Source organism: Staurois parvus, unplaced genomic scaffold, assembly GCF_062004578.1.
Source record: "Staurois parvus isolate SC_StPar_1 unplaced genomic scaffold, SC_StPar_1.0 ptg000205l, whole genome shotgun sequence".
Lineage (NCBI taxonomy): Eukaryota > Metazoa > Chordata > Amphibia > Anura > Ranidae > Staurois > Staurois parvus.
In genome coordinates, this window is record NW_028318001.1 from 8,741,487 (window position 1) to 9,029,844 (window position 288,358).

At 42.4% G+C, this 288,358-nt stretch overlaps 4 protein-coding genes and 1 non-coding gene across 8 annotated transcripts; 1 reads left to right on the plus strand and 4 right to left on the minus strand.

The window, feature by feature from the left end:
- Positions 1 to 33,427: 33,427 nt before the first annotated feature.
- Positions 33,428 to 144,417, plus strand: LYN (LYN proto-oncogene, Src family tyrosine kinase). Of its 2 annotated transcripts, none has more exons than XM_089678456.1 (13): positions 33,428 to 33,633; positions 79,954 to 80,093; positions 89,557 to 89,605; positions 89,706 to 89,811; positions 92,868 to 92,966; positions 93,048 to 93,151; positions 94,482 to 94,631; positions 95,780 to 95,932; positions 101,296 to 101,478; positions 103,103 to 103,179; positions 133,794 to 133,947; positions 134,437 to 134,568; positions 138,452 to 144,417. In XM_089678456.1, the coding sequence occupies exons 2-13, from the start codon at positions 79,959 to 79,961 to the stop codon at positions 138,652 to 138,654; spliced, it is 1,545 nt and encodes a 514-aa protein (XP_089534582.1). In that variant the 5' UTR covers positions 33,428 to 33,633; positions 79,954 to 79,958; the 3' UTR covers positions 138,655 to 144,417. The 2 variants fall into 2 exon arrangements, with proteins under 2 accessions (XP_089534582.1, XP_089534583.1); XM_089678457.1 differs by having other exon boundaries at positions 79,954 to 80,030.
- A 3,052-nt stretch (positions 144,418 to 147,469) lies between these two features.
- Positions 147,470 to 197,265, minus strand: LOC149461360 (kinesin-like protein KIF20A). 3 transcript variants are annotated; one of them, XM_089678480.1, is made up of 19 exons: positions 197,256 to 197,265; positions 196,727 to 196,845; positions 195,731 to 195,814; positions 193,430 to 193,549; positions 193,216 to 193,354; positions 185,235 to 185,419; positions 184,634 to 184,709; positions 180,645 to 180,806; positions 179,310 to 179,421; positions 173,714 to 173,785; positions 173,339 to 173,485; positions 169,363 to 169,525; positions 168,541 to 168,702; positions 158,354 to 158,493; positions 157,995 to 158,160; positions 156,758 to 156,833; positions 155,858 to 155,919; positions 151,447 to 151,557; positions 147,470 to 147,868 (listed from the first exon to the last, which is right to left on the minus strand). In XM_089678480.1, the coding sequence occupies exons 1-19, from the start codon at positions 197,263 to 197,265 to the stop codon at positions 147,611 to 147,613; spliced, it is 2,364 nt and encodes a 787-aa protein (XP_089534606.1). In that variant the 3' UTR covers positions 147,470 to 147,610. The 3 variants fall into 3 exon arrangements, with proteins under 3 accessions (XP_089534606.1, XP_089534607.1, XP_089534608.1); XM_089678481.1 differs by lacking the exon at positions 197,256 to 197,265 and adding an exon at positions 181,023 to 181,043 and having other exon boundaries at positions 184,655 to 184,709; positions 196,727 to 197,055; XM_089678482.1 differs by lacking the exon at positions 197,256 to 197,265 and having other exon boundaries at positions 155,858 to 155,914; positions 156,756 to 156,833; positions 196,727 to 197,055.
- A 14,756-nt stretch (positions 197,266 to 212,021) lies between these two features.
- Positions 212,022 to 217,995, minus strand: RPS20 (ribosomal protein S20). Its single transcript, XM_089678458.1, has 4 exons — positions 217,837 to 217,995; positions 215,844 to 215,943; positions 215,396 to 215,469; positions 212,022 to 212,236 (listed from the first exon to the last, which is right to left on the minus strand). Exons 1-4 carry the CDS (start codon positions 217,837 to 217,839, stop codon positions 212,054 to 212,056), a joined length of 360 nt encoding a protein of 119 aa, XP_089534584.1. The 5' UTR covers positions 217,840 to 217,995; the 3' UTR covers positions 212,022 to 212,053.
- Positions 215,597 to 215,662, minus strand: LOC149461362 (small nucleolar RNA U54). Its single transcript, XR_016312886.1, has one exon. It is a non-coding gene; the product is annotated as a small nucleolar RNA U54 (small nucleolar RNA).
- Positions 217,996 to 276,796: 58,801 nt separating the features above from the next.
- On the minus strand, positions 276,797 to 280,482 carry MOS (MOS proto-oncogene, serine/threonine kinase). Its single transcript, XM_089678459.1, has one exon. The coding sequence runs from the start codon at positions 280,328 to 280,330 to the stop codon at positions 279,164 to 279,166; it is 1,167 nt and encodes a 388-aa protein (XP_089534585.1). The 5' UTR covers positions 280,331 to 280,482; the 3' UTR covers positions 276,797 to 279,163.
- Between the last annotated feature and the right edge of the window lie 7,876 nt (positions 280,483 to 288,358).

The window sequence follows — 288,358 nt, forward strand, 5'->3', positions numbered from 1 at the left end:
AAAAATTTTGAAAAAAAGTTTTTCTTTGCTTCTATTATACAGTTTTGCAAACAGGTAATTTTTCTCCTTCACTGATGTGCATTGATGAGGCTACACTGATAGGCGGCACTGATTATGCTGCACTGATATGCAACAATGATGGGCACTGATAGGTGGCACTGATGGGCAGCACTAATGGGTGGCACTGACTGACGGCACTGCTGGCCACTGACTGGTGGCACTGCTGGGCAGCACTAATGAGGGGCACTGATGAAGGGCACTGCTGGGTACAGGTGGGTGGCACTACTAGGCACTGCTAGGCACAGGTGGGTGGCACTGATGGGCACAGGTGGGTGGCACTGCTGGGCACTGATCATCAGTGACCTGATGATCGGTGCCGATCCGTCCTCTGACAATTGCCGGTTATCGACAGTACTTTCCTCCCACTGTGACAGTGTGAGGAAAGTGTAGCCGATAACCGGCAGCTGCATTTACCGGTGATCTGCTGTGTCACTGGACACAGCTGATCACATGCCTGGATGGTCACTGGTATTACCTGAGGGGTATACGAGGAAATGTAGACTGTCCAGTCGTAATATAAGTTGTATAATGTATGCCATCCTTGAGACCGGGAGAGTATACGGGGACACCTTCGAGGTACAAAAAGCTACTCAGGTTGTTGGAATGTCAGAGGCAGTGCAAGGTTCGACTAACCATTTGGACCATACTCTGTCATATTATTTGGGGCAGCCTCTGTGGATATAAGTGTCCTTATAAAGTGGAAAATTATCATTAATTATCCGCTTCCAGAATGTAAGAGATGGAGGAGCAGATTTTTTACAATGCAATGCAATGGCTTTTCTAGCATAGAACAAAAGTAGGCTAATCTTGGTACGCTCAGCCACAGTAGGTAGGAGATTACTAACCAATCCTAGTAAACATACTGCTATGGTAGGTTGTAGGGGAACTGAGGTCAGTTTATTACATAGTGATATCACCTTTCCCCAGAAATCAGATAACGCTGAGCAATGACAAAACACAAGGGTAAAATCCCCCGGAGTGCACCCACAACACCAGCACTCGGGAGAGTGCGTTGGGTTAATTTTATGGAGTCTATAAGGCGCATAATAGGCCCTATGGGCTATTTTAAACTGAACTAGACGGTCTCTTAGAGAAACCAGGGAAAGGAAGAGAAGGTCCCAAATATCTTCGCAGTCATCTCTATCTAATTCCAGTACATCTCGCGATCATCACTCTCGTAAGCCCTCCAGAGCGGGTAGAGAAACCTTCAATAAGTGAGAATATAGATGGGAGGTAGGCTTCATAGTGCAATCAGACCTCAATACTTCCTCAAGGGCTGGTTGCATGAGCCGTAGTGTAGACTGAGGGAATTGAGCACGGAAGGCATGGGAGAGCTGTTTGTATTGAAATAGATGGGATGCAGGAACATTATAAGTAGAAGAAATGGCAGCCAAAGGGGATAATGTAGAACCGGTGACAATTTGGGTGATGGTTTTTATATTAGATTTTGTCCAGGCCTGAGTTTCGGCTAACATGAAAATATGGGGCACGGTGGGATTAAGCCATAATGGGGCATTGGGAGAGACGGCTAGCTTGGGATAGTGTTTGCATATTAAACTTGCATGCCAGGCCAGCAGGCTGGTAAGCATGGAGGGCGTCAATGGGTAGGGGGCCCAGGGTTTTCTATATAAAAGGAACTTCAGAGCCTCCATGGAGCGCAACACTGCAGCTTCCAGAACAGTTGAGGAGTTGTTGGGATCAGGGCTTAGCCACCAGGCTGCCATAGCCAATTAGGTGGCCAAGAAGTATTTGGAACAATCAGGAAAGGCTAAGCCACCTTGAGCCTGGGGTCGCGTGAGGGTAGAAAGTTTGTATCTAGGTATGTTGGGGCCCCAAATGAAGGAGGAGAATTGTTTGTCAAGTTGGGTGAAAAAGGATTTGGGGATCCATTGTGGAGAGTGTCGGAAACAGGTAGGTGAGTTTCGGGAGAACTTTCATTTTAATAATAATAGAAATGTGAAAAAAATAGATAACATTGGACACCTTTTATTAGGTTGAAAAACCACCTATAGGTGCAAAAAGTTGATAAGGCATAAACATGGAAAAACATAAAAATACAATCGACAAAAAAACGGTCGCAGTAAGCTGTGGCTGATGTCCTAGATGCTTTCTTTCTTAGAAGTGGAGATTTTCATCAAGGAGGATCGTACACTGGGGTCCACTTTGTTTTGTAAAACCACAGCTGGTAACATGATACTTTGAGCTATCCTTATAGTCTGATTAGGTCTATACCGTACAGCCAATACCTGTGTCTTAAACGTTAGAATCAGGAAGACTTCAAACGGGAAGCTGAAGCCTTGAGATCAAGACTTTTAGCTCGTGGGTACTCTAATAAAATGTTTAAGAAAGCTTATTCCCAAGCAAATGAACATCTTCGCACAGATCTGTTCTTTCAGGTATCAACCAGTGATTCTAAAAGGACTTTTACTACAACTAGATTAGTCATGACATATAACAAACAACAACAAATTCGGCATACTGTCAGTAAATATTGCTATCTGCTGCAAGCTGATCCTAGTGTAGCTACGTTTGTTAAGACGCAACCTGAAATTACTTACCATAGGAACAGATCCATTAAGGATGAACTGGTGCAAAGTCACTTTATGGGACCAGCTAGATCTGTCACATGCAGATACAAAGGTACTTTTGCATGTGGCAACTGTGCCAATTGCCAATTCATCTCTCAAGGTCGCAATCACACTTTACCAAATGGGGACATCCACAGGGCACGACATTACACCAACTGCCAGATGGTAGAGGTGGTATATATGATGACATGCGTATGTGCAAGACTAAACGACGATTCTGTAAAAGGATTTATGATCATGTCTCCGCTATTCAGTGGGGAGACATTTCCTCCCCCATAGGTAGACATGGTACTTGGTATCATGCCAAAAATACACAATTTTTTGCCCTGGAGAGAGTACATTTGGATTCAAGAGGTGGTGATTGGGACTGCCGTATACTCCAAAAAGAGGCCCGCTGGATACATAATTTGGCAGCTACCCAGTCTCCAGGTTTGAATGATTCCCTCAGTTTCAAACCTTTCCTGCCATAATTTTTGTTGTTTCAGCCATCATAGAGCCTTTCCCCTCAGCCATCGTACAGCCTCTCCCCTCTTTTTTACACCTTCTTCTTTTTTTTTTTTTTTGACAATTTCCATATATTATTCAATATTTATAAATTTCAGTTCAGATTTATGATGAATTTGGAATTGTTATTTATAAAAAATGTTTGTTTTTTTTATTGTAAACAGCATTTGTAATACCAGCTGATGATACAACTTTCTTGGATGCTATCTGATCTTCTGATATATACTCCTCATCTTAAGTTCACTTTGCTAGCATTTTTTTGTTCAATTGTACTATTGGCCATTTATGTGGCCATTTCTGGCCAGGCTCTATAAAGGGTGATTCCCTTTATTGACAATCAGTTGCTTTACTTGTGGGGTCATGTCCTAGCCTTTGTCTATTGTGATTGCCTCCTTTCGTTAATCTTTGTTTTTGTTTATGGTCATATACTATGTTTCATTATTTCTTTACGATGGCCATGACATTTTCAGATGTCTTATGTCACTTAGCGTGAATTTGTGTTTTGTTTTGTTTCTTGAAGAAGTGGGCTGAGTCCCACTAAACGCATTGGAATTCACAAGCAAAGCACCTTTCATGGTTTCAATGGATACTATTTAATCGTTTGTTTATCAACACCTATGACACTGTCTGGTTAGGTGTTCTTTTTCAACACAATTATATGTCTCCACTGTTAGCCATGTACCTTCATATACTACTTTACCAGTTTAGCCTTTTCTGCTCCTATGTAATGGCTGCTGTTTGTTGCGGCTGATACCCGTGATGCCACCTGCGTCTAGGACATCAGCCACAGCTTACTGCAACTGTTTTTTGTTGATTGTATTTTTATGTTTTTCCATGTTTATGCCTTATCAACTTTTTCCACCTATAGGTGGCTTTTTAACCTAATAAAAGGTGTCCAATTTTATCTATTGTTTTAACATTTCTATTATACTTCTATTGGTATGGTGTGGTACCTTCAAAGCCCCATTAGCTTTTTTGGTTATGGTTTTTTTCAACTATTTTCCTTAGGGGTGTGGTACCAGTAAAAACTGATATACAAGGTTAGGTAAAATTATTTTCTCTCCATCTCCCACCCTCCCCATATTCAGTGTTTCATTTTAATAAGGTTGATGCGCCCAAGAAGAGATAAAGGTAGGGACTCCCATGCCTTCAGTTTAAGCCTAATATCCTGCAGCACAGGAGTAAGATTTAAGGGCAGAAAATCAGAGGCTCGGCGAGAGATCACGACTCCCAGATACCTAAAACTCTCCACCCACTGTAGCTGAACAGAAGGGAGGGCCATGCTATGAGTCTGGGGGTCAATGGGGAACAGTATGGATTTCATCCAGTTGACCCTGAGATCTGTAACAGGAGCAAATGAGTGCAGGATTTGGAGGGCCCCGGCAAGTGATGGTCCAGCATCATTTAGGAACAAAAGGAGGTCATCAGCGTATAGGGCCACCATCTCCTCCAGCCAGCCAATGCATAGGCCCATGATATTAGGGGAGGTACAAAGAGCCTCTGCTATAGGCTCCAGAGCTATGGCGAACAGAGCCAGAGAGAGGACAACCCTGCCTAGTGCCTCTGGACAGAGTTAATGGGGCCGACAGGCCACCATCCAATCAGACCGCAGCGGTAAGATTGGCATAAAGAGTCTTGAGCCATGCAATGAAAACCAGAGGGAAGCGCATTCTATGAAGTACCTCCCAGAGAATTGGCCATTCAATGGTATCAAAGGCCTTCTCAAGATCTAGGGAGGCCATCACCCTAAAACCCACATTGGCATGCGTAGCATGGATGTTTGTGTACAGTCTGCATATATTTATGTCTGTGGCTCTATGAGCCATGAACCGTGTTTGGTCCAGGTCAATAATGGTCGGTAGTATCAGTAGCAGCCTCAGAGTAAGATGTTTGGTTAGGATTTTATAATCGGTGTTGAGCAAAGCAATATTGCGGTTTATAGGAGGCACAGGAGGTGGGATCCTTAGGGGTTTTATAGATTAGCACCACATGGGCATGATTCATAGAGGAAGACAGGTTACCCGAAGATAAACTTAGTGTTTACAGGAAGTCTAAAAATGGAGCGAGTATATCACTATGAGTCTTGTAGAAGTCGATGGGGAGACCGACAGGGCCAGGGGCTTTACCAGGCGGGAAGGAGTGAATAGCGGTAGAGACCTCCTCTGGAGTAATGGGCCTCACCAAGGCTTTGTGCTCTGCATCTGAGAGCCATCCCAGTGCTAACTGATCCAATAAAGCTGACAGATCATAAGCCCAGAAATCTGGGGGTAATTTGGAGGTGTACAGGGTATTGTAAAATTGTGGGACATTTTCTAGAAAGTCCGACAGGGAGGAAACCATTCCCCCCAAGGAGGTCTGAAGCTGGGAAATTAAGGTGAGTTGCTGATCGTGTTGAGCCTGCATCGCTAGTAGCCACCCATTGCGGTCACTATACTACAAATACTCCCACAAATGCAAGCCATTGATTGCAAACAAGATTTGATAATTTGCACACACAAAAAAGTATTTTTCCTAACAAATTAATTCAAGACTATGTTACAAAAATGCACCCCAATGAAAGTCTTAGGAGCAAAGCTAAATTTTAGACCACAAAATCCTAATTAGCAAGAATTCAACTACAGGTGAGTCTGATTATTCTTTAAACAGGTGTCCAGCAGACAGTTGATTATAAGAGGGCATTACTTAACTAAGAAAACCCCTTCCCATTTCATGCAGCCAGCAATGGCACCAAATGGAAGAGCAATGTCACAAGGCCTGAGAAAGAAAATAATTTCTTTACACAAGAAAGGCGAAGGCTACAAGCAGATCAGCAAAGCTTTACTTATCAGTCAGAATACTGTAGCAAAAGTGATACAAAACTTTCACAAAGATGGAACAGCAACCATCTCACAGAGATATCCAGGCCGTCCATGGAAGTTAACACCTAGACAAGAGCGTCTTCTGATGAGAAGGGTTGAAGAAAATCACTATGCAAGTTCACTGCAGTTAACTAAAGAAGCAGAAAGCCAAACTGGGGTGATTGTTTTCCGTGACACAATACGGCGTACACCCCAGAAGAAAGGCATGCATGGGTGTTATCCACGAAGGAAGCCTTTCCTAAAGCTCATGCACAAAAAAGCCCACCTAGAATTTGCTAAGGCCCATGCTGAAAAAGAAGACGACTACTGGGATGATGTCTTGATGAGACCAAGATAAATGTTTTTGGAACTGATGGCTTCAAAACTGTATGGTGTCACAAAGGTGATGAGTACAAAGAAAAATGCATGGTGCCTACATTGTGACATGGTGGTGGCAGTGTCCTTCTGTGGGGTTGCATGAGCGCTGCTGTCAGGGAACTGCATTTCATTGATGGTATCATGAATTCACAGATGTAGTGCTCTATATTGAAATATTGATGCTACCATCACTCCATGCCCTTAGCTGTCATGCACTTTTCCAACATGGCAATGACACAAAACACAGATCTAAGGTCACTGTTGCATTTCTGAAGAAGAACTGGATGAAAGTGATTCAGTGGCCAAGTATGTCTCCTGATCTGGACCCAATCGAATGCCTATGGGGAATTCTGAAGAGACAAGTTGAGCATCACTCTCCATCCAGCATCCAGGCTCTAAAAGAGGTCGTTCTTGAAGAATGGAAAAAGATAGATGTTGCAATATGTCACCAACTTGTTCATTCCATGCGTAGAAGACTTGGTGCTGTCCTTGCAAATCATACAGGTCATACAAAATACTAGATATAGCAGTTTTTGTTGTGGGGTGTATTCATTTTTGCATGACTAATTTGAGTAAAACTGAAGATTTTGTAATCTATGTAATTTTAATAACCTTACTTTCATGTAATGAGCTAAACAAATATTCTATAAAACTCAGTTTTGTCAAAATTTTGGAAATTTATCTTGTTTTTATTGAGATATTGATTAAAATCTTACTTTTCAAAAGGGGTGTACTTATTTATGCTGAGCACTGTAGAAAACAAAAATCTTTGGAACTTTGAACTGGCCAATGTATCATTGTGGTTAGGTTATGTCTTCGGCTCAGAAATGGTAACATTGAACCAAAGGGAAATCATTCTGTGAATGAAGGCAAACTACCGTATTTTTTGCTCCATAAGATGCAGCTAGGTTTTAGAGGAGGAAAACAAGAAAAAAAAATATTCTGAACCAAGACTACAGACATAGTACAGGAGATGACCAGAGACTGCGGACATGGTACAGGAGATGACCAGAGACTGCAGATATGGTACAGGAAATGACCAGAGACTGCGGACATGGTACAGGAGATGACCAGAGACTGCGGACATGGTACAGGAGATGACCAGAGACTGCGGACATGGTACAGGAGATGATCAGAGACTGCGGACATAGTACAGGAGATGACCAGAGACTGCGGACATGGTACAGAAGATGACCAGAGAGTCCTCATGCACACTGGATATTTTTACAGCTGCTGTTTTTGGCTTTTGGCATTTCTTTCTACAGCCAGGAAACTCCCCAGCATGTTATCCTATGTGTTCATGCACACACAGACTATGGTTGGAGAAAAAACCCCAGAACGCTCTAACGTTGAAAAATACGCAACAAAACCAGCGTTTTTGGACTTTTTCTGAGCAAAAAAAAGTTTTTTTTGTATAGAAACCCGCTAAAAAAATGCAAACGCAAAAAAACACAGCAAAAAGTTAATGCAAAAACACAACAAAAGCTGACTTTACACAGGTAACGTTACCAGCGTTGTTAAAATGCCTAGTGTGCATGGAGCCTTAGAGCTCATTTACACTTGTTTCAGCTTTAACACACATTAACCACTTGAGCTCCAGAGGATTTACCCCCCTTAATGACCAGGCCTCTTTTTGCTACTCGGCGCTGCACTAATTCAACTGATAATTGCACGGTCATGCAATGCTGCACCCAAACAAAATTTACGTCCTTTTTTTCACACAAATAGAGCTTTCTTTTGGTGTAATTTGATCACCTGTGCGCTTTTTATTTTTCACGCTATAAACAAAAAAAGGCCAAAAATTGTGAAGAAAAACAATATTTTTTACTTTCAGCTATAAAAAATATATAGTAAACTCAAAGTTGGTTATAAATTTAGGCCAAAATGTATTCTGCTACATGTTTTTGGTAAAAAAATCCCAATAAGTGTATATTGATTGCTTTGTGTGGAAGTTATAGCGTCTACAAACTATGGTATAAATACTGCAATTTACGCCATTTTTCTGCTATACAGCGCTGCGCTAGTTTAACGGACAATTGCGCGGTCAAGCAATATGGTACATAAATTAAATTTACATCCTTTTTTCCCCACAAATTGAGCTTTCTTTCGGTGGTATTTGATCGCCTGTGCGGTTTTTATTTCTTGCGCTATAAAAAAAAAAAGGCTGACAATTTTGAGGAAAAAAAAACAATATTTTGGACTTTTTGCTATAAAACATGTCCAGTAAAAAAAAAAAGCAAAAATAAAATTTAGTCATAAATTTCTGCCAAAAATGCATTCTGCGACATGTCTTTGCTAAAAAAAAAACCCCAATACATGTAAATTAATTGGTTTACGTGAAAGTTATAGTGTTTACAAATGGCGGGAAAGATACTGGGATTTTTAGTTTTTTTTTTATACTAATAATGGCGGCGATCAGGGACTTATGGCAGCGACCAGCGACTTATTGCGGAACTGCGGCGGACATTCTGACATTGGGGGGTACTGACTTGGGGTCACTGACATCCCCAAAAACACTAATACAGTGATCAGTGCAAAAAAAAAACACACTGACACTGTACTAATGGCAATGGGGAGGAAGGGGTTAACTTTATTTTGCAGGGAAGGGTTATAGGAGTAAAGGGAGTGTTTTACTAGGGGGTGGGGGTGTGTACTGGACGGGACAAGGCTGATCGAGAAAGAGAAACTTCTCGATCAGCTCATCCTCGAGCTGACAGGGAAGTGACAGACAGCACAGCTACTGCAGCTGTGCTGTCTGTCACTGTTTGCCGCCGATCGCCGGGAGATAGTCGCTAAGGAGCGGCTGTGACCCGGCGACTGACATTTGCGGCGGGACAGATAGGGCGGTGGCGCGCCTCGCGCGCGTGCCCCCTATTTGTTTACAAAACACACGTTTTAAAACGTGGTTTTGCCTGCGAGTGCCGCCCTGCCACCCGTATATGTACAGTGGCTGGGCGGCATGTAGTTAAAGCACCTACCCCTTCAATATGCTTTTTTGATATATTTTGTCTCGGCCTAGAGGCTGAGCGGCCGCACTTTTGTGTTTTATTAAAAAAGGACATATGTGCGGAGAGCACACGCCCTGCGCGCTCCCAGCATACCTGTCCGGTACTCACAGAAAGGTCCCGATCTCCTCTTTCGATCGGGACTTTTCCCGATCATGTGACCGCCGTGACGACACGTTGCGGTGGTGACATGACCGTAAACCCCGCCCGTCCCGCCTCCCGGCTTCTGAAACTCTTAAAGGGCTGGTAGGTGCCAGCATGAAGGGGTTAATTAAGTTTGGCAAATGCCCTGTGTGTGTTGATTTCCTGTTTGTTTTAAAGAACCCCAGATGAATAGTACCTCCATTCAACAGATCCCCAGCTCATTAGTACCCCTGTTTAGCAGATCCCCAGCTCATTAGTACCCCTGTTTAGCAGATCCCCAGCTCATTGGTAGCCTCATTCAGTAGATCCCCTGCTCAGTAGTACTCCTAGCTCTGCTGATGCCCCATCCAGTATTACCCCCAGCTTTACTGATTCCCCACTTAGTAGTAACCCCTAGTTCTGCTGATTACCCACTTGGTAGTAACCCCGAGCTCCGCTGATCCTCTGGTTTGTTGCTGCACACCACATGTGACATCTTCTAGTTTCTCGTGCTTCGGCCCCCCGCCTCTGATGATCCTCTGCCACTCAGTCTTCTTTCTCTGGTCTCCACTCATCTTCCTCTATAGTGTTCCCATGTTGTACGCCGCCTACTAGTTGCTCCACTATGGACCCCGCTCACCTTCCTGCTGCTTTTTGCTGCACACCAGATGGGAAAATCTGCACTAGACACTTCCTGAATATATACACAGGAACCAGAAGTGACTGCTGAAGACAACTTTCTCGTTCGCTTGTTGATTTCCCAGTGCATCCTGAAATATCTCATGTAATACCTCCAAAACAAAGCAAAGTTAATGCTGAATAAAAGCCTCTCAAAAACTGCAAGTGCTACTAACGAGCTGTGCTGTAGACTTGAAGTTGATGTTTTGAAGCACCAAGAAAGCAACATGAGATATACTTTTTTAACCTCTTGCCGACCAGCCACAGTACTTATACTGCAGCAGGGAGGCACCGCTGCGCAAAATCACGTGTATATATACATGATTTTTCCTTTCTGGGTAGGGGGCACATGCAAGGCGTGCGACCGCCCTACCTGCGCCGCCAAACGCGGTCGTGGTTATCAATCACTGGGTCTCGGCCAGTGATTACCCACCGGAGCCCGGCAGACGCTGACAGGTAGGAGGACTGCATGTTTACAATGCAGCTCTCTTCCCTGTCAGTTTGGGCACACTGCTCAGGATGGCTGAGTACAGCCGTCCTGATCAGTGTGCTTATAGTGAAGCACACACCCCACGTCCCCTAGAAAAACACTCCCATCACACAGTTAACCCTTTGATTGCCTCCAAATGTTAACCCCTTCCTCCCCAGTGCCCTTAGTACAGTGTCAGTGCTTTTTTTTTTTGCACTGATCACTGTATTGGTGTCACTGGGGATGTCAGTGACCCCAAGTCAGTTCCCCCCCCCCGTGTCAGAATGTCCGCCACAGTCCTGCAGTCCCGCCATATGTCGCTGATAGCCACCATAAGTCGCTGATCGCCGTCATTAGTAGTATATAAAAACAAAATCCCAGAATCTATACCGCCATTTGTAAACGCTACAACTTTCACGTAACCCAATTAATTTACACGTATTGGGATTTTTTTTTAGCAAAGACATGTCGCAGAATACATTTTGGCCAAAATTTATGATGAAATTTGATTTTTAAATTTTTTTACTGGACATGTTTTGGAGCAAAAAATCCAAAATATAGTTTTTCTCAAATTTGTCGGTCCTTTTTTTTATAGCGCAAACAATAAAAAACGCACAGGTGATCAAATGCCACAAAAAAAAGTTCCATGCATGGGAAAAAAGGACGTAAATTGAATTTGGGTGCAGCGTTGCATGAACGCGCAATTGTGAGTTAAAGTAACGTAGTGCCGTAACACAAACCACTTCTGTAACCGCTTCCTGACCTCCCTATAGCAAAACTACTGCTACAGGGCGGCATGGGTGCACAAAATAATGTGTATATATACGTGATTCACGCTCATATAGTGTCTGAATGGATCAATATCTTTGATCAGATCAGCACTATACAAGCGTTCACATTAGTATAGTGTCCCCAAAAACGCAGCATTATTGGAATCAGCCCCGGCACCTGCCATCACCTGCATTTAGCCCCTACGCTTACCCCCCCTTCTCCCCCAGCAAGTGCGGTGTCAGTAGGTCACTGTCACTTGATACATTACACACAAGACAGCAGTGTTCGCAGAATCAGCACCCGTACTTCCCCCATTCACTGCCCAACCCGGAATTCAGGTGGAAACAGAAAATTTAACTACTCCCCTTGATTTTTTTGGAGCTGTTTTTCATGGAAGATCTGTATGCATTGGTTGTGGATCAAAGCTATTTATATGCACAACAATTTATCGCCGCCAACTTAAATTCAAACCTTGCCAGACCATTTGCATGTAAACCCATTGCGGCTTCCAAATTTAAAATTTTTTGGGGCCTAACCCTCAACATGGGCATTATTAAAAAAAAATGAATTGAGGTTGTATTGGTCCACAGACCTGATTCATCATATGCCCATGTTCTCTGCTGCCATGGCCAGGTATAGATATGAGAGTATAATGTGTTTTATGCATTTCAACAACAATACACTCTTTTGTCCTCGGAGTGACCCTGAATTTGACAGGCGCCACAAAATTTGGCCCCTCGTAAATCACCTTAACCAAAAATTTGCAGATGTCTATACTCCCCAGCAAAAAATCTGTATTGAGTCCCTCATTCATTTTTCTGGTCATTGCATTCAAACAATTTCTCCCCAGCAAGCGTGCCAGATATGGGGTCAAGATGTAGAAGACCTGTGAGAGGGCAACAAGCTATATATAAAAGTTTTGGATTTGCGAGGGAAAACACGTGGACGAGCCCCCCCATATGCCCAGACTGAATGGGGAGTAGTAGCAAGATAGTTTGGGACTTGGTGTCATCCTTTTTCCATATGAGGTACCACTTTTACGTGGACAATTTTTATTCAAGCATGCCACTATTTAGACTATTTCTACAATCTTGGAATTGGCGCATGTGGCACGTGTGACCTAATGTGTGCCCACCATTTGAAGTGGGTGGATGCAGGGCGGTATATTCGAATGGTGGGCATACCACACACTTTTTCTGGCAGAGATTTATTCTCTTTTTTTCATTCAGCCCACAGGCTGCATACAAAAAAAAAGAATATAGCATATATACCCAACAAGGACCAACAACATACTGGTATATCACTGGACTTTGAATAGTTATACCAGGATGATGCCTACAGCTGCAGGCATCATCCTGGTATCATTTTTTTCAGCCAGCAATCGGCTTTCATGTAAAAGCAATCCTAGTGGTTAATTAGCTGCAGGATTGCTTTTACAAGCAGCGGGAGATGATGACTCCTCTCCCCTGTTGCCTTCCACTGCCTTCTTGAGCAGTCCCGTGCCATTGGGGGAACCTGAGAATACAGCCGGTGTTTCTGCCAGATGACCATAGAGCTGACTGGAGACAAAAATGGTGCCAATCATCTCTATAGTCTAGGAAATTGGAAGCTATGAGCATTTCATCACTTCAGTTTCGCAGGATATAAACAGCGCCATTTGTAAATTAGGAAAGCATGTGATCACACCGATCTTGGTGAGATTAGATAATGTAAGAACAGAGGAGATATCTAGAGCCTGATAGACCCCAGATTTCTCAAAAAAGATAATATGACAATGCCCAATAAAGTTATAGGGGATATTTGCATTTCCTGTAATAGCATTAAAAGTGATAAAAAAACATGAAAGGGACAGTAATTTAAAAAAAGTAAAAATAATTGAAAAAAAATCACCCCGCGTGCGTGAGCTTGGACCCTGTGCCGGTATGTAAACAGCGGTTGCACCATGCATGTGAGGTATCGCCGCGAACATCAGATCAAGGGCCGTAATTTTAGCACTAGACCTCCTCTGTAAATCTAAAATGGTAGCTTGTAAATGCTTTTAAAGCGTTGCCTATGGCTATTAAAAATGTATGCAGTTTGTTGCCATTGCACGGGGCATGCGCAGTTTTAAAGCATGACATGTTTGGTATCCATTTACTCTGCATCATATTTTATACTTTACCAAATAATTGGCAAATATATTGGGCTTTAAAAGTAAAAAAAAGTGTATTTTTTGCAAAATTTGCGTTTGAAAAATCGCTGCGCAAGTACTATGTGACATAAAAAATTGCAGCTCCCACCATTTTATTCAATAGGGTGTCTGCTTTACAAATTATATATTTTTGGGGGGTTCAAAGTAATTTCCTAGAAAAAAATACAGATTTTTTTTCATGTGAACAAAAAGTGTCAGAAAAGGCTTGGTCTTCAGGTGGTTAGAAGAGTGAATGATCTGTGGCATAAACGTCTAATGCTTGGCATAAATTTCCCCCATCCCCCGAAATGACCCCTTTTTGGAAAGTAGACACCCCAAACTATTTGCTGAGAGACATGTTGAGTCAATAAAAGAATTTATTTTTTTACCACAAGTTTTGGGAAAATGCCGAAAAAATATATATATTGATTTATGCTCACACATGCCATGGGTATATGTGGATTTACTCCCCAAAAAACATTCTGCTACTTCTTCCGAGTATGGGGATACCACATGTGAGACTTTTTGGCAGTGTAGCCAAGTACAGGACCCCAAAATCCAATAAGCACCTTCAGGCTTTTAAAGGGCTTTATTTCCTCATTACACTTCCTGACTACCTATCACAGTTTCGGAGGCCCTGAAATGCCAGGATAGCACCAACCCCCCCAAATGGCCCCTTTTTAGAAAGTAGACACCCCAAAGAATTTCATAAGAAGTATGGTGAGTATTTTGCAGATCTTGTTTGTTGCCACAAGTTTTTTCAAAATGAAAACATAAAACAAAAACATATTTTTTTTTTTTTTATATTTCAAAACCTTGTGAGAAAAAAATAAGATCTGCAAAACACTCACCATGCCTCTTTTTAAATTCCTTGTGATGTCTACTTTTAAAAAGGGGTAATTTGTGGGGGGGTATAGTGTCACATACCACCAAAAGAAAGCTCTGTTTGTGTGGAAAAAAAAAAAGGACGGAAATTTCATTTATGTACCAAATTGCATGACCGCGCAATTCTCAGCTAAACTAGTGCAGCGCTGTATAGCAAAAAAATGGAGTAAATTGCAGTATCTATACCATAGTTTGTAGAAGCTATAACTTTCACACAAAGCAATCAATATATACTTATTGGGATTTTATTTTACCAAAAACATGTAGCAGAATATATTTTGGCCTAAATTTATGACTAACTTTAAGTTCACTATTCATTTTTTATAGCCAAAAGTAAAAAATATAATTTTCTGCAAAATTTTCGGTCTTTTTTGTTTATAGTGTGAAAAATAAATAGCGCACAGATGATCAAATAACACCGAAAGAAAGCTCTGTTTGTGTGAAAAAAGACGAACATTTCATTTGGGTACAGCATTGCATGACCGTGCAATTATCAGTTGAAATAGTGCAGAGCCGAATAGGAAAAAAGAGGCCAGGTCAGTAAGGGGGGTAAATCCTCTGGATGGCAAGTGGTTAATTGAAGCAAAGCAAAGTAAATGCAACATGTAAACAGGACTGTAAGCTTAAGACAAACAAACGAAACCAGCGCTCAAATCCTCTTGCAGACCTAAGAAATTTCTGAATGCCAAACGAAGAAGTGCTGCCCTTCAAAGATCGGGGAATCTGGACACTGGTGAACAAAAAGCAGGCAAGGGTGCACTCTCATCGTGCATTACCGTGGTACACCACGTATGTATTGTGTAGACACATAGATGTATACTCAAAGAATGTCAGAGAGAAAGGTTAAAATACACATATTATACACTTATTAAATAGATACTCCATCCATCTGTTTGGTCACTGCTATTGCAGTTATGCATCTACATTGCACATTGTTCATTGCATTATATTATAGTATCCTTGATGTCTTCCTATGGGGACAGTTTCTATTGAGATGAGGACCGTTCATCAAGAGTCATGTTTACTGACTTAGGGGTCACATGTAAGTACATTTTACGAACCACTTGTTTGTTAGTGCTTTGGTTGGTGACTCATGTGGTCTCTGTATATATATATATATATTGTATGCAATTTATTGGCCTTCTTGTGCAATATTTTTTGTTTTGTTTTTTGTTTTGTTTGTTCATGTACACGTTTTTATACATACTATTGTTTTGTTTTGTTTTTTTTTCTGCAGGTCAGCCCTCTCTGTGATTGGGCCATTGGGAGTGGGTGGGAGGGCCTTTTTACCTTTCTCTCTGACATTCTTTGGTATATAAGCTTGGGACCAGCAGGCATACATTTTAGCTCTGAAGAAGGGGGTTCGTCTCCTGAAACGCTTCAGCTTATCCCTATTAAGGGCACAGCATTATTGACTGTCTTTACGGACTACCAAATTGCTTTTAATTTCTGTTGGTTTGTGAGTATACATCTATTTGTCTACGCAATAAATACGTGGTGTACCACGGTAATGCACGATGAGAGTGCGCCCTTGTCAGGACTGTAAGGACTGAGAGTGCGCCCTTGTCAGGACATTTTATTTAGTGACAGGTGGTTTCATTGGCATTCAGAGTGCTTTAACCACATCCCGACTGCCCTATAGCAGGCATACTGTTACAGGGCGGCAGGGGTGCGCTCAACCCACCCGTGCCGCCACTCGCGGCCACTGCTGTCAATCACCGGGTCCCGACCAGTGATTCCCTGTTGGGTTTCAGCACACAGTTTACCCTTTGATTGCCCCTCATGTTAACCCCCTTCCTGCCCAGTGTCATTAGTACAGTGTAAGTGCTTTTTTTAGCACTGATCACTGTATTGGTGACACTGGTGCTGTCAGTGACACAAAATCAGTTCCCGCCAGGGTCAGAATGCCCGCCGCAGTCCCGCTATAAGTCGCTGATTGCCATAAATTCCAGTATCTATACCGCCATTTGTAAACGCTATAACTTTCACATAAACCAATTAAGTTACATGTATTAGGATTTTGTTTTAGCAAAGACATGTCGCAGAATACATTTTGGCGGAAATTTATGATGAAATTTGATTTTTTCAAATTTTTTTACTGGACATGTTTAATAGCAAAAAGTCAAAAATATTGTTTTTTTCTCAAAATGGTCGGTCTTCTCTTTTTATAGCGCAAAAAATAAAAAACACACAGGCGATCAAATACCACCGAAAGAAAGCTCAATTCGTGGGAAAAATGGAAGTAAATTTCATTTGGGTGCAGCATTGCATGATTGCACAATTGTCAGTTAAAATAACGCAGCGCCGTAATGCAAAAAAATGGCCTGGTCAGGAAGGGGGGTAAATCCTCAGGAGGGCAAGTGGTTAAAAAAGCGTGTCCCATGCCAGATTGTGAAGCAAGTGTAAACAGGCCCTTAGTGAACTGACCACAGAATCACACATGGAGAACATCAATATCAAGCAATTCAATTTGGCAGAATTTTAGCATTTCCTCTAATATCACAGCTTGAGGTCTAGGTCCAGACAAGGATTTGTCTCTTAAATTTTTAATTCCAGAAAAATGACCCAGATTTTTTTAGAAATTGCTCAACATTCCTCTTTTTCTGCATGCTACATTTATTTAATGCCTTCTTTTTCTTTGTTCATTTTTCCTTTTTATATTCTGATGAGCAGCTTTTAAAAATCAGATGTATAACCTGATCATAATCAGATCTCCAGTGCTTTGTGGTCCTGCGATACAGTATTCCAGGAGTCATCTCTGTTCGGCTGGCTATGAAGTAGCAAAGGCTCCCTGGAAGTTTTTTGAAACATTGACAGCTTTGATCCATCTGTACATTTCTTTGCTGATGTATTGTGAATTCTCACCAGTTTTCCTAAGTGACACTTATTTTTCTATACATTTCCTGCAATTCTCATTGTTTTGTGTCTGTATTGTGACTTGTACGTCAGCAGCAATAATCCCAGAGGATATGACATCTATTTCATGAAAACATCAAGTCTCAGATTCCTGTCATGCCAATGAAGTATAGTATTTATTCCCATTTTTTTTTTTGCACTGTAGTAATTGGTGAATCCTGTACAGTAGTCAATGTTTGACTACTTTTTCTTTCATTTACTTTAAAAAACATCCTATGCTTAGTTATGTCTTGTACAGGAAAATGTATACAATACACCGCCTTATGTTATACCTCTGCACAGTCATGTACAGACCCTCAGGTTGTGGCTGTTGCTTCTTGGGCAGCTCTTCTATACATTTTAATATTTACAGACACTCATTCTTCAGGCAACAATCCATTTTGCTTTAGTTGTGATATACAGTGAGCATAAAACTATATAAAATAGTTATTTTGTGTTTTGTATAGACAAGGAAAGTGTCAAAACCTATGTTTGATTTTGTCTGCTGTCTACCCCCACTGGGTAGCAGAGTGGGGTTCTAAGGTTGAATTTCTCCATAATGCCTGCAGCCACGGAGATTGATGAGGGTTTGTTGCTCTGTTTCATAAATACTTGTTTTTTTATGGATTTATAGAACAGTAATAAAAGACCTCATAAACATAAGGGATGGATTGATCAAGTGCAGCGATACATTTGATGCAGAATTTCATCAGTTTGCTGATGAATATAGAAATCAGTAGTCCAAACATAGAGGAAACAGGCATCAAAGTTTAGCATTAAGGTTATCTCTAAATCCTCTATTTGAACATATTCATATAGGTGTTTTAGCACAAAACCACAGCTCGCCTTAGTCGATCCCAGTATGGATGTGTACGTGTGAAAACCTCAGTCAATGCCACGCCTCAGGCCATGCCCTCTTACACGGTTCACCCCATCCACTAGGGCTTAATTATATTTATATTGGTGGGTAGAAAAGAGGGGAATCATTACATGAAGGGAAACTGGGAATAGGGGATAGATGGGATAAAAGAGATAGTAAGTGAACCTTTGATTTGAATATGTAAATAGTTGAATGTCCATAGTCTGGCCACAGTTCCCCTTGAAAGCAGAACTGGGAGATGTATGGCAAAACAAACAATAAATGGTGTTCAATCCTTAATTTCTTGACTATGGCTGATTCACACCCATGTTTCTTTTTGATGTGTTTACATATATTTTCACCATGCTCAGCATGTAGGAAGGTGTGAGAAAAGCCTGACATTTTGAAATGTAGCTAGGCCAATGGCATGTGGCAGGTCTCAATAACCATGTATTTTCAACACATAAAAATGCATGTATGATGCTTTTCTATACACTTACATTGGCTTTTATATGCATCCCGATGGTCATCAACAGATAAAGATATGTACATAAAACGCAACCCAATAAATATGGACCAGACCCATTGAAAACAATGGGATGACAAGTAATATGTGAATAGGGCTTTAGTGGATTCCATGGATGATGCTATTAGTCATGAGCTCCTTAGAAAGTATGCACGCTCGCCATATGTACACCATGCAATGACGCTGTGGGCAATGTGCATGGTGTTCACATCACATCATTGTTTTATCTACAAGAGGCAGATGAAACAAGAAAAATACAAAAATACACAGAAGATACATTTTCCAAGGTAAGTAGATCTTACATTTTAATGCTAAAACTGTTCTTGGGTCAAAGTTATGCTTTAAGTATGCACTGCTGTATCATATTTTACTGCTTCTGCAACGTTTTTGGCATATTTTAGGTTATCATCTTCAGTAAGAATGCGTGCTCATCCTAGAAAATTAAAAGATTTAAGGCTCCATCTAAGCTTAAAGAAGACCTTCGACCTCAAAATGAAAAATCTTAATTATCCTCAAAAATGAATGTAATTTAGGTTATAACTGAAAACACATATTGTACATATAGTACATAGTAGGCCATAGAATGCAGTATTGTCTTCCTCACTGCTAAAGTTTTGCTTGTTTTTGCCTCCTTCAGCACCATCATCTTGGATTCAGAATCATTGGGAGCCATTTGCCATTTCCTGACTTTGACACCCAGCCCTCTGATGTGCAGATATGCAACACTATGCAAACGTGAAATCTTATCATGCTTTGGCAGTCTTGAGAGAAATAAGCATTTCTGACCAGTAGCCTTGTGGAATGTGGGACTTTTATACCTCAGGAGGTTGTGGACAGCTGAGGTAATGTCACTATTTCCATAGCAAAAAAATAAGGAAGTGGAAGAGGAATGCAGTAAAAGAATAGGTAGTAAAAGAATAGATATTTACTAAACTAAGAAAACAAAATAGCATGTGATGGTATAAGTAACTGATAAAAAAATCTGTGTCAAGGTGAAATGTCTGCTTTAAAGATGAACATTATTCAAATACACTCTTGGAGATAGTTTGAAAGTTGGAATATATTCTACAAAGAAACTGTAAATCTGGAATGCAAAGTCAAACATGCCATTAAAGAGGAACTTGCAGCTCCAGTTACTAGTGTTTGTGTCTAGGCGCGTTTGCTCTGTCCGTGAGAATGAATGACAAGCTGACATCGACTAGGTATGTCCATGTTTGTCCATAGGTCAATACACATGCTGTAGTTACCTATGGCTAGGGATGGATAATTGCCCCTGGATGCAAACGTCACCATCCTGGGGTGATCACCGTCCCTCACACACTGCATGTGACCACAGCTAAATATTGGTGATTCCAGTTGGAGGAATTCACTGATTTTTGCAGCTGGAATTTGCAGACCAGCTCTAATCAACCATGTAAATGAGGTCTAAGAGGAGCAAGTGTGCTTACCCATCAATCAGAGATTCACTGAATGCATGACGGGTTTGCTTATTGTCTACAAAGAAGAAAAGAAAAGAAGCGCCTCTAAGTGCAGTATAAAGCTCTATTTAATAGGTATCAAATGTAGAACAACTCACATTTATTTGTGATAAAACAGGCTCGTAGGGTGCAGTCTTTGTCCTTTGATGTCATCGCGCCCACACCGAAGTTGCGCCTCAATGTGCATTCCAGACTCCTTCTTTAGGAGACTCCACATGCCGGCTGGCTTTTCTTCTCCTGTTACCATGATTCCTGAGCGCAGACGCAGCTGTCATAGCCAGGACACAACCGTTCCTCTACCCCTATGAGACTGCATCCTACGAGCCTGTTTTATCACAAATAAATGTGAGTTGTTCTACATTTGATACCTATTAAATAGTGCTTTATACTGCACTTAGAGGCGCTTCTTTTCTTTTCTTCTTAATTCATACAGAGTTCTGCTACTACTACTATAGGAAGCTTGGCCTAGTGCCCTGGTGCCCCATGGACCTTTTTGCAGCCCTATTTACTGGACTTTATGGACAATTCTTTAACTAATTTGAATGGTGGCAGTTTTTGTGCTGATTGTTCTTTTTTCTTGCTTCCTTATTGTCTACACCTATTCTAAATATTTTAAACAAATTGTAAAAATATGGTTTACCACAAAGCCTTTATACAGTAACTTCATTACAAAACCTACAGGAGGCTTATAAGTGTCCCTGAGGCCTGTTGCATACTGCTGCCTACAAACACAGCATTTTTAGGCATATAGGCATTCTTTTTTTACTGATGTAAATGTTTTCTATGTGGCTCTACACACAGGCGTGTAAACATCATTAATAAAAATAGAGAAATTGCATTGCCGGTCAGTATTTTTATGCACATATATGCCACACTCTCTTTATTAAAATAAAGCTGGAAGAAATCTTACGTGTGTATGCATACACACAAATAAGTGCAATTGCTAAACAGACCAACCCCTTGGTTTTTTTTTGCCAGGAATCTCTGATGTTCAGATGTGTGCAAGTACCATAAAAGTTGAACTCCAGGCAGGTATAATAACTCACCAAAGAATGCATCTATGTACTCACTAAAAAATAACGAAATGTATATTTTAATACATACTCAGGTTGGGAGAAGGAGCCACAGCTTATCAGAATAAAGAGTCTTAAATGTAATAAAATAAAAAATAAATATTTTTTAATTAATGTACATTAATGTGCATTTTGATATTTAAAATGTTAAAATGAAAACACTTGGAATATGTTGGAATAAGTGGAAGGCAATCAGATGTGCATCAAGCATATACGCTGACAAGGAACATCCTGAGCAGAAGAGAAAGAAGTGTGAGTGGAGGGGTTACCATCTGCTGCTCTTTCAATGTCAAATCACAGGCTGGAAAAAGGAAGCTGACCTAGGATTATTGTTTAAAGTAGAATTCCAGGTATATTTTTCCATGGTTACATTGGTCCAGTTTGGACCAATGAACAAAACATGACATAGGAGAAGGAAATTTGTCTCTTAGTCTTTCAATCACTGCTGAGTTGTCACCCATAATGGAATTGCTACACGGCCCTTACACAGCCTATTTATTTAAGTGCTGCTAAAATCTGTTAGACTGTAGTTTATGCAAGGCAACACATCTTAGTACTGAAGTTTTAGCACTATATTATTACTGGATCTCTGAGAATCCAAACAATCTAAGAAATGCAAACAACTTAAGTGTTTACCAAAATCTTTACCAGTAAAAGTTGTAAGAACTTTTTCAGTGTTACCTTAGGAACACTTTAAAATGTAATGTGGTAGATTTTGTCAGTCAAGCAAAAAAAAAAAAAATGGTTATTTCCGTGTCTGTTGTGATTACTGGAATGACACGTCTTTCACCTTTCTGTCATATTGTGACTTTTTTTTTCAGATACATAGATATAGCTATAATGTTTAGAGCAGGAGTAGGCAAACTTAAAAAGGTAGAGATTTACCTGAACAGTCAAATATCACCGGGCACAGTGTCACCTCCTCACACCTGATTTAAACCTCTAATTGCCGTACTACCACGTCGAAATCATGTTTAGGTGGGTATAAATCAGGTGTTGAGGAGGCAACATATCGCCTGTTCACCACTTGTCAAACACACTTAGATGACTTTTTAGAGGAGCAGCAGTGCCTGCTGCACTTGTAAATTACCCTTTGCATATCTGGTGGTCATGCCCCAGAATTCAACGATATTGGTCTGAAGTTCACCAATATAATCCAACAAGTAACTACCTACACCCTAGACTTTATGCCCAGTCAGTTTTTACTACACCATTCCTCTCTCCCCCAGTCGGTTTATTTCAAGTACAACAGTATCGTACAACTGTGAGACATCTCACTTTTACCCCTTTCTTTTACGGCTAATGGTTCCAGATGGGTTCGGGCATGAGGAGCCGGTCCGGTTGGGCTCCTCCTCCTTCATCTCACAACCTTTTACAGAGCAGAGATGGCGGGATTGGCGTGCCCCTGTCTTGCCCAACGGAGGGGGTGAGAGACAAATGCCTGATGGAGGGGGTGAGAGACATTTGTTACCCCCTCCCTACATCTTCCCTTTATATAATAAGTCATATATAACAATATCCATCCCCCTCCCCTCCCTTTTTTTTTCTTACTTTTATTTCTCCCCTACCCCTTCTCTCTCTCTCTCGCTTTTACGCTCTACTTTACCGTCCCCTCACCATTTCTTGATCCTTCACTAATAGACTCCTTTTTTTCAGGGATGGTACCTCCAACAGCTCGGAATCAATATGATTATTATTGACCCAGAGCCACAACAAAAACTAACATACCTCAATACACTCAACCCGCACTCATTTTCCAAAATCACCCATCTATCAATGATTCCATGCCTCGGTTCACCACAAATTTACTTTTGACACTGCCGATTCCTTCTCATAACTCTACTCACACATACCCTCTCTACCCCTATCTCTTATGGACTCAAATCTTCCTCTTAGTTTCCTATGTTTTCCTATTGGGTTCGCCCCTCCAGTTTACACGTTTGTTCTACCTGTTATGTCTTATGTTTGATACACCCTTACTTTATATGCTAGAGGTTCCTAGCCATATTTGTTGATCATATATGTATCCCAGGTTTATGATTATGATCCTGTTTTTCAATACTCAATAAATCTTTTTTGGAAAAAAAAAGTAAATGAGCCCTTAGTTGCATTCGACAACAGCACGCTCGAGGGTGGTAAAACCCTGCTGTTGAGTCGCTCCCATTTTCTACCCCCTTTAATTGCTGAGGCATCAGCCATAGATGTACACATGCCACAGCAGGAATTAAACCCCCTGTTGCTTTTGGTGGGGGGCTCATTCAGGTAATTGGGGCCACTCAGCAAGCACCCTGCAACTGAATGCTTCTGCGGGGTCCAAGGGGTTAAAGCAGGTGGTGAGAAAGCGACATAACGCTGCCTGCTTTAACCCTATGTTTGCTGTACAGCACAAGGTTGCAGCACACTTATAGAGTGGCCTCATTCACTTGAATGGGTCTTTCTTGGCAGGGGCTACACCCACCAACCATGACAGGGCGAATAACTCCTGCTGTGGCTGCGACATGTGTACACCCCTGGCCACTGCAGCTAAAGGTTGAACAGTTGGTAAAAATACATCTTAATGCAGAGATCCATTCAAAAGCAGAAGCTTCGCTTATTTGCCTCCTACCCCCCTCCACTGCCATATTTGGCACCTTTTTGAGGGGGAGCAGATACCTGTTTTTGACAGGTACCCTCTCCCACTTCCAGCTCAGTTTGGCACAGCAAAGTGAGCCGGAAGTTCGGCCCCCTCCTTCCTCCTGCAGAAGACTGATGGACCAATGAGAATGTGCAATGCGACTCGCGTATGTGAGATGAAGCCACAAGCTGTCACAGCCTGGTGCCCACAGTTGTCATGCAGAGAGGCAGAGAAGGGACTGCGTGGGTGAGCACATCGCTGGACCTTGGAACAGGTGAGTATGTGTTTATTAAAAGTCAGCAGCTACAGTTTTTGTAGCTACTGACTTTTAATAAACACAAAACTGACTGGAACTCCACTTTAACTATGGGGTTTTACCACCCCCCAAACTGAAAATGTAATTGAAAATGTAATCGAACCCTTACTGTTCTGAGACCCCTATAAGGCTGCTAAGTACAGCGTAATGAATCTGCAACTTTTCTGGATTAGCTGCACTTTGCCATAGACTTGTAACTCCTGCATTCAGACGTTTTGGTACAATTTCAGAAAGTGCTCCAAACCGCAGGATATAATAGAAGTCTATGGCTAAGCGCAGCAAACCTGCAGGAAAGCTGGAGGTACACTTCACTGCACCCGCAGTGTGGGTAAACTGCAGCGCATCAGTGTGAAAACAGCCCTATACTATTATGCCCAGTGTATTGCTTCACAAGTACCTGAAGGTCTCTTCTTTCCTGCTGCTGCTGAGACCACTCTGGAGCTGGGATAAGAGGTGGAGTTTAGTTGGTATTACTCCGCATGGGACAGGAGCCAGCCCTACAGAGGAGGCATCAGCTTATGCGGTTCTTGCTCCCTACTGCAGCTCCAACTTTACAAGTAGCTCCTCTGCATTGCAGTCTGTTAAATGGTCTGGGATGATGGGTCAGCAAGCCCAGACCACCATCTATCAGTCACCTGGCTGTAAACTACTGGTTGCTGACCCTCGATTTAGAATATATTTTTGCTGCTTTAAAAGCTAAACTCATTTTATACCCTTAAAGTGGTACTATCTATGCCCAGATATCTGCCCCCCCCTTGCATAGGTAGGATACAGCAACAGCCACAAAGGTATATACACAGGGCTTTAAAACATATTGTTGTACTGTTATTGTCATTTTTCCCCTTAGGTCATGTGATCGCTGTTCTTACCAGCACCACAGCTTTTTGATTTATTAAAGGAGTAAGAGTAAAGTATCAAAGTAAATATTCACTTAGTTTACTGAGTAAATCCGGCCATAGATGGATCAAATCTCAGCCGGTTCAGCAGGGACTGGCCAATATTCTATCCATCTACGGGCAGGTTGGTTGTACTGAAGTCTATCCATCCAAAAGCATGCTAGAAACTTTTTGATACCATTGCTCCAGGACATTTATGGGAGATTGTCAAAACATCAGTCTTATGAGACAAAAATGGGAAAAAACATTCAACAACCTCAAAAATCAATGATTATTCAGCAATTAATTTTCTGCTTCCAGGTAAGTATATGGAGGAAAGACGAATAATCACTATTAGGATGAGAGTAAATTGTTGCATTGTATCACAGGAGCAGATGAGCAATGAGTCTAAAACTGATACTATAGATTAGCATCTTGAACTAAAGTGTATCTAAACCCTTTAATAAAAATGTAATCTTTCAGATTACTTGTTCTTACATGTGGTGGCTGCATTTATTTTTAAGCTTTTTAACTGAATTTTTACCTGGTGATTCTGCCAATTACATACTTCCTGTCGTAGGGTGGCAACTCCTACTCTGTGCTCTGTATCTATGGAGTAGTAGCCTTGTCATCCTAGGCTGCTCTCCTGATTTGGGCTACAAACACCTCTCCCTCTACCCATCTTCATTACCTAGTGGGGCAATACTTTGCAGTTCATAGAGGATACATGAGAAAGCTGATAGCATTGTTTGAGATTTGTGTTTATTTCATTGAAATTTATAAGGATACTCAAATTCTTAAAGGATCTACGAGTAATTTTATATATTTGCAGAAAATGTACTTAGCCTTGAAAAATTCCCTAACACTGCTGTAGATTCTATGCCATCCCTTGCATACAGAAAATGATGTATCAAATGGGCAGAACTAAGTTCAGTGAAGTCATTTCATCCAAGCCACTAATAAGATTCAAACCCGGCTTGTAAGGTTGAATCTTACTGATTTTATTTCAAAGACAGAAAGAGGAAGTTGAACTGTTTTATGATTAGAACCTGAAATGTACTAAGCATAAGTATTTAAAGCATCTTTTAGTAATATTATAGTCTCAGCAAGGTAATTTCCTCTCTTACTGGATGGTGACTTGTCTAGGCGATAGTGTCTGTGAAGGGAGTGGCCCATGTGGCTTATGCAGGCCATAGACGGTTCGTTTATTGGCCGAATTTTCGTCCGAAAGAATAATCTGCCAATTTTTGCACCGTTAGTGGGGCAATGTCATCTGCCGATTTTCACAGTTTCTCCTCATTTCTTTTATCGGTCATGCTGGAAAATTTGCGAAAAACGGCCGATTTTCGCAATCATTGGTGGCAACAGAACAACTGATTTTTCAACCGTCTATGGCCTGCATTACTCTACTTTATACCTTGGCCACAACTCTTTACTTTGCTCAGTGACCCAGTCTGTAGAAGTTGTCCATTTCTCACCATTTTCTGTTGCCCCTTCTCTATGGGCTCTTCTCTGTTCCACTGCTACATTCCTCCAGTCAATGTCCAGTTATACAAATTCCAGAAAATGCACTTTTAGCCTGGTCAAACCACATGCCTCTACTCTGTTATTTTGTACAACTTGCTGTCTTAAAAAAATACTTTGCACTCATTTGAGTATATCAGTGATTCTAAAATAAAATTACCACCCTGTTCAACCAATATACACAGCTTCAAGGGGTTCTAATCTGAACAAACAAAACACAATTATTTATGACAACATATAAATCCAATTTTCTCTTTGTATTTTGTGCATAATCCGTTGGGCAGCCCTGGTCCACAGTAATGACTTTTGGCTGCATGGACGTGGCTGTCAGTTTTCAGAACATTACAGGGTACTTTGGATGTATACTTTTTATAGTTCTCTGGCTTTGGATGGTACAATAGTACTAGTATTTCATTGAGAAACACAGGAGGACATTTTTACAGATACTTCCAATTAGCAGCCTCATAACCTTCCAAGAAATGGAAGTTTTATTCCTAATGTAACCCTAAGTTCATTGGATTCGACCCTGAGGTGGTATTATAGGCCGCATTACAAATGCTCAGATTATTTTCTTTTGGAAGTTCCCTGGCATGTCCACATCTGGGCTGGTTCTTCTTATGGTGTTTCTTGTAATAACTATGGCACCAAAAACTTGAACAAGAATCTAATTTGTAGACTTGCATATTATTTGCCACCTTTTTCAAAAGTGTCTTTGTGCGTTTACAGTCTCTGCTGGATCTTAGCTTTGTCACCTCTTCAGTAGTCAAGGTTCTAGTGGTATCCTGACTGTATCTTATTTATTCTGGTTATATTAGAAGGTTAATGTTTGTACATCTCCCTCACGCAACCACTCACCAAAGAAGGGGGCGAGGGGAGGTGCAAAATGTGCTTTTTCAAGGCTCAAGTAACTTTCAGACACTTAATATTTTAGCAGCTTAGTAGAAATCTAGTAAAGGCCTCTCAGTACTTAAGTCCACTGGACTGAAGCTCAGGGAAGAGAACCCTTTAGAAAGGCTATTCCATACTGTATGTGTATTACCTGCAGAGTTCACACCACAGGGCTATGCTCCTTTGCAATTGGCAAAGCTAATAAATATTCATAACTCATGCTAATGTTCTGAAACGGACTATCAGAGCATGTATAACCGTAGTTGTCTGTAACTCTTCTGGCAGATTATTCTTCATGTTCTGTCCCAGAGACAGAGTAAGAGAAAATCCCCAGGACAAATAGAGAGGGTGAATCTCCGCAGCGGAGTTTGCTATGCATACACTTTAAAGCAACTCTTTCCATGTGTGAAAGTGAGAACCTTTAATAGCAATAAACTGTAAATCAGGTCCCATCTGAAGCTTACAAGTACCTCTCACTGCATTCTCTAATGTCCTAGGATTCCCCCAAGACCTGGAGGGCTCCTAAATATAACCACCTATGGCTGGTCTGTTGCCTCAACAGAATATTAGAAAATTATGTAAATATCAAACACTCATCGAGCTTGAGAAGGCTTTGAAAGCTGCATGTTAGCACTGGAAGGTGCTTCCTTAAAGTGGTTCTAAAAGCTGAAGGTTTTTTTCCCTTCATGCATGAAGGTAAAACACCTGCAGTGTGAAGCTCTCCCCTCAGCCCCCTCAAAACTTACCTGAGCCCCTTCTCAATCCAGCGATATGCATGAGAGTAATGGCTCTTCAAGGTCTCCCTCTCTCTTCATTGGCTGAAACACAGCAGTGGGAGCCATTGGCTCCCTCTGCTGTAAATCACAACCAGTGAGTTGGGAGTGGGGGGGCAAGGCCAAGATACGCTCTGTGTGTCTTATAAACACACAGGGGCGGCTCAGGGATGAGCATGCACGAGTGCCCTCAGAGCAAGCAGCTTGCTCTGGGTGCACTCAGCCAGGGGAGGAGCCAGGAGTGCTGGCAGCGGACCCAAGAAGAGGAGGATCGGGGCTGCTCTGTGCTAAACTATTGCACAGAGCTGGTAAGTATGACATGTTTGTTATTTAAAAAAAAATATGAACCTTTACAACCCCTTTAACATTGGTGTTGCTAGTTTACAAATGTTTTATTGTATGCAGGTCTGGCTGTGTGTTCCCGAATACAGGTAGTGTGCCTATGTGAATAAGGCCTTAAAATGATTTTAAATTGTTTGCTGCAATTATTTGTGTTTGTCTTATTAAGCCAGCCAATAAATACACTTAGAGAAAATTCAATAAGCGTGTCATAGATACTCTGTATATATCTGTATATATCTGTGTCTTGGCAGTGCGATAAATGTTGGAACATGCAATAGATTCATGTGTGTGTCAGAATGATGAATTGGAATCTGTTACAACTCTGACACAACTATTGCATACAACACATCCATGAAGCAGTGGACTTTTCAAGTGGGATAGATATTTGAAAACCTCAGGGAGCTATGGAATGTTACCAAATTCCATAAATTATTAAAATACATAACACCCTCACATACATATACCAAAACTGGTGTAGAGGCACTCAGTGTTTTTATTGTCAAAGTTTCGATGAAGCTCAGTCCATCTTTTTCATGTTTTGAGAAAGATGGACTGAGCTTCATCTAAATGTTGACAATAAAATCCCTCCCTCTAAAGAGTGGGGCCCTCTGATTTCTATTTTGTTAAATTGTATTGTAATTGTACTGTTTACCCTCATGTTATAAACTGCTGCATAAACTGATGTCGCTATATAAATCCTGTATTATATTATTAATAATAATAAAAATACTGCTGTTTTTGGTCTTCCTCCTCTGCAAGACCTGAGTGCTCTAAACCAATTTTGCATATATATATATATATATATATATATATATATATATATATATATATATATATATTATCAATAAATAATATATATATGTGTATACACTATATTGCCAAAAAGTATTGGGACATCACTCCAAATCATTGGATTCAGGTATTCCAATCACCTCCATGGCCACAGGTGTATAAAATCAAACGATTCAGAAAAAATGAGGAAGGGTTGTAACAGCGCAAACACTGCAAAGTCCTGGGAAATGGTAGTATGGGGTGATCGTGGTATTAGTGGCTACTGTATGAAGAGCGTAGGATTCCGTGTGCACTGAGGGCAAGGCTTCCAAATAAGCTGTAGCAACTTCTGTAGATGAGAAAAAGAAGAGAAGCGCCTCCAAGTGCAATAAGTCTTTTTATTCAAGTCTAAATGTAGAAACACTCACATGTGTGAAGTAATCATAAGCTTAAAAACCATGGTTAACAATCGTTAACGGTGGGGTGGAAACCTGAGTGAAGAGCCGTCATCTCTCTGCGATGTGGGGAGGTCAGCTCTCGGCTGGAACAGCGTGGTGGCTGGAGGGAAACAGCGGTGAGGCCGGCCGGCCGGCATGCACATCCTCCCTCAGAGCCGGATAGAACGCACTCTGGAACATAGCGGCGGTGTGGCCGTGATGACGTCAGATCCCAGGGTGCACTGCGACACGTTTTTGAGCATGCACTGGCCGTGGAAGGCAGAAGTGCACTCCTTTTTCAAGCAGGGGGAGGTGGATGAACAGGGGTGAATATATAGGGAACGTGAGTCTAATTGATCAATTAACCAATTAACCAGTGATTGACCATTGCTGTCAGGTGAATAGTGTAAAGTCATGGATGTTAAATGGGGGGGTAAAGGAAACCAAATGGAAAAAAGAGAGGATGTAATAAATAAGAAAACAGAAGACGAAAGAAAAATGATGAAATGAAAAAAAAAAAAAAAAGAATGAAATGAAATGAAAAATGACATTAATAAAAGATTTTTGAACAGCTGAAAATCGAAAAAACTATGTGAAAAAAATTGATGGGGGTAATAAAAATACAAAAGGAAACAAAGAAAAAAAAATAAAAATTATATTCTGGGAGATTAGTGGGGTAAAATGTTCACCTTGCAGCACTGGCACATCAATTATGTAACAGTAGTGAGCAGATATTTAGTGGTAATACAGCATGATTGCAAGGTGGGATATGGTTATGGCTCTACAGGAGCTTCATAATAATTCTAACATATATACATGTTGTTAGCAGGTATATTGACAATGGGTGTTAACATGGTAAGATGATTATCATCTTACCATGTTAACACCCATTGTCAATATACCTGCTAGCAACATGTATATATGTTAGAATTATTATGAAGCTCCTGTAGAGCCATAACCATATCCCACCTTGCAATCATGCTGTATTACCACTAAATATCTGCTCACTACTGTTACATAATTGATGTGCCAGTGCTGCAAGGTGAACATTTTACCCCACTAATCTCCCAGAATATAATTTTTTTTTTTTTTCTTTGTTTCCTTTTGTATTTTTATTACCCCCATCAATTTTTTTCACATAGTTTTTTCGATTTTCAGCTGTTCAAAAATCTTTTATTAATGTCATTTTTCATTTCATTTCATTCTTTTTTTTTTTTTTTTCATTTCATCATTTTTCTTTCGTCTTCTGTTTTCTTATTTATTACATCCTCTCTTTTTTCCATTTGGTTTCCTTTACCCCCCCATTTAACATCCATGACTTTACACTATTCACCTGACAGCAATGGTCAATCACTGGTTAATTGGTTAATTGATCAATTAGACTCACGTTCCCTATATATTCACCCCTGTTCATCCACCTCCCCCTGCTTGAAAAAGGAGTGCACTTCTGCCTTCCACGGCCAGTGCATGCGTCGAAACGCGTCGCAGTGCACCCTGGGATCTGACGTCATCACGGCCACACCGCCGCTACGTTCCAGCGTGCGTTCTATCCGGCTCTGAGGGAGGACGTGCATGCCGGCCGGCCTCACCGCTGTTTCCCTCCAGCCACCACGCTGTTCCAGCCGACAGCTGACCTCCCCACATCGCAGAGAGATGACGGCTCTTCACCCGGGTTTCCACCCCACCGTTAACGATTGTTAACCACGGTTTTTAAGCTTATGATTACTTCACACATGTGAGTGTTTCTACATTTAGACTTGAATAAAAAGACTTATTGCACTTAGAGGCGCTTCTCTCCTTTTTCTCTCGTATAAAATCAAACACCTAGGCATGCAGACTGCTTCTACAAACATTTGTGAAAGAATGGGTCACTCTCAGGAGCTCAGGGAATTCAAGCGTGGTACCGTAATAGGTTGCCACCTGTGCAATAAGTCCATTCATGAAATTTCCTGGCTAATAAATATTCCACAGTCAACTATTAATGGTATTATAACAAAGTGGAAGCAACTGGGAACAACAGCAACATAAAATGATAGAGCAGGGTCAGTGCATGCTGAAGTGCACAGTGCGCAGAAGTCGCCAACTGTCTGCAGAGTCAATAGCTAAAGACCTCCAAACTTCATGTAGCCTTCAGATTAGCACAACAGTGCGTAGAGAGCTTCATGGAATGGGTTTCCATGGCTGAGCAGCTGCATCCAAGCTATACCTCACCAAGTGCAATGCAAAGTGTCGGATGCAGCAATGTAAAGCACGCCGCCACTGGACTCTAGAGCAGTGGAGATGTGTTCTCTAGAGTGACGAATCATGCTTCTCTCTCTGGCAATCCAATGGACGTGTTATTACCTGCCTAACTGCATTGTGCCAAGTTAAAGTTTGGTGGAGGGGGATTATGGTGTGGGGTTGTTTTTCAGGGGTTGGGTTTGGCCCCTTAGTTCCAGTGAAGAGAACTCTTAAGGCGTCAGCATACCAGGACATTTTGGACAATTTCATGCTCCCAACTTTGTGGGAACAGTTTGGGGATGGCTCCTTCCCGTTCCAACATGACTGCGCATCAGTGCACAAAGCAAGGTCCATAAAGACATGGATGAGTGAGTTTGGGGTGTAGGAACTTGACTAGCCTGCACAGAGTCCTGACCTCAGCCCAATAGAACACCTTTGGGATGGATTACAGCGGAGACTGCGAGCCAGGCCTTCTCGTCTGACATCAGTGCCTGACCTCACAAATGCCTTTCTGGAAGAATGGTCAAACATTCCCATAGACACACTCCTAAACCTTGTGGACACCCTTCCTAGAAGAGTTGAAGCTGTTATAGCTGCAAAGGGTGGGCCAACTCAATATTGAACCCTACGGACTAAGACTGGGATGCCATTAAAGTTTATGTGTGTGTAAAGGCAGGCGTCCCAATACTTTTGACAACATAGTGCATATGTTAATATAATATATACTAATCTGATCATGCATTCCTGTATTATTATTGGTTATTACCTTAAACATGTCTATGTAATATTCCATAATATATTTATACCCATATATTTTAGTAAGTTATTATTACATTAATATTAATTAAACTAAGGTTTTCACTTTACAACCTCTGAAGAACAAGTCAAAACAATTAACACTAACATGGAAGAGGTCTTCCTGTACTCCATTTTTCTTAGACCTGATAAAGCAGTATACCTTAATAAATCTGTTGTAGCAATTCTGACAGACAATAAAATTGTTTCTACTATAAACTACTAAAATCTGACGTAAGTGTCAATATTTCTAATGAAAGCATAGCTCTCTCTTTATGAATTTGTCGCACATCTTCCAACAGCATCCACATGACTAGTAATTTGTTGAAAATACCATCTTGAATTGAATAAATTACTGATCGGAGCATAGAGATAGGCTTTATGCATTTAAAAGCATATAAGCTGTCCTATGTGCTGTAAGGTTACCCAGAACAGTGCAACTTTCCCATTGCACCATCACATTATTTTCCACTTGCTTAAGAACTTTCTGCCCTCTAGCCTGTAAAACTCTATGCAAATCCAATGAATAGATACACACCAGGAAGTAAAGGCTAAAATAATCTACCCAGCCCCAGTCAGATAGCTGAAGTTCCTTCTAGTGACCGGCTCAGGGGAAGCAGCCTGTGTTCTTGCTGCATTCCTATCTCCTATTGTTGTTTAAATCCAGCAAGAATTCTATTTTCCGGACTGCTGTGGGACGTGTACTCATCCACACCTTGGTTTGCTTTATCCTGGCGACTCCCGGCAGCTGAGAGGACTCTGTAAGCAGCAGAAATAGAGTGAGTACCAGTGATCAGCTTTCTTTTCTGCTTTTATATATGTACAGTATCTAGGAGCACCTGTTGCAGTAGCTCATAAAAGTCTCCAGGCTTTGCCTTGTTGACACAAAACAAGGTTTAATAAGAGTTGACGTTAAGCCTCCAACATCTCGTGAAGTTCCGTTCTACTGTTTTGGATTGTAAGGCTACATTCAAATGGGAGTAAAAATTTTAAAATGTTACTGATCTTATTGCACATGTTTTATCTAGAACAAAATTTCCTGTGTAATGATCAGTAAATACTTGTGTAAAATTGTACAGTTTTTTTTTTTTTTTACCGGCATCTGGCACACGTGTATTTGTATGTCCTCAGTCTCCGATTTTTCAATTTTGTGTTACGGACCTGAACGCAGTGCATGCTTACACAGCTGTGTGTATGTCTCCATTGAAAATAATGCGGCTGTGTTCAGCTCTGTAAATAAAAAAAGGCTTATAATTATGGTTTATTTATGGCCGTGGGAATGAGGCCTTACAATATTCATATGGAAATTATTTTGTGTCTACAGATCTTGTTGTAATAATGATATTAGGGTTGAGCCTAAAGTCAGCATTTAGCTGGGATACATAGTACACAGTTAATCTGATTGAAAAAAGACACGTCTGTCCAGTTCAACCAACGGAGAAAAAAGAAAAAAACAACATTAAGCCTTAGGGTTAGGTTTCATCTAGTCAGTCTGTAAGCTGGATAAGTCTATGTCAGCCTTTCTCAAACTTTTTACCATGGAGGAACCTTTGAAATAACATTCCTGGCCCCAAGGAACCCCTTTTAATAACTACTATATCTATAGCTCATGGTACGTTAGCATGGTGGTCACAGGGAAGAAAGTTCCCATCCATTGGTGGTCATTGGGCAGAATCCCCCCATGCAAGATGACTGTTGTCACAGGTTTCTTATCTTAGAGGCAAAAATTGCTAATTTCTAGCAACCTCTGGAGAAACCCCTGAAAAAACTTTCCAGTCTTGGGAAACGCTTGCTAATGGTACATTAGCATGATGACCACTGGGAAAAATGATCATTCCATTGGTGGTCATTTCGACCCATCTATGACCATTCACGATCTAATCAACTTCTCTTGAACTGGATTGTTGGAAATTATTTTTTCAATCAGCACTTCAGCCATTCAGTGCATTCTGATAGCAGAGGAGTCCCAGCTGTCAGGATACTATAACACAGCAGGGAGGAATCCTTGTTTGTGTGAATGGGGAATCCAATGTATGCCTAGCTTTGGAGGCAATTATTGCTCAAGAAACCCCTAGCAAACGCTAAGGTGCCATGGAACCCTAGGGTACTACAGGACCCTGGTCTGTGGGGTTTTTAGTTGTCCTACTTGAAGCTGTTCATTATTGTGATGATTATATGGGACAAAACAAAGTATATTTAGAGAAAAAAAAGTGTAAAAACATCCAGCGTAGATTGTGCTCCTGAAAGTGTTTTTTGAGATCTAACTTCCTGGTGTGTGCGTGTGTGTCTGTGTCTGTGTGTAAAATGCAGAAGTAAAATTGTTTTGCTGGCACAGTGTTTTTTCCACTTTTTTTTTTTTTTTTTACTTTTACCAGTCACTGATTTATTGAAAATTAGTTTAGTTAAATAAACCCTACGTGATTACAACAGCTTACCTCAGTACTTACCTGGTATGCTGCTGCTTCTTCAAAATCTTGCCTTTTTTCTTAGTTAAGCTGGTCCATTGATTGCTGCCCCACGTCCCTGGTTTGTGGGTGGCTCCACTGTCTTCCAAGGACCCATGGAGCCACCCTTACATGCACTCTCTGGGAATAAAGGGAGAATCCTATAATGCTGCCCGGGTCGATATGCATAGGCAGCAGGGAAGTCTGCCAGTGTGCACAATGGCCCCTGGAGTTATGGGATGTGTAATCCCGAGGAGGGGTATCAAGGGAATTACTATGCGGTGATCAGTGCATGGGAAGCTAGAGGAAGCAGTACACAGGAACCCAGAGGCTGTGATGATGATAATATATTAATTGTTGATCTTACTAAACATTTTTGAAGTAGTTATTGGCTTCTGTTGTAGGCTCAGTTCACATTACTACGATGCAATATTGCTGAAATATTCAGTACAATTATGTAGTGCGACCTTGATGTGACTGCTTTTTTGCATATTTTATGGCGCCAAGTCGCATTGTAATTCACACCAAAGTAGCACAGGAACCTTTTCAAAAATCACACTGTGCTGAGTCACATTAATTTGAATGAGCACCACTGAATATTATTGATATATATTTTTACTACTGAACAAATTCCGATTTTCCTTGTCATGTGATTTTATGCGTCTGAAATTGCATCAGAAGTCACACTAGTGTGAACCAGCACTTAATGCTCTACACTGCTCCTCCAAAAATACTCCAAAATATTGGGCTTTAGGACTACTTTAAGAACTGTGTTATATGGGACTGTTTGGTGCGATACATGTGACCAGAAATAATATACCAACAACATGCCTAACCGGCATTTTATGGATGAATGCAGTCTTACTAGTTACTCTGGGGAATGTTCTGTTTCATGATTGAAAAGCATGCTTGACAATGAAAAGCACTTTGCACAAGGTGGTGTTTGACAACGCTGTAAGATTTTGGTTTAAAACCTTAAACTAGTACTAATAATAAGGGAATATGTTACATTGCTGTTATGGAAAAGATAAGTGCAAAAATAGTTTTTATTGTTAAAAATCCAAATAAAGTTGTTTGGAAAAAGTTTAAAATGTATGGCATGACTTTATTTCTGTCTGTGTCTCTTAAGGGGGAGGGAGGCTTCCCTTTACTTGCTGTCTTGGTGACCATATAGAAAGTGAATTGAATCTCCTCAAAGGCAACATATTTAGCATCAAATACCTGACATGTTTCCTACCTTATCGCAAACTCCCCCAAAAAAGATGTGTACGGAATTCCATGTTCAAAATGGCTGGATTTTGCAGAGAATAATTAATCACAGAAGCTTCATGAATTAATTGTGGGTTAACAGTAACATAGAGAAAGGCATGCCTTTGCAAAAAACATGTTAGTTTGTCTGAATACTGAATTGGTCATGTCCATGCATTTGTTTTATAAGAGGTTCTCTTTAAATGCTGATTTCTCATTATGGAAGTAGCCAGTTTGTGTTTTGGCAGACCAGTCCACTTGACATCAAGGGGCGGTGGGGTACAAATGTTTGGTAAAGAAAAAACTGGGGGCTGATATATATATATATATATATATATATATATATATATAGTGACAGGGCGGTGATCTGTCATGTTAAAAGGATATTATCATAGCTCCCAACTGTCCCTGATTTCGAGGGACTGTCCCTCATTTGGAACAAAGCCCCTCCGTCCCTCCTTCCTCCTCATTTGTCCCTCAGTTTGGTCTGATCAATATAGTTGTATATAAATTTCACAATTTTCTTTCAAAGTATTTTACAGTTCTAAAACTTTCATCCAATTTCTAAATTGCTGCATTTGGATATTTTCAAAGCCAATATAAAGGAATAGTAGCGGTAAAAACAACGACTGGGTTTAACCAACAATTTTTTTTATGTAATTCTCCTTTAGGGGGGCGTGTCCAATGCTTACATATTTTTGCTAATATGCGCCCTTCATTTCCATCTCAGAAAGTTGGGAGGCATGATATTATGTTGCCCAGGATTCTCAACAAGACAGGTTGAGGAGCTCCAGGGTGCTTGTTCAATTTGGAGGAAGCTGTGTTTTCAGTTTCCTTGGTGCTTGTTAAAACTCTATTTGGTGATCTGGGTGGGAGGAAATCTCCAATCCTGAGACTAGGTTTTGGGAATAGCCAGGAGACTGACTGTGCAGGTATGTGTGGATCTCTTCTAAAGACAGGACCAGGGTTCTGGGCTCCACCCTCCCGAGGAGTCCATGTGGGTGCAAGGGAGCAGCCACAAATGTGCTTGTCGGCACAGTATAGTCTGACAGAGCAGACAGAGGGCCCAAGCTTGGAGCAGCAGGGAAGCAGTGAAAGAGTGCTAACGGAGGTACAGTGTTTGCCTTTTCCACAAAGATTTGGGCATATAAACTGCTGTTTTTTGCGTCCCCCTATGCAAGCCCAGGACCCTTTGATAACGTGCGCTGCACGAAATGCGTCAGCGGGCTGCATTATCTGGACGTCTGACCACCGCTGGTGGTCATCCTTTACAGTATCTGGTCAGTGTTCTATTTTACTCCATTTGTATTTATTTTCATGCTGCATCTTTAATAAACCTAGCTCATATGGTATTACACTATGTGGTGTCCCTTATTGGGCTCTCTTCTATGAGAGTCCCCACTTGCAGAATCTGCCTTAAAAGGGGACCCCGGATGGTGATATGCCTGAGATGCGCTTATGAAACTTGAAGCACATACCCAAGGGGCGATCTGGAAGGTGTAGGATTCTATCCCTATCTTGGCAACGGAGGATCGCTTTCTGATATTACAGGATAAAACCTACATGCGTTTTTTTGACGCACTTCTGGTGAGTGCGTAATTCTTACCTCAGATTCACCGTGTGCTACACAGAATCTTATCCCACGCACCTACTAGGATCGTTTGGATCCCCACTTCTGATTCATTTTGGGACTATCATTCATCTCACTTAACTTCACCGCAGTGTGATTTGATATTGGCACTTTTGTGTTTTTATATATATTTATATGTTATTATAGCGCTGCATCTTATATATGGTCTCTATATATATACTGTACGTCTATGTACTTTATTAGAAGGTTTTCTCTTGGTTACCTTTTGGTGTTCTAGCCGCTTTCAGATCTCCGGATAGCGCTCGCTTTTTATTAATTTTGCAATACAGGGAAACTGTTATATAGTCAAAAGGACTAAGTCACAAAGCCTGGGCAGAGGTGCTGCTAAAGAGAGCCAGGAGGCTGAATCTTTGTTTTGTATGGATGGTGGATACCCTTGCCTGGGCAAACTGTACTTTTGTTGAACTTTTCCTTTTCTCTTTAAGCGCTTGCCAACCGTGCTATAGGTGAAAGACGGCTAAAGTGCGGTTGTCCAGTTCTGGGAGGGCGTCCAGCATGAGGAATTTACTGCCAAAAACTGGCAAATGTGACAGAGGAGATCTGCACTGATAATCAGGGCACTGATTATCAGTGCTGACCAGCAGTGCCACCCATCAGTGCACCCTCTTTCCATGACCGCGCAATTGTCATTCAAAGTGCAACAGCACTGAAAGGTGAAAATTGGCCTGGGCAGGAAGAGGGTAAAAGTGCCCCGGTAGGCAAGTGGTTAATAAAAGTGGGCTAACAAGCCCTTAAACGATAATATCTGGTGTGGACTGTACTCACAGATATGCGCTACCCTGAGCTAAACAACCCCCAAATATTACTATATATCAATTTTTTTAAATAATAAATGACTGTCAAAATAACAACTGGATTAAATCAACTGAGAACTGCACTCCTGACTGTTCAGGAGCTGGTATTTCACCTGTCCTACTACATTTTTACATGGTGCTGTAATGATATAAAAATAACATATCTGTGTTGTATATTTGGTGGTGTGAATGTACAGTGTGGGAAAACTACCAAAGGAATTGTTGATGTTCCTAGCTCCACCCACTCCATTGATTCAAGTAACCAACAGATGAGGAGAAAAAAAAACATAGAGTAGATTAACAAGTTAGTGATTTAATCAGATGTCTTTATAGATGTCAGATATTTATTTAGTCTAATAGCCAAATTTCATTTTGATAAAAGCAACATCATCTTTACACAATCTTTTATATTTTAGAACAAGCCCAATTCGTGACTTTTCAGGTGGGTATATTTTTCTGTATACACTCTCCAGCAGAGTGAGTATTGTTCATTTTTAAGGATTAGATAGGGACAGCTCTGTATAGCTGGGTTATACCTACAATGTATTCAGCTTTTGTATATGGACATTCAAAAGAAGAACAAAGCACTGCGCCCTAGTCACTTGCATTGACCTGTACTCAGCAGTGCCTGTGTACTTTACAGGAGAATATAATATGATATATACAGTTTAAAACATTATAACCTGATTTAGCCTGTGTAAAACATAATATAACCTGATTTAGCCTGTATAATACAGGCTAAATCAGGTTATAATGTTATATACAGGATCAGGGGCGGATTGACAACTGATGGGGCCCACAGGCAATAGGGGATCATGGGGCCCCTGTGTCCTTGCCCAAACTCAAAAAAGCCTATGAAAAAGGTACCAGGGGCATCTCATGGGGCACCCTACTGACCCCAGTGCCAGAGTTTCCAAATGGTCAGTCCACCCCTGTACAGGATAAATTAGGCTGTAACATGTTTTATATGGGCTAAATCAGGATATAAATATGTTATATACAGGCTGAATTACGCTGTAACATGTTATATGCAGGCCAAATCAGGTAATAATATGCTTTATACAGGCTAATTCAGACGCTAATATATTTTATATAGTCAGACTATAATACCATTTATATAGGCTAAATCAGGTTATAACATGTTTTATATATATATATAGGGTAAATATACGCTACAAGATGTTATTTACAGGATAGATCAAGCTATAATATGTTACATACAGGATAAATCAGGCTGTAATATGTTTTATATGGGCTAAATCAGGATATAAATATGTGATAAAGTATACAAATATGCCAAATACTCCTGCGCAGGTGAGGTGGAACCCAAAAGTATGCAAAATATTAGGTAAATAGGCCAAGCCTTGCTGCTCCCGTATACGACAAGGTAAGTCAGATATAACTGCAGAAAAAAAATGTAAACGAGTGCACTGGCCTTGCGCATTATCCCAAATAACAATTTATTGAATAATAATTAAAATGTACTCACAAACAAAAGGTGACAAATCGCATAACATATGAAAACATTGAAAAGGGTCCTGACGTGAAAAAAGTACCATCCAAGGGCCAAATAAAGGCTGACGCGTTTCGATAGAAACCATCTTTTTCAGGCTAAATCAGGCCGTAACATGTTATATACAGGCCAAATCAGGCAATAATATGCTTTTCACAGGTTAAATCAGACTCTAATATATTTTATATAGGCTACCTTAGGCTATACCATTTATATAGGCTAAATCAGGCTATAATATGTTATATACAGACTAAATCAGGCTATGTTATGTTATATACAGACTAAATACGCCTATTACTGCTATATACATACTAAATCAGGCTATATTATGTTATATACAGACTAAATCAGGTTATATTATGTTATATACAGGCTAAATTAGGCTATGATGTGTTATATACAGGTTATACTACAGTCCAGGCACACAGCATACACACATGTTCTCTAACCTATGAAGATCCCATGTGTGAGCATTTTTTTTAATGTGGCTCCTTATTTTCCAAAAATCATCCATAGACATTCACTAATTAATGGTAGTGCAATCTAGTTGTTTCTCACTATGTTTTTCTGCCTCCTTGTAAGATCTCCATGAGATCTCCATACCTTTCCTTTCCCCCCCTCTCTTCTTTTTGTTCTGAAGAACCAGTGTACATTAATTGCAGTCATGTACACTGCTCTATGCACACTACACATCCTATAGTCCCTAGACCATCTCAGGAGTGAGCAAGAAAGGGTGGCTATGTTCCTACATATGGTGGGACCATGGAGAACAAACATAGTCACTATTTAACAGGAAGTTGGATCACAGCAAAAAAAGGAATTTGGAAGAGGCTGAGAGCTAAAGAAGCGACTTTTTGAGTTAACCTACTTGAATAGCATTTAGAGTTTAGTGTCCCTTTTAATTACAGTAGGGTAATGATGAGACATTGGTTGATAACCGCTAGTTGCTGCTTTCTGAAACTTGCAGGTCAATTACAGACCATATTATTATTATTTTATTATTATACAGGATTTATATAGCGCCAACAGTTTGCTCAGCGCTTTACAATATATAGGGACACTCTTGGGTAGATTTACTAAAACTGGAGCACTCAGAATCTTAAGCTTTGACAATAAAACCTGGAAGCTGATTGGTTTCTATGCAGAACTGCACCAGATTATGCACTCTTCAGATGTAGTAAATAACCCCCTATGTTATCTCCTTCAGCCATTATAATGAATAGGTAGTTAAGAATCAGCCATGACATACTATCTGTGTTCTAGTCAGAGGCTATTATTCCACTGCCGAGTGCAGAGCTGGTGGCAATCTCTGAACCCAGTATATGTGTGTGGTCAGTAAACGTGCTGCCATAGCTTGACTCATTTCCTGCTACGCACGTCGACTGATATAAGCTCTGGCTACTCTTGCTGAAAAGTTCGACCTGCTAACCTTCTGACAGGAAAAAAAGAAAAAGTGTGTGCATGTGTTCAGCACTTATATAACAATTTCCTGTGCTCCTAGGAATACTGGGCTCAGCACAATGGCTTGGGCCTAGAACTGAATCTCTGAAATGGGAGGATGCCTACTTGAGGTACAACAGGCAGGGTATTCTGACCAGTAGTCAGTGGCTTGCAGCTCATATGACAGGAAATCTCAACACAATTGCCATTTTCTGGAGCGGCTTCTTAGAAATATGTATTAATACCAGAGTAGGAACCATGAAAATGAGGACCCCACTGGAACAGCAGTGAGAGGGAGGCTGGGTGAAGGTGAAGTACTACACTGCATTGTGTTAGGCTACAAGCATATGGGTACACTTGCCCGTGCAACATAAACAGGTTGTGTATTGTTGATGCCTTGAATATCCTGGTGTTGCATACAGACATAAATGGCTGAAGACGGTTGTATGTAGCTTTGTGCTGCTATTAGCGTCAAGCAGCGAACGCACACAGAAGCAATGTTTTGAACACACCTTTCCTCTGCTTGGGACGTCTGTGCACGTGCACTACTTTACACTAATAGCAACACATAGTTGTGTACTCCCGTCTTCACCCATTCATGTTTATTGTAGGTTTTACATAGCACCCAGGAATCCAGGCCATCAAAAATATGCACCATATGACCAGCTTCTCACATTGTGTTTCCACACTAAGGCCCCATGTACACGGTACACTTCTGAATGATGGAAACTGACTGCTGGAAAACGTAGGTTAAAAAAGTCTGTTTAGCCGCGTTTGCACAATGCGTTTATGCGCGTTTGCGTTTAGAAGCATTTTTTAAAGATAAGCACAGGAGAACCTCCCAAATGCCCATAATGCACTGAAAAGTGTCAAATTATTAACTATTTCAGAGAAATACACAGAGTAGAAGCAGAGACAGCAGTATGTGTTGAGATAATTAGGTGTGAGTTGCTCATTTAACATTTCTTTTGTTTCCAAAGGTGGGAAAGGTGTCTGGTGAGTGAGGTCACCTGGCAGGGGGTCTTCATGAGGAATTTTAGGTGTGAATGGTCATTAACATATCTTTTGTTTCCAAGGGTGGGAGAGGTCTGAGGTGTGAATTGGTCATTACAATGTGTGACAAGTTTGCTAGGAACATCCTGTGTTCATTGTTTTGTCCATCTGAGTACCTTGAAAACACTTTCCCTGCATTTTTCATGATGAAAAAAAGGTTCTGGACAGCATTGGAAGCTGTAAGAGTTAAAAAAAAATACATACAGTTAGATCAGTTAACGTGTTTCCTATACAGCAATCTGAAATGCAACATGCACAGATTTACTTGTGTGAACAAGGTCTACAGGGGTTTAGATGTGTAGACTATGCAAGGTGTGGCACGACTTTTCTTTCTAAATTATTGAGCAGAATTACCTATTAAATCCTTTACATTTTTATTTATGAGTGTTTTAAAAGGTTAACCTAGCCCAGAGTGATATTTCTGTTTTTGGTAGAGGCTGGAGAGTTACAGTCAGGTCCATAAATATTGGGACATCGACACAATTCTAACATTTTTGGCTCTATACACCACCACAATGGATCTGAAATGAAACAAACAAGATGTGCTTTAACTGCAGACTGTCGACTTTAATTTGAGGGTATTTACATCCAAATCAGGTGAACGGTGTAGAAATTACAACAGTTTGCATATGTGCGTCCCACTTGGTAAGGGACCAAAAGTAATGGGACAATTGTCTTCTCAGCTGTTCCATGGCCAGGTATGTGTCATTCCCTCATTATCCCAATTACAATGAGCAGATAAAAGGTCCAGAGTTCATTTCACGTGTGCTATTTGCATTTGGAATCTGTTGCTGTCAACTCTCAAGATGAGATCCAAAGAGCTGTCACTATCAGTGAAGCAAGCCATCATTAGGCTGAAAAAACAAAACAAACCCATCAGAGAGATAGCAAAAACATTTGGCGTGGCCAAAACAACAGTTTGGAACATTCTTAAAAAGAAGGAACGCACTGGTGAGCTCAGCAACACCAAAAGACCCGGAAGACCAGAAAACAACTGTGGTGGATGACCAAAGAATTCTTTCCCTGGTGAAGAAAACACCCTTCACAACAGTTGGCCAGATCAAGAACACTCTCCAGGAGGTAGGTGTATGTGTGTAAAAGTCAACAATCAAGAGAAGACTTCACCAGAGTAAATACAGAGGGTTCACCACAAGATGTAAACCAGTGGTGAGCCTCAAAAACAGGAAGGCCAGATTAGAGTTTGCCAAACGACATCTAAAAAAGCCTTCACAGTTCTGGAACAACATCCTATGGACAGATGAGACCAAGATCAACTTGTACCAGAGTGATGGGAAGAGAAGAGTATGGAGAAGGAAAGGAACTGCTCATGATCCTAAGCATACCACCTCATCAGTGAAGCATGGTGGTGGTAGTGTCATGGCGTGGGCATGTATGGCTGCCAATGGAACTGGTTCTCTTGTATTTATTGATGATGTGACTGCTGACAAAAGCAGCAGGATGAATTCTGAAGTGTTTCGGGCAATATTATCTGCTCATATTCAGCCAAATGCTTCAGAACTCATTGGACGCCGCTTCACAGTGCAGATGGACAATGACCCAAAGCATACTGCAAAAGCAACCAAAGAGTTTTTTAAGGGAAAGAAGTGGAATGTTATGCAATGGCCAAATCAATCACCTGTCCTGAATCCGATTGAGCATGCATTTCACTTGCTGAAGACAAAACTGAAGGGAAAATGCCCCAAGAACAAGCAGGAACTGAAGACAGTTGCAGTAGAGGCCTGGCAGAGCATCACCAGGGATGAAACCCAGCGTCTGGTGATGTCTATGCGTTCCAGACTTCAGGCTGTAATTGACTGCAAAGGATTTGCAACCAAGTATTAAAAAGTGAAAGTTTGATTTATGATTATTATTCTGTCCCATTACTTTTGGTCTCTTAACAAGTGGGAGGCACATATGCAAACTGTTGTAACTCCTACACCGTTCACCTGATTTGGATGTAAATACCCTCAAATTAAAGCTGACAGTCTGCAGTTAAAGCACATCTTGTTCGTTTCATTTCAAATCCATTGTGGTGGTGTATAGAGCCAAAAATGTTAGAATTGTGTCGATGTCCCAATATTTATGGACCTGACTGTATATAAACAGCCAGTTTTTTATATAGTTTTGGAACTCTATTAGAAAGATATTTGCTTTTGCGTTTGATTTTTTATATGATTTTATGTATGATTTTAGAGGGAACGCAGTAGGAGGAGCTGGAATGTGCAAAGGTGAGCAGGAATACCCAATACATCTAGGTGGACAGGCATAGAGGTGGATTTTATGGCAAGAGAATAACCTTGTGGAACATCCAGGTTAGAAGCCAGGGGTTGGTTGAGCCCACCAGGCTTTACCTATAGCTAAAATATCACTTTTAGGTGAACTGACCTTATAATTCAGCTTTCATATAAACCAATTTGAGGGATTGTGTAGATGGTTAATTATAGTTTGCTTTCATATATTCAGCTTACATTTTGGATCAATTTGAGACACTTCTAAGTTTTATGACAGGTGCTTCTGACTTCTTTCTGAGCTGCATTTGACATTTTAGGGTTAGTGTTCCATTGTTGGTGTCAGTGAGAAGAATAGAGCCCCATCAATGGTGTCATTGGAAGGTATAGTACCCCTTTGTTGGTGTCAGTGGGAGGAATAGTACTCCATTAATGGTGTCAGCCCCAATCACCTGTGTTTCTGGGAGAAATAGGGTTTATATCAGTGGGAGGAATTATGCCCCACTGTTATCAGTGGAAGGAATAGTGCCTCATTGTTGGAGCCAGTAGGGGGAATAGTGCTTTGTATCAGTGGGAGGAATCTGAAAGTAAGGAGTGAAAAGCTGGCAACTTATCCTTCTGAAGAATTACTTTATTACATCAAGCAGAGAGTACTGTACAGTTAAAACAGGCTTACATGTTTCGGCAACAAGCCTTAATCATAGGAATTAAGGAGGAATAGTGCCCCATAAGCCAGATAAAAGCACGCCAAGGACTGCATTCAGCCCAAGGGCCACAGTTTGGAAACCACTGGTCTAGGTGAACTGTATTTGTGATGACTCTAATATGTAATCTTTGCACACGTGAGGATCTGATCACTGGGAACCAAATGACCCTCATCCAATGACCTTCCATTCACCTTTCATACAGATCCATCATTCTGTGCATGTTGTATGATCTAGCCCTACTTGCTTTAAATTTGGTACCAGAAGTGATTAGACATTTGGATAATCATATGGGAAATAATCCCCAATTACTTGTTAAACTGTACAGAGTAAAATTCTTCTTTGTTTTGCCACATTTGCCTATGGTCTTGCGCCTATGGTCTGGTGCTATATAAATCTCGTATAATGATGATAATAATAATATCAGCTATGAAGTGTCAGTGTGTTATGCTGCTTTCTGTTCCTGCACATTGTTTTCAGTCTAAAAAAGGGAAGTTCTTTTCAGAGTGTATTTGCTCTGCAGACTTAATATTAACCTTTACTCTGTATTAAATGGAAAACGTAAAAGTCCTGCTTAACAGTGGATACCACAAGATGCCTGCTGTCACCTTTAATTGCCAGAAGAGCCTTTTCTGTGCACCTCTCTGGTTTGGTTTCACTTTGTTACTGGGATTTGAGTGTCATTAAAACAAGGAAATGTTATTTAAGATGTTCCATGTCCAGCTTTTCACCAAGTCTAATTATTTTGTGCAAAACCCATTGCCCTCTGCTTGCATTGCTAGGTTAGTTATGTATTCATTCTCACCATTAATTCATTTTACAAGTTGTTGTGCTTTGAAATACTGTTGTAGTAGGTTGATAGAACTGGTAGAATTGGTAGAGTTAGAACTATTCAGGTTCATCTTGAAGTTCTGTTTTTACTGGTCTCTCATATGTTTTATGCTCCATTCCTAAAGAAGAACTACAGCCAAAGCTCTTTTGGCTGTACTTCTCCTGTGGATCACAGGAGTGCAGTTCATTCTGCACTCCTGAGACCCATTTTCATCTGACAGCGGGTTAAAGCCTGCCGTCGGCTGATGTCATTCTGCCGGTCCAGGCTGGGGAAAGATCCCGCTCTCTGCTCAGAGCTGCTGTGAGAACTCGGCAATCAGCAGTCATGTTATTGCTGAGTTATCACACCTAGAGCTGGCGGGGTACAGAGGCATCATCAGACCGATGCTGCATCCACCTAGGTAAGTATAACTGGGGGAAAAAAAAGAAACCCCTACTTCTCTTTTAATGTAATTTTTGTGTTTATATCCTAATGTTTGACCAACCCATGGTATAAACTGATTCTACTTCTTCCCAATTCTTGCTGCTTTCCTATGTATCACATGCATCATTCTCATGGTTCTGGAGTGCCTAAAACCTGTTGTTCACCTGAATAATAAATGCAAACTTCCCAAAGTCTAAAGACTGTTTCAATTCTATACTAAGCCCACTTCAGTTTCTGTTTTTACAATCTGATAGAACTGTTTGCCACAGACAACCCCTCACTTTAGCATCCAGCATTGAGCATTTTCAGGTACTGCCAAGTAGAGGATGTAGTTTTTGTGGTTCTCTTTGTGTGAATAGTGTCAGCTCGAGTATAGGGAGTTTAAGGATCAGAATTCATCCTATGGCATATACTGTATGCTCCTCTAACTTATACTGTTAATAACTTTAGGTAGTAAGTCATTAAAAGGCATTTGGATGCTAGATGCAGTTGGAGAGTAGCATTTGCAATACTTGAAATTTCTCATGGTCACTAATATGCAACTGTGGTCACACTACAAACAGGGCCTTCACTTCCTGCCCAGATAGTGTCCACAGGTAATGGGAGAAGCTGGCTGCGTGTCTTAGTGTCGGTCAGTCATAGAGTGAAGGAGGTGCTCTCTGCCCATTTGGATATTATAAGTAATGGGGTGCTGAGAGACTTTGGGGAGAGGACCTGCCTTTTGGTTTCCAGGTAATGGATGTGTCCTTTTAGGTCAAGGATCTCCGAGCCTTCTAAAAAAAGGGCCAGACTTTAGGGACTTTGCCGAATTGCGGCAAGTGGGAGTAGAAAATGCCACATTGTCAGCGGGAATAAACAATGTCTCAGATTTGGTGGTCAGAGGGAATTAAAAAATTACATGCCCGTGGTGAGTAGGAGGAGAAATATTGCCTCATCATTGGTGTCATTAGGACGAATAGTACCTCATTGTTGGTGTCATTGGGAGGAATAGTCCTCTATCCTTGGTGTCAGTTGGAGGACTAGTGCCCTATCCTTGGTGCCAGTGGGAGGAATAATGCCAAATCCTTGGTGTCAGTGGAAGGAATAATGCCCCATTTTTAGCACCAGTAGGAGGAATAGGGCTCCACTGATAGTATTAGTGGGAGAAAAAGTGCCACATCTTTGGTGTTAGCGAGAAATAATGGGTAATAGTTCCATCTTTTATATTAGTGAGAGGAATGTTGGTGTCAGTGGAAGGAATAGTTCCTCACACCAGCAGGAGGAAAAGTGCTCCAAGGGCCAGATAAACGCAAGCAAAGGGCCGCATCCAGCCCATGGGCCACAATTTTGGAGACCACTGTTTTAGGCCCTTGAGTTTAGCCTACATCTAGTTAGGTGCAGACAAAGCTTGGGTTACCTGGGAAGATAGGCTAGGAGCAATCAGCATAAAAGGGACAAAGTGAACAATGGAATACCCTGAAATACCAAAACAGGGAAGAATGTTTTGTTTGTTAAACCACTCTGATGGGGAACTTATGTTTAAAACCAAAACAATAAAAGTAGTCTGGTGTAAAGTTTCTTCAAATCATACCAAACTGAAACCGGCGGAAACCAGCCTATGGACTGTGTAACTTGTCTTGGAAAAAGGAAGCTCCCCTCCAGACACTGTACCTGTGCAATTTTGGTGACACATGCTCAGGTCTCCGACCACTTGTACCTCAGAAGTGCACTGAAGTCATTGGGCATGTGACTACCAGCCCTGACCCTTTAGAAAAAGTGGAACCCTGTCCTATCATTTGTATTGATACAAATCAGGACAGTAATTCCTCCTGCTTCTCACATGTTCTACAAGTGAGCAGTGTCCAAGTCAAGGTGACACTTGGAGGGGTCAAGGCACCCACCCTACATACCACATTGATTATAAATGGGGCCAAAATCCCAGAGGACCCTTTTATCTACAGTCTTCTCAAACAGAATGTCCACTCTTTGGTGCAATCCTATGCATTGCACTAAGTCACAGGCAGCCATGCCTTCCAGGGAGCCCAGAGGTGTTTTACTGGCAGAGGAACCCTAGGCCCGAAGACTGAGAGAGTGGCATAGCAGTCACTTTACCTGCTACAAAAAGGCATTCAGATAGAGTTTATTGTGCCTTTTTATTGCGAAAAGTTCACATCATATGCTTACTGAGTGTGTCTGTTTTTTTAATATCCATGTAATAAGAAGAGAATATTTTTCTTGTGCCCTAAAAACTGTGTTTTGCTATTTGTAAATTTCATTGTTAACACTCTGCTTCTTTTGTGGCATAGGTCACCTGTGTTTGCACAGTACCTTCGTATTTGATTTCTTTTCACTTTAACATATTTTGTTAGCAACAGGTGTTCTATCCATCTGTGCGTCAACTGATTATTATTCCAATAGTTATTTATTTTCAATAAATATATACAGTATCTATACATTATATCCTCCTTGTGTGATGAGTCCAGGCCTTTTAGGCTCACCCATGCCGAACTTAATATGTGGAAAAATACAATAATACAGTCTCTGGGGTCAGTAAAGTTATATAATATAAAAATTTAAGTGGGACACACAATCCCAAATTTATAACTCCTTTCCTAAACTGATGAAAGCTAGCATTACACAGGATTCTTTAGTTCACTGCCCACCTTTGCTGCTTATTGCTATTAAATGAACTCAAGAATGTAATCAAGAAACACATTCTCTGTTACTAGAGATGCCCATTGGAATTAAGGGACAGTCACCTTTTAAGAAATCAAACTGCTGCTATAGTGGTCGAGGACTTGTAATGTTTGTAACAGTTAAAAACAGGAATTTCCCTGAGCTACCTTTGGCCATATAAGCATATCTGTGAACTTGCTGTATATTATTGACTGACACAGGAATCTCTGTCAGATAAAAGATTACATATAGCATTGAATCAGCAACTAATTAATTCCTATAAACTGCTGAAAAAACACATGAAATGATGTATGCCAATGATTTTCTACTATTTGGAAAAGGGAAAATATATCCTGTACCCTGACAGCTATAGGGTATGACCTACTATTGATGTATAACAAAAGGCATTTTTTTTTTCATTTTGGACAGAGCGGAGAGGCAGTAGAAACTCTGTCAGTTTGTATTTCTGTTTGTGTCCCCATTAGGGAGATTCAGCGTCTATTTATCCTGTTTACTGTTCTCATTGAAAGTGAAAGTAAAAAAAAATCCCAAATGTTGGCTTTTCACCACATCAGTAATAGAGGGGAAATCTTCCAAAGGGGACATTAATTCTGGTGACCCTAGTTACAGCCAAGGATTCTCTCACTTTGGAGTATTTTTCTCTCACTTCCTGCTTGGTTATGGACAGGATGTGAAAAGAGATCTCCCCAATGGATCACAGAGAGAAACAAAAACCTGTCAGGAGCTATAACCCTCCCTTTAGTCCTACATTAGAGCAGAAATTTAATAATGCAACTCTGTATTTATTAATAAATGACTATATATTTTTTTAAATGCAGCTAGTGTAAATAGCAGAATTTGGGTTGTCATCAGTATAGCACTACCTTCGCTGGATTTTGTTGGGTTCCCCTAAGCTCCGCATAGCCAAGCAACACGCATTTTCCACACTTTCTTCCAGAGTCAGTAAAACAGTCCTTGAGCTTGGTTTTGTTGTTTTTATTAAGAGTTAACAGCTTGGATTGGGTCTAGGGGTATATGGGATGCCCAAGGAACTGTAGGACTTTGAGGACAACTTCTTAGCAAAAAATGAACAAATTGTGAAGAAAAATAAGCAACAGTCTTAGTAAGGAGCACTAAGTCCCCTTTGGTGAACCTCTTCAGACCCCAGATGAAAATCTCCTCATCCACCCAGCTGTCCTGAGGGTATCCCTGAGCAAGGGATTCCAAGATCTACAGTGACATAGTCCCATTGAGAACTATTGCACCTGACCGCCCTCTCCCTTATGTGGCCCAGGGGGTGTAGAAGTACTCGCACTGTCTTGTCCTGCAACTTAATGAGTTGCAGCTGCTTTCAGGCCTTTCACTGGGCTGGCTCCTTCCCTGTAGACAGGCTGTCTTTCGTGAGTAGATCGGGGGACAGTGGAGATTCTTCTGTCCAGCTCCAGTCTGTAGGTATGCCCCCCTCCAATGGGGCCATCTGCCAAGCTCCACACACCAGCACCTTACCCCACTCCATCTTCCACCCAATTCCCCTGCTGTTCAGACTCTCTCACATTTAAGCACTGTCTAAGCCACCATGCCAGGTCTCCTGCCTGGGGATTGGCCAGGTTCCCTCGAACATGCAAATCCAGGCCTCCCCCTCTCCTCCGCCCCTCTTCTAAAAAGTGCCAGAGCTTTCTAGAAGGGTGGGAGGGCTCCAGAAGCCCTGACCTGTAGAGCCTCTTAGCTTGCCAGGAGGTAACCTCACTGCCTCACTCCCAGGCTGACTCATCCCAGGCTTCTAGCAAGCCTCTGACTCACAGACGAAAAAAATCTTGCCTAAACTAGAGGGCGCTACATCAGCAACTGCCTGTACAGCAATAATCAGACTGGAGGGGAACTGCTGGAAGCAAACAACGTGAGTTGTATGTAAATGTGCTGGCAAGGAGAAAGCTAACAGGAGGAAAGAAAAGCATGAGCAGAGAGATAACCTCAACCCTCCACTGCTGCCTCCTTGCTATACAGTCTGCAGGCTGGGGGTGGACAGAGAACACTGCTGTGTCTGTTGTACAGTTTATAACTGTTACAGACACAGTGGTGCCACCCTTCAAACAATTCTGTGCGTTGGGCTGTATACATCTCTGAACTAAATAAATAGAAATGTAAATCATTTTTCAGAAGATGCAGCAACTGTGTGCAATATGTAAATTTGTGCATTCTTTTGGAATGAGAACAGCAGGTACAGCATTCTTACCTATGTAAGCTGCTTGTAAAGTAGTTTTCTCTGCAGTTTTCTTGCAAGTGTATAAGAAAACATTCACCAGCATTTAGCCATCATAGATAGCAGGGCCAGCCTAAGGCAGCTTCCTTGTATGTGGATAGTAATAATTGCAGCTGTGCTTTTTTTCTGTTTAAAGTGGAAACAAACTGCCAACAAGTAGCCGAATGTCTTGGTGCTTAGCACTCATGCCTTGCAGCAATAGGGTCCTTGGTTTAAACCTTGGCCGGGACACTATCTGCATGGAGTTTGCATGTTCTGACTGTGCCTGTGTGGTTTTCCTATGGGTACTCTGATTTCCTTCCACTCTTCAAAGACATGAAATATGCTAATTGGCTCCTGTCTAAATTGACCATAGTATGTGCGTACCAATTAGTTATGCACATATGCTATCGCATTCTACATTTTAGTCTCAAGCTTGTGCAACTGAGAACATTAAGGAAAGACCTGGTGACCTACCTTGCAAAAAGTTCACCAAGAAAATTCAGTGGAAAAGGGCCATTAACCATATTAGACTTGGTGCCCAGAGAGCTGTCCCATAGAATCACAGAGAGTTAGATACAAGTGAATGGAGATATTCCTATATACAAACTGCTGGCAAAATAGTTTGGCCCCCCCGGAGATTCTAGCTACAGATACTATACTGTGCTAATAAGAATTTTTACCATATTCTTCTTCCATTGTTTACAGGAGCAGGAGACAGCTAAAGGGCTGTGTTGCAAAGTACAATACTTCTTTCTTGCTGTCCCAACATTTTGCAGTCTGAGCTAAAATTCTCACCCATCTTCATAAATGGCATTTGGATTACTTTATAACAATGTTGATACATTTATTTAAATGTACCTGATAAAACCAATGAAATGTGCATGCCGGTGCCTTTGCTGAGCATACAAGCAGTAGAAGTGTGCTGTGGTGCAGCCATGTCTCTTTTAAGCTTTGCTTTGTGCTGTGATTTTCTGTGCTTTTGCCTGCAGTTTTTCAAGTTGGTCCATTTAACCTTGTGAGGAAGTGGTCATTGGATTTCAGGCTCCTGTATGTGGCTAGGCTCCCAAAAAGTCTCACACATGCGGTATCCCCATACTCGGTAGAAGTAGCAGGATGTATTTTGGGGTGTAATTAAAATAAATAAATAAATACATAAATAAATATTTGTCATTTTTCCAAAAACTTGTGGGAAAAAAATAAATCTTTCATGGACTCAATATGCCTCTCAGCAGATAGCTTAGGATGTCTACTTTTCCGAAAAGGGGTCACTCGAGGGTGTTTTTATTGTCCTGGTATTTTAGCACCTCAAGAAATGTGATGGGCAGTCAGAAAGTAAAAGCTGTGTAAATTCCATTATCTATACCGTAGTTTGTAGATGCTAGAACTTTCACACAAAGCAATCAATATACACTTATTGGGATTTTTTTTAACCAAAAACATGCAGCAGAATACATTTTGGCCTAAGTGTATATTGATTGCTTTGTGTGAAAGTTATAGCATCTACAAACTATGGTATAGATAATGCAATTTACGCCATTTTTTTTGCTATACAGCGAGAATTGCCGGTCATGCAATAAGGTATAGAAATAAAATTTACGTCCTTTTTTCACACAAATAGAGCTTTCTTTTGGTGATATTTGATCACCTGTGTGCTTTTTATTTTTGGTGCTTTAAACAAAAAAAGTTTTGAAAAAAATTTTTTGCCAAAAAACCCCAATATTTTCTTATTTCTGTCATACAAAATATCCAAAAAACTCAAATTTCGTCATACATGTAGGCCAAAATGTATTCTGCTACATGTTTTTGGTTAAAAAAAATCCCAATAAGTATATATTGATTGCTTTGCGTGAAAGTTATAGCATCTACAAACTATGGTATAAATAATGGAATTTACACAGCTTTTACTTTCTAACTGCCCATCACATTTCTTGAGGTGCTAAAATACCAGGACAATAAAAACACCCCCAAATTACCCCTTTTCAGAAAGTAGACACCCTAAGCTATCTGCTGAGAGGCATATTGAGTCCATGGAAGATTTCCTACCCCTTTTTGGAACGTAGACACACCAAGGTATTTAAAAAGAGGCATGGTGAGTGTTTTGCAGATCTAATTTTTTCTCACAAGGTTTTGAACAATAAAAAAAGAAAATAAAAAATATATTTTTGGTTTCTTTCTTCATTTTCCAAAAACTTGTGGCAACAAACGAGATCTGCAAAATACTCACCATGCTTCTTATCAAATTTTTTGGGGTGTCTACTTTCCGAAAAGTGGTCATTTGGGGGGGGTTGGTGCTATTCTGGCATTTCAGGGCCTCCAAAACTTTGATAGGTAGTCAGGAAGTGTAATGAGGAAATAAAGCCCTTTAAAAGCCTGAAGGTGCTTATTGGATTTTGGGGTCCTGTACTTGGCTAGACTGCCAAAAAGTCTCTCACATGTGGTGCCCCTATACTCAGTAGAAGTAGCAGAATGTATTTTGGGGAGAGATTCCACATATACCCATGGCATGTGTGAGCAGTAAATCATTTACATTTTTTTTCTTATGTCATTTTCCAAAAACTTGTGGTAAAATAAATTCTATTGACTCAACATGTCTCTCAGCAAATAGGTTGGGGTGTCTATTTTCCAAAAAGGGGTCGTTTTGGGGGGTGGGGGCATTTTATGCCCAGCTTTAGAAGTTTATGGCACACATCACTCACTCTTCTAACCACCTGAAGACCAAGCCTTTTCTGACACTTTTTATTCACATGAAAAAAAATCAGTATTTTTTGCTAGGAAATTACTTTGAACCCCCAAACATTATATATATATTTTTAAAGCAGACACCCTATTGAATAAAATGGTGGGTGCTGCAATTCTTTATGTCACATAGTACTCACGCAGCAATTTTTCAATCGCAGGTTTTTTTACTTTTAATGCACAAAAACACAATATGTTGGCCAATTATTTGGTAAAATATAAAAGATGATGGTATAATAAGTAAATGAATACCAAACATGACATGCTTTAGAACTGCGCATGCCCCGTGCAATGGTGACAAACTGCATACATTTTTAATATCCATAGGCAACGCTTTAAAAGCCTTTACAAGCTATCATTTTAGAAGCTACCATTTTAGATTTACAGAGGAGGTTTAATGCTAGAATTACTGCCCTTTATCTGACGTTTGCGATGATACCACACATGCATGCTGCAACTGCTGTTTACATACCGGCACAGGGTCAACACTCTCACACGCAGGTGCGTGTGCGTGGGAGGACGAGGGTGATTTTTTGATTTTTTAAGTTATTTTGATTTTTTAAATTATTTTTACACTGTTCCTTTGATGTTTTTTTTTTATCACTTTTAATGCTATCACAGGGAATGCAAATATCCCCTATAACTTCAATGGGCATTGTCATATATTTTTTTTGAGAAATCTGGGGTCTATCAGACTCTAGATCTCTCCTCTGCCCTTACATTATCTAATCTCACCAAGATCAGTGTGATCAGATGCTTTCCCAATTTACAAATGGCGCTGTTTATATCCTGCAAAACTGAAGTGATGAAATGCTCGTAGCTTCCGATTTCTTAAACTATAGAGATCATTGGCAGCATTCCAGTCTCCAATCAGCTCTATGGTCATCTGGCAGAAACACCGGCTGCATTCTCAAGTTCCCCCGATGACACGGGACTGCCTGAAAAGGCAGTGGAAGGCAGCGGGAGAGGGGGGCATCGTTTCCCACTGCTTGTAAAAGCAATCCTGCAGCCAATTAACCACTAGGATTTCTTTTACATGAAATCTGATTGCTGGCTGAAAAAAATGATACCAGGATGATGCCTGAAGCTGTAGGCATCATCCTGATATAACCATTCAAAGTCTAGTGATGTACCAGTATGTCACTTGTCCTTTTTCGGTATATATGCTATGTTCTGTTTTTTTTGTTTTTTTTTGTATGCAGCATGTGGGTTGAATGGAAAAAAGAGAAGAAATCTCTTCCAGAAAAAGTGTGTAGTATGCCCACCTGTCATGCACCGGCTAGTGGTGTCTCTAGCAGCCCACAGCATGGGGTTCCTCAGGGCGCGGGGTCTAAGTCCCAATCTGCTTGTTCACCAGGGACCCTGATGGTGGCGATGGACTTGGAGCAGACTGAGACCAGGTCGCGACCCCTGAGTACGTCCAGCAATGGTAGAGAGCACCGTCAGGGGTGTGTGTGAAATGGAGGCTGACGTGAAGAGGCTGGCAAGCCTGGTAACAGGGACAGATCCGTGCGGGATGGATGGATGGATCGTCAGGGTAATGTAAGGCGTAGTCAGGCAGGCCAGGTCAGCAACGTGCGGGCAGCGAGGTACCGGAGGAGCAGGCAGAGAATGGTCAGGGTCACAAGCCGGGTTCAGCAACTAACGGGCAGCGCGGTACAGAGGATCAGGCAGAAGGATGGTCAGGTAAGCCAGGGGTCAAGCAGGAGACAATCAGCAGGGTCAGGAACAATGTAGAGGTCGGCAACAGAAGCTTCACAGGATCAGATAACAGGAACAGAACAATAAAGACCAAACGGCAATTGACATACCTCCTGTCCCGTTTAAATAGCGTGCCCTGCGCTGTCATTGGTGCCAGGCGTGTGTCCGCGAGTGCGCATGCGCGGCCGTCGCGAGTGCGCATGCGTGGACGTCGCAATCGCCCAGGTCTCGCTGCTCGCTGGCTAGAGTGTATCGGTGTTCTGCGCATTCGCCGCCCAGCGCATCGTGGCAGAGCCACTGATCCCTGACACCACCATTAGAATATACCTCCCTGCATCCACCCACTTCTAATGGTGGGTACACATTAGGTCACACAGTGCCGCATGAGCCAATTTCAAGATTGTATAAATATCTAAATAGTAGCACGCTTGAATATAAATTGTCCACGTATAAGTGGTACCCCATATGGAAAAAGGATGACACCAAGTCCCAAACTATCTTGCCACTGCTCATCATGTAGTCTGGGCATCCGGGGGGCTCCACGTGACTATCTTTTCCCTCGTAAATCTGAAACTTATATGTATAGCCTGTTGCCCTCTCACAGGTCATATACATCTTGACCCCATATCTGGCACACTTGCTGGGGAGAAATTGTTTGAATGCAAGGTGGCCAGAAAAACTAATGAGGGACTCATCAACACAGTTTTTTTGTTGGGGAGTATAGACATCTGCAAATTTGCGGTTAAGGTGATTTACGAGGATCTGAATTTTGTGGAGCCGGTCAAATTCAGGGTCACCCCGAGGACAACAGAGTGTGTTGTCATTGAAATGCATAAAACATATTATACTCTCATATCTATGCCTGACCATGGCAGCGGAGAACATGGGCATATGATGAATCGGGTCTGTGGACCAATACAATCACAATTAATTTTTTTTTAGTAATGCCCATGTTGACGGTTAGGCCCCCAAATAAATTAAAATTTGGAAACCTTAATGGGTTTCCATGCAAATGGTCTGGAAAGGTTTATAAATTGCTTTGATCCACAATTAATGCATACAAATCTTCCATGAAAAAAAGCTCTAAAAAATCAAGGGAAGTAGTTAAATTTGCTGTTTCCACCTGAGTTCCGGGTTGGGCAGTGAATGGGGAAAGTATGAGTGCTGATTCTGTGAATACTGCGGTTTTGTGTGCAATGTATCAAGTGACAGTGACCTACTGACACTGCACTTGCTGGGGGAGAGGGGGGGAGTAAGCATAGGGGCTAAACATAGGTGCTGGGGCTGATTTGTTTTTTATACTAATAATGACAGCGACTTATGGCAGGACTTCAGTGGACATTCTGACACTGGGGGGGAACTGACTTGGGGTCACTGACATCCCCAGTGACACCAATACAGTGATGAGGGCAAAAAAAAAGCACTGACAATGTACTAATGGAACTGGGGAAGAAGGGGTTAACATTTGGAGGCACTCAAAGGGTTAAATGTGCGATGGGAGTGTTTTACTAGGGGGCGGGGGTGTGTGCTTCACTGTAAGCACACTCATCGGGATGGCTCTGCTCAGCCATCCTGATCAGTGTGCACAAACTGACAGGGAGGAGGGCTGCATTATAAACAATGCAGCCCTCCACCCTGTCGGTGTTTGCCGGTAATCGCCGGGACTCGGTGATTGACATCCGCGGCTGCAATCGGCGGCGCGGGTAGGGCGATCACGCGCCTTGCGTGCGCCCCCTACCCAGAACTGCAAAATCACGTATATATACGTAATTTTGCACAGTGGTGCCACCCTACCGCAGTATAAGTACTGTGGCTGGTTGGCAAGCGGTTAAAGTGAAATTATAGTCAGAAAAGTAAGTCCTGCTAAATCACTTTTGGCTGCCCCCTTTTGCAGGTATAGCTATGTAAAACAATATAAACAAGTGCCTATACTGTGTAAAATTCAGTAATGCAATGGGGTTGATTTACTAAAACCAATTTTAGTAAATCTACTCCACTATCTCACCCTGCTATGCACATGTTCAGTTGCTCTCTACATTTTGGCACAATGTTAAAAATGTGGAGGCCAATCTGATGACAGCCTAAAGTTTTACTGCTGATTAGGGGCTCTGGGCATCAGCAAAATGGCAGGCTCCAGCAAGAAGAAACAGGAACAATGTTGGAGGCAATTTACAGCACATGCTAATTTTGATAGCATAATTATTAATGTGGAATGTATGTTCCTCGCTAAAGAACATTATGTTTTATCAAGCTGTTATGGGTAAAGTTCCACTTTAAGTAAAAAAAAAAAAGAATCCTTTAGAACTACTTTAAAAATCATGGCGGAAAGTCTACTTCATGTTTACCAGTGCCCGGGCTCTGCCATGGAAGGTTGTTTTCCTTTCTTAACTTGGCAGTGCATCTACTACCTGCTTTACTGTTATCTTGGACTCAACTTCCACCTAGTTTAAAGTGTATTTATAGATGATTTGTTTGGGTTTTTGGAGGGTTTGGGACAGATTAATGAATGGTGATTTTCCTGCATCTGTAGAAATTGGGTAGATTTTCCCTCAAGTTCTGTCTGGAGACACAACAGGGAGTGAGTGAAAATCTCTCCAAAGTTTGGGTAAATCCTTTCTTAGATAGTCTTCACTGGAACAGGTGTCCCCATGAGAAAATGTTCTCTCACCTTCTTTTCTGTAACATTTTTTTTTCCTGTCATGTACCTTCCCAGTGACAGTAATCACTAAGAGAAATAGAGAGGGTGAATCTCCCCAACAAGGACACACAGCAATTTATGGAAATCTCATGGCTGGTGACACGAGGAAGGGTAAAGTCTAAAGTGATGCAACTTGGACATAAATTCTCCTTTTCATACTTCCTGAAAAGGTTTCATTTTCTTTAAAATAATGTCACATTCTGTGGGAAAAGGATGCAAAAAATAATAGGATCATTTAGATGTTTTAAATACTTTATATACTGTATATTCTATATAAAAAATTCTAATTCCTGATGAACATATACAGAATATAGGTAATCATTTATTTTATAAAATGTACCTATGCCATTTATAACACTGATTCCCCCAAGCAGAAAAGAGTTGAACTAACAAAATAGAAATTAAAATGGAGTAGTAAATGCTCTTCAAATATGTTCCCTTACATTTGCCTACCAGATTTCAGAAAACTGACAATATCTAGCAATGTGCTAGAATGACAGTGCGCAGTTACAAATAGTTCTTTGTAGTTGTACTTTGTACTACGTTGTTAAATAATCATATTTGTTTTTTAAAGGAAACCTTACATAAGATATACAGTATGTGACCAGTCATTGGGGACTTTCTGAAAGTGCTAGTTGCCAAAATACCAAATTAGCATGCAGATCGATTGGCTTTAGGATTTTCCAGATCACTGACCCAGAATAGGTATCTCACCAGTCAGGTCAGAACTATTTATTTACATGCTTGTTTATGATTCAGAAAGCATTCCTATCATATGCAAATGTGAAAACCTACTCTATAGGAGTGTCTAAGACAATCTTCTCTCCTTGCCTCTAGACCCCTGGTGACCAACCTGCAGTCTTTTGGCTTTTGAGCAGCCCTCGGTGCACCTGCAGATACTAATCTGTGTTTCCCTATTGCCCTGGTATAGTATAGATTTCTAGCATTCTCATGTAATATATCTCCAGTCTATGGCTGTCTCCTGAAACATTCTCCAATAACTCCTATAGCATGATTAGTCTCTGACCATCTCTTGCAACATGTCTACAGTCTTTGACCATCTCCTGTTTATATCTGTAGGCTCTGACCATCTCTTTTATTATGTCGACACTCTTGGACCATCTCCTATGTCATGTCCACAGTCTTGGACCATGTCTAAAGCCTCTGACTATGTCTTGTACCATGTCTGCAGTCTCTGATCATCACATCTAAAAGTGGGCTTTCAGAGCTTTCTCCGGCCCTCACGAATGTGGCTTATTTAAGCCCCAGAATGCAATAGCTGGACATACGTTTCTATGATGTTAAAAAATGAGACAAAGATAAATCACTTCAGAACTTTTTTCCACCTTTAATGTGGCCTATAAACTGTACAACTCAATTGAAAAACAAACTGAAATATTTATAAAATAATGTGGTTGCATAAGTGTGCACACCCTCTTATAACTGGGGATGTAGCTGGGTTTCCAAATTAAGCAATCACATTCAAAATAATTTTATGTGTTATGGTGTGATGAAACCAAGGTTGAACATTTTGGCCATAATTCCAAAAGATATGTTTGGTGCAAAAACAACACTGTGCATCACCAAAAGACCACCATACCCACAGTGAAGCATGGTGGTGGCAGCATCATGCTTTTGGGCTGTTTTTCTTCAGCTGAAACTGGGGCCTTAGTCAAGGTAGAGGTAATTATGAACAGTTCCAAATACCAGTCAATATTGGCACAAAACCTTCAGGCTTCTGCTAGAAAGCTGAACATGAAGAGGGACTTCATCTTTCAGCATAACAACAACCCAAAGCATATATCCAAATCAACAAAGGAATGGCTTCACCAGAAGAAGATTAAAGGTTTCCAGGGATTTTAGCCAGAGAAAGTTGTGAGTTTTTTTGGAAAATGGGGGTCAGATGATAATTTCAGATGTAAATTTACTGTCATGGGTAAACTGAAACAGCTTGCCTTTCTCAGGGAAAAGTGTGGGTCATTCCTTATGGTCTCCTAGATATACTCAGCTACGACACTTTTCTTATACTGTTAGAGGTCTGTGTAGAGACCCAGAATGGGTGACAGAGTTTTAAAACCTTTGTTTAGTGCAGGACTATATACTCCAGCGAATATCACATGCACAAAACATTGTTAGCCCTAGAATCTAAAGCTTGCCATACATGTATCGAAATTTAGTTAGTTCAGCAGTGACCTGAGGCATTTCGGTCCATGTATGGGCACTGTGGAAGAACAGAAGTCAATTGGTAGGTCAACTTCTGTTCAACTATAGTGCCCATACGTGGATCAAAATTCGTCCAGTCACTGCTGATCCAGCAGAATTCCATCTATGGCTATCTTTAAATTTCAGGACTAACAGTGTTTTGTGCCAATGATAGGGGCTGATATATTAGGTCCTGCACTAAACTGAGGTCACACCGTCATTACCTTAAAAAACATTTGTTGATAAAAGGTGATAGGTAATATACTCACAAATGACAATAATGTCAAAGGCACATCAAGAACAGCACTGTCCAGTCCACACTAAATGACTGTCCGCAATGGGAACCCTGGATCTCCAACAGGCTAACGTGTTTCAAGGACTTGCCTCTTCCTCAGAGCCTCTGCTATTGTCTCATACCTTGACACACTTTGAAAATTTGTTGCCTTTGGAGAGGCACATACTTCTAGGAAATTGGGAATGTTTTTGTTGCCCATGACCTTATTCAATACCCAGTGCAAGGAATCTTACTCTAAGTACACATAATAACCAATAAGAATCTAATTTGACAAAATAAGACCAGTACAAGATGGATTCTGATTGGTAGCTGTAGGTACTATGCCTCATGATGTGCTGTTTGCATTTTTTTATTAAACATACCATACCAGTCTCTGCGTCACTGAGCTAAAAAGCTCTAAGGCTTCTCAACCAATGGCATTTAAAATGACGTGTTTTGTGACTGATAAAGGATATATTTGGTCTCTGAATATTTAGCTATTGTGCTTATAAGTGGCTGTGCCAGGAGATATCTCCCCCGGCAGCTTGGATGTATTTCCTTACTTTTACAAAATGCGAACATTGTTTTACTGAGACATCATATAGACTTGTTGATTTTTGTTCTTTTGCTGTAAAGGTTGTATCTGCTTTTTTAACGATATCATGTGTGAATTAGAAAGATATTTATACATACTGGCATGATATACATCTGGTAATATGAATTTCACCCTTTAAAGAGAGTTAAATAGAATCTATCTTACAATGCTAAAAACCTTTCCAATAAAGAGACCCTGTCACGTCCTTAAAGAAAGTAAATGTCCAAAAAGAAATCAAACTGACACCTCCTTGTAGTATACTAATCTGTCTAGCAATTCAAGTCTCCTACTTTCTCTCCGGTCTAGAGCCACAGTCCATCCCCATTCCATGTAACTGGACAGTGAAAGTGGCACAGTGATGAGTTTATCTCTCTGTCACTCTGCTGTTTACTCCTATCTGCATTTTCATGCACTGTAATACATACTAACTTTCACTGGCAATATCAGACAGTCAAAATTACTCCACTCTATGGGGGTTTTTACTAAAACCGGAGAGTGCAAAATCTGGTGAAATTCTGCATAGAAACCAATCATCTTCCAGGTTTTCTTATCAAAGCTTAATTGAAAAAGGTGAATTTAGAAGCTGATTGGCCGCCATGCACAGCTGCACCAGATTCTGAGTGCTCCAGTTTTAGTACATCTACCCCACTGTATAATCAAGGAACTACAAAAGAGATGCCATACTATCACAGTTAAAGGGGGATTAGCCCTCCAACATTTATTACTTGACACAATTACAATAGAAAAGCCAGAATGTTTTGCATATGTAGATATCTGATGAAGTGCCATTGCACTTGTAGTGCTTCTTCCATAAGAGACGCAGGAATATGGTCTAGGTCTTCCCCAAAAGTTTTTCCCCGCAACCAGGCACATAGGCTCATGCACATGTTTCTTCAATGACCAGTCTAGGGATGTTGTTTTTGTTGTCTTTAAATTTGGAGAACTTGGATAAGGATGAGAGAATGGTGTGGGATACTCCAAAAAAACAAGAACTATGTGCAACTTGAGGACTTTAGGTATTCTTTCACGTATGCTATGGCAAAGTCAGTGCTTACAGAAAACAGTAGACTTCAGCTTTAAGACAGTAGTAGAAGTAGTAGTAGTAGTACCCTAGAGCAGAGTCCCTTCAAGTAGGAGATTATGATGTTCGTTTATGAACCAGCAGTATTAGATCGCTGCTCAGTTCTCCGGCATTCTCGGAGAACACAGTTCTCCTGTGAATGCAGTTTATGAAGCAGTTCTCCGAACGAAGGGAGAACGGTCTCCAAACGCTGGAGAACGGTCTACAAACTCTGGAAAACGGCTGATTTTACTATAATCTCGCGAGATTACAGTGAAAGATCAGTTTACTAAACAGAGGTAAATTATCTCTGCTTAGTTTGCAGTCCCTCTGATTCTCCAGCTCTGGGCTGGAAAATCTGGAGGGAGAACACAGATCTCCAGTGAAGGGCTGACATGATCTCCTGAGTGTCATAAACTGTGAATGACCAGAGAATAGCTGAGATCCGTTGAATCGCAGCTATTCTCTGTGTCATAAAAGGACACCTAAATGGACAAAGCTCTTCAAGACACCAGCTGGTATCCCTTTTACCTAGACCCACAGCTGACTTCCTAGCACCAGAGGGTGTTAAGTAGCACACAGTCTCTAAGCTCTTTTAGCGGTGTCTGTACTCATAAGGCCCAAGAACAGCTGGTTGACTTCCTCCATCATACCAGACCAGAAACAACTCTGCATCCAATGCTTTGCATTGCACTTGGTGATGTAAGGCTTGGATGCAGCTGCTCGGCCATGGAAACCCATTCCATGAAGCTCTCTACATACTGATATTGTGCTAATCTGAAGGCCAGACAAAGTTTGGAGGTCTTTAGCTATTGACTCTGCAGACAGTTGACAACTTCTGTGCACTGTGCGCTTCAGCATGTGCTGACCCGCTCTGTCATTTTACGTGGCCTACCACTTTGTGGCTGAGTTGCTGTTGTTCCCAGTTGCTTCCACTTTGTTATAATACCACTAACAGTTGACTGTGGAATATTTAGTGGCAAGGAAACTTCACAGATGGACTTATTGCACCAGGTGGCAACCTATCACTGTACCATGCTTGAGTCCTGAGAGCAACCCATTCTTTTACAAATGTTTTTAGAAGCAGTCTGCATGCCTAGCTGTTTGATTTTATACACCTGTGATCATGAAGGTGATTGAAACACGTGATTCCAATGATTTGGAGGGGTGTCCCAATACTTTTGGCAATATAGTGTATATGCTCAGTACAAAGGTGAGAAATTCCTAAGAAAATCTTTGCACATAAAGAATGTTTGCAGTTATAGGCAGGGACAGATTTCTGCATAGCCAGCACAGGCCATGGCCTAGGCACACAGCCACCCACACATAACTGGGTCTCTAGAACCAAACTGCAAGCAGAATAGGGAAACTAGTAAAAGAGAAGTATGACCAATGTTTTGCTTGCCAAACTTGGGTCACAGGAGTTCACTCTCTTGTGCTAAAACCTGCTGTCGACTGATAACACAGAGCCACTCCAGTCTCTGGAAGGATTCTGATCCACCCAGAGCACTGATTGACAGCAGGCCCAACCCCTATCCAGCCTGGTGCTCTTTTAAGCGCTGGAGGAGCAGAGCAAAGAGTGATGACTGACAGTTACTGTTTCTGGTTAGAGCTGACCAAGAACTGACTGCTGATTGGCAGCTGAGGACAGCTGCAGCATTACACCAATTCTGCAGCATGGAGGTAAGTATGAAATTTAGTTTTTTTTAACAACCCAAAACTTCTACTTTAAGTCTCTTCTTTTAGTTTCAAAGTCTTAATTCACAAGGCTAACACACTAAGAATAAAAAAAAGTTGACAGTAATTTTCAGCCAGTCCAGTAAGATTTGAAGGTTACAGCCATGTGGCTGCAAGGAAAGAACCTTATCCTTGAGTTAGCATTTTGTGAAATGAGTCTTAAATGTACTGATACCAAGAGGGTAAATGGTCTGTTTCAGCCTCTATTTCCCTAATCCTGGTGCGCCGTGTGTGGCTATGATGTCTGATTCTGTCAATGTGATACAAAGTCTAGCCAGCTGATGGGTGTAGCAATGTGAAGGCAGTAGACAGTTGGCCTTGAGGAGAACAGTAGTATAAATCAAGAACTAGCTCTAAGGCAAGGTTCTCACTTCTGTGGGTGCAGGACTGAGTGTAAATCGTACATTTTCCTGCACCCACAGCAAAAACATGCTGCTGTTAGCAGACACGTGGGGGTTCCATTGTTTCCTAATGGCACCCCAACATGCTGGAAACTGCAGCATGGTTTCCCATGTTGGTAACTGTATAGCATTATGCAGTTTCCCTGCTGCTAAAATTTTGGAAAAGGTACATGGACCTTTTTTACATTGCTAACTGTTTGTAATTGAGCACAATGATTAAATTCTACATTGGTTTGCTTAGCATTTTTTCTTTCTTGACTAGATTGATAATTTTTTTTATCCAAAAATATTCAGTTAGTACAGCTTCAGGTTTCACATGAGAAGTACACATCACATTATGGAAAATTGTGGATGATTCACAATCACTTAGATTAAGCTTAGGTAGTACATATGCAGGGGGCACAAGTGTATCTTTACCCAGAGTGACATTTTAATAACCTATCCATTATTAGATCTGTGGGTGCTAGACCTGGGACCTCCAACTATGGAGCCCATCATTTTTAATATTTGTTTGGACAACATCTATGCTGGTAAATAAATTTCTCTAATCTTAAATTGTTGCAGACATACTTGATCCATTCCCCCAGAGTGGGCGGATCCTCTGACTTCCAATTGACCAATATAAATGTGTGAGGTTGGAACAAGGCGCTTACTATGGCCTCCTTCCTTTATTTCTCTAAGTCTAGATCGTCAAGCATACTAAGTATACATCATTTTGGATGCTAGGGGAAGAATACCTGAAACACTGAATTCAGAGTATCAACCACCCCTGTCCAGTAAGTTATGACATCTCCAAAGGAGATGGATCAGGTCTCCATGGTTCCGCTTGCATTGAGTGCATAGAGGGGCAGTCAAGAGACCCATAGAGTACAGCCTGTATGAAGTGTAATATACCTGTAGAAGGATGTATTAAGTTACTACGTTAATCTTTGCGTTACATTTAGAGAGCAAGTTACCAGAGATTGGAAGACCTCTTCTCAATGATTACCTGTAAGTGGACCTACATCACCCTCCCATTTCTCTATCACCTTCAATGGGAGAAACCAGAGGAAAGACCGTAGGAGCTTAGCGTAGCAACCCAGTATGAACCACTTAGAATTCTCACCATCTTTATGGAGGTTGAAAATGGGGTAGGAGACAGGATCCAAGCAGGGGTGGACTGACCATTCGAGCACTCGGGCACTTGCCGAGGGCCCTGGGTCAGTAGGGGGCACCATGAAATGCCGCTGGTACCTTTTGTATAGGCTTTTTTGAGTGTGGGCAAGGACACAGGGGCCCCATGATCCCCTATTGCCCGGGGGCCCCATGAGTTGTCCCTGGATCCAAAATTGATTCATTTTTAATTAATTACATTATATTTCTATAGTGCTTTTCTCCCTGGGCATTACAATTGCTTATCATACTGATGTTGGGGCAGATAGGAGGTTAGGCAGCACTCTTGGGCAAACTCAGTGGGATATCATACTAGGTCTAATTTTAGACAGACACAAATTAATCTACCTGTCTTTGAGATGTGGGAGGAAACTCACACAAGCAAACTGTGCACAGGGTGTCCAGGTTAGGATTCCAAGCAATCCAGTGCTGCAAGACAGAAGTGCTAAACACTATCAGATCTCATTGTCAGCTTTCACTGCACCTTATGTGACAATAATTCATTAGCTTTCCCTTGCCTGAGCATTCTCAGAACAGGTTTCGCCAGTTTCAGAAGTTTCAAATGACACTTATTATCCGGAGAGTCCCATCTACTGTGTAAACAATATGCAGTTACAGCTAATATCGCTTTGTGTCTGAACATAAATTGGTGGGTCATTTTACACTTGCGAAAGTTCAGTAAGAAGAACACACACTGAAAAAGTTAAAATTTATGGTAAAAACGAATCATAACTCATAGCAGTTATCATTGCATGGGCCAGACAAGCTGTGTTAAAGCAAGCATATGGCCCAATGTCAAAAATTAAGATGTTACAATCTGATTGTACAATCCCTTTAAAAGTGTCAACAACTACATAATACAAGAACTCACTTGAAGCTGAATTCTAGGGCACAGCTAAATACACAAATGAAATGCATATAAGGGAGCTGTTTTACCTGTCAAAGAGTTATATCTCTGTTCATGCAATCCTGTACTTTGTACAGCCCGGTCACACAGCACCAGCCCTATTTGTCAGGGCAGGTGACCAGATTTTTCTAGGTTGCTAAATAATACATACAGGACTTGTACTTTCCCCAGCCTTTGACAAGAGAGGAAAAGAGGAAAGGTGGAAATCCAGCTTTAATGAAGTATAGTATTCCCCCGAAATTCGTGGGGGTTATGTTCCAACAACACCCGCAAATTTTGGATGTGGTAAAAAAAAAAAGAAGTAAAATGTATGGGTACTCACCAATAATGAAGAGTGTATGATGAGACCAGGGGATTTACAGCTCCATAGGTGTTGCCTCTTCTTCAGGTTGTCAGGAGGAGTCATATATTCTCCCAGGTCTTCTTCTGGTGGGGTTTTGGGCTGGCTTTTCTTGATAGGTTTGAGGAACATTGTAATGGGAAGTAGCTGTCGTTGTTTCTTCATGGTGGTGAGGATGGTTTTATATGTCTGAATGGCAGCATCAATGCCATTAAAATTGAATAGAATCCTCCTGCACTCAACAGATATAACTGAATATATACACAAGCAGCTACCACCTTTACCTATACCAGAGGTGTAAAGTAATAATAAATATTGATGGTGTAGCGCTATAAATAAATAACAATAAATAAATAAATATATATTAAACCATAAATGTATATGTGAATAAGTGATAAATCCCTCAAGGATCTATATATGTGATTCATCAAGTGATAATGTGCAAAACCTGGTCCCAAATATGGACCAATATTATTGTGTAAGAAAACACACACAATCCCAAATAGGGAAAAATAAAGTGATACAGTGAATACCAAACAATAAAATCGCTGAAAGTGACTGGTGCTAATACTTCCCAATAAATATATAAAAAAACTGATAAATACATAATAAAATAAATAACTAGCAGTAAATAGTACCAGAAGTGCATCACCATGCTCTACGCATTACGTCACGATCGTCACGTGACTTCCTCAGGATCCCGAGGAAGTCATCTTACTACACCCAGTGCCCTACAGTACACCCATAGCATGTGGGAAAACTGCTTATTGGAATCTACAATACTGTGAGTGTCCATTTGGTGATTTTTATATATTGGCAGTTAATAAAAATAGTTACACTATGGAGGTCTCTTCTGCTTACTTTTCTATGGCCTTGGTATTATGATATGTACCTATGAGCTGTACTGCGGTGACCAGAGCTTGAAGGGAGAGCCAGTGCTGTAAGGAAATCATCAGTAGAGGTTAAGTGGAGCCATTGGAGCCTGGTTTATGTGATGCTGCATGGTTTGAAGCTGTCTGCTGTATAAAGCGCTGTGGCCCTTTGGGGTCGCGGTAAGGAGGTGAGGAGGCATTTTAGCCATTTAAGGATCCACCTGAGTGTCGCTCAAGCACTACAAGCATTTGGAGTGGAACATTGAAGCACAATTATTTGCATTGTTGCACTGATTTTTTTGCACATTTTTTGCAAATTTTTTGGACTTTTATAATTTATTGCTAGTTATTTATTTTATTATGTATTTATAATTTTTTGATATATTTATTGGGAAGTATTAGCACCAGTCACTTTCAGCGATTTTATCATTTGGTACTCACTGTATCACTTTCTTTATCCCTATTTGGGATTGTGTGTGTTTTCTTACACTACTGTATAATATAGGTCCATATTTGGGACCACGTTTTGCACATTATCACTTGATGAATCACATATATAGATCCTTGAGGGATTTATCACTTATTCACATATAAATATATGGTTTAATATTCATTTATTTATTGTTATTTATTTATAGCGCTACACCATCAATATTTATTAGCATCAATGCCATTATTAACTTTAGGAGTCCAAACCATATGGGGATCCCATGCTTCAATCATCCCTTGCAACTCCTTCGCTTTTTTCATAATCTGGGACAGACGTTCCAATGTTAGGCCCTGCTCCTCCTCCTCTTGCTCTAGATCTGTCGTTTCCCACTCCTCTTTATTGGCAGACTTCATTAACTCCAACAAATCCTCATCCATCAGGGGTTCAGAATGGGCATCGATGAGGTTGTTGACCTCATCTTGAGTGATGTCTTCAAAACCTTTGCCACCAAGTATCTTTGCCAGTCTCAGTCTTGTCGACAGCTTTGTGCTGAATTTCTTCAGGTGAGAAGCCCTTGTAGTCATGGGCACACTCTGGCCACAGCTTCTTCTAGCATGCATTGAGGGATTCCTTTATCATCTCCTTAAGAGCAGTTTGGATGACTGAAAGGCACGTTGCGATAGGAAAGTTACACCATGAATGGCCACCCTTTAGATCTGTATTACGAGGGAGTCCAGATTGAATTCAATCTGGACTCCCTCGTAATACAGATCTAAAGGGTGGCCATCAGCATGATCCATAATGAGCACAGAAACTTACTGCTACAGTGCTCCTGATTGCTACCTCATTCTTCTTTATGTAGCGTATGGTGCTTTCGTTGAAGCCATAATGTTGCACTACTGCAGGATAACTTTTTTGTTCACGAAGCAAATCCAGTAATTCAACCTTCTCCTGAAATGTTTTAAACTTCTTCTGTCGCCTAGGTTCATTGCCAGAAGCCTTAGATGGTGCAAAGCATTTCAGCGGCATCTTAGGGCTATTGTTTTCACTCAGCAAAACACTCACGATAGCTACCGCTTGGTAAGCGGGAAAAATCTGCGAATGACTGAGGCTGCGTATACTGAAACGCTAATACGTGAGGGTATACTGTATTGAAAAATACAGGGTGTCCCTAAAGTCTGGACACATAGAACATATTTTTATATGTGTGTGTATGTATATGGAGTTACTGCATTGGGTTCATGTGAATATTGCAAAGTGCATTGAACTTTGCATCGCAAATGGTGGAAATCACCTTGAAGATGTTATTGATTAATATTTCAATGAAAAAAAATGTTGTTGAAAAATGTATTGAAATGTTATTGAAAATATGCATTTTGCCTATGTGTCCAGACTTTAGGGACACCCTGTACAGAACTGCATAAATACAGTATGTGCGACCATATGGGTCTATTTTATCTGCCTGGAGTTCATTGGGTATGGGTGGCAAGTCAAGCTGATAGAAGAGCAGAGGTATTGTTACCTCCCTCCTTAACCACTTCCGCACCACCCTATAGCAGAAATACTGCTACAGGGAGGCACAGGTGTGCAAACCTATATATATATATATATATATATATATATATATATATATATACACGTGATTTTGCAGTAGGGGGTGTGCGCTCCATACCCGTGCCGCCATTCACGGCCTCGGCTGTCAATCACCGGGTCCCGGCCGGTGATTCCCTGCTGATTTCCGAAGATTTCTGACAGGGAGACCTGTATGTAAACAATACAGATCTCTCCCCTGTCAGCTCCTGCACACTGCTTTGTATGGCTCTGCATAGCAGAGCCATACAAAGCAGTGTGCTTACAGTGAAACACACAGCCCACATTGTAAAACAGTACACAGCACACAGTTAACCCTTTGGTCACCCCACATGTTAACCCCTTCCTGCCCAGTGCCATTAGTACAGTGTCAGTGCTTTTTATTAGCACTGATCACTGTATTGGTGTCACTGGGGATGTCAGTGACACCAAGTCATTTCCCCCCAGTGTCAGAATGCCCGCCTCAGTTCCGCTCAGGGGCGGACTGACCATTTGGAAACTGGGGCACTGCCCGAGGGCCCGGGGTCAGTAGGGGGCCCCATGAGATGCCCCTGGTAACTTTTTCATAGGCTTTTTTGAGTTTGGGCAAGGACACAGGGGCCCCATGATCCCTTATTGCCTGGGGGTCCCATGAGTTGTCAGTCTGCACCTGGTCCCGCAATAAGTCGCTGATCACCACCTTTACTATTAAAAAAATTGTAAAAAACATTCCATATATATACCGTCATTTGTAAACACTATAACTTTCACGTAAACCAATTAATTTACATTATTGGGATTTTTTTTTTAGCAAAGACATGTAGCAGAATACATTTTGGCCTAAATTTATGATGAAGTTTAATTATTTTTAATTTTTTTACTGGACATGTTTAATATCAAAAAGTCAAAACTATTGTTTTTTTTCCAAAATTGTCATTTTTTTGTTTTTAGCGCAAAAAATAAAAACTGCGCAGGCGATCAAATACCACTGAACAGAGGTATACTGCTCAAGCAAACAATCAAGATCAATCCACAACAGGTGCAGGCTCTGGCTCACCACCACACACGATGCAACAGGAAGAAGGGTCAGCTGCACACCGGAGGATAGATGAATATAGTGTGTATTGATTGATCCATAGGACACACAAAACACCAGGACATGACTACAGGACTTGTAAACACGTTTCACACGATCTCGTGTTTAATCCGGTGTGCGGCTGACCCTTCTTCCTGATCAAAGACCACTGAAAGAAAGCTCTATTTGTGGGGAAAAAAGGACATAAATTTAATTTGGGTGCAGTGTTGCATGACTGCGCAATTGTCAGTTAAAGTAACGCAGTGCCGTATCGCACAAAATGGCCTAGTCAGGAAGGGGGGTAAATCCTCTGGAGGACGAGTGGTTAAAAATGTATTAAACCCAAATCAAAAACATAACATATTGGTGGCTATTTTTTAAGGCTTTTTTTCTACTGTTTTCATATGGTGATCTGGCCATTAACTCACCTGTTGTATTAAAGTGCCTCCACTCTGGATGAAGGCGCACAGGGGGCACCTCGGGGCAGCAGCATTGTCAGTCTGGGGGGGGGGGGGTAGTGTTAGATGTACTAGCAGATTTAGGTGTGTTGCACACAGACTTCCGCATATATAAGAACAATTTGAACAGCAAGCTTTGAAAAAGCATTTGTAGAACTTCCATAAAGCTTTGCTGAACCTTTTAAAGTACCATTCATCTCCAGTTTGTAAATGTTGAACACAGATCCTAATTTGAGTGTGATTGCCACTTTAAGGAAGCTGCTAACAGGCGTCAGAACATCTTGAAGCTTCTTGAAAGCCTGCTGAAGCTTGCTAGCAGCTTGCTTATAGTGGCTATCAGCACTCCCATGCGGATCTGTGGTCAACATTTACAAACTGAAGCTAAATGTTGCTTTATACGCTTCAAGAAAGCTTTGTGCAAATGCATTGTCAAGCCTGCTGTTCACATTGCTCTTATAAAACTGAAGCTCGTGTGAAAATGGCCTTAGATATAACAACTAATTGAAGCAAAACTCCACCTGGCACTTTATAAGCAGTTACAGCAACAGTTTTTTTCCTTTTGGGATAAGGGTTTTACATAAACAGTTAAAAGCTGACCATTGTAAGCACCCCTGTCAGTGGTAAATGGTTTGTCTCAATCTTCCAATTGCTACATCTGCAGGACAGGTTGTTCTTTTGTAAACTAACAGATTTACTGGCTAGATCACCAGGTGAAAATAAAGAAAAAAAAGACTATAAAAGACAATGAATGCAGTCATCACATCTAAGCACTGGTAAGCTATGGTATAATAAATGTTTGCTTTTTGGTTTAATAATGCTTTAACCGCCTCCCCCCACCATATAAGGTAATGACCACCAAATAAGGTAATGACGGGTGCAAGGTAGTTCTCTCGTTCTGGGAGGATGTCATATGACGTCCTCCCACTCTAACCATGCATGTGCACCCCTGGGTGCGTGCAGCGCGGCGATCGGTGGTGAGCTAAGTTCCTGGGACTCAGCGGATCACCGATCAGCGGAAAGAGCCAATGACGTGGGATTGGTCATGTGATCACCTGTGTCCAATCACAGCTGATTGCATATAAATAAGGAAATGGCGATTATCGGCATTCCTCTCCTCACGAGCTCTCACAGTAATCGGCATTACTCAGAGGGGCATCTACACTGATCCTCCCGGAACTGATGGTCAGTGTGCCCTGATGATCTGTATAGCCCCATCAGTGCCACCTGTCAATGTCCATCAATGCCACCTGCCAGTGCCCATCAGTGCCACATCAATGCCACATATCAGTGCCTACTATTTCACATCAATGCCACCTATCAGTGCCAGTCAGTGCCGCCTATCAGTGCCACATAAGAGTGCCAGTCAGTGCTGCCTATCAGTGCCATATATGAGTGCTGTCTTTCAGTGCCCATCAGTGCCACCTACCAGTGCCTCCTCATCAATGCTGCCTATCAGTGCCCATCACTGCAGCCTCATTAGTGCACATCAGTGAAGGAGAAAAAAAAATTTTATAATAGAAACTAAGAAAAAACGTTTTTTTTTTTTCAAACATTTCAGTTGTTTTTGGTTTGTTTAGCAAAAAAAAAAAATCCAGAGATGATTAAATACCACCAAAAGAAAGCTCTATCTGTCTAAAAAAAAATGATAAGAATTTCATATGGGTACAGTGTTGCATGACCGCGCAATGGTCATTCAAAGTGTGACAGCACTGAAAGCTGTAAATTGGCCTGGGCAGGAAGGGGGTATAAGTGCCCTGTAGGCAAGTGGTTAAAGCAAGTCTATTACCTGGTGTGTGCAAAGTATAGTTTCACTGGAAGTGGGTTTTCAAATTAAACAGGAAAATTAAGAAACAGCTTTTTTGGGAGGATTTTTTTTTGAGGGGGTGACTATTACCAAACAGGATGGTACTACTCCCCATATCTTCCCCAATCAGCTGATATGGAGCCACTTGCAAGCAAAGCAGATGTCGCTAGATGAATTGAACTTATTTGGCTTTTTCCTGTGCTGTGCTGTGCATTGCGAACTTCAGAAACCTCTTGAAATCAAAATAGACTTGAAGTCAAAACTGTAGTCAAAACTGTAGTTTACAGTAAAAGGAAAAACAAAACATACAGAGCAGAGTTCTAGGTTCCCAGGATGCCCAAAACAGCTAACTAAAGATAGAACGAAAGAAACCACTGTTGATCAACATAAGTACCTACTAACAGGTTCCTCTTCTTTGGAAATTCCCCTTTAACATCATGATGCAAGCACTAAGGAATTTGTTTCTCTTATTCTTTTCAAACTGATAAAAGCTGACTTTTCTCAGTGCTTTCTATGGGACCCTGAATTCTAGTCCATTTGATATTAAAGTGTTCAGAATCTATTTGTAGTGAGAAATAGAGACTTAAGCTTCCCATGCGCCATTAGAATTTCATTTGAACGTTCATATGGAAATTCAGAAAAATGATTAGTCAGAACATTCTATAATATCATTATGGACTTGACAAATTTTGTATGAAAATTTTTTTTTATTTTCAATTGCCATGCTGTTGTTTCAAATTCGACATTTAATTTCAAGATGCACATGTACACTACAATAAGTAAGATTTTTCCTGAACAAAAACCACATTCACAGTTAGATTTATGTTCATTCAAGAATAAACTACCTTCCTTCTTCAATTTTCCTCATCAATACAGTGGAAAACAATGGTCAATTTGGCCCATTAACTACAGGAAAATTGAATGAACATTCTGAACATTTCTGTTTTCACATGAAATCCTACTGTTGTATAGTCAGCTTTAGGAATGATCTTTCAGAAACAGGTGTATGATGCATGATGGGAAAATCTTTCAGTGGCAAAGTTCTCACTTGCACAGCATTCATGCTTTGTGTCAGCAGATCTTCTGTGCACACAATCATGCTAAAAGTTATCACAGAACGTCCATACTACAATAATGCACTGTCAACCTAACATGTGTGGTGGTAAGCTGTATTTAAAGCATAATATGCCTTTGTCTGTAGGAGACAGTTCTTTGAAGTACATGAAAGTATTCCATCTTAATGACTTTACTTTAGGCTAAAAATATGTAAATAAACATCATGCAAACTGTATCTTCACAGGACTGAGATTGAGCTGTGCAGTCAGATTTTGCAGCAGTTGTTTTCTTATTCTGAGTCACAATCCTGTCCTGTTTATGTCCTTTTTTTTCTTTCTGTCAGTTGACCATGTCAGCCGCGCCTATGCTTATCAGACAACATTTTCCTGGAAACTGTATATGCCGTCACAACCTTTGATACTGTACCTTGCAACATGACAACGTCAGTCACAGAGGCACCAGCTAAGCAGGCACCAACAATTTGCCCTCTTGGAAGCTCAGTAAGCTTTGACATGACTCCGTATTACTAACAGCGCATGCAGTGAATGACTAAAGTGAAGCTTTCCACCTGTTAGCTAGGTGTCTCATCACACAGCGGAAGCAAAAGAATGTTATGTTGCTTTCAACACAAAAGATATCATCACTTTCACTCCTGCAAATCATGTAGTGTTTCCAATTTTGTCCAACCCCTGTACCTTCTGCATTAAAAATCCTGCCTGTTCGCCCATTTCTATTTATTACCTAAAGTTCCACTTTAAAGGACCATTCTAGCCAATAATGATGTTTTAGCTATAGGTGTGCACCCACTATTCTTTTCGATCTCTTGGAAACTTCAGCAGGAAAGGCAAGCCTGCCATGGTCCTTGCTCTTGTTCCATCCACGTTGAAACACACCCACCACAGGGAGTTTCCACTCTATGCATTGCATACCTCATAGTAAAAATTACATTAACAAAAAAAATTAAAGTAAGGGCGGTGGAACATCCTCATAATGGTCCTGAGAACCCAAACAAAGACATCTTACCACTAAAGTCCCTGGAGACATAAGAAACCATGGTGTCACTCTCCAGTATCTACAAAAAATGAAATGTCTGCCTTGGGTAGAATGACTCTTAAGGGGGTCATAACAACAAAATGTGAGATCTAAGGCAAATGTGTTATTTGGTAATTAGATGAAGCATTTTTTACAATGCAGGATGCTAATGCCTAGTTCAGTTTGTAAATCATTTGTAGAAACTATCAGTTGGCAACTCAGGATTGCAGGTGTAGGGGTTGTGTTCATGTAAAAAAAAACTGTTGGAAATCCTTGCTTACAGACTGCCTTACAGGCTTCATTATGGCTGCCTTATCTGTGCTAATCATGTGCTTGATTCTGTAAAGAGGTTGATAGCTAAATCTCCCTCAGTGTGAATGTATGTTTGATTTTAAAATGCTGGACTGTGATTTTTGGGGCAGAGACTGGTGCGTATGTTTTTGTATACTAATATAACAAGCTGGCCTTTATATAAGGATAAACTCCAATGCAGTCACCAGTCAACTGGAACCCTTAGAGAGCTAAATGTTGGTGTTTAACAGTTACACTCCTATGTAAAAACCGGCTCACGTCGAGAGCAAAACTTCCTGTTTCAGTGCTGTCAACCTTATCTACACAGAAAAGCAGAAAAGGGAATTGAAAATATTTTCTTCATGAAAGATTTGCATGTACAAAATATGGTTAAAAACAAGGGGCTTGACGAGATTGTTCAAAGATTGTTCAAAGATTTCCTACAGGCATGTAAAGTTCTTGAAACATGTATCAAGTAGCTGTTTAAGACATCACCACAAGTCTTAGGACCCCCCAGGCTGTAAGCAATTTCAGCATATAGAACTTGGATTTTATTAAGTTTTAAAAGTATAGTGTAGTAAGTCTTTATTTATGTAGCACCCTACAATTCACAAAAGTAGTATTTGTAAAATAGGCAACACTTTCTACTAGTTTGGTTTGCAGGGGCAGATAATGGACAGCACAAACTTTGAGTAGCCCCCAGCACTTTTGCTGCTTTGAAATTGTAAAGCAGTAGCTAAATTCTAGTACTGTTCTGACTGATCTGATTTAACTGACTTTATTTTTAGCTTAGGAAAATGCAATTCATGTCAAAATTTATTATTTTTTTTGAGCTGTGACAAGATGGGGGTTTTGTAGCTCCATGGTAGTGCAAAACAGTACCGGAAGTACATTTCAGGGCTTTCCTGCCTACGTTTATTTAAAAGAAAGCAAATGTTCTCATCAAGCAGATTCCCACGCAGTGGTTTCCACCATCAAATGAACATAAACTGTAAACTGCTGCTCAGCCCTCATGCCATGGTCCTCCAGACCATCTAACACACAGTCCCAGTGCCCGTGTAACAAAACACTGTACCTTTGTCAGCTCGACTTTGTCTTTCCTACAGCTCTCCGCTGTTCCTACCTCTCTGCTCCCTTACAATTACAGACCCCCTTGGGAGAGTGGGGCCCTGTACTCTAATCATGCCTCTAATATGAAGCCAGCCCACACCTGCATCATTAGTGTGCCTGTTTTCTCCAAAACCTGGCCTAAACTGCCTTATAACATAGTGGCATGGCCTCGCTCTGCCACAGAGCTTTAGTACACAAGAAGTGATGCTATAATGCCCATTAGATCCCAACTCCAGTTTTTTCTTTTTTGAATTTTGGTTGAGTATGATAGGAATAAAACTTCTTTTTAATGACACTGCAGACATTCGCCCTTACTTCATGTCCCTCCCTGAAGCACAGAATGTCACTGGGACAGGAAGTGAATTCACTATGGCACCATGACATGGATTCTAACTCTTCCCCACTAATCTAGTAATATATACTTTTTATTGATATTTATTTGTGTATTCAATAAAGAGACTTCCTTGTAATTGCTATCTTGACACTATTTATAAAAAAAGGATGAAGAATATACATTTTTATAGACATTACTCTCCCTAGCCACTTTCCACTATCTCATTCCTAGCTCCTCCTCTCTTAAAATCTCAAATCACATTTTTAATTTTTTTTTGATCAATTTTTGGGGGGGGAATTATCCCTACAATCCCTAGGTTCTTACATAGGTAAGAATGATGTGTCACTTGGGATACCCATGTGAAGCACCCCAGGAGGATGCAGGGAATGCTACTGCGCATGCACCTTGGCGTACCATCGTGGGGGCTGGTTGTCTCTTCCTGGTACTTGCAGCTGACCCTGTTTAATTTCTGTACTGTTCAATACTGTATTTCCAATAAAAAATAATTATGTAATATTTTATTGGTTGGATAATGTATATATTAGGGGGCAAATCCTGTGTATATACAGCATACTGATGGTAGATAAGATGATCATTGCCCTTTACTGCTGATTTCAAACAGACTGGATAACATAGAATATGTCCAAACTAGGCATCCCTGGTTGTCCAGGTTAGGGGACATACAGACAATTGCTGTTGGATATTTATAGCCCATATTGCTAATATTTTTCTTCATGTTAACACTTTGAATCTTTAACGAGAACTGACAGAATTTTAATTTTATTGACCATTCATATGCACACCTACAATAAAAAAGGAACTGCAGAATGAAAGTTGGAATTACTGTGAATCAGTGCTGAGGAATATTATTTAGGAAAACCATAACACCCCGTAGTGATGCCCAGTTGACCTGCATTATCTGCCTCTATTCCAGTTCAGTGGGGGTCCTCAGTATGGAAAATTTAATGGAAAAGTTACATGCATTAATGTACATTATATGCAAAAAATCTGGTGTGAATATAGTCTTGTTATTTTAGCATACTGCTAACATTTTATACATGCCTAATCAATTTTAATGATGTCCAGAAATGTTTAGAACTATACCTATATATCAATATTTGGGTGTTGTAAATGTAATGTGAATTTCATATCTTATTCATCATAAAATAATAACATTACATTTTTATAAGTTGTCCCAGTCTCTGTCACTTTTTAGATAGCTTGGTCTGCATGTAAAGAAACTCTAAATATAGAAGAACAGAATGTTTTTCTAAGTACTACATACTGTACAGTTAACAAAATGGAATATTTTTCTTGATACTGTTCATTTAAAGTGTTACTAAACCCAGAATGCTGCATTCACTATATCTGGTCCCCCACAGTACACAGAACATGGAAGTGCATTTATTTTAGTAAATATAAACTGCTAAATACTTTTTCTCATCAACAGTATATAGCAGTCTTGTGACTTCTGTCAGTGTCCAGCAGAGCTCTGGTTACAGCTTGTAGGAGGAGTTTTCATTCGTCTCAGACTGTCCTATGAGGCTGCATGACCCTTGACCCTTTGTCTGGACAGTGCTGATCGTCGCAGTGCTGATCACATGCACCCTCCTAAAGAAAAAAAAAAACTCTTTAACAATATACACTAAACAGAGCATGTGCACAGTGACTCCTATAGCTCTGTACTATCAGCAGATGGATTGGGCATAGTAGAAGAAGGGGAGGATCAGAGAAGACAGGATCAAACCGCCCTTTTTACACAATGAGGAGGATTAACCCCTTAGGTTCCACCATGAGTATAACAAGCATGCTCTACTGCATAAACAAAAATGATACAAAGCTGTTTTTGTATCTTCAATAAAAGTTCTTGAGCCTTGCATAAACCAAGGTGTTTAGAATGAGTTAGAATACTGAACTTCATTCCATTCTACCTAAATATGGGCATTAATAGAGATAAAAATGTACTGTTTGCTATAGTATTTATAACCGGTCTAGAAAAAAAACAATTAATTTTGTATCTGTTTTTGTGCTCATACAGAAAATATGGGACGCATCCATTCAAAAACGAAAAAACGAAGTTCTGCATTTAAGAACGACGGTTTGAAGCAAAATCCCGTACGTAACCCTGAACGAACTATTTATGTACCAGATCCAACGGCCAATAAGCAGCAAAGGCCAGTAAGTAGATAGCCAAGGGAAGAAAACATACCTCAGCATGGCTTGCTCCTCACCTTCTCTTTTTTTCCCTTATATCAATCCAATCTCTTCCTGAGGTAATACAAATCCATCAGCCTCTAGCTCTGCAGCTGTTTTTGTACTTGCATTCAAAAGCTGTAAGTTCAACAACACCTGAAGAGTCATTCTCTGGCCTACAGTAGCTACCTCCAGTGAGCTTATGACTGAGTCACAATATGTCAAACATTTTCAAATTGTAATTTTTTGTCTTGGTCCAGGGAGAAACAAATGCAAAACTAATAAAAGCGTATACATCTGATATCGTTCGAGTTTAACACGACCCCTGATCCAGTGGTTTAGGGTGCCAGTGGATGGGGCAATTGAAGTCTAAGCAGCTTGATCTATGTGTTAGTGCCAGTATTTTTGTCCAAATCTCAAAGATAATTTAAAATGTCACTTGGGTTTGATGCTGCCACATTCATGGAAATGTGTGATTGAAATTTAGCCAACAAAAAATGTTTTTTCCATAAAATCCATCATTGTCAGCTTTTTATGAATCTACCAGTATACAATACTGATCAGATTATGAAGCAAAGGGCAAAAATGTGTTTGAAGCAGCACTCTTAGGTTCTCAACATACCTTGTGGTGATCCACCAGACTCCTACTTGCAGGGATACAGGGGAAAAGTACTAAGATGCAGAATCTACAGCAAGGCACCAATTGCTCAATATCTACACTGCTCTAAAAAATTAAAGGCACACTTTTTAACTGCCTCCCGCCCGCCATATAGTAATATGATGGCTCTCTCGTTCTGGGAGGACATCATATGATGTCCTCCCATTCTAACTGCGCATGCGCGGCTCCTGGAGCATGCAGCACGGCGATCGGCGGTGCACAGTGTCCCTCGGACACAGTGCACCACCAATCGCCGCGCTGCGTGCTCCAGGCACCCTGACTGCCATTAGATATTGGGATGAAATCCTTGGACCCATTGTCAGACCCTATGCTGGTGCAGTGGGTCTTGGGTTCCTCCTGGTACACAACGATGCCCGGCTTCATGTGGCGAGAGTATGCAGGCAGTTCACAGAGGATGAAGGAATTGATACCATTGAATGGCTCCCATGCACCCAGGGGGGGCCTTTAAATTAAGTCCTCTGTAGGTTGATAATTTTAATTTCTATCAAGTGATGGGGAATCCTTACGTTCCTAACACGTTACCCAATCCATATCAGTATAGATATCCAGCATGAGATTTTTCCCCATTGAGATCTGATGTGTTTTCATAGTGTTCCTTTAATTTTTTTTGAGCAGTGTATACTAACAAAAGTGTCTGCAGTGATGATTGGTTAGGGATTAGTTTTAGAGCCACACATATTGCTGGAAATGGGGAAAAGGGTTTCTGTATTAGCTGACACCGAGTAGAGCCTGTTTATACTGTATTTCTAAGCCAATCTTGTAAGTCTAAACAGCATAATTAGATGTCAGAGTCAGTACTTGTTTGATGACTTTTATTCCATAATCCCATACTGGAAAGCCTAAAAATATCTTTAATCATTTGTCCATTCATTGACTGTATTAAAGAGCAAAGTAATCAATAGGTCATTTCGCTCAGACATTTTTTTTTTATATTAAGGGTTCTGCTCCTTGCTGATAATACGGATAATTCAGTTTCACTAAATAAAAAAGCTTATGTAAAGTGGTTTAGTTATAGTTGAAGGGTTTCATCTAAGATAAAGATAATGACTTATGTCATGAAATCCTCCTATATGTCACAAATATGTGATGACATCAGCAGTCATTTATATAAGTAACTCCTTTTGTGCAGTTTAAAATCCCCTATTACCTTTTATACTACTATCCCAAGAAAATGAAATATTAGTTTGTGGTTGAAGTTTGAAGTTTAATGCTGTTTTTATTGTGGAAGTGTTGGTGCCAGAGATGTTGGCATTCAATTTTTTTTCAATGAGCATGCAGTCATTCGCGAGGTTCAAAAACCGTACAATACGTTATAGAACATGATAAACAGCATCTCTGTGCATAAATGTCAGGTAACAGGCTGAAGTGGTAATTATTACAAGATACAAAAGATAGAAAACAAGTCTTGAAACACCAATTGGTTCGGAAGACAACATACATAATTAAAGTTGGTCAACCTCTCTGGCTGTACTCCTCTGTTGGTTTCAACCACGTAGGAAAAGTTAAGGCAGGGAGCGGAGGTTTGAAGGGGAATAGGAGGAATGCAGCACCTATCACACCTCAAAAAGTAATAGTCAAAAGCTAAAGCTTTGGTGCCTATTTACAATCCATCAAATTATTAGTGCCAAAAAAGCTTGTGCCAAAAGTTTTATGTTAAAGTATAGTGAAAGCCCACTATCTCATGTGTATGTGTTACAGCCCGTTAGGTTTTTGTAGCTGTCTTTGGCTCCACTTAGGAGATGCACCCTCGCTGTTGTCACCAGGACAGAAGGTGACAGGAGATCCAAAATTTACAGTTGTCACTGGAAAGGGAATAGAAAGGCAAACTTGGAATGGGGACAACTACTCCCATGACGGCTATCTATCTCTTCACATTGGAGAAATTCCCGTTCACTTTCTGTTGTGTCTCTGAAACAGGAAATGAAGGGAAATCTACCCAATGAAACAGAGATAGCAAACAGGAGGGATTCCCCCATCAACACAGTTAGTTGAAAATTGCATCATCTATGGCTTGTCTTAGACACCTTGTCTAATCACAAAAAGGCATATAGTTTTAGGAGTTGTATAGTATTATTGGCAATGTCAGCTGTGTCTTTTCTTGTACTATCCTTGTGATTACCATCCTTTTGAGTGCTAAAGAAGGAAAGAGATGGCCATACTTTGTAACAGAGACTTGCTAAGCTCTAAGCATATAAGGTTACATTTTGCTAGTAAGAATGTACATTTTCTTTTGAGAATAATTCCAAAACAGACATTAACAGTAAAAAACAGAATTTGCAGCTTAGCTCAGTGTTTAGTGTTCCTCTTTAGTAAACTTCAATTAAACGCTTCATAAGACAAGAAAAACAGACCATGTATATAAGAAAGTGGGTGTGGTTCCTGGGCTATATTGTGCTGTTATAGTCTATGCAGAGAGTGTGGTTTAACTGTAGAGTTTTGACACATGCTTCTAATATTAAAGGCTGGAAGTGTGATCACTAGGGTTTGACTTGTTTTTTATACATTCTTTTTTCAGTTTTTGGGTTTTTGAATCAGACATACAAGCAAAACCACATGACCACTGTGTCATAGATGACATGATGATCACATGGCTAGAAACTAATCTGATTGCTTACCAATGGCTATACTGTTTGGGCAGTCATCAGTGATGCTGAACATTTGCCTGTACAAGGCATCCAAAGGAATGTTAATCTACATATTACAGATGCCACAGGGTTAACCATGAAGACTATACACAAATTAAACATTTTGATGAACCAACATCAGAGCTTGGGCAGTCCCATGTTGTCTATATGATAAAGGCCGTCCCATAGGTTCTTTGCGTATATTTTTATGTGCTTGAAGACCAGTTGCCGTAATGTTTTATTAGAAGTATTAAGGGTAAGGAAAAAGTGAGAAGCAAGAGCTCAAAGCTGTAATAAAGTATCTAAATAAAAGACAAAAAAAATCATGAAAATATTGAAGCAACACTAAGGAAAGACACTCTTTAATATAGTAAATAATAAACAGTCAGTGGAACTCAAGCATGGGAGATAGGGTGTAGAAGAAGAATCCCCCTTTACAACATTCAATTAATTCTCTGCAACACATGCACATTTTCCTGTGATTAATTTATTTCTATGCTGCACTGAAATCCCACCAAGGTTGTCAGCCCTGCCAAATTGCAGAACACCTCACTCTCTCCACAACATAAGGGGGAGGAGTTCTGTAGTCCAGCAGGATAGACCTAGGTCGGGCTGATGCACTGCTTTAAATTCAGTGCAGCAGGGACAGAGTTGTCAGATGCAATAAAGAAAAGTACTGCATGTGTTTGTCTGGTGTTCTTCTGCAGACATGCACTTTTAATAAATGTGTTCCCCTCGAGAAAATGTGGACTTGTATGGCCATTGCCATCAGTTAAATCCTTAAAATCCATATTTTCTATTTTAAAAAAAACACTGCCTTTGCAAAAAATATTTTTAGCGTATGTGAAGCATTTCCCAGCACAAAAGAGGAACATTTTTTTTGTCTCACAGAGGAAGTATGTACAGTATATTTTCCATTTGCTTTGCAATTATGTATTACAAAAGTATGATGTCTTCTTGAAAACCTAATGCTTCTTACCAGAGGCAAAATACCCTTAAAACTTTTTCACCTAAAGCTATGTGTACACAAACTTAGATATTTTATTAGAAAGGAGGGATTTTATGTGAAATGGTTTCATCTCCTCCCAACCAGCATTCACATAAAGTTGGCAGCATCAGACCATTAGCTGTCAATACATATCCCAAACCTGTGCAGGGACTACCACGTCTAAAAGGTTTGATACTGCAGTGCGCATTCATTATAGCAGAGTGCAAATCAGAGGACATGCAAATGTTGATGTGTAGAGGTGCATTAGGAACCCATGTGTTATGAAGGGACACATGCAGAAACACAGGAACATCAACGTTTGTCAATGCATCAAGAAACTCATTACAATGTGTACTGTAACACAAGTGTGAATGGGCACTTAGAGTTACTGGTAGGTGAGCTGAAAAATCAAGACCTCCATGAGGAAACTAATCGTAGATGTATACAAGAGACAAATTGGGGCACCTAGTCTTAGGCACCATTTTTCATTTTCGCTTCGAGGATGTTTTGGGTTAACAAAAAAAACAAACAAACATGCTCATCTGTCCAACATCGGCTCTAAACCCGAGAACTGAGTGATTACATGACTACTGATCACTCAGTTCTTGGTCTCCTGGAGCAGAGAATGGTAACTGTCAGCTGCTTTTTTCCACCTGCTCTCACTGGAGCACTGGGCTGATGAGTTGGTGAGCACAGCTGACTGTGGCTCTCTGAGGTGGAGCCAGCTTTCAGTCAGGCTGCTGGGTAGATCCTGACAATAAGGGTGGGATTCTTCCAGAACCTGGAGCAGCTCTGCCACATCAGCTGATAGCGGGAAATAGCCTGCTATCAGCTGATTCAGGGTCATAGAAGAGCAAATGTAAGCACAGTACTGTGACCCACAGGAGAAGTATGGCCAAAAAGCTTTGGTCATACTTCTCTTTTAAAGAACAACTCTACTTTTGTCTAAGTTGTTTTTTAAGATAATGATCTCACCCCTCAAGTGCAGTCCACCTGGTCCTATACTTCCCTCTGGCTATGATCCAATGGATTTCAGTGTGTGGCCCTGTCCGGAGACTTACAACCTTGTGGGCTACATTGGGTACTGCTCCTCAGAGTAATGAAGGGGGGCTGAGGTGCACATGCACAGTATAAGGCCCCTTTCACATGGTGCGGACTGCGGTTGCAATCCACTTGCTCAGCAGGGGGTAGGTCAGCTGAACTCCGCTGAGCAGGCAGATGACAGGTCTGTGCATAGCACACATGGACGCAGACCACTCTCCTCTATGGGCAGTCGGATGTAAATGGACCCGCCTATCTGTGTTCATCTGATCCCTCAAAAAGAGAAGGATAGGGATCCCCTTCTGTCCAGTATTTTGGATTGGATGGCAGTTGGGTGTAAACAGACAGGCCGTTGTTTACATCTGACCCCCATAGAGGTCTGTGCACATGTCGGAGCGGAGCAGACACGGACCTGTCATCCACCTGCTCAGCAGGGATCAGTGGAGACAGATCCGGACCTGTCATCCACCTGCTCAGGAGGGATCAGTGGACAGATCCCCTGCTAAGCAAGCTGATCGCAAATGCAGTCCACCCCGTGTGAAAGGGGCCTAAAGAGGGCCAGGTACGGGCACTTACTAAACAAAAGTCTGTTTGATTCAGAGCAGTGCCATACAGTGACATTCACTGAAATGAGGACAGAGGTATTGGACTGGGTAGGCTGCACTTAGCAAGAAGGGACCAAAGGTACAGTTGATCCTTAAGTCCCTGGTTACACCAAAGCTGATTTTTAAATCATGAGACTTACAGTGAAGTTGCATAATTTCAAAATTGGGTGACCTGCTGATTTCAGTTGCGATTTGCAAGACATCTGAAACAGATGTCTATGAAAATCACAACAAAAGTAGTGCATGCACTACTTTAGAAATCAGTGCAACTCTGACCAAGTCAGAACCACACCAATAGGACCGCTCTAATAAAGGACAATAGGGTGTGACTTGGCATACGATTTGCAAGTCACAGGGCATGCAAATCGCATGCCAAGTTGCACCCGATGTGACCGGAGAGTAAACCCAATTCCAACTTTTTGGCAAATGTAATATTGTAAGTTGAGTCTGCAGTATATTTAACTTTATCTATGGTAAGCATTACCAGTATTTAAATTTTGTTTGTAGGGAGATAACTGCTTTTTTACAATGCATCTGTCTCTATTGGTCTCACAGAGATACTGCGTGGATTTTCTTTAAATCCTAGGGTATTTTTTTGTTGTTATACTGTATATATATGCCTTTTGTGTGAGAAGCTGCATAAAGATAAATTAGCAACTACATTTTCTCAGGTAATTCTACACTGGTGACCAAGGCAAAAAAAAAAAACTGTCAAAGTACTATATGTCTTTGAAAACACATTGATGAAGCAATGAGATGATTATAGGAAATAGGTTAAGTCATTAAAATTATATACATTGGTCTGAATAAACAATTGATTTGGATATCTGGAACTAAATTTTATTAAAATAATTTTTATCATGAAGTTCTGATATCCTTGTCATAAATTTATAGTTACTATTAGAAAAGAGAGTGAAACTGTTATTTGATCATGTCATGGCTCACTTAGGTACCATTACTATCAGTAATTTACTTCTCCCAAATCACGTCTTTTAATTTGTTCAATCCCAATAACCTTAATGCATGTTATTATTTCCGTTTGTATTTGCATGCATGTCATTATGGTAGTTACTTCATAATTACTGTATTGTATATTATGTGTTTTTAAAATGTATGCAATTTAGCCTTTATTAAAGAGCAGAAGGCAAAATGCAGTGACAAATAATAAAATTTTTACTGATCCACTAAATTGAATAAAATTGATTTTCTTAGTGTATGCCCATCATTTCCCTTTGCTTTCTTTTGGTAAAGTAAACCTGGCTATACTTAGACTGAGCATAGGTTTAGAAAAAATTAAATGATTAACACATTTACTGTCAGAAAAAAACACATTTCACACTATTATTAGATCCCTTAGCTATTTATTTAGAGTAGCTGTATCTCTAGAAAGTGCTTTTTACTTATGAAATCATCTTTGTATATTTATTTTCAGTTTGAACTGACCAGGCGTGCAACAGATTTTTTTTTTTTTATTAACAAATCACCTGCACTGTTATATTTTGTAATGCCAAGAAGACTTAAGAGGTTCCGCCTAAAATGTGTCTAGAAGTGAATGGACAGTATGACTCCCTTGATTGGCTTAAAGCAGTATTAAACTCAAAATCAAACATTTATTATATTGCAGCTTACTGATTCTTAGATGTGATGGCTGCATTATGTTTCTTTTTTAGGCTTTCTTTCCTTTTTACCTTGCAATCTGGCCAGTAAATCTGTAGTTTTTCAATAGAAAAAGCTATCCTGCATATGTAGCAGTTACAGGAAAAAGACAAACCATTCAACAATGGCAAAGGTGCTTACAATGATCAGGGTTTTTTTAATGTAACACCTGTATTCCAAAAGAAAAAAAACAGTTTGCTGTAACTGCTTATAAATTGTTAGCTGGAGTTTGGCTTTAATTTGTTATATTTAAATCTGTTAGTACATCTAACACCCCTCCCCCCAGACTGACAATGCTGCTGTCCAAATGTGCCCCCTGTGCTCCTTCATCCAGAGAGTTGTAATATTTGTTTATCAGAGCAGGGGCAGACTGACCATTTGGAAACTCTGGCACTGCCCGAGGGCCCGGGGTCAGTAGGGGGCCCCCATGAGATGCCCCTGGTACCTTTATCATAGGCTTTTTTGAGTTTGGGCAAGGACACAAGGGCCCCATGATCCCCTATTGCCCGGGGGACCTATGAGTTGTCAGTATGCCCCTGGGTCAGAGACATTCACACCAGTGGCCTGTTGGAGGTCATTTTGTAAGGTTTTGAAACTCATCCTGTTCCACATTACACAAAGGAGCAGATACCGGTCCTGCTGATGGGTTATGAACCTTCTACGGTCCTGTCCAGCTGTCCTAGAGTAACTGCCTGTCTCCTGGAATCTCCTCCATGCTCTTGAGACTGTGCTGGGAGAAACAGCAGATGTTCTGGCAATGGCATGTATTAATGTGCCATGCTGGAGGAGTTGGACTGCCTGTGCAACCTCTGTTGGGTCCAGGTATGTCCTCACGCTTCCAGTAGTTACACTGACTCTAACCAAATACAAAACTAGTGAAAAACAGTTGGAAAAGATGAATAGGGAAAAAAATGTCAGAGGCCTCCACCTGTAAAACCATTCCTGTTTTGTGGATCGTCTCGATGTTGCCCGTCTAGTGCACCTGTTGTTAATTTAATCAACACCAAAGCAGCTGAAACTGATTAACAACCCTCTCTGCTGCTTAACTGACCAGATCAATATCCCAGGAGTTTAATTGACTTGATGCTATACTCTGATTAAAAAGTGTTCCTTTCATTTTTTTGAGCAGTGTAGTATCTTCCAAAGGCGAGGTTAACAATGACCATGTATAATTTTGTCTGAGTTCAGGGGTGTATTAAAAGATATTTTAGCCTGCTAAAAGCCAAATAACTCCCCCATCATCAGTCTTACACTATGTTCAAGGAATAATATGAGCCAGGGAAACCTAGCCTGGAACATGGACTATTTCAATGAGACCAATGGGCTGAGTTCAGAGACAAAGAAATTGCCCCGGTCAAAGACCCAAACTTGCATGTCAGGTCCTCCACAGGTCTGGGTGCCGGTTAACAAAGAGCTAATCCTGCTCAGCCAGAATTAAGTACTACACCACACTCCATAAAAGTCATCTCATTAGACTTACTAATGTAGCCAACTTCTGACACAGTCTCCACCATAAGCTACACCGTCCTGATGTGTTCTACCCCAAATGGACTGAGTGGGCTGGGTGTCATCTTAAATCTAAGGGTGCTTTATGCTCTTGTTTAAACAGACATAGTTTGGAGTATTTTGTTTCAGTCAATACTCTCCATCTGTATGACAGTCAAGCTTTAGATTTATTTAAAAGTATTTCAAATATGGAATAATGTGTATGAATTTTGACCACCTGCAGAATTTGTTAGAGTAAATTGCTGTCTGTCTTTGCTCGTGGTTAAGAAATTAGCTGCTAACTTTGTGGTGTGTAAGATGTTTACTTTTGTGTTTTGTTTCTTATTAATCATAAAAAATGTTTTTGTAGTTGCAAAACACTGGAAGCCTTCTGCCTGGACAAAGATTTCCACAAGCAGGTATACCTTTTTTAGTTGGCCTGAAAGTAAGATAAATGTATTGCTACATTTACAGATTTTGCATGTTACATAATTTTCTCATTTTGGATTGTTGTGGTAGAACCAGAGGAGACTGGGAATATTGTTGTAGCTTTATACCCATATCAAGGCATCCACCAAGATGACTTGACCTTCAAGAAGGGTGAAAAATTGAAAGTAATTGAAGAGTAAGTGATTTTCATTATTTGATAAATCTATACTATTAAGCTTTTAAACTTCTTAATTCTCCTTAATAATTACTTTCTCCAGAACTGGTGTTTACCTTTTGAGAGGGCATTGATAGAATGGCCCCCATTCACTGTTTTAATAACATTTGTGGACAATAGATAGTCCAGAATTTATGACTCTGTCCCTGCACATTGGAGTTGCCTGCTAATGAAAACCACTCATAATGTCTATGGCAAATAAATACATTTGGTAACTTATGAGCTCTTGCCCTGCAAGTCCCTGACCTAAATAAAAAGATGGTTCGTAATTCAACCCCTCAGCATGTACTAAAGTGATGCAGGGAGAACAGAGAATCATTCAAATTGCTCTGTATATTGTTTTGATACTAACATCAGAAAACACACTTGAGCCAGTCTGGGTGGAATCCGATAAAGCTGCTGGCAATTTTTGAATTGTAAGAGGAAACAAAACACAGGTAAGCTATATAATGTTAAAGTTGTGTTATATACACTATACTGCCAAAAGTATTGGGATGCCTGCCTTTACACACCCATGAACTTTAATTCTTAATCCATAGGGTTCAATATTGAGTTGGCCCACCCTTTGCAGTTATAACAGCTTCAACTCTTCTGGGAAGGCTGTCCACAAGGTTTAGGAGAGTGTCTATGGGAATGTTTGATCATTTTTCCAGATATGTATTTGTGAATTCAGGCACGGATGTCGAACAAGAAGGTCTGGCTCACAGTCTCTGCTCTAATTCATCCCAAAGGTGTTCTATTGGTTTGAGGTCAGGACTCTGTGCAGGTCAGTCAAGTTCCTCCACCCAAAACTCACTCATCCATGTCTTTATGGACCTTGCTTAGTGCATTGGTGTGCAGTCATGTTGGAACAGGAAGGGGCAATCCCCAAACTGTTCCCACAAAGTTGGGAGCATGAAATTGTCCAAAATGTCTTGGTATGCTGACGCCTTAAGAGTTCCCTTCACTGGAACTAAGGGGCCAAGCCCAACCCCTGAAAAACAACCCCACACCATAATCCCCCCACCAAACTTTACACATGGCCCAATGCAAACAAATACTGTTCTCATGGCAACTGCCAAACCCAGGCACAGCCATTGGATTGCCAGAAAGAGAAGCGTCACTTCAAAGAACATATCTCCACTGCTCTAGAGTCCAGTGCCGGTGTGCTTTACACCACTGCATCCGACGCATTGCACTTGGTGAGGTAAGGCTTGGATGCAGCTGCTTGGCCATGGAGACCCATTCCATGAAGCTCTCTACGCACTGTTGTTGTGCTAATCTGAAGGCCACACAAATTTTGGAGGTTTTTAGCTATTGACTCTGCAGACAGTTGGCGACTTCTGAACACTGTGCACTTCAGCATACGCGGATCCCGCTCTGTAATTTTACATGGCCTACCACTTTGTGGCCTAGTTGCTGTTGTTCCCAGTTGCTTCCGCTTTGTTATAATACCACTAACAGTTCACCGTGGAATAATTAGTAGTAAGGAAATTTCATGGATGGACGTATTGCACACGTGACAACCTATCACGGTACCACGCTTGAATTCATGGAGCTTCTGAGTGACCCAGTCTGCATGCCTAGGTGCTTGATTTTATACACCTGAGCCATGGAGGTGATTGTAACACCTGGAACCAATGATTTCAGGGGTCTCCCAATGCTTTTGGCAATTTAAGTGTATATAAGCTTTTGTTTTTTTATGGCAGTAATATACAGAAAATTAGAACTATTGGCAAAACCTTTTTTTTCTTCATGTTAGACCAGTCCTGAGAGCGACCCAATCTTTCACAAATGTGTGTAGAAGCAGTTTGCATGTCTACGTGCTTGAATTTATATATCTGTGGCCATAGAGGTGATTGGAACACCTGAATCCAATGATTTGGAGGTGTGTCCCAATACTTTTGGCAATATAGTGTATCTTAGTAATGTTTTATTGTACTGTAAGCCTTGAATTAACCATATTAACAAAGGTAGCATTGAGATGTACCTAGATGAAAAAGCAAACCCTTGGATATGCAGGCTGTCTTCCCTGTTTGCATTTCAAGGCTTCATTTGCAAGTTTTATTGGAGCATTCCTTTAATTTTAGGTTGACATGCATTAAATTGTTGAAGTGTCTAACTAGCATATTTCAACATCAGGATGTGTTGTAATTAGAAAAGTATCTTAGGCACATAATAGGATTGAAAGTATGTTAATAAAAGTCAGAATTAGATCACAAGATTGAAACTCAGAACTCATTTATCATATCTTTAAAAAATACTCAAGGGGCACTATATTGTGGAATACACACTATAGTGGCACATCTCCACCACATTTCTTCTCCTCCCTTTCATCCATGATCACCCCTTCTATGAATTGTTACAGATTCCTTTGTTTGATGCTTCATTCTTCCTTCCGTGACAAGAGTATTGATCTCCAGGCTCCTGATTGACAATTTGTATTGCCTATCCAGGAACTGGGAGAAATAGTCTTTATCAACATAGCTGCTGAGTCACCCAGCTCTCACTGGTTTGTTAAAGTCATAGAGGCAGTGTAAATGGATAAGGCAGTAGGGGTTTTTTAATTTAATATTGCTCTATTAGTTTTTCTTTTTGTTTTATAGTGACCGATGTATCATGTAAAACTATATGTATACAACATTTTTAAATTGGGTATATTGCTGAATTGCTCTGTGATAGTGCCTTGATTTCACTGGGCAGCACAGTGGCTAAGTGGTTAGCACTTCTGCCTGGCAGTACTAGGGTCGTTGGTTTGAATCCCAACCATGGCACCACCTGCCTGGTGTTTGCATGTTCTCCATGTGCCTGCGCGGGTTTCCTCCAGGTACTCTGGTTATCTTCCACACTCCAAAGACATGCTGGTAGGTTATTTGGATCCTGCCTAAATTGGCCCTAGTATATGTATGAATGTAAGTTAGGGACCTTAGATTTTACACCCCTTGAGGGTTAGGGACTTATGTGACTGTACAATACATATGTAAAGTGCTGCATAAATTGAAATAAATAAATAAAAGTAATCTGAGTCTTTCCTACAGGCATGGAGAGTGGTGGAAAGCAAAGTCCTTGACCACAAAGAAAGAAGGATTTATCCCAAGCAACTATGTAGCCAAAATTAATACACTAGAGACAGAAGAGTAAGTTCCAATGTATACTTAGGTGATCTATTACGCAGGTAGCTAAAGTCATTGGTACTAAATCTACTATTCATTTTTCAGATGGTTTTTCAAGGACATTACAAGAAAGGATGCAGAAAGGCAGCTGCTGGCTCCTGGAAATAATGCTGGTGCTTTCCTGATCAGAGAGAGTGAAACTCAGAAAGGTTTAACCTTTTCATTTCTCCATCACTCATCTTTTAGTTTTTATTAGTCCTAGTTAATTAATTACCAGCCAGGGTAAAAACAGGCAGACTGAAGATATTTTACAGCCTATTACATAGGATATGTAATATACCAGGAAAAATGCCAGTTTTTAATAATATAGTAATAAACACACTCAGTTTGGTATTGGTTTTAATTGTAGCAGACACCCCACCTGTCTTTATCTCAGGGGAGCTTATCTTCCTAATGGGTTTCAGGTCTTTTGGATTTGGCTTAATTTTGCCTTTGTTGCCTGTCATTTATAGCTTACGTATAAAGCAGTAACTGTCAGTGGCTAGAGATAGTAGTTAGAAATAGAGGCTCATGGCTTTACTATTGACTAGAAGGGCCTATTTATCCCTTTGCATTTTATCATATGCCAATGAATGTACACAGGGTAGTCAGGATTTTAATTGGTGCTAATCCACATCTATAAGTAATATTTTGACCTGCACTGTCTATTTGTTGATGCATTAACATACACTATGCATCAGAAATTCATAATTGCTGTTAACACACATAAAAGCTCATGAAATGCACATTATTATTATTATTATTATTATACAGTATTTATATAGCGCCAAAGGATTTGCTCAGCGCTGTACAATAGCGGGGGGGACAGAACATGAGACAAAACAGTAACAATACAATACACAAGGGGTTCGAGGGCCCTGCTCTTCCGAGCTTACATGGAGCAGCATGAATCCAGCCTTCACAAAAAGTTAATATTCACATATCAGTAACAGTCCTGCTTGCAGTCCTGTGCTGATGGCACATTTTAGGGAAAGAAGGAATGTGTCTGAAATAGCTCATTGAATGGATTATGAAGATACAGGCATATTTACTTGCTTTTGGAATGGATACTTGATAAATTTATGTTGCACACTTGATTTTTTTTAACAATATGTACTTGTTAGAGAATTCTGACAAAATGCTATATGAAGCTTAGCCAAAGTATATCAGCCACAAATTTAAGTCAGATAAATTTTCCAAACCACTTGGCCAATGACTTACCACTAATTTTTGTTGCAACCATTTATTTTCACTGCACACGTGTTCATTGTCAAAATTGATGACTTTATCTCATAATTTCTAGCTTATACTACTAGTTTGGCCTGATATACTGTAAGTCGTAGGTTAATGGAGCCAAACTATAGGGAATTTACCTAAAGGAAACCTGTAAACAATTGGTCTCAGCCAGTAAGATTCTGCACTTTACATGTTGTTAGTGCCATTTATTCATGTATTTTTGTAGCTCATTACATTTATTTTTCTTTTTTTCTCCATTTGCAGGCAGCTACTCATTATCAATAAGAGATTTTGATCCGAAAACTGGCGATGTCATTAAACACTACAAAATCAGAACTCTTGACAATGGTGGCTTTTATATATCTCCTAGAATTACTTTCCCATGTGTTAGTGACATGATCCAACATTATCAGAGTAAGTAGCCTCTACTAGGATTGAATTTGTGTTGATACATGATGTGTGAATCACTACAATAAAAATACAGTTTTATAATAGTAGAAAGTGTAGCTGGAAGACCGTAGACCAGTGTTTCTTCACCTTTTTCATTCACGGCACACTTTGAGAATATACTAAATCTTAAGGTACTCCAGTCTAAAATGGGGTCCCTTATTAAATCAGAAACTTCCTACCCTTCACATCAGAGTCCTCATAACACCACAACCTATTCACATCAGGGTCCTCAGTCCACCCCTTCTTTCTTTCACATCAGAGTCCTCAGTCTACCCCCCTTCCACTTTCTGCATCAGAGTCCTAAGATACTCCCTGCTTTTCACAAGAGAGTCCAACCTCCCAATCTTCACCACAGCATGGCAGTGGACAGGAGTCAGAGCAAGATAAATTGTGGCAGATTTATATCCCGTTCTGAACGCTGGGGCTGCTTTGAATGCCACCCATGCTTTCCATGCTGCTGACGGCCAGCCATCCTGCACCGTAGAAATGAGAAAATGCCAGATGCAGCACAACATCCCTGATGAGCCAAGATGGCACAAGAGAGTGGCTTGGCACCTTGGTTGAGAAATTCTGCACTAGACTTTCAAACCTGACATATTATGCAGCACAAGTGTTTATGTGTATATAAAGGTATTTGTTGCATATATTAGTGTATGTGTGTCTACATGTGTTTCTGTTAACATGCAAAGGTTTCACGGTTTAAGTCAACAAAGCATTATGTTAATGAATTACTTTCATCTTAGTTGGCAACTGTAATTTTTTTTATCATTTACTAGCTTCTTATAAAGTAACAAAGACTTCTATTAAATTCTTATCTGGCTCAAATCCTTGTTTCTATTTATTTAAGCCATTCATCCATGAACATGGCTTGTTTGTTTTTATTGTAAATTATAATGAATCTCTTTAAACTCCAGCTACAAAGTCTTCATTAGTCATTTACAATTATGAAACAAAACCAAATATCTACGCTAAGTAATCTAGCTAATCTTTTGCCCCTTGCTCTGTGGTGACCCCAACAGGTCAAATGACATAATTTCATTAAAAGGGTACTTTTTTACATATTGTTTTCAATGTTACACTTATTCTTGGTTTATATTTTTCATTTTTAATAGAACAAGCAGATGGGCTATGTAGGAAACTTGAAAAACCATGCTATACTCCCAAGCCACAGAAACCTTGGGACAAAGATGCCTGGGAAATTCCAAGAGAGTCAATCAAGCTGGTGAAGAAACTTGGAGCTGGCCAATTTGGTGAAGTCTGGATGGGTGAGCACGTAGACAAATTATTTTTCTTGCATCCAAGAGTGATGACTATTGTGGGTCTTTGGCAGCTTCTCTCAAATAAGGGGTTTCCACAGTTGGCTATGCAGATCAACACAGCTGCACCAAAGTGCTATGAATGAGCCATTAATGGCAGCAGAAGGACAAGGTGAAGTCCAACAGATGATGGGGGCTTTGTAGGTGTGACTACAACAGCCTACGTGTTTATATCATGTATTTAATACACATTCTGCTATAGTGTATAATATAGTATTCCCCTGCTGAAATCACCTGCCAATGAAGTAATAAATACAATATTCATTATCTTGTCTAGTTAAACGTGCATGGACAAAGCACAGGTTTACTTTAAAATAGAAATAAAGTTCCACATTTGTAAACTGTTTGCATTCTTTCTTGAATTTCCTGGTGAGCTCTTTATTTAGCATCCTACTATGAACTGCTGTTACAATGTGGACACAATGACCTCTGCAATTGTGAATACAAGTATTCATTACTATAAAAAGGCTTCTTCCCTTTGTATAAGATTGTTAATGATAATGTACAACTTGTAAAAACAATTGAACATAATATAACAGAAAAAGGGTGGATTTATGAATGGATATTTAAATGTTTAAGCTGGCATGTATTCCCACAGCTAACATGAGATAGTTTTAGAATGTAAAAGGCCAGTGTCTGCCTCTCCTACATTCGCAGCTCAGGAAATGACATGGACAGTTTTTGCAACAGCTAGAAGCATGAGTTTCAAGATGTTTCCTCTTGTTGATGTTATAAAGCTTGATGTTCAATTTGAGAGATTAGTCTGTCCAAATGAATGTAGAATTTGGGGATAATGATGCCATATGTGGATTTTATTGTGTTTCCTCTCGTATGTCAACAGCCAATTATTGTATTTTTTTAGGAAGCATTTTGTAGTTATGGTAACATATTAGCAGTGTGTTATGGAAACAAGTCATTGTACAAATACATATATATTGCATTTTTTTGTCTGTTTGGATTTTCCAATGCTTTATTGTCAAAGACAAGATCATATAAATGCTAGATCTACCTTTTGGTGCTCAGCACGGACATGACAATAAATGGTATTAGGTAGACAATGACTCAAGAATTTTACTTGTGCAAAGAGGTTATAAATGCTAAACTGTGCCTGTATTATCAAATATTTCACATCCTGCATCGGATAAGATCAGGTTCCTACGGTCATGCGTAACAGCAACAGAAATAGCACACAAAATTCAAAATAATATGTTTACCTTATTAAAAAGTATATTAATTTGCTTAGTGTTACTAAAGTCTAATTTTTAAAAAAATAAAATAACAAACTTGTTAAACTCACCTGCTCTGTGCAATGGTGTTGCACAGAGAGGCCCTGATCCTCTTCTTCTCGGGTCCCTCGTCGGCGATCTTGGTTTCTCTTCTTCATGTGTCCCCATAGCAAGCTGTTTTCTATGGGGACACACGGTGTCTGCCACACTCCATAGACACACACAGTAGGACTTTGCTCCGCCCCCACTTCCTTTTTCACAGCATTGATTGACAGCAGCTGTTCGAGTGCCTGTGTGAAGAGGAAGAGAGAGAGGAAGAGATCCAGAGCACAGCACTGGATCTCTTCTCCCCCCTTTTCCCCTTCACACAGAGAATCTGAAAATGCTTTTTTACCTTATTGCAAGGAATGTATTAAAGTGGAGTTCAAGCCAATTTAAAAAAAAAAAAGTCAGCAGCTACAAAAACTGAAGCTGCTGACTTTTAAACTACAGACACTTACATGTCCCTCGGTCCAGCGGTGTCCTCACCATGGCTAGTTTCACCAGCCATATTCTCTCCCCAGCGCTGGCATCTTCAGTGTGGGCACACGGCTATGACACCTTGCGGTTTTACAGCCGGGTGCCTACTGTGCATGCGCGAGAAGCACTGCGCTTTGTGAATGGTCCCGTAGTCTTCTGGGATCTGTAATGTGTCCCAGAAGACTACGGGGAGGGAGGGGGGAGAACAACTTCCACTTCCGATCGCCTTAAATGATCGCAGCAGAAGTGGGAGCGGGTACCTGTCAAATTCAGGTACCTGCTCCCCAAAGGTGTAAATCCTTAACGTGGAGTGGGGGACATTGCATTAAAGCGCAACTTCCCCTTTTGAGTGAAGCTCCGCTTTAAGGTTAAAAAACATTTTTAGGTTTAGTATCACTTTAAGCCAAAAAATTGTTTAAACCAATATACTGCATATCCAGTTGTGCTCAAAAGCTTACATACCCTAGCAAAAATCATAAAACTTTGGCATTGATATTGAAAATATGACTGATCATGACAAAAAACTGTCTTTTATTTAAGGATAGTGATCATATGAAGCCATGTATTATTGCATAGTTGTTTGGCTCCTTTTTAAATTATAATGACAACAGAAATCACCCAAAAGGCCCTGATCAAAAGTGTACATACCCTGGAATGTTTGATCTTGGTACAGACACACAATTTACAGGTTGTTTCCCTCTTCTGTGGCTTTTTAAAATTGCAATTTGTGTCTGTGTATAAATAGTCAATGAGTTTGTTAGCTCCCACATAGATACACTGAACAGGCTAGATACTGAGCCATGGGGAGCAGAAAAGAACTGTCAAAAAATTGCATAGCAAGGTAATGGAACTTTATAAAGACAGAAAAGTATATAAAAAGATATCCAAAGCCTCTAATATGCCAGTCAGTACTGTTCAATCACTTGCAAAGTAGTGTCCTCTACTATTTCAGGTCCCCCTGGGTTACATGACATGTAGACAGGTAACAGAAGATACTTGAGGTCAAAACATAGGTTGCAGTACAATAGATTTTATCCCTGGAAAAATGTAAAATAAAAAAGAGTTTGAGATATGTTTTTTTTACATTGAGAAATAATATATCTATGACATGGTATTCAAACTACAGTATACAACACAAAGACCTTAATGAACGATTTCTGAGACTTTATGTAAAGTCTTAAATTATTGGAAATTCTTTCAGCTGAAGACAACCAAATCCTGGAATACAAGTATCACTATACTTCCCAATGCAGTTCCCAAATGAGAAATATGCATTTCTGCTACTAGGGGACACTGTAATTATTATTATTATTATACAGGATTTATATAGCGCCAACTGTTTGCGCAGCACTTTACAATATAAGGGAGACAATACAATTACAATACATTTCAGTACAGAAGGAATAGCAGGGCCCTGCTCGTGAAGCTTACAATCTAAAGGAAGTGGGAGGTGATACAAAAGGTGATAGCTGTGGGGGATGATCTGGTGGAGGTGATTCAAGTACAGTTCTTAGGTGGAGGTGGGGTAGGCTTCCCTGAAGAAGTGAGTTTTCAAAGATCGCCTAAAGGCAGACAGGGTGGGGGCTGATAATAAAGATATATATCTTCTATAGACCTTGTCGGGTGATTCATTTAGATATTTAAGCCTAATTATACACTCAACGGCCACTTTTTTAGGTAATGGAAAAGCTCCAGTTTAGTTCCCCTGAGGGTTCTATTTTGTACCTCCTATAGTTGGGTGATTGTTACGATACAGCAGATGTTAGTTTTTGTCCTCCTCCCATGCCTTAATTGACAGTTAAATGGGTAAATTTGACAAATTAGTTTATCTTTATAACCTTTAATTGATTATTTAATGTCCTCCGCCATCACTGCATAATGGTAACCTGTAGTCTGGATAGTAAACTGTTTTTCTTTTCCTCCTCTCAGTAAAATAGTGAGACCAGCATCTAGAGTTTGGAAATATTTCAATAGTGCAATTTCTGTTGAGAGCAATTTGCAAATATTGAGAAGAAATATTTTTTTCCAAATGCTACAAGGAAGGCAAAACACACAACATTTAAAATACTTTATAGAATGAAATGATGAGGACCACTATGAAAGTCCAAGGAGCTTTTCCTTCCTGAGTTCTCATTCCAGAAACACTCTTTCTGCTGCTTCTGAATCATCACAAATTTTAAAAAGCAAGTTTATTTACTGAATACTTTGTAGTTTTATTTCAAGCATAATAGTGTTATATACCTTGCATTTAACATTCCAAGTTTATAAAAATTAATTTTAGTTTGTAAAACTGCTAGGCACTGAATTTTTTTTCACTTTTTTCAAAAATGTCCATTTTTCCAGAACAAAAATCAAAGAAAAAACATTTTCCCCATGGCTTCAAAATTTTGTAAAATTTTATATCTCTGGGGAAGGCATATACTTTCCTTTTCACTTCCTTCATTGCAAAGCTGAAGGTGGTGCTGAATTTGATCACTTAATGTGCACTGTATAGGCTGCTGTAATGAACAAAAGATAATGGCATGCACTCATGGCCTAACTCATTGAATGAATTCTGAATTAAAGTGTGTTGCTTTAACCACTTCCCGACCGGCCTTTGTATATAAACGGCCGGACGGTGGCACTGCAGGGTCGGGTGGCCATTTATAAACGGCCTCCCCGCACCCTGCTTGTGCACGCTCCCCGGGAGCGCGTAGCACCGCGATCCAGTGCCCACTGTTTCCACCGGACACAGTGAAACACCGATCGTCGGACGGGACCTCTGTACGAGATCCCGATCATGTGATCACTGATTGGCCAATCAGTGATCACATGCAAAGTAGTAAGCAAGATGTCACTTCTGACATCATTGCTTACTATGTGTGAAATCTGTGAATGATCACAGAGATCACATGGTACAAGGCTATTCACAACAGCCTTGCACCATGTGACAAACTGTGACCAATCACAGCTCACTCAGTAGTTCTCAATGGCTGCAAGAATGCAGACAGAGAGAAATAGAAATGATTGCTTTTACATCCTATATGGGTGTAAAATTAATCACTGTACTGCTAGGGTGACAGTATGTAAAAAAAAAAAAAAAATAATAATAATATAAAAAAAAAATAAAAATTAAAAAAAAAATGTTTAAAAATTATAATTTTTGGTTATAAACTAATTTGGCTTACTTTTTTTTGTACTAAAAAGATAACGGAATAAATTTTGCCCAAGATTTATGATGAAATATTATTTATTTGCAAAATCTTGTAAGAAAAACTCTTTTTTTCAACATTTTTGGACATTTTCATTTACATAGCAAAAAAAATTAAAATTCCAGCGGTGAATAAATACCACCAAAATAAAGTTTTATCTGTCTCAAAAAAATGGTAAAAAATTCATATGGGTACAGTGTTGCATGACCGCGCAATTGTCATTCAAAGTGTGATAGCGCTGAAAGCTTAAAATTGCCCTGGTCAGGAAGGGGGTAAAAGTGCACGGACTGGAAGTGGTTAAATCTTAAGTAATTACTTTTTGTTAATTCATTCACATAAAACCTTTATGTGACATTTTACTAATCATTCATTTCAGGTTTCTATAACAATAATACAAAGATAGCAGTGAAAACGTTGAAAGCTGGAACCATGTCAGTGGAAGCTTTTATGCAGGAGGCAAATCTAATGAAGACTCTGCAGCATGATAAACTGGTCAGACTTTATGCGGTGGTCACAAAGCAGGAACCCATTTATATCATCACAGAATTCATGGCCAAAGGTGAGTCTAACATCCACATGTGCATAATGTAAATGATAAGTTCACTTTTTAAAAAAATAATAAATTCCCATTTTTTTGCATTTTTAAAGCCTGTTGGAGCATGGAAAGCATTAATCTGCTGATCACTGGTGCCATGCAGGATTACTGAAACTGTCAGTGTATCTCCTTGCCTGTACATCCCGTACGGGCAAAGCAGATACAGTCTGACAAGAAGACTCAATTAACTATCACAGCGCTCAACATGTAGCATGTTCCCAAAGATGAACTTATTCTTTAAAGTATGTATATATAAATTGATGTCCTCAAAAGTCAGCACTAATGTCTTAATAATTACTTAGAAGCATACAAAAAGATGATACATAGTCCTCATACAACAAATTATGAAGGATGTGGCACTAAAAAAATAACATAACACCACTTTGCAGATAGAAACAAATTATGATTTTCACCTATAATGGAAAAGGATAAATTATTAGAATTTTAGACCACCAATTTAACAGAGATCAGTAAGCACTTACTCAATGTTCTTTGATGCCACTGGAGCTGGTGAAGTTCTCCATCCACGCTGATTGCTCAGATTTCCAGGTAAGTATTTTCAACCATGGAACCATGCAAGGATGCGGGGAAAGTACATAAGTTGCCATCTGTCTGCAGAGTCAATAGCTAAAGACCTCCAAACTTCATGTGGCCTTCAGATTAGCACAACAACAGTGCGTAGAGAGCTTCATGGAATGGGTCTCCATGGTCAAGCAGCTGCATCCAAGCCTTTTATCACCAAATGCAATGTAAAGCGTCGGATGCAGTGGTGTAAAGCAGAGCACAACTGGACTCTAGAGCAGTGAAGACGTGTTCTCTGGGGTGATGAATCACGCATCTCTGTCTGGCAATCTGATGGACGTGTCTGGGTTTGGTGGATGCCAGGAGAATGGTACTTGCCTGACTGAATTGTGCCAAGTGTAAAGTTTCTGAAGGAGGGATTATAATGTGGGGTTGTTTTTCAGGGGTTGGGCTTGGCCCCATAGTTCCAGTGAAGGGAACTCTTAAGGCGTCAGCATACCAAGACATTTTGGACACTTTCATGCTCCCAACTTTGTGGGAACAGTTTGGGGATGGACCCTTCTTGTTCCAACATGACCATAAACACATGGTTCAGTGAGTTTGTGCAGACCAGTCAACTTCCTCCACCCCAGAGTCCTGACCTCAACCCGAAAGAACACCTTTGGGATGAGTTAGAGTAGAGACTGTGAGCCAGGCCTTCTTGTCCGACATCAGTGCCTGACCTCACAAATGCACTTCTGGAAGAATGGTCAAACATTCCCATAGACACACTCCTAAACCTTGTGGACAGCCTTCCCAGAAGAGGTGAAGCTGTTAGAGCTGCTCAATATTGAATCCTACGGACTAAGACTGGGATGTCATTAAAGTTTTTGTGCATGTAAAGGCAGGCCTCCCAATACTTTTGGCAATATAGTGTACTTTCTGCTTTACAGATACATCCTTTATGAGGATATTTAGCTTAGCAACAGGGTTGTTTAAATTATACATTGTTACAAAACCCATGCATACTTATGTTTCTAATAATTGTTTCCATATTTAGGTATATTTACACTCTCTTGTTTAATAGGGAGCCTACTAGATTTTATGAAGAGCGAAGAAGGTACCAGAGTTATCCTTCCCAAGCTGATTGACTTTTCTGCTCAGGTAAAAGACGCAGCTTAATTTAATGCAAGTACTCAGTGGGGTCTATGTGTTTTAACTTCATGGGTGCGATTCGTACCCATAAGACTGATTTATAGAGGGCAGAAGAAAGGATAGAAATGTTGGTTTAGGTTTATGTCAACCGTCATTTTTTTTTATTTACTAACAACACAAAGAAAATAACTAACAACAGAGACACTTCTCATGTTTTCAGTTATTAAAAACTAACCACATTCTTATACAATTAATTTTTGTTATTATTCATACTAAAGTAAATCGCAAGGCATGCTCTATTTAGAATTGGTGGAAGTATATTGGTGCTTTGCTGTGATTTGATATGTAGAAATATTTAATGCAACTCTGTTACAATAGAATGTCAGAGTGTTGCACAGCAGAAACTGCTTTTACTTTATACATATGGGCTGCCATTGCCAAGTACTCCATAGTAGAAAGTTATTGTTTTTGGCAAATTTTGTTAAAATCTCAGACACCTTTACAAAAAGCTACTTGGAATCTGCGTGTAGTCATAATTCTTGACACTGCATAGATTTTGTAAACTGGAAACTGTAGTGGTTTAATTTACTTTTGTAGCACTACCCCCGTCGGAGTTGCTGACCTTTGGGTCCCCCTATAGTCCTGCACAGCCAAGCAACACGCATTTTCCATTCAGACTTGTATCCAGCAGACAGTAACCAGTCATTGAGCTTGTTTTTTGGGTTTTATTAGGGGAATTAGAACTTGAATAGGGTAAAGGGTGTATGGGATGCCCAAGGGTAATGGCAACAGAGGACAATCTTCCTGAACTATGTACAATTCTCTATTAGCAGCAAAAGAACATATCCTACTTCTTGGAGAGCCAGCCAGCATCTCCTGTAGTACCACTTCAGACCCTAGATACTCCTTATCCAGCTGTTCCGGGTGAATCCCTGGGCAGAGGATCCAGTGCCTGTCACTTTAAGAGAAGACAGTCCAGGGTAGTAGCTAATCCAGTTTCCCACTATAGTGCTCCTTCAACTTATTGGCCCAGGGGGTGCAGGCCTACTCACTCAGTCCTACTCCTATGTTGCTGGGTCAGTGGCTACTCTCAGGCCTTCTGCTGGGCCACTCCTTCCTTGCTGCCAAGGTGGTCCTCGCTCTGGGGGCCAGTGAATTCCAGAGCTTTCCTCCTTTCAAGCTTCCCTGCTGTAGGTGAATCCCTTCCCATCTGGGATCCCTCCCAGGCTCCTGCTCGCCAGCCTCACTTCTCCAGCTTCCACCCAAATTCTCCTGCTGCTGAGAAGACTCAAACACTCTTAAGGGCTGTCCTGGTCCCATACCATGCCTCCTCTTGGGGTTGGCCAAGATCCCTTCATACTGCAGACCAGCCACTCCTCACCTCCACCCCTTGCTTCTAAAACTTTCTCCAAAGTTCTAGTGCAGAGGGAAGTCTCAGAAAGCTGGTCTGCAGAGCCTCTCAGCCCCTGACCAAAAACTGACCCCCTGACTATTACACACACACTACTGCTCAGCCCTTCTAACTGAGAATTAGAATCTAGCTCCCCTAGCTACCTAGGAGGGTGCTACACTTGTTAGTAAGTTAAGTTTTTCACTGATAATTTTGGCAGAGGGGATGAGTCATTCAACTGTGTGTAAACTTGAGGTTTATCTACTGAACTCTGTACACAACAGACTTTTTATCATTACTTTTTATTTTTATTTGACTATCTTGCTTCTTATACAGATCGTAATTGATCCATCTAGTGGACATCTCTTTATTGGAGATGTACTGTATATGTTAAAGTGCATGTAAACCCTAACAATGACTTTCTATTGGATAAGCACAAAAAATACTTGCTAACTGCCAGAAACCTTGTGAAGCAATACCTTCTTCTAGTGCAGGGGTCTCCAAACTTTCTAAAGAAAGGGCCAGTTTATTGTCCTTCAGGGGGCCAGACTGTGCCCAGTGGAAGTTAACAATGCCCAATCCTTGGTATTAGGGCGAGAAATGTCAGTGGAAGAAATAGTGCCCCATTGTTGATGTCAGTGGCAGGAATTTTGTCCATTATTGGTGTCAGTGACTGGCCATAGGGCTGCAATTTGGAGACCACTGTTCTAGTACACTGAAATCTCAAACATTATCATGAGACCTGTATGAGTTCTCTCTGTAGACTATAGAACACCATTCCCCTATGTTATAGAGATAAGGAGATGGTGGGGGTATTCTGTAGTACTAACACACTTCCCATCCTAGGATGACAATGCTGCTTCTCCATACCCACATGGAAAAAATATATTTAAAAACTATTCTTCCCAAATATATTGACATATATTTGAAATACTACAATTGTGTCCGTATTCAATATATTTCAATATATACATATATATATATCGTATGTTGAGATGCGTTTTTATTATAAAATATATAAAAAATATTTTTAAAAATACATTTTCAAATATACTGTATGTCTTTAAAAATACATTGAATCTACATTTTTGGAATGCATTTACTAATATATGGTAAAATGACTTTTTTTATATCTTAAAAAAAATCTGAAGAATATATTTAAAAATATATATTTTTAAAAATATTTTTCATATATTTTGTAATATATAAAATACACATTTCAACATGCAGTGTATATATGTAAATATATTGAATACGGCCAAAATTGTGTTTCAAATATATGTCAATATATTTGGGAAGAATATTTTTAAGATGTTTCAAATATATTTTTTTTCCATGTGGGTACATACGGTACAGTAAGTAACAGTTCTCACTGTAGGACATGAAATGTGTTGTTGGCACAATCACCAAGTGAAAATAAAGGGAAAAAAGCCTGAAGGAAAGAGAAATGAATGCAGCCACCACATCTAAGGACTGGTAAGCTGCAATATATAAAATTATTGTTTGTGGGTTTAAATACACTTTCAGCATCCGATAGCTGGTGAGATAAGCTCAGTTATATAAATATTTTGTTTTAATCTGTCAAGTGTCTATCAAGTCATACACTTACACAGAGAGAGAAGATCAGTAAGGCACTGTCACTAAGGAGTACTTCTAAGCAAGAAGGAGATCTTATGTATATAGTGAGCAAATATTGAAACCTCCAAGTGGGCAGAGATAGATAGATAAAAAACGCTCCTTTTAAAAGAGAATAATCCAACCTTGTGCATTCAACACAGCCTACATGCTCAAGGTTTCAGCTTTTATTCCAGACGCAGCTGGTACTGTGCTTAAATTGCCTTTTGTTGAGAATATGGGAACTCATTTGCTTATCTTTTTGTAATGCAGAAGTAGTCATTCCAAAAATACCGGCTACTGCTTCTCATATACAGAAAGCCTGATGATTTAAAGTGCCAGTACTAAGAAGTTTGACACAGCCACCAATCACATTAAAACCAGCCTTGGAATCGGATTTGTCATGCTGCATTATAATTAACAGCAAGCTACTCCATGCACACTTATCTGTGCTCTCACTTATGTGTACAGACAGGAGCTATCTATATCACATGGGGTCTTTTTCATGTAACATTTAAAGCTGAATTCCAGGAATTCAGCCAATTTCTATTATCTGCTGGCTTACTATGGGTTAAGTCCAACGAGGTACATATCGCTCCTCTTTAATTTATATCTGACAGTTTTCCTGCATGCCAGGAGTGCAGCTATAGCTGCACTCCCAGAGCTCTGACAAGAGAGACAATGCCTTCTTATACACAGGATCTCTGCCTGCACCTTCCCCCTGCTGCCTATTCAAAGAAGGCTTTGTGTTTTGTGAATAGGTTTGCATAATACAAAAGGTGATTGTTAGAAAGAGGGGAGGGAAAGGCAGAGTGGCTGCATATGAAGCTGCAGGAGCTGAAACCAGAAGGTCTAGCACTGGAGTGCCAGACATATAGCAATAGATATGCTCCCCGCACTCAGCAAAAATAAAAATTGTAAATCAAAGAGGTTAGTCCAATGAGGTGGTATGTACCTTCATGGACTTAACTCCAAGTAATCCAGAGCATTTTAAAAAGTGGCTGGAGTTCAGCTTTAAATTCCTAATTGTATTGTTGATTGAAGACAAATGATTCTTAAATAATTGTTAGGTACTTCCATAAACATATGTCTCTGTCGGGGGACACATTAAGTGCTGCACAGCCATCTCCATTCCCCACACAATGGACTTCCATCACTTTCCCAGCCCTAGGAAACTCCTAGGCATGGGGAATTTTAGTGCGTGGAAGTTGCTGATTGATACTGAGCAACATCTTTAGTAGGTTCCCTGCCTGACACCAGAGCTGTGGAGCACAGACTCAAGAGACCTTAAGCTGCTGGCTGTACTTAGAGAAGTGTTGCCACTTATTTTACTGCTGCAGTGCTTGAGTCAGTGACATCAGATTCACACAACAAGCTGTAGCAATGATAGAAGTTCCATGGGTGGACAAACACACAAAGAGCAAAGGATGACAGGCTGGAGCTTTAGAAAATTGAGGAGCTGTGGGGGAGCACTGCCAGTACCCCCTCATAAAGCCTGCCTGCCACTCACCTTACCAGTTGCCACCTCCATAGAGAACCCCCAACACCCACCTTACACAGCCACCCAGCTAACACCCTCCTCACTCCTTAAAAAGCCTTCCTACCTCACCCTTCCAACACCCACCTTACCCCTTCTTACTGAGGCTCCCTGCCATCAACTGAGGCTCCCTGCCACCCCACAACACCTACCTTTATGGGAGAACCTGTTGTGCCTGATAAAATTGTTGGAATCTCTGAGAAAAAAAAGCCAAAGGCAAATTCAGACCATCTGCAGCTGCTCGTATTTAAAATGCTAGCTTTGGGTGGTATGAATCTTTAAATATGAACTACAGGAAAACTGTGAAATAAACCAATGGAATAACTATATGGGATTTGTTTTACCTGCCCAAGCATTTGTATTTCTTCTATATAGTCCTGTGACTTACACAGCTCTGCAGCACAGACCTGTCAGGCTGGGCCTAATTTTTCTCTGCTGCAGTTCACTAACACTTACAGGTCCTGTGTCCCTCCCTAACCTGTGACTGGACAGTGAAAGGAGAAGCAGAAGACTGATGAGCTTATCTCTATGAAACTCTGCTCTCTCCTTCTGTCAGCATGTCTTTTGCTAGCACATGAGCACTTTATCACAAATGATCAACTATTGCTGCTGCTCCCGCTTTCAGTCTGAGCTATGTTGTACAGGGTTTGCAAGAAGTCAATACATTTACTAATGTAAATGTACAATATATATGTAAAAGTACTGAGTAAATTGATGGCGCTATATAAGTACCTATAATAATAAATAATACCAATTCAAATTTAGCTACTTAGACCGCTTGCATTAAAAATAATTTTCAATGCTTTAGTTGCTACAGAACTGAATTAATTTGTATGTCTTATATCTCCCTGAAGTTCACTTTTTTATAGTAGTTTAATCATCTGCTGGTTTGTTATATCTTTCTAAAATAAGACTAAGATTTACCAGGGCAGTCTTTATGTTTGGCCACTCTCATGGGGCCATATTGATGTTGTCATCGTCTCACAGCTGCATTCCCTGGTTCTTTGTTCTACGTTATGGAGACTCTCACGGCAAAGGAAGGCATCACATACTTGATTGTCAGCAGCTGCATTGCGTTGTTTGTGGCACAGGAAGCTGTTTGCAGTAAAGACAACACATATGTCTATTTAGAGAAGTGCCCAGAGTCTAGAAATGTCTCTGAGGATGAAAATCTGTTGGCAAACATCCAACATTTTACTCAGAACTATGATACAAAGTAATAGCCATTGCCTGACTTCCCATTCAATAGATCATTGTGCATGCTTGTGAGCATACTGTTTAGTGTGCTCATGAAGATATATTTGTGTTTTTATGTAAAATACTGTTAGACAATAGACTAGCTATTATGTCTTGTAAAAGTAGGAAGTGGAAAAGTATGCAAACTGAAATGAAACCGAGCGCTGTAAAATGGAGAAAAGTAACCTAGCTAGAGTTACAAAAGCAGAAACCTCACTAAAAGACTTTTGTTACCCTAATCTGGGTTAATAATTATGTGATTGTTGATCATTTATAAGCATTTTAAAAACATTGCATGGCCTAAAGACCGCAGACTTACAATTTTGGCCTGGGTGTTTATAAGACACTTGCTGAGGAACTGTTCAGCTTGTGGCGTTTGGCAATTGCCTTTGCGGCATTACCCATGGGCAGACAGTTGTCATCATTATGGAAAGAATGATGATAGTAATAAGGTTTGAGCCATGTTTTTTCAGTATGTATGACCTGACTCCTAGGACACTTTATAAGGGTGATTTTTGTGCTCCATAAAATGGAGGAATCTGGTCAGTCTTCCTGCAGGGTGAGTTATCATAACAGAAGAAGACCATTCAAGGCTTGCAAAGATTACAACGTAACAATTCATTGACATTTTGAAATACATAAACGTTTATTGTTTTACTTGCCTCAGTATTTGTAATTCCGGTCAGTCATTCTTTTAATTCACAGTATGTATCTTTTGATTAGTGATTTTACCACTCCTCTAGCCTTGATTATTTGACAGCGAACCATCATCTGTATCTATTGCAGCTTTTCTTTATTCTTTTACAAAGGAGGTAATAGCTTTAGGTTTCAGAGAACCCCCACAAAAGTATTATACCTAAATGTCATGCTACAGTGATCAGTAGGTTGTAGAGAGTTTTTAATAAAAGAATAAAGAATGGGATGTACTTAACATTTCCCACCCTATATGACAGAATTATCTTCAATAATCATGTGAACTTGGTGGTCAGCATAGAAGTAACCCCTTATGTTGGTGGCCAGTATAGGCAAAAGATTAAACTGTCACTGCTTTCTTCTTAAGGAACCCCTAGCAACCTCTGGAGGAACAACAGGGTTCCACAGAACCTGGTTGAGAAAGGCTGATCCAATGAGTAGTGAGCAAACCCAGAAAAAAATTGTGGTAAACCAGGAAAAAGCGAGTGATCATTCTAAGGGCTCATGTACACAGGGGGTTTGGAAAACTCTTCTGAACGATGGAAACTGACTGCTGGAAAACATAGGTTAAAAAATGCCAGTTTAGCCGTGTTTGCATACCGCGTTTATGCATGTTTAGCCGCGTTTGCGTTCAGAAGCGTTTTTAAAAGATAACCCCAGGAGACCCTCCCAAATGCCCAGAATGCACTGAAAAATAGTACATAATTAACTATTTCAGACATTTTGAGAGAAAGAGATCAGAAGCAGAGAGAGCAGTATGTGTTGAGATGACCTGTCTTTTCTGGTTGTATTCACTATGGATCCCATCATGAGCATAATTCAGCACGTTCTACCATTTTTCCTTCACGCGAAACCTGAAATTGCCTGCCCTGGTGTGCTAGGTCCATTCGAATACATGGAAACCGCTTCTGATGATGAAAAAAGGCACTGGACAGCATTTGGATATAGAACAGGTGAAAATCGCTTCTAAACACAAACGCTTATAAATGCAGTTAACTGAGTTTTCAAGAGTTTACAAGTGTTTGGCGTTTGAAATGCCAGTAAAATCTACTCCTGAAATAAAGTTTGGTGCGTTAAAAAAAATGACTGTAAACTCAACTGCCTGTAAACAACTGTAAACGACTATGTGTACATGGACACTTAGGAAAACATTAGGGAGAGTTCAGGGGCTGCTGAAAAAAACGCTCAACAGCTCCTGAACGTCAGTTTAGAAACTGCAGTGTACATGAGCCCTAACAGAAGTGTGTGTATTACATATGTAAACATATACTGTATGCATGGAATTATGTAGCTATCTGTTTATGTGAAGTTCCACTTTAACTACAATCAACAAAAGTTTCAGCTCTGCCCTTCTCACATACCAGAGAGCCATTATTGGTCAGTTTGGGGTTTGTGTTGGTTTTTAGGCAATGAGACTAGATTTTGGAGAACACCAAAGGTACTTGCTGTAAGTTTTCAGTGTCTGAGTTCAAGTAGTATTATTACAAACCTTGCAAATTCTAATTAGGCTTTATTCACACTTGAACAGATTGAAGCATAACATAATCTTCACCAAAAGCACTTCAACGGTCAACACCAGGATTTCCATTATATTCAGTGTTACCCTTTCAAACCTGGGCATAGTGTTCCTTGAAGCTTGTCACTCAAAACAGTACACAAATGTTTGCGTAGAAGCATAGGTAACTGCACACGCAACCCCAAGCAGTGAAATTGAAGGCATAAACCATAACATAGACATTTACAGAAAAAATACAGCTGTTGTTAGTCAGATAGGTTGTTTTCAAAAGTGCATTTAGAAGTAAGAAAGTTAAGAAGAATGAAATTTGCACATAAGTGACAGGCTACAGGTACCCCAGACAGATACTCTCTATGGCAATGTCACCCACTTTAAAAACAAAGAAAGACATTTATACAGTAACCGCTTCCCGACCGTCCTATAGCAGATATACTGCTACAGCGCGGCACGGGTGCGCAAAACCACGTATATATATATATACGTGATTTTGCATTTCCGGGTAGGGGGCGCACACGAGGTGCACATGCGGCCTATTCGCACCGCCATTCACGGCTGACAATCACCGGGACCAGGCCAGTGATTGTTGATCATCTCCGACGTGGAGGAGAACTGTTTGTAAACAAAACAGTTCTCCTCCCTGTCAGCTTGTGCACACAGCTTTGGATGGCTGTACACAGCACAGCCATGCAAAGCAGTGTGCTTACAGTGAAGCACACAGACACAGCACATAGTTAACCCTTTGATCCCCCCTCATGTTAACCCCTTCCTGCAACATGCCATTAGTACAGTGTCAGTGTTTTTTTTAGCACTGATTACTGTAACTGTATTGGCGTCACTGGGGATGTCAGTGACACCAAGGCAGTTCCATCCAGTGTCAGAATGCCTGCCATTCACGCACCACCATTCGCGGCTGTCAATCACTGGGTTCAGGCCAGTGATTGCCGAGCATCTCCGACGTGGAGGAGAACTGCTTGTAAACAAAACAGTTCTCCTCCCTGTCAGCTTGTGCATACAGCTTTGGATGACTGTGCAGAGCACAGTCATGCAAAGCAGTGTGCTTACAATGAAGAACACAGACACAGCACATAGTTAACTCTTTGATCGCCCCAGATGTTAACCCCTTCCTGCCCAGTGCCATTAGTACAGTGTCAGTGTTTCTTTTTAGCACTGATCACTGTATTGGTGTCACTGGGGATGTCAGTGACATCAAGTCAGTTCCATCCAGTGTCAGAATGCCTGCTGCAGTTCTGCAGTCCCTCTATAAGTCACTGATTGCCGCCATTACTAGTAAAAATAAAAAAATCCCAGTATATATACCATTTGTAAATGCTATAACTTTCACATAAACCAATTAATTTACACGTATTTGGATTTTTTTTTAGCAAAGACATAGCAGAATACATTTTGGCCTAAATTTATGACAAAATTAGATTTTTTTAAAAATTTTTACTGGACATGTTTAATAGCAAAAAGTCGAAAATATTTTTTTTTCCTCAAAATTGTCATTTTTTTTATAGCGCAAAAAACAAAAACCACACAGATTATCTAATACCACAGAGAAAAAAGCTCAATTCATGGGAAAAAACAGGACGTAAATTTCATTTTGGTGCAGCTTTGTATGACCGTGCAATTGTCAATTAAAGTAACAGAGCAAAAAATGGCCTGGTCAGGAAGGGGGGTAAATCCTCAGGAGGGCAAGTGGTTAATTATGGTTTAGGAAACTACTGTTATTTTTCGCACATTGAGCTGGAGGTCTGCTGTATTTTACATATCACGCCTCAATTTTACACCAGTATTGAGAAAGGGAACTACGAGATGGAATATTCGCAATATATTTCAACAGAACAAACCAAGAGGAAGTAACAAAGACATTGTGCAAAACCAGCTGAAGAGAATGTGTATATATACACATTCAGCTTAAAAAAACTTTTGAAGTTGTCAAAAATGGCCACTGAGGTCAACTACTGAACTGTGAATAAGTGGTTAGCACTTCTGCCTAGCAGCACTAGGGTTGTTGCTTCGAATCCCAACCATGGCACTACCTGCACAGAGTTTGCATGTTCTCCCTGTGCCTGTGTGGGCTTCCTCTAGTTACTCAGGTTTCCTCCCACACTCCAAAGACAAGCTGGTAGGTTAATTGACTCCTGTCTAAATTGGCCCTAGCATGTGTATGTATGAATGTGAGCCAGGGACCTTCAATTGCATGCCCCTTAAGGGTTAGGGGTAGATATGAATGTACAATACATATATGCAAAGCACTGCATAAATTGAGAGCGCTATATAAGTACCATAAATAAACTGTCCCCTTTTTTATCTTTCCCATAAAGTATATGCCCAGCCAAAACCTTTGTTCTAGCTTAGAGAGGGAAAGGGATTTGATACAAAGGGTGCCATCCCTAAAGAATACAAAGGGGGAAATCCTCTTGTTGGTGGGACTTTAAAGGCACAATTCTCTTATATGATAAACTTGAACAGTTAAAAACATTTGTTAAAAGATATGATTGAGGTGAATGTAGCCGTAATAGTGCATTTGCGACAGAAACAATTGAGTACTGTCCGTGATACTTTTTTTATTTGCACTAACATACAATTTTGAGGACAAGCTTTCGGGGAATGTACCCTTCTTCAAGGTCCAAGCAGTACTAATCATAAAACTGTTGGATAATGATTGAGGAATCCCATGTCCAAATTAAGGCTGTTATCTCTTGTGTCAAATAGAATTATCATTTGCTTTTGCGGTGTCTTATCTCTAGTCTCTTTTTTTTTTTTATCCCCCACATCTCTTCTAACATTCTGCTAAAACTTTGTGATTAGTACTGCTTGGACCTTAAAAGATATGCAGTTTTATATTTACAATCTTAAAAAACAAACATAAAGCTACAATACAAATTACAGCGGTGTCATCAAAGATGGTATTTCCAATATAGAAGTGGGTCATGCATAGATCGCACTTGATGCGTTTTGAGACCAACGGCAATCTCTTCCTCAGAAGTGCTCAAGAAGGCATGACGCCTACAACAAACACACACATCAATATACATTTTATAACTAAAAGGTTTTGTTAGTGTTAACAAAGTGGTAATCTTCAGTGTAATTATACACTTATATGATCCCATGTGGGGTAAGAACCACTAAGGAATTAAAAACATATTTTCCATGAGCACAGCCAATGACTCCTCATATATCTCTGGCAGGAATAATAGAACAAGAGATGAAAGAAAAAGAAAAACCAGCAGAGAACAGATGCCACCCAAACGTCTTCTGAAGGGGTCCCGCCAAATGCACCAGCTACAAGACCGCTTGCTCGCTGGTGCTGGTAGGGTGGTACTGCAAAATAGACAATAAAACAGTCAGTATTAATATTGGTTCAATATCGCCAACCCTGGAGGATAATTGAATTAAGAACTGAACGCACTTACTAGGAGTGTGAGGTGATGACTAAAATAATCGCATAAGGAAGTGTTGATAGCCTGGTAACAATCAAGACCAGAATATAGAAGACAAATCGCTGCAAAGTTATGTGTCTAAAGAAAAAGTATATGTTTGAAAACATTATGAGACAATAACACATATACTTTTTCTTTAGACACATAACTTCACAGCGATTTGTCTTCTATTTTCTGGTCTTGATTGTTACCAGGCTATCAACACTTCCTTATGCGGTTTTTTTTTTTTTTTATTCATCGTCTCGTACTCCTAGTGCGTTCAGTTCTTAATTCAATTATCCTCCAGGGTTGGCGATATTGAACCAATATAAATACTGACTGTTTTATTGTCTATTTTGCAGTACCACCCTACCAGCATCAGCGAGCAAGCGGTCTTGTTGCTGGTGCATTTGGTGGGGCCCGTTCAGGAGGTGTTTGGGCAGCATCTCTTCTCTGCTGGTTTTTCTTTCATCTCTTGTTCTATTATTCCTGCCAGAGATATATGAGGAGTCCTTGGCTGTGCTCATGGAAAATAAGTTTTTAATTCCTTGGTGGTTCTTACCCCACATGGGATCATATAAGTGTATAATTACACTGAAGATTACCACTTTGTTAACACTAACAAAACCTTTTAGTTATAAAATGTATATTGATGTGTGTGTTTGTTGTAGTCGTCATGCCTTCTTGAGCACTTCTGAGGAAGAGATTGCCGTTGGTCTCAAAACGCGTCAAGTGTGATCTATGCACAACCCACTTCTATATTGGAAATACCATCTTTGATGACACCGCTGTAATTTGTATTGTAGCTTTATGTTTGTTTTTTAAGATTGTAAAAATAAAACTGCATATCTTTAAAAACATTTTTGAACTGTTCAAGTTTATAATATAAGAGAATTCTGTCTTTAAAGTCCCACCAACAAGAGGACTTCCCCTTTTTTGTTCTAGCTTAGTGAGGGGAGGTTTATGTAAAGAAGTCCCAGATAGCATTAAATTCCAGAGAGATATTCTTATCCTTCCCCACTCAATTAAAAAGGAGTTTTGACTGGACATATAATGTAACCATACCTACGCTCAAAAAAAAACCCCACTGAATATATTTTCAGCTTACCGGTTCTTGGGGGTTTTCTTTTTTCATGCTTTTTTTGGAAAAGTTTTTTTAAACATTCAAACTACATATGGCCTGCTGAGGGGAAGGATAAAACTGAACATTTTTCCAGCTATACCTTGGATTACTCCAAGGTATACTCCATCCCCATATTTCTATATCAATCCTTTCCCTCCCAGAGACATTACTTCAAATCTCTAGCCATGCACATGGTCAACGCAGTCAAGATGCGCCTACCTATGCATTGGAAATCTACCCAAATTCCAACTGTGACAGAATGGTATCTCCATTTAGATAGGACTTTGGCAATGGAAGAACTGATCCATATCTATCAAGACAGGCTGACTAAGTACCTATCCACATGGACTTGCTGACTGCACTTGAATTCAACAAATACTTACTCAGAACTTACTATGAGCACCTCTAAACCCAATACTTGCATTTAAGATTGCCTCTTGATCCACTACGTGCTTAACCCACTTGCAGTGGGGCTTGGCGTGAGGGGGGATTTACCAACAAAGACCCCCCCATCTAAACCTTAGCCATCTGCATTTATAGATTACCTTTCTTTCTTTTCCTTTGTAAGCCGTGTACCGGGGTGAGCTCCCCAGGATACAGTGAAGTCACGAACGAGGAAAGCAACCCCAACACCAGCTTTTGCCACAACAAAATTTTACTTAGATGTGGCAAATATACACAACCACAAATGCTGGAAACATACAATAAATTTACATACACCCAGCCCAAAGACTGAGACCCTTGTGCTGCACAGCATGGCGCCTTCTGATGGATGAAGGTAGAAAGTGTAGTAATTTACCTACTGGCCGGCACAACTAAGCTGCCACACCTTACCTGTTATTACCCTAAAAGAGCAGGAATCAGTGTATGGATGCATGGTATGTGCTAGCCTGCGGTGCAGCACAACAGCTTACAATCTTACAAAATCTACAGTATTCCCCCTCCCATAACTGGTCCTGTAGCACGTGCCTGAGTATTCCTTCTGAGCAAAACGCCAGTATGGCTTGAGTTTGTAGGATTTTATCAGCTCTCCAATGTGAAATGTCACTTTAAGTTGTGAAGTTCTTCCAATAATCAGTAACAACACTTGTGGCCTGACACAAACAGAGACCCTAACTAACTATAGGCCTGGACTCAGTCTCAAGTCGTCAACACTGAAATGAGGTGCGTGCACGATCTTACCGACCCGGGTCTGCTTTTCATCCGCTGGTGACTCTGAACAGAACAAATGTCTCTCCAACAAGCATGCGGTCTTGCCGTATATGTTGCTTAGTTCCTCTGCTCTCATCAGCCTTCCTGGCAGCAATCTCATCAGCATTCCTAGCAGCAATCTCATCAGCTTCCTGGCAGCAATCTCATCAACATTCCTGGCAGCAATCTCATCAGCTTCTTGGCAGCAATCTCATCAGCTCACACAGCCCCTTCATTCAGCATCATCCACAACATGGCTGCAGTCTCCTCTTCCTGTTCACTAAACTCCAACTCTGAGTGAAAAACCCCACCTCTTCATGAATATACAAATATCTATGCAGTCTGAGCCTGTGTTAGAAAAACAGTGACATCTTGTGGCTAAACCGCAGAATGTCAGTCAAAACATTAATTTACTTCCACACAAACAGTGTTCAAACAATGAGAGCTGTTTCCCCATCTCACACCTTCTCCCCCTCCCCTCCCTTTTTTCATCTTTTTTTTCCCCTCTCTCCCCATCTTCTGCTCTATGAAGAGGGTACCACAGCTCCTATAGCACAATTTGGATTGTAACAGTGCTCTTCTATCCCACTGGGGCTTTAGAAACTGAAGCAGCCGCACGCCAGGGAGGAAGGCTCATACAGGAGATACTCTCGCTTACCTTCATTTTTATATTTATACTCATGAACACAAACTTCCTACAAAGGTGTACACTACCTTTAGGCCCCATTCACACCAGAATGCAGTGTCGGAAACTTTAATTTCATGTACCCTGTTCAAAACACACTGCAGTTGCCATCTGCACTGGTTGTTAATGTTAAACTAATGACATCCCAAACGCATTGCATTTGCCTGCACCGGGTCACATGGTACAGAAGTACCATGCGATCAGGTTGCAGGGAGTTTCCAAAAGTAGTGCATGCACTACTTTTGGTGGGGAGCAGTGCAATTTGAGCTCATTCAAAATGAATGGGTTCAAAACGCACCACACTGAACTGCATGTGAATTCCTGGCCCTTCTGTTGGTGCATGTTATATACTTATTTGCCTCATTCCCCTTTTCCACATTCCCCACTTTCCCCCTTTCCCCACACTTTGTTTGACTTTTATTTTGTATCCCTTGTTTTTTTTTCTTATATTTACAAATGTTGTATCTTTAATGTACAATGATAAGCGGTTTGTATACATGGCTTTTATTTGTATTACCATTGTAAAGATCAGGGTATAGGATTATAACTTTTTTTTTAATGGTTGAACTGGATTGACTTTTTTCTTTTTTCAGCCAGACTAACTATGTAACTATGATAAACATATTTTCAGGAAAAAAAAACAGAAAATTCAAAAGAGCCCGAGGGCTTTACTGTAATATACTCATTCTGATGCACAGATTATTGTACTTTGTTTTGTGAACTCTGAATTTTTGGCAAAGTTTCTTTGATTTTAGTCATAAACTTGTTTTACCGGCTCATCAAACAGAACAGACAACAAACATACGAAGTTCGTTTTTAGCTCAGGTTTCTGTTTTCTCTCATATTGACAGGGAAATACCGCACTGTAATGTTAAAGCTGCACTCCGGGTTTATTATGACTTTAAATAGCTTGTATGGACCAAGCTGGTCTAAATAAATAATTTTAATTTACTAAAGGAGAAGTAGAGCCAAAGCTTGTTTTGGCTGTACTTTTTCTGTGGATCACAGGAGTGCAGTTCGTTCTGCATCTTGTGACCCGTTTTCAGCTAACAGTGGGATAAAGTCTGCTGTCGGCTGACGTCACTCAGCCGGTCTAGGCTGGGAAAAGATCCAGATGTCTGGATTGGTACCTGATTCAGCCTCTTGGTGATCTGCTGAGAGCCTGAGCTAGCCTCTCCCTCCCCTTCTACAGCCCAGCACTCCAGTGAGCTCTTGGGGGGGAGGGGGGAGTAGCAAGACTGACAGTCACCAGCTCTCTGCTGAGAACTGATTGATCAGTGGTCTTTGATTGCTCAGTTCTCAGTCTTAGATCCAGCAGACGACAGATGCAGCATTGGATGGATGCTGCATCCGCCTAGGTAAGTATGATTTGTAAAAAAAAACCCCATCAACTTCTCTTTAACAGATGTGCCTGCTGTGTGTGCTGTATAAACTGTATGTACATCAGGGTTCTGGCAATGGTACAAGGACTTCCTGTTAGCTGGCAGAACAAAATTGAGTCAGGTTAAATACTACTCAGTCATTCACAGGAAGCTTTGTATTGTTATGAATAATAAACATCATCCTCTGATTGGTTGAGGTAGAGATTGTGACATCATCTGCCCACCTATCCACCAAAGCCAATCCACCAAAGAGGAATGTTAATTCATAAAATACAAAGCTTCCTGTGAATGGTTGAGAAGCTCTCAGCCCAACTTGATTTTGTTCCGGGAACAGGATGAGAAGTCCTCATACCACTGTTAGAACACAGCTGATGCTCAATACAGTTCATACAGTGCTCCCAGCGGGCACATCTGTTCGTAAAGGGAATAATTTGTTTGGACCAGCTTGATCTAAACTATTTAGGCCTCATGCACACCGAACATTTTTGACACCGCTGTTAGGAGTGCCTCTAAAGACTCCTTTAAATTAGTCTATTTGTCCATGTGCACATAGGTGTTTAATGGCAGAAAAAAAAACTTAATGCAAGTTAGTCCAGGACCAGCAACGTTTTGGCAGAAAAAAAAATTATTCCTGTGTAAAAGTGTCTAAACACACCTTAGGTGCATTTAGTGCTTCAGCATTAACTCATTTCAATAGTCAGAATAAGTTATTATTCTGGCCAATGAAATAAATTAATGTCCAAGTGCTTGACATGCCATAGCCTGTGCAAAAAGCAGAAGGTCCTGCCAGTACAGGATGTCTGCAGAAAACACCATGGGGAGGAGGATACAAGACCATTCACCGTGTAAAAGGCGAGAAGGCAGCAATGATTGGTCTGCATTGCAGGAAGAACCTGCATAGATACAAAGTGTAGGAGTTGTTTCATGCTAAATTACTATACAGCACAGATCTGAAAGAAGTACACAGAGAGACCAAGATTTAAAAAAAATAATACACACGCTTCTAGCATTTGTTGAAGTTCAGCTTTGAGTAGTTTATTTAATTATGCTCATTGCTAAATGTAAAAAATATCAAACAAATATAAAATATTCCATTGGAATTGTTACACAGTTATCACCTGCAGCCAGAGGATAGTGAATAGAGATGAGCGAAGTATTCAAAAATTCGATTCGACTGATTCGGCGAATTCGTAGAAAAATTTCGATTCGAGTCGAATATATTCGCTGTGAATTTAACTTAAAAAAGGGTGTTTCTAGGCTTCAGAGAGACTTAATATTAGTGCTGAACACTGTACCTTTAATTTAAATGCCCTTGGAGTCTGCTGGGGAAGAGAAATAATACTGTCAGGCAGTATGACATGCAGATGAGTGCCGTCGATCTTAGAATCACCGCACACTTCACTCATTTGGGCAGTCACGGGGCCAAAACCAGAGTGTGGAGCCACAGTGTGGCGGTGGAGGCAGCAGCAATGGGAGGCCATACAGCACCCTATGACAAAAATGGAAACCAGCAGCAGTGTGAGGAGACCTGAAAGTGGCACATGGCAGAGTGTGGCGATAGAGACAGCAGCAATGGGAGGCCGTACAGGGACCCATGACACACTCTGGACCTGGCAGCAGCATGAGGAGGCGGTACAGGGGCCCATGGCAGATTACGGGCCTGGCAGCAGCATGAGGAGTCGGTACGGGGGCCCATGGCAGATTACAGGCCTGGCAGCAGCAATGGGAGGCCGTACAGGGACCCATGACACAATCTGGACGTGGCAGCAGCATGGGGAGGCGGTACAGGGGCCCATGACAGATTACGGGCCTGGCAGCAGCATTTGGAGTCGGTACGGGGGCCCATGACACACTCTGGACCTGGCAGCAGCATGAGGAGGCGGTACAGGGGCGCATGACAGATTACGAGCCTGGCAGCAGCAACTTGGACAGGAGGACGTTCAGTTTCTGCACCGTCTGGTGCGTGCTCGCAAACTGTTGTCTCTTGGAAACGGATTCCAAGAAAGACTGCTGACGGAATCCGTGAAGAGGAGTAGCAGGAGAAGGAGCATCTGAACGAGCGGAATATGCCAACAAGCGACAACAGGGGCCCATGGCAGATTAGGGGCCTGGCAGCAGCTATGGGAGGCCCGTAATCTGCCAGCACCCTATGACAAAAAATGGAACCCACCAGCAGTGTGAGGAGACCTGAAAGTGGCACATGGCAGAGTGTGGCGATGGAGACAGCAGCAATGGGAGGCCGTACAGGGACCCATGACACACTCTGGACCTGGCAGCAGCATGAGGAGGCGGTATATAGGGGCCTATGGCAGATTAGGGGCCTGGCAGCAGCTATGGGAGGCCCGTAATCTGCCAGCACCCTATGTCAAAAAATTCTACACACCAGCAGTGTGTGAGACCTGAAAGTGGCACATGGCAGAGTGTGGCGATGGAGACAGCAGCAATGGGAGGCCGTACAGGGACCCATGAGAGACTCTGGACTTGGCAGCAGCATGAGGAGGCGGTATAGGGGCCCATGGCAGATTAGGGGCCTGGCAGCAGCTATGGGAGGCCCGTAATCTGCCAGCACCCTATGACAAAAAATGGAACACACCAGCAGTGTGAGGAGACCTGAAAGTGGCACATGTTTGGGGCATGATTCATGGCGGATTTAGTCAGTTGTGTCAGGAACTGGTGGTTTGAAATCCAGACTAATCCACGCCTGATTCATTTTCACAAACGTCAGTCTCTCCACACTTTGGGTGGACAGTCGTGTCCTCCGCGGAGTTGCAATACCTCCTGCCGCACTAAACACGCGCTCCGATGCCACGCTACTGGCCGGGCATGACAGCCTTTCAAGGGCAAATTCAGCTAGTTGGGGCCAAAGGTCAAGGGGATTGTCTACCTCGGTTGGCAGGGTGCTGTCCAAGTAGGCCTAAGCCTGTTGTTTGAGGTCCTGCTCCAGGTCCACCTGATGCTGCTGCTGCTGCTGCGGCTGGTTAGTAGTTTCCTCACTGCGCTGGTGAAGAAAGCTACTCATCATCGACTGCAGACTGAGGCAGCCGCTGCTGGTGGAGCTGCCACTGCTCCTACCACCCCACCCCTCCCCTGCTGCCATGGCAGCGGAACGCGAGCGCACAGGGCCCACAGTGTCTGAGGATGGACGTTGGCGCAGACAGGCAGAGACCAGCTGACTACATAGGTGGTTTTTATAGTACGTTATTTTGGCCTCCCTCTCAGCAGGTGTGAAAAAGGCCACCATTTTTGAACGGTAGCGAGGGTCCAACAAGGTGGACAGCCAAAAGTCATCCCTCTGTCTGATGGTTATTATTCGGCTGTCGCTACGCAAGCAACCGAGCATGCTATGGGCCATTTGTGCCAAGGAATGCGAGGGACTCCCTGCCTCCATCTCCACAGCATACTGCCACGGTGCGTCTGGGTCCTCTGTCTCCTCCTCCTCCTCCTCCTCTACCAGATGCTCCTGCTCCTCCACTCCTGTCCGCTGAGTGGAAAAACCACCCATTTCACTCAATAATTCCTGAGCACCAATGTCCTCCTCTACCTCCTCCTCTTCTTCCTGTCCTGCCCCCACAGGGGTCATGTGGCGTTGAGATCTGTGCGCCACGTCTACCGCACCCTGACCAGCCATTGTTAACAGCATTTGTTCCAGGACGTGCAACAGAGGAATGACGTCGTTCATCCCATAGTCCTGCCAACTCACGAATAGCGTGGCCTCCTCAAAGGGCCTGAGCAAGCGCAGGTGTCACGCATGAGCTGCCAATGGCTGACATCTAAGTTACACAGGGAGTACCTTTATCCGCTTTTAACATCAGGAAATCGGTGATGGCCTTTCGCTGTTCGTAAAGGCGGTCTAACATATGTAGGGTTGAATTCCACCTTGTTGCAACGTCACAGCATGAGGAGTCGGTACGGGGGCCCATGGCAGATTACGTGCCTGGCAGCAGCAATGGGAGGCCCGTAATCTGCCAGCACCCTATGTCAAAAAATTCAACACACCAGCAGTGTGAGGAGACCTGAAAGTGGCACATGGCAGAGTGTGGCTATGGAGACAGCAGCAATGGGAGGCCGTACAGGGACCCATGACACACTCTGGACTTGGCAGCAGCATGAGGAGGCGGTATAGGGGCCCATGGCAGATTAGGGGCCTGGCAGCAGCAATGGGAGGCCCGTAATCTGCCAGCACCCTATGTCAAAAAATTCTACACACCAGCAGTGTGAGGAGACCTGAAAGTGGCACATGTTTGGGGCATGATTCATGGCGGATTTAGTCAGTTGTGTCAGGAACTGGTGGTTTGAAATCCAGACTAATCCACGCCTGATTCATTTTCACAAACGTCAGTCTCTCCACACTTTGGGTGGACAGTCGTGTCCTCCGCGGAGTTGCAATACCTCCTGCCGCACTAAACACGCGCTCCGATGCCAGAGTGTGGCGATGGAGACAGCAGCAATGGGAGGCCGTACAGGGACCCATGACAGACTCTGGACCTGGCAGCAGCATGAGGAGGCGGTATATAGGGGCCTATGGCAGATTAGGGGCCTGGCAGCAGCTATGGGAGGCCCATAATCTGCCAGCACCCTATGTCAAAAAATTCTACACACCAGCAGTGTGTGAGGAGACCTGAAAGTGGCACATGGCAGAGTGTGGCGATGGAGACAGCAGCAATGGGAGGCCGTACAGGGACCCATGACAGACTCTGGACCTGGCAGCAGCATGAGGAGGCGGTATATAGGGGCCTATGGCAGATTAGGGGCCTGGCAGCAGCTATGGGAGGCCCATAATCTGCCAGCACCCTATGTCAAAAAATTCTACACACCAGCAGTGTGTGAGGAGACCTGAAAGTGGCACATGGCAGAGTGTGGCGATGGAGACAGCAGCAATGGGAGGCCGTACAGGGACCCATGACAGACTCTGGACCTGGCAGCAGCATGAGGAGGCGGTATATAGGGGCCCATGGCAGATTAGGGGCCTGGCAGCAGCAATGGGAGGCCCGTAATCTGCCAACACCCTATGTCAAAAAATTCTACACACCAGCAGTGTGTGAGGAGACCTGAAAGTGGCACATGGCAGAGTGTGGCGATGGAGACAGCAGCAATGGGAGGCCGTACAGGGACCCATGACAGACTCTGGACCTGGCAGCAGCATGAGGAGGCGGTATATAGGGGCCCATGGCAGATTAGGGGCCTGGCAGCAGCAATGGGAGGCCCGTAATCTGCCAACACCCTATGTCAAAAAATTCTACACACCAGCAGTGTGTGAGGAGACCTGAAAGTGGCACATGGCAGAGTGTGGCGATGGAGACAGCAGCAATGGGAGGCCGTACAGGGACCCATGACAGACTCTGGACCTGGCAGCAGCATGAGGAGGCGGTATATAGGGGCCCATGGCAGATTAGGGGCCTGGCAGCAGCAATGGGAGGCCCGTAATCTGCCAACACCCTATGTCAAAAAATTCTACACACCAGCAGTGTGTGAGGAGACCTGAAAGTGGCACATGGCAGAGTGTGGCGATGGAGACAGCAGCAATGGGAGGCCGTACAGGGACCCATGACAGACTCTGGACCTGGCAGCAGCATGAGGAGGCGGTATATAGGGGCCTATGGCAGATTAGGGGCCTGGCAGCAGCTATGGGAGGCCCGTAATCTGCCAGCACCCTATGTCAAAAAATTCTACACACCAGCAGTGTGTGAGACCTGAAAGTGGCACATGGCAGAGTGTGGCGATGGAGACAGCAGCAATGGGAGGCCGTACAGGGACCCATGAGAGACTCTGGACCTGGCAGCAGCATGAGGAAGCGGTATATAGGGGCCTATGGCAGATTAGGGGCCTGGCAGCAGCTATAGGAGGCCCATAATCTGCCAGCACCCTATGTCAAAAAATTCAACACACCAGCAGTGTGAGGAGACCTGAAAGTGGCACATGGCATGAGACACTGTGGACCTGGCAGCAGCATGAGGAGGCGGTATATAGGGGCCCATGGCAGATTAGGGGCCTGGCAGCAGCTATGGGAGGCCCATAATCTGCCAGCACCCTATGTCAAAAAATTCTACACACCAGCAGTGTGTGAGGAGACCTGAAAGTGGCACATGGCAGAGTGTGGCTATGGAGACAGCAGCAATGGGAGGCCGTACAGGGACCCATGACACACTCTGGACTTGGCAGCAGCATGAGGAGGCGGTATAGGGGCCCATGGCAGATTAGGGGCCTGGCAGCAGCAATGGGAGGCCCGTAATCTGCCAGCACCCTATGTCAAAAAATTCTACACACCAGCAGTGTGAGGAGACCTGAAAGTGGCACATGGCAGAGTGTGGCGATGGAGACAGCAGCAATGGGAGGCCGTACAGGGACCCATGACAGACTCTGGACCTGGCAGCAGCATGAGGAGGCGGTATATAGGGGCCTATGGCAGATTAGGGGCCTGGCAGCAGCTATGGGAGGCCCATAATCTGCCAGCACCCTATGTCAAAAAATTCTACACACCAGCAGTGTGTGAGGAGACCTGAAAGTGGCACATGGCAGAGTGTGGCGATGGAGACAGCAGCAATGGGAGGCCGTACAGGGACCCATGACAGACTCTGGACCTGGCAGCAGCATGAGGAGGCGGTATATAGGGGCCCATGGCAGATTAGGGGCCTGGCAGCAGCAATGGGAGGCCCGTAATCTGCCAACACCCTATGTCAAAAAATTCTACACACCAGCAGTGTGTGAGGAGACCTGAAAGTGGCACATGGCAGAGTGTGGCGATGGAGACAGCAGCAATGGGAGGCCGTACAGGGACCCATGACAGACTCTGGACCTGGCAGCAGCATGAGGAGGCGGTATATAGGGGCCCATGGCAGATTAGGGGCCTGGCAGCAGCAATGGGAGGCCCGTAATCTGCCAACACCCTATGTCAAAAAATTCTACACACCAGCAGTGTGTGAGGAGACCTGAAAGTGGCACATGGCAGAGTGTGGCGATGGAGACAGCAGCAATGGGAGGCCGTACAGGGACCCATGAGAGACTCTGGACCTGGCAGCAGCATGAGGAAGCGGTATATAGGGGCCTATGGCAGATTAGGGGCCTGGCAGCAGCTATAGGAGGCCCATAATCTGCCAGCACCCTATGTCAAAAAATTCAACACACCAGCAGTGTGAGGAGACCTGAAAGTGGCACATGGCATGAGACACTGTGGACCTGGCAGCAGCATGAGGAGGCGGTATATAGGGGCCCATGGCAGATTAGGGGCCTGGCAGCAGCTATGGGAGGCCCATAATCTGCCAGCACCCTATGTCAAAAAATTCTACACACCAGCAGTGTGTGAGGAGACCTGAAAGTGGCACATGGCAGAGTGTGGCGATGGAGACAGCAGCAATGGGAGGCCGTACAGGGACCCATGACAGACTCTGGACCTGGCAGCAGCATGAGGAGGCGGTATATAGGGGCCTATGGCAGATTAGGGGCCTGGCAGCAGCTATGGGAGGCCCGTAATCTGCCAGCACCCTATGTCAAAAAATTCTACACACCAGCAGTGTGTGAGGAGACCTGAAAGTGGCACATGGCAGAGTGTGGCGATGGAGACAGCAGCAATGGGAGGCCGTACAGGGACCCATGACAGACTCTGGACCTGGCAGCAGCATGAGGAGGCGGTATATAGGGGCCCATGGCAGATTAGGGGCCTGGCAGCAGCTATGGGAGGCCCATAATCTGCCAGCACCCTATGTCAAAAAATTCTACACACCAGCAGTGTGTGAGGAGACCTGAAAGTGGCACATGGCAGAGTGTGGCGATGGAGACAGCAGCAATGGGAGGCCGTACAGGGACCCATGACAGACTCTGGACCTGGCAGCAGCATGAGGAGGCGGTATATAGGGGCCTATGGCAGATTAGGGGCCTGGCAGCAGCTATGGGAGGCCCGTAATCTGCCAGCACCCTATGTCAAAAAATTCTACACACCAGCAGTGTGTGAGACCTGAAAGTGGCACATGGCAGAGTGTGGCGATGGAGACAGCAGCAATGGGAGGCCGTACAGGGACCCATGAGAGACTCTGGACCTGGCAGCAGCATGAGGAAGCGGTATATAGGGGCCTATGGCAGATTAGGGGCCTGGCAGCAGCTATGGGAGGCCCGTAATCTGCCAGCACCCTATGTCAAAAAATTCTACACACCAGCAGTGTGTGAGACCTGAAAGTGGCACATGGCAGAGTGTGGCGATGGAGACAGCAGCAATGGGAGGCCGTACAGGGACCCATGAGAGACTCTGGACCTGGCAGCAGCATGAGGAAGCGGTATATAGGGGCCTATGGCAGATTAGGGGCCTGGCAGCAGCTATAGGAGGCCCATAATCTGCCAGCACCCTATGTCAAAAAATTAAACACACCAGCAGTGTGTGAGGAGACCTCAAAGTGGCACATGTTTGAGGCATGATTCATGGCGGATTTAGTCAGTTGTGTCAGGAACTGGTGGTTTGAAATCCAGACTAATCCACGCCTGATTCATTTTCACAAACGTGAGTCTCTCCACACTTTGGGTGGACAGTCGTGTCCTCCGCGGAGTTACAATACCTCCTGCCGCACTAAACACGCGCTCCGATGCCACGCTACTGGCCGGGCATGACAGCCTTTCAAGGGCAAATTCAGCTAGTTGGGGCCAAAGGTCAAGTTTCGTTGCCCAGTAGTCAAGGGGATTGTCTACCTCGGTTGGCAGGGTGCTGTCCAAGTAGGCCCAAGCCTGTTGTTTGAGGTCCTGCTCCAGGTCCACCTGATGCTGCTGCTGCTGCTGCGGCTGGTTAGTAGTTTCCTCACTGCGCTGGTGAAGAAAGCTACTCATCATCGACTGCAGACTGAGGCAGCCGCTGCTGGTGGAGCTGCCACTGCTCCTACCACCCCACCCCTCCCCTGCTGCCATGGCAGCGGAACGCGAGCGCACAGGGCCCACAGTGTCTGAGGATGGACGTTGGCGCACAAAGGCAGAGACCAACTGACTACATAGGTGGTTTTTATAGTACGTTATTTTGGCCTCCTTCTCAGCAGGTGTGAAAAAGGCCACCATTTTTGAACGGTAGCGAGGGTCCAACAAGGTGGACAGCCAAAAGTCATCCCTCTGTCTGATGGTTATTATTCGGCTGTCGCTACGCAAGCAACCGAGCATGCTATGGGCCATTTGTGCCAAGGAATGCGAGGGACTCCCTGCCTCCATCTCCACAGCATACTGCCACGGTGCGTCTGGGTCCTCTGTCTCCTCCTCCTCCTCCTCTACCAGATGCTCCTGCTCCTCCACTCCTGTCCGCTGAGTGGAAAAACCACCCATTTCACTCAATAATTCCTGAGCACAAATGTCCTCCTCTACCTCCTCCTCTTCTTCCTGTCCTGCCCCCACAGGGGTCATGTGGCGTTGAGATCTGTGCGCCACGTCTACCGCACCCTGACCAGCCATTGTTAACAGCATTTGTTCAAGGACGTGCAACAGAGGAATGACGTCGTTCATCCCATAGTCCTGCCGACTCACGAATAGCGTGGCCTCCTCAAAGGGCCTGAGCAAGCGGCAGGTGTCACGCATGAGCTGCCAATGGCTGACATCGAAGTTACACAGGGGAGTACCTTTATCCGCTTGTAACATCAGGAAATCGGTGATGGCCTTTCGCTGTTCGTAAAGGCGGTCTAACATGTGTAGGGTTGAATTCCACCTTGTTGCAACGTCGCAGATCAGGCGATGCTGTGGAATTCCGTTCTGCCGCTGCAGCTCAAGGAGGGTGTGCTTTGCGGTGTAGGAATGGCTGAAATGCATGCAAAGTTTACGTGACATTTTAAGGATGTCTTGCAGTGGGATGGTGGATTTTAAGAACCGCTTGACAACCAGATTGAACACGTGAGCCATGCATGGCGCATGGCACAACCTTCCTTGACGCAGAGCAGACACCATGTTCTTTCCGTTGTCGGTCAACATGGTTCCGATTTTCAGTTTGCGCGGAGACAGCCATCTGTCGATTTCTCTGTTCATTACACTCAGAAGTTCCTCCCCTGTGTGACTACGTTCGCCAAGGCATACCAGGTGCAGAACAGCGTGACACCGTTGCGCCCTGCACATGTGATATGCCGGTCGGGTAATGGGACTTGGCACGGGGGTGGCGGCTGAGGACACGGCGGAAGAAGAGGTGGTAGAGGCGGACATCTTTGCCGGACCAAGGACGTGCAAACGTGGAGGCAAAAGCGGCGTGACCTGTCCAAGTTGCTGGTGCGGCTGTGACGGCACCACGTTCACCCAGTGGGCCGTAAATGACATGTACTGTCCCTGACCATAGTTACAGCTCCACACGTCGGCGCTGCCGTGCACTTTGGCAGAGACCGACATGCTCAAAGACTGGCCCACCATGTCTTCTACATGTGAATGCAGGGCTGGCACTGCCTTTTTGGCGAAGAAATGACGGCTTGGCACTCTCCACCGCGGCGCGGCACAAGCCATCATTTCTCTGAAAGGTGCTGAGTCCACCACTTGGAAAGGGAGGGACTGCAGCACCAGCAACTTGGACAGGAGGACGTTCAGCTTTTGCACCGTCGGGTGCGTGCTCGCAAACTGTTGTCTCTTGGAAACGGATTCCAAGAAAGACTGCTGACGGAATCCGTGAAGAGGAGTAGCAGGAGAAGGAGCATCTGAACGAGCGGAAGATGCCAACGAGCGACAACTCCCCTCAGCAGAGGTGTTGGAGCCTTGACTGGCTGATGGAGGGCGATTGACGTCGGGTGACGGAGCAAGTAACGGAGCGGGTGATGGAGCGGGGGCTGGGGCGGGCAGAACCGCCGTATCTTTATCACGGTTTTCCCAGGCCACCAAATGGCGACGCTGCATATGCTGCCGCAACGCTGTAGTCCCAACATGGGCCCCCTGGCCACGCTTGACTTTCTGGCCACATAGTCGACATACGGCTACGTTTACTTCCTCGGGCGGCTTGACGAAAAATTGCCACACCGCCGAGTAGGAAACTTTGCCCCCGATACTCCTCACTGGCTGACTGCTGCTTCCTCCGTGCACACCGGCACCACTACTGGCCGTGGTGGTAGGCTGCAGTGGAGCTGGTGCTCTACTCCGTGGACGTTTGGCTCCACTGACACTGCTGCGACCCTGCTGCTGTCTCCTGGGCAACCCACCGACTGTTTTGCTCGCTGCCAAGCTGCCACCCTCTTCTCCTGATGATGCGGAAGAAATTGCCTGATGACGACGAGGCTGCCAAGTGCGATCAACCTCCTCATCATCAAGTAGGGTCTCCGCCTCACTACTAGCCCCCTCGGCTGCGTCTGGGTCAGGAGACAGACCTGTCTCTAGACCGGCTACCGAGCCACTCTCCTCGCCACTACTTCTTCGCCTGGCTGCTGAAAAGGCGGATGTCTCCCCCCGCTCCTGACCGCCCTCTGTTAGCTCTTCCTCACTGTACAGTGGGGCTGAGCCCACAGCATGCGATACTTCGCTTGGTGAGGGAACACCAAAGGACAGGGGCAGGTAGAGGACACGTGATTTCAGTGGGCTTGGTCCCGGGCCATGCCAACTAACGGTTGTGTCTGACGTACCCACCGACCGTTGGCTGTAGGTGTCAGAGGTGACCTGGGAAGAGGAAGACGACCGAGCCAACCAATCGACGACGGCAGGGTTGTCGGTGGAGACACGACCGCTGGATGACACCGGGAGCACTGGCCTCTGGCTGCGAATAGTGCTGCCTCGACCCCTTCCTCTGCTGCCACGTCTGCTTGCTCCTAAAACATTGCCTCCTCTGCCACTCCTCTGCATGTTGTCTGACATACTCTTTAATTAAACGATTATGTGTCCCTGAGTAACAATTCTGTGTCCCTGAGTAACAATTCTGTGTCTGTGCGAGTAACAATTCTGTGGCCCTAAGTAACAGTTCTGTGGCCCTCAGTAACAATTCTGTGTCCCTGATTAACGTTTCTGTGGCCCCAAGTAACAGTTCTGTGGCCCTCAGTAACAATTCTGTGTCTGTGCGAGTAACAATTCTGTGTCTGTGCGAGTAACAATTCTGTGGCCCTAAGTAAAGTTTCTGTGGCCCTAAGTAACAATTCTCTGGCACTCAGTAACAATTCTGTCTGTCCCTGAGTAACAATTCTCTGGCACTCAGTAACAATTCTGTCTGTCCCTGAGTAAAAATTCTGTGGCCCTAAGTAAAGTTTCTGGGGCCCTGAGTAACAATTATCTGGCACTCAGTAACAATTCTGTCTGTCCCTGAGTAACAATTCTCTGGCACTCAGTAACAATTCTGTCTGTCCCTGAGTAAAAATTCTCTGGCCCTAAGTAAAGTTTCTGTGGCCCTGAGTAACAATTCTCTGGCACTCCGTAACAATTCTGTCTGTCCCTGAGTAACAATTCTCTGGCACTCAGTAACAATTCTGTCTGTCCCTGAGTAAAAATTCTGTGGCCCTAATTAAAGTTTCTGTGGCCCTAAGTAACAATTCTCTGGCACTCAGTAACAATTCTGTCTGTCCCTGAGTAACAATTCTCTGGCACTCCGTAACAATTCTGTCTGTCCCTGAGTAACAATTCTCTGGCACTCAGTAACAATTCTGTCTGTCCCTGAGTAAAAATTCTGTGGCCCTAAGTAAAGTTTCTGTGGCCCTGAGTAACAATTCTCTGGCACTCCGTAACAATTCTGTCTGTCCCTGAGTAACAATTCTCTGGCACTCAGTAACAATTCTGTCTGTCCCTGAGTAAAAATTCTGTGGCCCTAAGTAAAGTTTCTGTGGCCCAGAGTAACAATTCTCTGGCACTCCGTAACAATTCTGTCTGTCCCTGAGTATGAATTCTGTGGCCCTAACTAGCGTTTCTTTGTCCCTAAGTAACAGTTCTGTGGCCCTGAGTAACAATTCTGTGTCTGTGCGAGTAACAATTCTGTGGCCCTAAGTAACAGTTCTGTGGCCCTCAGTAACAGTTCTGTGTCTGTGCGAGTAACAATTCTGTGTCTGTGCGAGTAACAATTCTGTGGCCCTAAGTAACAGTTCTGTGGCCTTCAGTAACAATTCTGTGTCTGTGCGAGTAACAATTCTGTGTCTGTGCGAGTAACAATTCTGTGGCCCTAAGTAAAGTTTCTGTGGCCCTAAGTAACAATTCTCTGGCACTCAGTAACAATTCTGTCTGTCCCTGAGTAACAATTCTCTGGCACTCAGTAACAATTCTGTCTGTCCCTGAGTAAAAATTCTGTGGCCCTAAGTAAAGTTTCTGTGGCCCTAAGTAACAATTCTCTGGCACTCAGTAACAATTCTGTCTGTCCCTGAGTAACAATTCTCTGGCACTGAGTAACAATTCTGTCTGTCCCTGAGTAAAAATTCTGTGGCCCTAATTAAAGTTTCTGTGGCCCTAAGTAACAATTCTCTGGCACTCAGTAACAATTCTGTCTGTCCCTGAGTAACAATTCTCTGGCACTCAGTAACAATTCTGTCTGTCCCTGAGTAAAAATTCTCTGGCACTCAGTAACAATTCTGTCTGTCCCTGAGTAACAATTCTGTGGCCCTAATAACGTTTCTGTGGCCCTAAGTAACAATTCTCTGGCACTGAGTAACAATTCTGTCTGTCCCTGATTATGAATTCTGTGGCCCTAACTAGCGTTTCTTTGTCCCTAAATAACGATTCTGTGGCCCTCATTAACAAGTCTGTGTCCCTGAGTAATGGTTCTCTGTCCCTAAGTAACTTTTCTCTGTCCCCAATTATCGTTTCTGTGGCCCTAACTCTGTCCCTGTCCCTAGTACAGAGCAGTCTGCCTCTGTTCAATAACTGCAGGCAAATGAAGAATTCCAAAATGGCCGCTATTTATAGCTCGACCATTACACAGTGCTGGCTGGCTGGCTGCTGATAGGCTGATGCGATCACATGTAGTTGAGGAATGCATTATGGGTCAGCGCGCCTTGTCTGCGCGCCTTCCCAGACATCCCCGCTCCGTCGCCGCACATGTCAGCCGCCATTTTCTGAAAAATTTCGATTCGCGCGTCCGAATTAGGCTATTTTTCGGATTCGGCACGAATCGAAATTTTTCCGATATTCGACTCGAATTCCACTTCGGATACTTCGATTCGCTCATCTCTAATAGTGAACTCTGTGCTTTCTGCAGACACTTTCAGTATCTGTTTTGCTAAACATACAGAAGACTTCAATGACACATAGGGAAGTGATACCCCTCTCTCTCCTAGACAGTTTCATTTTTTAGAGGTTGCCAAAAAATCTTTAAGACAGTGCTGGGTTTAGAATTATAAAGCTATCTGTGCTTTTCAAACCCTGATGCACCCTGAAATAAATGTTTATAAAAAAAACCTTTAAAGCACAACTGGGGACAGCTTAAAGGACAACTATACTTTGGTACAATTGTCCTTTAATCAATTCCCCCCACCCCCCTGAGTTCAGTCCACCTGGACAAGTACCTTTCTCCGTGCTCCAGCATTCTTTGTAGTGCAGCCTATGCGGTGCTGAACAGACTTTTCTGCAGAAGCATCCCCTCAGAGCGCATGCCTACCATAGCCCTATTTATCCCTATGGGTAAACTGGGCCGTTGGAGGCATCACTATGGCTTACCCATACAAAATATTTTTCTAATCAAAATTGGAGGCAAAATTGGTGGTCCTGCACACCCTATAAACACTGATATTTTTGTCTTTTTCTTGTACTGCATCATATGATTCTTTACATAATAATATTTTCAACTATAGTGTTGGCTATGTCTCTACATTGATGGATGCAGTGCCATTGTTGCCGCTGAATGCTCTGCTGCATCTGTTAACGATAAGAGTGCAGGATGGATTGACCTGCTACATTGGAGTTTAAGCTCAGTCTCAGTATTCAGTTCAAACTTGATTAATCTTTTACAGATTGCAGAAGGAATGGCTTACATAGAAAAAAAGAACTACATCCACCGGGACCTCAGGGCGGCCAATGTACTAGTCTCTGAGTCTCTAATGTGTAAAATTGCTGACTTTGGTCTGGCTCGAGTCATTGAAGATGATGAATACACAGCACAAGAAGGTATAGTTTCTGTCTTTTGATATGTATGTAAAAGTAATCTTTGTCTAAATTTATTCTGCCCCATAGACATTCAGTTCTCTTGGCTTGGAGGAAAGATCTACAGGTGTCAACATGTTGCAGTACATTACCATGCATTGTAGGTGCCTTTCTCTGAAGAATGTGCACTGAACAAATCCCTCAGTCCCTCCTAAAGGCAAGCAGAACAATCGTGGGATCAGCTTAGATATTTCCCAGCATGCTGGAACATTTCTGCAGCTAATGAGAACGTTTGATGCTTGTGCACACTCATTGTCATTCATAAAGGCATCTATATTCTACTTAATTATCAATAGTGATGTTCTAACCCACTGCATCCCATGCAAAATGCCCTTGGTAACCAAAACTATATATTTTCTGCATTACTTGCAGGCTTCAGGATAACTTTTCATGTTCAATATAGATCAGTGAAATAAGAAAAGAATTGTAACTTTACATCTTTCATTTTTTTAGGTGCAAAATTCCCCATTAAATGGACAGCTCCAGAGGCCATCAACTTTGGATCCTTTACAATTAAATCAGATGTCTGGTCCTTTGGCATTCTCCTGGCTGAAATAATCACATATGGGAAGATCCCCTATCCAGGTATTCTGAAGAGCACTCCCACAACCACATCTGTTACTTAGAAAAATCTTTGCATCAAGAAGACGTAACCAGGGCACAGTGGCATGCCTTTCCTTTAGTGGTAAAGATTTTAAATGCCGCTCCAACCACAAGCCCAGACTCCTTCCTTGCCCTTGCTGTAGGTTCCAGATAATGGTAACACTGGCAGTCCTAGCAACAAGTGCTGTTTATTCTGGCAACACCTCTTTGTAAATTGCTTTATGTAGAGGCCAGTACAGAAAATCATGCTGTTTCCCAGTACGTAATTAAACAGAGATTGCGTTACATCATACTGTAAAGAATGCTAGTCTAATAACAATATTCCCATAGTCACGTACAATTTAACATCATTACCTGTCAATAAAAGTGAAGCTGTCCATTAAGTGCAAAAAGAGGCAGAGGAGGAATAAAGTATACACTTCGTGCTTTCTCATTCCACCATACCACAAATAGCCAAGAGATCTACAGGAAAGTGAATTTGTTTTTTTGTACTTAAAGCAGAGCTCCAGTCTCCTTGGCAGTTTTCTCTAAAAGGCACCCCTGTGATTCTCTTTAGTTGCACAATATAAATAGGATACTGTTATAAGTGTATTTCTTCTTACTTGTAAAAGTTTGGAAAATAAATTTAATCTCCAAACACGGAAAGGTTTCTTCACAGTGAGAGCTGGGAAAATGTGGAATAGAGTCCCTCAAGAGTTGGTTCTGGCCAGCTCAGTGGATTGCTTTAAAAAAGGCCTGGATTCTTTCTTAGATACACAGAATATTACTGGATACTAACATTTATAGGTAAAGTTGATCCAGGGAATATCAGATTGCCCCTCGGGCGACCAGGAAGGAATTTTTTTCCCTGCAGGAGCAAATTGGGTCATGCTTTGCTGGGTTTTTTTTGCCTTCCTCTGGATCAACTGTGGGTATAGGATTATAACCTTCTTTTTTTCTTTTTTTTTTTTCTTTTTTTTTTTTTAAAGTAGATGGACTTATGTTTTTTTTCAGCCACACTAAGTATGTAAATATGATATTCATCCCAGGATCCCAGCAGACAGGCAGCGGCCGTTACTAGTGTGGGCACCCAAAACCCACTCCTACTTGCTTCTGGGATTCCATGCAGCCAGCTACCCAGCATGTACCTTCCGATTTTGAAACTGCACAGTAAGGACACAGTGCTGCACACTGTTACTTACAGATTCCCATAACAATAGCAGTGTTGGCGGAAGTTTCCTCCCCGTTGTTATGGAAACCTGTCAATCAACATAGAACCCGGAAAGAAGGCAAGTGCAGTCTGAAGGTTCCTGAGATAGATGACGGTGATATCCCAGGAGCCCTAGGGAATCACCTAATGACGATATCGTTTAGGCAGCCGATACCAGAAGTGTAGACTAAATGTAGAAAAATAAAGTATTTAAAAAAAAAATAATAATTTCCATTACAGACTGTTCTGCGGGTGAGCATTGTGTTGCAAGAAACATGAAAAAATGGGTGGAACTCTGCTTTAAGATGACTATCTATGTACTTACATAGTAATAAAGACTATTTAAAATATCTAGAAATGTAATATTCAGACTAAACAATGGGTTTTATCTGTCACATATCTCAGAGCAATCAGATTCAAACTGTCATTTTTAAGTGAATGTTAGAGAATGAAAGTTTGAACCTGATTGCTATGAGTTGGCTAGACATGGATTGCCATCTTTCCACAATATTTGGAATTGTTATAGCCAGCAGAGGCAGGTGGATACAAATCTGAACTGGAAATTGACAGTTGAGGAACAAAATGTTGACTAAAGCATTGTAGGACAATACAGACAATTGTGGACGAAAGTGTAAAGAAAATATCTCAAACCTGGCATTTAAACTGATGAAAAAATATAATTTACATAGTTAAAAAAAAGCATACCAGAACAATAAATAGATCCAGCAATTAAAGCAGGTTGACTTCTAAGTACATTTTATTTTCATTAAAATTCAGGTTTACCCCTCACAAGCTTCCATGACTAGGTGACTAAACATGGCTTGCTCTGGACTGCTCTGACCATCACCATCTTAGCAACTATAAATGACCCCACCATTCTGGAGTTAAATGGCCATAGCAGCCTTTTATTAACAAAATTATAAATAACAGATCAATAACATAACATCACAGTGCAAGAAAAATTGAGCCACAAGGTCCTGTTAGGCATCCAGATAAGACAAAGTACCTGAGTACTACTTAATCAGACCTCCAGTAGTAACACCACCTACTCAGAGACAACAAATCTCAGATACCCATCGCACCAATTGGGTCCAACAGGAGTACCTTCGATGCATCCCTACAAAACTAATAGTAAACTAAAAAGGACCTTCTACACCGTCATCAACCTGAGAAGATAAACAACAAAACCAACAAACCCGTTACACACCATTGTGGTCAATGGAAAGGAGGGAGGTTGGGAAGTCTTCCCCCACACAGACCTCCTCTGATTGCTGTGTGCAAAAGTATTGCACAGAGCGGCCCCCAAACTTCCACTTCTGGGGTCCCCGCTGGCACTTTTGGCTCCTCCTCTTTTCCACGTGACACCATAGGAAGAACTTCTTATGGAAGCGCTCGTGCAGGTTTGCTCCCAAACCGTGCTGTGAGTGTCCATTGACATACACAGCACAATCCTGCCCCCTGCTCTCTGGTCACTGGATTTGATTGAGAGCAGCAGGAGCCAATGGCTCCCGCTGCTTCCTCTATGTTCTGTGAACGCATGGCGAAAGGAGAAAACTGCTACAGATGGAAACAGCTCTAGATGGAGATAGAACTCTGGTAAGTATTTAGAAGGTTAGGGGGTGATACTGCTACTGGGACATTTTTTACCTTTAATGCAGGGAAAGCATTAAGGTAAAAAAACATCTAGCCTTTACACCAACGTTACGATTTTAAATGTATTTTCTCAGCATATACTCAGCCAGGGGCGGACTGACAACTCATGGGGCCCCCGGGCAATAGGGGATCATGGGGCCCCTGTGTCCTTGCCCAAACTCAAAAAAGCCTATGAAAAAGGTACCAGGGGCATCTCATGGGGCCCCCTACTGACCCCGGGCCCTTGGGCAGTGCCTGAGTTTCCAAATGGTCAGTCCGCCCCTGTACTCAGCATGAATTACCAAGGTTTGTGAAACATTGTGCAAATACTGTATTTAATAAATGATTAAGGTTTATGCTTTTCACAGGTTTGGAGGATGAGTAAAAAGAAAATGGTGACAGTATCCCATTATTTGTAGCATGGATTAGAATAAAAAGATGCCCATACCCCATTAGTTGTAGGATGAGTGAAAATAAAAAGGACAATCATGTCTCATTATAGGATGAATGAAATGAAAAAAGCTGACAGTATCCCATTATTTGGGCAGCCCAGTGGCTAAATGGTTAGCACTTCCACCTGGCAGTACTAGGGTCATCGGTTCAAATCCCAGCCACGGCACCACCTGCCTGGAGTTTGCATGTTCTCCCTGTGCCTGTGTGGGTTTCCTCTGGGTTCCTCCCACATTCCAAAGACATGCTGATAGGTTAATTGGCTCCTGTCTAAATTGTCCCTAGTATGTGCATGTATGAATGTGAGTTAGGGACCTTAGATTGTAGGCCCCTTGAGGGTTAGGGACTGATATGAATGTACATATATATGTGTAAAAGCGCTGTGTAAATGGACGTGCTATATAAGTACCTGAAATAAATACATTTGTAGGATGGATAAAAAGAAAAAGGTAACAGCATCCCATTATTCCTAAAATGGATGAAAAGAAAAAGACAACAATATCCCATTATTCATAGGATGCAATAAATTCCTAGTGTGCAATAAAGCTGTGATCCAGTTCTTAGGAGAGTTTGATGTTTTCCATCTCTTCTTAGGCATGAGCAATGCAGAAGTGATGGCAGCACTGCAGCGTGGTTACCGGATGCCACGGATGGACAACTGCCCTGAGGAGTTATATGATATTATGAAACAGTGCTGGAAAGAAAAAGCTGAAGAAAGACCCACATTTGATTACTTACAAAGTGTTCTAGATGACTTCTACACAGCCACAGAGAGCCAGTATCAACAGCAACCCTAGATCATGGACAAGATTGCTACAATGTTCCAGAACTGACTGAGCAGCTTATTCCATTTCTCTTTTGTCTATACTGCTGGGAAACCTGAACATACTGAACAACAATGGCCAGCAGTGTACATTATTCATGGATATTGGATTTGTGTGGCTTTGAAGCACACAGCATGGCAGTAACATTCCTTCTGCTATATGGCTCCAGACTCTTGCAAGCTCTGAAAACGTACACAAAAGACTTGTATATCTATTCTGCATCTTCTGGTATTTAATTGATGAATGTGGTGCACTTATTAAAGGCACTGTTTACCTGCACAACATGGAAAAAGCTGTGAGCTTATTCATGAGAATACAGATATCAGATCACACAAAAGAGACAGATCCACCTGGTGTAGGCCAATATAGGCATTCATGTGACTTGCAGCTCTTTCTGACCCAAAATACACACCAGTATGTTTGAATGTACATAATTATTCCTGTAGAGCAGTACATGTGACCCTTAGATTATGCAAGGATACATAGTGTAGATTTCATTAAAAATTATTTTTTTTTACATACACAATCCCACTTTTTAGGCAACAGAAACTGTTCTGAATGCTAACAAAGGCTTATGCAAAGGAAGAAAATTCACCCATATATCGATAGGTTTCAGTGTGCTGGTGCTCCTTTAAATTCAAGTTCCTAATATTCTCCAAACTCAGTTCCTTGGGGGTTGTCAGTGGATAAGCACAAGGAGGCTGCCAGTGGGGTCAGGGTTAAAGCAGGCAGGGCAGAAGAATTAGTGTAAAGGCAGTTGTTGAGAAGATCAGTCAAAGTAGTAGGCTGGGGATGTGGTAAATACACAGGGAAGGCTGTTGATGGGACATGTTCAATACAAGCTGTGGCAACCAGATCCCTGCGGAAGAGTACACATGGGGGAAATAGTTGTCAAGCAGAAGGTAGGAGTTACTTTTGTGCAATGCTGGGAGTAGATGGGGCATGCCAATAGTACTTTTATAAAACTCAGCTACTTAAGTGCACAAGAGTCATAGCCACAATAAGGTATGAGTAGTCACGAAGGGTTAGATCTAATTAACATTTGTAACATAAGAGGAAGAACATAGTATAGCATCAAACCCAGAGAGAAATTGTATTATATTTTGGCTTACTAGTCCTTAGATGTGGTAGCAGAATATGTTTTCTTCATTTATTTTTCCTGGTGATATGCACAGGAAGAGACAAGGACACTGGATTTCTGGAAGGATCAACTTGTATTTTTCTGTACAAGTAAGCTATAACATATTACATTTTTTTCATTAGTTTATATACTGTATCTTTTAGGCAACAGAATGAGTAATTCTATCCCATACATCAACACAATGGGATTGATTTACTAGAGGGAAATAGACTGTGCAATTTGCATGTGCAGTTGCACTCTGCAAGGGCGTTTTCTCCAGAGCTTAGTAAATGAGATGAAGCTTCACTTTGCAAAGAATACCCAAACACATGCAAGGAAAATAAATAAAAAAAAACAGCATTTTTCATTGCACATGATTGGATGATGGCAGTCAGCAGAGTTCCTCCTCATTTACTAAGCTATGGGGCCAGTTCCCTTGCAGAATGCAACGGCACTTTCAAAGTACACAGTCTGTTTTTAGTAAATCAAACCCAATGTGTCATATCACGGTTATTTAAAATACATGTGAAAGTTTGAATGGTTTGAAATGGTCAATTATGACCTAAAATTCATGCAGTATCATTTTAATGCTGCATGTACATTAAAGAGATAGTAATATGTACATGTATTTTAAATAGTGTAACAAAAAAAAACACTCGGCTATATGCAGTGTTTTTACATTGAAGAAGTAATGAATTGTTTGCCGAATGCCTAGGGCAGTTTTTCAGCTGGAATTGCTTGGAAGTGCTGTGAAATAAATCCCCATATTATTCAACTCTGTAGTAAGAGACTCATCCACCACTCATTTTTGATCACTGCTTACACTGAGGTGCATGTCAACTCAACCTTTTTGAGTCCACAGTGATGTATAAATGAAAGATACCAGCATTTGGCTGTAGAACCAGGCCGCATAAGCTGTGATTGCGTCGAGAAGGTATGTGGTGAACAACCAAAAAAGACCTGAAAAGGCTAAAAAAATTGTACCATTTCTTGAGTTGGCATTTTATTTTCTATATTGAACATTTAAACTGTGTAATTAAAGCTTAGCTACTGCATGTCTATTTAAAGTTGAACTCCAGGCAGATATAAAAGTCACACATTAATGTAGCTCAGTAGTATTAATTAACTCATTAAATATATTTTAAAATGCAAGCTGTGTAAGTACCTGAATTTGACCTGATAGGGTGGGGTGAAATACATTGAAGGCATGGCCTAGATGGAGCTAGGCAAAGGCTGCTTTTACCTGTAGGACTGTCAGGCTTGCTTGGAGTATAGAGATTGGGCCTCTGCTTTCCACATTGAACATATTGAGCCGGGATGAACACCCAAGCCAGTGCCCTTATTGTGAGTCTATCGAATTTGGATAAAGGAATCTGAGCAGCAGCCCAGGTTTATAATTCAGGTGTACAATGTAAGTATCTGAATTTGACCTGGTAACAGACTCCAGCAATCCATGGTATAGCTGAGCTCAAAACCGGGAGATGAAGAATAAGCCAATCAATTAATTTGCTGGCAAGACGCACTTTGATAGAAGGGGATAGCGAGTCAGATGAACTCATCAGGCTGCTGCTTTTCTTTTCACATGTTTTGCAGGTATAAAAAAAAATGTACATTTATTATTTTTTGTTTATGGAACCGCTAAAGCACTGGTGTCAAACTGGCGGCCCCCCCAGCTGTTGCCAAACTACAAGTCCCATGAGGAATTGCAAGATTTACAGTTACAAGCATGACTCCCAAAGGCAGAGGCATGATGGGACTCATAGTTTCGCAACAGCTGGAGGGTCGCCAGTTTGACACCCCTGCTCTAAAGCATTGCACCAGTGATCAGTAGATCGCTGGTGCCATGCAGGTCTCCCCCTGACCTGCCCATATATCTAGCTGCTTGCTTGTACATCCTGTACAAACAAGCAGATACTACCGATAGGAAGGCTCAATGAACTACCACGGCACTGTGGAGTACTGTGGTAGTTCATTGCAAACTACAAGCTGTCAGTTGCAAAGGATGCTGGGCCTTGTAGCTTTCATAGAATAGCAGCTTTTTTAAAATTGTGACAGCTAGCGAGGGTGGAGAAGATCCCCCGCTAGCTGTCACAGTGGGCATCGGGGGATGGGGGGGTCCGTCAGATCCATGCTATGAAAGGTGAACTTATCCTTTTATAAAACTGGTGCAGACTTGATCTGGTGCAACTGTGCATAGTAACTAATCAGCTTCTATCTTCAGCTTGTTCAACTAAGTTTTGACAATAAAACCTAGAAGCGGATTGCTTACTACGCACAGCTGCAGATTCTATGTGCACCAGTTTTGGTAAATCTCCCCCAGTATGTAGAGCAAAGGGACAAGACTTGTGTTACTTACCTGCAGCAGAGACATATTAGGTTCCCTGCCCTACCAGACAGTGCTGTGTAGCAGAACTGTATAAATAGCAGCACTAGGAGAGGTAAACAAATTTTTGGAGTTCAGCTTTAGTCTTTCACTAGCCCTGTAATTTTAACTATAAAGAATGAAGGAGTCCCTTTTTCCTACAGGCCTCTGTGTGACTACAAGGGCTGCTGTGGTGGTCTTTCTATATAAAAAACATTTGTTGTATGAATGTGTTGGTCATTGGCAGAGCCATCACAAATCTGATACGTTTATTTTCCAGGACTGTTGGCTCCATCTAGTGGACATAATGCAGTTATTTCCTGAAAAACCTCAGTCCGGAAGATACCGCACTATTGGCACTAGATGGTGCTGAAGATCCTAAAAAAATTAACCCATAGGCAAAATATTTATTTTATTTATTCATTATAGGTACTTATATAACCGTCAATTTACACAGCGCTTTACATATATATTGTACATTCACATCAGTTCCTAACCCTTAAAGGGTGTACACTCTAAAGTCCCTAACTTACATTCATACATACACATACTAGGGACAATTTACAAAGATTTATGATGGTTGTGCAAATGAATGACACATTGACACAGCAATTTTGTTTTAAAAATAGACTCCCTTCTGCATTCATCAATTTGGATTATTCAGTTGATTCTTTGGATTGTTGTCCAATATGGATGTGCTGTCCTTATTAGGATGTACTAGGGGAGATTTACTGAAACTGGTGGACTCAATCTGGTGCAGCTGTGCATGGTAGCCAATCAGCTTCTACTGTCTACAACAAAACCTGGTAGCCGATTGGTTTCTATGCAGAGCTGCACCAGATTTTGCACTCCAGTGTTAGTAAATCTTCCCCTGTGTGCCAGACCCATTACTGTATTAGTGATGAGAGGTGTATGCTTGGGTTTCAAAATAAATCATGTGACATAAGTGGCTGGAAGGGCTTGTATTCAAAGTGTGAAGCATATATTAAAAGGTCTTGCATCTTCCAGGTTAGAATATGTCACAGCATAGGAATAAAGCATAGCAGATGGACTATTAATCAAATTATAGCCCCAGACAGCATGTCCATAGGTCTGGCACTATACTGGGTTGGTGTGAACTCAGTGGTGGACACAGACAAGAGCTACTGACGCCACAAGTTACAGAAAGGTAGTTGAAAATTTTCCAACACAGCATTAAAAAATGCACACTCCAAAAAAAACAAAACAAAAAAAAAAACCACAACTTTGGGTAGGCCTTTACTTCTAAATGTATCCTATACAAATTCTGTGTGAGCCTTGCTGCAGTACTCTATTAGTATGGTATGTATTTGCAATACTGCTACCAATGTTTATCTAAGCTTTCCATAATGTTACCATTTACACAGCTGTAGTCTATTGAGTACTTATAAACAGACTTGTTGTTTCAGTGTGGTAACCTATAGTACCTAATATTTTAGGACACTTAAAGTGTGAAAAGTAAAAAATCTAGTTGGTTGCTATGGGTTAAGCTTGCCATAGACAGCAGAAGGTAATCAAATATACAGACACAATCAACACTCAAGCATCTGACCACTGGATCCCTAAACACGAAAGTGTTAACTTCAGGCAATGGTTCGTGTATACTCTATGCAGACAGAGAATGGGAGATTAGCTGCAAACGGAACACCAGAGTGATCAGACAAGGTTTTTCATCGTCTCCAATCACTATTTCCCATTTCATGACCTAGTCAATGTTTGTGTGCATTAAAGATTTTCTCCAGTAAAAACATCTGGATAGCCCATGGACACCATTACTGCAATTTGATATGAAATGTCAGTTAACCCATTAGATATGCATAATGGTGGTTGCTATAGGAACCATGGATAGATATGTTAGAATATACATAAATAATGGCATTAGTCCATAATGATTGGCCAAGATTCAGTTCAACACACAAAAAGGTCTACTCCTACTTTACAGAATGATAGATCCATTCTAATAGCAGTCCAGTGTTAACATTTCTGTTCTTCAATCAAGCCATATATGTAATTTATATTTTTTTATACTAACCCAGGAGTTACTTTGATCTTAGGGAAATGTCTTATTTTCCCCTCGCTTTATTGTATATAATGTGTGGTTTCCATTGTCATTTTTACCTTGAAAATAATATTTTAAAATGAGAAGCTAATGGTATGAAATATATACCTTTGCATACTGATTATATACAATGCTGTAAAAACAAACTTGTTTAATTAAAACAAAAACATGCCCAAATCCATGGTTCTCGTCCAGACTTCCTTTCCTCTCACACAGACAACCTGGGAGCTGGCTACAACAGCTCGTCTCCACTTTCAGTCAAAAGTCTAAAAATGTAAGCCACGTTCCAAAACTCAGCTCTTCTGTGTTTGATAATTGTAAAAAAAAAAAAAAGCACACATTGATGCCCCCACCCAAAACCAACCTTTCTTTATGTGTTTCACCACTGCTGGCTTGCTTACAAGGATAGGGGTAGTCTAGTTTCCTTTATCATGGAGTTGGCAAGATGGTCAGTTTTCCCATACAGTTATATTAGAAATCTGGAATATATACAGCAGTGTTTCTCAACCTTTTTTTGGTCAAGGCACCCTTTAGAATTGCGCACAATCCCAGGGCACACCAATCCAAGGATCTGCTCTATATCTGAAACATGCAAACAGTGCAAGCATGATCTTTAAAATTGTGCAACATCAAAACATATGGTACCCTGCAATTTAGCTGACGTAAACGTGCACACATTTGCTAGAGGCATGGGGTGTCATTAAAAATTAATGGAACCCAGCCACGTCTGCCAAAGGCAGCACATTTTTGTGCAGCACAGGAAAACAGTTTTACACTTGTTACCACATTGCACCTGTGAACAAGGTCTAAAATGTACTCGGAGTTCAGTGGTCTGTAGGTTGTAAACTCCTCTCCCCCAAATTCCCCCCTCTTGGCACAAATCCCCTTCCAATCCCCCCTCCTAGCACAGACGCTCCCAAATCCTCTCTACTAGCCCAAATCCCCCCTACTAGCACAACCCCCCCAAATCTTCCCTCCTAGCACATTCCCTCCCCACCCCCTAAAATCACCTTCCCAGCACAACCCCACCAAAATCCCTAGCACAATTTCTGAAATTGTCTGTGGAGTAGTGACAGCACCAAAGAGCAGAAAAGAGCCAGGAGGGGGTGTGGATTGTGCTCCCTGTAGAAGATTGCTCTGAAAAAGGGGGCCAGAGTCCCCCAACACGCATCAGCTGGTTGCATCATCCATCTGTCAGTCAGATTGGACAGGAGACTAATGCAACTTCGTGCCTGTGTACTTTATTGCCTTTAGCCTACTGGGTTTGTGAGTATGTTTTTTGGTTTTGTTTTTTAATCTATTTCACCAATAAAAAAGTACCCAAAGATTGTGCACTAGGCATTTGTGCCCTTTCTGTTCTCGTTATGTTTTGTGGTTGATCAAACATGCTTCCACATTACATCCGGTCATGTGGTACACTCACCTATGTTCTACTTCTGTTATCCTCTAGATTTTCCTTAGAAGGATAAGTGCACCTTTTGCACAAAAATAATAAATGCACTTTTTTTGCTAGTAAAGTTATATTAAGTCACACTTTGTCACAAAACTGATGTGGTTCACACCGCCTCCAGGGTCATGCTTCTATCAGTCAGAAGGACTTTGTGGCTTCATCCCTGATTGGCAGATTCCTTCTCCAAGATGTAACCCTTTTCTAATCCATATGGAAGACCAGAGGCTTTTCAGTAGTACCCGAGATGTGGCAATCAAGAGATTGACTTATTATTCAGGACAGAACTTTCTCAACAAGAAACTACATTTCCAAGACCAAGCCTTACAAACCTGAGAAAGAAGTAGAAGCCCTAGAGAGTTAATTCCTCAAATCCAATAAAAAGACAAGTCTTCTACTTCTCCTGGATTTTGCCAGGGAGAGGGAAGTCGTTTTGATGCAAGGTCTGGTCAGTCCTTTTCATTGGCAGCAAAGCTACATCACTTAAAAGGAGGTTTGGGCAAACAACTTGATCAATGTATAGGGAGTGGGAGATGGAGAAAAAAAAAAAAAAAAATTACTCTCCATATCCTTGTGAACACAGTTTTACTGGTACCACAACCTTATTGAGAATTGTATTAAATTGGACTCTAACCAAGAATAAACTAGTGGGACTTTGAAGGTACCAAACCATATAAATAAATAAAATTATACAAAAATGTAATGACCATTCGTAAAATCGAACACCTTTTATTGGGTTAAAAAGAACCAACAGGTGCAGCATGATCATCAAACATATACATGGAAAGTCAAAATACAATGGGCGAGACCTGGTCACAATAAAGGCTACTGAGGTCTTAGATGCAAAAAAGGTGTCATGGGCATCAGCTACATAGAGCTGACAGCTACAGCCTCAACAAATATCAATGTACTTTTCCAGAAAACAATCCTTGTGATCTGGGGTCCGATGCATTAACCTACATCTTTCCTCCAATAACCATAATTTTCAGTGTACTCCAGAAGAATCATCAGGAGGAGATGGCAGTGACCTTCTAAATCAAGGACAATATGTTCACCTCTGCCCAGAAAGGTAAAAGCTAGTAGCTTGGAAATAGAGAGGCAGAAGTTGAAGAAATTAGTCAGGTGGAGGTTGCTCACAGAATAGGAGAGCGTGCTGTAATCACTATTTGCTCCTATGTGCGAACATATGGGTTAAGGACTACCTCGCTAACAAGATTCAATTCTATCTGAACAGACAAGTGAGCAGACAACAGGTCCAGTCTGGTGAATGGAATGTAGATGTTCTGAATGTGAGAAATGGGTCTTAAATGGCAATTATCCCACTTTAACCCTGACCACATTTTTAGGTTTCTGAAATTAGGATTAATTTTTTTTTTTACATTTTTATTATTTTCATGATGCTGTGGTTGGAAAAGAAGCCAGATCACATGCAACTCCCAGGAAAAACATTTTAACTTCATGTCAAGGCCCATTGGGTCATAAGTCCATTGGGTTCCAAAATGGGTTGTGTTGTGGACATTGCATCCGTGGAAACCCACAAAAAGTTTGCCTGGTAACAGTGTTTGCCGCCTCAAAGTTGCCTGTCCAAACTGGAGTTGACTTGGCTGTTTACCTAGCAGCATGATTCTTGGCTTCACATAAAAGGATGACGTTTTAAAAACTACTGACACACACACCATCTGGCAGCTCAGCTTGGTTTAAGGCATAGAAAACCAGAGAAGGTGTTGTAGGCAGCACCTAAAGCTATCTACTTGCCATCTGAATAGAAAATTTCAGACACTATATGGTTACTTAAGACAATTTATTAAAAATTGTGATATACAAAATAGCATTGTAAAAACAGTTTTATTTACATAAATAGGAGTAAAAACAATACACAAATATATACTAAATATATACACCAAAATTAAGCGTCTGGTTTTGTCATTTACGAGACAAAGGTTTTTTCCTGGTTAGGATTGTGGTTTCCTCTGTTTTTTCCAAAAGTTTAGTCTTTTTTGGAGTACCAGTCATGGTATTTCTAATATTAGAAAATAGGCCTTTTTTAGGCTTTGGTTCACACAGATCTACTGACGACACAAGCTTCCTGCTTTCATCCAGCTGAGCCTGAAGTTCGTTCACAGAAGTCTCTAGCTGAATGGCTCGTTCTGCCAGACTCTGGAGACCTCGCACCTCCTGTTCCTGCAAAATACAAGGAAGAGTTCACTTCCGTATGGTAGTCTTGAACTAGACTACAGACTGCCACAAACATTTATACAATAGTAATACAGTTATCTTGTGTCAATCATACCCCATTACTCACATAATATTCAAATCAAGCACTGAAAATGGTTTACACTGCAGTAATTCAGAGCAACCAGATTTTAGTAAACTAGTCAGTGAGATTTATGACCAATTATACTAGTTACTAGGAGAGAAGGTTGAGGTTCACCACGGAAAATAAGGAACTGCAACTTATCAGGTTCAAAACCAGTAATAAGGAACAACCTATATGGCAAGAGAAGAAAAAAAAAAAGTGGAGAACCCGCTTAGAAAGGAGTGTATAGGAATGTCAAGCATTTGGGTGTTCATTCATTTTAAATGGCCAAAATAAGTGAAAATTCTGGCTAATGGAATGAACGAACGCTCAAGCGATAAACACTAGCGTTTACACACAAGACTTCAAGACATTGGATAAAGTGCATTTTGTTTAGTTATTCTGGACAAACTCTATAAATTGCTTTCATCTACGTATGGCACATAAGAAAGGACCTGAAACTTTGGAGAGATTCTGTGAGATAACTGACGAAAGGTCAGAAGCATAGGTGGAGTTATATCTCACACCTGTATGGACTAAATAAGGCAATGCAAAGTGCTGTAACCCAGTAACCCATTAGAATCCCTCCAATCTAATAGCAAATAGCAATCTATGGGAGTAGGCAAACCCAAAGAACGTCCTATTTAATCACTTTTGGTCTGCTAAAATAGATAATTGAAAGTTTGTTATACCGTATTGGTCTGATGAGGGGAAAAACAAAACAAAAACGAAAAACATGCAACTAGTAGCCATGAAATAGACAATAGCTAATGTGTGGCTAACACCTTTAATGTTATATTGGACATTACTTAATGAGAACCAATTTCAAATTTACAGGGTACCATGCCCAAGTTCCATAGGGTCTGAGAACCATGGGTCTATTTTCTACCAGATGGCTTAGACTGCTGCCACCACCTTGGAATGCTGAGGTATATAACCTACTCTTGGCATCACATGCGGAAGCCAAGATAACATTTAAGAACAAGAGTCCTTAAATTTTCTAATAGTGGTGTAAAAATGCGAGTCTGGCATTTATATTTGATAATTGATGGTTTTATATTGTGTCTTTATTTTGGTTGAGCAATTTATGCTTTGTGTGTTTTTACAGCTTGCGGGGGTCTGTCATGGCTTTTGCAAACTGCTGGAGTATTGGTTATGCTGGGTCTTGTGGTCCTCCCTTTTTCACCTTTTTTATGCAATTGAGTTTATTTTGGATTGATTTGGGATGGACAGCAGGACATGACACTTACCTGGATACTTCAAAATTATTTTGCACATAGTAGTATAGCCAAGATCATATGTATTTATAGTGAAGCTGTTAATTGTGGTGACTGGGAAGCTGATCCTGATTGCTTCCACTTGTATTGTAAGTATATATGGGGTGTTGGAACTATGAGACAGGTGGTTACAAATAAGTGCAGTTTATAGCTCAAAAAAAACAAACATCTCACTATCTCCACAGTGTTTTATGATGTTTGTATTGATGATTCTTTAAGAGATCGGAGTGGTGTAGCAAACTCCAGACTCTCTTCACAGGTGTCAAAATGACATTTGTTTTTGACCACAGTGATAAAATTTGAAGGAGCAGGATGGAAATTTTTTTCTTAAATTTAGGTGTTAACAGTAAAAGTGAATTTCATTCCATTCCAAAGTAATGAAATTGTGAAGACTTTCGAATGACATTTGTCCAGTTGATTCTGCAAAGAATTTTCATATGAAAGAATAATATAGGTGATCTACTAGTGTGTAATCTGCTTTAGGGACATTTTCTGCTGCCTGTCACCGTGGAGTAATCAACCTACCGATATTAAGTAGGACCAGTAGTCAGGGGAAAAAAAAAAAAAAAAGTTAAAAACTCAGGCTGGTTACAGTCTAACTAAATATAGTGTGTGTGTTTTGTGTGTGTTTTTGCTAGTGACACAACAGCATCAGGCAGTGTCCCTAAATATTAAACTTACCTGATTAACCACTTCCTGACTGCACTATAGCCAAATGATGACATCCTCCCAGAACCGCATTGCCTGGCACTCTGATTGTTGTGTCCTTTAAATACAGCTGGTCGCATAACATGGTAAAGGGCCAATCACAGCAGCCCTTTACCACGTAATCAAGGACATCTGATCACCATGTAAACACCTGCCGGTTATCAGCAGTACTACACTGTCTCAGCATGAGGAAAGTACTGACAATAACTAGCAAGTGTGAAAGGAGATCTACACTGATCAGGGCACAGATTATCAGTGCTACCTTAACAGTGCTGCCAATCTGTGGTCAGCCAGTGCAGCCTCATCAATGCCCACCAGTGCCGCCTCATCAGTGCTGCCCACCAGTGCAGCCTCATCAACATACATCAGTGAAGGAGAAAAATTACCGGTTTGCAAACTTTTATAATAGAAACTACCGATCGCTGCACGGGACCTCTGTGTGAGGTCCCGATCATGTGATCACTGATTGGCCAATCAGTGATCACATGAACAGTAGTTAAGATGTCACTTGTGACATCATTGCTTACTACTAGTGAAATCTCTGAATGATCACAGATCACATGGTACAAGGCTATTCACAACAGCCTTGTACCATGTGACAAGCTGTGACCAATCACAGCTCACACAGTATTTCTCAATGGCTGCAAGAATACAGCCAGAGAGAAATAGAAATGATTGCTTTTACAGCCTTTATGGGTGTAAAGATTAATCAGTGTAAATAAAAAAACAAAAAACCATCAACCCCCACAAGTAGTACTGTACTGCTAGGGTGACAGTAAAAAAAAAAAAAAAAATTTAAATGAAAACATTTTTGATTATAAACTAATTTGGGTTATTTTCTTTTTTTTTTTTTTTTACTAAAAAGATAATTGAACACATTTTGGCCAAGATTATAGAAGAAAGATACTTTTTCATTTATATAGCAAAAGAAAATAAAAATCCCAGCGGTGAATACCACCAAAATAAGTTTTATCTGTCTCAAAAAAATTCTGAAAAATTAATATGGGTATAGTGTTGCATGACCGCACAATTGTCAAAGTGACAGCCCTGCAAGCTGAAAATTGGCTTGGACAGGAAGGGGGTAAAAGTGTCCGGACTTGAAGTGGTTAAATATCACCTAAAGAAAGCTCTATTTGTTTGTACCCATATGAAATTTTTAGAATTCTTTTCAAACAAATAGAGCTCTCTTTAGGTGATATTTAACCACTTCCTGTCCAGACACTTTTACCCCCTTCCTGTCTAACCCAATTTTCAGCTTTCAGGGCTGTCACTTTGACAATTGTGCGGTCATGAAACACTATACCCATATGAAATTTTTAGAATTCTTTTCAGTGTTGCATGACTGCGCAATTGACAAAGTGCGACAGCACTGAAAGCTGAAAATTGGCTGTCAAGGTAAAAGTGCCCCATAGGCAAGTGGATAAACAAGTTTGTTGGTTTAATTCCAATACTTTCTCAATGTTGACTAAATAGTTTACCTTTATTTTCATGTGCTGCTTTAATATTTCATTTTCTTCAGTCAGTCGTCTTATCTGTAAATACTTTTCTTCTTTAATATTCTTTAACTGCAACTGCAGACCGACAATGATCTATCAAACAAGAATTTTTTCTATATTAGACAGGCTACTGTATATACCTACCCCAGTGTAGAAAAATACACAGAACCCTGGAAACACTTTTTCAGAAGGCAGAAGTTTTGAAAAAAAATGTGATGTTCAGCAAAGAGCTCCATCATAAATCATAAGTATAATTTCAGAATGACTATCCCATAGGAATCTTGATAAATAACAAGGGAGGAGGGAGGAAAGGAGGAGAAAGAAGAAAAGTGACCTAGAAGAATTGGGGCTATCAGGCCTCCTAGTTTATAAATATGCATGAATAAAGCCTTATGCCAAAACTTAGGATCAGTAGTATCAGCGTATACAACTATACCTTACACTCTCATTATCAGAATTTTTGTTAGGACAATTGTGTCACATAAGTTTATGAAGTGGCAGGGCCACATTAACCATTGACTGCCATATGTTAGGGTTGGAGGGGGAAGTCTGACAATTCCATTTGGAAAGTTTTTGTAGTGTTGTAGGCAGCATGGAACACAAATCACTTTTTATATGTTGTGTCACAAATACCTATAGTATAAAAGAGAGTCTACAGGGATTATCAGGCTGCTCACCGCATGGATATGTGCCACCACAGCTCATACCAGGTGAAAAAAAACAAAAAAAAAAACCAAACATACAAAACGCAGTGTGGCATATAGGGCACGCAGCATCTCTCATATTATAAAACAGTCTGTGGGGGTGAGCAATAGACTCTGTAGAAACTTCAACTGTACAGGTCTATCTCTAGTCAATATCAAAAGGGAGGCCTTACATATACCTTCCTCTTAGTCATCAGTCAGCATCAGGGTATATCCTGTCACCATGTCTGAAAGTGCTGAGTAACTCTCGAGCAGGGGCGGACTGACCATTTGGAAACTCGGGCACTGCCTGAGAGCCCGGGGTCAGTAGGGGGCCCCATGAGATGCCCCTGGTAACTTTTTCATAGGTTTTTTCAAGTTTGGGCAAGGACACAGGGGCCCCATGATCCCCTATTGCCCTGGGGCCCCATGAGTTGTCAGTCCGCCCCTGCTCTCGAGGTATCCAGATTTAAAAAAATACAAATTTAAAAAAGGAAAGTTTTAACTTTATGCTCAGAGATTAAAAAATGCTCAAGATTATGGGAAGAGTACTAGGACCTGGGAACTGGGCAGCATGTGGAAGTTGGAAGAAAAACATCCAATGGGACATGTGGTGCAAGGATTTCAAACTGTCATGGTATTTAGATACCTCTTCCCCTCCCTTCTTCCCAGGCATGATAATACGCTTTTATGCCAGACTCAGAGGGGTCCAGTAAAAAATAAAGTGTGAGGGTGGGAATATACAGTAACCAGGTGTTCACTGATCAAACTTTAGCACTCGCTTGCCTCCACACCTGGAATGTAATTTTCTTAGGAAAAGTAATATTGGGGTTAGAACAAAGACTGCAAAATACTAGATTACTCATTTCTGAGTAGGAGCCAAGCAGCACAGCCTCCAGGGTAACAGCAGGATTGGTGATGGTTTGGGAGAACCACCAGTGGTCGCCAAGACAGGGGGGCCCAGTGTTATTTAAGAAAACAGGGAAGGGCTAGACCACATCGGGATAGTGTTAATCAGAGTAGTTTTAGTAATACTGGGAGTACCACCTGCCCACATAAATGAGTTAATATGATCAATTTTATTAAAAAACTATTGAAACTGGAACCAGGATGTGGCAAAATATACACAGAAATTTAGAGAGAAATGTCATCTTTATAGGGTTAACATGACCCACAGGAGTTAATGGTAGAGATTTCCACACCACACATTTGAACTAATCAAGAAATTATGGGTTGAAGATTGAGGAGATGGGAAACCCATACAAGGGGGGCACCAATAATGGGATGGGGAGCTGAGGGGTGCAGTGGGAATTATACGGATTTATCCCAGTTGATCCCAATACCTGAATAGTCCCAAAAAGGGGCCAACAGTCTCTAGAGCTGCCACTAAAAAAAAAAAAAAAATGCCTTCTTTAACCTAGGCAGAAACAATTGAGTACTGTTCGTGATACTTTTTTTATTTGCACTAACATACAATTTTGAGGACAAGCTTTCGGGGAATGTCCCCTTCAAGGTCTAAGCAGTACTACTCACAAAGTTTTAGCAGAATGTTAGAAGAGATGTGGGGGATAAAAAAAAACCCCAGACTAGATATAAGACACAGCAAAAGCAAAGACTGGGGGGGGGGGGGGGGGTTGGGAAGGCAACACTAACAGAGGGAGTCATGCTTGAGGCAATAGTCATAAAACTTGGATAATGATTGAGGAATCCCATGTCCAAATTAAGGCCGTCATCTCGTGTCAAATAGAATTATTCTTAGTTCAAAAGTTTCTTTCCTGAATGGATTTGAAATTTCCCTTAAGAACTAAAATATTGGAGGTCTCCCAAAGTGTGGTCTGGTTGTGAGAAATGGTGTCCCACAGGTGTGCAAAAGTCATCTTTTTGTTCCTTGATGGTATGTCTGTGCAAATTCATCCTTGTTTGCCACTTCTGTCCTGTTTCGCCAACATAAGATCCTTTGCTACATTTTCTGCACTGGATAAGGTACACAACATTACTGGAAGTGCAGCTGTATGATCCAGAGATACTGAAGATCCCTTTTGAGTGTCTGACACTTTTTGATGGATTGATTTGGTTGCACAGTTTTCAGCGTTTTCTATTGCAGGGTTTGCTTCCATTATTTGTGACATCTTGATCAGAAGGACGTTTCCTACTGATTAGTTTATTTCTGAGATTAGGGGGTTGTCTGAAGGCCAGTATTGGTGGTTGCTGGAATATTTCTATCAGAGTTCCATCCTCTGTTATGATGGGTTGTAAAGCTTTGATTATATTTCTTATTCCCTCTAGTGCTGGGTTGTATGTGGTTACTAGAGGTACACGGTTGTTTTTTTCTCTTTGTACTGAAGTAGATTTTCTCTCCAGTTTCTCAAGGCTGTGTTTATGCTGATAGTTTTGTCCTTGTAACCTTTCTTATGGAAGGAGTCTGCTAGTGTCCCGAGATGTTTATCTCTGTCTCTTGGGTCAGAACATATCCGGTGGTATCTAATGGCCTGACTGTGTATGATGGCACGTTTCATGTGTTGGGGGTGGAAGCTAGAAATGTAGAGGTAGTTGCATCTGTCAGTGGGTTTCCTGTATATTGAGGTGTGAAGCGTATCATCCCTGATGTATACTGTGGTGTCTAGGAAGTTGACGTGTGTGTGAGTATTCCATTTTTAGTTTGATTGATGGATGAAAAGTGTTGATCAATGAGTAAAATTGTTGTAGGCATTCTTCACCATCTGTCCATATGATGAAAATATCATCAATATAGCGATAGTATCTGCATGGTTTTTGTTCCATGCTGTTCAGGAATTTTTCCTCCAGGTTATTCATTATTCAACAGTTTTATGACCATCACCTCAAACATGACACACTTTGTTAGTGTTGTCTCTCCCCCCCCAGTCTTTGCTTTTGCTGTGTCTTATCGCTAGTCTTTTTTTTTTTCTTCATCCCCCACATCTCTAACAGTCTGCTAAAACTTTGTGAGTAGTACTGCTTAGACCTTGAAGAAGGGGACATTCCCCAAAAGCTTGTCCTCAAAATTGTACGTTAGTGCAAATAAAAAAAGTATCATGGACAGTACTCAATTGTTTGTCGCAAATGCACGAATACGGCTACAATCACCTTAACCTAGGCATTAATTATTCTTGGAATCATCTTCAAAACTTACACCTTATTTTTTGATTGCAGTCTTGAAATTTTTCATCAGTCTGAGTTTTAGGAGATGTGGGGGCAAAAATATCTTGGTCAGATGAACAAATTGTTCATGTGCCACATTTTTCTGCCCTGGAACCAATTGCTTTTGGAGTATCTATTTCTTTTTACTGCAATGCAACTTTTGCGAGACTGTTCCATTCATACATGCAACAGTACTTTGTATATCCGAGCTGCATTCCAAGCAGCAGAGCTACTGTTTGATCTCCACAGATATTCCAGTTGTGCTTGGTGTACTGGATGTGCATGCAGCTGTGCACAAAGCAGTTCCATGTTTTCATATGTTCTTTCATGCGTGCAGTATAGCTAGCCGGTATTACAAATTGCAAACACAGGATTTCTATAAAACGGTATGCGATAGGTCAAAAATTACAGCTTATTCTTGTGATCAGCCAAAAATCTTTAAGATACACCAAAAAAAGTGTTCAGGAAGCAAAACCTTTGTTGTCCAGTATAACCATCTTAAAGTTACTTGGATCACCACTTATTGAGTTAATTACAGATCGATATTTTACCTTTTCTTTTTCTTGGCTGCGTTTGGTTAATGCTTCAATGGCTCCAGACACGGAATCCTTTTCTGAAGGACAACAATATAGCGCAATAAGGATATTAAACTAGTTTCCTGAAGTGTAATCCATTCCTCACAGCACATCTGAGATGTGAAAAATAACGCTAACAAAATAGGATTTCATGCAAAATTATACTCTGGGTTGACACACGTGCAAGGAATCTTTTCCCATTAAATATCTTGAAGCATCTTTATGAAAATTCCTCCACCCCCAACCAAATGGTTGAAAGTGGCATTGTAGCAATCCCCTCCTTTAATATTTAACACACAAACATGCGCAACACTTTAAAAAGGAAGCCCATCATAAGAATAGGCTGCCATTACAAGACTCCTCCTGAAGCTGTTAATTGCCTGTTGGGACACAAACATTCCAGTTTCAACCCAGAGTCTGATTTGAAACAGTGGTGGATGGGGCAGACTGACCATTTGGAAAAACTTGGGCACTGCCCGAGGGCCCAGGGTCAGTAGGGGGCCCCATGAGATGCCCTTGGTACCTTTTTCATAGACTTTTTTGCATTTGGGCAAGGACACAAGGGCCCCATGATCCCATATTGCCCAGGGGCCCCATGAGTTGTCAGTCCGCCCCTGGTCTTGCTATACAATGAATGTGGATTCTGCTGTACATGCATGGCTCAGGCATGAGACCTCAAAAGGAGTTTGCACAACTCCTAGCAGGCCACAAGGTGAAGGTTCTATGAGGTGCTGGGACAGACAAGTCAAGAATTCAAGGTTGGGGGGATTTATGTAAAAACGTGTAACTGTACTAAAACTAGAAAAGAAGTACAATTGGCTTTACGGAAACATTCTAAACATTCTGGATTTCCTCTTAAAAAAAGAAAGTATGCACCTGTAATGGCTTCATCGTCAGACTGTCTCTTCAGTCCCAGTGCAATCTCAAGTTCTTCTATCTTTTGATCCCTCTCCTGTAGATACAATGTAAAAGTTAAGAGGTCTACTTTAGAAAGTGGTATTGTCTTTGCTCAAGAATGTTGCTTGAGACTGTCACACTATGCCCCATGGGGATTGTAGAAGTAGATGTGTAAGGGTCTCTCCAGAGGCTTTGGGTTTGTGTCGATGGTACCAGTTTAAGTTTCTCATATGGAAACGCAAAACCCACTTCGAGTGGAACTTTAATCAGAAAACTAGGTCCTGCTAGATCACTTCAGGAAGTCCTTTTTGTAGGTATAGATACGCAAAACATTAAAAGTACATATACTGTTTAAAATCCAATAATTCTTCTGGAACTCCCTACCCCAATCTGACTGACCATCACCTACCTTGTCCAGTTTTAGACCATTCCTGAGAACTCTTCTCTTCAGGTGAAGCCCATCATGCCTATTCCTATATACACCTATGCCCCCCCCCCCCCCATCAGCTCATCCTACAGTTATTACCTTTTGTATCTCCCTCTTAGATCATAAGTGGTAAAGAGCAGGGCCATCTGATTCCTACTGTATCAAGTTGTATTGTATTAGTACTGTCTGCCCTTATGCTATAAAGAGCTGCATAAACTGCTGGTGCTAAATAAATCCCAAATAATAATTCACTGTCTAACCCCGCACCATACATGATTAGTTGCTATTTTTTGCACTCTGCCAAAAACAGAGGCCAATCTGCTGACAGCCTAAAGATTTACTGCTGCTCAGGGGATCTGAGCTTGAGAAAAATGGCAGCCTCCAGCAAGAAGAAACAGCAGCAATGCTGGAGGCAATTTACAGCACATACTACATTATAGTAGCATAATTATTAATGTGTAATGTATTTTCCTTACTAAAGAACTTTTTTTAATCACATTATGTGTAAAGTTCCGCTTTAAAGCTCATTGACATGCTCAAGACTCTACCTATGTGAACATTTGTGGTTATCTGTAATAGGTTTTATACTCCTATGTCATTATGACATCTCCAGTGGGATACCAAGTTGACTTACTGAAAAAAATTGAGAGTCTACCATATTCATGAGCATTTCCACACACTTTCCAAGGTAAAGTGTTAACTTGAATTCACAATTGTAAGCTGAATTAACCCAAACTCCATTGACTGTACAGACCGATATCAGCAAAGCAGGAAAAATTATGCACTGACCTCTACTTTTTCCTGTTCAGCCTGGAACTCTTCATATGGCACATAATTCTCATCCAATTCTTCCACTGCTTGACGGTAAGCATGATTCTTTATGGCTTTCTTGTACATTTCCAGTCTGCTTTCCAGTTGTTCCTCTGTGGTTTCTTTAAAGTCTTCAAACCTTTTACTAGTGTTAAAAAGCAGTGCCAAAATACAATACTTCAGGTCACAATAAGAAAAAAAAATTTTTTTATAATACATACTGTATATTTTAGTTCTCAAATAAATGAACAGGACAATTATCAAGTGTGATGAAAAACAAAAATAAATTTAGCAACTGTTCAGTTTTATCTTTCCAAGTTCACTTTTGGACCAAATACCTCCAAGTCTCATCAAGATGAACCATCTGCTGATACATTGCTTCCCCCATCTCCTTTCTGATCTGCAGTTCCAAAAGCAGTTTGTTTTGTCTTTCAGTCATCAGCTTTTCCTTCAGTTCTTCAATCTTTCTCAAAAGATCCTATTGGATTAAACAGTCATGACACCACCAGATACAATATAAAAAAAATGTTTTATACCAATTACAATCATATTTGCTTTATAAAATCTCTGCTGCTCAGATAAACCACTATATCTAAAATTGCATGCCAAGAATCAACATAGTCAAGCCTTGAACTATGGATAGGCAGAGGATGATTGGACTGGGAAGGGGCCTGACCACCCCTCCCCCAGTATATGGAGATACTTCCACATTTAGATCTTGATCAGAGTGGTACCCGTAGTGACCGACAGTAGCTGGGCATAATACAGCCAAAAACCATTCTTCCAGAACAGACTTTCTTGGCTGTCAAGATGTTATGTAATAAAATCCAAAGAGCTGAAAAGGAAGTCAGTGCTAGAAGAAAAGCGGCTATTTTGATGAATAAACCTGAGATTTTGAACATACTACACTATTTTGGGCATTTGTTTTCTGGGGCTCCTATCTGGAGCTTTCACTCCCATAGAGAAAGCACTTTTGCCATTCTGAGAGGAGGTTTTTTCCTGGAGAAGGGAACACCTGGCTTACCTTAAGGGGATCCCCCGGACCTGTTACAGGAGTCTGTGATGACCCACCGTGAGGGAGACGCCTGGCTGCCTGGATTCTGATGTTCCCATTGCCCGTGATGCATAATCACACATGCGCATAACCCATGCGTTTCCGGTGAGTGCGCATTTCTGTTACTCTGATAAAGTGGAAGCCGTGGGATCCCGTACCTCTACAGTTTATCATTGTGATACCAGATTATCACTCTATTGACTTTTTATTCTTCTTAGCGCTGCACTTCATTATTTTAGTTTGACTGTTTATATTTAAGGCATTATGGTTGCCTAATGTGTTCTAGCTGCTGACATCTTTTAGAGCGCTCACTACTTATTTTATATGTACTTCTATTTACCATTATCAGTTTGTAGCTGCTCTTCATTTGTTTTTACTTAGTATCCTACTGTAATATGGGGGACATTTTTGATCTCAGATCCTCAAGGGGCGCAATCCCTGAGGATTTCTACACATTAGATAATGATGACAGTGATGACTTAAAGGGACTCTTTGTACATCTAAAAAATCTAACTACTGCCGAAATTAAAACCTTATGGGATGTATCTTTCTTGGAAAAGTATATTAAAGAACAGATGGTTCCCAGATCACTCCGGTGGGACGTACGCCCAGATTCGGAGGATCCTAGTAGCCATTTTGAGTGGTACCAATTTTTTAATAACACTGGCATTGACCTTCTAAAGTTTCTCATTATACGCAAAAAGAAAAAGTTAGCTTATTTGGATAAAGAAATTAATTTAGTGCGAGAGAAATTAACCCCTTTTAAAGATAATGAGAAATATAAATTTGAATCCGACAAATTAAAGGTTCATATGGAAGGGGTGGAAAAAGAACAGAAAATTAAAAAGAGGAAAAAATATAATAGAGACTATAAAGATTATTCTGACAAAATGGTTTTTGATTGGCAGAAACAATTAGACCCTGTTAACCAACCAGTCCCTAACCACATACCTCCTATGATGGGACCAAATAAAAATCAAAGCAGGCCAATTATGAGAGATCATGAGTATCAACATTATGTTCCACCTACCTACAATAGATATGAACCTTTGCAGAACGTTCATGATGATAATATAGGATCACGAGATTTCCGTTGGTATTCAAATACCACTAATGCTCCATCTGAAAATCACCATCCCTATCCTCATAATGAATATGATAGGTCGTATGGGAATCAATACCCCTCGGGGTCGTATAATTATGACCAATACCAACCTCAACAGTTTAAAGGGCAACATAATACACAATACTCATCTCCCAGGACTAATAAAGGGGGTAAAAACTACAACAGAGGTAATTACCATAAACCCAAACATGACAACTCCCGATCAGGACCAGCTAATTATAATAACAATAAGAACAATAATAAACCATTTAACAATAACTTCAGACCACCACCCAATTCGGATTACTATTACAACCAGCAACAAAATCCTGATTACTATCAACAAACTACCAATTATCCCCATCAGCCTTTTTTAGGGGTGAGCAATACAAGAAAAAGAAGGGACACAGGAGGGGAAAGAGAGGAGGGAAGAGAACAAATGGACACTCCAAAGAAAAGGAGGGTGTAAACACACAAGGTATCTTTAACCTTAGTGGAACTAACCTTACAGAAAAAGAGCTTCACTTGCTTGATAAAGGATTGAAATATGCCCCATCAAAAAACCTTAATAAGTTTGAAACCTATATGGACATACATAAGTTCGCATGACAATTGTCCCTGAAAAGGTATTTTGCGAATAATCCTATCAATAGGGATGTATCGATTGGAATATACACTCATTCTAATCTACGCAATGCATCCACCTATAACCCTCCCCCACAAACTCACTCGTATGTGAATCTATTTAGAGACAAGGTCTTGAAAGAATTGAGGGAAATACCATTTAAGAGATCTTTTGACAGAACAGGCGACACTAAAGCCATTAAATCATTATTAGAAAGGAAGAATTTGGTAATAAGACCAGCAGACAAAGGTGGGGGTGTAGTGGTTCTCAACAAGGAAGACTATATCAATGAGGTTAACAACATTTTGAGTGATAATACCACTTATGTTCGTTTACCTAAGGATCCTAAAATAGAGTACAAACGTTCTCTTAAAAACATCATTAACAAGGGGTATGTAGAGGGTATTCTGAATAAGAAAGAAAAGTCCTATTTATGTCCAACAGCACCCAAGTTACCAGTCTTGTATATATTACCGAAGGTTCATAAGGACCCCATAAAACCACCGGGGAGGCCAATAATAAGCGGTATTGGTTCTTTATCCTCTAGGATTGGTGAATATGTGGACTTTTTCCTCCAGCCACTCGTTTTACAAACTGCAGCGTATTTAAAGGACACCAAACAGGTCCTAAATGAGGTCAGCTCCCTAGTTACTTCTCCCGACACCTTTTTGGTTACAGCGGATGTCGCTTCTCTATACTCAAACATTAACCATAATGATGGCATGGAAGCGGCTGATTTCTTTTTAACACAATACAGTCCCTTACCTGTCACCCAGAAGAATTTCATTCTAGAGCTTTTAGAATTTGCTATGTTAAAGAACTATTTTTGGTTTAATAAAGACTACTATCTGCAAACAAGAGGCGTGGCAATGGGGGCAAAGTTTGCCCCCTCCCTGGCAAACCTATTTATGGCTAGGTGGGAGGAGGACCTTATTTTTGCCAGAGATTGGCCTGAACTGTTGTTTTACAAAAGATATATCGATGATATCTTGCTTCTTTGGAATGGGGAGGAGGAGTCTCTCATAAACTTCTTTAACTCATTAAATAATAATACCCTTAACATCAAACTCACATATGTTTATAGCCGTGAGGAGATCAATTTCCTAGACTTAACTCTTGTCAACTACATGGGCAGGATTACCACTAGATCTTTCTTTAAGGCAACAGATCGCAATAGCTTTATCCCTCTTGGGAGTTGTCATCATCCCAATTGGCTGTCTAATATCCCTAAAGGACAGATAATGAGGATCAGGCGCAATTGCTCGGATTATGAGACTTTTCACGTTCAGGCCAATATCTTAAAACACAGGTTTCTAGAGAAGGGATATAGTGAGACAACCCTTGATCATACTATTCGGGTAGTGGCGCAGATGAATAGAAACACCATGCTGACTGATAAAACAAGGAATAATCAAAAGAAAAAAATCTGCCCATTTGTCACATCCTTTTCAACCCAATATAAGGCAATCAATAAAATAATGAATAACAATTGGGGTATTTTAAAAATGGACCCGGTTCTAACAGCAATACTACCGGAGAAACCGGAAATTGTATTTCGGAGAGCAACTGCTGTTAGGCACATGATTGCACCAAATGTTGTGGATCCTCCTAATAACATTTCTCTGTTTAAGGATCTAAAAGGGTTTCACCCCTGCAATAAATGCATCATCTGTAAGTGTGACAATACCAGAAAGAGGAAAATCAGTACATTCCAATCATCAGTTACTGGAAAAATTTATAACATTAAACATTTCATCTCTTGTCATAGCAAATTTGTAGTGTATTTACTACAATGTCCCTGCCACAAACAATATATTGGCAGGACAACAAGACGTCTACGTGACCGTTTACGCGAGCACGTCTCCAATATCAAGAAGGGTTTCAGGGAGCACTCATTATCTAACCACTACCGCCTCCACCATAATAAAGACCCTTCTTCACTCAAATTCATTGGGATTGATGTAATCAGTAACCATTGGAGGGGTATTAATAAAACTAGGGCAGTTTCCCAAGCCGAAACCAAATGGGTGTTTGAGCTCCAAACTTTACATCCTCTGGGCCACAACATTGAGGTAGACGTCAATTGCTTCATTGCTAACAACTGACGGTCTCATTTCATATTTTTTATTTTTCATCTAATCATATATTGTGACTTGAGCTTTCTTTGTACATTATGTTTTATTTATGTTGGACTATCACCTTGGGTTTATTTCCAGCATGAGAGTTATTTTCCCAAGCTTATATCATTTTTCTATGTGTATAACATTTTAGTGTTTGAAATGTATCATGGGAGATTTTTTTCCATATGCTTAAACTTCTAGTATTTGACATTTTATCATATACCTACTCTGACTGTTATACCAGTCTTTTTTATCATTAATTGCCCCCTCCCGCCCTGTTTCTTGCGTTTATTTGGGCGACGGGCGTAGGAAGGAGTATACGGTTTCTATTCACTTTCTTCTGGTTTTAAAGTGTTTTGGGTTTTTTACCCTTTTTTATCCTGATTTTCTGTTGTTTCCATATATCATTATTATGGGGCTTCTATTCGATATCCTGACTGGGTCTGGTATTGTGATATTAGATATACTATTCTGCCAGATCCAATACATGATATATTTAACATCTGTGTTTTAAAATTTTATATCCTCATCTTATTTCCTTATTGTAACATGTATGCGTTTGTATCTTGCATCTTGCCGTGGTCCGTTATATAGCTTATGCCATTCACTGAGGGGATCTCTATACCCCATAGTTCATTTTTGTGCACTGTTAATATTACAGATACTGGCACTTTCACTCCCTATAAAGGTATAGCATCTACTATTTATTCCCTGGGGTCTGTGACATATTGTTTACAGTTCACTCCCTGGGGTCTGTGACACAGTTAACAATCGTGTCTGGGTTTTTACATTGAGACTTCTCTGTCTCCTCCTCATTACATGGTAGATCGCGGATCCACGGCAAAATGGCGCTGCCGTGCTCGCGCATGCGCAGTGCGCGTTTGTCTTCGGGAAAATGGCCGCGGCTCATTGCGCATGTGCCAGTTCCCCTATTTCTTACACTGGCGTCGGTCACGCTGCTGTGCAGTCTCCCCTCTGATGATGTGCCTTTAGCACGAAAGGCCTAAGGAGGAACTGTACAGAGCGTGACGTCATATACCCGCCGGAGCCACGAGGAGGCCCGGCGTTCTACACCACTGGGGGTCAGTACTGCATCTGTTTACTCTATGTACTTCACATACCATGATGTACCATATGCTTACTGTCCTGCTGCTATTTTGATGAATAAACCTGAGATTTTGAACATACTACACTATTTTGGGCATTTGTTTTCTGGGGCTCCTATCTGGAGCTTTCACTCCCATAGAGAAAGCACTTTTGCCATTCTGAGAGGAGGTTTTTTCCTGGAGAAGGGAACACCTGGCTTACCTTAAGGGGATCCCCCGGACCTGTTACAGGAGTCTGTGATGACCCACCGTGAGGGAGACGCCTGGCTGCCTGGATTCTGATGTTCCCATTGCCCGTGATGCATAATCACACATGCGCATAACCCATGCGTTTCCGGTGAGTGCGCATTTCTGTTACTCTGATAAAGTGGAAGCCGTGGGATTCCGTACCTCTACAGTTTATCATTGTGATACCAGATTATCACTCTATTGACTTTTTATTCTTCTTAGCGCTGCACTTCATTATTTTAGTTTGACTGTTTATATTTAAGGCATTATGGTTGCCTAATGTGTTCTAGCTGCTGACATCTTTTAGAGCGCTCACTACTTATTTTATATGTACTGAAGTGCATTGGTATGACTTAGCAAATGAAACTGAAGATTTTTTTTGGATGATGGCATTTTATATTGCAGAATCCATATAGTTAACACAAAGTCAGTCATTTTGTTCAGCACAAAATATTTCCTTGTTTAGTCCTCATGAACACTGCTGAGCTTTTGCTGTTTTTTTGCCAAAGCCACTGAACACAACTCAAAAGACTGTCAATGTACACTTAACAGAGTTAAGGAGCAACAGAGTTTAGGGGCAGTTAAACGTTCCTCTTCTGAATGCAGAAAAAACACGTTCAGGAGAGGAACTTTTGGCCAAAATACGCTAAATGCGGCAAAGCCACATGTAAATGCAGTTAACTGCTAGCCACGTTTAGCAGTTTATCTATGTCAATGGAAAATACTCTGGCCAATCAAGTGAATAAAAGTCAAAGAGCTAAATGCAGTACTGCGTTTATACACATTTTTGCCACCTTTAGCCTTTTTCTGCTGAGAGGAGAGTTTAACGACTAGGTGAGTTCATGTGTACGCAAGGCCTTACATCTGGTTGGTTGGTTGTGCTTGCCCCCATTCCAAAAGTTCTAATTTCTTTCCTGTGTATAGGTCCACTCAATAGCGAACGTTTACTGCATTTTTCTATACCAATTCTACAGTACATGGAGAGAATAGGTCTGACCCAAGATAAAAAGGATACAACCAGACTGCAAGAAAAAAAAAAAAAAAAAAAAGGGCACGTTTAGATAACCTAGGTACTAGGTATAATCCTGGACTATTCTTTTAACCCCACATCCAATCAATGCCCAAAGCTTGCTGCCTCAACCCATGCAGTATCTTTGAAATATGCCCCTTCCTAACCAATGAACCCACAAAGCTCCTAATTAGTTCCCTGGGCATCTCTCATCTCGACTGCTGCAACGTCCTGCTCATAGGCCTTACCTTACACAGGCTACCCCTCTTAAGTCCATGAATGCTGCTGCCAGACTCATCCACCTTACCAACTAACCAGTGTCTGCTACCCATCTCTGCTGATCTCTCCACTGCCTTCCGCTCACCCAACTAATTAAATTTAAAAAACTAATTTACAAAGCCATCCACAACTCAGCCCCCAACTACATCATTAATCTAGTCTCAAAATACCAACCAAATCATTAAGTGTTCTTGCATGGCAAGACCACTTACTGTTATTTCACATATATATTATAGCCAAATTTACCACCCTAACCCCTCCCACAGTTTTTACACTACATAAACAGTAATATACCGAAACGTGCGGATTGTTCCCGATTGGTGTGCTATTACTTTGTGGAATGTTTCACGAAATATCGGCGTTTTTGTGGTGAAATTGGTCCCATAGGAATTAATGGCGGAATGTTCAAAACTAGAGTGGGAGCTGACCAAAGCTAGAGTGTGAGCTGAAATATCAGGACATGATTTCTAAATTGCCATCACTCATTTTCAAGGCCACCTACACAAATCTTATCAAAACGTTCAGCTATCCCTGCTGCCACTAAGAATGTCCACGGCTAAGCCATAGTCCTGACAGTTTTCACAATATGATCATTTGTTTGCAACTCACCCTGCCCATTGACATTCATTGGAACTGCACTCTAGCCACCTCAAATTTGAAGGGCAATTTCTAAACTGCGACCATGCCTTCATTTTTAATATTTCAGAGACATACTATGCATCAAAATGTAGGTCTGGGTCTTGTGATTCTCACAATATACAGCTCTTCCCTGTAGGATTTATAGTTTTTAAAACTACGACCATTTGATCAATTGGTTAGTGTAATGTTTACTATCTTTACTCACTCCAAACACTCCACACAGTTACTCTGCCCACTCCATAAAAGTTACTCTGCCCAGTCCAACTTTTTCAGTTACTCCAACCACACAACAGTTACTCAAGCCACTCCACCCAGTTACTCCGCCTACTCCAGTTGTAGACTACTGGTGGAGGCAAGAACACTTCACACAATTTCCCCAGAAATTGTAGCTTTTCTAGTTCTTTGTTCCTCCCAAGACCTTCTACGCTTTAGCTCCCTTGTCTCCTCATCCCATGCTCACCTCTAGGACTTCTCTCGAGCCTCTCCTATCCTATGGAACTCCCTACCCCAAATTTGTCTGACTGGCCATTTCCTACTCTGAAGAAAAGGGCTTTCAGGGATCGTCTGAAAGTGAACAGAGGCCTATCCTGCCCCCACCTTACCACTGTATTTCTATTTTCTCCATTGGCTCATCCCCCTACAGTTATTATCTTTTGTATCCTTTGACCCTCCCTCTTAGACTGTAAGCTCTAATGAACAGGGCCATCTGATTCATACTGCATTGAATTGTATTGCAATTGTATGGTCTGCCCTTAGGTTGTAAAGTGCTGTGTAAATTGTTGGAGCTAGATCCTATTTAATAAATCACCAAAAATTACAGTAGATAATTTGATCTGACTGAACTATTGGGGAATTGTAAGGCCCCTTTCACACAGTCTTTCTGAGGTCAGGTCCTCCTGTCAGTTCCTAGGTGGACCCGATTGGAAACTTCATGCAGACAGATGTAAATAGACTTGTATCAGTTTACCTCTGCCAACCATCCAGTCCTTCCAGACAGGAAAAAAAGAAAAAAAAAAAAAAAAGAAGGACACAAATCTTACCTCCAACTACCCATAGAACCATCATGCTGTCAAAATTCCAACAAAACCTAAATTGGCTTGGATATATGTTCTTCTGATTCAGAATGGGATCTGCTCACGGATCCCCTGCTGAAATGAGTGGAGCACCAGCGTGTGAAATTTAACATGTAATAAGCACAATAGAAACTGGTGTGACTGAAAGGACCTGCAGACCCTTCAGTGGTTCTTAATACAAGAATTAGGTTTGCAAGCTAAAATGTATGACAGATTCTCTGGTTTCCAAGTGTTTAGAGAGAGAAATTAACGGCTTTATAAGCGACTATTGAAGTTTATTTGTAACTTTTTTGGAGAAGTTAATTGGGGTTATTAAATTGATATATCAGTATTTTTTATATATGTAAGAATGAATTTTTTTAAGTTGTTAAAGCTCTGGTATTGTAATGTGAACCGCTGTAGTGGTATTCACCCACTAGATAGCAGATGTAAAGCCTGTCCTATTTAACCCTTCAATTGTCCATTTAAATATACATGTCCACCTGTCTTCAGGTATGGTCACACCCTCAGAGGAAGTTGCAATGATGAAACGAGTCAGAGCGTGACCACTCGTGATCATTCGTGATGTCAGCACGTTCAAAGGAAGTGACAAAACCTCCCTCACACGGAAGTGCAACAGCGGGCTGTACACAGAAGCGTGGTGAGAAGTCAGCGTTACTATTCACGTGGTGAACATTGCTTGAATTTATGTGATGCGTTCATTTTTATGATTTATGTGAGTGATTTTTTTTTTTTTTTAAAGGGGGGGGGATATTGGCAATAAAGTTTTTAAAACGGAGTCATGCTATGTGGTGCATTTGTATTTTCCATTTATGCATTGGACCCATTGGGATTTGTCTGAATGGTGGTGACCGGCGAGCTTAAAAAGGAGGCTATAGCATTATGCTTGGTATTCGCCATAATCTGGTGAGAGTTCATTTTGATGGGGTGTTAGTCACTTAAAAGATAGAGGTGTTTGAGTGAATCTTTGGAATACAAAGACTGTCCTCATAAGAATTATCAAGGTGGACTTTACTTTCTTAAATACACTTTGTTACACCTTGGTGGAAGAATTGACAACTCCTATTCCATCCCTATTCCTTATTATACATGTATAAATTGTATTACTAATTTTGTGTGATATGAAGTGAAGCGCTGTTTCATGAGAATTTCATTATACTCATTTTATTACAAGCTAAAATGTGTCTTAACCACTTTGTATCCAGGTGCCACCTTTAAACTCCCTCAGGGTGTAGTTAATGCCAAGTTGTTTGATGTATGAAATTGCTTATTAGACCACCCATTTACCTCTGGACTCATAACAGTCGTGTCCATCTCTTCAGCCTCATCTTCAGAAAGAAGGTCTTCAATAGTTACATCAGCATCAATCTCTGTGATGACTTTGCCATCTTTTCCAACTATTCTCGGAGCAATGAAATCAAAGTTTCTGGGCTGAATTACCTGAACAACCTTTAAATTAAAGAAAAATGTTATTTAAAATGGCTAACAATTTCCTTGAGTGGCAAAATCCTGAGCAGATAAATAAATAAAATGCACACAGTATCTGCCGTCCAGATATGGCCTCACTACTTTGTTTTGCATGACCTAACAGATGACCACCTAACTATTCTTTCTAAACTAACGCTTTGTTTACCCAGCAGAACCATATTGCCCAAGTCAGTTAAATACTTCACTAGCCTTGGCCATTAAACAGGTTACAGGTTGCAAGCTCATGGCATGCGTGTAATGAGAAGTAGTTCTGGTTGCTCTGTGAAGGTACATCTACAGTCCAAATGAGGCAGGAAAAACACAGCTGATACACCCTACTGGGGTTGCTAAACTATTAAGCAACGTCTCTCTCTCTATCCATTCAGTCGTATCCGACCCTTGGCGATTGCATGGGCCGTCACTCGTAAGCGACTTTTTCCATTAATTCTCTTAGCAATTATTTTACAGGGTAGGTTGCCAGGTCTTTCCCCAACCCCTAGTTAAGCAATGTATATACCACCAAATAAAATGCTTTTCCTTAGTCTGATTTACACTGTCAAGATAAATAAGACTACAATGATAATCCAATGAAGTCATTAAAAATAACAGTTATATTTCCTATTCAAAATGCCCAATACTTACTTGTTTAGCAACAGCAGAAAACTTCATGACATGCAGGGTTTCATCATATGTAGAGGCGCACTGATTGATGTTGACAATCATACAAGCCTTCCCCTTACCAGAAAAGAAGGGCTGGAAAAGCCGGGTTAGCTTGCTTTCCCTGAAGGGAACATAGCTTGCTTTTCTAAACGTGTGAAAAAAAAAAAAATACATTTCAGCAAATGCCATATTTGGGCACGGGATCAAAAATGTGTAGAATTTAAGAAGAGTCATTATGTTCTAAATATTTTAGCTTGACCTAGTTATTCCATGACAGGTATTTTACTTTTCACAGTTAAAAAAAAAAAAAAAAAAAAAAAGAACCACCAAAAGCCAAGGAAACCTAGCATAGGCCAACACAGCCTCAATATGTCCATCCACAGGCTTCTGAGGTAATTCTAGTCTAGGAATACAAGAAAGCATCTTTTTTGCCTTGATCCTTTTACTTTCCCCAATATTGTTTGATAAATGCACATTTTTAGCAGTATGTGCATGACTTAACTTTATCAACATTAAACATTTGCCATGGAATTGCCCAAACAGTGCATCCAGGTGTGATTGAAAATTAGAGACCTACAGTACATTGAGTGACCGTTGTCACACAAGACCAGGGAGTGTGTCATGGGCACGATCACCAGGTAAAAACAAATGAAAAAGGCCTGTAATAAAGAAAAATAATGCAGACACCACATCAAACGACTGGCAAGTTGCACCATTACATTTTTGTTCTTGGCTGTACATGATGCTACATCATATTTAGTGAGAGGACTAGACCCACATCAATTTCTTTGCCCATGGTTTTTAGTTATTACCCATAGCTTGTGTTTGTGTTGCATAACGTTTAAATGACAGGATAACTGTCTGGCTCAAAGCAGTGTATACAGTTTACCACTATAGGCAAAACTCTATATCCATGCACATCGCCCATTTTAAAAAGCTATCAAAGACCATTAATAACAGCCCCTGAAGGGGCTTCTGGAAATAACCCAGGTCTCCCTTACCAGTTCAGAGCCTGCCAGGCCCAGATAGTTTAAAAAAAAAAACCCACTGACAAAATTCAGGCTCAGGCTAGGGATGTCTTTTGAAGTTTTAGTGCATATCTTAAACATAGGCAGGAAGGAAGGTTGAGGGTGCAAAATACTCAAACACATGCAGGTCTTGAGGACAGATTTCTTGAAAAATCTTGATTCAGCAGTATTGGGCCCTATAGTAGCAGCCTCTCAATGATACTGAAGAGAGGACAACATCCAGTTATCCTGAGACTATATAAGCAGGAACCTCTGGCATGTCACTCTCAAAGCACTTACACACCTGGAGCTATAGGTGAAAGGTCCTAGTCTTACTCACAATGTCCAGACGCAGCCCCTAACCAGTTCACCTGAAAACACTCTTCGGTGAAAGGTTTCCTCTCCAACCCAGCTTCTACAGGCAGTGTCCTTCGGGCCCTCATTTATAGTATTTGCTGAGGCCTAACAGCAGTAGTTCTTCTGCATCACCCTCCCAGACATTTATCTGCTCTAAAGCGACACCTTCTGAGCTTACCTCCCAAGGATTGGCTGAGGTGAAAAAAATATTTATATCACAGTAGCTGACCCTCCTACTCTATTTCTGGAAGCTTCTTCCAGAGGCAGTGAGGAGCAATCAACTTGACCAGACCTAGAAAATAAATTGCTGCTCAGCTGGGTACAGCGGAGCCAAAAGCTAAAATTTAATCAACCTGCTTTTTTTTTTTTTTTTTTTTTTTTTAAAGCTAGTGAGAAAAGAGATAGAAGGCGTATTGTTTAGCTGTAGTTGATCCTAAGCTTGGTCAACAAGCATAATAGCTTGAACACAGGCAGTGAGCAGTAAGAGTTTGGTTCATTCTGGGTTGCCAGGCAGAAGTAACTTGGTACCACCTGAGGCCAGGGTAGTTGCTAAATCAGGGGCTAACTGGTAACTTTTGGGCCAGGGGAAAGCACAACTCAGAGGCCAAATGGTGCAGCGACTCTGCCCCCCCCCTCCTGTTCCCACCCCAGGCACTCTCTGCTCAATTGGACTCCTTTAGCGCTGAAGCATAGCTTAAAGCTTACAGCTTCTCACTGAACCTGAAATCTTTAAAGTGGTTGTAAACCTCAGACATGTAATATGAACAAAGTCCAACCCTCTAGTGTGTACTGGTCTCAGTCCAGAGCACCAAGTGTCATTTGTGTCTGCTGCCTCCGTCCACTATCAGCATAGTTACTTACCAGGCCCGACCCTGCTTAGCCTCTGAAATAAGACAAGATCAGGCGCACTCAGGGTGATGTGGCCGTAGGCATGAATCACTTCTGACAAGTTTTCCTGACACCAAGAGGAAAAGACAAAAAGGTGACCGGGGTGAAAGCTCCAGAATGCAGACTGACCATAGTTAGCTCTGTTCCTGTGTGCAGGAATGTGAGTCTCTTCCCCCCGATCAGCTCTCAGATCTCATTGAGCTCTGCAGAGTGTAACCATCTATCTGAACTCTCAGACAAGGTTTTTACATTCTGGACTTTGTTTTATTTGCAGCATTCTCTTCTCCTCATCCATTCAGGTACAACTTATGTAGGAGCATTGGTTTCATATCTGTATATCCTGGGGATAGTCCCTTTACTGGGTATACGAAGGAGTTTACAACCACTTAAAGCTATAAAATATGCTTCAGTGTGATAAAAGCACTCTCAGTAAGGTGTAAGGGGGGGGGCAAGGCGAGAGAAAGGGGGCAAGACAAGAGAAGAAACTGTGGCACTACAAATACCAGCATAGCAGGCTCCCATTCCTCAGCTTGCTGAGCCTGAGGAGACATCCATCAAAGCGATCACTACAGCCTGTCAGCTTTCCCCCTGTACTCATTTGTCACCGAGGGTAGAGAAGGTGACACTGCTGTTGGTGCAGGGTAGCAGAGGAGGCAGGGTTATCAATGTAGGGTGGCATGGAGGACAGGACAGGTCTGTCCATGCAGGATGATTGAGGGGACAAATTTGTCAGTGTAGAGAAGCAGAGGAGGAAAGCATGTTAGTGCAGGGTGGATGAATGGACACAGCCGTGTAGTGTGGGGACTGATCAGTGGTTGATCAGTCAGTGCAGCTGTGAGATGTCTGGTGTCTCCTCCTCTCAGTCACTTCCTCCTCCTCCCCTCTACCTCCGGTTCTCTGTCCTCCAGCACTGTGCCATCCTCTTCCTGGCTCCCCTTCTCACAGCTCTATGGGTCCTCAGGGGCGGACTGACAACTCATGGGGCACCCGGGCAATAGGGGACCATGGGGCCCCTGTGTCCTTGCCCACACTCAAAAACACACCCAAAAAAGCCTGATGGAAAAGAAAAAAAAAAAAAAAAAGGAGTACCAGGGGCATTTTATGGGGCCCGCTACTAACCCCGGGCCCTCGGGCAGTGCCCGAGTGCTTGAATGGTCAGTTCGCCCCTGGTCCCCCCTCACCTCAGACTCAGTTCTTCCACTGTCACCATCAGCAGGGCAGAAGCTGGAGGGGGTGGAGCACTAGGAGGCGGAGGAGGTCTGGAGAATAGTTACAGCCTCCTCCGCTCTGAATTTGGAAGTCTCTGCATATAAGTCACTGGTTGCTAGATGCCAGGCTGTCCTAGCAACCAGTAATTTGACATGGAGTGGGCAGCCGGAACCGGGTCTCCAGATGGGTACTAGTATTTGTGTGAGTGACCAAAGATTCTGAACTGGCCCTGATGGGGCCCCAATTTGCTGGCAGCACAAGCTCAATGGGTGTTAAAGACAGTCTTGGCTGTGGCCTTTTTATGGGGCATCAGAGTGGCCTACAGGGCAATTATCACCATGCCCCCCAGCCGCCCCTGTAACAAATGCATCCTTAGTCGGATGGGGTGCGTGGTGGGCAATTGCTTGGCATTTACTTTATGCAAGCTTTCAATGCCAAAATGAGAAAAATCCCTCTTCGAAATTTCTTGATGCTGCTACAAGGCATAGTGAACTTACTTGGGGTTCTGACTGTGTTTCAGAGCTGCGATACATTTTCCAAGGATGAGCAGAGAATTATTTATGTTTCCTGCTTCTTTCAATCTGTCACCAACAGTTTGTGTTTTATTGCAGCGCTCAGATCCAGCCAAGTCGCACAAAGACATTCTGCACAATGGCAAAAGAGAACAGTTACAACGTGATACAATGAACCTGCCTGCACTCTGGGCCATTCTGATACTTTATGGTGCAGCATTGGTTTAAAAGCCCTGAAAATTATTAGTCAACGTTTACCCTGCACAAGTCTAAAGCAAAATGTGAAAAGAGAGCAATAAAAACAAAGAACCAAGCAGTGATGTACAGTTCTCATGCAATACAAGCAGTATTTGCACTTACTCTGACACTCCAAGAACACTGGGATCATCACCATTGCTTAATTTTAGGAGCCGAATTGTAAATATACTGTGGCTGGAAAACAAAGTATAAATGCTTAGATAAGAGGAGCAATTTAAACCTAAAAAATACAATTTCTCCATTTTACCTCTGATGCTCTATGGAGATATTTAAATAGCAATTCCTTTTTCTTCAAGGTGAAGTCTTTTAATAAAAACACATTAAAAAAAAAAAAAAAAAAAAAAAGGAGAGAATCTTTCAAATATAGAGCATTTGAGAACAGAATAAAAACCAGGATGGCTATGCTGTAATTTGCCAAGTAGTTGCTAGTAGAAGCAGGTTTGTTTTGGCACTTTGGAACTTCACTCTCCCAAATCAGCATTGACTAATTTTTAATCCTTATGCTGCTAGCATTAGTAAGTGGATAGGAAATTATATCATTTACTGGTTTTGCATTTTTACATTTCTTAAGTTATTTCCTGGTTTCCAGACCTAGGCAAGTGATGTCATACATCCTAGGAGTCTTCAGGAGCGGTTTTCTCAGCTAAGCACACCCTCCTATTTGCATGCCTGAGCTAAGAGCAGACTGATTTCAGGAAGGAAATGATACACGATTCATCTCCCCTTACTCAAGATGGCCATGGCCAGCCACCTTTATATGTGCACTCCTAGACAGGACTACAGCTGCACGTGCCAGCTAATTTGATATCTACTCTGTCACCAGTCCTCGACAGCAGCACTAGAACAGGAAATGTACATACTATATACAGTATTAGATATGATCAATAGCATGACAGTCGAGCTCCTGCTAGCCAAAGACACAACAGAAAAGATTTAAACTGTCTAGATTTCAGAACCTACATTACGAAAGAAGCCAACACAACCTTAACCGCTTCCGCGCCACCCTATAGAAGACATACTGCTACAGGCAGGGGCGGACTGACAACTCATGGGGCCCCCGGGCAATAGGGGATCATGGGGCCCCAGTGTCCTTGCCCAAACTCAAAAAACTACAGGGCAGCATGGGTGTGCAATATCACACACACACACACACACACACGATTTTGCAGTTCCAGGTAGGGTGCCCTACCTGCATCGCCATTCACAGCCTTGGCTGTCAATCACCAGGTCCCGGCCAGTGATTCCCCACCAGCACCCTGCAATCTCTGAGTATTACCGACAGGGGAGAGATCTGTATTTACATACAGGTCTTTCCCTGGTCAGCTCCTGCACACTGCTTTGTATGGCTCTGTATAGCAGAGCCATACAAAGCAGTGTGCTTACAGTGTAAAGTGCACACAGCACATGTTAACCCCTTCCTGCCCAGTGCCATTAGTACAGTGTCAGTGCTTTTTATTAGCACTGATCACTGTACTGGTGTCATTGGGGATGTCCGTGACACCAAGTCAGTGTCAGAATGCCTGCCGCAGTCCCGCTATAAGTCACCGTTTGCTGCCATTACTAGCAAAAAAAAATTAAAAAAATTCTATATATGCCATTTGTAGATGCTATAACTGACAAACCAATTAAAATTTACACGTATTGGGATTTTTTTTCTTTAGCAGAGAGATGTAGCAGAATACATTTCAGCCTAAATTTATGATGAAATTTGGATTTCAATTTTTTTACTGGACATGTTTAAGAGCAAAAAGTCAAATAGGTCTATTTTAAAAAAAATAGCGCATAAAAAAAAAATAAAAAAAATGCACAGGTGATAAAATACCACCGAAAGAAAGGGGTGTGTGTGTGTCTGTGTGTGGGGGGGGGGGGGGGGGGGGGGGAAGGACGTAAATTTAATTTTGGGTGCGCCATTGCATGACCACACAACTATCAGTTAATGCAACGCATCACCGTATCGTAAAAAGTGGCCTGGTCAGGAAGGGGGAGTAAATCTTCTGGAGGGCAAGTGGTTAAAGGGAAACTGCACTCTTGTGGGAAAATTAAAAAATAAAAAAAATTGTGTAGGCAATTGCAACACAAGTCGTATTGTAATTTAAGGTTAATATAAATCATTTTCAATCTGCAGCTCTGCAATCTTCTGTAAAATGCAATTCATAATGGCAACTTGCTTGGAGGCCTTCTGTACGCATTTTGTGTACAGAACACACCCTAGAAATGTAATTTCCTCTGTGTGATCGGCTGATTTTTCCAGAACTCTGCACTACGATACAAGTCTGATTTTGTGCATCCCCAGCAACAATAATGCCATTTTTAGCAAGATTTTTCTAAGATATTCCCATCTAATGGGATGCAGACCCTGCCACTCCGAGCCCTGCAGGTGCAGCAGCTGAGAGATAACTTCTATACAGATTCACCCTGCATATGAATACAGACAAAACCATTTATTCGCAGCAACAAAAAGGTAGGAATCTGCAACAAAGTTTTTTAAAATTCCTTCAATGTACGCAAGTCACCCAGAAGGAAAGGTTCTCTCAATAAAAAAGTGGACTTCCTCTAAAGTATATCTATTAATATTTTATTATTATTCTACAGTATTTATAAAGCACCAATAGTTCGCTCAGCGCTGTACATTACAAAGGGGGACAGAACATGTGACAGTACAATAACAATACAATGCAAAACATGAGGGAATTGAGGGCCCTGCTCTTTCGAGCTTACAATCTAGGAGGGAGGGGATGGTGGCACAGGAGGAGATAGCTGTGGGGGATGGAGTGGTAGGAAGAGTGGAGGAGGTCGGCAAGTTAGCAGGGGGTGGGGTAGGCTTCCCTGAAGAGATAGGTTTGCAGGGTGCACCTAAAGAAGAGGAGAGTAGGTGATAATCTGATGGGTTGGGGCAGGGAGTTCCAGAGGATGGGTGACACCCTGGAGAAGTCCTGGAGATGGGCATGGGAGGAGGAGACCAGGGAACTAGAGAGAAGGAGGTCTTGTGAGGAGTGGAGTGTGCGTGCTGGGCGGTACTTTGATATTAGGTCAGTGATGTAGTTCGGGGCAGTGTGGTGGACGGCTTTGTACGTCAGTGTTAGGATTTTGAATTTGATCCGTTGCGCAGTCGGAAGCCAGTGGAGGGATTGGCAGAGGGGGGTGGCGGAGATGGAGCGGTTGGAAAGGTGAATGAGTCTGGCAGCCGTATTCAGGATCGACTGAAGCAGGGATAGTCAGCGGCAAGGCAGGCCAGTGAGGAGGGAGTTGCAGTAGTCGAGTCGTGATAGGATGAGGGAGTGGATGAGCTGTTTAGTGGTTTCAGGGGTTAGGAACATGCGTATTTTGGCGATGTTGCGGAGGTGGAGTCTGCATGAGTTTGTTAAAGATTGGACTTGTGGCTGTAAGGATAGGTTGGAGTCCAGAATGACACCAAGTACTCTGGCCTGGGGGGCAGGTTTGATGGTGGCGTTGTTGGATGTGACGGAAAAGTCAATGGGGGGTGTTGTCCGGGCTGGGGGGGAAGACAAGAAACTCGGTTTTGGAGAGGTTCAGTTTAAGGAAGTGGAGCGACATCCAGTCTGATATGTCGCTCAGTGGGTGTGTGATTCGGGCGGAGACTGAGGTGGGAGGTTGAGAGATAGATTTGTGTGTCGTCGGCATATAGGTGGTAGTTGAAGCCGTGAGAGTGTATGAGTTGGCCAAGGTAGGAGGTGTAGATGGAGAAGAGAAGGGGCCCGAGGACGGAGCCTTGAGGGACTCCAACAGAGAGGGGGAATGAGGGGGAGGTGGTAGCATTATAGGCAACGCTGAAAGAGCGTTGTGACAGATAGGATGAGAGCCAGGAGAGAGCAGGGAGTGTAGGTTTTTTTTTTGAGGATGGGGTGGTCGACTGTGTTGAAGGCCGCAGAGAGGTCAAGGAGTCGGAGCACTGAATAGTGGCCATTAGCTTTGGCGGTTAGCAGGTTGTTGGAGAGTTTGAGTAAGGCAGTTTCGGTGGAGTGTAGGGGACGGAGGCCGGACTGTAGGGGATCGAGGAGGTTGTTGTCGTTGAGGTGAGAGCTTAGGCGGGTGTAGACTAGGCACTCGAGGAGTTTGGATGTAAATGGAAGCAGGCAGATGGGTCTGAGGTTGTTCGGGTCATTGGGGTCCAGGGAGGGCTTTTAAAGTATGGGGGTGATGTGTGCATGTTTCATAGGGGAGGGGAAAGTGCCAGAGGAGAGGGAGAGATTAAAGATGTGGGTGAGGGAGAGTAGGATGGAGGGAGGTCATAGGAGTTGAGGGGATAGGGTCGAGGGGGCAGGTGGTGAGGTGGGCATCAGAGAGGATCTTGGAGACTTCCTCGATGGTAGTAAGGTCAAAAGGTGTGAAGCAAAACCATTCATTTCATAAAGATTAAGGGGAGTTAAAACTGCTGTCCATTTTTTGCAGACTGCCTGCATCCAGGGCCAATCACTTGCATATGATAACTACATGAGCCATTACACGCGAGTGGCTGCGATTAGCTGCAGGAACTGGCAGCCTCCTATTGCTTTCAATGGGGTTGCCTCCCACAGCTAATCAAGGGAACCCCTACTGGAAATCTAAATCTGAGGCACGGTGCATTTCCAGGTGTGAATGCACCTATAGGGAGATCTTTTCACTTCCTGTTGGCACAGCAGAAGAGAAAATCTCTCACAGGAACAAGTGCTTCCATTGAAGATTTCCCTTCTATCCCGGTTCTGATGGCAACTCAAATTTTTGAATTTAGGCTCACTTTCATTCCTGGTGACACTGGTGATCAGGACAATTAGAAGGTGTGAATCTCCATAATTGGCTCTGCCTTCCATAGGACTGGTTCCTTGAAGCCTCTTTGGTGCTCTATCCATTAGTCGCAGCTCTCACATCACAATGCAGAACCAGCAGTTATGCATTCTAAGTGAGGAAGCCGAGTGCCCCTTAACATGCATTGGACACCGAGCATTGGAGAAGAAGAGTGTCAACTACCAGGGGCACAATGAATAAAAAGTAAAATTCGCTTTCTCTGGTATTGTAGGAAAACACAAGCATTTAACCCTTGTTGTGCGGTAGGGGGGGTGCCCACTGCAAGGGTAGTTCTTTCAAATTCTCTGGGGTTCAGCTTTAAAGTATGTTTCAGACCCCCTGCATCTTGCAAGTGGACAACTGCTTTAAAGGTGAAGCATTCCCAAAAATGGATACTGCTGTTTTTTTTGTTTTTTAATGATCAATTTGGGAACAAGTACACAGATTAGAAAAGTCACAACACCTTTGAGTTGATAACCTAGTAGGAGCTTGCGCAGAAGTATTAAACCCAGAGGATCTGCATGATTGATACATATGAGAAGGCAAACAGTGGCTTTAGTGTTTGAGTTACAGTAAACCATAATGAAAAGTGGCAAAAAGGCGGTCATTGCTGACCTCTTCCAAAAAAAAAAAAAAAAAAAAAAAAAAATCCTTGTTGCATGACGGTTATCCTGACCATCTGCTTATAATAAAACTCCCAAAAATACAGCGTTTTCTGACTTCAGATATTATATATGTAGTTCAGGTCAGCTACTCAAGTACTGAAGTTACTGAAATTCAGGCAACCAGTGTTTCCAGAAGGTGACCAACAATGTCAGCCATCACATTTCAAAGGTTTTATGTTTAAGCCACTTAAATATGGAGAAGTTATATATGCTATATTTCAATGCCAATTTGGAGAATATGGCAATATTACCTTCTACTGGACTGCTGGTTCATTTTAGTAGATGCCAGGCTTCGATTTTTGTTCCCAATTTGTAGAATCTTACATGCCTCCTCTGTACTGGTGATATTGAACCACTTTAAATCTTAAATATAAAAGAAAAAAGGCTCAGATTTTACTTATTATGGACCTTGCTTTTGTGCACTGGTGTGCAGTCATGTTGGAACAGGAAGGGGCCATCCCCAAACTGTTTCCACAAAATTGGGAGCATGAAATTGTCCAAAATGTCTTGGTATGCTGATGCCTTAAGAGTTACCTTCACTGAAACTAAGGGGCCCAAGCCCAACCCCTGAAAACCAACCCCACACCATAATCTTTCCTCCACCAAACTTTAAACTTGGCACAATGCTCTCAGGCAAGTACTGTTCTTCTGGCAACCGCCAAACCCAGACATGTCCATTGGATTGCCATCTGAGAAGCGATCGGTCACACCAGAGAACCCCTCTCCACTGCATGTGCTGACCCCACTGTCATTTTACATGGCCTACCACTTTGTGGCTGAGTTACCGTTCCCAGTTGCTTCCATTTTGTTATAATACCAACAGTTGACCATGGACTATTTAGTAGCAAGGAAATTTCACAGATTGACTTATTGCACAGGTGGCAACCTATCACAGTACCACGCTTGAATTCATGGAGCTTCTGAGTGACCCAGTCTGCATGCCTAGGTGCTTTATTTTATACACCTGAGCCATGGAGGTGATTGGAACACCTGGAACCAAATGATTTGAGGGGTCTCCCAATGCTTTTGGCAATTTAAGTGTATATAAGCTTTTGTTTTTTATGGCAGTAATATACAGAAAATTAGAACTATTGGCAAAACCTTTTTTTTCTTTATGTTAGACCAAGGGAGGGTTAAAACACCTGTCAGATTTTGTTTCACCATCTGTGTCTCATTGCGGAGATTTCCCTTCACTTCCTGTCCCATAGCCAAACAGGGAGTGAAAGGAAATCCCCATAGAATTCCTTGGGGACCCCCAGGTCACCAGAGCTAATGCGCCCATTGGAGGATCTCCCTTCTATTACTCTTGTGGGGACAACCAAAAATTTGGGATTTTGTTTTACTTTCAACCGGACTTAGAGAGGTTGAATCTCCATGGAGGTTGAATCTCCATGATGGGGGCAAAGACAGCAATAGAAACTGACAAGCATTCTAATCCCTCTGCACTCTATCCAAAATTGGAAAAAAAGTTTTGTCTTTAGTTATACTTCAAGGTTACTATTAAAAAAAAAAAAAAAACCTTGAACACTTTAAATCTGACAAACTTAACAGGCCAATGATAACTTCTGGAATAAATTTAGGATTACCTTTTACATAAGAGATGCCAGCTTGGTCATCACATATTTTCAAGGCTGGCCTCTTTTGGTTTTTTGATGTGGGGAACTGATCTAGCAAGTCATAGACGTATTCATTGTATATCTCAAAGAACGATACCCATGCAGAGAACTGATGAAGACTGTCCCCTTCATCTAACAAAAATACAAAAATACAAAAATACAAAAAACAAAAAGAACAAAAAAAAAAAACCAGTAACATTTTGGTTTTCTGCATTGAAGGTCACATTCTTTACTTAAGTAGATAATCTAAAAACCAGCCTGATATGAAACCAAAATCTGAAATTTAAAAAAACTGTCAGTGGTACTTTGCCTTGCTTTCCGAGTCAAAGACCTGAAACAGAAGGATACGAAGGGTGAAGGGGGCTAGATCTTATTGGAAGGCCACTAGTAGCAGCAAAAGTCTGGAGCATATTATGGGTCAAGCAACGTGGAATCAATCAGCAGGGAGAAATTTAGCTATCCACAGCCAGGGGCATATTTACCACAAGGCACTTGCCTTGGGTGGCATTTTTCAGAGGTGGCAGCACCTCCCCTCAGAAAAAGGGATGAAAGAATGGACACGCATGCCATGAGAACCAGGTGGGATCCAAGAGAGGCTGTGGGCTGCTCTATGCTGTATGTAGAGCCTGACTCTCGTTCCCAGGGATGTCTGGAGCTTTGAAGAGGAGTGCCTCTCTCTATCGCTCGTGGGGGGGGGGGGGTTAGTGGAACGCTCTCCCGAGTGGTGGGCAGGAGTGTTTGTCAACAGCAGGCTCTCTCCGCGGAAGGGGGTGGTGGTGTTGATCGGTGTCCAAGGGGGCAGATGATTTTTGTGTTGCCTAGGGCAGCACAAAACCTAAATGCACCACTGTCCACAGCTACCAGATTTTGGTATATTTAAGACACAATTGTGTCGGGGGGGTTGTTCATCTTGCCATGGATCATAGCCATGTAACCATTTTTTACTTCAAGCAGAATAAGAGTGGAGTTTTCCAGGCAGATGCCATTGACTGCTTAGCAGCAACTGTAATTTGTCAAAGTAACTTAAATTGAGCAATGATAACATCTGGAGGGCACCAATTTAGAATAGCTATTGCGGGGTCCAGAGCAACATATTTGCCCGACATTGTAGAGAGAAATTAAAAACCTTGGTCCAAAATCTGTGGGCTACAGGGCATGTCCAGACATTAGATGCATTCTCAAAGCCTTGCAGCTATAAAAGCACTCTGAAGACTAGTTCAGTACAAACTTAGAGATGCGTGCTGTAACCAAGTACCAGCAGGAGAAGACCTTGTATGTAGGCCCCCAGCACAGCAACATTCACGGAGCCGGACTTGCTGGCCAGCCAATATTTTGCTTCAACAGTAACACTGAGGTTGGACTCCCACTTGCCAACATAAGATTGAGGTTGTGGAAAGAGCTCAGAAAGCATTGTAGGGTATAAAGGGGGAAATCTGTCTCAACACATGAGGATCAAGCATGAAACGGATACAAGGAAGAGCTAGTCAGGAAGAAAAGGTTACAATCTGAAAGTAGCAAAGTTCTGATAACAGTAATTGAAACGTAGACATGGAAGCCTTGGGAAAGGGAGAACCCCATCAGGGCCTGCTAATCTGTGAAATCAGTTAGTTTAAGATCTACCCAGATGCAGGAGGCGGCTAGAGAGGTAGCAATCAAGTAGAATAGGGGGTTCAGCATTAAAGATGACATAGGACAGTGAGATGAGAGGAGACCCACCCGCTGTTTAATGCAGTCACAAATCATGAGAGAATGTGAGGTGATGGGGTTTGTAATGAAACTACACCATTTCAGGCCAACCAAAGGAAGTTTGTAATTGCCAACGAGCCACACAACGCCACTTTCAGACTCGGCCCTAGAGGGATTTCCATTGTTGCATACAATTTAGCATTTAGTCAGTTGAGCCATCTGAACAACACGTTAACACTTCATCAGATAGGGGAGACCCAGACTGCCTCTTGCGTTAGACAAATAAATGTCAGGCTTTGGAAATTTTCAGGCAAAAAAAAAAAAAAACCATGTTGCTGGAGTACACACAGATAATGTAGGTACATATTAGCAGATAGGACAAGGAGGGTAATAAATAAGCGCTGTCTTTAGCATTAAACGCATTTACCTGCCAGTCCTCCACTGTATTTCCCCTGTCTGTATTGGTTTAACTTGGTTCAATAAAGTGGATTTTTTGAGTGCAGCCGGACATCCTTTGTTGTCACCTATGCTGCACACGAGCTGGCTAGCACCTATAGGAGAGTTGTGCTTGGAGATTGGGAGTCTCTCTACCTTGCGCAGCAGTAAACATATAGGACAATGAGAAGGTACAGAATTTTGGGGAGCAGGGTCATTTTAAACAGCGATTTTACCGAACCATGAAATACGTAGGGGTGATCATCAATCCATTTTTTGTTTGAGAAGGTTTTTTTTTTTTTTCCTTTTAAAGATAAAAAAATTTCATCTTTTAACAAAAAATAAAAATTAAATTTTTTTGCAAGTGGATTCTGGGGGCTCTAAAGCATTGCACCAGCGATCAGTGGATCGCTGGTGCCTTGCAGGTCTCCTCCTGACCTCTCACTGCATCTGCTTGCAGATACATCCCGTACAAGCAAGCAGATGCTTACTGACAGGAAAGCACAATGAACTAACATGGAGTTCCACAGTGCCATGGTAATTCATAGGCAACTACAAGCCAACAGCCGCAAAGGCTGTCGGAACTTGTGTTCTCATTCACAGAGCTGCCACTAGCGGTCACAACAGGGATTGGGGGGTTGCGGGGGCCGGTCTGATCGCAACATGTTACACACTGAATATGGGTGTAATTGTAACATGTTACGAAAGGTGAATTTATCCTTTGAACACTATTTTACCACTTTCCTAGTTCAAAGCTTTATAATAGAACAGGCCCTCTTCATTAGCTAGCCCAAAATAGCAAGATTTTTTTGTGCACGGTACACTGAAGTCAATGGGGGGAAAAAAAAAAAAAAATGACGGGGGGGGGGGGGGCATGCTGTCGTCTAGCTTTGACTTAATAGTTTCCTTTGTTGCTTTTTTTCTCCATCTTACAACAGAGTAAAATATTTCTTCCAAGAAGCCAGAGCTCTCCATGTACAAGCGAAATCTGAGAATTATGCCTTATATTTGTAGACATTGATTGGACTGTGTGTAGGTAGAAGACAGAAAGGACGGAAAAAGAAAGGACGGAAAAAGAAAGGACGGAAAAAGAAAGGACGGAAAAAGAAAGGACGGAAAAAGAAAGGACGGAAAAAGAAAGGACGGAAAAAGAAAGGACGGAAAAAGAAAGGACGGAAAAAGAAAGGACGGAAAAAGAAAGGACGGAAAAAGAAAGGACGGAAAAAAAGGTTAAGGATGGAAAAAGAAAGACGGAAAAAAGGTTAAGGATTGGTACCTATGGGGAGTGGGTACCCAAAATAGACAGGTACCTGCTCCCACTTCTGCGATCGCCTAGGCGACTGTAAGCGAAAGTTGTCCTCTCCCACCGTAGTCTTCTGGGACACGTGACAGACTACGGGACCATTCACAAAGCACAGCACTACTTGCACATGCGCAGTGAGCACCCGGCTGTGAAGCCACAAGCTGTCACAACCGGATGCCCACACTGAAGATGCTGGTGCCAGGAACACAGGGCAGCTGGTGAAATTGGCTGCAGGGGAAGACACCGTGGGACAGGTAAGTATCCATTTTTAAAAAAGTCAACAGCTACAGTTTTTGTAGCTGATGACTTTATGTTCACTGGAACTCCACTTTAATGCATAGAATGCATTCATGTAGAAAAAAAAAAACAAAAAAAACTGCCTTTAGAAGCACTTTAATTTCTAGGATATAGGGAATGCGTGATGATCTCAGGTTAAGGTTGCCAGAAAAGATGAAGTAGAAAAATCAGAACTAAAACCTAAACAGATCACTTTACTATAAAATATGTAGCTACAGCAGTCATTGTTCAAATTTACCTTTTACAGGTGAAGCTTCACCATTAGAGGCCAGATTACGAAGATTTCCTGAACTGGAAACAGTCCTCATACCATCCTGTAATCAGAGTTTGAAAAAAAAAATAAAAAATAAAAAAAACACACACAACACCAATGCAAAAAACACATTTAGTATGCGTGTCTTCAGCCTACACTGCAGTCCAGTTTTACTTCTGTACAGCACAAAGCAAATGCCACAGCAAGCACTCCTGGTGTCAGGAAGAACCAGAGGCATGCAGAATGCTCGTCGAACCAGGTGTGAAAAAAAGCCTTATGTGGGCCACACACTTAAAATTTTTGACAGTTGAAATGAAGGATTCACAAATATGATCAAAATGGAGCAGTGAAATCCATCACCACTATATTGATCGCAAAACAAAACAAACACGCAAAAAGGGGGCAGAAACCCAACTGTATGGCAAGGACCACATTTGTAATATTTCTGTATGTATACATATGACAACAGCAGTTCAAAAAGAACAGAATGTAGCATACAATTTCTAGGCTTACATTTACCAAAACAATAATGCCATCTTGTGGACAACTTTGTTTACAAATTCCATCGTTTTAGATGGCCACTAACCTCCTTCAGGCTGGAAAGTAGGGCTGCTTTTGTGGCTTCCTCCTGCTTGACTTGTGCAGGCTCTAGTTTCATGACATCATTGCCAAGATAGGGCTTTAGAGTCATCTTTGGGTACTGTTGACCTCTGATATGACCAAAAATCACATCAAGTGAACGAGGAAGAATACCACCATCTTTTGGAGTTCCTGCAGAGGCAAAATAGTTTGTCACTGTAAGGGTTCACGTACACAGGGCTTAAAATGCCTCTTAGAGGCATTTAAGTTTTGTTAGCTTCTAAAAAAATCTTTGTTACCCTATGTGCCGATACACAGGAGTGGATTAAGGAGAGGAGCTTTTCGGCAGAATAAATGTTTAACACGCATAAAATCTTCTAATTGTGCTTAAACCCTAGATGCACTTGCTTGAGGGTTCATTAATTCCAATGGCCAGAATAATTATTCTTGCCAATTTCATCCATAACATTTCAAAACGCTTAACACAGCTAAACACGTGTGCAATATGCATCTTTAGGCGTGTTTTTATAGGCTGCTTTTTCCTGCCAGGAAAAGGAGTTCAAGTGAAAAGAACAAAGGCCTAATCAAAAGAAAATTCATTTAGACTAACCAGTAACTTGCTTTCCAGTAGTCTTTCAGGACAGCACCCAAGAGATTGTAGCTCCTCCCACCAGACACCGGAAACACCTGTAGGACTACCCACTAGAGGGTCATTGTATTTTTGGGTCCCCCTATTCCTGCACAGCCAGGCATTTCCAGCTTGCATCCGCATTGTGAGCTGTCCATGGGCTTGTTTTTGTGGTTGTATTGAGGGGAAAACAACTTGCATGGGGATAAGGGAATATGGGATGAAGGATGGTGGAGAAGGATCTGGGCGTTCAGGTAGATCACAAGATGAATAATGGCATGCAATGCCAAGCTGCGGTTTCTAAAGCAAAATCTTGTTCTATTAAAAGCGGTATAGACTCAAGAGAGAGACCATTTTACCCCTGTACAAATCATTAGTAATACCGCATCTGGAATATGCAGTTCAGTTTTGGGCACCAATTCACAAAAAGAACATTGGGGAACTGGAGAAAGTACAGGTGTCCTGGGCTGGGCGACGCCCCCCCTAGATTTCAGTGGCACCCTACCTCCCCCCCAGGATATCTGGAGGCTGTGAGGGACCAAGTGCTTCTGACCATCTTGCTGCTTGACCATCCATCTGCAGAGCTCCCAGAGACTCTGCCTTGCATCTATATCAGTTTAAGCCTCAGTGCCGACACCACTTGCCGCCCATGGTTCTTTGCAGAGTAGAGCTCCTGTAAGAAGCACAAGCGAGGGTCCCGAGAGGGGTTTTGGAATGTGCAGCACTTATGGGGAGAGCTGGGCACAGGAGGTAAGGCAATGAATCTGAAGGAAGGAGGCCACTAGGTGCAGATGGGTGAGAGCCATGGATTTTTTGTTGGGGGGGGGGTAATTCTAGGTGCAGAGGGGGACAGGAGGAGGGGGTGGAATGCTATGTGCAGAGCTGTGGTTGGAGCCGGAGTGCAAAGGTGAAAGCTGTAGATGGGGGGTGAATAGTGGACAGGGAATGCAGAAGAGAAATGTAGAAGTGGGCATAGAAAAGATGTGGATGGGGGGAGGTGATTAGGTGAGCTATGGACAGGAGATGCAAAGGTGAGCTGTGGCTGCAGGGGTACATAGGTGAACAGTAGATGGTTACTTTTTGGGGTGTTTCTTAAGGAAGGAGGCGTTAATGGTCCCCGGACTATACATTTAACTGTTGTACTCAGTACTCTGGTGTACATTACATATTCTTGAGCTCTGCATTCTGTGTGCTGCACATTACAAACGTGTTCACTGCACTCTTAACACTGGTTATACATTATATAGTCCTGACCACTCTGTATGCTTGATTGCATACAATCAAGTGTTTGTAAAGTACACCACAGTATACTGTCCTACAGTTAAAAGTTTGCAATATACAGCACAGCTTACAAAGTACAATGGTCAGAAGTATGTCACACATGACCTAAATGTTGAGAGTAGGGGTAAGGATTGTATATTGATTCTAAAATGTATAGTACAATATTATGCATTGTCTTAAGTTTTGAAATCAGGCCCCTTGAATTTAATGCACCCCCAGATCAGACAGGCTAGATCTGGCCACGGTTGTAGCAGAGTACCTCCAGCCAAGCTGAAACACAAAACCACAACAAAAGGATAATACAACAGAAGGAAGGGCAGTCATTGCGGTCCTGAAAACAACTACTGGAAAACAAATTAACCGTTAAACTTGAATTTTCCTAAAACATCTTTCAGGACATTACCCGAGAGGATAAACAAGAACCTACCATTTTAGGTAAGGGCAACAGCTTTGTAAGACCTTTCTGCCAAAGGCTTAGCCTCACGCTGATAAGAGATCCAATCGGTAATAGCAGATTTGTTCCAGGGTGGCACCAGCCCTTTCTGCCCAAGTGGCTGAGAGAGCTCTAGTGGAGTGAGGGGACCAAAATCCATCCAGACATAGGCTTCCCGATAGCCATCATTAGCCATTTGGCTATGGATCCCTCAACTTTCTAAGCCCTTCTTGGCGCCAGTATACAAAACAAAAAAAAAAAAAGGAGTCTGAACTCCTTAAGTCTTTGGTTACCTCAGGTAACGCAAAACTTATGATTTAAGGAATTAAAACTTTTTTTCCCCCTGATAGATATGGACAAGATGTCTGGAGGACAATGTCTTGAGAATAGAAGCAGCTTTTGGTAGCAATCCCAGATTGGTCTTTAAAACAAGACTATATGGAAAAATTGGGAGGGGGGCTTCCTAATAGAGCACGCAGTTCGCAGATTCTGCATGCAGAAGTTACTGCTATAAGAACTGTCTTTAGGGTAATGAACCTCAGGAGATGTGAAATTTAAAAGTTAAAAACAGACTCTGTTAGAGCCTGCTCTTCTGACAAGATCCCATTTTGGAATTACTAACTGGCACAGGTCTAATATCAGGCTAGAGCCTTAAACCTAACAAAAAAGGCTCTGTTGAAATAGAACTCCACTAAAACACCCTTAAAAGCAGCCACCTGCACCTTGAGGGTGCAGACTACCAGACCCTTGTCCATACCCCTCTTATAAAAATTGTAGAGGAGAGATCTGCTGACGACCAGAAGAATTGTCTAATGTATTGACTGCCAGATGGAAAAGCGCAGAGAACCATGCTCTTTTGGGTCAAAAGGACACCATGAACATGACTTAAGTTCTTTCTTTGGATCTTACTTAGCGCTTGCAGGATCACCTGAAAGGGGGAGGGGGGTACAATCTCAGGTGCTGTCCTGAAATATTTTGGGAAATATAAAAGTTAGTGTAGCTTATAGAGTTACCGCAAAGCCACATGTCACCACCTGTTTCTTTTAACCTTTTTCTTATCCACCTCCCATCAGAAGTACTCACCAACGACCTTTCTAAAGCCAAGTCAAAAGCTAGCTCTAATAAGTAGTACTATTGTCATGCAAGAGAACTTTTTTCCAGAGAGGCATTTCTGTGCCTATCTAGTGTGTGAAAAAAGCCACACTGTTGCGTTACTCATCTGTCAGCATGCAGTAACAAAACAAGACACACGAGACTATATTCTGCAAGGTGGTCTAATCCTTGGGACAAATGAAAAAAGGTCTACAAAAAGGAACACGCCAACATAAATCCAAAGCAAATTAAATCTTCAATTCACCTAAACTGTAGCAGCCAAAATAGGCATCTTTCCTAAAAGATCCTTCAAATCCCTGTTGAAGGGGAAAAAAAAAAAAAAAAAAAAAAAAAAAATTTCGGGTTCATTGAACCTCCCTTTTAGTTCTCACAAGAATGCTTGAAGATTTGGTCAAAATGACCACATGCCATGTCATCAACAAAAAGTAGTTTCTCCAGCCAAGTTAAAGTGAGTTCACCTTCACCAAAAAACTGCCTATGCAGGTAAGGGGTGTCTGTGGATAAAAACAAACTGTGTCTCTAACTGAAGTTGAATAATGTCCATGCTATAGGTTTAGGCCATTTATGTACCTTATGAAGTCTGACTACAATACTACCAGGACATTGCCAACTACTTCCAGTATATTGTCATGTGAGGCATAGTCATTTACTGCTCACCCCCACCATCACAGTAGAGAGCTTTTTCGCTGATTCAGACCCCCTTACATACTCTCTCCCCCCCGATGTAGTAGCTCTGAGCTCAGTGTCTGAGAGCATACGCCTGTGATGGAGAAGATTAGCAGTAATGACTAGGCCTCACTTAGCAGCGTCTTGGATATTCGAGTCAGGCTTCATTGAGGTACATAAATGGCCTACACCTATAGCAAGGGTAGTCAACTTTAGCTAGAGCTGAACAGTTTGTTTTGATCTTCAGACACCCCTCATCTGCATAGGCAGTTTTTTGGTAAAGGTGAACTATCCCTTTAAAGCAATACGAGGCGTGAGGGGTAGGAGAGTTTAAAAAAAAAACAAAAAACCATCCTGTCAGCTCATACCGAAAATTCCTATGCACTCTCCCTAGAAGACTGAATGAGAGAAAATTCTAAGTCTCATAAAAGGAGGAGATCATACCATGGAGTCCAATCTTTCAGCATACAAAAGTTGTGCAATACATTTTTAAAACCTTCTTACCATGTACAGAAAGTCCCCATCTAGCCCTTTATCCAGTTTTTACTATGCTCAATATCTTAAAGGCAGGTAGTTCTTGTAATGATCATGTGCAATAGGCACATGAAACTATGTGGCAGCCATGTTGTTCATGTCACAAGTCTCCCATGCCATTTTGTCAGTATAAGCAACATAGCTGCAGTGACCTTCCCCCTACCTTCTCCTTCAGTTCATTCAATACACAAACTCTTAGACACTGCCAGAAACTTCTTATCAGACCCTCTCACGCCTATTAGCCGAATCCACACCTTAGTATAGAAACCCTAGTAAAAACATCGGACTCACAAGCCTGAGTAACTAGAGTTTTAACAGATACCCACCTGGTCCCAGGCCTGTCAGTCATTCAACAGTCGTAAATAGCTCAGCTCTGGTGGAATAGCCAACAATTCATTCCTGATTGAATGGCTGTTAGCAAAGACTCTAAAACTTTAGTATATTTCATAACATTTGAAAAAAGTACACTACAGCCAGAATAAGCACATTAAAGTGCCTTGAAAAAAAAAGTATCCCTTGAAATTTAAATTTTTTTCATGTTACAGCCAAAAACGTAAATGTATTTTATGTGATAGACCAACACCAAGTGGCACATAATTGTGAAGTGGAAGGAAAATTAAATTGTTTTACATTTTTTTTTACAAACAAATATCTGAAAAAGCGTGGTATGCATTTGTATTCAGCCCCGAGTCAATATTTTGTAGAACCATCTTCGCTGAAATTCCTAGATTGTAAGCTCAAAAGAGCAGGGCCCTCGAACCTCTCGTGTATTGTACTGTTTTGTCTCATGTTCTGTCTCCCTCGCTAATGTACAGCGCTGAGCAAACCCTTTGGCGCTATATAAACACTGTATAATAATAATAAGAATTCCAGCTCCAAGTCTTTTTGGGGTATGTGTCTATCAGCTTTGCACATCTAGGAGTGAAATTTTTGGCCATTCTTCTGTGCAAAATGGCTCAAGTCCTGTCAGATTGGATGGAGAGCATCTGAACAGCAACATTCAAGTTGTGCCGCAGATTCTCCATTGGATTTGGGTCTGGACCAGGGCCCGACTGACCATTCAAGCACTCGGCACCGCCCGAGGGCCCGGGATCAGTAGGGGGCCACATGAAATGCCCCTGGTACCTTTTTATATAGGCTTTTTTGAGTGTGGGCAAGGACACAGGGGCCCCATGATCCCTTATTGCCCAGGGGCCCCATGAGTTGTCAGTCCACCCCAGGTCTGGTCTTTGCCTGGGCCATTCTAACATATGAATATGCTTTCATCTAAACCATTCCACTGTAGTTCTGGTTGTATGCTTAGGGTCGTTTTCCTGCTGGAAGGTGAACCTCTGCCCCAGTCTCAAGTCTTTTGCAGACCAACAGGTTTGCTTCTATGATTGCCCTGTATGTGGCTTCATCTATCTTCCCATCAACACTGACCTGCTTCCCTGTCCCTGCTGAAGAACAACATCCCCACAACATGATGCTGCCACTATGTTTCACGAAGGGGATGGTGTGTTCAGGGTGATGTGCAGTGTTAGTTTTCCGCCACACATAGCTTTTGCTTTTAGACCACAAAATTGAATTTTGGTCTTATCTGACCAGACCACCTTCTTCCACATGTTTGCTATGTCCCCTACATGGCTTCTCGCAAACTGCAAAGGGGAGTTCTTATGTATTTCTTTCAACATTGGCTTTCTTGCCACTTCCATAAAAGCCACATTTGTGGAGTGCGTGACTAATAGTTGTCCTGTGGACAGATTCTCCCATCTGAGCTGTGGATCTCTGCAGCTCCTTCAGAGTTACCATGGGCCTCTGGGATGCTTCTCTGATTAATGCTCTCCTTTCCCAGCCTGTCAGTTAATGTGGACATGTCTTGGTAGGTTTGCAGTTGTGCCATACTCTTCCATTTTCATATTATGTGTTGAACAGTGCTCCGTGAGATGTTCAAAGCCTGGGATATATATTTTTTTTGTTATAACCCAACTCTGCTTTAAACTTCTCCACAACTTTATCCCTGACCCATCTGGTGTGCTCCATAACCTTCATGATACTGTTTATTCACTAATGTTCTCTAACAAGCCTCTGAGAGCTTCACAGGACAGCTGTATTTATACTGAGATTAAATTACACACCGATTGAATCTTTTTAATAATTAGATGACTTCGGAAGGCAATTGGCTCCACTAGATTTTAGTGAGGGGTATCAGAGTAAAAGGGGCTGAATACAAATGCACGCCACACTCTTCAGATATTTATATTTAAACTATTTATCATTTTCTTTCCACGTCACATGTGCCACTTTGTGTTGATCTATCACATAAAATACATTTGTTTTTGGTAACATGACAAAATGTGGAAAATTTCAAGGGGTATGAATACTTTTTCAAGACACTGTACCTCCATCAGTTAATCAGTAATATTTTAAGTCCAAAAACCCCTATATTAGACAATATGGGGAGCCAACGAGACACAGTAACCCTGCTACGTAAAGTAAACATCCGAAACCTGTCATTTATATCCATTACGAAGGTAATTCCATGCTGGACAATATGCACTGTCACAGACTATAACCTGTAGATATTCAGAGTTATCAATACCTATAGAAAAAAAACTGGATCTGTGGCTTAGTCAAACCTCAGTGACATCCCAGCAGCCATACCTTAGTTCTAGTAATAGTATTATTATTGAAACACTGATTTAAAAACTTAAAGAATCCCTTTCTCTTGAGAAGTGATACTGATGTGTAAAGCTCAGAATATACCTGTCTGATGACAGTGGGGTTTATTAAAGCTGGAGAGTGCAAAATTAGGTACTTGTCCGCATAGAAACCAATCAGGTTCCAGGCTTTACTGCCAAAGCTTAAAATTAACAAGCCAAGGTTAGCAGCTGATTGGCTACCATGCACAGGTGCAACAGATTCTGAGCAAATCAGTTTTGGTAAATCTGCCCGTGTTACAGATGTTTATTCTAAAACTATAGTTTCTATTGCTAACATTGGGAACGTTTCCTACTTCTTGGTAAAAAAAGTAGAAGGTGGCAGTTTAAAGGGTTAATTGCTTAGGTACCTAAAACCAGTGACAATCTCAGCCTGTTGGAACTTAGATTGAGGTCCCGCAATCTATAAAATCTATGTGCAGGAGGAGGCTGAGAATGTCATTGTTGCAAATCAGTGATGGACCAGAGTGATGTTGACCAGCCAGTGGTCACAAGTTGGTGAAAAGGGCAGTGGTCTCACCTGCATTTGTCACAGTTCTAAAAAGGATAGTATCTTCAGTTACTGCAAACACCAAGCTGTCAGATAAGACTAAAGACTTTGCAGAAAGGCGCTCAATTAAAAATAAATTGATACCTTGTATTGTAAACGTTTTCCCAGCATTGGTGACTCCATATGTGAACACAAGCCCATTCTGCCCTTGGGTGAAGGAATTCACTAGATCCTTCATTGTGCCATCGAAAAACTCTGCTTGTGTGATCTCTGGTCTAAAGATCTGTAAAAAGTTCAAACAGTAAACATCTACAAAGCAAGCAAAAGGCAGAGCAAGAAAAATTTATAATGAAATGACCTTGCTGAAAGTGAACTTGTGCACCGATTGTCCAATTCCTCTTTCACAGTTTTTCATTGTAGAAGAGGCTTTAGGAGCACTAAGAGAAACCAGTTCTGAGTTTTCGACAGACACACAATCCTAAAAAGAAATGGAGGAAAGGAAATATACACTTTTCTGTTTTGTACACGCAGCCCATACTGGCAGCTAACCATACCACCATGGGATCAATTCTACTTAACTCCAGAACAGGTTTGTAAGATAGAAGGCTGATAGCTCCTGCTCTCCCCAAAGAAGAAAGCCCAAAAAGAATCACTCCCCCCTCCCATCCCCAATATAAGTATTGGAACATGAACCACTGGGAAGTCTGGTCAGTTTTTAGCTCCTCTGGATGTAGGACTTGGACGGTATCCCTGCCACTTCCCATATTATGATCATTTATCATTTTAGCAACAGGGAGTACTTTGACAACAATAATCCACATACATCCACCACTTAACCCATTTACAATCACCAAACACATGTACAACAGAAAAATGGTAGACTTTGAAGGATAAGTTCACCTTTTAACAAAAGATAATAAATGCACCTTTTTTGCAGGTATAAAAATGCACATTTTTGTTTTGGAAGCCTCTAAAGCATTTCACCAGCGATCAGATTGTTGGCGCCATACAGGTCTCCTGCAGACCTGTCAGTGTATCTTTGTGCACGCAGGCAGATACTGACAGGAAGACTGAATTAACCACCATGACGCTCCACAGCACCATGGTAGTTCATCAAGAACTACAAAGGCTGTTGGAATTTGTAGTGCTCTCACTCAGAGAATACTGTGAATAAGTGACACGGCCAAGCAGGAGGGAGAAGATCCCCTGCTAGTTGCCAGTCCATTCATAACCTGAATATGGGTGTAACATGTAACAAAAGGTGAACCTATCTTTTGATGTTCACACGCTATGCAAATGCGTCACTGGCTGGCTGAGGTTTATGTGTTGAGAGTGCGCTCAAAGAGCTAGTTGCTGCAGACAGCTCTTGGTTTAGGTTACAGATTGGTAGCCAGCAGGAATGGCTTTCCAATATGTGATGAAGGAGTTAATTGCCATGGAATCAAATTATTAAGGCCCCATTTACATCTCACGATTCGGGATAGCGGGCAGAATCACTGCGATTCTGCCTGTGATCCCAAATCGAGTGGCAATTGCTGCACAACATGTGCTTGGGTGCCATTATCCCTTAATGACACCCCAAATGTGACACTTTTCATTTGACAAACATGTAGGGCAGCCCATTCAAGTGAATGGACTGGCCCTATGCAACATGCAAAATCACATGCAAATCACTCAAAAAAAATGCAAGCAGGAACACTTGTTCTGCTATGCAAAAGTGTGAATGAGGCCTTAATCATTTATGTGCTTGTCTGCCTCCTTGTGAAATCCTCAGTAAGATCATGAACCTCTCCTTTTCTAACAAGTAGTGCATGTTTAATGCAGTCATGTGTGCACTACACATCGCATAGTCCATCTTGGGAGTAATTTGGAGATTTGAAGGAGGCTGAGAAGCAATAGAAGGTACTTTCTGAGTTAAAGTGGTTGTAAAGGCAGAAGGTTTTTTTACCTTCATGCATTCTATGCCTGAAGGTAAAAAAACCTTCTGTGTGCAGCAGCCCCCAGTAATGCTTACCTGATCTCCATCTTGATCCAGTGATGTGCACAAGAGCCTCAGCTGTCCGGGGACTCTCCCTTCAAATTAACGGAGATAGCAGTGGGATCCATTGGCTCCCATTGCTGTCAATCACAGCCAGTAAGGAGGGAGATCAAGCTGTCTGCTTTGGGGGCACTCAAGCAGGAGGTAGGGGCCAGGAGCACCACAGGGTACCCGATGAGAAGATAATCAGGGCTGATCTGTGCAAATCCCCTACACAGGGCAGGCAAGTATAACTTTTTTTTTTAACTTTAGAATTGCATACTTGAATAGAATATTTTTCACTTCATTGCTCTATGAAGCTGATCAGTATAATACAGGTTGGTGGAGAACAGGGGCGGACTGACCATTCGAGCACTCGGGCAATGCCCGAGGGCAGGGGTCAGTAGGGGGCCCCATGAGATGCCCCTAGTACCTTTTATTGGCTTTTTTGGGTGTGGGCGAGGACACCGGGGCCCCATGATCCCCTATTGCCCAGGGGCCCAATGAGTTGTCAGTCCGCCCCTGGTGGAGATGGAGGCAATAACTATGACAGTAATATTTCCTCATAGGTACAGAGCAGGTATAAGCTATAGGGCACCAATATCAATACAATATAAAGAAAAAAAAATTGTAAATACCAACCTGGGACTCATTGCTTGCAAGCTCTGTTTTTGAAAAAGGTCTAATTCTCAAGTACACCTTCAGTGGATGTGAAGTTTGTTCATTCTTTAATGGGAAAACAAAACATTTAAATTATCAACATTAAAAATAAAAGTTGATCAAATAAAGTCCATGTTCAACTAGACTGCTGTGTCTGGTAAGCTTTGGTCAGATCAGTAGACCCTAGGGTGCAGACAATTCAATTGTTCTGGAGCGGTACACAAGAATGGAATGGCTAGCTCCTGTGATACATTTGTGAATAAACCCTGGAATTAATTTTTTTCCAACATAAGACACTCAAACTTACATGTTGGGCATCAAGGATACTGGTGGAAAGGCCAGAACATGAACACCCTTCCCCACCCTGCTCTTACACAAATGCAATATGGAAATGAACGCATACCCTCAGTAGCTACAGAGGCTCCAAATCAAAATGCCAGGGTGTTCATTTTTGGGAAAACAACCCAAATGACAGTCTGCAGTGCTAATTACACCCAAACATGTGCTAAAACCCAATCCAGCAAAGGGTACTTCTGCATGTGCACTGATGCACATTTTACATGCATTTGCAGCACAATTTCAGGGGCTTGTCCATTTCCTTTGAGGTCACTTTCTACTTCTTTGGGCTTTTATGTGCCCTTCATTGATGTACATTTTCACACATTTGTGTTTGAAAAAAGTATGCACTGTTCTACAATGATGTGAAAAATGCCCATTAGATAACATGGATTTTGACCTGTATAGGCTCTAGAAACCATTCAAAAACATGTCCCACTGCACCAATTGAGCTCGCTCTCTCTCCACACACTCTAATTTGATATAATTCCCCCCCCCCCTCCTTTTTATCAAAGGAAGACCTGCCCACAAATATTCTATAGCTTTATACAGCATCCATTGTAGTCAGCTTTCCACTCATAGAAGCTGTGTGCACACCTAGAGTTCTTAGATTTTCTTAAAGATGTTTAGTGTCTAACTTACCAACACTGAAGAGTCAGACACAAGGGAATCACCTACGGCACTGCATAATGCTGGATCCAGCAGAGAACTCACTTCTGCAGTCAACATGGAGCTGTCATCTCTGATGTCCATTGCACCTGCTGGGAATCAAGAAAGTCAGAATGCACCATGACATTGGGCTCAGTAATCTCCAGATGACTTCCAGATCCACACTCCATAGTATAGAATAGCAAACAAGCAGAACAGTTCCAGCATCCTACTGGTGGAACACAAGACTCCACACTACTTCAGCTCTCTGATTCAGAGGGGGTCCCATATGCCTCACCCTACATTTTAACAAGTATAATCAAATTAAAGCTAAATGCTAGGAGAAAGGAATAGTTTAACAAGGTAAGCAAATTCCACTTTTAGGGGCTACAGGAGTTAATACAAAGCTATAGCAGTCTTTAATGATCTGGACCAACAGAAACCCACCACACAAAGTCTAGATTCAACAGCAGAAAGGGAGTGATGAGCAGCTGCTGCAGGCTTCATATCATCTACTACCCACCTGACCTCATCAGCCTCCAATAATTCTATTGGCCTCCAAAGCACACAGATACATATACAGGTATATGTTTAGCCATACATAGCTCAGACTTGTCTTTGCATTGAAATATTTATTTTCTCCTTCCATGTGCTATCTTCACTTTTGTGGTTTCCTCCACTGCCATTGTCATCAATAGGCCTTATTATGCATGTTGATGCATCAAAAAAAAAATCTACAACACATGTCAAGTCTTGTCACATGGCATCACACATGTGAGCTAGAAACATTCACCTCAGGTTCACACCTAAGCATTTTCTGCAGCGTTTTGCGTTTTTGCAGAAACACAGTACAGTCTATTTAACATGATTTCCTATGGGACAGGTTCACATCTCCGTGTTTTCACCTGGTGCGTTTTTTGGAAATGGTCAGGGACTTTTTTTAACGCAAAATGTTGTGGTTTTGGTTCTACAGACTTCAATGGGAATGCTGCAGAAAAGCATGTATTGCATTTTTGATGTGTTTTGCTTTTAAAATCTGCCTAGCAACAAGAAAAATTTTTAAAAATTAGAAAAAAAAACAGCATACAAAATGCGTAAAAAACAGCAATGCAAAATGCAATGCAAACACGCAACCTGCATAGGTGTGAACCTAGACTTAGGGCTGGCTCACACCACATGACATCCACTGCGTTTTTTTCTTCTGCTTTAAATATGGATGGATAGTAGGTTATATGGTTTCCACTGGAATAATTCACACCGGTATGGTGAGTTCCAGTCCTGAAAAAAAGAGTAGAACATGCTGCATTTTTTCTGCACTAAACTGTACTGGAACATGGTAAAATGCATCAAAAACACCAGAACGCACATGTCCTTATTTAAGGTGAAGAAAATGATTTTTTCCCCTTTGTAGAACTAGTGAAACTTTAAAAGCAACTCAACTCAATATATAAAAATACAAGAAACATTCTGTTACAAAAGTTATTGAGTTCAGTTGCCTTTAAAGTCTCACTAGCTCTACAATGGGGGAAAATCCTTTTCTGTACCAATTGAGGATGTTGGCAACATTTCTGTGACCCCTGTGGTGGTTCTACCAATTATTTAGGGTGAAGAAAGAGGGGAAAAATGCACCGGAACTTATTAAAAACACACTGGAACATATGCAGAAACGCATTTGGAACACATCTGGACTGTGTTCCTATGGTGTAAACTAAGTTCAGCAATGAATGAAAACACACTGCAACAGTTATACAGAGCATTACTGTAACTTGCATTATAATATTATGACTTGATATTTTAATGGACACTTTTTTTAAACGTGTTCCATGATGCAGAGATTGTTCACACCTGTGCATTGTTATGTGCTATGACACAAGCGCTGTGGCAATGCACCACATTGTATTGTGTTGTACCATGCACTGCTGTAACATTCAATAACATTTGTTACTTTGGTGTGTTAGCACAATATAATATTGTAGAACAGGGGTGGGCAACTGTAGCCCTCCAGTTGTTGGTGAACTACAAGTCCCATCATGCCTTTGCCTTTGGGAGTCATGTTTGTAACTGTCAGTTTTGCAATTCCTCATGGGACTTGTAGTTCTACAAACTCTGGAGGGCCACAGTTGCCCCTGTTGTAGAAGATCCCCTGCTGCAGTGTAGAGAACAGTGGTGTGTAATAGCTTCTCAGGAAGGCAATCCAATAATTTCCTTTCAGCAGCCAAAGATGCTGCAAGCCAATCCTGTAAAGCAGGGGTCTCCAAACTATGGCCCTCCGGGTTTTAAGGAACTGCAAGTCCCATAATTCCTTGCAAGACTCTGACAGCCACAGGCAAGACTCCCAGAGGCAGAGGCATGATGGGACTTATAGTACTTCAACAGCTGGAGGGCCATAGTTTGGAGACCCTGCTGTAAAGGAACCTTTGAAGCAGCTGTGCCCATTCTGTTTTTATCCACATTTTCACAGCAAACATTGGCAGACCATCGTAACTCTTGCATCTGTTTACACCAGACTACCGGTGATATATCACATTTAGGTACAGAAAAATGGAAAAGGTCAGTTGGAAGTTTTTCAGTTGGACCTAATAAGAAGCCCATGAAAGTCAAAGGGCATCCATTTACAGCCACCTACTTCCATGTCTGTCCAGGTCTGGAAAAAAATGGAAAAGGACTATCATTTGGCCTCATGCACCCTGGACATTTATAATCTCTGATCATGCCCCACTATGTTTGACATTGTCCCTGTCACCTCCTCCTAGGGACTCAGTTGTGGCATCTGTCTCAATTCTGGGTAACGAACCCAAGATTAATTGAGTCTCTTACTGAATCCCTCTATAACTTAATGAGGGCTCCATTGCTAAGATGGGACGCCTTCAAGGCATGGGTTAGGTGAGAATATATTTCTTGGGTTTCTGGTCTCCAGAAGGAAGAAGCTAACTCATTGATCTCCCTGGAGGATGTCTCCAAAACTCTGGAAACTGTCTATGTGAATGACCCTCTCGGGACTACTACATGGTTGGCGAAGGGTCAATTCATCACCACTCGCATTGGTAGTATCCGAGATGCGGAGGGGGCATTGCTCTCCTCCCTGGCTCTTATCAATGCCCGATTCTTTGAATACTACCAGGCCCTTTACTCTTCTAGAGCTTGCTTCTCTTTTGGGGACCTGACCACCTTCCTTGACACTGTCTCCAACAAATTTTACTCTGTTTATTGATCTCTTGGCCCCTAAGCTGACTTACCTTTTTGCTGAGTTTCTGTCCTTGTAGGCTCTGCCTGCCTCTATGGAGGAAGGTATTATAATCCGTTAGATTGTGCCTCATATAGGCCAATCTCGTTTCTCAATGTCGATGTCAAGATCTTTGAGAAATTCCTGGAAACCTGTCCACAGTTATTGAGGATTTGATACATGTGGATCAGACTGGATTTATGCCAGGGAAGGGTACCGATATCAATATATGGTGCCTCTTTCTTAACTTGTCCTTGACGCATGACAACCCTGGTACTCGATTCCTTGATTTCAAAAAGTAATTTGATTCTGTTGGGTGGACTTACCTGTAGGAGGCTTTGCAACAGTTTGGTTTTGGTCTTAAGTATCTTCATTGGGTTCAGCTTCTCTATGGGGCCCCCAAGGCGAGGGTCCACACTAAAGATTGTCTCACTGATCTCTTTAGTGTACACTGTGGGACCCGCCAGGGTTGTCCATTGTTCCCTGGCCTTTTTGCCCTTGCCCATGCCCTGGAGCCTCTAGCTATTTTGGTTAGGGAATCCTGCTCTATGCAGGGCCTGAGGGATGGGTGCTCTGGAGGAGAAGCTGTCCCTATATGCAGATGATGCCCTGCTGTATTTACATGATGCGGGCCCATCGCTTACCGTGGCTCTGGAGCTTTTCAATCTGTAGGTTCGTTTTCGGGTATACGTATTAATTGGGGTAAGTCACTGCTTTTTGTCCAAGACGACAATGCCTGTGTCAGGGCCACTTTCACCCAGCTTTCCTGGGTAGAGGAATTCCGTTACTTAGGAGTCCAGGTGACCAGGGATGTGACCCATTTCTTTGGCCGTAACCTTCTCTCCTTGTCCCTCCCGCGAGAGCAGTGCCAGACTTGGTCAACTGTTCCTTTGAATTTGATAGGACGTACTGATTTATTGAAGATGATGATCCTGCCTAAGTTCAATTATCTTTTTCAAAACCACCTAATTTGGATAGCTGTATCTTTCTTTAGGGAGATAGATTCCTGTGGGACCTACTTCCTCTGGAAGGGTGCCCAACCCCACCTTGCAAAATCAACCTTGCAACTCCCTGCTGATATGTGTGGTTTGGCCCTCCCAAACTTTTAAACTTACTATTGCTCGGTGATGCTTGTGTCGGTTTATTGGTGGTTTGGAAGATTTAGGTCCAATGCTGCTGTCTGCCTGGAATCAGCCTGTCTTGGATCTCTAGAAGATCTCCACAAGATTCCTTATCAGGGTGTAGGGCTTATGACACTATCCCTAGACAGGCACAGGCTACTTTACAAATTTGTGCTTCGGCTAGATGACGATTTCTTCAACCTGACCATATCTCTCCAGCCCAACCACTTTGGGGGAATTCTGCACTCCCTCATTTCCATTCCATCCCTGACCCACAAATTTGGGCGAGATATGGAATGAGAACCCTGGCTGATGTTATACCCTCTGGAGTGCTATTACCATTCTCTCAGCTCTCCCAGAAATTCTATTTCCCATGGAAGATGTTCTTCCAGTATCTTCAACTGCGACATGCGGCCAGGGCCCAGTTCCCACGAACACCTATCCTCCAGGGAGACCCTATTGCAGAGTTGTTGACTCAGGAAGACCTCCAAAAACCACTGTCTGCCCTATATAGAACATTGCTTGGTGTTAATTCTCCTGAGGTTGAGAAGTTATGGGCTACATGGAAAGAGGATATCCTTTCCCTGGATGAGGAGGATTGGGCGGAGGCTCTAGAACTGGGTCCTAAGTTGGTAATCTCCTCCAGGGATAAGCTTATACAAGTCACATTTATACACAGGGTCTATCTGACCTCCTGGAAGCTCTCCCAGATATACCAGGAGCGGGACCCTACCTCTCCCCGTTGTCGTTTACATCTGGGTACCTTTTACACTTTTTGTCTGTGCCCTAGAACTGTTTTGTCTGTTTTTGATTTTATCAATGTATGGCTGCAGCTGTCTCTGACCCTTTCACCTGCCTTAGCACTGTTGGGGCTTCATGATGATGTGCAACAGTCCCACCATCTGAGATTGCTGATCTCATATCTCCTTTACTATGCTAAAAGAGAGACTTTATTAAAGTGGAATTCTGGGGATCCCCCTGAGACTTCGTTCTGGGAATCAGCTGTGGATGTGGCCCTTCCAATGCACAAGCTTACCTATATTAATAGGGGCTGTCCCTGGAAATACGATAAGGTATTGCTCCCCTGGACATCTCGCTGAGGGACTGTGGTGGTCCACTACCCTCTGCTAGTATTTCTCAGTGGGGACTTATGGTAGCTTCTCCTTTTCTCCCATCCCCTCCCCCCCTTTTTTTTTTCCTTCTTTCTGTCCTCCCCCCCCCCCCCCTTCTTTTTTCCCCTTGCCTCCCCTTGCCCCCCCTTCTCCCATCCCTTCCTCTACTTCTCTGGAAATCTTTTTTCCTGCTCCCTATCCCTAAACCCTTGGGTTTTTCCCTCACACTGCTTCTAATGAAGCAATATTGGACTGATTCTCCATGACTGCTCTATGCAGCTTGTTTTGTTTCTCCGTTCTGTTTGTCCCACATTGGATGTGTGCAATATATTGTTAATACTCATCTGTATTATACTATACCTACCATGTCAAATGTTTGTACTGCGTATCTGTTGTTATGTTTTTGTATTTTCCTTTTACAATAAAACACCCTGTTTTTGTAATAAAACAAAACAAAAAAAAACCCCACCCGCCAAGAGGCCGCATATATGTACAGTATATATACCTGGGCAGGAAGAGATCAACAGAGAAGTGTGGGAATAAAAAAAAACAAACAAACAAACATACATCAAGGTAATATTAGGATAGCGCCAAAGGACAAAAAAAATTATAAATATATCAAATAAATAAATAGTGAACATATACAGTATAGAACTCACTGCCCAAATCCATCAGACTGTCGCCTTCCCTCCTCACATTCAGGCGCTCCCTCAAAACCCATCTCTTCAGGGAAGCCTACCCCACCCTCACCTAACGGCCATTCTCCCTCATTCCTCCCACCACTTCATTCCCCTCAGCCACTTCCTACTGTACCATTACCCCCTCCCTCCTAGATTGTAAACTCGATAGAGTAGGGCCCTCTTACCCCTCATACGTTGTTTGTTATTGTTGTACTGTGCCATGTATTGTCCCCCCTATATTGTACAGCGCTGAGCAAACCCTTTGGCGCTATATAAACTCGATGTAATAATAATAATAATAGCTGCAAACCTAACCTATATAAGAAGGTGCACAAAGTGATAAACCGGAGCCTGTGGATGTGACGTCATTACGTTCCCGAGCTGTCGGTGTCTGTGCATGCGGGACGCGGCTTGGTTCAGTATATTATTATCACGCTGTTTTCGCTGGTGTCGGCTGGGATACCATGCTGTTGTCAGTCTGAGCATCTAAAGGAAGAGGTGGCTATTATTGAAGTGGATCTATATTTTCAAGCATTCCCTACAGAGTATTGCTCTCTGATTATTGGATATCAAGCTTCAGTGTTATCTCATCATCCTGCAGAGTATTGCTCCCTGATTATTGGATATCAAGCTTCCGTGTTATCTCATAATCCTGCAGAGTATTGCTCCCAGAGCAGAAAGCTCTTATGCTGATTTATAACTTGATCAGCATATTGCTCTGGTGAGTTCATTTAACTTATTTGGTGGTGGATTGGCACAAAGTGCATTTTGTTGGACACAAATTAATTTCTTCATTTGCAACGTATTATTTGGACTTTGAGTTTATATATTATACACGAATATTTATTTATTTTGGACTTTTTGACAACTAGCACAACCTATTTGGTTTAAAACATACATACATACTCATCCAGATAGTTGCAGCATTGATCTGATGTTACAGCTGTCCCTCACAAGCTCTGGACTGAGAACTGAGCAATCACATGACCACTGATCGCTCATTTCTTGGGAGCAGCTGGCTCAGGCTCTTAGCAGCGTACGAAGAGGCTGAGCCAGCTGCCAGTCACACATCTAGGTAAATTCCAACATTAGCGTCAGGATCACTGCAGAGCCTGGACCAGGGGCGGACTGACAAATCATGGGGCCCCTGGGCAATAGGGGATCACGGGGCCCCGTGTCCTTGCCCACACCCAAAAAATCCTATGAAAAAGCCAATGAAGGGTACCGGGGCATCTCATGGGGCCCTCTACTGACCCCAGGCCCTCGGGCAGTGCCCAAATGCTCGAATGGTCAGTCCGCCCCTGGCCTGGACTAGCTCACTGTTGTGCTTCTTGACTGTGTTTCTAAAAAGGTTTGTGTGCAAGTTTAGAACAATAAGCTCCAAACTCACATGCAAAATGGTATAGTGAGATTCTGATATTAGCAATACGTGAGTGCAATTCTGATGCGTTTTTACCATAGCAGCAGAGGATCAGAGTTATTTTTGTTCCTTGGAGCATTTGCAAAATCACATCAAAAACTGCTTAGGTTTTCAAACAAACCGCATGTGATTTGTGGGAAGAATCATATTAGAAAAACTGACCAATTTCAGAATGCATACAGTATATGTAAACCAGAGCTGAAGCATGCCTCTTTGAGAACTAGCTTTGGAAAATTAGATTTCATCACAAGGTAATTTGGTATATCTTGAACATACTTGCTGTCCATCATTTCCAATATATATATATATATATATATATATATGTGTTCATCACAATTCTGAGCTGGAATTTGATTGCTTTCCCCTTTATGACATTTGCTATTAACATCAGAAAGCCAACTCTCAAAAGGATTTGAGTTTACTGAACGGTTTCCCTTAAATCAGGGGTGTTCAACCTTTTGACTTTCCCAAGCCATATATAAAACACATTAATGAAAAGAATAGCTGATGAGCAGAAAAAGGTAGGCAGATCACAAGTTAAAGCGGAGTTCCACTCAAAAGCGGAAGCTCCGCTTATTTGCCTCCTCCCCCCTTCACTGCCATATTTGGCACCTTTTGGGGTGGGGAGTGGCCATGGCAAAGTGCCATTCTGGAAGACCGGCCCCCTCCTTGCTCCCGCAATCTCCTGGGAACTTTCACAGGTCTCAGGAGACTGCCGGACCAATTAGGAGGCGCGGTGTGAATCGCACATGCGCAGTGGGCACCAGGCTGTGAAGCTGCAAGCTGTCACAGCCTGGTGCCCACATTAGAGATGTCGGCAATGTGTAGGACAGGAGAGAAGGGACTGCACGGGTGAGCACATTGCTGGACCACTGGACAGGCAAGTGTGTGTTTATTAAAAATCAGCAGCTATAGTTTTTTGAAGCTGCTGATTTTTAATAAACACAAAAACTGCTGGAACTCCGCTTTAAAGTTTAACTAAAGGCAATTTTTTTTTGTTTTGGACAGAGTGGAAAGGGATTATAATGATTATCAGTTTTCACTGCCATCTGTGCTCCCCAGAGAGATTCACTCCCTCCACTTGTCTTGTTTACCATGGTCATTAAAAGTAAAAACAAATCCTAAATTTTGGGTTGTCACCAGAAAAGTAATGGGGGGAGGGGGAAATCTTCCAATGGGGACACTAGTTCTGGTGACCTGGGGGTCACCAGCTTTAAGTTGCAGGGATTTTCTCTCACTTACCGTTTGGCTATAGGACAGGAAGTGAAGGGAAATCTCAGCAAGGGGACACAGATGCCAAAAATAAATCTGACAGGGGTTATAACCCTCCCTTATTCTGTCCAAAATAAAAAAGTTTTGCCTATGGGTCTACTTTAATGATCACCAATAGATAATGTACCTGAGTAATAAACTTTTTTGTAATATTTTATTAAAGTAAAAAAGGGCAACATAAAACTAGAGCAATATTTGACAGTTTTTGATAAACTAACATCAATATCTGGTTTGATGGATGGAGTAGCAATTCTCAAGGTGCTCATCAGATATTTGGTTCTAATTTTGCCCTGTGTGTGCTTCATCCTTGAAAATAGTTGCTCACAAAATATAGGTGCTGCCAAAAACGGACATGAATAATGTGATTGCAAACAATGGGATATTTTACACCAGTTTTTAGGATGTAACATGTTCCTGACCCTGCTGCTACCACCTACAACCCCCCCCCCCCCCCAGCCTCTGACATCAGCACAAGGAGTAGCTTTCCATACTAGCTGTCAGTTTTTAAAAGCAGCTCAGCCATGAGGGGCTGCTCCCATACGGCTGCATCATTCATTCAGTGTTCAGTAAATAAATGGACTACAATTGCCGACAGCCTTAGCTGGCTTGTAGTTCTCCCGTGAATTATCACAGTGCTGTGGTAGTTGTCTTACTGTCAGCAAGTATCAGCTTGCCCATACAGGATGTACAAGCAGATACACAGACAAGTGTGCAGATCTGATCACAGGTGCAATGCTTTACAGGCTCCTAAACACAAAAATAAAAACTTTGTATACTTTTAAACATAAAACAAGGGCAAAAATATAATATTTCAGTCCTTAGCTGTGGTGACTGCTTGTTTCCACGCTTCCAACCACCCTTATCACCTGGCAATACAGCCAGTAGCACATTCCCCATCCTATTGTACTCATGAAGGAGCAGTGTTTTCACCTTCAAATCAATAGTTTCATCCCCCAATTTGAATTGCAAACATGTCTTCCTCTCTACATCTATTATATGAGGAGCTGGCAAATTCATAAGTTTTCTGAGAAGGCCAATGTTATTTCAGTTCAATTCCCAGGAAATTATGACACTGAATTTCAGGCAAGAGCAATGGGTATTTTTCTTCACCTAAGAAAACTAATGTAGCCACCACCTCTGAGCTGCAATATATTACATTTTGTTCTTTGGTTTATAGATCTCCTAGATTGTAAGCTAAAAGGAGCAGGGCCCTCCTATCCCTCTTGTATTGTCTCCCTTTATATTGTAAAGCGCTGAGCAAACTGTTGGAGCTATATAAATCCTGTATAATAATATGTCCATTAACATTTGCTCCTCTGCTTGGGTCAGCCAACAATGTACACCGCGTTCCAAATTATTGTGCAAATTCTATTTAAGTGTAACAAAGATGAAATATTTTGTTTTTCGGTTTAACTCATGGATGGCATTGTGTGTCAGGGCTCTTTTGATCACTGAAAACAATCTCGGACACCTGTTATAATTAGATTGGCAGGTGAGCCCAATTTAAGGAAAAACTACTAAAGGAGGGTGTTCCACATTATTAAGCAGAGCACCATTTTCAAGCAATATGGGGAAGAAAAATGATCTCTCTGCTACCGAAAAGAGTGAAATAGTTCAATGCCTTGGACGAGGTATGAAAACATTAGATATTTCACAAAAACATAAGCGTGATCATCGCACTATTAAGAGATTTGTGGCTGATTCAGAGCACAGACTGGTTCGTGCAGATAAAGGCACATTGAGGAAGATTTCTGCTAGATCCATGCATTGGATCAAGAGAGCAGCTGCTAAAATACCATTACATAGCAGCAAACAGATATTTGAAGCTGCTGGTGCCTCTGGAGTCCCACAGACATCAAGGTGTAGAGTCCTTCAGTCTTGCAACTGTGCATAAACCTTCTATTCGGCCACCAATAACCAATGCACACAAGCAGAAATGGCTGCATTGGGCAGAAAAATACATGAAGACTAATTTTCAAACAGTCCTGTTCACTGATCAGTGTCGTGCAACCCTGGATGGCCCAGATGGATAGAGTAGTGGATGGTTGGTGGACGGGCCACCCTGTTCCAACAAGGCTGCAACGTCAGCAAGGCGGTGGTGGAGTCATGTTTTGGGCCGGAATCATGGGAACAGAGCTGGTCGGCCCCTTTAGAGCCCCCGAAGGTGTAAAGATGACCTCTGCAAAGTATGTGGAGTTTATGACTGACCACTTTCTTCCCTGGTACAGAAGGAAGAACTATGCTTTCTGTAATAAAATCATCTTCATGCATGACAATGCACCATCCCATGCTGCAAAGAATACCTCTGCATCAATGGCTGTTATGGGGATAAAAGGAGAGAAAGTCATGGTGTAGCCTCCATCCTCCCCTGACCTCAATCCTATTAAGAACCTTTGGAGCATCCTCAAGCAAAAGATCTATGAGGGTGGTAGGCAGTTTACATCCAAACAGCAGCTCTGGGAGGCTATTCTGACATCTTGCAAACAAATTCAAGCAGAAACTGTCCAAAAACTCACAAGTTCAATGGATGCAAGACTTATGAAGCTGCTATCGAATAAGGGGTCCTGTGTTACAATGTAACGTGACCCGTTAAAATGTTTAAAATTTAAAATGTTGTTAAAAGTTTAATTGAAATAGCTTTTGATTTCAGTAAATATGCTGCAAACACAACAAATGACAATTTTCAGTTCTTTACAACCTATAAAGTGTTTTGAAACTTACTGTGCGTAATACTTTGGAACAGTGCATTGTAAGTGTTTTATGTTTAAACAAAATAATGTTATTAGGTTTGTTCAATAAAATTTGAATTGTACTCTTAATAGTTGATAACATGAGAATTATACTGACTGTTATTTACATCAATTATTTAGGCAAATGAGAAAAATATCATTTGCATAATAATTTGGAACACTGTGTATATTCTGGCAGGAGGCAGCAGATCTGAAGTCCCCATTGTCACGAGAAAACTGGAGGCCACACTACAGCAGTAAAAATTCAAACCAGTTTGCTGCTGCCTTTGACAGCAATCAGCTAATACAGAGAAATCTGCTTACCAACCAAAAATATGAGTTGAAATCTTGGCCCCCACAGATTTCATTGTTCCTGATGCAGCAGTGATTGCTAGCATGGATAGTAGAAGTTATTTTACAGAACAGATTTTAGGGGCAGTTCTCATTTTCAACAGGTTTGCATTGCCTAGAGTTCCCAGTGTAGATCAGATGCACATTTGTTTAGCATTAAGTCAAGCATCCATTTTCAAATATGTAATACTCATAGCTTGCTCTGGGTTACTACTGACTGATATGTACAACTGACATTTCCTTTCCTAGGTGATTCATTGTTTTAGCAGCCAGTTTTAGGACAATTATAGCTCCAGAATGATTGTATCCCATTGGTTAGAATCCGCTTATATTTGAAAAATTATTCTTTGAAGCCTGTTTTGCCAACCACTAAGGTGGGAGCCAACAACTATTGATGAGTGCACATCTGTGTAGGGGACACTGAGGCACCTGGTTATTAGACAGCACATGGTGGATTCCAAAGAAGGCACAACAATTTCTGTGGACTTTGATTATATATAATTATTGATGAGGGAAATGAAACTATATAAATTCACAGGAATGTAAATGATTATAAGTGTTTAATAAGATGGTATTATTACACTGAATGTAGCTCATAGAATAAGTGGAGACAACTCACCTTTATGTTGGTGGAGAGAGGTACAATGACACTTATGGTGGGAGTGTCACAAAATTCAAGAATACTGGGAGAGCATAGTGAATATAATTCAGGAAATAACAGAAGTAAATATTCCTAAGGACCCTGAGACTTGCCTTTTTGTTAGAGTTTTTGGTTAAAAATATTTAAAAAAAAAACAAAACTGGATTTAAATGCAGCGAAGGAACTGATACCCAAGTTTTGGAAGAAACAAGCACTGAAAATAAAGGATTGGTTAGAACGAGTGGAGAAGATATATAGAATGGAGGAACTTTACCATATGGTGGAAGATAAAATTGAGGTATTTTGTATAAGTAGGGAAAAGTGGGTACAGTTTAAAAATTGAGGTGTACCTAGAATATGTGAAAGGAAAAGGGGATAAATATAGTACAGTATAATACCAGTAATAGCAAAGGTTCAAAATTTCTAGAATTAAGTTAAAAATGCATAAAGGGTGGGGGGAATAGGTAAGGAAAGGGGTAAAAGGTCACCAAGATTAAGGGTTCTTTTCTGGGGAGTGTTGACAGAAATGTGTAATGGATACTGTTTTATTAGCTTTTGTACATTTAATATGATTTGAAAATAAAAGATTTAAATTAAAGATATAATTTTGTGTTCACAGTAATGCACTGATTTCATTGATGCACATTTTATTGTGTGGTACTCACTTTATCACTATTCATTTAGCACCACTATAATACTTTGTGTTTTATTCACTCAGTTGTATGGCCTTATTTCATAGCAAGAGTAACAGAATAGACTGCCTTACTACTGTGTGCTGGGTGGAGGTCATTGGCCATCACACCTGTGCATGCAGCCACACTGGGACTGTGCCAGCAATGTAAGCTGCACATGGTAAGCTCAGTTTACATGCCAGAGAAGACAGCAAGCCGGCAGGTGTATTGTATTGCACATCTCTTCATTAATACAGAGCCTACCTGCCCAGTTTGTGACAGCAGAACTTTAGTTTCACTTTAAAACCAATCTCCCCATAAACATGTGCAGCTTAGTGGAGAAAGGAAAACCTAGTGTTTTGATTGATTTTTAATCATAATGAAAGCCTAGAACTCATCTCAATTCCATATTCAGTGATGAACACAGCAGTAAAACTGAGATTTTAGATCTTTCCAATTTGTCAAAAAATATTTTCAGACTGAAGTGTTGGTGAAAAGTTGGATTCTAGGTAAACCATTTTCAGGCATGTAGTGAAGGCAGCTCTAAAGGCACACAGTAGAGGTCACTGTAGTAAGGCTAAAGTCTAACAGCAAATTTGGTAAGCAGAATTTTTAAATTGCACAAGTCACAGTAGTAAACAATGTTTTAAGGGTGCCCAGTGCCCCCCTTCAGTGCTTCAAGTAGCACCCTGAACCTGGATGAAATTGTCAAAATAAATATGGGTTAAAGCAAGGGTGTCAAACTGGTGGCCCTCCAGCTGTTGTAAAACTAGATGTCCCAGCATGTCTGCCATTGGGAGTCATGCTTGTAACGGTTATTCTTGCAATGCCTCATGGGACTTTTAGTTTGGCAACAGCTGGAGGGCCACAAGTTGACACCCATGGATTAAAGGCTTGTTCAGAGCCCTCCTTCAGACAGCTGTTTCTACACTATTGGATTCTTAACCATTTTATCTCAATGCAATGTGCTACTTCATCTTGGGGTAAATTCACATAATAGGCAGTGACAGATGTTTTACTGCATGGTAAACCATGTCACCATAGGGACACCAGAGACAATTGTTTACTATGTGTCTGATGTACACTGCAACAGCCTGATGTACATTGCTGTGAAGTGCATGTTTTGTACAAAAAAAAAAAAAGCTGAATTGCACACCACAACTGCCTCCTGCTGCAGCAGTAAAGCACCATGGCAGCTCTGTTGTGTTGATTCAGCCTAATTGTGAAATCAAACTGAGAGCAGGACTAGTGAACCCCACCAATTCACTTTGACCAATAACAATCAACTAGACCTTCAAACCTAGCTGCTGACAGGGTGGATAAACAAAAAATTGGACTTTATCAAATTTTAATTAAAGGCTTTTGTAGTAAAAATCTATCTAAAGCTAGTTTTCTAGTTAAGATAGAGCAATTTAATTTATTACATGAAACGGAGCTTATGTAGCATGAGGCTGTATATTCTGCAATATTTACATTTTTGGTAAACTCAATGAAACCAAGCTCTAAGCTGAGATCACATGCACTGCATTGATGCGGTCAAACAATTTCACAGTAACAATGAGAAAAAAAAAAACTTTAAATAAAAGGAATTTGAATAGTTCTCCAACTATGTGTTAAGCTAAAATCAGTTCTGATATCGCTGTTTTACTAACCAGACAGCTTATTCTCAAAACCATAATTTGGTTTGCAATTAAAGATTCCAACAGCAAGAATGAGTCAGATTCCTTGCATTTAAAGAGCGCCTGTCATTTTAGATCCATCATGGCAGTGCCTGTTAGCAGGAATCCACTCACCTGCTGCCATGTCCCTCTCCTTGTCACTGCCGCATCACTAGCAGTCCCATTAAAGTGAATGGGACTGTCAGTGAGTCAACAGCAGGTCAGAGGAGCTGCTGCAGGACAGAGATGACAGTTGCTCTTTAAAAGTAAGAATTTAAATCAAGCCTTTTCACTAGCGATTTAAATCAAATCCACCCTGATTGCGGTTTTCAGTTCTTGAACATTTATGGATCAATATTTTTTGGCTGGAGATTTTTTTGTTCAATATTTCAAATAAGTTCAAGAAACGGAATACGGTGGTAACTTTTATTCAAAAGGTGGCATTTATGCATCAGCAATGGTCACTTCAACTTCTACACCAGGTTCGATGCTGATGGAAGTAATCTGCTTCACAATCTCAGAAGGACTGTGTAGATCAATCAGGCGCTTGTGGATCCTCATCTGGAATCTATCCCATGTCTTCGAACCCTCACCACAAGGGGTTTTTCTTGTAGTAATGCGCAGGGTCTAGAAAAACAAAGATTTATACTTTTAAAAATCAAGGCTCATTCACCATGAGCTCATTTTACAGACGTTAGCCACACAGCAAACAAGTTTATACTGTACACATTAAGGTTTACTTTTTACCGACCCCACAGGTCATGGCATCAACTGGAGTATCACCAATTCCAACTACTTCATGTCAGAATTTATACCTACATGGATTAAGGTGACAGCTGTCCAATCACCATTGTATATAAAGGCAGTTTTTAGCTTTGGAAAAATCAGGGAGGGGTTAAGAACCCCGTCAGTCAAATTGTGCCCCTTCATGGAGAACTACATTAACTTCGTCCCAGAGATGCATGAAAAAAATATGGTGTGAAGGAATCTACCTCAACTGTCAGAACAAGTGTCCCCATTTGAAGATATCCACTAAACTAAATTTTTGATTACCACAGACAAGTTGAAGGTGAATCTCAGCAGACAAACCAGTGAAGATCTTACAGTTCCCTGTCAAATGTTTTGTCATACATGTGGTGTATTAGCAGAATCATACATCACCAGCACAGAAGCATCATGCATTAATCTCAGACATTTCCATAGTACAGAAACTAGGAAGCAGCAAATACAAAGATCTCTCAGGAACAATCTTCACTCATGGCAACACTTCAAATTTAATGTGTTGCCAAACAATTCAAAATGAACGGGGCTGCCTTAGAGCCCTGCAAGGTGTGATGAGCCCTAAGGGGAAAGGAAGTTTTGTCTGTCAGTGGACTGAAAAGCTTTTGCAGTTTTTAGAACAGTGTGCAGTGCTTTCCTTAAAACAAAAACTTTTACAGCACAGTCAAATTTAAAAGGGCAAGAGTACAGGCATTAAAAAAACAAAGTGCATTTGTAATCCCACCAGAAAACTAGTATTCACTTTTGGGGGCAGTAGGGTACACCACCCATGTATTTGAAGTACACAAGATTTCTCAGCCAGACCATTGTGTCACTGCTGGCTAAAAACAGTCTTCCTTGTATTTACAATAGCCATTGTGGCCTACTCATACCAACTTCAAAGATGCATCAACCCATATGCAAAATGTGCAGCTGTGGCTGGACCTACCTTATACATGGGAATATATAATCCCTAACTGACACTACCAAATATTCTACCACTTAAACAATGATCAGGTCATATTGATACAGAGAAACCTCTGGCTTATCAGGTCTATTATAGGTATACTAAAATCAGTAAGTTATTGCAGACCTTTTCATAAAATGGAAGCCTTGCTGCACTGGCAAAACAGTGACAATTGCTATGGGCTCTCTGCTATACTCCAGTGATAGACAATAGCCTGCAAATTGAGACCATTCATGAACTGCATGTACATCATTCACACTGAATGGGAGATCTAACAAGAATAGGCATTGTAGAGCTCTGCTCTTGAGAGCAGTCCAGACCTTTAGTTAATTACCTGCCACCACAGGGGCTTCCTGGCTTGGGGCTGCTGAAGATTTTTTCCCAAGTGTGAAATCATACAAGAATAGCGGAACTACCAGAGCACATTACTGCTCTGGCGCCTCAAATCCTGGCTGCAGTAAGTGGCAGTGTGTTGCCCAATTCAGTGCACCACAGCTCTTTTTGGTACAAACTTTGTAAAGTGCACTAAGCTTCATTCATGGTAATGTAACAGTGATGCACTGCCATACAATTTGGCATGGTGCGCTGCAGTAAATGTAACACATCTGCATTTTAGCAGCCATAGGCTGTGTTGCAGTGTGAATGGGACACAAGAAAAAAAATGGTTTCCTGTGTCCTTGCTGTGAGACATTACAATGCCAGTCTGTCAAACTGACTGAGTCCTGAAAACATGCACCATCTTAGATAAACTATCTTGAATTCCCCAAGAGAACAAGTGCATTTGGTCCTGTTAAATCTGTCCCACCATTGCTAAGCAGCATGGTCAGACAGTATGCCACTAATTTTCCAACCACACTGCTAGCAAGGAACATGAATTGTAAGTGACTGCACTGATCAGGCTACTCTGGAGACAAGTGATGCCATTCAACCACAAATCACAACAGGCTGTGTGATCTGCAACTGCTTGTGAATACAGCCCCAGCAGATGGTCACAGCCCCATACCAGAGATTTTACCGTTCTGAACAGAAAGCTTTGCAGTTAGCACAAGCCCCAACAGCCTTGTTTCATTCATAAAAGCCAATTACTCAGTGCTATGGGGCTGTATGTTGATTAGCAGGTGCAAATAGCCTGTGCAGTGCTTAATATTTTACTATTCTGAATAGCAAACAGCGCAGTATGGCCATAGTATTGCTTTTCAAATGGAACCCATCAACACTCAGCAGCACAGTAGCTAAGTGGTTAGCACTTCCGCCTGGCAGTACTAGGGTTTGAATCTCAACCACGGCACCACCTGCCTGGAGTCTGCATGTTCTCCCTGTGCGGGTTTCCTCCGGGTACTCCCGTTTCCTCCCACACTCTAAAGACATGCTGGTAGGTTAATTGGTTCCGGTCTACATTGGCCCTAAAATGTGTATGTATGAATGTAAATTAGGGACCTTAGATTGTACACCCCTTGAGGGTTAGGGACTGATGTGAATGTACAATATATATGTAAAGCACTGCGTAAATTAATGGCGCTATACAAGTACCTGAAATAAACACTGCACTACATGCATAGCTTTACATGTGCAGCACTGCCACTGGAGAAAAAAAAAAATCTTAAGTGCAGGGCAAGTAATTTTTACCTCAATGCATTCCCTACATTAGGGTAAAAGGTCCCACTACCTGTTTCTCTTCCCCCCCCCCCCCCTCACCCAATATGTACATGACGCCTCCTAATCCAGCATTGTCCCAGTCTGGAACAGCACTGCTCTCCCTGATCTCAGAGGGCAGATAAAGAGCAGTAGGAGTGATTTGCTCCTGCTGCTGTCAATCAAATCCAGTGAAAAGGAATGGGGGGCAGCTCTGGCAGGAAAACCCCAGAAAAGGTGTAATGCCATTCCACAGAGCAGGAAAGTATAACTTACTATAGGAAAAAATCCAGCCACACAATTCCACAGCCACCATTCTAACAATTCTCACTCCAGACAGTAATCAGTTCTCAAGCATAAATCCTGTTCCATACCATACATTTAAAATAAAAAAAAAAAAACAGGAAAAACACCATATCGCCAGTTACCTTGGTGGGCATGCGCACAGGTCCCTTCACCTTCAAGTTCTTCTCCTTGGCTCCACGGATCAGATCAGCGCAGACTAGATGAGAGATTAACCATTTAATTGCCATCACAGTAAGATTTAATAACACATTCTATGGACATTAAACTTTATAAGGGCTACAAAACTAAGGAGATTACAGGTGAATGTGCAATGACATTTCCAAGGTCAGCTCAGAATAGCGTATAAGTCAATCACTGTACTTCATTGAAAATATTCATCCTCATTGCCAACCGGATTACAATATACATGTCCTGAAACCAATATCCCTGGGCAAGATCTTTAATGTAGACGAGCATCTCAATAGCAAAACATTTACCAGAGGTACACTTCAAGACTTAAATCTTGTGCTCTCATCTGAGAAATTCAGAAATGCACATTAAAGAGTATCTTACAAAATTACATGAACATACCCTTTTCCAGAGATTTCACATTGCGGCTGGTAAGTGTAATACGGATGCGGTGGATTGCCACCTCTGCTTCAACAGGTGCTTTGCCTGTGTCTTTAAATGCCTGTGGAAAAAAGTTCCGTTACTGCAAATCATGCCAGGTAAACAAATTCATTTTTATATCACAAAGCACACCAAAAAGTTACTGTTAACACATTTATTGCTCTTTTATCACTCCAATTATGCTGTCAAATTTTAGGAAAAGCATAAGCTGATTAGAACTTGAAATCAATTTTACCCCCCCCCCCCTCCTGACCAGGCCATTTTTTGCATTACAGCAATGCGTTACTTTGACAATTGCGCAGTCATGCAACGCTGCACCCATGTCTATTGGGATGCAGCAGCTGCACACCCAGCCACTGTTCCCACTTTGATGCAGGTGCATGGCTCCAAATGCAAACTGAGCAGTTGAAACCATGTATCTACACGGATGTCACTGCATTCTAAGCTGAAACATGACTTTGTAATTTTAGCCCTACCCCTTTTTCTGACAACTCAGACAAGCTTTATAAATTCTGGACTTAAAATGATGTAAATGAGAAGGCTGAAGTCAAACCAGCACAAGTTACATAAGATGATTAATTTCTGTGCAAGCCAGTCACTTCACTGGGTATATGTAAGATTACAAGCACTGTAAGGCTTCATGTACACTAGTGGATGCTAAACTTGAATTTAGGAGCTTTTGGCATTTTTTTGCCAAAGTTACTAAACTCAACACCATAAAAGCCTGTGTCCATGTACACATAGGCTTCTAGCAGACTTTAGGAGCTGCCACATTTAGGTGAGGTTAAAGCGGAGTTCCACTCACTAAAAAAATTAAAAAGTCAGCAGCAGCTACAAAAACTGTAGCTGCTGACTTTTAAAAAACAGCCACTTACCTGTCCTACGATCTCGCAGTGTCCCCCCCAGCCCATTTCACTGGCCGTCCTGTGTTCCAGGCGCCAGCATCTTAAGTGTGGGCACCCAGCTGTGACAGCTTGCACCTTCACATCCAGGTGCCCACTGCGCATGCGCAAAAAGCACTGCGCTTCCTGAATGGTCTTGTAGTCTTTTGGGACCTGTCAGATCCCAGAAGGATACAGGGAGGGGGGTGGGAAGGACAACATCCGCTTCTGACTGCCAAGATGATCGCAGTGCAAGTGGGAGGGGGTACCTGCTCCTCAAAGCTGCCAATCCTTAATTGGGAGAGGGGGACCAGTCTTTAAAGCAGAATTTCCTATTTTTGGTGGAACTCCACTTTAACCGCTTTGCACTGGCTGACAAATTGGCTGCCTCCCAGCATCTGGGCCTTGACGCCAAGCAGCCGCACATTTGCATGCAAGAAAAGCACATGTGCTGAGAGCGCGTGCCCAGCACACGTCCGGTACTCACGGAAAGGTCCCGATCTCCAATTTTGATCAGGACCTTTCACGATCATGTGACCATGAATCACGGCAGCCATGACCCTAAAACCCCACCTCCCGGCTTCTGACACCCTTAAAGTGCCAGGAGGCACCAGCATCAAGGGGTTAACCTCCCTCTCCTGAACATGGAAGCAGCGTATTCAAGAAAGGAACATTTTGACCACCAACCACAGGAAAACACAACGAAATTGCAGTACAGAAGTTGCCACGTTTTGCATTTTCCTGAGGCCAGCAGTCAGGGTAGGCTCATGTATATGGAGCCTAAGGGGGTCTACACAGTCCCACCACAAGGCACACGTGTCACGACTTCACTGAGGGAACCTCGCCTGAAAACCAACCCCAGCACATCAGACTAAACCACTAGAGATAGTCCAGCTGAACACACCAGCACCCCGTATACAATGCAGCATTAGTCCGCTCCAACCACCAGCCCCCCAGGGAGCGCTCTGCATTACTATGGGCCTCCCAGTCATTTATTAGGGTCACAAGCATGCGCAATGCTCAGTAAGCGGTGTGAGAAGCGATGGAGGATCAGGTGGACGCAGCACACTCACCATGACTGATCACCTTCCTGGCCGACTTATTCGTGAGACTTGCCGAGCGAACAGCGGTGAGCCAGGAGCAGTCAGTCCACAAAGTGCGTACACCCAGCTGGCTGTACTCAAAGAGAACGAGGCCCCACTCCGCCCTGATATTTATACAAAGGAGGCGGGCGCTCTAAGGGAAACACGCCATTATAGGTGCGACAATGAACCGGCGGTAGCCATCATTGTTGAGGGAAACATTTCCACCCTCTAGTGTCTGACATGGAACGAAATACTCCACGTTATTGGGAGTTAGATTTACGTGAAACTGTAATTACAAAACTGTAGTATCAAGGTTACCATTTACTTATAAGTTGACGGATTTACAAAAATTCGGGATGATTGGTGGAGTGTCTGAAGAAACGTACATGTCCATAAGGAGTACTGACTACTGATCATCCACATTACTTTATATCATTCATGTTTTAGCCTGGGTTCACACTGCCACGACTTGGGATCCGACTTGTGAGACCACCCTAAGTCACATGACATGTGAAATCCCATGTTAGTCAATGAGAACTGCCTTAATTAGCACTACTGAAGTCGCTCCGACTTTAGAAAAGGTTCCTGTACTACAGTGGTTCTCAACCTGTGGGTCGCGGACCCTTTCACAGGGGTCACCTAAGACCATCGAACAACACATTTCCAATGTGTAAAGAGTAAATAATTTTATGGTTGGGGGTCACCACAACATGAGGAACTGTATTAAGGGGTCACGGCATTAGGAAGGTTGAGAACCACTGCTGTACTACTTCAAGGCGACTTCTATCTGGCTTGTGCCCCTAGACTTTAATGGAAGTCAGATTCTCATCTATATCAATGTGATTTAATGGAAGTCAGATTGTCATCTATATCAATGTGATTTAATGGAAGTCGGATCCTTATTTCTATCGATGTGATTTGGATCCGACATTATAGGAAGATTACCCAAGCAAAGTCGCATGGCATGAAAGTCACCCATCAAGTCACATCAGTGGTTGTAAAGGCTCACAGTTTTTTACCTTCATGCATTCTCTGTATTATTAGTATTATACAGTATTTATAAAGCGCCAACAGTTCGCTCAGCGCTGTACATTACAGTGGGAGACAGAACATGCGACAGTACGATAACAATACTATGTGATACACGAGGGGTTCGAGGGCCCTGCTCTTTCGAGCTTACAATCTAGGAGATATGAAGGTAAAAAATCTGTGTACGGCATGCCCCCAGCCCCCTTAATACCTAAGCCTCATCACAATCCAGCGATGTGAACGATAGCCTCAGCTGTCCCAGGTCTCTGCCTCCTCATTGGCTGAGACCAGTGGTGTATCTAGATTTTGTGCTGCCCTAGGTAACACATGAATTGGACGCCCCTCCTCCCCGGCGTAGAGAGCCTGACACCGACCAACACCAAACCCCCTCTCCCCCCACACAGAGAGAGCCTGACAGTGACCAACAACACCCCTGCCCCATCACCGCTCCCACCCAAGAGAGCTTTTCACGAAACAGCCCCCGGCGACAGAGAAAGACATTCACCTCTACAGCTCTGAACATCCCCGGGAATGACAGTCAGGCTCTGCATACACCATCAAGCAGCCTGCAGCCACTCTCAGATTCCACCTGGTCCCCATGCTGCATATGTCCCTTCTTCCAGGGAGCAGTGCTGCCCCCCTAAAAAATGCCACCCTAGGCAAATGCCTTGTTTACCTTGTGGTAAATACACCCCTAGCTGAGACAGCAAGTGGGAACCATTGGCTCCTGCTGCTGTCAATCACAGACAGTCAGCCAATGAGGAGAAAGAGGGGGCCGCAGCTCCCTGTGTGAATGGACACACGCAGTAGCAAGTACCCCCATAGCAAGCTGCTTGCTGTGGTGGCACCCCGACAGGAGCGAGGGGCCAGGAGAACCTGCGAGGGACCCGAAAAGAGGAGGATCCAGGATTCTCTGTGCAAAACCACTGCACACAGCAGGTAAGTATAGACATGTTTCTTATTTCCCCCCCCAAAAAAAATTAACCTTTAGAATTGATTTAATTAGCACTACTGAAGTCACTCCGTTTTCAGAAGAGGTTCCTGTACTAATTCAAGGCGACTTCTATCAGACGTGTGCCCATAGACTTTAATGGAAGTTGCCTCCAAGTCTGATCCTCATCTCCATTCACCGGCCATGTTATTAGGTACACCTGTTCAATTGCTTGGTAACACAAATTGCTAATCAGCCAATCGCATGACAGCAACTCAATGCATTTATGCATCTAGACGTGAAGACAACTTACTGAAGTTCAAACTGAGCATCAGAATAGGGTAGAAAGGGGATTTAAATTAGTTTGAACATGGCATGGTTGTTGGTGACAGGCAAGCTGGTCTGAGTATTTCAAAAACTGCCAATTTACTGGGATTTTCACACAGAACCATCTCTAGGATTTATAGAGAATGGTCCGAAAAAGAGAAAATATCCAGTGAGCAGCATTTTTGTGGATGAAAATGCCTTGTTGATGTCAGATGTCAGAGGACAATGGGCAGAATGGTTGCTGCGACATTCAGTAAGGTCAAAATTTGGCATAAAGAACATGAAAGCATGGATCCATCCTGTCTTGTATCAACGGTTCAGGCTGGTGGTTGCACAACCATCTCTAGGGTTTAAAAAGAATGGTCCAAAAAAGAGAAAATATCCAGTGAGCAGCATTTGTGTGGATGAAAATGCTTTGTTGAGGTCAGAGGATAAAGGGCAGACTGGTTGCTGCGACATTCAGATGGTAGGGTCAGAATTTGGTGTAAACAACATGAAAGCATGGATCCATCCATCCTGAATCAACGATTCAGGCTGCTGGTGGTGGTGTAATGGTATTGGAAATATTTTCTTGGCACTAGCAAGGTGTACCTAATAAAGTTTTTCTTTTGCTTTTCCCTTAAAAAATTTGAAGAAAAACATGTGATCATGTAATCCTATGGGACTCTTCACACTGATTCATTGAGGGTCCACTGCATTTTTTAAAATCCTGCTTGCTGCATTTTTAGTGCAGTTAAAAAAACATGCACCTCCCCATTGAGATCAATGGAAAATGCAGCAAAAACACCCAAGTTGCATTTTTGGTGGGGTTTTTGAGTCACATATCCCGTAAAAAAAACACACCACAAATGCAGTAAAAATGCGCTTTTGCTATGGGTCAGTGAAAGCAGACTAAGTGTATCCAGGTGAAGTAAACCTTGTTTTTCAGGACAAATTGGGCCTTTATGTGGTGGGAAATGGTAATCGATATCTCCTGATTTTGTTGTATTATGAAAGGAAAACTGTCCAGAAATAGTAAAAAAAAAAATCTTTTTAAATTTTAGCATTATATTTTTATGTCATCACTATGACCCACCAACAAAAAACCTGCAAAATAAATTCTCCTACTCCTTATGAATGTGGCAATACCACATACATGTGTGTGATTTGTTCTTTGTACCCATAGTAGGGCCAAGAAAAAAAAAGTACGCATTTTTTTTTCTACCCAAAACACACTGACACTAAGGCTGGCCATACACTATACAATTTTCTTACAATTTTCTGTCCAATATCTGCCCAATTTCCTTTAGATTTACCTACACCTATGTAGTGCAAGGGCCTGCCTAATTGGATACAATTGAAAGTGTTGTTTAGGTTTGACCTCTTATATGGTTTTTGGTAAATCTAAAGCCAATTTCTCAAGAAAATTGTATAATGTATGGCCAGCTTTACACTTACACTGACATTAAATATAAAACCTTTTTTTTCTTACCTAAAACTCACTCCTACTAACTGACACTAAGGCTGGTCATACATTATACAATTTTATGGAGATTTTTGCTTTAGATTTACCAAAAACCATATAATACGAGGTCAAACCTAAAAAATACACTTTCAATTGTATCTAATTAGGCAGGCCCTTGTACTGCATAGTGGAAGGTTAATCTAAAGGAAATTGGACAGAAATTGGTCAGAAAATTGTAAGAAAACTGTATAGTGTATGGCTAGCCTAAACTACCACCAACTGACTCTAACTGACATTGACACTGATAGTAACTGACACTAAAGCAGGCCATAGGCAAGTCGAAAACCACACGAAAATTCTTGGTCTATGGTTTTTTTGCATCATTAATGTGCCAGCTTCGACATGTGATTTTAATGTCGCAATCAAAAGTGCCTGATCCAACATGCTGGATTTTATTTAGAGGAACTGAACAAATGATGGCACAATCGTATGTGCCATTTTCGGTTTTCAATTGACAAAACATTCGTTTTTTGCTTTGTCTATGGTCTGCCTTACACTGGCACCTACACTGACACTCACTATGCTGCATCAAGCCCTGAACTAGTTATTCTTTATTTATATATTTTTTAACATTGTAACAGTTTTTTTTTTTTTAATTTGCAAACATGTCCTCTAGCATGGAGAAAAAGATACAATGTATCTTCTCACCTCCCTAGAGGGAAAGTGTGTTTATTATCATTATGAGGAAATACAACACAGGCAAAGCTACAGATTGAGCACTTTTAATAGTCAGTCAGAGGATAAGTGCAGATTCACATATGTGCAGTGCAAATTGAAGTTCCGTTTTCACAGTGAATTGACTAAATAGTTCAGCGTTTTAGGACAGGTCTAGATCAGGATCAGATCAGGATTTTATCCTGTTCACAACTGCATGTCCTGCAATTCAGAAATGTTCCCTTAGAAGTCAATGGACCTAAATTTGCACCTGAACCGGACTGCACTGCCAGGACTCTTTTTCAACTCGCACTAAATCCACACTCCTGCTGCACCGGACATATGTAGACAGGCACAATAGACAGCAATGTCCTTTCACATGTCATGCAGATTGGATGCAGTTCAAAATACATCCGATTCACATACGTGTGAACAGGGGTGGACTGACCATTTGGAAACTCGGGCACTGCTCAAGGTCAGTAGGGGGCCCCATGAGCATGATCCCCTATTGCCCGGGGGCCCCATGAGTTGTCAGTCCGCCCCTTCGTGTGAACTGGCTCTAACACAGCAATCATGTGATCGGGATCCGATTGGGACCGACAGCCCAGTCTCTGTGCAGGGAGCACGCAAGCGAGCGTGCTTCAAGCACAAACAATCAAACACACATATGCCGTGCCCAGATTTAAAGCCCACTTCCTACATTCCACGTAAATATCTTAGGCAATCATGAAGGGGTGAAGTCCACGTGGTGTTTCAGTTTATATTAGTTAAAACAAAAGGTGTTCACAGTCTTCCCATTAAAAATCAGCTACAGCTTGAGTATAAAAGCCTGTCCCTGCCAGCATCTGTAGATTGGGACCTTTGCTTTCTCTGGGAAAGCAGTGATCTCTCTGTATTGGTCTGACACACCCCCTTCTGAGTTAGGCCACATTCACAAGGCCAACTTCATGTGGCCAACAGATTTCAGTGGCAAGAATCAGCAGATTCTTGTGTCTGGAATGACTAGGGCATGTGAATAGCTGCAGCTGCTCAGCCTATTTAAATTAATGATAGGTTGACAGAGGATGCTGCTGTTCACATGTAGGAGTATACATTTTGGCCTAAATTTATGAAGAAACTAGATTTTTTTTGTTTCATTGGTTATATTTTATAACAGAAAGTAGAAAATGTGTTTTTTTTTTTCAAACTTTTTGGTCTTTTTATATTTACCTAATAAAAAGTAATATAAAAAAAACAGTGGAGATCATACCACCAAATACCACCAAAAGAAATCTTTATTTGTGTAAAAAATAAATAATAATTTGGGTACAGTGTTGCATGACTGTGCAATTGCCAGTTAAAGTAGGGCAGTGCTGAATAGCAAAAAAATACCCTGGTCATGAAGGGGGTCAAACCTTCCATAGGGTCAAATGGTTCATTTATGAGGCTTATGCATTGATATAGTAACTGAGTTTGGTACATGTTTAGACAAACAGTCATAGAGCTTTGGGTTCATACTTTTCCACTACAGTGCTTTGGGGTAATTAAGTAACACAGGAGCCTTTAGTATTACATTTATACTTTTGGTTATATTACTAAACATACAGTATACACATATAAAACACTTTTAATGTATCAGTTAAAAGAATATTTTATGTGATAAATTAAAAATGAAAATGTTTTATATGTGTTGCTGCTACAGTCTCAGATTTAATTAATTTTTATACTGTTTGCATAACAAAGGAAATCCGGATGATTAGAAGATCAATCCATCTTGCTTGAGGTGATTGTACTTCTTGGACCTTGAAGAAGGGGACCCTGAAAGCTTGTCCTGAAAAATTGTATGTTAGTGCAAATAAAATAGTATCACGGACAGTACTCAATTGTTTCTGTTGCAAGATCTCAATCCATCAAAGAGAAAAAAGTTGCCAACCTAAAGGAACAGAGATAAGACAGGGAGATTGCTTTCTGGATGCATGAATTTAAAATGTGCAAGCGCCCTCTACTGTCAAGTCATGAAAATTACTAAAGGCCTCGTTCAAACCATACATGCATCAGTTTACATCAGTTTTCATGTGCGCTGCATTGAGTTTTATACGTTACAGATTCCTGCGCTAAACAAATCTGCACGTGATACTAGTGTTGTGGTGTGAACGTGGCACATAGAGATTTATATCCACCAGTGCCGTGCTTCCCTTAACATTAAACCATCAAAAAATCATATGAACCATCAAAAAATGCTACAATTTTGCAGTCCAACGAAAAATCTTAATATATATCTTCTGTGCTGCACAATGGTTTTATAAACAGCCTTTTATGTCATTCTTTATCATCACCTTTTATGTGCCAAAAGTACTGTTATTAGTGAAACCCACCACCAGATGTACTCTCACCTGGGGTATATGACCAAACCGCTAAGTGAGGTCATATAACACTTGCATCCTCTCTCACAGGACCAATATAATGATTCTTCAGCATATCAGATGATACCACTTCTCAAAAGGTTATGCACTGCTTCTTAATACTTCCTTCATCCCACACTTCATTCCTCCTCAGCCACACTTGTAGAAAGAGAAATTGCCATACATAGAACTTTATCAGTTTAAAACCTTGTAGGAGGAGTTTTCTTTCTGCTCTAGGAGGATGAAGAACCCCTGACCTCTGTCTGGACAGCACTGATTGGCCCTGTGCTGATCACATGCACTCTCCCAAGAAAAAAAAAAACAATCTAGCAATACACACCAAAATGGACATGTGCAGAATGGCTACAGTTCAGTCTGTCTTATCAGTAGATAAGACGTGGACATTGGAGCAAGAAGAGGAGCAGGTAAGTCAGGATCAAACAGCCTTTTTTACACAATGCAGAGGCTTAACCCCTTAGGTTCCACAGTGAATATAACAAGCATGCTTTACTGCATATACAGGCTGATTTTACTGTTATGGGTTTAGTAACACTAATGTACACATGCGCTACTTTACACTATAATTGCATATGGCCACTTTATTCATGTATATAGATGGCTCCAGAACATATCAAGCATCAAAAATATGCAGCATGTGCATGAAACCTCACTGGTGCTTTTTTTCACTATATACTGTATATATGTATAGTGTTTACACTGCATGGGCAAATGCACCCATGTGCATGTAGTCTGAAAGAAAAAAGCTATCAGTTGGAGAAATAACAACTAAAATCTGAGCTCAGCAATCTGGACCAGTGTGCTCAAACTGACAGGGAGGAGAGCTGCAGTGTAAACACTGCAGCCGTGCTCCCTTTCAGTGTTTGCCGGTAATAACCGGCCGGGACCCGGTGATTGACACCCACGGCCGCGATCGCCGGCGCGGTTAGGGCGGTCATGCGCCTCGCGTGTGCCCCCTACCCGAAATGCAAAATCACGTATATACATGTGATTTTGCGAAGCGGTGCCGCCCTGCCGCAGTAAATGTACTGTGGCTGGTCGGCAAGCGGTTAAGAATTGGAAGGTTTTTGGTACAACACAGACACTCCCTGGATTAGGGCTTTGCTCCAAACTGGATTAAAGAGCCAGGAGGAAACTGGTCAGAGAGGCTACCAAGAGGGCTACAGCATTTCTGAAGCAGTTGCAGGAATTTATGACAAATGTATCACAAATTCTCCACAAATGGGGCTTGTATGAGAAGGTTGTAAGAAAAAAGCCACTCCTCAAGAAAGGTCACATGCAGTCAAGACTGAGTTTTGCCAAAACGCACCTTGAAGATTCTGATACCACGTAAAAAAGGTGTTATGGTCAGATTAAACTAAAACTTAATTATTTGGCCTCAATACTAAACGATATATCTGGTGTAAAACCAGTCCAGCTCACCAACCAAATAACACCATTCTTACAGTAAAGCATAGAGGTGGTAATGAACCAGCAAACACAAATGCTCCAGCGCTTGGGGATGGACTCGATGCAGGCTACAACCACATTAAGAATGTCCTGGAACGTGCACACCTTGCTGCCCTCAAATGGACTGGGGAAATCCAAATATACTGAATGAGGAAAGAAAAAACAGAGGGCGTACAGGCCTAGTGCATTAAAAAATGTTTAATAAAAAATAAAGTAGGTGTTGTACTCACAAACGACAATATAGTCAAGGCACATCATGAAGAACAGCTGGGTCAACACCGCGCTGAGTAACAGTCCGCAATAGGGAGTGTAGACATCCAATAGGCTGACGCATTTCGAGGACTTGCCTTTTCCTCAGAGCGGTGGTAATATCCTGTTATTGTGGGTTTCTCTCCAGTAGGGACTGGATCACTAGTCAGGATAGAAGGAAAAATGGATGGGGCAAAATACCGTCAAGTTCTTGAGGAAAATCTGCTGCCCTCACAATTGTTGAAGGAGAAAAAAGTGAATATCCTTGCATGGCTTAGTCAGAGCCCAGACTTAAACTTCATTGAAAATCTGTGGAATGACTTGAAGACTGCAGTCCAAGGAGTTGAAAAAGCAAATTTGGTTGACATTAGGGGCATATAAATTCACTATTGTTTAGAAAACATTATTCAATGCACACACCACTATTATGAATCATCCCTTCCGATCACACTCCAGGGAGTGGAGGGAAAATGTTACAGAGCTTTTAATGGCTATTAGAACCCCACATTTTTTCATAGGGGCATTAGCCGTGAATACCTGTGGGTACAGGTGGTGGGAGCATCACGGAGGTTTGTTAGTAGAAAAATGCATCTCTTGCACACAAACAATATCCCCTTGCAATTTCTGTGCCTCTTTCCACATCATACTACGTTTGTAAGGGCTATTGAGACCGTGAGCATTCATAGATACAATATTCAGCACCATACTAAAGTATATAACATAGAAAATGCATGCTCGCCATCTAGTGGTTTAAAAGAAAACAGCAGCAGCCCTTTATAGGTAACCTGCTTGAAGCCACTAACTTCACTCAGCTCTCTTCAAGTTGGATACATAGGCAAACCTGAAATCAAAAAAATTGCAGTGCCCTGTAGATTCCTGGGGTAAAGCAGTTGCAGACACTCTGTTGGAAAAACTTTGAAAGATAAACAGAAGAAACAAAACATAAACAGTTAAAACAAATAGCAAATAACTGCAAGTGAACCAAATCACTTCAACGTATTGGGGGGAATATCCGGGAACTGCGAGCAATGACACTCTGCATTTTGTACGCGATGCTGGGCCAGGGAGACACCCTCTCAAGGCACTATCAAAGCATTGGAGTACATAAGGCTAACCAGCTACTTTGTCCAATTCCGAAGTAACTTTCTTAGGGGAAGATTTGGTGGCCAGTGACTCCTCTCCTGCAGGTAATCCCTCACTTCTTCACCAGTCGGAAATCCTACTCCTCCGAGCTGACAGTCAGTAAACGATTGTCCCGTGTTATCAGCAATTTCGAAGGGGAAAAACCATTGATATTTTATATTATTGTTGCGGAGTAACTTTGTAAAGGAGATTAACTTTTTACAAGCAATGATGGTATATTGCGAGAGATCCGCAAATAGGGATATTCCATTATATGGCGTCGGTAGTGGATTGTGTGTTCTAGCAAAGATCATCAATTCCTACTTTACAGTGAGGAACAGAAGTAATTGAACACCCTGCGATTTTGCAAGTTCTCCCACTTAGAAATCATGGAGGGGTCTGAAATTCACATTGTAGGTGCATTCCCACTCTGAGAGACAGAATTAAAAAAAAAATTCAGGAAATCACATTGTATGATTTTTAAAGAATTTATTTGTCTTGCACTGCTGAACATAAGTATTTGAACACCTGAGAAAATCAATGTTAATATTTGGTACAGAAGCCTTTGTTTGCAATTACAGTCAAACGTTTCCTGTAGTTCTTGACCAGGTTTGCACACACTGCAACAGGGATTTTGGCCCACTCCTCCACACAGATCTCCTCTAGATCTGTCAGGTTTCAGGGCTGTCGCTGAGCAACACTGAGTTTCAGCTCCCTCCAAAGATGTTCTATTGGATTTAGGTCTGGAGACTGGCTAGGCCACTCCAGAACCTTGATATGCTTCTTACGGAGCCACTCCTTGGTTATCCTGGCTGTGTGCTTCGGGTCGTTGTCATGTTGGAAGACCCAGCCACGACCCATCTTCAATGCTCTGACTGAGGGAAGGAGGTTGTTGCTCAAAATCTCACAATAAATGGCCCCATTCATCCTCTCCTAAATACAGTGCAGTCGTCCTGTCCCCTTCGCAGAAAAGCACCCCCAAAGCATGATGTTACCACCCCCATGCTTCACAGTAGGGATGGTGTTCTTGGGATACAACTCATCCTTCTTTTTCCTCCAAACACGACAAGTGAAGTTTAAACCAAAAAGTTCTACTTTGGTCTCATCTGACCACATGACTTTCTCCCATGCCTCTTCTGGATCATCCAGATGGTCATTTGCAAACTTCAGACGGGCCTGGACATGTGATGACTTGAGCAGGGGAACCTTCCGTGCAATGCATGATTTGAAACCATGACGGCGTAGTGTTCTACCGACAGTGACCTTTGAAACTGTGGTCCCAGCTCTCTTCATGTCATTGACCAGCTCCTCCCTTGTAGTTCTGGGCTGATTCCTCACCTTTCTTATCATCAGTGATACCCCACAAGGTGAGATCTTGCATGGAGCCCCAGTCCGAGGGAGACTGACAGTCGTCTTTAGCCTCTTCCATTTTCTAACAATTGCTCCAACAGTTGATCTATTTTCACCAAGCTGCTTGGCAATTGCCCCGTAGCCCTTTCCAGCCTTGTGGAGGTCCACAATTTTGTCTCTGGTGTCTTTTGACAGCTCTTTGGTCTTGCCCATGGTAGTAGTTGGCGTCTGACTGACTGTGGGGTGGACAGGTGTCTTTAAAGAGCTCAGACAGGTGCTACAAAGTTAGATTAATGAGTGGAGTAGAGGTGGACTTTTTAAAGGCACAGTAACAGGTCTTTGAGAGCCAGAATTATTGCTGTGTCTTAGGTGTTCAAATACTTATTTTATTTGAAAAATCTTGCGAGCCAAGTAATAAAATTCCTATTGTTGGATCGCAAACTTCTAGCACATAACTACCAATGTGACAAAGCGTGAAATGAAAATGTAGTATTGCGCTCACAACCTTCCAATCTATATAACTAAACAATAAAAAAAATGTGTATATGATATACATAGATGACTATTTGTGAATCTATAGAAATCCACTCTCATCAGCAAAATTCAAAAAACAGTGAAAAATTACTAAATAATCATAATATAATATAGTATAATAATAATGTCCCACAGAAAAATTAGTGACTTTGTGCTGAAAAATCTTCAATATCTTTAAATAGGTGACTGCTTGTGCCTCCTCCCTCAAGTGAAGATGTGCGCTCACCTCATAGATAGCCTGCAATTAGGCTATTAAAGCTTGCGGTTCACCTCCTTTGGAACCTACTTGTATAGGAACTCCTGTTTATAAGATAACCATGAAATGCGACATGTGCTGTGGAAAAATATCCTCTCACTGGGTGCCACTCCAATGTCTTCTTTTATCCATGCGGTTCTCCATATATAAGAAAAATCCTGACATGGTGCTTTATCGTTTTAAAAGCTTTAATGAGTAGCTGACAGGTGGCACTCACATAAATCGTATAGTGGTAGTACAGCTGTCTCAGACCTCCGCTGACTGTTGGAGCTGTGCGCTCGTGGTCCGATGGCCGGACCATCGGACCACGAGCGCACAGCTCCAACAGTCAGCGGAGGTCTGAGACAGCTGTACTACCACTATACGATTTATGTGAGTGCCACCTGTCAGCTACTCATTAAAGCTTTTAAAACGATAAAGCACCATGTCAGGATTTTTCTTATATATGGAGAACCGCATGGATAAAAGAAGACATTGGAGTGGCACCCAGTGAGAGGATATTTTTCCACAGCACATGTCGCATTTCATGGTTATCTTATAAACAGGAGTTCCTATACAAGTAGGTTCCAAAGGAGGTGAACCGCAAGCTTTAATAGCCTAATTGCAGGCTATCTATGAGGTGAGCGCACATCTTCACTTGAGGGAGGAGGCACAAGCAGTCACCTATTTAAAGATATTGAAGATTTTTCAGCACAAAGTCACTAATTTTTCTGTGGGACATTATTATTATACTATATTATATTATGATTATTTAGTAATTTTTCACTGTTTTTTGAATTTTGCTGATGAGAGTGGATTTCTATAGATTCACAAATAGTCATCTATGTATATCATATACACATTTTTTTTATTGTTTAGTTATATAGATTGGAAGGTTGTGAGCGCAATACTACATTTTCAGTTCAAATACTTATGTTCAGCAGTGCAAGACAAATAAATTCTTTAAAAATCATACAATGTGATTTCCTGAATTTTTATTTTAAATTCTGTCTCTCAGAGTGGGAATGCACCTACAATGTGAATTTAAGACCCCTCCGTGATTTCGAAGTGGGAGAACTTGCAAAATCGCAGGGTGTTCAAATACTTCTATTCCTCACTGTATATGGTAAAAGTGGATTCTAGTGATAATGTCCCTAGGAACATGATCGGGAAGAAAGGAAGGCTTCGGCAGCCTATGCACTCTATCCACTATCACATCTTCCTCTGATGCATGTGGTAACAAGGTACTGATCATCTGTTGGACATACCGTCTAAGATCTGCAGCAGGGACAGTTTTGCTCACCCCCCTAAATTTGATATTGTTCCTGCGCAAGTGGTCCCTCCAGATCCGCCCTTTTAGTTTCAGCGCTGTCAATTCCTCTTCCGCATCATTATGAACATCCACTAACTCTTTGTGGGCAGACACAAACTCGCCCATTTTAGTTTCCACATGACTGACGCATTCCCCCAGACTCTCAACCTCTGTGTTTACTTGAGACACAAAACTCAGCATATCTTTATGTAATGAGCTTTTAAGGGTAACAAGCATATCTTTCATAACTGACGCGGTCAAAGGCAGAGTGTCAGCAGGATAATATTTCAGACGTTCAATAAACTCCTTTGCAGCAGTATGAGAAGTAGAAATCATAGGTTGGTCAACTGGAGGCTGGTAGTCAGGAGAACAGCGCTGCTTCGCTTTAAGAGGGCTGCTGGGAGGTGTAGTCCCCTCTGTATGTGCAGGGCTTGTCTGCTGGGAGCTGGAGCGAGGGCTCTCCTCTGCTGCTGCATGAAGGGAGAGACACTAGGGCCGGCGCCATCTTGGTCGCAGGGGCCACCCACCGGAGTGAAAAACTCCATTAATTTGCGGGGCCCCTCTTTGATTTTACGCTTCCCCATCACCACAGGTCGGGTCCAGAGACTATGGGACAGCAGCCAGGGGTGAGAGAGACACTCTCCTCTGCCCTACGTCGTGTTGAATGGCTCGGTTCCTGGAGCTCACTACTCAAGCGGCCATCCCGATCCTCAGCCGGCCACGCCCCCCACATCTAATGTATTTCTATAGCACTGTCTTAATAGGTCATTTCAAGTAGCGCGGTTTTGCACTCTCCAGCCTTAGTAAATTAAACCCACACTGTCTCACCCTTCTCTGTACATGATCAGTTGCTCTCTATTTTTAGGCACTCTGCTAAAAATATAGAGACCGATCTGCTGATAGCCTAAAGATTTACCACAGCTCAGTGGATCCGGGCTTCAGCAAAATGGCAGCCTCCAGCAAGAAGAAACATGAATAATGCTAGGGACAATTTCCAGCACACATTAATTATTAATGTGGAATGTATGTTCCTTGCTAAGGAACATTATTTTTTTACCAAGTTGTTGGATGAATAATGTTCCCCCTTAAATGTATCTAGGGTCTCCAAAATTACTATGCAGCCCCCAGGCTTGGAACAAAAGTTTTCTAAATGGTGCATTGAGAACACATCCAAAATACGGGACGAGATTATGTCATTTTTTCACCTCTTCCCCAAACATTTTTAAAGCCACACAGAATAATGTTGAGTTTGGAAGTTGTGTAAACATGTAGATGTATAGGTGTTGGACAGTGTGTAGAGCAGGGGCGGACTGACCATTTGGAAACTCGGGCACTGTCTGAGGGCCTGGGGTCAGTAGGGGGCACCATGAGATGCCCCTGGTACCTTTTTCATAGGCTTTTTTGAGTTTGGGAAAGGACACAGGGGCCCCATGATCCCATATTGCCTGGGGGCCCCATGAGTTGTCAGTCCGCCCCTGGTGTAGAGCCTGCGTAATGCCTGGCACCCACTGCTGCCACGTAGCGCCACCTATTGAGATGAATAGAAAGAGGCAGTTGTATGCAGTTGTGCTCTGAATTTGCATAAACCATCCACATGCTCAGTGACGTATGCACCAAACACCCATTAACTGTGTTCAGAGCATGTGTCAGTGCGCATGCTGGTGCTTTATGGCCCATTCACACCAGAAGCTGTGCGTTTACTGCATATTTTTGCATGCAAAGTGATATGCATATGCTGTGCATTTTTCCTAAGTTTGAATTTCCTTTGAGGTCACTTCCATCCTCATTCTTCTTTGGGCCATTTTCATGCATTTATATGCATTTGAGTGCATTTCTGTGCATTTGCAGTGTAGACAAATGTAGCTTGCTGTACTTTTTTTTCACTGCACTACACTGCAATAGTGTGAACTATGCTCAAAGAATAACCTGGATTTTGGACTGTCTATGCAGTTGGAGTACAGTCGAAAAAGCATCCCACTGCATCTGATGTAGATGGGCACATACGCAAATCCGGGCACACAACTGTCTTTTCCCACTCATCTCAACGGGTGACTCTAAACAGTGGCAGCAGGTCCCAAGGAAGGCATTATGCAGGCCCTGCATGCTGTAGAACTGTGTGCATGAAGCCTGGATGTGCGAAAAAAGTGGTTTTAAATTAAAAAATATTAATAAATTGTGGAATTGGTATTACATAAATACAGATTATGTTGATTAGTTTGTAAAAAAAAAAAAAGTCACAGCTGTACTGCAGTCATGAGGTATCTTCAATTAAACTTTTTAAGTGGCATCTGAAACAAAAATAACTAACAACGGATATACAGTATAAACACTAATCTAACTAAGCCACATTTGGATACAGTTGGTGTTAAACTAAAAGCAAGATTTTATTAAACTCATTTCTGCCACAACCAGATGAACAACACATGCCTAACCATGCTTCATTAAAAGAACATACCTTATAGTGTCCATATTGTACTAGCAAACCACATCAGTATGGATTGTGTTATAGGGGAACAGTCAAAACAAAAAATCCCATTCCTATTTATTGACAATGATACACAACAATGTTGCTTGTCTGTGCATAACAAACATATATTTTGTATAAATTATTACCAAACCCAGCAACCAAATAAAAGCTCAGCAAATATCACAGAGATTGTCTATAATATTCTCTCCCATGCAGAGCACTGCTTAGGGGTCACAGTCCATGCTGGATGGACTCCATACGTGTGAGTGCCCGGCTCTTCCACTACGCCATCCGGGATGGACTGTGACCCCTAGGCAGTGCCAGCCCCAGCTCATCTGGAGGGATCTTTGAAGTCCCCCCTCCACCCAGAGTGTGACACCAGCCCAGATCAGGAGACAACAAGCCAGGCGCCTGTGCTGGATGACACCCGAGACCGGGATCACCCTGAAGATCTGCCGCTGCATTTCTGGGATCTTGGATTAAAGGACAGTTGGGGATCAAGGAAATCTCTGGATTATTGTGAACTGGTTGTAGAAGGATCCCAGGTGACCATCCCAGGGCCCAGAGGAGAGAGATCCGTTACCAGACCCCACCGTAGCTTACCTTTAAAGGGGACCTCTGATTGATATCCAACCGCCCAGATCCATAGAGAAGGTTTTCCATATCAGGCTGCATCCTGTTCCATTACAAAGGGGACTTCTGGCTGTTATATAAAAAATGTGCATGTAAATTGTGCTTCTGGTGAGTGTGCAATTTTACTATTCATCGCACATCACTGGATTGTATGTTTCTACTGGGATAATTAGAGTCACCTATCAGGAATATTTATCTACACCTATATTGAACTATTTATCATTATTTATCATTTTAATATTGTGTGCAGTCCCTTTTGGGATATTTAGTATCTTTATATTTATCCACATTCTAGTCTGACATTTTTCTATATGCAGATTTACGTATCTTTACTGGTGATTTGATTATAGCTATATGCGTTTTATTATTATTATATTATTATTATACAGTATTTATAAAGCGCCAATAGTTCACTCGGCGCTGTACATTACAAAGGGGGACAGAACATGTGACAGAACAATACCAATACAATGCAAAACATGAGGGGATCGAGGGCCCTGCTCTTTCGAGCTTACAATCTAGAAGGGATGGGATAGTGGTACAGGAGGAGATAGCTGTGGGGGATGGAGTGGTAGGAAGAGTGGAGGAGGTCAGCAAGTTAGCAGGGGGTGAGGTAGGCTTTCCTGAAGAGATGGGTTTTCAGGGTGCGCCTAAAGGAGAGGAGAGTAGGTGATAATCTGATGGGTTGGGGCAGGGAGTTCCAGAGGATGGGTGACACCCTGGAGAAGTCCTGGAGGCGGGCATGGGAGGAGACCAGGGAACTAGAGAGAAGGAGGTCTTGTGAGGAGCGGAGTGTGCGTGCTGGGCGGTACTTGGATATTAGGTCAGTGATGTAGTTCGGGGCAGTATGGTGGACAGCTTTGTACGTCAGTGTTAGGATTTTAAATTTGATCCATTGCGCAATCGGAAGCCAGTGGAGGGATTGGCAGAGGGGGGTGGCGGAAACGGAGCGTTTGGAAAGGTGAATGAGTCTGGCAGCCGTATTCAGGATCGACTGAAGCGGGGATAGCCAGCGGCGAGGCAGGCCAGTGAGGAGGGAGTTGCAGTAGTCGAGTCGTGATATGATGAGGGAGTGGATGAGCTGTTTAGTGGTTTCTGGGGTTAGGAACGTGCGGATTTTGGCGATGTTGCGGAGGTGGAGTCTGCACGAGTTTGTTAAAGATTGGACTTGGGGCTGGAAGGATAGGTTGGAGTCCAGAATGACACCAAGTACTCTGGCCTGCAGAGCGGGTTTGATATTGGCGTTGTTGGATGTGATGTAGAAGTCAATGGGGGGTGGGGTTCGGGCTGGGGGGAAGACAAGGAGCTCGGTTTTGGAGAGATTCAGTTTAAGGAAGTGGAGCGACATCCAATCTGATATGTCGCTCAGTAGGTGTGTGATTTGGGCAGAGACCGAGGGGGTGAGGTGGGGGGTTGAGAGATAGATTTGTGTGTCGTCGGCATAGAGGTGGTAGTTGAAGCCGTGAGAGTGTATGAGTTGGCCAAGGGAGGAGGTGTAGATGGAGAAGAGAAGGGGCCCAAGGACAGAGCCTTGAGGGACCCCAACAGAGAGGGGGAGTGAGGGGGAGGTGGTAGCATTATAGGTAACGCTGAAAGAGCGTTGTGACAGGTAGGATGAGAGCCAGGAGAGAGCAGAATCTCTGAGGGAGTGTAGTATTTTGAGGAGGAGGGGGTGGTCAACTGTGTCGAAGGCCGCAGAGAGGTCAAGGAGTAGGAGCACTGAATAGTGGCCATTAGCTTTGGCGGTTAGAAGGTCGTTGGAGAGTTTGAGTAAGGTGGTTTCGGTGGAGTGTAGGGGGCGGAAGCCAGACTGTAGGGGATCGAGGAGGTTGTTGTCGTTGAGGTGAGAGCATAGGTGGGTGTAGACGAGGCGCTCGAGGAGTTTAGATGTAAGTGGGATCAGGGAGATGGGTCTGAGGTTGTTCGGGTCATTGGGGTCCAGGGAGGGCTTTTTAAGTATGGGGGTGATGTGTGCATGCTTCAGTGGGGAGGGGAAAGTGCCGGAGGAGAGGGAGAGATTAAAGATGTGGGTGAGGGAGCGTAGGATGGAGGGGGAGGGAGGTCGTAGGAATTGTGAGGGGATAGGGTCGAGGGGGCAGGTGGTGAGGCGGGCATCAGAGAGGATCTTGGAGACTTCCTCGATGGTAGTAAGGTCAAAGGTGCAGAGTGTTGGGGGAGCTTCAGTATGAGGAATGTAGGGTGGGGTGGGAGAGGAGGTCAGAGCAGTGGTGAGGCCGTGGGTGAGGGGTGAAGAGGGGGTAGCTAAGTGAGGGGGAAGGGGTTGGAGGGAGTTTGAGCAGCGACGAAGTCCCTGCGGGTAATGTCAAGGGGGAGGGGGGATGATGGGGTAGCTGTGTGAGAGGGGACGGGTTGAGAGGGCGTGTGAGTTGCGGCAATGTCCTTGCGAATTGTGTCAATCTTGTTTTTGAAGTGATTGGCAATCTCAAGGGCGGTGAGTGAGGTGCTGGGTGGAGGTGGGGGTGGAGAGAGTAGAGAGTTGAAGGTGGAGAAGAGTCGGCGAGGATTGGAGGAGAGGGCCTTGATGAGGGTCAGGAAGTAGGCTTGTTTGGCTGCGTGGAGGGAGGAGGTGTAGGTGCGGAAGGCAGATTTGTAGCAGGTGAAAGCTTGTTGGGATTTTGTTTTGCGCCATAGTCGCTCCAGGGCACGACTGCGTCGTTTGAGGGTTTTGGTGTGATCAGTCTGCCAGGGCTGGAGCGGTCGGAGTCTGATGTTGCGTGTGGTTAAAGGCGCTAGTGAGTCAAGGGCTGCTGACAGCGCGTTGTTGTAGGCAGTCATAGCCAAGTCGGGGCAGGACAGGGGGAGGATGCGGTCGTGGAGTTGATCAGCTGCAGAGTGGAGGGGGGCAGGGTTAAGGTTGCGGAGGTTATGGCTGGTAGTAGTGTGACATTTGGAGGGGTAGGCGTTGGAGGACGAGGAGATAGAGAAGGTGATCAGGTTGTGGTCAGAGAGAGGGAAGGGGGTGTTAGTGAGGTTGTGGGGAGCGCAGCGGTTGGAGAAGACAAGATCAAGGATATTACCGTCGGAGTGGGTGGTGGATTGTATGCACTGTGCAAGTGCAAAGGAGGAGGTTAAGTGGAGGAGACGGGCTGTGTCCGGGTTGTCAAGGTTGACAGGGATGTTGAAATCCCCAAGAATGATGGTGGGTAGCTCAGAGGAGAGGAAGAAGGGTAGCCAGGAGGAGAAGTCTTCCAGGAAGCGGGGTATGGATCCAGGAGGCCGGTATATCACAGCAATCTTCAGGGGGGTTGGGGAGAATAGTCGGACGCAGTGGGCCTCGAAGGAGGAGAAGGATAGGGAGGGGGGGTTTGGGAGGACTCGGAAGGTGCTCTGCGGTGACAGGAGCAGACCAACCCCACCACCTTTACGACCGTTAGGTCTGGGTGAGTGGGTCCAGGTGAGACCTCCATAGGAGAGTGCAGCAGGGGAGGTAGAGTCAGTGGGCTGGATCCAGGTTTCCGTGATCGCCAGGAGGTTGAGGGAGCGGGAAACAAAGAGGTCGTGGATGGCGGTAAGCTTGTTGCACACCGATCGGGCGTTCAGGAGTGCACATGAAAACGGGGGGGAGATTTTAGGGAGCAGGGGGACAGATACTAGGTTGCGGGGGTTGCGGTAGGACATGGAGGCGGGAGGGTGTTGTGCGGGTGAGGGAGGTGGTGGAGGGCCAGGATTCGGGGAGATGTCTCCCGCGGCTAGGAGGAGGAGAAGGGTGAGAAAGGTGGCATGGGAGCGGGATGTGCAGGAGCGTGAGAAACTCCTAGTGGAGGTGTTCGGGTCAGTGGGAGAGTGGAATAATAGGAGGAGGTGGTGGGTGCCATAGAGGGGCGAAGGAAGCAGTGAGGACACAATATACAAATGTTTAGGAGGAGCAGAGGGATATAGTGAATGGATTTTGGGAATGGAGGAGAGGAAAATGAGGAGTAGAAGAGGCATTTTGGGGGTGATGAGAGCAGTAGTAGGGAGATGATAGCAATGAGGGGGAGATGTGCAAGTTTTGGGGTGGAGCAGAGGGGTAAAGAAATGGGATTTGGGAACAGAGGATAGTAGTATGAAGAGGAGTGTATTATATAAAGGTACACAGAGTGGGACTCAGGCATGTAAGAGATGTTTCCCAGGGTGTTTGCTTGCAGTCTGTCCAGCATGCAGTAGAGTTTCTTGCTGTTGTTGTGTCTTTCTCTTGCTTTAGTTCAACTGCTGTGTTTAACTGCTTCGCACTCTTTCGAAGCCGCACTCCGTCAGAAGCAGCACCCCCATCAGAGACTGTGCCCCCCATCATTTATATTACTGTCACCCATTGTAGCCCTGCACTATGTGATATACTATGTGTTTTTATTACTTATCTTACACCTTTTGGCAATTTTATTGGTTTTAGTACTGCATTTTAACCTTGTACAGGTTATGCGTTTATATTGGTATTTTATGCGTTTATGCCATTTATCATTTTTAGTGTTGCACTACATTTTTACTATTTGATTTTAGAAGGTTTGTGGTTTCCTTTTAGTGTATCAGCTGCTATTTATAAGCGCTCACTGAGTCCCATTTTTTATTTGTGATTTCCATTATGTTCAATGCATGTGAAATCGCAACAAAACTGCAGAAAAAGTAATGAAAGAACCAGTTTAGAAATCGCGCTACAGCAAATTGCATGTTAAGACACTGACATTCATGTTCATTAGATGCGATTTCAGGTGCGAGCTGAATCAGTATGACTGGGCACATATAGTATTGGACTATAACATTGCACTTTATAATTTGAATAGATTTTGTTGTGTATGTGAGTGAAACACATATTTTGATGCTAGCTAGCTTTCTTGTTAGGCTAACTAATATTTTTCAATAGACAGGCACTAAGCAAATACAATGTGCATGTATATGTAAAAGAAGCCTGGTTCACATCATGCCCTTGAATCCAAGCATCTTAATATATTGCACCTATTGGAGGTGCTAGGTCATCCTATTATATATATATAAACAAAATGAAAGTCCATAAGTGACTATATATATTAGAGAAGTGACAGTCCTTTTATAATCCACTGTCCTGTGACCCATAAAGGTATATATCTCACCACGTGCCGACAGGGTATAAGTGAATTGCTCACTCACCAGACCTTTTGACTCCGGTCAAATGTGCATTTTGGTAGTGTATGGAGCCATCCTCTCTGGTTTTCCTAGGTTGTTTCTCCCCTCCAACAGCTCTCCATTAAACAAGCCCAAGGATATGGCAATAAGGTTTGCAGCAAACTCTCCAATTCATCTGTGTGCTCAATGCAGACTGTTCCTTTCTTGAGGAGACATGGTACTAAGCCGCTCAAATATACCAAACAAATTTAAGACCATTCTAAGTGTAGCATTTAATAAATTGACAATGTAAACAAAAGTAATCAGATGTATACTGACATGAAGTGGTGCCTATTGTGCCGGCACCAGTAAATACAGCTTGTGAATATCAAATATGGCCCACCCTCACTCTCGCTATGGCTGAATGTCACTTCCCTGGACCCGGAAGTGATATAATCACGCTTCGTACAGTAGGCGCTGCTATTCATGGCCTTGGCTGTCAATCACCGGGTCCTGGCTGGTGATTACTTGCTGGCACCTGATGATTGCCAGCATTACCGACAGGGGAGAGAACTGTATGTAAGCAATACAGTTCTCTCCCCTGTCGGCTCTTGCACACTGCTTTGTATGGCTCTGCATAGCAGAGCCATACAAAGCAGTGTGTTTACAGTTGAAAACACACACAGCTTACAGTAAAACAGCACACAGTTAACCCTTTGATTGCCCCACATGTTAACCCCTTCCTGCCCAGTGCCATTAGTACAGTGTCAGTACTTTTTAATAGCACTGATCACTGTATTGGTGTCACTGACACCAAGTCAGCTCCCCCAGTGTCAGAATGCCCACCACAGTTCCGCTATAAGTCGCTGATTACTAGTAAAAAAAACACACAAAAATCCAGCATCTTTACCGCCATTTGTAAACGCTATAACTTTCATGTAAACCAATTACGTTACACTCATTAGGATTTTTTTTTTAGCAAAGACATGTAGCAGAATACATTTTGGCCTAAATTTATGATGAAATTAGATTTTTAAAAAAAAAAATTTCTGGACATGTTTAATAGCAAAAAGTCAAACATAATGTATTTTTCTCATAATTGTTGGTCGTTTTTTTTTATAGCGCAACAAATAAAAAACCACACAGGCGATAAATTACCACAGAAAGAAAGCTCTATTTGTGGGAAAAAAGGACGTAAATTTCATTTGGGTGCAGCGTTGCATGACCGCACAATTGTCAGTTAAAATAATGCAGCACCGTAACGCAAAAAATGGCCTGGTCGGGAAGGGAGGTAAATCCTCTGGAGGGAAAGTGGTTAAATATATTGAAATGCGATCTAGATATACTGTATGTATGATTTTGACAAACACAAAGAAAGAACTTACAGACATATGTGTATCAAAGGGAGGAGGGAAGCCTTCACTGGTGTGTTCTTCTGGAAGCTAGAATGGCTCTGGATAGATGTGTGAGTGAAACTTCAGGTTTCCTGTTTCAGAAAAGAATAGACTGCAATTGCAGTAAATGCCCAATAGATGGTTCCCTACTCAACACAATGATGTGAATGCAGAACACATATCCCACAGATGAGAGACTATAGAAACAAATTCCACAGTTGGGAGACTATTTATAAAAAGTCAAATCCCACAGATAGGAGGCTAGTTATATGTAGCCAGATGCTGGACAATATTGCCATCTTTGCAGTCAGTTTTGCTCTCACTTTTACGGTCATGTTGGACAATGCATTGTACTATCGCCTCCAGTCAGCAGGAGAACTATAGCCAAGAAATCCTATGAACTTCTATGCAGAATGGTGAGGATCATGGGAATTGAAGTCCAGGGCAGCAGTCCTAGAATGGGACTCATGGAACCTTTACACTACAATTTCCAGAGAACCCTAAGGCAGAGGGAGAGTGGCAGTATAGTTTTTACCAGACTGTTCTAAGAACTTCCTTTTAGTGCTGCAAGAGTTGATGTGAGCACATCTGCCTGTGTGCCCACATATACACAGGAGACCAAGCCAGTGGGGACCAGAGCCTAAGGCCTGAGTGCGGGTTCACCAGAGAAAGTGCAGTGGGGACTGCAGCGATCACATCAGTACCACTTTTGCTGCAGGGAGATCGGAGCATCCTCTAACCCTCCTTCTCCTTTCAAAGACATTTTTTCCTTTCAGTGACACCAACGATGCAGGGGCATTTTTCCTTTCAGAGACACCACCGATGTAAGGCCCATTTTCCTTTCAGTGACATCACCGATGCAGGGACATGTTTATCCCATATATGTGTACCGATTTTAAACTCCCCAGTTCACTGTGCAGTGCCATAACTATTGGTACTATTTCAGTGCATGTCACAAACATTACATACATTTTGCTACAAATGCCACTATTAACTCCATTCTCTCCTCCACTCAAGGGGGTGCACTGGATGACCTTGTCCCGGCACTGGGAAGAGTGGAGTGGACAATTTGGGTGATATTTCAAGATGAGGTTGGTGATGTAGCTGGGGGCAGAATTTTTGGTGGCTTTGCATGTTATAGTTAATACTTTAGTAATTGTATGCATTAGGTAGATAATCTCTTGCTGTATGCTGGGTGCATTGTTCCATGCTTCTCTCTTACTCCTCGTGAGGGTTCCATTGTGTATGCCTTGTCTGATGTTCTGCTGCCACTCTCTGGCTGTTCTGGCAGTACCATATTGCAATGTCTAATGTACTAGCCCTGAGCAGAAAATTGTGCTATGTACAGTACTTTCTTCCAAAGATAACTCCAAACATGGGACCCGAGAGCAGCCTCTCCTCCAAAAGGGCAGCATAGGCAGCTGCAGCATCACTTTCTCTCCTCAACCTTTTCCTGGGTAGAAGACCCTAAAGCCCCAACACCACTCACCTTAAATAGGGTTACCCATATGTACTCCACCAGGAGGAGAAGGAGCAACCCTTAAAGGGGACCCCTGCCTATCTCCAATTGCCCAATTGGGTATGATTCAATTATGGCCACTGATCCTCATCCCTTTTTCCGTGTAGACTGTCGATAAGTGCAGGTAGCTATGAATTTCTTAAACATTGGTTTATAGAGTAAAAAAAGAAGCCTGAAAATAATGAGAAGCTTATAGAAAGTATTTGAGATCAAAGTTTAGTTAAATTTTGGCAGTGTGACTAGGACCTTTGCACGGTGTGTGGAAGCAGTGGTTTCTCTGCAGAGTTCTGATATGCCCACTGCTAAGTCAGCACTACAGCTCTCTAATCAACAGAGATCAGAGAACAGGCTTTTATACTCTGGGGCTTCTTTCTAAAGAAAACATAGGCTGGCCATACACTATACAATTTCCTTTAGATTCACCTTCAACTGTGTAGTGCAAGGGCCTGCCTAATTGGATACCATTGAAGGTGTTGTTTAGGTTTAATCTCATATTATATGGTTTTTGGTAAATCTAAAGTAAAATTCTCAAGAAAATTGTATAATGTATAGCCAGCCTAAGGCTGGCCATACATTATACAATTTTCTTTAGAAAATTTCTTTAGATTTACGAGGTCAAACCTAAACAACACCTTCAATTGTATCCAATTAGGCAGGCCCTTGCACTACACAGTTGAAGGTAAATCTAAAGGAAATTGGGCAGAAATTGAACAGAAAATTGTATAGTGTATGGCCAGCCTTAGACTTTAAACACCTTTTGATTTGATGCACCTGGAATGTATTTAGCGGTTTTAAACTGAAAGTTCTATTGGGCTTTAAGCAGTGGGGTGGCTGGCTAGGTGGCAAACTAGAGCCTGGAGTGTTCAGGTATGGGGCAGCTATAACACATTTCATTCATTTATTTTACCAATTTAGCTAGGAAGTTGAATTCAGGAAATCTGACATTTTAGGGCATGAGGGGTTAGTAAATAATGTGCTTCCCCTGGAGAGAATAATGTTTCCACAGGTCGAGGATAAGGTCAGTAAAAGGGCATTAGGCGGAAACAAGCATCAGCCTTTGTATAAATGAAAACCCCAGATGCAGGAAACTTTACATTGTATACTTCACAGCTGCTATCTGGAGAAACAGCCCAGGAAGCTAAGAACAAAGCCAGGCTGAGAATAAGAGTACTTACATTTCTGTATATTGTACCACTCGGCTTTTCTGAAATGTGTTAAAAAAGGATCTCCAGATAAAGCATAAAACCTGAGATCCTATAATGGCTTGCGAAAATCTCTTTTATAGTGAAGTGACACCATGATGCTGCCAAATCTCACGTATGATGGCTACTCTACCCTATAGATCCCTGTAGCTACTCTGACACTCCCCAAAGTAAGGCCCCGTTTACAACATCGCACTGTAAAAATGCCCTTCTAAATGTGGGATGCTAGGTAAATTTATTTTTTCTGCAATCAAGCAATTGGTCTGGTCTGTTCAGGATTTCACAGGCTGGGAGTTTGATTGCTTCTCCCTACCTCTAGAAGACATTTCTAGAGCTTAGGGAGGGAGAACCAGTCTGAATATTGATCAGGGCCTAGCAAATCCCTGAGGAGGTGTACCCAGATGGTGGCTGGGATGCTGATAACTAGTCTGGAACCTTGAAGAAATTGGGGTTGATTTACTAAAGCTGGAGAGTTTAAACTCTGGTGTAGCTCTGCATAGAAACCAATCAGCTACCAGTTTATTTTTGCCAAAGCTTCATTGAACAGGCTGAAGTTAGAAGCCGATTGGTTACCATGCACAGCTGCACCAGATTTTGCACTCTCCAGTTTTAGTAAATCAACCCCATTGTCTTTCTTAAGCATGGAGAGTTTCAAGCCTCATGGGGCTATTGCCCATGAGGCAGCCTGTGGACTGTGTTGCTGTTCTGTGAGGTCTCAATGGTGGCAGAGCTTGGACCTGAAAGTGATCTGGAATTGACTGCAGGACCTCACTAAAGAGATCTGGTCTCACTCACATGTCCGGAGGAGGCTGGAAGGAGGCAGTTGTCCTGGGGATATGTGAGTAATGACCATTATTTGATTCCTGGTGACTATGTGCTTTCAAGATATACTGTAAGTGCCAGAGGTTTCTTGGACTGAGACTGCTATCATAGGGTCTCCGATACTGGCAATTTCCTGCTCTTAAGGTGTCCTGGACTGTGAGCTTAGAGAAGAGTGCCTCCTGTACTATGCAGTGTTTCTTGGGATTGTTCTGGGTACCAATGGCTGTGCAGTGGTACAGGGTAACCAGATGCCAAATAGACTGGCCTCATGGTCCCCAGATATCCAATATTCACAGTTGCTTAAGAAAAAGACTGTCCTCTAACTGCTAAGTACTATTCATTTGAGAGTATCCCATACCCTATTTCAGCCTTTTTCAACCAGGGTGCCTTTTAGGCTTCTTCAGGGGTGCCTTAGCAAAATGCCTAAAATACAGTATGTCCAAGCCAGTGAGTGCATGAAACCTTCCTTATAGTTAAACAAAGCCACCAGCATCCTACCAACCAGTGACATCATCAGATGATAAGAAAGACTCTGGGTGCCTACAGAGCATCCTTGTTTTCCCCTCCGCTGCCCTTCTCCATCAGCACTGTGGTCACATTAGCAGAGTAAGGGGGAGAAACATTGGAAAACTAATCAGTACCAGTATGCAAAGGTGTATTTGCTTTGGAAGAATAAATCACCCCTAATGTTGGGTGTCCTACTTGTGTATGTGTTGCTGCCTTATGTAAAACTATTAGTTACCTTTTTTTTACATTTTAGAATGGGGTGCCTCGAGATTTTGCATCATTTAAAGGGAGCCTTGACTGAAAAAAGGTTGAGAAACACTGCCCTAATCACTCTTGTTACAAACGTTACCAGTAATAAATCACAAAAAGACAGCCCCAACAGTGGTGTATTTTGGTTTTGTGTTGTACTAGTAAAGACAAAAATAGGGTGCCCCCCATCTTAATTTGTACCACCTCCTTCCTGTTTAAGGTTCACACCTTAATCTGTAAACTCCGCCCTTTCCTCTTTAGGCTACAACTGTACTCCTAGATAACACTAGACCCCCTATACCCCCTGTACTCCTAGATAGCACCCAGCTCAAATGTACTTCTGAAGGTAGTGAGAGTTCACCTTTTGTCCTAGTCACCTCCAGCCCAGCACAGAGCCCCCTTGTCTGTGTCATTGCCCCCCATTCCCAGAGTCAGAGCCCCCAATGATCAGAATCAGATCCCTTTATGGCTGAAGTCAGAGCCCCATTATTAGCAGAGTCAGTGTCCCATGACTCGTGCTCTCTGTGAGTGAGGACAGTGAGGGGAGAGGTGACAGCTGAGCTAGTCTCGCCAGTTCCAGAGTCCTGGACAGCAGCCAAGAGGAGGACACCTCCAGCACCCCACTTCAGGAAATACAGGCTCCTGGGAGAGCCATCTGTGGCTGTTCTGAGTGGACCTACCGCTTAGTAGATATGAATCTTCTGACCTCCAATCGGGGGTGGGAGGAGCTGGCTCTGGTCTGATCTCCTCCCCGGTGCCTGGTTTTCCTGTGTTCCTCTCCTCTGCACCTTCCCCAGTGGCAGGCTGTGTCTCTCCTCCCTACTTCGATCTATGATCTCTCTCCAGCCTTGATTTGCCTCCACCAGCTGTCTGGGCCCTTCGGACTAGGGGAGGTGCCGCCCTCTGGAAAAATTCTGCCAAAGGCAAATGCCTTTTTTGCCTTGCGGCACATATGCCCCTGAGCCCCAACTCTGTTTATTGGAGCCATATGGAATGGACTTTTGCTTGGGGGGCTGGTGGCCTCTGTACTGTTTGGGGTAGAACCAATTAAAACCAGTGGGCCCTGTGGGGGTAACGCTACACATAGACTGAATGGTACCTTGCCAGCAACCGCTGCCAAAAATTCTACATGCATTTTTCAGGTGTTTCGCAGCGCATTTAGATTAATTGGCTGTAGTAACGCAAGTTAATAAGCAGCATAATGTGCACTCACTAATACAGGGCAGCAGTGTGAACTAAAGCTGGCCATACACTGTGCATGGACGAATATCTCTTTCTGGCTATTGTATTCTGACAGCTGGCACCCGTGGCTATCAGAATACCCAAATGGTGGCTACATTTTATTGGCCAAAGATGCAAATTGGCTGACAGGGCTGTCCATGGCTCAAATTTCACTTTGTGTATAGCCAGCTTAATTAGAAGTATTCCCTTTGTTAGATGATATACAGTTTGCAATGATATTAGAAAAGTAATAGGTAAAATGGTGTGACTCGTAGGTGAATGCTGTGTGAATCTTGGATGAGTGGTTCCATCTGACTGGATGCAGCCACTGTTCATCCAACAATTTTCCGCCCAGCCCCTTAAATTTTCAGATGCCATTCAGATTTTAGGATGCCATTCAGATTTTAGGATGCAATTCATCAGGAACCAGACGAAATTCACTTTGTGTATGGCCATCATAAAGCAGAATTAAACCCTCCTATACTTTTCAGCCAAGGAAGCTGCCATCTAAGCCTCCATTGCCATAGCAGTTGCCATGGTGTTGTACATGTGGTTAGTTATGGGAGCACAAGCAACTGTGACTGTTATCATTCACGGCATGTCTTAAATGTAATTAAACAGAAATGTGATGTGCTACCTCCTCAAATTGTGAAACCATAAGCTCTAAAAGAAACATGCAGTGTCAGTCCAAAAAAAAAAAAAAAATAGCAAAAATGTGAAATAATATCAGTCTGATCCAACATATGTTGTGCTATCATCGAGCAATATTCAACACTTGAACTGTGGCCCCAGTCCCTGATCACCTTGAATTTTGACCTATAAATAATAATAGGCCAAACGTGCTTTTAGAAGGACTAAGTAGCCTCCAACTTTCTGATCCATATAGTGTTCCTTCCACGTGCTATGTCTTCATTTGACCTTTGGCTCCAAAACCGTGCAAAATAAACAAAAAGATATCGTAGTACAACACCGTTTTTTAAAAATACTAATTATACGCGCTCAGATATGCACTCACATTAAAGAAAAAAATGTGCTCCAAAGTGTAATAATCAATTGTTTGCATTTCTCCACCATGCCGACTAAATCATAGTGTTTCCCATCACCTAATAGGTGCACCATACACTCACCTTCTTTCTTGACCCATAAAATAGGTCATACACGCTTAGGGATAATAAACAACTTCTGTTGATCCACTGCTGGTCTTTAGTGGCTATTTCCTTGACTCTGGCCCTTTAAGGGAACGGACTCCAGAATATCCAGTGGGATTATGTGGTATATGATCAAAAGGGAAAAGAATAGATCATAGTGCAACCCCATAAAACATACACTGATTTATTAAGGTAAAAATAAACTCACATAGATATTAAACAAATAGCATGACCATAGCCATCAATCAAAATGGTTCCTCACATTGCTCGTGCTGGTTTACGCATGACCGGAGGTAACATCACCACGTTGCGTCACTGATCACTTGACGTCTTCAGGGTAAGGAGCCCTGTGATGTTCAGACTCTTCAGTAGGGCCCACAGCCAATTGTGTGGTTGTCCCAGCGATCAATTAAAGGGCCAGTATTAAACTAATACTATGGACATGAATGCTGACATACAGAAATGGCCCACATAAATGCAAATTAAATATAAATAAAATTACAAAATATAACAGTAATGCCCCCATCAGCATAATTGTATATAAACATTAAAATAGATTAAAAATAGATAAAACTAAATCCACAGGGGTGAATGTTAGCTCTAGCTCCATCTAGTGGATATAAAAGGAAAAAGCACCATATGACTACACTGAAAAAAAGAACAGACAAGGAAGAAAGGAAGGAAGGGGAAAGCTGTATACTTGAAATAACAGAGGGGAAAGGAATTTTTGGGAAAAAATAATAATATGGACTCAATATTAAGTCCTTTTGGGGTCACAGCATCCATCTCAAAAATCCACTTTGATTTGAGTTTCCTCAAATTAATGATCTTATTGCGCTCTCTCCAGTGGGGTTTATATGTCTCTATCACCCAAAACTTAAGGGAGGCTGGATTTTTATTATGATGAGTCAAAAAGTATTTGGACATGCTATGTTTAGTATAACCTTTCTGTATATTTTTCACATGCTCCTTAACCCTTTTCCACAAAGGTCTTTTGGTGCGACCTACTTACTGTAGACCACATGAACATTGGAGGGCATACATTACACCCTCAGTCCTACAGGATATAAAATTTGGCATGTGGAATTCCTTTCCATTAGATGTGGCGGTAAACATTTCCCGTTTTTGCTTATTTTCTTTTGTGTTCCTACAAGCATAACACCTTTTGCATGGATAGAAACCTTTCCCATCGAAGAATGTCCATGTTTTCTTAGTCTTAGAGGTTCAATTACATTTTCACAAGTTAATCCCTTAGAGTGGGCGCTCTTCTATAGATAAATCTCAGCTGTATTGGTAAAATTGTCTGTAGAGGTCTATCTGCTCTCAATAGCGACCAGTGTTTCTTAAAGATTCTTTCAACTGCTCTAAACTGAATATTGAAATCCATTATAATTGGGGTATCTGATGTAATCTCTTCCTCGGACCTTATCTTATCTCTCAACGGAATACTTCTATTTAATTTAGCAACCTCATTGATTTTACTCTGCACAAAGGTTTCCTCATATCCTCTCTCAATGAATCGTTGGCCAATAAAGTTAGCTTGCTATTCAAAGTCTTCTAGTTCTGTACAATTCCTCAGACGTACTAATTGGCCTTTGGGGATATTGATCAACCAGGGGGAATGATGGCAGCTGTCAGTAGGTATATAGCTATTCTGATCTACCACGTTAAAATGAGTTTTCGTAGCCAACAAGCCGTTTTGAACCGTTATCTCCAAGTCCAGGAAATTAATTTTTTGGTTATGCCACTCCGCTACTAACCGAATTTTCTTGTCATTATTATTCAGTCTGTCAAAGAATTGCTTCAGGCTCCTTTCATCGCCAGCCCAGATAATGATCAAATCATCTAAGAATCTTTTATACAACAACAGTTCTTTAGGGGGATCCAGATAAACCATCATTTATTCCCATTGGGAAATAAAGAGATTCGCTACACTAGGTGCATATTTTGCCCCCATCGCAATTCCTTTTATTTGCTGGTAGTAACTATCATTATGCCAAAAATAATTATGTTGTAGACCATACTCCAAACAGTCCAGTAAGAATTTCGTATGAGAATTCCCCATGTCACTCAAGTAAATTATGGCCCATCGTATGGCTTCAATAGCTTCAGTATGATTAATGATCATGTATAGTGACGATACATCTGCCATAGCCAAAAATATATCATCCTGTTTCAACTGCATATCGTTCAGAGTTTGTATAAGGTGTTTGATATCTCTTAAATAAGATCTAGTTTTCCGGACCATAGGTTGGAGAAAATGATCAATATATTCCCCTAGTCTTGCATTTACCGATTGTAATCCATTCAGAATTGGTCTCACTGGTGGTTTATCCTAGTTTTTATGAATTTTTGATACTAAATAAATGACGGATATTCTACAGGTATCAGACATCAAGTATCTCCTTTCTTTGGCATTAAGTCCTCATGCACACTGGACGTTTTGACAGCTGCTGTTTTTGGCTTTTGACATTTATTTCTACAGCCAGTAAACTCCCCAGCATGTTATCCTATGTGTTCATGGACACAGACTGTAATCAGCATTTTTGGCTGGAAAAAAAAAACAGGACTACTGGGTTTCTAGATTTTTTTTTAGCTGTAAAAACGCTCTAATGCTGAAAAATGCAAACTGGCTTTTTGGACTTTTTTTGAGCAAAAAAAAAATTTTTTTGGTAGAAAAAAATGCAAAGGCAAAAAAACAGCTAAACACTAATGCAAAAATGCACAGCTAATGTTACCAGCGGTATTAAAACACCTTGTGTGCATGGAACCTTAAGATATTCTTCTTCATGCCCCTCTTGATCAATGCATCCAGTTCTCTTTTATACTTCCGCGTGGGATTACTTATAGTTTAAGATATGTATCTGCATGTCCTAATTGATTCATCATTTCATTGTGGTAAGCTTCTTTGGATAATACCACAATCCCTCCTCCCTTGTCGGCAGGCCTAATCACAATGTTTTTCCTTTCTTCTAACCTTTTTATTTCACGTCTAATTTCCATAGGGTCAACGGCCTTTTTTGTTTTTAATCTGTCTAGGTCTTGAAATACCATACTTTTAAATACCTCAATATGATCATTATTATGTATAGCCAGATTAAACAAAAGTGCTATGTTCAACATCATTAGCCTCCACATTTCTTCTCAAGTTAGATTCCTCAGGTTTGTTCATCATATACTTCTTGATATTCAGTTTTCCTAGTTATTTTTGTATATCAATATACGCATCAAATTTATTTAATGTTTTCTTGGATCCATATTTCAAGCCTTTGTCCAAAACTTTTAATTCCTCAGTCATCAGCTCTGTTCCACTAATGTTGAATACTCCTTCTCCCACTATTCCCCTTTTCTTTTTGCTCCTCCTCTGCATCCCCTCTTCTTCTTGGACTGGCATCTCATTCCCATTCTCGCTCCAATGTCTTAAATGTACCTGTCTTGCGGTGGAAAAACATCTAGTATGCAATCCCCCATATCCTGACTTGTTGCTAGGATATGAAAACCATTGGGCGCTGACGCCCAGCATTACAGGAGTGAAAACCAATGTTTTTTGAGTCCTAGCAACAAGGAGGGACATGGGGATTTCGAACTGGGAGTTTTTCAGCCAGGCTTCCAGGAGGGACCAAATGGCCTACAGGTATGACTTTAAAATAATTAACATTTTGCAAAATTAGTTTTTTAATATCTACTTAATATCTTTATGGAAAAGATGAACTTAGCATTCAACCTCAGCTGTTCAGTCAAAGGCTGATTGGTTACTTTGCACAGCTGCTCCAGTTTGCCTTGTTTTCAAACCTCCAGCAGTGAGCATGGTAGCAATGACATCACCAATTCTCCCGATAATGGCAGTCAAAGGCTGTGAGATCTCCCAATGCACATATACAGCTATGAGGCTGAAAGCACTATTGTGATATCATTAAAAAAAATTAAAATGTACCTCTACATTTAAATCCATGGGTGGAAGGGTGAAATGCGTCAGTGGAGCATGGCATGTGGGAGGAGACTAGCTGAAGCCAATCTTTACATGACTTGCCCTTTGGCTGATATTCAGCATGCAGCTCTGCGCTTTTTTGTTGGACGGCTGGAAGCAGCTGTTGTTTTGATGCCTTTCATCCATTGTTTCCTGCCTTTAAATTGTATTTCTTTTATGAAAATGCTCTCATTTGTTTCTTTGAAACATGTTTATTCTGAACAAGCATTTTTATGAACTGCGCTTTTCCAAACCGCACTGTTTTGGAAGGGCCCAGTATTCCAACTGCATTTTCGTCAAACCTTTCTTTCCCCCCACAGTACACAACTTTTACACCCTACACAACGAATGGGCTCAAATCGCACTGCAAATAACCGCATGTGATTAGAACAGGAATGCAGTGCATTTCCTGTCCAAATTACATGCAGTTTCCCTGTGGGTGCAGTGCATATTGTAGTTTGAGCCATTCATTTTGTATATCTCAAATTGTACAGCAAATCGCACCTGCAGGGAAACTGCATGCGATTCCAAAAGGAATCGCACCGCATTCCAGTTCAAATCACATGCGATTCTTTGCAGTGCAATTTGAGCCCATTCATTTTGTATGGGCTCAAGTCAAACCACAAAAGGTAATCGGTAATCAGTATCGGCACAAGTATCATTACTCGCCGATTTAAGAACAAAAAAAGTGGTATCGATGCAACCCTAATATTTTTGCACGCTAGTCCAACCCACCAAGAGAAATGGCATGAGCTGATTGAATAATATTGGCTGGCATCATGTGCATCTGAATTAACGAATGGAACGAAACTCGCATCCATTATCTGAATTATCAAACAAAATATTAAAACTCAATTCATCACCCCATGAGCCTGAACTTCTATAGCATCATGTGACATCATCCAAATGAAACAAATGTATTTAATCATTTCCTTATAACTTTTTTTCTGATTTGTTGACATTTGTTACTATGTCCATTTGGAGATTTGTATACACCCGAATCTCTGAAAAATACATTTTCATCCGAAAGATGTCTATTTTATACTATAGCTGACTTTTGTTCTTAGCTTTCTGAAGGAAAATCACTGCTGTACACATGATGACAGATGCCATACCCTGCTGATCTCTATGAAAGCAGGATATAATTAATGCCAGATTTTAAGGTGAATTGACATTTCTCTCAATCAACATTATTTTCAATCCTTATGCTGCTAGCATTAGTAAATAGATAGGAAAGTATATCATAGTTACTTGTTTTAAACTTTGCTTTTACATTTATTCAGTTACTTTCAGGTTTCCATTCCTAGGAAAATTATGTCATATATCCCAGGAGTCTTATAAGGTGGGGAGGAGCGGTTTTCTCAGCTAAGCACACCCTCCTGTCTGCATGCCTGAGCTAAGGGGCAGATGGATTTTAGAAAGTAAATACTATATGTATCAGCTGCCCTTAGCATTTCTGGCAATTGCTATCTTGAGTAAGGGGGTGTTTTTCAAAGTGATTTCTCAGCAAAATAAATCTTGAAGACATGGATAGATGTGAGAGATTACTTTGAAAACTATAATTAAATAGCTTTTTGCTGCTCAGATATAATGTAGTTCTGCTTTAAGATGTCTCCTGGGCATGCCCAAAAAGGTATAGCTGTTGTGGACATAATGCATTTCCAATTCTGTAGACATAATAGTCATAACAAAATGTAAAGAAAAGAAAAATGGAGACTTATGAATTTGCATTGTCTATATGTAGCGGATTGTTTAATAAATACTTTTTGTGAGTAGTGCTTCTTCTTTGTGTAATTATTTAAAAGTGTATGTGTTTGCAGGCTGTTGGTCACGCTGATCAGGCATTTGAATAACAATAAGTAGACCTAACTTGATGTGCGTGCATGACCCTAGGTCACTGTGAGGTCATCCATTTCCAACTTGTAGGCTTTGATCTCTGTTAAAACGATCTTGACATCCCCCTTTATGGCCATCTTGCATTTCCTCATAAATAGATCCCTACAATTTGTCAGCTGTCTTTAACCCTCTTGAGAACAACAGTTCAAGTTCCTCAGGATCATTACTACGATTATTATACAGGATTTATATAGTGCCAACCGTTTGTGCAGCGCTTTACAAAATGAAGGCAGACATTACAGCTACAATACAATTTAGTACAAGATGAAACAAACAGAGGGCCCTGCTAGTTAGAGCTTACAATCTAGGTACCCATATGAAATGTTTCTCTTATTTTCCCCCACACGCAGAGCTTTCTTTTGGTGATAAATTGCCACTGGGGTTTTTTGGTTTTTTTTGCACTATACAGTGGGGCAAAAAAGTATTTAGTCAGCCACCAATTGTGCAAGTTCTCTCACTCAAACAGATGAGAGAGACCTGTAATTGGCATCATAGGTAGACCTCAACTATGAGAGACAAAATGAGAAAAAAAATCCAGACAATCACATTGGCTGATTTGGAAAGAATTTATTTGCAAATTATGGTGGAAAATAAGTATTTGGTCAATATCAAAAGTTCATCTCAATACTTTGTTATATATCCTTTGTTGGCAATGACAGAGGTCAAACGTTTCCTGTAAGTCTTCACAAGGTTGGCACACACTGTTGCTGGTATGTTGGCCCATTCCTCCATGCAGATCTCCTCTAGAGTAGTGATGTTTTGGGGCTGTGGCTGGGCAACACAGACTTTCAACTCCCTCCAAATGTTTTCTATGGGGTTGAGATCTGGAGACTGGCTAGGCCACTCCAGGACCTTAAAATGCTTCTTACAAAGCCACTCCTTCGTTGCCCGGGCGGTATGTTTGGGATCATTGTCATGTTGGAAGACCCAGCCATGTTTCATCTTCAATGCCCTTGCTGATGGAAGCATTTCCTATCACATCTGACCAGTCCACGTGACTAAAGAGTCACACAAATGGGCGTATACACAGTAATAAAATGATAGCCCGCTATCTCCCTTCTTCATGCTCACTAACCAGCTAAATACAATGGGGGTGGAATTTTACATCTTGATTGATGGAGGCTTCACCTCACTGTTATTCTATGAAACAGGCTGAAGGGGTGTGACAGAGCCTGTGACTAGCAGAAATCTACTCACACCATGTTATTGCCAAAAAAAATAATAAATATATATAAATGAACTCAAAATATATATATTTGTATGGAAACTGAAACCAGTTTAATATTCATTATTTATATTTACTCTGCATCCCAAAGGCTGTTTTTTTTCTGAACATGTGACCAGCAACAGAGGACTACAAGCACCGCCTACCTGTTTCCCTACTTACGGGCTAAGAAAAAGCTGGGATATGTGATTGCTCTATATCAATTGGGAAAAAAGGGTACTTAGATTTTTTTTTTTTTTTATTAAAATTACAGAGCCATCACCCACATACAGAAAGAAGGAATAATGTAAATTAAGCAGTGTGTGTCTAGTATCACTTTAAGATGAATAACCTGCTTGGAAGATCGCTTAAGGCTCATTCACACTAGTTGTTGGGAGGAATGCTGGAAAACCTCCCATAGTTGAGCTGTGTTTGTACTGCTGTCCAATCTCTGCCCCCTTTAGCTGCAGAGGCAGCGTCTGGGGGAGTACACAAGCTGTGGCTGCGATGTTTTCCTTTACAGCCACTGCAGGGATTATATTCCGTCGCTTTGACCCATTCAAGGGAAAAGGGGCCGCTTTGCAACCCTATGCAATATGGTTGTGGACACTAGTGTGTGGTTCAAGAGATTAAAGCAGTTAGAGAGGAGGCAATTTTCAACTTCCTCAGGAATCCCATAGGCATGGCACATACATATATGTGTCTGCATGTCAAAAATCCTCTCTTGTATTAAAAGAGGTATAGGTTCCAGCGGGAGAGATATATTACCCCTGTACAAATCACTAGTTATACCTCATCTGGAATATGCAGTTCAGTTTTGGGTACCAATTCACAAAAAGAACATTGGGGAACTGGAGAAAGTACAGAGAAGGGCAACCAAACTGATAAGAAGCATGGAGGAGCTCAGCTATGAGGAAAGATTAGAGGAACTGAATTTATTCTCTCTTGAGAAGAGGAGATTAAGGGGGGATAAGATCAACATGTATAAATACATCAGTGGTTCATATAGTGAACTCTGTGTAGAGTTATTCACCCTGAGGTCATCACAGAGGACAAGGGGGCACTCTATGTCTGGAGGAAAAGAAATTTAATCTCCAAACACGGAAATGTTTCTTCACAGCGAGAGCTGTGAAAAAATGTGGAATAGACTCCCTCAAGAGTTGTTTCTGGGCAGCTCAGTGGATTGCTTTAACCCCTTGGCGCTGGTGCCTCCCAGCTCTTTAAGGGTTTCAGAAGCCGGGAGGCGGGGTTTTAAGTTCATGTGACCGCCGTGATTCGCCATCACATGATCGGGAAAGGTCTCAATCGAAAGAAGAGATTGTGACCTTTCCGTGAGTACCGGATACGCGTGTTGGGAGCGTGCAGGGCGAGCGCTGTCAGCACATAATTTAAAAAAAAAAAATAACACGCAAATGTGCGGCCGCTCAGCGTCTAGGCCCAGACAGCGTGCGGCCGCATATTTGCGTGCGGCCGGTGTGAAGAGGTTAAAAAAGACCTGGATTCTCTTTCTTAGATACACAGAATATAACTGGATACTAACATTTATTAGGTAAAGTTGATCCAGGAAATATCAGATTGTCTCTCGGGGGGGGGGGGGGGGGGGGGGATGGGGGGGGAGTCAAGAAATAATTTTTTCCTCTGCAGGAGCAAATTAGATCATGCTTTGCTGTTTTTTTGCCTTCCTCTAGATCAACTGTGGGTATAGGATTTGAACTTTTTTTTTTTTTTTAAATTGTTGAACTGGATATACTTTTGTCTTTTTTTTTTAGCCAGACTAACCATGCAACTATAATCTGTACTACCTAACATTTTACACCATTTTGTATGTCACATGCTCTGTACTACCTTACACTGTAGGTCTCTCTATTTTCCATGCTCCGTACTACTGTAGGGCTCATTCACATGGGCAGACAAAATGAATTTAGGCGTGTACAGCAGATAGTGTTGTACAAATCTACAGTAAATGCAGCACTACAATAATAAATGAGCACACACAGAGTTCAGTCACATGGGCAAAAAAATAAAAATGCTGTGTTTAGATGTGTACAGATTGTTTTGTAGGCATCTAAATGCAGCACTATAGTAAATCAATGAGCACACACACACACACACACACACACACACACACACACACAAATGCATCTACATATAAAAATATGCACTGCATTTAGGCCCTTTTCACACGGGGCAGACTCTGCTTTGCTCAGCAGTGGATCTGTCTGCTGATAACTATTTTTTTTTTATAAAATATTTCATTAGGTTTTCAATATTTCAACTTGACATCAAATTATCAGATTTAAAAAAAAAAAAAAAAAAAAAAAAAAAAAAAACATCAAGTTACACTTACCGTAACATCTTTTCCAGGAGTCTTTCAGGCCAGCACTCTGAGAGACCTCGGCTCCTCCCCATCTGAGGAAACACCTCCACCTAAATTAAAAAAGCTCCACTCCCCTCTGACCTCAGTTCTCCAAGCATCCTCTGGTCACCTGGGGAGACACAATGCGAGACAACATAATCGTAATAAGCCATCTTCACATAACAAATATCAACAGTGGGTGGGAAACCGGTGCTGGTCTGAAAGACTCCTGGAAAAGACGTTACCGTAAGTGTAACTTGATTTTTCCCCTACCGTCTTTCAGGCCAGCACTCTGAGAGGATAAGCGAGTACTCCCCCCTCGGGCGGGCTAACTGCTTGCAAGACCTTACGACCAAAGTCCTGCTCCGAGACCAGGTCCAGTCTGTAATGCTTGGCAAACATGTCATAGTTGGACCATGTTGCCGCTCTGCAAATCTGCCCTGGGGAAACCCCTGCTAGCTCTGCCTGGGTAGCTGCCACCGCTCGGGTGGAATGCGCTTTGATACCCTCCGGGACCTCCAGGCCCTCCGCCTGATATGCTCCTGCAATCGCCAGCCGCAGCCAGCTGGCCAGCGTCCTTCTAGACGCCTTCTTGCCTCTTCTAGCCCTCTTAAAAAAAACAAAAAGGGATTCGGTGCTTCTGAACTCCCTAGATTTCTCCAGATACTGGAGAACACACCTTCTTACATCCAAACAATGATACCTTTCCTGATCTACCCCCACCGGGTCAGGAAAAAACGAGGGAAGGACAATGTCCTGTTCATTCCGAAGGTGGCTCGGAGTTTCCAGAGAGAAGGACGGGTCCGGTCTGAAAACAATTCTGTCCGAAAAAATACGGAGATAAGGTGTTCTGATCGAGAGGGCCTCCAGCTCACATACCCTCCTCGCCGTGGTAATCGCCACCAGAAAAGCCGTCTTAATCGTGAGCTCACCAATCTGGCAGGACTCCAGGGGCTCGAACAGAGCCCTAGTCATCCCCTGAGCACCTTGGCCAAATCCCACACCGGAAACGGTCTGGACCTCGGAGGCCTCTGCCTCACCAGAGCTTTGAAAAACCTACTCACCAACGCCTCCCTGGCCAGGGGCGTTTCTAGGAACACACTGTGGGCCGAGACCTGGCCCTTGAGCGTGCTGACAGACAACCCTTTGTCTGCCCCCGCCTGCAGGAATTCCAACACGGAAACCAAACTATGGGTTGCCACTGATGTCTGGTCACACCAGGCTGTAAAGCAACCCCAGACCCTACCATAAATGGCCTGGGTCTCCTCCTTCCTACTGGCCAGTAATGTCGCCACTACCCTAGGCGAGAACCCTTTCTCTAAGAGGAGCTGCTGCTCAGAAACCAGGCCGTTAACCTTAATCTTCCCACGCTGGGGCAAAGAACCGGCCCCTGTGTTAACAAATCCTCTCTCGGCGGCAGCTCCCAGGGTGGACGAGAGGGTAAACTTTTTAGGGTCGCAAACCACGCCCGCCGTGGCCAGAAGGGAGCTATCAGGATTAACGAGGTCCCCTCTGTCCTGAATTTCTTCAGGACCAGGGGAAGCAAAGGAACCGGGGGGGAAGGCGTAACAAAGCCGGTAGTCCCACCTCTGACCTAATGCGTCCACCGCTCTGGACCCGTCCCTGCGGGATAGAGAGAAGAAATTTGGGACCTTGTTGTTCCTTCCCGAGGCAAAAAAGGTCCACATCCGGGGATCCCCACCTCCGCACAATCTCCTGAAAGACATTGGGGTTCAAGGCCCATTCCGACTCCCTGAGCCGAGTCCTGCTCAGGAAGTCTGTCTTCTGGTTCAGCTCCCCTTTTAAGTGTATCGCAGACAGGGACGCCAAGTTCACCTCTGCCCAGGACAACAGTGTCGCCGCTAAGGCTCCGAGGGCCTTGCTCCTTGTCCCTCCCTGCCTGTTTATATAAGCCACTGCCGTAGCATTGTCCGTTAGGACACGCACGTGCTGGCCCGTGACCCACACTTGGAAGGAGTGCAGAGCCTCCCACACTGCCCTCAATTCCTTCCAATTCGAGGATTCGCCCTTCTGCCCTAAGGACCATTCCCCCTGAGTCACTAAGTCTCCCAGGTGGGCTCCCCAGCCTATGGAGCTGGCATCCGTAGTGACCTCCTTGGATATCGGAAAGCACCACAACAGCCCCTGAGTTATGCTGGACGATCTCCGCCACCACCATAGAGACCTCTTCACACTGGGGGGAACCAGGACCCTGTGTTCTAGGGAGTGACTCCTCCTGTCCCAAACCCTCAGGACCCACAACTGGAGGGGACGCATATGCAGACCTGCCCACTGAACTGCCGGAATGGACGCTGTCAGTAATCCAAGTACCGACATGGCCTGCCTTATGGATATTGACGTGCTCCCCTGCAGTAATCTGACCCCGGCCTCCAACTTGGCGATTTTCTCCGAAGTCAAGCTGGTCTTTTGGTCTACCGAATTTAGAGCGTAGCCCAAGTAAACCACTTTCTAAGAAGGCTCCAGACAGGACTTCTCTAGATTCAAGATCCACCCCAAGCTTTCTAGATGGCCCCGCACTATAACCAGATCTTGTCGCAAGTGAGCCTCTGAATCTGCGAAGAGCAGCAAATCGTCCAGATAGGCCACCACTGAAATCCCCCTTAAGCGAATGGAAATCAGTGCCTCCGACAGAACCTTGGTGAATACTCTTGGCGAGGAGGAAAGGCCGAATGGAAGAGCCCTGAACTGCCAATGTCGAATTCCTTCCTCCCCCCCCACTGCCAACCTGAGGAACCTCTGAGAGGCCTCCGCCACGGGCACGTGTAGGTAGGCGTCCTTAAAGTCTATGGATGCCATGAATGCACCTGGTGGGATGAGGGACCTGATTGTAAAGATGGAGTCCATGCGGAACCTCCGGTAACGCACTGACTTGTTCAGGGGTTTCAGGTTCAAGATCAGCCTGAACGCCCCAGACGGCTTTTGAACCACAAACACATGGGAATAAACCCCCTTCCCTCGTTCCTCTACCGGAACCCTGGAGATGACCCCCTGGGACTCTAGAACCTCCAAAGCGCCCACCAGAGCTGCGTCCTTCGTCGGATCCTTTGGACGGGTCGTCACCAGAAATGTCTCGGGTGGCGGCCTTAGAAACTCCAACCGGTAACCCCTTCGGATGATATCCAAAATGAAGGGGCTGGCGACCACAGCTTCCCACTGTGGGAGGAAGGCCGCCAATCTTCCCCCCACAGGAGGAACCAAGTCACCTTGGCTTCTGGAGTTGCTCAGGAGGGCAAAAAAAAAAAAAAAAAAAAAAAAAAAAAAAAAAAAAAAAACTCTGCCCAGTAGACCTACCCTGACCAAGTGGTCGCAGGCTCAGCCTCTTTGCCGGGCGGGCCTTCGTGTCCCCCCCTCCTGCATTTTCCTCTTGAGGGGGAAGGACTTCTTCCCGTCAGCCGTCCGGTCCAATAACTCCTCCAACCCAGGGCCGAACAGAGTCTCCTGTGAGGGGGATGCCGCACAACCTAATTTTAGAAGTGATGTCCCCCTGCCACGTTTTTAGCCACAGCGCCCTTCTGGCTGAATTGGTCAGGGCAGCAGACCTGGCCCCCAACCTCACCGACTCTGCGGAAGCGTCCGCAATATACCCAACTCCTTGCAAAAGGGTCTCAAAAGAGAGATTTTTTCCTTGGGAGAGTCTGCCACAATATGGGCCTGTAATTGTGTAAGCCAGTATTCTAAGTTTCTGGCTACCACTGTCGTAGCCATGGCCGGCTTCAGGTTGTACAAGGTCGAGTCCCAGGCCTTCCTAAGGAGAGACTCCGCCCTTCTGTCCAATAAGTCTGGTAAGACCCCATGTCCTCAAACGCCAGGTCAGTTCTCCTGGTCGTTTGGGAAAAGGCCGCGTCTAGCCTAGGGCTTTTGTTCCAGACCGCCTCCGGGTCTTCCGAAAACGGAAACCTCCTTCTCAATGCCTTAGAGAAGAACGGCTTCCTTTCCAGGTCCTGCCACTCTTTCTTAATAGTGTCCACCAAAATGTCATGCACAGGAAATATTCTGTGCTGGTGCTCCTCCAACCCGATACATTTGGTCGTGGAGAGATAAGGCCTTAACCTCCTCCTTAATGTCCAGGGTTTCGTATATAGCCCCCAGGAGCTCATCTACCTCCTCTAGGGTCAACTTGTACCGGGAGGGGCCCCTACCTTCCTCCGAGGGACCCTCCCCCGCCGATTCTTCTTCAGACGGGGAATCCCCCACTGGTTCCTCCCCGGTCATGAGGGGTTCCCGACGTCTCACAGAAGCTAACGGGGGGGGGGGGGGGGGGGGGGGGAGGAGAAAGTGTAGGTAGTGGGAGAGCAAACCTTTCCATGAGGGACTTGAAGGAGTCAAAGGTGGTAGCCAACTCCTTCACGGACCTGGCTAGGTCCCCCTGTTCCGGCTTCTCCTCCCTTACCAACCCCTGTATACATGGGCCACAAAGAACCTTTCGCCAAGATTCTTTCAAAACTTTCTTACAGGAAGGGCATCTCCGCTTGGGCTCCTGGTGCCTAAGTTTAGCTCGGGCCTTGCCCTGAAAGACACAAAAGAAAAAAGGGGGAGGAGGGAAGCCTGAGAAGACCCACACCAATCACCCCCCCCCTGCTCCTTCCTGGCAGAGCCTAAGGGCCTGCCACACCGCAGACCCCCTGCCCCACCTTCCCAACTGCTAGGGGCCAACAGGTACGGGAGGCCTCCACCGAGGCACCTTACCTGTGACTGGCTGGTGCTGGCATCTCCTGGTCCCGATGCCTCCGACATCCCGTACCGGAGGGTGGTCGCCTGTCCCCCAGGCTGCTGTGCACCGCACCGCCTTTTTTGAAATTCACGCCGCCGTGGTGTGAGGGCCGCGACCGGAAGCGGAAGTCGCAGCCCTGGGCGAAGCCCCGCCCCTTCCGCCGGAAACCGCCGTCCGGCCCGGCAAAGTCCTCAGACCGCCAGCATGGGAAGGAGCGGAACTCCCCCCGATCCTCCCCAGATCTCACCACAGCCACCCTGATGCCCCCCCTCGCCGGAGAGGGTCGGGGGGCGAAGCGCAGGTACGTGCCTTGTCCCGTCCCCCGGGATGCACGCCCACTGCCCGCAGCCTGCCCAGGGAGGATATGCAGCCGGACACTCCGGCCTTCACTCCCGGCTGCGTCGGGCCTCTCAGCCGGCTATCCGGCCCCCCTATCGTCTGCCGCCTTGCGCCTCCTCGTGTCTCCCCACCGGAGGAAACACCTGAACTGAGGTCAGAGGGGAGTGGAGCTTTTTTAATTTAGGTGGAGGTGTTTCCTCAGATGGGGAGGAGCCGAGGTCTCTCAGAGTGCTGGCCTGAAAGACAGTAGGGGAAAAAACATTTTCCTTTAAACATTCTTTTCCCTTAGCTCCCTGTTCCTCTTCCCTCCCAAGTACTCTCGGGACTCCCTTCTCATCTATTTCACTTTTCCTAACTTTATTATACATGTCCTCTCTTCCCGTCCTTCTCCATTTCCCTCATATCAACATATTTATTTGATCTTTTAAACTCATCCCATTTTTCCTCACTATTCTCGAAATCTTTCCATTTGATCTTTTTCTATATAGTAGAGTTCCTCATAGATACATCTCTCTATCTACCCTACTTATCCAAACTTATTTTCAGTACCTCTTGTTCCTGCCAAAGTTTGGGTATCAGTCCCTTTGCTGCATTGATAAGATGGAATATATTTTTTTTCTTATAATTTTTCCACTGAGATCTCGGTTTTATGAAATAAACATGCACCTGGATCTTTCAGGACATTAACGCCAGTTATCTCCTGAATTTGGTGAATTATTCCCCCCCCCCCCCCCAATATTCCTGAATTTTAGGATACTCCCACCATATATGTGCCATTGATCCCACATCCCTTCCAACACATGTGATTTATCTACTTGTTGCTTATGTGCCACTCGGTGTAATGTACCACCTAAACATTCGTAATTCACTTTCATCTTCTTCATACCTATCGCCCATGTGCTAATCTAAATGTTTTCTTTTTCTGTTGCTCGTCAAATGATATTCTGAGTTCCCTTTCCCATTTCTCCATATCATTTTTTTTTTTTTTAATTACTTTAAAGTAGGTTCCTGGAAGCTGTATAGGTAGCATATGTCATTTATGTAGGATTTTTTCGGGAGAATTATTTTTATCAGATTTGTCCTGTCCTGGATAGATGGCCTACCGTTAGTCTCAATTCCTCCTTAATGGCATTTATTAATGAGATGTAGTTTATTTTGTATAGATTCTTTAAAGACTAGGTCAATTTTATTTCTAGATATTTTAGTGCTCTTTCCCTCCATGAAAAGGGAAATTCTCTTTGCAAAATTTTCTTTTCAGTTGTCAGGACATTAACATTTAGAATCTGATTTTACCATATTAGTTTTTAAATTTGACAGCTCTCCATAATATTTCATCCACAGATACCGCCCAAATCGCCCACTCATGGGATATCATCCCATGAAATCCTCCTCTCTAGCTCCCTCATCACCTCCTCCCACGCTCACCTCCAGGACTTCTCAAGAGCCTCTCCCATCCTCTGGAACTCCCTACCACAACATGTCCGGTCAGCCCCCACCCTGTCTGCCTTTAGGCGATCTTTGAAAACACTTCTTCAGGGAAACCTACCCCATCTCCACCTAAGAACTGTACTTGAATAACCTCCGCCAGATCATCCCCCGCAGCTATCCCCTTTTGTATCACCTCCCCCTTCCTTTAGATTTTAAGCTCCACAAGCAGGGCCCTCCTATTCCTCCTGTACTGAAATGTATTGTAATTGTACTGTATCCCTTATATTGTAAAGCGCTGCGCAAACTGTTGGCGCTATATAAATCCTGTATAATAATAATTAAATTGGGTAATGTCAATTTAGGATTAACCACATAAAATAGCATGTCATCCGCATACGCTGCCACTTCATGTTCTCTCTCTCCTATCTGAATCCCTTTTATATCTATATTTCCTACTGTTGCCAAAACAGGTTCTAAAGGATAAGACAAATAACAGAGGCGAATACAGACACCTCTGTCTTGTCCCATTATATACCTTAAACTCTGATAATGAACCTTTAATCTTTACTGCTGCCAAAAGGTTGACTATAGAGCTTCCCTATCCACTCTTTCATTTTGGGTCCAATTCCCAAAACTTCCAACGTATCTAACATGAAGCCCCAGTCTACCCTATCAAAAGCCTTCTCTGCAGCCAATAATACAAAGAGGGAAAATCCCCCGTACTGATGAGGAATAGTGATGTTAGCCCATTGTCTCTTCCCTCCTTCCTGTGGACAAATCCCACTTGGTCTAAATGAATCCATTCCAGCATGAGGTCTTTCAACCTAGTTGCCAGGACATTTGCGTATAATTTGGTATCCGTATTTAACAGTGAGATGGGCCTATAACTAGCACATTGGGTTCCATCTTTTCCCTCTTTCTGAAGAATTGTGATATATGTTTGCAATGACTCCTCCCTCATTTCCATCCCATCTCCGAATGTATTCATATCTAGACTCAGTTTAGGGACTAATTTTTCTATAATATCTCACAGTATACCCATCCGGCCCCAGGCTCCTCTACACAACTGTGCCCTTCAGTGCCACCTGGATTTCCTCCTGTGTTATTGGTTTTTCTAGACATATTAACCATTCTCTCAATCTCAGTAGTCCTGCCTCTTAATTACATCCATCTCATTCTCCCCCCCCCTTCTGTTTCAGGTTATCATAGTTTACTGTCATTTTTTTTTTTTTTAAATACAGTAGCAATTTCAGTGGTTGAGTAAAACGAATTCTCCGTTATCTTTATATAAAATTCCTTGATTTCTTAGTGCTCCTATTAAATATTTACCAGGTTTATTCCCCCACTGATATCTCTTGCCCTCGTATTAAATGTTCTCCTCATTACTTCCTCCATTAGATTACATAGTTCCTCATTTATTATACTCTGCTGTATCTCAATTTTCTTTTTGCTCAACTGTTTTAGTTCATATAGTTTTTTTTTTTTTTTTTTTTTTTTTTTTTTACACACACACACACACACACACACACACACACACACACACACCAAAATTCCCCTGATATATGCCTTATGTGCTTCCCACACCGTGGCCATTTAAACTCCTTCAGTCTCATTTCTTTCAAAATACTGTTCTATTTATTTTTTTATTCTCAATTCCGTTTCATAATCCTGAAGGAGTGTCATTTAGTTTCCACGTATTTATCTTATTCTGCTCTCTTCCCCATAACTTCATTATAACAAGTTCATGGTCCGATATTGTTGTAACTTCTATAATTTACTTTAAACAGCGACTCCAAGAGTATGTTCCATTAATATATAATCTGAAATATGTTGAATGTGCCAGAGAGTAGCACGTATAGTCTATCTCTGGGACGTTTAACTCTTCAAACATCTAATAGCTGACATTAATATAACATTCTACACATAGATTTCAGACATCTACCTCCCGCTCTCTGCGCATGAACTGTTGTGTCAATCTGAGGGTCCATGCAAAAATTAAAATCTCCTGCCACAATTAATTTACCAGTTTTAAAATTCAGAAGCCTTCTCAATATATTCCTTAGATAGGCCATTGGATTTCTATTAGGGCAATAAATATTTGCCAGAGTACACCATTTCCTGTAGTCTCCCCCTCAGAAACAAAAAACACCCCTCCAACACATCCTCCAACTTAAAATGTTTAGCTATACCAATTGCCACTCCTTTAGCACACTTAGTTGGTGAATCGGCAGACTACCAGGTGGGGTAATATCTAGAATATAACTTCACATTTGTTTCCTGTAATAAAGGAGTCTCCTCTAAAAACGCTGTTGCAATAGATAGTTGTAATTCGCTAAGGATCTTATGCCTTTTCTCCGGGATGTTCAGCCCCTTAACATGATTATTATTATTAGTTCATAATATTAACCTCTCTTTTTTTTTGTTTTTTTTTCCCCCCTCCACCCAAGTTCTTCTCAACGAGAATACCATCATCCTTCTGAAGGAACACAGAGCTACCCCCTTCATGATTCCCCTTCCCCTCTCCCCCCCACCCCTACACCCCCTAGGCTCTTCGCTTGCCTTGGAATTGATGGTGGGATTAGGACCAAACGATTCTGAGTAGGGTGGAGCTCTGACCACATACACCCATCGAGACCGCGTTCCCAAACCCTATGTCTGGATGCATATGAAACTTCCTGTTTCCTGCCCTTCTTCTAAAAATGTTTTACCTTACTTTAGGGAAGAGGAAACAAAGAAAAAGGGACGTCATCAACAGACTTCCACAAATCTCCCTTCCGTTCCTCCTCTTCTTCCCCGGTTTTATCTCTGGTGCCTTTTCTCTCTAGGGGGTTAACTGCCAGCTCTCATTTTCTATTCCCCTACTCTTTTACCCCTCGTCCCATCCCGGAATATCTATGTTCTGTAATTCAAGTCTCTCACAACAGTCTTCCGGGAATCTCAGTCTTGCAGAGTTACCATCTTCCCAACCAATTAAGCATGCTGGAAATCCCCAGCTGTATCGTATGTTCTGTTGTCTCATCTGTTCCAGTAATGGTTTCAGCGTTCTAGCCAATGTTTCAGATGATATATCAGCAAAAATCTGTAGATTTGATTCTCCATATTTTATTGGTCTTCCTTTTATCTTCTTCCATAGCTCCACTTTGTCTCTGTAATAATGGAATCGTATGATCACATCCCCAGGGTTTCAACTCCCGCTTCCTTGAGGTCTTCCTATTCTGTGCACTCTATTGTTCTTCAGGCGCTCTGTTGCTGATCTGTCCGTTATTGTTTTAAACATTTTCACCATTTCCATCAAATCTTCTCCTTGTGGAGGTCCTGGGTAAGCCCCGTATCCTCAAATTACACCTTTTGTCTCTGCTATATAAATTGGACAATTAGGAGCACAGATTCCTTTGCTTCTATCTTCCATCCGTTTTTCTAATTTTGTTATTGCTTGGGCATGTTTATCCAATTTCCCCTCAGTCTCCTCTACTCATGATAAAACTTGTCCCAGATCTTTATGTATTTTCGCCATCTCCCGTTATATAGATCATTCCAGTCTTGTAAACATGTCTGCTATATCAGATTTAGTAGGCATCTGTGAGGTCCTCTCTTGCTCTTCAGGATTCTCAATAACCGACTCACTTTCTATATCTTCAGCTTCAAACACTTTGACTGATATTGGATACTCCCATAGATAATCTGGAGTGATAGCCATTTGTTTTCCATCTCCCACTTACTCCTTGTTGTCTCTCTGGGGTTTGTCCCTCTATTTTGCTCTTGTGGGGGTATATTTTTTAACTGAACTTGTTTGGGATGACTTTGACCCTCCCGCTTTGCTTTTCATATGAATATATTTTTCCCGTGCCAGAGGGTTACTTCTGTGGGGCAGATTAGGGTTATGGTTCTCCAGGGGTAGTGTCCCTTGAAACTTTCCTTTCCTCCCCCACACAGATTTCCTTTCTAGGGGTCTCCAGGATCTTTTTCTCTCATATCTGTTTCTACTCCTTCAGGACACCCTGGGTGATCACACCCTGATGATCTTTAAACAGTGCTAGTCCATTTTAGGTTTTGACTCACCATCCTCTGTAGCCCCTCATTCACCTCAACGCCACCTTCTTCCACTTTAGCTGTAACTGCTGCAGATGGTCTTCCTCCGCCCATGGGGATTTCTAACGCAACCAAGTGGTCAAAACCCCCATCTGCAGCGATGGCAGTTGGGGGGGGGGGGGGTCATCCTCCATGGGGATCCGCGGGTCCTGGGCAGTCCTATGGTGGACGGACCAGGTTCTCCTCCATGTCAGACCGCAGTCTGCCTCCCAGTACTCCTCTGCGGTGTCCAACCCTCCAGTCAAGTCCGCCTCCTCTCTAGCCTACCGGCCCCTCACTCCATCCTCCGCGTCAACTCCATCACCGGTCAGAAACACAGGGGGCACCACACTCCAGTCAGACTCCCCAAAAAGCATGGCACCTAGAGCCCGGGTAAGCCACAGCCTTCTGGGCATCTGTTTAGCGGGTCACAGGGAGTGCCTGTTGTCCGGGAACACTCACATTGAGCTCCCTATCGGCACCATGTTCAGACTCCTCCACCCCCCTTGTCTGCTAATCCCTACTAAAAGCAGAGCAGGCAAATGACAGGTCTGTCTGCTAAGTTTATGCAGAGTGGACACTGACCAAGCCTGCTCGGTTCTACAGGTGGTGGGGTGTAAACAGACCAGCTGTCCATTTATACCAGGCTGCCCTCTGATCCAATCCACTTAAAGGGGAAGGGTACAGATCCTCTTCCATTTCTTTTTAGCAGAATGGATTGGAGGTAGGCAGGTATAAATGGATCCACCACTCCCTAGAGGTAAATGGAGGGTCTGATAGGGTTTGCCTGAAAAACTTTCAACATATCTAAAACACAAAAATGTAATATAGTGCAGCTTGCCAGTCTTTAGATGTGGTGGCTGCATGTGTTTTCCATTTTTCAGAATTTATTTCCTATATTTTCACCTGGTAACCCTGCAACACACACACACACACACACACACACACACACACACACACACACCTTCAATGCTACACTCATTTTTCCCATCATAGAGGGAGCAACAGTTGTCATACAGGCTGGACGTCAAACATGTCTGCTTTTGTTCAACTCAATTATAGGGCTGCTGATGGGATTATTAGGACTAGTAAACTAAAGCATATCTACCCAAAAATAAACAATTACATATTTCAGAGAGGAATTCCAGTACAGCTATTTTGGACCAAAGTATGCATGTTCCATACCTAACCGATCCCAGTGGAAGCTGCAAATCGCTGTAATAGGCATTACTACTTCAATGATCACTTCTAGCTTCCAGATCCCATGTCAAGCAGCTACCCTGCTGCTTAGTGAACATAAGAGGTTGCTTGCTTGGCTGGGGTGCCATTTAGAAAAAATGCACACTCTCAATGAAAGCATCCCACTGATTGGATGAGGTAGAGATCGTGACATTACCTCTTCACATCAGAGAATGCTTTGCATAGGACCCAAAGTCTAGAGGCAGTCACTGTAGTAGCAGTGTCTACTACAGTTACTTGACTTTCATGGGGATCAGCCAGGTATAAAACATGAATTCCTACATTACCCCAAGATGGATCAATCAAATTATGCAAGGCCATTCATAACTGGAATTAAGGTTCTTAGTTATATAAAGGATCAAATTAAAGTTCACCTTTGGGAACGTTAGATCTTCCACCCCTTTTTAGGGTGGAACATGCAATACGTTACCAAGCCTGCAGCCACTGCCCAATTCTGACAGCAGTAAGGGGGAGAGACATTCTCCGTACAAGCTGTCACTTTTACAAAACAGTGTGGCCATGAGGGCTCCGCCCATACAGCTGCATCATTCAGTGTTCGGTCAATGAATGGACTGCATGTCCTGTCAGCCTTAGCAGGTGTTGTTCTCAATGAACTACCCTAGACCTGTGATAGTTCATTCGGTCCTTCTGCCGGAAGTATCGGCTTGCCTGTACTAACTAGCAGTTATACTGACCAGTCTGCAGGAGACCTGCATAGCATCAGTGATCTGCTGATCGCTGGTGCAATGCTTTACAGGCTCCTACTCCAAAAAATAAAATGCACAAAAACAAAAAAAATGTGCATTTATTATTTTTTTTCAAAAGTGAACTTATCCATTAACCCCAAAACTGACACAAAAACACCCAGAATGTAGGCAGCAAGCCAGCCTACAGTCAATAGTGGGCCAAATTAAAATGTAATCATTACACTGTACGTCTCTAATACCTAGTTCATGCAGGCTTCAGCTTGTATATGGACAAGGTGAACAAGCAGCTATAGGGTGTCATTTACACTTGTGGTTTGGAGGCAGTAAAAACACGCAGTTTAGCCATGTTTTTAACCACCCCCCAATTCTCCCCCCCTTAAGCTGCACAGGCAGCAGAGAGGGGTGTACCATGCCGTAAGTGAGACGCTTTGCATCGATGCAGGTGCAATAAAGTAAATAATCTCCCCCCCTATTGCCCACCTATTCAACTGAATGAGTTTGTGCCACATCCTCCCCACCACTGCATGCAACAGGTTTTTTTTTTTTTTTGGGCTTAAAATAGGCACTGAGGAGGAGACAATCACCCCCTGCCTGTCCGTGTGAACAAGCCCTAAGGTCTCATTGACATTTTTAGTTGGGGCACAGGAGGGTCAAGTCACATTTTTTTACCCCCCTCAACTGCAAAGGCAGCTGTATGCGGGTATAGGCAACCAGGAATAATTACTGACTCAAAATGCTGTATTGGTAAAATTAGGTGTATCCTCATCCCATTCCTGTAGCTGCAGTTTTAGTATTTTTAGGCCATCAGACAGCCAGCAAGGATACAAATATACATCAGTACCCTACTGATTGCAAAAAGGTGAAAGAACAAATCCTTGGACACCTTTTAGACATGCATATTTTAGGGAAGGAGCTGGCCACTGGACGTTATAGACTTTAGCTATGCAGTCTGCCCTTCAGTTGCTTAATTACATTATCAGACCTTAAATCATGCAGCCGATCAGCATTTGCACCATCAAGTTGCCAGGAGGGAGGAACATGTTCATATCAAGGTATGCTGGAGATGTGTTCTGTCACTTCAGGGCTCATTACTTGCACTCTCTGCTCTCAGTGCATTAGAATGAGCAACTACAAAAAAGGAGGAGATACTGCAAAAATTATTAAAATGCCTGCATTTACAATTCTGTTTAACAGGAGCTAAAGGGTGCTTTAATGAAAGTTGCTTGAAGCTTCATAAAAGCACTTGCTGTTCACACCTCTCTTAGACAAGGTGAAGTCCATGTGAACTAGGCCTAAAAGGTTTTAGAAAGCTTTTCTTGCAACTGTATTCCATGAATTCAGCACTAACAGCTATGGACAGCACATGTCCTAGTTTGACCTGTCTTTAGCTGGCAGTCATAGGGACACGTTTCTTAACCACTTCCAGAGCGGACACTTTTACCCCCTTCCTGACCAGGGCAATTTTCAGCTTTTAGCGCTATCACACTTTGAATGACAATTGCGCGGTCATGCAACACTGTACCCAAATGAATTTACCATTTTTTTGAGATAGATAAAGCTTTATTTTGGTGGTATTTATTCACCACTGGGATTTGTATTTTTTTTGCTATGTAAATGAAATGTCCAAAAATTTTGAAAAAAAGTGTTTTTTTTATAAAATTTTGCAAATAAATAATATTTCATCATAAATCTTAGCCAAAATTTATTCCGTTATCTTTTTAGTAAAAAAAAAAAAAAATCCAAATTAGTTTATAAGCAAAAATTATAATTTTTAAACATTTTTATATTTTTTATTTTTATTTTATGTTTTTTACATACTGTCACCCTAGCAGTACAGTGTCACCATGGTGACACTGTACTACTTGTGAGGGGTGACGACGATTTTTTTTTTTTTTTTTTTTTTTTTTTTTTTTTACACACCGATTGCTTTTACACCCATATAGGATGTAAAAGCAATCATTTCTCTTTCTCTCTGTGTGCATTCATGCACTCATTGAGAAGAACTGAGTGAGCTGTGATTGGTCACAGCTTGTCACATGGTACAAGGCTTTTGTGAATAGCCTTGTACCATGTGACCTCTGTGATCATTCACAGATTTCACACATAGTAAGCAATGATGTCAGAAGTGACATCTTGCTTACTACTTTGCATGTGATCACTGATTGGCCAATCAGTGATCACATGATCGGGACCTCGTACAGAGGTCCCGTCCGATGATCGGTGTTTCACTGTGTCCGGAGGACACAGTGGGCACCGGATCGCGGTGCTGCGCACTCCCAGGGAGCACGCACAAGCAGGGTGCGGGGAAGCAGTTTATAGATGGCCACCCGACCCTGCAGTGCCACCGTCCGGCCGTTTATATACAACGGCTGGTCGGGAAGTGGTTAATACATAAGTGCCATATATCGGCTCTATGCACAGCATGTGTAGGGTGAGAAACTCTATAGTCCAGCAGGGAAGATTTGGAAGGTGAATGACACCGCTTGATATTTACCTAAGGCATTAAAAGCTGTTGATTTCTGGCAGGATCAACTTCATTTTATTTGCACTAATCAAAATTGACAAAAAATGCTTTTAAACTGTATGTAAAAACAGACAAAAACAGAGAAGATAAGTTGATTGCTAGGGTTTGCTCCATACACACTAGAATTTTTTAAAGCTCCTAGAAACTTACTTTTTTTTCTGCTCCTAGAAGCTAAAAATAGTGTTATCCTATGTGTCCATGCACACTACGAGCATTTTTTTTTAGCTTCAGCATCTAGCAGCAGAAGAAAAAAAAAATTGTTTTTTTAGGGTTTTTTTTAGCGTATTTTCCAGAAGACACATACACACACACACAATCCTAACAACTTTGTATACCTTTTCTTTTCTCTACATGTACTATGAAAACACTACACACGCCTAAACTCTTCTGAGCGCTAAAACAAACACAAAATTACCAGCGGGTTTTTTTATCTAGCTTTTTTGAGCGATTAAAAAAAAGTTAGTGTGTATGGAGCCTAAAACAAGTTATTAGGCCCGAGTTTCCACAGATTAGAGGGTTTGAGTACTAGGATCCTTTAGGAAAGTTTCTAGTAAAAGATCATGCTATTTAAACGAGACTTGTACACCCCAAAAAGTAAAATTATTGGCACTTATATCTATTGCCAATAATCATTTCCTTGAATCACCTTCTCATTGCAAGAGAATCAAGCATTCATGGACTTAGGGCACCAATAAATATATATCTCTACTTACCAATCCTTAATTGTTGTGGCTGCTTGAGTTTTTAGGCTATTTTCCTTTATTTGCACCGGCTTATCCAATCAGTAACATTCTGTCGTAGGGCAACGTCTCTACCAATTGAGGAACAGAGCCACGCTTGACAGCATTGTCTAGACCAGTGGGCTCCAAACTGCAGCCCGGGGGCCAGATGTGGGCCTTTGCTTGCTTTTATATGACCCTTGAGGCAATATTTTATTCTCCGGCACCAACAATGGGGCATAGTTCCCCCCAATGACACCAACAAAGGGGCACAACTCCTAGCCATGGCACCAATTATGGGGCACAATTCCTCCCAATGACGGGGCATGATTCTTTTCACCCAATGACACCGACAATGGGGCACAGTTTAAGCCCACTGATGCTGGGACATTTTCTAATACCAAATGGCCACACTAAAGTCTGAAGGACAGTAAATTGTACCTTTGTATAGAAAATCTGAAGACCCCTGGTCTAGACTGTAGTTTTAGAAGGACTAGGAGATTGATGGACTAAGGCAGGCTCCTACATGATTCACTCTTTTGTTCAACTAGTAGGATGAATGGTAGAGAAAAAAAAAAACAAAAAAAAAAAAACAAACACACATTCAATGTGGATGGGACAATCCTTCCCACTGAGCTTTTGATTTGGGAAGGCTCCCCTCCAGCAGAATGCAATAATCAGTGATGCCAACTATAGCTGGTAGCATTGATCATGCGGGGAAACCAGGCAGGCAGATTGAGAGAATCGACTTGTGTACAACCAGCTAGCCCATACATGGCTCGAAATTCAGCCAGTGCCTGCTGAACCAACCAAATTTCTATCTATGGCTGCCTTAAAAGGATATGTTCACCTTTGGGAATATGTTACCTGTTTTTAGGGTGCAACATGTTCGCCATGCTGCAGGCACTGCCCTCTGCCCCCCTCCCTCCAACAGAAGTTCCCCATACTATGTCAGATTTTAAAACAGCACCGCCAATCAATCACAGAGTTCAGTGAATGACCAATAGTCTCAACAGCCTTAGCAGCTGTCAGTTTGTAGTTCTCAATTAACTAGCACAGAGCTGTGGAGTGCCATGGTAGTTCATAGAATCACCTTGTCAATATATCTGCAGGAGACCTGCATGGCACCAGAGATCTGCTGATCACTGGTGCGATGCTTTACAGGCTCCTACAGACAAAAAAAAAAAAAAAAAAAAAAAAACACACCACACACATTTATATCTTTTTTTTTTTTTTTTTTTTTTTTTTTTACACACAAGTTGTCCAGCGAAAGTGGCAGTTGGAAGGATGAGTCAAAGCATATTCCACCAACAAGGTTGCTTACAAAATGATCAGCCTGTTAAAGGTTTATTGCAAAAGAAAAAAAAAATTCAAATTGTTGCTGTAACTGCTTATAAAGAGCTATATGGAGTTCAGCTTTACAGCAGAATCTCTACTAGCCTTAAAGTGGAACTAAACCCTCTTATACACCCCTTTTTAGCCAAGGAAGCTGCCATCTTAGCCTTTATTTGATATGCTCATATGAGCAGTTATGACAACTTGACAGGTTGGTTTGCACAAGCAAATGTGGCAGTCAGCATTTCTCACGGAAAAAAAAAAAAAAATTCTCTATTTTCAGCCTGGTCCAGTCAGTCAGCAGTGGCTGCATGGGAGAGGAGAAATCACTTATAGCTGGGAATTCCAGGAGCGGTGACATCACCCATAGATTTCCATGTCCCAGCAGTGCTTCCTCCTCTGTGCTGGAGCTGCTGCTGGCTGACAAAGGGAAGCCAAATCACATGACCAGACCAGAGCAAGCTGAAAATAGACAAGTATACACTTGTTTTTTACCAACACAGGTTAGTCAGCATTGATAGGAGAGGGGAGGGGGACTTTTTTCCCCCCCTTTATGGCTAGTGTTCAGCTGGAATTCTATTTTGTTAGTCAAGTCCAACTAAATCTGTTAGTTCATCGAATACTACCTTCTCCACAGACTGACAACATTGCTGTCCAAGAGTTCCTCTATTGCTCCTCCATCCAGAGTAGAGCCACCCTAAGAAAAGATGTGTTACTAGCTGAATCACCAGGTTGAAATAAAAAAATAACAAAAAAACGCAAACACTAAAAAAAGCACCATAAACAAGAACTGATAAGCTGCAATACATTAAACTTTGTTTTCAATACCTCTTCCAAACTCACTGCTGTGGCCCTGCCAGACTGCTTTCCTTCACTTCCTGTTCAGGAGACAATATTGTCACTAGGACACCAAGAGGGAATTCCCTAACCAGAGCATACCCAGCAATACAAACCTAAAAATTCTACTAAAATATATATATAACACACAGCTCAAAAAAAAAAAAAAAAAAAGGAACACTTTTTCATCAGAGTATAGCATCAAGTGAATTAAACTTCTGGGATATTGATCTGATCAGTAAGGTAGCAGATGGGGTTGTTAATCAGCTTCAGCTGCTTTGGTGTTAATGAAATTAACAAGTGCACTAGATGAGGAACAAAAGGATGACCCCCAAAACAGGAATGGTTTTACAGGTGGAGTTCACTGACATTTTTTTCCCTACTTATCTTTTCTGTTTTTCACTAGTTTTGCATTTGGCTAGGGTCAATGTAACTACTGGTAGCATGAGGAGATACCTGGACCCTACAGAGGTTGCCCAGGCAGTCCAATTCCTCCAGGATGGCACATCAATATGTGCCATTGCCAGAAGGTTTTCGGTGTCTCCCAGCAGTCAATAGCATGGAGGAGATTCTAGGAGACAGGCAGTTACTCTAGAATAGCTGGACAGGGTCATATAGGGGTTTATTTACTAAACCTGGTTGACTCAGAATCGTGTCCACTTCTGCATAAAAACCAATCAGCTTCCAGGTTTTATTGCTAAAGCTTAACTGAACATGCTAAGGTTAGAAGCTGATTGGCTACCATGCACAGGTGCCCAAGATTCTGAGTCAACCAGGTTTAGTAAATAAACCCCATAATGTCCTTAACCCATCAGGACAAATATCTGCTCCTTTGTGCAAGGAGGAACAGGATGAGCACTGCCAGAGCCCTACAAAATGACCTCCAGCATGCCACTGGTGTAAATGTCTCTGACCAAACAATCAGAAAACAGACTTCATGAGGGTGGCCTGAGGGCCCGATGTCCTCTAGTGGGCCCTGTGCTCACTGCCCGGCACCATAGAGCTCAATCGGCATTTGCCATTGAACACCAGAATTGGCAGGTCTGCCACTGGCGCCCTGTGCTTTTCACAGATGAGAGCAGATTTACCCTGAGCACGTGACAGACGTGAAAGGGTCTGGAGAACGTTATGCTGCCTGTAACATCGTTCAGCATGACTGTTGTGATGGTGGGTCAGGGATGGTCTGGGGAGGCATATCCATGGAGGGACGCACAGACCTCTACAGGCTAGACAGTGGCACCCTGACTGCCATTAGTTATCGGGATGAAACCCTTGGACCCATTGTCAGACCTTATGCTGGTACAGTGGGTCCTGGGTTCCTCCTGGTTCATGAGGATGCCCAGCCTCATGTGGCGAGTACATGTAGGCAGTTCATGAAGGAATTGATATCACTGAATGGCCTCCCATGCTTGCCTGACCTAAATCCAATAGAACACCTCTGGTATATCGAATGAAATGAAATTTCAGCAAAATGGACTAGCCTGCTGCTTTATTTTTTTCACTTTGATTTTTGGGGTGTTTGAGTTCAGTCCTCTGTAGGTTGATAATTTTCATCAAACGATGGGGCATCCTCGCATTCCCAACATTACCCAGCCCATATAAATATAGATATCAAGCATGATATTTTTCCCCCATTGAGATCTGATGTGTTTTCAAAAAATGTTTCTTTAATTTTTTGAGCAGGGTGTTTATTTTTTTTTGTTTAAATAAAATATAAACTTTATCCTTGAGATTCACATAAAGTAAAACTATAGGCAACACCACTTTCCTCCCCCCCCCCATTTTGGATAAAGGGAAGGTTAGGCTCCCTGTCAGTATATTTTTTGCCATCCGTATCCCGCTAGGAAGATTTACCTTAGCCTCCTGTCCCATAGCCAAAACAGAAAGTGAGAGGTAATCCATGCATATTAATACTTTGAGGGCTTCCAAGTCTCCAGAACTAGCATCCTCATTGGAAAATTTCCTCTAGATTACTTTTCTAGGGACAACCAAAATTTTGGAGTTTACTTTCAATGGTAAACAAGCCTAAGAGAGAACCTCTTTAACAAGGGCAAATGCTGCAATAAAAACCCTAAAAAAAAGTTTTGCCTTTAGTTATACTTTAAAATGATTATCTGCTTTAATTTCAGAAGGTGTGCACGGGAAATATTTTCAGATTACCAGAATAATGTGCATGGGTTATGCTGCAGCAGCCACTCAAATCATTACAATGAAATGTTCAGCTGTCACTTGTAGCCCTTAAACAAAGCTCAGCTCCCAGAAAATTGAATTGTGCATTTTATTTGAAAAGCATTTTAAGCGACAATCCATCCCTTGTATCTGCACTGCTATGCTTCATGATTTAAAGTCATGAATTACATTTAAAACACCAACATAGGATATGGAAGAATCACAGATTAAAAAGCAATGCATGTACTTGATTCCATGACACATAGTGGATCACTGCACCAGACTAGAAACCTGTGATCTCAAATCTACAAAACACATTAACAAGACACCCAAAAGTGACATAAAAACACAACATAAATAGCAGCCAAAACAGGACACTGAACAAGCCTCTGATAAATACTGGACTTAGTCACCAACACAGCATAAGGCCCCTTTCACATGGTTGTTCCCATCAATCCATATTTAATGAGCGAGTCAGATTAAAAGGGACTACATATTGACCCATTAGGCAGCCACATGTACATATAAGCGGATGTGCATTTAAAGCCAGGTGCTCTCATTTTCATTGGAGCAAATTCAAGATGTTTGAATTCAGGTCTTTTGCAGACCTGGAGAGAGAAAAAAAAAAAAAAAGTGGGCAGATTGAAGTGGACACACAACTTTGTTTATATCCAGCTGCCCATACCGAGTACACTGGTTCATTCTTCCTACATCACAAGATGCAGAAAAAAAACCCAGAATGGACACGAATGTCATATGCGACATCAGTTTCTATGCGGATTTAGCTCAGTAGGGGTATCAGTCTAGGACCTCTTGCTAGGACAAAACAGTGAGCTCCCGTGTGAAAGGTTCCTTGAGCACAGATCCTCCTTTTGTGGTCACTGCTGTTCTCATAGAGGACATCCATGGTCAGTCACCTCCAGGCTGCCTCATGGACAATGCTAGAAGCCATTAGAATAGCAGATTGCACATGATGAAGCTCTAGCCCAACATGACATAAGAACACAAAACATTGCAGCTAAAAACATGGCATTGTGAACAAGCATCTGTTAACACTGGACCTGTTCACCGTACCATCACAGTGTAAAGCACAGATTCTCCATTTCTGGTCTCTCATAGGGTACATCCTTAGTCATTCACCCCTGGGCTGTCTTATGAAAGATGGTAGGAGACATTAGAAGCAGATTGGAGCTCCAAACTCCTGCTCCCATCACCATCTTCAAAGAAGTCCCAGAGGTGCCATGAACAGAATAAGCTCTTACAGGAGGTTGTGTGAGCTGAGGTTGGACAGTCCATATTGTCACCCACGTAGGGACATTCCTGGATGCTCCATCAAGTTAGAGACTCTGCTAAATACCAGCGACCCAAGGTGACAGCAGAGCGTGCCAGGTCAAACATTAAATCAGCAGAAGCCCCAACCTCTAGCTCCCATCTCCAATTTTATATATATATATATATATAAATAAAAGGTCTTCCAGACAGATTGTGTGCACAGTTTGGACAGTCCAGGTTGTCACCCATGCAATGACATTACTGGAGCTCAGAAGTTCCTTTAAGTTGGGGATCCTGCTCAGTAGCAGGGACCATGGGGACAGAGGACTGTTAAGAGGCTGATCATAAGAAGACTGCACATGGCAAAGCTCCAATCTCTAGGGTCTTGATCAAGAGAAGAGGTCTTCCAGGCAGGTTGTGTGTACCAAGTCTGCATCACGTTGGGGACTATTAGAGGACTGTTAACAGGCTGGGATAGGAGCAGACTGCACATAGTAGAGCTTCAGCACCCATTTTCAAGTGTCATGAGCACAAGGAGAGGTCTTCCAGACAAGTTGTGTGTAAACATTGGACATTCCGAGTTACCCCCCCATGAAGAGACAGTCCTCAGAAGATCCATCATGTTGGGGGCTTTGCTCAGTAGCACAGCAATGGGGACATCAGAGAACGGTTCTCAGTCTGAACATAGTGAATTTGCAGTCCTGGTCTCCAGTGATGTCCTGGAGAAGTGTCAGTCAGGTGGAGATGTTTGACAGGCAGGTAATCGGTGCCGAGGTTGGGCAGTCCAGGTTGACCCCCTTGCTGGGACATTCCCGAAGCTCAGAGGTTCCATCATGTTGGAGACTGCTCAGTATCAGGGACTAAGGGGGACAACACAGGACTATTTCTAGGCCAATCATAAGAGGTCTGCACATGGTGGAGCTCGGATCTCCGACTCCCATGATCAGGAGAGGTCTTCCAGGCAGGTTGTGTGTACTAAGTGCTTCATGTTGAGGACTGATCAGTGGCAAGGACTATGGGGACAACAGGAGGGCTGGTCATAAGGGCAGACTGTACATGGTGGAGCTCCAAACCCCATCTTGATCTGGATGAAAGGTCCTCCAGGCAAGTTTGGACAGTCCAGGTTGTCCCCTATACAGGGTCATGCCTGGAGGTCAGAAGTTTCATCAAGGTGTGGACTGTGCGCAGTATCAAGGACTATGAGGACCATGTAGAGGTCTGTTCTCTGGATCTCCAGTGGTGGTCAGGAGGAGAGGTCCTGCAGGCAGACAAGCGGTGTGTGCTGGGGTCGGACAGTCTCTGCTGTCCCCCATACAGAGCTCAGAAGTTCTATCGCATTGGGGACTGTGTTCCAGGGACTGTACGAGGCTGATGCTGTGCAGCAGTTCCTCGGCACTGGGTCGATTCTCGGGTCGGGCAGCCCAGCAGTTCTGTACGATGTCCCTGGCCGCCCTGCCCTCCTCAGTCACCAGGAAGGATGGTCCGATCTTCGGGCGCAGGTCATAGGCCACCACGGCGTAGAGCACACACTGGCGGTCCCCGGTGTAGGGCAGCTCCCGGGTCACCATCTGCCACAAGGTGACCGCGAACGAGTAGATGTCCGCCTTGGCGGTGACCGACTCTCCGCGGAGCAGCTCGGGCGCCCGGTGGGTGTAGGTGCCCCCTAGGTGGCGGAGCTGGGTACTGCAATCTCCCCCGCCGTCCTCCCTCAGCCTCTGCGAGCAGCCGAAGTCCCCGATCTTACACACGTTCCCCGGATCTAGCAGCACGTTGGCTGGCTTCAGGTCAAGGTGCACCACGCCGCCCCGGTGCAGGAAGCGGAGACCGTCCGTTATGTGGCGGGCGTAGCGCAGGCAGCAGGCTCTCCCCAGTGGGGGGCCCCGGCCGTAGAGGCGGCGGTGCAGGGTGCCACTGCCGGCGTACTCCATGATGATGGTGCCGGGACTGCCGGGGTCCCCGGGACAGGAGGCGCTGGCGGCCAGGACGCGGACCACGTGCGGGTGGCAGAGGCGGGCGGCGTTCAGCTCGGCCCAAAAACTCTGCCGGGACGCCAACCGGTTCTTGCTGCACCGCTTCACCTTCTTCAGAGCCACCGTCTGGCCACGGTAGGTGGCCCGGTACACGGAGCCGAACCCCCCCGAGCCCAGCGGCTCCAGGACCCGCACCTGCTCCCAGTCTATACTGCACCAGGCCAGACGGGGGGGCAGTCTGCATTGGACCGGCCGGCTGGAGGACGAGGCGGACACATCACCGGCCTTGGCACGGCTTAGCTCCAGAGGACTGCTACAGGGCCGGAGGTCTATGGACGGGGACAGGTCCCGGGGGAAGAAGCGCTCCACAGGGATGGGAGACGGCATAGTGGTCGCAGGAGATCCGGCATACAGCTACAGGGGGCGGGGTCCGCATATATACACGTGTGACCCGCACCTGTCTGTGCTACGTATAGAGGGAGCCCCCTATATACTGTGTACTCCGCTACGGGGGGCGGGGCCCGCACCTGTCTGTGCTACGTATAGAGGGAGCCCCCTATATACTGTGTACTCCGCTACGGGGGGCGGGGCCCGCACCTGTCTGTGCTACTTACAGAGGGAGCCCCCTATATACTGTGTACTCCGGTACGGGGGGCGGGGCCCGCACCTGTCTGTGCTACTTACAGAGGGAGCCCCCTATATACTGTGTACTCCGCTACGGGGGGGCGGGGCCCGCACCTGTCTGTGCTACTTACAGAGGGAGCCCCCTATATACTGTGTACACCCCTACGGGGGGCGGGGCCCGCACCTGTCTGTGCTACGTATAGAGGGAGCCCCCTATATACTGTGTACTCCGCTACGGGGGGCGGGGTCCGCATATATACACGTGTGACCCGCACCTGTCTGTGCTACGTACAGAGGGAGCCCCCTATATACTGTGTACTCCGCTACGGGGGGCGGGGCCCGCACCTGTCTGTGCTACGTACAGAGGGAGCCCCCTATATACTGTGTACTCCGCTACGGGGGGCGGGGCCCGCACCTGTCAGTGTTACGTACAGAGGGAGCCCCCTATATACTGTGTACTCCGCTACGGGGGGCGGGGCCCGCACCTGTCTGTGCTACGTACAGAGGGAGCCCCCTATATACTGTGTACTCCGCTACGGGGGGCGGGGCCCGCACCTGTCTGTGCTACTTACAGAGGGAGCCCCCTATATACTGTGTACACCGCTACGGGGGGCGGGGTCCGCATATATACAAGTGTGACCTGCACCTGTCAGTGTTATGTACAGAGGGAGCCCCCTATATACTGTGTACTCCGCTACGGGGGGCGGGGCCCGCACCTGTCAGTGCTACTTACAGAGGGAGCCCCTATATACTGTGTACTCCGCTACGGGGGGCGGGGCCCGCACCTGTCAGTGCTACGTGCAGAGGGAGCCCCCTATATACTGTGTACTCCGCTACGGGGGGCGGGGCCCGCACCTGTCTGTGCTACGTACAGAGGGAGCCCCCTATATACTGTGTACACCGCTACGGGGGGCGGGGCCCGCACCTGTCTGTGCTACTTACAGAGGGAGCCCCCTATATACTGTGTACACCGCTACGGGGGGCGGGGCCCGCATATATAAACGTGTGACCTGCACCTGTCAGTGTTACGTACAGAGGGAGCCCCCTATATACTGTGTACCCGCTACGGGGGGCGGGGCCCGCACCTGTCAGTGCTACTTACAGAGGGAGCCCCTATATACTGTGTACGCCGCTAACGGGGGCGGGGCCCGCACCTGTCAGTGCTACTTACAGAGGGAGCCCCCTATATACTGTGTGTACACTGCTACGGGGGGCGGGGCCCCCACCTGTCTGCCAAAGTACTAGGTGTCATTCTAGACTCCAATCTGTCTTTCCAGCCCCAGATCCAATCGCTGACAAATTCATGCAGACTTCACCTCCGCAACATCTCCAAAAAACATCCGTTCCTAACCCTCATCCACTCCCTTATCATATCACGACTTGACTACTGCAACTCCCTCCTCACCGGCCTACCCCAACACAGGCTATCCCCGCTTCAGTCTATCCTGAATTCTGCGGCCAGACTCATCCATCTTACCAACCGCTCCGTATCCACCACCCCCCTCTGTCATTCCCTCCACTGGCTTCTGATTGCCCAACGCATAAAATGCAAAATATTAACATTGACGTACAAAGCCATTCATAACACTGCCCCAAACTACTTCACCGACCTGATATCCATCTACCACCCAAAACGCACTCTCTGCTCCTCACAAGACCTCCTACTCTCCAGTTCCCTGGTCTCCTCCTTCCATGCCCGTCTCCAGGACTTCTCCAGGGCTTCCACCATCCTCTGGGACTCACTACCCCAATCCATCAGACTGTCACCTACCCTCCTCGCCTTTAGGCGCACCCTGAAAACCCATCTCTTCAGAGAAGCCTACCCAGCCCTCACCTAATTGCTGATCTCCTCCACTCTTCCCACCACTCCATCCCCCACAGCTATTTCCTCCTGTACCACTCTCCCCTCCCTCCTAGATTGTAAGCTCCAAGGAGCAGGGCTCTCGAACCCCTCATGTATTGCATTGTATTGTTACTGTACTGTCTCCCACTATAATGTATAGCGCTGAGCAAACTATTGGCGCTATATCAATACTGTATAATAATAATACTGTGTGTACACCGCTACACAGGGCTGGGTTCACATACATACACGTTTGTCTCGCACCTATCTGTGCTATGTACAGAGGGAGCCCCCCTATATACTGTGTACACCCATACGGGGGCAGGGCCTGCACCTGTCTGTGCTACGTACAGAGAGAGCCCCCTATATATTGTGTACGTCCTCCCAGAACGCACTCTCCTGCACGCTCCTGGCGATCTCCATGTTCGCCGTGTCCTACGGACACAGCTAATCACGTGATATGGTAAAAGGCCAATCACAGTGGCCATTTTCTATGTGATCAGCCGTGTCCAATGACACACCGATCACCGGGAAATGCAATTGCCAGTTATTGGCTGCACTTTCCTCACGCTGTCACAGCTTGAGGAAAGTACTGCCGATAACCGGCAGTTGTCAGAGGAGGGATCGGCACCGATCATCAGGGCACTGATGATCGGTGCCCAGCAGTGTCGCCCACAAGTGCCCAACAGTGCCACCCACCTGTGCCCAGCAGTGCCACCCATCAGTGCTGGGTATCAGTGCTGCCTATCGGTGCCGCCTGTCAGGGCTGCCTATCAGTGCAACCTCATCAACGCACATCAGTGAAGGAGAAAAATTACCTGTTTGCAAAATTTTATAAAAGAAAAACTTTTTTTTTTGCAATTTTTTTTTGTTTATAGCGCAAAAAATAAAACATCCAGCAGCGAGTAAATACCACCAAAAGAAAGCTCTATTTGTGTGAAAAAAAATGATAATTTCACATGGGTACAATGTTGCATAACCGCTCAATTGTCATTCAAAGTGCGACAGCGCTGAAAGCTGAAAATTAGCCTGGTAAGGAAGGGGTATAAGTGCCCGGTAGGCAAGTGGTTAACCACTTGAGCTCCTGAGGATTTACCCCCCTTAATGACCAGGCCTCTTTTTGCTACTCGGCGCTGCACTAATTCAACTGATAATTGCGCGGTCATGCAATGCTGCACCCAAACGAAATTTACGTCCTTTTTTTCACACAAATAGAGCTTTATTTCGGTGTAATTTGATCACCTGTGCGCTTTTTATTTTTCACGCTATAAACAAAAAAAGGCCAAAAATTTTGAAGAAAAACAATATTTTTTACTTTCAGCTATAAAAAATATATAGTAAACTCAAAGTTGGTTATAAATTTTGGCCAAAATGTATTCTGCTACATGTTTTTGGTAAAAAAAATCCCAATAAGTGTATATTGATTGCTTTGTGTGGAAGTTATAGCGTTTACAAATGGCGGGAAAGATACTGGGATTTTTAATTTTTATTTATACTAATAATGGCGCCGATCAGCGACATATAGCGGCAATCAGCGACTTATGGCGGGACTGCGGCGGACATTTTGACACTGGGGGGGGAACTGACTTGGGGTCACTGACATCCCCAGTGACACCAATACAGTGATCAGTGAAAAAAAAACTACTAATGTCACTGGGGAGGAAGGGGGTAACATTTTTAGAATTTGCTGTGTAAGGGGAGTGTTTTACTAGGGGGCGGGGGTGTGTACTGGACGGGGGGGGGGAGGGAGGGGGGAGCTGATTGAGGGAGAGAAACTCTTCTCTCCCTCTGCAGCTTGTCGGCGAACTGTCACAGAGCAGGGCTGTGTGTAAACATTGCAGCCCTGCTCTGTGTCAGTGATCACCGCCCATCGCGGGAAAACGGCCGGTAAAAACCGGCCGTGACCCGGCGGCGGAGACCCGCTGCTGACACCCACGGAACAGGTAGGGCGGGCGCGCGCCTCGCGCGCGTCCCCTACCTGTTTTGAAGGCAGCCGTTTTAAAACGTGCTTTTGCCTACAAGCGCCGCCCTGCCGCCGTTTATATGCGGTGGCTGGGCGGCATGTGGTTAAAGGTGGAAAAAGTTCTGAAATTACTTATCTTTGTCTAATTTTTTACATCACAGAAACCTGACATTTTAACAGGGGTGTGTAGACTTTTTATATCCACTGTATACTGTGTGTACACTGATACAGGGGCTGGCGACCAGATATATATATGTGTGTCCCACACTTGTCTGTGTATACAGAGCCTGTTGTATACATATATATATATATATATATATACATACACTATGTGTATACTGATACAGGGGACGGCATGCAGATATATAAACGTGTGTCCAACACCTGTCTGTACTTCTGTACTACACCCTGTTCCAAATTATTATGCAAATTATATTTTTCTCATTTACCTAAAATATTGATGTAAATAACAGTCAGCATAATTCTCATGTTATCAACTATTAAGAGTACAATTCAAATTTTATTGAACAAACCTCCTAATGATAACAGTATTTTTTTTAAACATAAAAAACGTACAATGTACTGTTCCAAATTATTACGCACAGTAAGTTTCAAACCACTTTATAGGTTGTAAAGAACTTAAAATTGTCTTTTGTTGTGTTTGCAGCATATTTACTGAAATCAAAAGCTATTTCAATCAAATTTTTAACAACATTTTAACTTTTTAAACATTTTAACAGGTCACGTTACATTTTAACATAGGACCCCTTATTTGATAGCAGCTTCACAAGTCTTGCATCCATTGAACTTGTGAGTTTTTGGACAGTTTCTGCTTGAATTTGTTGGCAAGATGTCAGAATAGCCTCCCAGAGCTGCTGTTTCGATATAAACTGCCTCCCACCCTCATAGATCTTTAGCTTGAGGATGCTCCAAAGGTTCTCAATAGGATTGAGGTCAGGGGAGGATGGAGGCTACACCATGACTTTCTCTCCTTTTATCCCCATAGCAGCCATTGATGCAGAGGTATTCTTTGCAGCATGAGATGGTGCATTATCATGCATGAAGATGATTTTATTACGGAAAGCATAGTTCTTCCTTCTGTACCAGGGAAGAAAGTGGTCAGTCATAAACTCCACATACTTTGCAGAGGTCATCTTTACACCTTTGGGGACCCTAAAGGGGCCGACCAGCTCTGTTCCCATGATTCTGGCCCAAAACATGACTCCACCACCGCCTTGCTGACGTCGCAGCCTTGTTGGAACAGGGTGGCCGTCCACCAACCATCCACTACTCCATCCATCTGGACCATCCAGGGTTGCACGGCATTCATCAGTGAGCAGGACTGTTTGAAAATTAGTCTTCATGTATTTTTCTGCCCAATGCAGCCATTTCTGCTTGTGAGCATTGGTTAGTGGTGGCCGAATAGAAGGTTTATGCACAGTTGCAAGACTCTGGAGGACTCTACACCTTGATGTCCGTGGGACTCCAGAGGCACCAGCAACTTCAAATATCTGTTTGCTGCTATGTAATGGTATTTTAGCAGCTGCTCTCTCGATCCGATGCATGGATCTGGCAGAAATCTTCCTCAATGTGCCTTTATCTGCAGAAACCCGTCTGTGCTCTGAATCAGCCACAAATGTCTTACTAGTGTGATGATCACGGTCAGGGACCATCGCAACGCATGGGTCTACACATGCGTAGGTGTCTGTCAAGACATGCAGGCAGCAGGGCACTAGGACCCAGGCGCACCCGTCGTCTATGACAGTACTGGGCAGGCATTAGGACCTAGGCTGCGCCTGTTAGGTGCAGGGCGGGCTACTTAAATCAGCCCTGCACAGACACTTGTTGCCGAATGGTCTTTCTGCATATCCTGTTACCTGTGTTGTGAGTACTTTGATCCGGATTATCTGACCTAGCTGTCTTCTCCTGTCCTGACCCCTTGACTTGCCTGACTCTGCTCCTGGATGTTCTCCTTTAGATTTGATCTCCTGTTATTGACCCTGCGTGTGACCCGACCATTCTTTGCCTACTGTTTTGTACCGCACCAACCCCCCGGCTACCGACACGGCTTGTTGGACTCTGCCCTTGCTCATTCCTCCATCCATCCATCCCTCAGGGATCCCCGGATCCCCTCACATCAGACTCTCACCCTGCAGGAGCCTCCGGCAGACTCCTCTACCACTGATAGAGATATCTGGTAGCTGCGACCTGGTCCCGGAGCGCTCCAAGTCCATCCCCACCATCAGGGGCCCTGGTGAACAAGTGCTCCGGAACTTAGACTCCGCACGCTGGAGAGGCTCTATCAGGGGACTGATAGAGGTGCTGTCGGGTGGTCCGTTACAGTACCATTCGGCCATGACGGAGTCTGGAGGGAGGCCTTCTCCTCTGGAGGATATTTGCAGGCATTTATCGGCCTTGACCCAGGCGGTTACCGCACTGCAGGATAAATGCACTCGCTTGGAGAACTGCTTTGACACTATGACCATGTCTGACGCCCCTTCCCAGGGCCCGGCTCCGGCCGTCAGCTCTGGGGAGACTTATAGACTTACCACAGGGGCTGCGACTGCACCCCCTCCAACAGAACCCCGGGTTCCCATGCCTGAACGTTTCCGGGGAGACCGTGCACGTTTCAGGGCGTTCCGGAACGCCTGCCTACTATACTTTGACTTGCAGCCCTGCACGTTTACGACCGAGTCGGTTAAGGTAGGGTTTATCATCTCCCTACTTCAAAGCGAACCCCATGACTGGGCCCATAGATTGAGGGAGAACCATGATTCCCAGTTGGAATCGGTAAACGATTTTTTCAAGGCCATGGCTATTCTTTATGACGACCCACAACGGGCAGCCTCCGCTGAATCCACTATTTACTCACTCCGACAGGGTCGCCGAGCGGCAGAGAAATATGCCTCTGAGTTCAGGCGATGGATGGGTGACACGCGCTGGAATGACGCTGCACTGCGTCACCAATTCCGGGTCGGACTCTCAGAGGCCCTTATAGATGAACTGGCCCGAGTGGGCCTCCCAGAGTCCCTGGAGGATCTGATCTCTCTGGTGATTCAAATCGATCGCAGGCTGCGGGAACGCCGGTCTGAGAGGTCTGGCCAGGGTCAAGGAGTTACATGGGCACCACCCAGAGGTACAGGTCAGCTAACTTCCACAGACCACCTGCCATCCGTTCCAGTGGACACCTCGGAGCCCATGCAGTTGGGGCTGGCTCGACATACCCTGTCCCCGGAGGAGCACCAGCGAAGACATACCAGAAACCTCTTCTTTTACTGTGGAGAAGCCAGGCATATCGTGCAGACCTGCCCTGTGAAAGCACGTAAGTCAAGATCTTCAGTTCCTTCCTGTTCTATTGGGAATATAAGTCAGTCTTGTTACTTAGCGGTACCCCTCTTTTTTCAGCTCCCAGGAAAAACCGTGGAAACGACGGCTATCATTGACTTAGGGGCCTGCAGTTGTTTTTTGGATCTTGACTTTGCACGTCAACAAGAGATTCCTCTACAGGCCAGAAAATGGGGTCTCAATCTGTTTTTAGCTGACGGCTCCCGGATTAGATCGGGGTTGGTAGATCAGGAACCCCCCCTATGCTTACCACCATAATGGGACACCACCGGGAACTTTTACGTTTTGACGCCATCGCGTCACCCCTTTTCCCAGTGATCCTGGGGCTTCCATGGCTACAGGCCCATAACCCCCAGATCAACTGGGAAACCGGATCACTCGGTTTCCTGTCGGCATATTGTCAGGAACTCTGTCACGCCTCAGGGCCCGGGGCCCCCCAAATTCTCCTGTGTTCCGAGGAGGATCCCAGTTTAAAACAGGTAGTTCCAGCAGCTTACCATGACTATCTTGATGTTTTTAATAAAAATGGGGCTGACACTTTGCCTCCTCATCGCCCATATGACTGCCCAATCGACCTGTTGCCGGGATCCGCGATCCCTTTTGGCCGAATCTTCCCTTTGTCCGAGGTAGAGTTGGGGGT

What these genes read in the sequence shown, in the direction of transcription:
- RPS20 (XM_089678458.1), bottom strand. An exon ending in TGTGAAATCTCTGGAAAAGG is followed by an intron (nt 215,470 to 215,843) that starts GTATGTTCATGT and finishes TCTCTCATCTAG; the next exon opens with TCTGCGCTGATCTGATCCGT. An exon ending in CTGTGCGCATGCCCACCAAG is followed by an intron (nt 212,237 to 215,395) that starts GTAACTGGCGAT and finishes TTGTTTTTCTAG; the next exon opens with ACCCTGCGCATTACTACAAG.
- LOC149461360 (XM_089678480.1), bottom strand. An exon ending in TGGCATCTCTTATGTAAAAG is followed by an intron (nt 179,422 to 180,644) that starts GTAATCCTAAAT and finishes TTTATATTTAAG; the next exon opens with ATTTAAAGTGGTTCAATATC. An exon ending in TGACGATGAAGCCATTACAG is followed by an intron (nt 155,920 to 156,757) that starts GTGCATACTTTC and finishes GTTGTCCTTCAG; the next exon opens with AAAAGGATTCCGTGTCTGGA.
- LYN (XM_089678456.1), top strand. Translation starts at nt 79,959, where the DNA reads ATGGGACGCATCCATTCAAAAACGAAAAAACGAAGTTCTGCATTTAAG. An exon ending in CACAGAATTCATGGCCAAAG is followed by an intron (nt 101,479 to 103,102) that starts GTGAGTCTAACA and finishes CTTGTTTAATAG; the next exon opens with GGAGCCTACTAGATTTTATG. An exon ending in TGGGAAGATCCCCTATCCAG is followed by an intron (nt 134,569 to 138,451) that starts GTATTCTGAAGA and finishes ATCTCTTCTTAG; the next exon opens with GCATGAGCAATGCAGAAGTG.
- MOS (XM_089678459.1), bottom strand. Translation starts at nt 280,330, where the DNA reads ATGCCGTCTCCCATCCCTGTGGAGCGCTTCTTCCCCCGGGACCTGTCC.